Source organism: Vipera ursinii (assembly GCF_947247035.1).
Source record: "Vipera ursinii genome assembly, chromosome: 3".
In the NCBI taxonomy this organism is placed as follows: domain Eukaryota; kingdom Metazoa; phylum Chordata; class Lepidosauria; order Squamata; family Viperidae; genus Vipera; species Vipera ursinii.
Window position 1 is genome coordinate 42,087,250 of NC_139516.1, and position 233,018 is coordinate 42,320,267.

Sequence of the window (233,018 nt, forward strand, 5' to 3'; positions counted from 1 at the left end):
CTGCAGGAATTGGGTTTGGCTAGTCTAAAGAAAAGAAGAAATAGGGGTGACATGATAGCAGTATTCCAGTTTTTGAGTGGATGCCACAAATAAGGGGGGGGCCCTCAAATTATTCTCCAAAGCACCAGACGGCAGGACAAGAAACAATGGTTGGAAACTGATCAAAGAAAAATCAATCTGGAAACTTCCTAACAGTGAGGACAATTAACCAGTGGAACAGCTTGCCTTCAGAAATTGTGGGCGCTCTATCACTGAAGGTTTTTAAGAAGAGACTGGACAATCACTTGTCTGAGATGGTATAGGTTCTCCTGCTTGAGCAGCGGGTTGGACTAGAAGACCTCCAAGGTCCCTTCCAGCTCTATTCTACTCTATTCTATTACTAAATGAGAAAAGGGATTCTAATCAAATATTTTTAAAAATATAAAATCTTACTCTTTTTACATGACGGTGCTATGGGAACCCAAATGTTGTTCTTTTCACATCGAATCAAAGAATTTCCAATCATAAAATATCCAATTTTGCATTGAAATGTAACATTGCTTCCATATATATATGGCTTCCCAAGTTCAGTTATCTTTATTCCATGTTCCACCACTGGATCTTTGCAGAACACCTCTAATAAGATAGGAAAATAAATACAACTGTAAGACATAAAATATCACAGACTGTTTCTGTACATTTTTAATGTAATGTATTTTATCTGAACATAGTCCAAAAATGCAATACAACAGAAATCTCCAGTTTTCTCCTCCAAAAAGGAAGCCTTTTTCCTGAAACTCTGAATCAAATTTAAATTAAAAACTTTTAACTGTTATTCCTTTATATGCCACTTTGAATTGAATCAGTTGGTATTGATCAATTAAATATAAAAACAAAAACTACATTTATATGATTAAGAGAAGGCTACCATTAAGCAAACTGAGAGAACCAGATATAAATATGCTTAGGAATAAAGCAAAATAATTATTCGTTACTGAAAAAATAAAAAAGAAACATACAACACATAAGTTTTAAACATCAACCTTTGCATATGGGTGGCTTCTCCTTCCACAGCCCTGTAAGATTTCCATTAGCACTGCACACCACAAACGATGCCCCTATAAGGGAAAAGTTTTTACTGCAATGGTAATTTATTATTGTTCCAACAGGGTAAGTGGTTGCATTTCCATTGTGAAATCCATCAATAATATTTGGAGGCTGTCCACAATGTATTTCTGGTGGAAGGAGGGGAGAAACAATTTAGAAAAAAAAATACAAAATGATCATGAATAAAGACTACAACAGACTACAAATAGTATATAGGTATTTCTGGGGAATTATTAATTGTTACAATTTTCACTACTTCCCTATTAAGATCTATAAATAGAAAATGTATCTGCATATGTACATAAAATTCTAAGAACTTATCAACAAAAAATGTATATTTTGTAGGGCTCCAATGGAAGTGGTAACTTGCTTCCACCTACGGTAAGTACTGTGAACCAACCAAAACTGTCATTAGTGTCCTCAGGATAAGCCAAAGATTGTTATTAAATGCCAGAGAATGCACTGATAGAAAAAGAGGTTTGTATGAGTGCTGTGCTCTATTACTCATGTAATACTTCCAAGGTTTTTATATTCTAAACGCGCTACCAAATTTTATAATAATATACTTTCCTGCAAATCTATACACAAATTCCAAATACAGTAAATATTGAAGCAATTGAGTACTTTAATCCAATTATCAATGGATCTTTACAGAGCAAAAGCTATAATTTTATTTTGAAATGTATGTATAAATTACGTGATAAACTGACTAAACTCAGTGAGTCAGAACTGAAACTTCACAGTAAAAATGCATAGGATCAGATGATATTTTCCCCAAAACTGCTGTCAACTCAGCACAAAGAAACCAAGGCACTGTTTGGTCCTATGATATCTTTTAAATCACAAATAATCTATAGACACAATAACTGACATTTATATACTTAATGGGCATCTATTAGTCAAAACCAGATCATTATACAATTGTGAGAATACATTTTTCTGGAAATTTCTCCCATTACAGCATTGCTCATGTAGGCCAAGTGTCAGGGTGAAAAATGCAAATAACCACTAGAGGTCAGCATAGAGCCAGAGCTTCTTTTACCTCTAGGTTTTTCAGACAGAACTGGCAACTTTAGCAGATTTCAAAGAAAGCATTACAACCACTACCTAATAGGAGGTCCCTGGTGGTTTTTTAATATTTTAAGTCTTATAGTAATTCTTTAAACATAACAAAAACAAATACATTTTCCCAGTAAGAAAAAGACATACCGGTACTTTTGCAAAAGTCTTTACTTGGTTTCCAGGTACCATTACGACACACCATGAAGCTTATATTTTCATTGATTAGTTTAAATCCTGGTTTGCACTTGTACAAAATACGCTGAGAATGTGTAAGGTATGGAAAAGAAAAAAATGGTGCAGAACCTTCAAATTCTGGTAAGGTAGAAACAGAACAGAACTCTGGGGGAGGGGGAGAAAACAATTGTTAAAGATGTCATATAAACAACAGGAGTAAAATGATATGTATATGTATTAAAAAATAAAGAGAATTAATAAAACATGTTTTAATAATAATTAATAAAGCATGCAACAAAAACATTTTACAGTGTATCTTTAGATCTTTTTCATGGGTCTTTTCCTATAAAGTTAGCAAATATCCTCTTTTCACTGTTCTCATCTTATAAGATTCATGCTTAAAGCAACCCAATTATTTTAACAAACAGAGAAATCCTTTTAAAATCATGAAGTAAACAAAAGTATGTAACAAAATCATCTAAATATCAATTTGAAATCAATAAACAATATACTTATATATAGAAACATGGAAAAAGCATAGCTCTAGTTATTGGTGGACAGGTAACTATCCCTTCATGAAGCCAGTTACTTTTCCCACCAGGCTCTCCTAAGCTATTCCTCAGTTTCCAACACGTTAAGCAATATAATGGTCCGTAATTTCTTGGGTCATCTCTTTTCCCTTTTAAAGAGTTAGACACTTTAAGTTCATTCGTTTAGGTATACAATTTATCTATGAACACAAACAGAAAGCTAAAATAGAAGCTCACTAATCTAAATTATCCTTTATTATCTGAGATATTAAATCATTGCCTGAAGATTTATCTGTCTGAAGTTAGCTACTACTACTGTATGGTCTTAACTTTAGCAATCCGCAATCAGCAGCTAAAACAAGGTTTTCAATAGAATGTCAATGTCTTTTTGGATTCACAAATTCTTCTTTATAAAATTCTCTCCAATGGGGTTCTCAAGCCTTATGTGGAACGGTGCTGTTCTATGGAATGGGCTGTTTGGGGATGACAGGCAGCATTAAGTAAATTCTACGGGCAGCCCTTCTTTCCAATGAAGCTATTCAAAATACTTACAGTAGCTAAAGGATCTGGCCATCCAAGCTGAATAATATCCTAAGCAATTTAACCTCCCATCTCCCAGTTCGTTCCCACAGAGTCGGCCTCCTCAGAGTTCTGTCGGCCAGGCAATGCCGGCTGGCGACCCCCAGGGGGAGAGCCATCTCTGTGGGCGCACTGACCCTCTGGAATGAACTGCCTCCAGAGTTGCGGATGGCCCCTGACCTTCAATCCTTCCGCCATGACCTAAAGACATGGTTGTTCCAACAAGCGGGCCTGGACTGACCATGGTTTTTAATTTGGTTTTTTATTGTGTTAAATTGTCCCGTATTTCTTATATTCATTGTTTAATTCTTTTTTAATTTTTGTATTTTATGTCTCTTAATTTTTATTGTTGTGAGCCGCCCTGAGTCCTTAGGGAAAAGGGCGGCATATAAATTTAATAAATCCTAATCCTAATTTACTATCCTTCAAATACTAGATCAAGGAAAGAGGCTGTTTTAATGTTGGATCAGCAACCCTTGTATCTATCTTATACAAGGATGATATCTGGGCCTAATATAACATTGAAATCATTTATGACCACTATCTATGTATCTAGGAAAAAGGAATGTGAATATATGAATATGTATATACATACAGAAAAAGAGAGATCAGTGCAGAACTGTTTCCTAACCTATGCATATTGCCTCAATAGGCATAACATCTATTAATACTATGACTAAAATAGATTGTTTTATTTATACGAGGATTGTCTCACTACTTCTTTTACTACTCAAAGCAATGGAAATCTTCCTTTAGTCTATCCATTCCCAGATTAGCTATTGCTCCTAATAAAAATGAACAAAAATCCATCAGCAGTACATCATTAGTTGACCAGATTTCAACCATGATGACGCATGTACACATAACTTTAAAAAAATCCCTGAAGCTGAAATGAAGTATTGACTGACTGATTTTATAAAATGTATGAAGTTACCAAACGCTATAATGATTCTATATAGCATAAAATAAAAAGTACCATCTCTAACTGAAAGTTTCAGCTGCTGGACTTTAAATGGTATACCTCCACTGGGTGATCAAAGTTTGTTGTGATGGTTATTGGTGGTTTTCCATTTAATCTGTGTTTTATATTGCATATTATGAGCATTTTATTCACTTTTTTTCACTGTGACATACAGGAGTGGGTTAGAACACTTATATGAAAAGTAAGATGTGAGCAACAAAGGTATAAAAACTAATGAAATATAATGAAGAGAAAAATGAAGTAGCACAAGTGCAGCACTGAACCCCAATGAACCCCACGCACTCTAATCAGTTTAAGATAGATTTGTTGCAATATAATAACTCCTTTATATATTATCTCATTACCCTTATGTTCTAGATTGGAAGAATGAAGAATTTCTGACCGTTGATGAGCACAGAGAGCGGAGGGGAAGTGAAAAAATTCTGCTTGAGAAAAACATAGTACAAAACATTAAGAAAGAGCAATCAAAGCTAAATTAATGGAGTATCAGAATACCATAAATATTCCAGCAGGAGAACTGAAAATGCAACTATGTCAGAGGCTACAAAATCTGTAGTAAACAATGGAAAAAATCTCCCCTACCCTGTTACAATATTATCCTCCTGAACCAGTGCACAATTGACTGAAAGTAGCAAAGTTGATGCTTGATAATTTTTCTAATTTTATTTTATTTATTTTATTTTAATTCCATTTATATCCCGCCCTTCTCCGAAGACTCAGGGCGGCTTACAAGCTTAGCAGTAGCCTTCATTCTATGTATAAAAAGGTAAAGGTTCCCCCGCACATGCGTGCTAGTCGTTTCCGACTCTAGGGGCCGGTGCTCATCTCCGTTTCATAGCCGAAGAGCCAGCGCTTGTCCGAGGACGTCTCCGTGGTCATGTGGCCGGCATGACTAGACGCCAAAGGCGCACGGAACGCTGTTACCTTCCCACCGTAGTGGTCCCTATTTTTCTACTTGCATTTTTACGTGCTTTCGAACTGCTAGGTTGGCAGAAGCTGGGACGAGTAACAGGCGCTCACTCTGCTACGCGGCACTCGGGATTCGACCCGCCAAACTGCCGACCTTCCAATCGACAAGTTCAGCGTCCTAACCCACTGAGCCACCGCGTCCCGGCATTCTATGTATATGCCTGCTTATTTATGAACAAACTGAAAATAGGCTAGTCAACTTTTCTAGAGTTGAAAACCTGCTCTATTGGCTCTATGCCCAATAGATAGTTTATTGTTTCCATCATTCTAAAGCGTTTCTCTAATTTTTGAAAACAGACTATGGAAGGAACCTAAGTAGAATATTCTCTTCCTCATTGTATCTTATGTGTTTTCCGCTGACCAGAGCTTTCTCTACAGATCCCAGGCAGTTCAAAATCAATAGAGCCATTTATTATTGTAGAAAAACAGATTAGCATAATTATTTTTAAGCTATATAAATACAGCAACAAAGAACAAAGGAATTAGAAATAAAGACAACTTTCTTGATAGCTCTTTCTAAGCTCTTGCATTCTTCTTATTATAACATGAAGAGATAGATATTTCTGCCTGCATTCCATCTATCAAAATATGAATATCTTAGATAATTAGCATGTAATGCAAGTTTCCAGGTCTGCATGTATTATGTACTATATACATAAGAGATAATAAAATACTGTTTTTCAGGATGCAGGCATTTCTTCCTCCAGGACAGTTCCAACAGCCATTGTTAAGAAACTTTACTAATGTAAAGCATCTCTATATTTGCTGGTATTGTTTAATTACCCAAAGGAATGATTATCCACAACGCTACAAATCTGGGGGTTAAAATATTATTTAGTGCTATTCTCTGAATTTGCCTCTTTCATTGTAACTGCTGCTAGAGCAGCTCTAGATTGATTATTGACTTGCTAATGTCCCACCATACATCTAAGCACATAGCTTACTCCAGCCATCATAAAATGAAAGACTTTCTGCAAATGAAATACTTTCTGAAGCCGAATTACAGATCAATTTAGCTGTTTCAACAAACTTACTGAATTCCTTCTTTATGGTGTTTAAAATCTAACTCCAGCTCCAACAATTTACATGCTCCGAAATTCACGGCTCTACAGACTAGAGATGATTGCCTAGGTTCTAAGGGTCTAGGACAGCTTGCCATAGCCAATTTACCACGGCCAACTTGCCGTGGACAATTTGCTGTGGAACAACTTGCCATGGCCAACTCGTCACAGGTCAATCCACCATGGAATGAGTTACACTAATATCGAAGAAATGGTAGAATACAATCATTAAAGGATGCCAAAGGAGTGACAAAATGAAATGTGAATAAGAAAAGGTAAAATATATTTTTAATTAGTCTAAATAATTAAACTGAATTGTTGGAATTGTCCCATGGCGAGTTGACATTACTAGGTTGTCTCATTCTGGGTTCTAAAGCTGCTTTGAAAACCCATCTTAATATTCTATCTGCCTGGTAATCCATGAAGGATCTAAAATACTCTTGTTCTTAGAGATTAATCAATGAAAAGCTTTCCAAGTCTTCTATCATCTCCTTGGGGGAGAAGCTGAAATTTTCTAGCCAGAGAGGGAAGAGACTGGTCAGCCCTTCTTTCTTTATGACTTCATTAAATGCCATTGCAAGTTGAATGTTTAGATCAACACTGAAGACAGAAAGAAAAACCCTGCTTCTTTGTTTGCAGGTATGGAAGCAGTCAAAATCAGATGTACTGCTTTTGCCAATTTTCCATCAAAGTTGGCTATAAAGTAGTATAAATAGTCTTCAATCCCATGATTAATCAACAAGCCTTAGTAGCATATATTTCTGTTTTTCACTCTGTCTTTGGTTCATATTTAGTAGCATTCTGAAGATGATGATATAGAAGAATGAGAGGAAAACCAATGTCTGTGCTTTAAGCCTTTCAGTCTTTTTCATAATAGTAATAGCACATAGACATATACTGCTCCACAGTGCTTTACAGCATTCTCTGAGCAGTTTACAGAGTCAGCATATTGCTCCCAACAATCTGGGTCCTCATTTTACTGACCTCAGAAGGATGGAAGTCTGAATCAACCTTGAGCCAGTTAGAATCAAATGCCAGGCAGTGGCCAGGGTTAGCCTGCAATACTGCATTCTAACCTCTGCACCACCACTGCTCCTTGATCTTGTTCAAGACAGAGTAAAAATTGTTCCTGGGAGGATTCCGCAGGATTGAATCCTAAGACTGATTCTTTTTGAGCTACATACATTTCTGGCCCAAGGTCTGAGTCTCCACAATGCCTTTACAATATCAAATTAAATTACTCCAGGCTTTTATCACTCTAGCTGAGCAAGCTCCTTTTTTTGTCTAAGACCACATCTATGACAGGATGTGACAGGTCCAGGGAAGGAAAGAAGTTCTACTCAAGAACAAAATAATTTAAGCCTTGGCTTCCCTCAAAGGGAGAGTCTTACATGAAGGACATTACTGTTGGTCTCAACCTTCACATGCTTTCCTTTTCCAAGTTCTAATTAGATTAAATCCATGTTTCAAGATATTGGAAGCTAAAATGTGTGTTTGTATATTCCTATGAGCAATGTTAGCAATGATCAGTAAATCAGGTTTTATAATTTGAGTAGAAAAAAATATTTATTTCATTGTAGGACAAGCAAAGCCTCCCACTTGGCTAATTAGAGGGGAAGACTCATACAAGTATTCTTCGTATGTATGTCTGGCAGAAGGAAGCCACCTCAGCTTATTTATTTATATTTATCGTACTTTCTACTCAAGCGAGCCAAGGAGGTTGGGGAAAAAATCCATGCAATTAATTATTATTTTTTTAAACAAAAAACTTTTAAAATCTGGTTGTGGCTTCTAATTCACTCCCCTAAAACCCTAAGGAAAAGGGTGGTCTTCGGTGTTACAATTAGCAATCTTTTACAGGCAAAGAAGGCACACCAATATTTTAAAGCAGTGTTTTTCCAGCTTGGCAACTTTTAAGATGTGTGAACTTCAATTCCCAGAATTCCCTAGCCCAGACATGTTAGTGAATTCTGCGAAAGGAAGTCCTCGCGTTTTACAGTTGCCAAAGTTGAGAAACGCTGGTTTAAACTCTCTATCCACACAACCCCGTGTTCCCTGGCCGTTAAAAGGTCACCGAGCGCCGAAGAGTCCGCCCCGCTGGATTTGCACCTCCACCGTGAGATGTTCCCCGTCCATCTGAGAAAGGCTGGCCGACAGGGCCCTGGTATTGGGTTGGGTTTTTTATTGTTCTTAATATTTGTATTTATTGTTTTTACCTTGGGCATTATGTTTAATTCCTTTTTAACTTTTGTATTTTTGTATTTTATACATTTGCCCTGTTCACCGCCCTGAGTCCTTCGGGAGAAGGGCGGTATATAAATAAAATAATAATAATAATAACAATAATAATAACAATAATAATAACTATTATTATTATTATTATTATTATTATTATTATTATTATTATTATTATTATTATTATTATTATTATTATTATTATTATTATTATTATTATTATTATTATTCTACGCTACGAGCCCCGCCCGCCTCAGGCTCTTCCTCCAGAAGCGGAAGCCCAGAGGACGTCGAGGCAATCCCCGCGTGGGGTTCCGACCGGAGTCCGCTATCGCCACCTGGCTCTTCAGAAACTCCGGTGCCCTGGAAGGTCGCGCCAGGGAGGCAGGCGGAGACGAAACGCACCACCTCCTCCCAGAGGGAGGTAAGGCCGGGAAGAGAGGAAGCTGAGCCAGGGCCCGGAACCGCAGACCGCCGCGCTACCGTGGCAGGAGAAGCGCATCCTACTCACCTGGCCAGGTCCAACTCGTCGCTGCCAGCAGCCAAATCGCGGAGACGCACGAAGGGCCTAGTCGCCGCCGCCGCCACCGCGACATGGCTCAACGCGCAGGACCACCGAGAAGCGTTGGGCTGCGGCGCGCGCAGGGGAGGGGCGCGTTCCAGGGCTCGAGCGCGAGCTGCGGGCGGCGGGGGGGGGGGTCGTAGCCGCTGTTGCGCTCGCCGGGAAGTCGGCCTTGCCTCTCGTTTCCATTCCACGCCGGAACCGGCGTTAAGCCGTCAAAGGGAGGCGCCGCGAGCAGGCGACGTCCCCGCGAGGGCAGCTATCTCGGCTCGCGGTTCTCTCGGGAGTGGGCGCGGCGGAGGCAAATAGACTGCAAACGGCACTGGGACCGTCGTGGTCTAGAAAGTGTTGTGCGAGCTTAATTTAGTTGGCCTCTGGATGTAGTTAGTAGGTCAGGTCAGAGATGCTGGGCATTTGGAAAAAAAAATGCAGGCACTCGGATTCAGAAGTAGACAGGCGAAATTGCTCTGGTTGGCACGGCCAGGCACAGAAGCAAAACAGCAGGCGAGGTTGCTGCCGTTTGGAGATCATCAGGCTTGAATGCCACCGAGTACTCTTCTAATCCGCAAACTTTATGGGAGAGATTAGCAATTCAATGTAGTAGGGCAGGGGTCTTCAAACTTGGCCCTTTTATGACTTGTGGACTTTAACTCCCAGAATTCCTCAGCCAGCTTTGCTGGCTGAGGAATTCTGGGAGTTGAAGTCCACAAGTCATAAAAGGGCCACGTTTGAAGCCCCCTGTAGTAGGGGGTCTCAAAATTTCCTACCAGGTTCTGTTGCTGTCCAATGGACTGAATGGCATGAAGAAGCACTGGCGGAGTGATTTCTAGCAGCTCTTTTCCCCCCGAAGGTCCTGTCTTGACAAAAGTTGTGCCCATATTCATAATTTAATCTCTGCCTTCCTTTTTATCCAAAAGTCCCCTCCCAACCCCAAAGAAATACAACGAATACTAGTTTATTTTTTTGTTTGGAAATTTATTTTAGGACTGAACCTAGAATTGTTTTAATAATTTCTAAAAAGATAAATTGAGTTTTTATTATTTACTGTATAACCTAGTATCATAGCTTGCTCAACACACTTGAAGTAGTTGCTGCTTAATGATTATGGAATATGAATGGATAATAATTTATTAAAGTCATATGCTGCCAGACTCTGGGAAGCTTACAAACACTAAAAGATAGACATTACAAAAAAAAAATCAGTAAAACAAAGATAGCAATCACAATGAAGTGGGAGGGTCTGTTTCACCAAAGGCCTAGGAAGTCCGAAGTAATAAAGCACTGATTTATTTATTTATTTATTCATTTATTTATGCATGCTTTGTAACAATAAAACAAAAAATAGTGATCATGATAGATATCAAAGAAGAAAAAACAAAAAATGCTATAACAAAGTGAAAAAAATACAACAAAAAGCATAATATATGTCAATAAATGGTCACAATTCTATACACACTTCTCTAATGCAAATATTATTCAAAATGTGTATATTTCTTATACATTCATAAACTTTTAACCTATTTTATTCTGTATAAATGTGTTCCATATTTCATTATACTTGTCCATACACAATCTTCAATAAGCAATTCATTCATTTATACGGGGCAATTGCAGCCAGGTTTTAAGTCCATTGAGTGAAAGGGAACATACATTTATCTTCCCAATGCTGCAATACCAATCTTTTGGCCATAATAAGGGCATTGATAATCCATTTATCATTCAGTTGTCAAATTCCCTGTACTGGTATGTAGTTCAAGAGAATGTTATCTGAGAATTCTAACTTTTGTAGCAAAATCATACTGACCTAATCCATTACTTCCTAAGCATGTATGTCATTTAACTAACTCTGGTTCATATTTATTTTTCAGGAGTATATTATACATTCATTGCTTCTCATAGCATAACCATCAATTTTAGCATGATATTTGTTGCTAGTTCTTACTAGCTTGCTCAGAAGAAACTGCCAATTAAGAATAATATCTTGTCCTAGGAAAAAATAAAGGTGACATGTCATTGAACCAGAACAAGAATTTCAATAAATATAAAAAAGCAAGCAATTTATATGTAATATAAACATAAAAGGAAGGTAGTAAAATCACTTGTAAGCAATGAATGAATGAATGAACCTTTATTGTCAAAGTACAACCATGTATACATTGAGATTGGCTGAGCCTCCCTTCGTGCCCCCATCCCCAACTTACAGTGACACAAACCCTCCATCTTATTACACCATGTGAGCTAATTGTACAACACACTGGCCTCGCAAGTCAATCATGCATAAAGTTTATAAAATTATTTCCCGTTCAAAAGCCTAACAGCCCATGGATAAAAGGTGTTCTTCAGCCTGTTGGTACGGCTGGCTATATTCCTATATCTCCTACCCAATGGTAGGAGAGTAAAGAGATACCGTCCAGGGTGTGAGTCATCCCTGAGAATTTTCCTCACTCTTCCAAGGCAGCGAGCCCTGGCGATGTCATCCAGTGGTGTCAGGGGACAGCCCACAATGTCTTGTGCTGTGCTCACCACCCTCTGTAATGCTTTCCTATCCGCAGCTGTCAGACCAGCATACCAAACCACAATACAGTACGAGAGGATGCTCTCTATAGTAGACCGGTAAAAGAGGGTCATTAGCTATTGTTCTACCCTGTTCTTCCGCAAGACCCTGAGAAAGTGAAGTCTCTGTTGGGCTTTTCTGGCCACCTGGGTTGTATTAACTTTCCAGGTAAGATCTTTGCAGAGATAGACTCCCAGAAATTTAAAGGGGGAAACTCTCTCCACACAGTCCTCCCCGATGTAAAGTGGGGCAGGTTCCTCCTTTTTCCTCCGGAAGTCTAGCACCATCTCTTTCGTCTTGCCGATGTTCAGGTGCAAGTTGTTGCAACACCATATGAATAATTTTTGTACCTCCCCCCTGTATGCTGTCTCATCCCCACCTGTAATAAGACCCACTACGGTAGTATCATCTGCGAACTTAACTATTGCAGTAGATGGGTCGGATGATACACAGTCATATGTGTACAATGAGTACAGGTAGGGGCTAAGCACACAGCCCTGTGGTGAGCTGATGCAACGCTTCAGGGGGGTAGATAAAGCAGACCCGACCCTTACTGTTTGTAACTGGTCCCTGAGAAAGTTTTGAATCCAAATGCAGATGGAGGGGAAAAATTTCAAGTCAGTCAGCTTTTCGATGAGAGTGCTCGGCAAAATGGTGTTGAAAGCCGAGCTATAATCAACAAAAAGCATCCTGAGATAGCTTCGAGGTTTCTCAAGATGACTTGCTACAGTGTGTTAAGCAGTAGATATGGCATCGTCTGTCGACCTGTTCCCCCTGTAGACAAATTGATGTTTATCAAAATCCAGTGGGAGGCATGTCCTGAGATGTTGGAGAACCAGTCTTTCGAAGCATTTCATGACTACAGACGTTAATGCAACAGGTCTGTAGTCATTCAGGCACTCAACTGCAGTTTTCTTTGGGACTGGGACAATGGTAGCTGCTTTCAAGCACAATGGTACCATGCCGTTTGCAAGGAGATGTTAAAAATCCTTGTCAGGACCCCTGCTAATTGGTTGGCACAATTCCTAACCACTATACCCAGCACTCCATCTGGGCCTGCGGCTTTGCTGGGATTCACAGCCTTCAATACAGTTCTCACTTGGTTTTCAAATAGGGTGAGTTGTTGAAAATCAGAAGGTCGGCCAGCAGAGGCTACGGGGTCTGGTCTTTTCACCTCGTAGTGAGCGAAGAAGATATTCAGCTCCTCTGCCAATGAGGCATCAGTGTTAACCATGGTTGGTTAAGTGCTGCAGTCCCTGCCACACTTGCCTCGGATTGTTGTCTGCTAGGTGGTTCTCCACCTTGTGTTTATATTGCTGTTTCACCATCCTAATGCCTCTTCTGAGATTTGCCCTGGCTTCTCTGTATGTGTCCCTGTCCCCTACACAACTGACTTCACCTACTTTCTAACAGGTTGACAATGAAAAGCTAGAGAAGGTATAAACAAATTTTCCTAACAAGTTGCTGTACAATAGCCCATCCCCAAATTATATATGTGCTGTATCTTATTTTAAACCATCTGACTCACAGCCATATTCCTTTATACAAATAATGTATTTTCATCCTAAAGTAGTAATCTTATAGCGAGATTATTACCTGTAGCTATGAAGACAAAGTTTTCTTAGAGTGGGGAATCTTCATAATTAACAACACAATACTTCCTTTGGGCTTCATAGGTACAATTGCTGAAGTAATAGGGAGAACATAATTGAGAAGATAAACCAAATGAGTATAAGGCTTAAAAATACATTTAGATGCGTTGTTTGAAATAGGCAAATGAGAATTCCTGTGAATTAATGGATTAATGGCCTGTTCTTATTTTACCAATGCTAAACTCAAAATAGATATGCTGATGGGAAAGGCAAATACCTTTTCCTTACAAAATACCTGTATTTCATTGCATATATTCCATATTGATACTTGGTGGAATATTCATCTCAAATTCTTACTACCACTTCCTTCAGTATAAATAATGTAAACAGATAAATGCTCACCGAGAGGGACTTCTGGTTTTGCATCATAGCAACACAGCCAAGGGATTGCAGAACTCTGTACCCCACAGCTGATTTTGCCCTGCCAGGGGACCCTAAATGGGTGTAAAGTCGCCCCGGAGAGGCAACGGAAGCCCCCCCCCCATCAATCACAGAACGACAGCGGTCAAACCATTTGATTCAGGGGAAGCTCTCCAACCTGGCAGGAGAAAGGCTAGCTGCACTCTAGTGACTAGCCCAAGCTACCGGCATCCAAAGTCCAAAAGTACCAACTAAGAATAACTGTGAACAGCGTGTTTGGAACTGGGTGAGAACATAGATCTTTTCTATTTTGAAACCAGTGGAACAGTTTGCCCCCAGAAATCATGGGCACTCAATTACTGGAGATTTTTTTAAAAGGCTACGACAGTCACCTCCAAGGTCCCTTCCAGCTCTATTCTATTCTATTCTATTCTATTCTATTCTATTCTATTCTATTCTATTCTATTCTATTCTATTCTATTCTTCTATTTTATTCTATTCTAAACTGATTTCCTGTAAAAGATCCCCAAGAAGCAAAAAAATCCTCCAAAAGTGAGAAGGAAGGGGATTATAACCCCACTCTTCCATAGATGGAAGCAGCAAATTAATCTTTATGGGGGACAGAAATATATTGACATGGATTAATGTAAAGCTATAACCTGGATAAAACTGAAAACTATGGAAATTGTTAATATTTTTCATTTGAAAAAATATTGAGAAAAATACAAAAAAAGGTTTTTTTCTTTTAAAAGTTGGAAAATAAATAGCTACTGACATCTAGTGGTGGATCAGAGTATAGAACTACAGCTGCACTGCCTCAGAAATTGGCAAGACTCCCAGAAATAGAACACAACTTGTTCCTTTGACCCTCAGTGGATCTTAGCTAAATAGAGAACAGTGGAAATAGAGGAAAGAAAATACACTGGGCTATCATTTGCAGAATGAGAAATACAATTGTTATAAAATCTGCTGACCTTCTCGGACTATAAATACTTACTGAGCTGTGATATTTAAGTTCAAGAATTGTTTGCAGAAAAAGAAAAACCTTGACTTATTGACCACTTTTCTAGGGGGGAAATTACTGGATTGTTTTTAAGTGGTTGAACATTTTGGACTGTTCACAAAGATAAGAACTATATAAGACTACAGTGTTTGGAACTTAAGACTGGTTGGTTTGATGAAAATGGAGGTTGAATACATAACCAAAAGTGGTAGGAAACCACACTCAATATTCTATTTTAAAATCCCCAGTCTGGAATATCAGAGATCTGCAGGAGTAATTCTTCAAGACAAGACAAATATCTTCTAGGAGGAAATGCATGCTGTGTTGCAATTAATTCAAATGACAATTGTTTTAAATCATGATGAAATTAAAAATAATTTTGATGATATAAATTAGCACATCCTTAATCTAAACTCATAATTAAAAATCAGAAAATGATGACAAAGAATGGACAAATAAATCAGACAATGGAACAAAAACCAGAGGAAAGTGACTCAAAGATGGAGGCTACAAATGAAAAAAATCACAGTTTAACACAGACAAAGAAAAATCTGCAAGATTTTGCCATAATATTGGAAAAGACATTTTATTTTTCAGGACTTCAAAACAAACCTGAGAATAAGAAAGAAGATTTGATAAAATGGATTACAGAACTGTCAAGAGAACCACTAGAGTTTCGGAGACAAAAGATGAAAAGAGACATAGGGGGAGAAGGAAAGTGGAAGCTTCTTAATGGATATAAATGGGCAAAACTCCCCCTCAAAAGCCCCTTACTCAACTTGTCTTTCCCATTTTTAACAATACTTATAAAAATACAGGAAGAATCCCCTAGCAAACTGAACACATTGATTTGGAAAGCTGTCTGATAAAAGAAGAAGGCGAGATCTAGACGAGAGAGATGATTTAACCTACCAGATGGAGTACTGCATGACTAAACACTTGTTTGAATATGATTAAAAGAATAGTTAAATCTTGGATATGAATGAGTTTTATAGCAAGAGGAATGTGATTTATAAATAGTATAGTATTGCTTTATGATATGGGAAATGTAAAAATAATGGGATGAATTAAACAAATGAAATATTTTGGATACTTAAATGTAATCAAGTTGGAGAAAATTATAATTGATAAGAAATGTTCTGAATACTGAGGGGAAATTAAGCTTAAATAAGAATAGGAGAGAACCAGACTCAAGAGAGATGATGTGACCTAACAAATGGAGTACTATATGATCAAATACTTGTTTGAATATGATTAAAAGAATAGTTAAATTTCAGACATGAATGGGTTTTATAATAAGAGAGATGTGATTTATAAGTAGTATAGTATTTTTTATGATATTGGAAATGTAAAATACTGGAATGATTTAAATGTATGAAATGTTTTAGATATTTAAATATAATCAATGTTGAGAAAATTATAATTGACAAGAAATATTTTGATTACTGTGGGAAAATTAAGCTTAAATAAGAATTCTGAAAACAGGATTTATAGTGATTTACATAAGACGACTTTTTGCAAACGCAGTTGTAAAATAAGCTGATTAGAAAAGATTCTACATATTGACGTTATTGTTATTCATATAAATATTATAAAAAATTATATTCAACTTTATATGTAGTGAAAATACTAAGAACTATATTTACTCAATGTTGGTAAAAGGAGAATATTATTGAAAGAAGAGAGGATCAAGGAAAGGTATTTCTACTTAGTATGTTGATTATAAAATCATAGAAATTAACTATTATTGATTGTTGTTAAATATATGAACCCAAAGAACACATTGGTTACCAAGTATTAAAAACTGTTATTGTAAAAAAAATCAATAAAATATATTAAGTAAATAAATGCTCACCGCTTTTTCTTTTGCAAAAGGACAATCCATATCACACCAGCAAAAATGAGGAAAAGTAACAGGATACTTCCCACAGAACCTAGTAAAACCAAACAAATATATTTTTCTTTGTTCAGTTATGATTTTCTCTAAAAGGAAAGGTTAAAGAAAGCACTGATTTTATTACAAACTAAGCTGAATAATATATGGTAGAAAAGAAATAAAATTTTCTAACATTAAAAAGCAATGAAAATGGATCTATCCTAAGGTGCTTATGTAATGCACTGTAGAATCTATTCTATAAAATTCTGAATAATATTATTTAGGATCACAATGAAAAGTTATTTTTTTCTTTCTCTTATGTCAAGTTGCTTCAACAACTTTGCTATTATCATATGCAGAGCAATACCTTCTTTTCCTTTCTCATTTTCTTTTAGCTCCATTATCACGATTACTCAGTATATTTGCTCATCTGACAAAGACAATTAAAGAACAGGGCAAACATTTGACTAGCCGCCACTGGCCTATCTTATCCAGTGTTTATGGAATGCAAGGTCCACAGTGCTGTGCCTTTCTTCACTCAGTGGGAGGTTATAGAAATTACTTACCTAAACCTAGTGTAGCAAAATTGTAGGAGCCTAAAAGAAAGAAGCAAAACAAGAGTTACAATCTGCCAGTGAAATTACATTTACCAGCTCTTGAAAATATTTTTGACAGGCTCTCCAAACAATAAAAAATTAAATTCTCTCTCAAATCTTTAGAGCCTTATTTCCCACTTACTTTGTTTACTTGATGTACATGCTGGCACGGGGGCATCCCATCCTATCTGTTGCGCTTGCATAGGAGAGGTATCATTCCTGACATAGCCATTTTCACACTCCAGAGTCACCTTAGCACTAGTCTGAATCACGGTTTCGTTTTCTGCTTTCCTGCTAGCAGAAAGTGGCGGGAGGGTGCAGCCATCTACTGAAAATCAAAGTTGAAGAAAAGTTCTTAAAGACACTTTTTGCAGCAAGGAGCCACACTTGCCTTTACAACTCAATTTATAGGGGGGTTGCCAGAGATGCAGCAATATCATTCAAAGCAAAATACTTTTTATTGAAGTTTAAATAGGAATAATAGAAAATAGAAAAGTTAATTTATTTTCATCTTAATTTTTACCCACACTTTTACCCTCACTGACAATCTCCTGCCTCCACCTAAATGAGTTTGTTACCACCAATGACGCTAATGCTAATAACGTAACTGTAGCCTGGCCATCACAATTTTAGAGGAAGATAATTTGATTCTCATGCTATCAAAAATTATCTTGGGCAGGAAACAATTGTTTGTACAAGGTTGGGGGCTGCAGTTTTCAACTTAACGCCATATTTTTGAAGCAGGACTTGGATCCTAACTAATTATTGTATCACATTCATCATTCATTAACATGCTATGTTTGGGGCCTCATTCTGAGATATTTACAAATTACATTTAAAAATTCAATACATCTAAAAAATATTGATTACATTCAAAGAATAATGTTGTATTCAAGCAATAATAGCCTGTGGTCTATGAGATAAAATAGTTAATACTTATAAGGCTAAAAAAAGCAGAAATTGACAGATGCTTTTATTCCTTGTACTGATCCAAAAACTCCAGGGAATGAATTACAGTCTTCACACTGACTTGGTTATTAAGTATGTGTATAATTTGTTTAGATGTAATTGATACATAATTTCATATTTTATAGTGTACCTTATTTGGAAATATGCCGTCACATATAGAAAAAGGTGAATCTTCGCGATAGAAACCCTGTATCCTCCTGCTGTTGCTGTTATAATTGTACTGTATTTTTTTTTAATCCCATTTATATCCCGCCCTTCTCCGAAGACTCAGGGCGGCTTACAATCTAAGCACAAATCAATGTGCTTAGCAATAGCCTTCATTCTATGTATATGCCTGCTTATTAGGGCTTTTGGGGGGCCCCCAAGCGGCATTATTACAAAGTCAGCTTATTTCCCCCAACAATCTGGGTCCTCATTTTACCTACCTCGGAAGGATGGAAGGCTGAGTCAACCTTGAGCCTGGTGGGATGCGAACCTGCACTAATTGCAGGCAGCTGGTGTTATTTAAGGAGGGATTAGCCCACTGCTCCACCAAGGCCATCCAGCATCACTTTGGATAGTGAGATGGGCAACATGTAAATTTAATAAATAAATAATCATTAGCATTCCTTACCAGAGACCAGGCCATAAGAAATATTGAGAAATACAATATATATAGAAATATAATAAATCATTAAAGAATGCAGTTCTTTATCCTGGCCTCCAATTGGAAGCCAGGAAACGCACCTTCTCCACTGCAATTTCTGACCTCTGGAGAAGCATCTTTCTGGTGATCTCTTTGGTTCCCATCATTTAATGGTTCCAGAAATCTTTGAATAGTTGGCTCTACTCCAAGGCCTGGGGTTAAGGTGGTTGCTAAGTCCTTGGTAGTTTTGTTGATTTTTGAATGTATTGTGCTTTTTATGAATGATCCAGTTACTTTTTCTATTTGATTGTTCCCATCCTTGGTCACCTGGGAGTCACTTCGATTGATAGCCTCCATATCTTAAAAAAACAAAACAAAATGAAGAAATTAAACATTCAAAACCACTATGATTTTTTTTAATGGCTTGGTAACAAATTGTGTGATCGGTTTCCCTAAAACAAAAAGCAATCATTTGCATGGTTTCCGCACAGCAAAAGAAATACAAGTAGTCCTCAACTTATGGATCATAATTTCTGTTGCTAAGGAATGTAGTTATGTTATGTCACACCCAACTTTATGACTTTTTTGTCATGGTTGTTAAGCGAAACGCTGCAGTTGTTAAGTGACTCACACAGCCATAAAATGAATTTGGCTTCTCTCATTGACTTTGCTTGTTGGAAGCTGGCTGGCCAGGTCACAAATGGCAATCACATGACCCTGGGATGCTGCAACCATTGTAAATACATGTTGGTTGCCAAGTATTTGAATTTTGACCCTGGGGATGCTGTGATAGTCATAAATGCGAGAAACAGTTATAACTCTCTTTTTTCAGTGTTATTGTAAATTTAAATGGTTGCTAAACAAATTGTTGTAAGAGAAGGACCACCTTAGTGTCAAGGTGATTAACAAAAGAAAATAGCACTAGTAATAGCACTTAGACTTATATACCACTCCATAGTGCTTTACTGCCCTCTCTTAAGTGCTTTACAGAGTCAGCATATTGCCCCCAACAATCTGGGTCCTCATTTTACTGACCTCAGAAGGATGGAAGGCTGAGTCAACCTTGAGCCAGTCAGAATCAAACTGCTGAACTGCAGGCAGCCAGCAGGCAGCAGAAGTAGCCTGCAGTGCTGCATTCTAACCACTGCACCATCACAGCTCATTAATGAGCTCAAAAATGCTCATTAGTTTATAAAAGAATGTTTGTATAAAACACCACTTCTAACTTTGCTCTTCTGGAAAAAACAAAAGTTCAGTGGGACAACACAGGCCTTGCTTGCATATTGTCACAGTGCATTTTCAAGAGACAGAGTGACAAAGCTCTTGATTCCTTGGCAGTGCAGCTCTTACTGTAGGAGGCACCCCACATCCTTGGCACCAGATGTCACTTAACACTACTGAGGTACAACAAGTTTAACAATTAGCTCTCACATACATTCTCCACTTTTACACTGAGGGACAGGTTGATCCCATGTTCCAGAAGTCTGGCAGTGAATGGTTGGTGTTCCAATAAGAAAGAAGCCTGGATCACAATGATAAGTCACAGAGGAGCCATAGGGGAAATTTTCCAAAGTAACATTGTCTTGTTTGCCATGGGTGATACTTTGTGGTGCAAGGCAACCTACAAAAAGAAGTGACGCAACTGTATTACCACAATGTCAATTTACCTCTCAAATTCCACCCAAATTATTACATTCAGATTGGCTGTCATACACCTATCAGACCTTCAATAAATAATGCTATGAAAGTCATTAGCATGACAGTATGCACAGTCCAATTATAGTACTTTTTTCATCTGGCTTCAAGCAGCCATCCCTGGCAAGCCACCCCAGTCCCTGTGAAAGGCAGCAGAGAAGACTGAGCCACTGATTTGAAAATACAAGCAATAAAGGACCTTGGCATCTGGGGGCTTCACTCCACTTCACAGAGTTTTTGCTGTTCCAAATACATGTAACACTGTAGTTTCCAATGCTGGAATAGCCGGCATCACAAATATAGATTACTGATTTCCCATATGTGTAGTCTTCACCAACATGCTTCCCATGGATGATTTTCGGGGGTGGGGGACAATGCATAACTACAAAAGATCGAAGAATGGTAAGTATCTTCATTCTAGATCTGCCAAAAGCTGTAATTGATCAAACATCATCCCACCAAGAAAATAGCTGTTGTGACAGATGTTATGCATGTATTCTCCAGAAACAAACTTTGGTAATTCTGCCCACGGTAGTCACCCTTTGGAATAGACTGAGAATGACAATGCATTCTTACTTGAGAGCTATCTTTTTCTCAAATCAGACCCAGAGAGTTGCCTTCCAACAACCCCAGAATTGAATTCCATAATTCAAAATGGTTTCAAATGTGTGCTTGAAATACAATAAATTAAAGGAAAAGACTGGTATGTGCAATACAAAGTAATGAGATTCCATGTTAGCCCAAACAGTACACATTGCAGTTTTTATTACCTTCACAGGATGGCACAGGAAGGCTCCATGTTCCAGAAGGTCCACAGGAAATAGATGCCTTTCCAACAAGCAAATAGCCTGGATCACAAGAATAGGTTACAGCTATTTCAGAAGTAAACATTTGCAAAGCCAAACCATCATGTTTTCCATTGGCTATGCTTGGAGGGAATGGACACTGTGATTCTAAAAGAAAAAAAAAAGGAAGTCAGAGGACAGTGTTCAGAATTCCATTTTGGTGTGATACTTAGTAGAAAGTTGCAATTAAAGGCCATTTACTATAAGTTGACCTCTTTATTTTTCTAAGGGCACAAGACACCTTGTGTGATCTCCTCTGCTCTCAATTTTTTTTCATTATTGCAGAGCTCAATACAGTGGGTTAGATATGACTTAAGCCATGTTTGTTGACTAGAGTGGTTCACCTATAACATTAAGCCACAGAACCTCGTCACAGAACCTCAACTGTTTCTGAGTTCACTAATACACAAAGTCAGAACAAACCAACCGCATTTTGGACATAGTGCAATTAGGAAACCCTGGCAATATCTCATTTAGAGTAAGTTAGTGATGCTCATGACTGAGTAGATTCTTTAACCTGTATATTGCATATCCAAATTCAATCCCAAGGCCTCTGTTTATGCTATGAAGCTTTATGTTACCAGCAGCAATTAATTAAAAAAATTACTTTCACAATGAGGGGCAGGAAAGGTCCATGTGCCAGAGTCTGTGCAATGAATGATAGCATCTCCAATTAGAGTATAGCCAAAGTTGCATGTATATTTCACACACATTCCTCTTTTGAATACCATTACTTCCTGGTTGCTGTGAACCCCATTCTGGATATCTGGAGGTGACTTGCATTCAATCTCTGAAAAGGTATAAAAGGTATTGATTTTCAAAGAGTAAAAGCAGTCAAGGAAAGAAATAGGGAAACCTAAAGAAATTTTCCCAAATGCTAATCCTGTAGATAAATATATGGTTTCCTCTTCCACTCAGCACATTGCGTCCTGCTCGCTATTATCTTTATCTTTTCCTAGAAGTTTTCATAGTTTAGGATTGATAATTGTCCTGTCCCCTTTTACCTCCTCTGACTAGTGGTGAAATTGATCATCACAAGCATAAAAGTAAAAGGTGTTTATGGAGACCCCATTAATTGCTATATGTTCAGTAATGGGCCAAGTAGCTTAAGTAGCTTATATTTGTAAGGGCTGAAAATTCCAGCCACAATCCTTCCATTCTTAATCTGAGGAGATGGACACTGTGTCACTGAAAAATAAAACATATATCAGAAACACATAAGGAGAAAAAAATGGAATCACTCTGCAGAGGGGACAGCCTGATTGATTCAGTTTATGTACCTGAGGAATAGAAGTAACTAGTTTGTCCATAGATTTTCTGATAAACATTATTGCTCAATTAGCATTTGGGGCTATGCTGTAATATTTATTTTTATTTTATTTTATTTTAATTCCATTTATATCCCGCCCTTCTCCGAAGACTCAGGGCGGCTTACAAGCTTAGCAGTAGCCTTCATTCCATGTATATGCCTATATATTCTATGACTTGCTTGCAGCTTGATATAATGTTGCCTAAGGGTGGAGTACTCTTTTATGTAGGTTTCACTATCTTCAATATGATTTGCATCACTTTATCTGTCTCTAAAGTTTCTGATTTAGAATATCAACATTCATAAACCTTTTCTTACAAATATCCTAGACTAGATCTGCATTTTGAGTGCTGCTTACTCTGGCAATAAGGAAGGTCACCTGTCCATGCTACTGTTTTACTGAACAATGCACAGCTTCTGGAAGACTTTCCAATCAGCCTATACCTGTAGCAAGACAAAAGAAACAGCATATAATCATTGTATTTTCTCTATAAGAATGCAGGCTTTAGATGGTTGGAATCAAATGGACATTCTACAGCCCTTTGTCTAATTCAAAATGAGTTGCTTAGAATTGTCTCAGTTCCGAGGTGATCCTCAGGTCTGAATAAAATGCAGGGATAAATATGACTAAGCATCTTGTAAAGTCTTTTAGTATTCATTCATCCCATGCTTTTTTATTCATGTGGTGTCAGTAGATATTTATATGCATTCATGTGTAGACAGACAGCATATGTGTTATGTGTAGAGACAGATTGCTAGATAGCAAAATACCAGCGTGCATGAGACATTAGTTTTCATGACTGTTGAGTCTTATTTTGGCAAAAGTCTTATATATTTATAATCATACAATAGGAGAAATTTCCTACTGGTTTTTTTCTAGAGAAAATATATCAGAAGGAGGAATGTGTTCAACTCTGCTGTTCAATGATACAATCTGTGAACCTGACAGTGGTCCTTCCTTTTCATTCTGCTTAGTCTAATTTTTGCTTATGTTTTTTTTTTTTTTAGCAAACTTAGATTGAAAGAGAAAGATGCAAAAGATGCAATAGCAGGCTAAAGCCTCCCAACCTGGCCAGGACAGGCTTCCCTGGATGTTGGCTTAGACAACCAGAGCTAGCTCTAGTTGTTTTTAAAGAAAGGATACAGAGAAGCATGAGGAGGACGCAGGAGACCCCATGCTAGGAGTGGATGGGCAAGAGGAGGAGAGGTCAGGAACATTGGAAGGGCTGGTGGGGTAGTAACTGAATGAGGGCCTGGCTGAAGAGCAAAGAGAAGTGACACAGCTGCAAGATGTACGGGGTGAAGAAGAGGCATAATTGTACCTGGTTAGAGGAGACAAGGAGGAATTGCCTCCCTGGCAGATCCCAGGGCACATAGAGCCAAGCAGAGGAAGGCAGATGGAAATTAATTGAGGCTAACTCATGAGGAGGGCACCTCATCTCTCCTAATGAGTTGCTCCAGCTGGATACCTGGAACAAGGTGGTATTGGAGACAACCATTCACTTCCCTGCCGTGTATGTGCTCTAACTTCGTGTTTCCTGATTCTGGACCTGTGCCTTGTTTCCTGACCTCGTGTTTGGACTTTGGATTTCATGCCTGGCTTTTGGACTTGGGATACCATGCCTGGACTTGAGGCTTGAGCCTGGACTTTGGACTTCAGGTGTGGATTTGTGGACTTATGCCTTGACTTCAGACTTTGTATTTCATGGTTAAACACGGAGACTTGCATCACGGAGACTTGGTTGGGCCCAGAGGGTGGGGTCCCTTTGGTTGACCTCTGCCCACCAGGCTTCCGGGTGCTACACCGGCCACGAGCTCATGGTAGGGGTGGGGGAATGGCGGTTACTATTAGGGAGACCTTATGTCCGCGGGAGACCACCGTTTCTCAGATAGTCGGGTGTGAGTCTCTCTTTGTGAGATTTGGTTCTGGGGCGCAGTTGGGCTTGCTGCTGGTGTACATTTTGCCTAGTCGCACAGCGGCAGCCCTGCCCGAGCTGCTCGATATCCTCTCGGGTTTGGTGGTTGAGTTTCCCAAACTTATAGTTTTGGGAGACTTCAATCTACCATCCCTGGGAGGTTCATCTGAGCTAGCTCGGGAGTTCATGGCTTCCATGACGGCCATGGACCTGACGCAAGTAATTTCAGAACCAACTCATGAGGGAGGCCACACCCTTGACCTGATTTTTTTATCTAGACAGTGGTTGGATGATCTTGGTGGGGGCTCTCCATTTATTATGCCCCTGTCATGGACCGATCATCATCTCCTGCGGCTGGTCTTCCGTTTTGCCACCCCCCGCCGTGGGGGCACGGAGCCAATTAGATGGTACCGCCCCAGACGCTTAATGGATCCTGATAGATTCCAAGCGGCGCTGGGGTCCCCACCTGCCTCCATTGCTCACAGCTCGGCGGATGCCTTAGTGGAAGCCTGGGAAAGGGCAGCCACTGAGGCACTTGACCGGGTTGTACCCTTGCGGCCCCTGACCCGGCACAGATCCCAGCGAGCTCCATGGTTCTCCGTGGAGCTCCGGGATATGAAGCGTCAGAAACGGGGCCTAGAGAGCTGTTGGAGGTCTAGCCGATCCAAACCTGACCGGTTGCGGTTAAGAACCTATATTAGGTCTTATCTCGCAGCGATGAGGGTGGCGAGGTGTAATTACTTCTCCACCCTCATCGCATCCGCAGATAATCGCCCGGCCGCCCTGTTCAGGGTGACTCGCTCACTTCTTAATCAGGAGGTGAGGGAGGATCCCTTGCAGGGTCGTGCCGAGGAATTTAGTCAACATCTGTCGGATAAAATCGCTCGGATTCGGACCGGTTTGGACTCCAACTGGGCAGAGTCAGGCGATCAGGACACGGGCGGTCTTGTCAACGTTACCTGGGAAGAGTTTGATTCTGTGACCCCTGATGAAGTGGACAGGATTATGGGGAGGCTGAGCTCCTCCACATGTTTGTTGGACCCGTGCCCTTCCTGGCTGGTTTATGCAGCTAGGGAGAGGACACGAGGCTGGCTCCAGGCGGTTATATCTGCTTCCTTGAGTGAGGGCTATTTCCCCACCATCTTGAAGGAGGTGGTGGTGAGACCTCTCCTCAAGAAGCCTGCCTTGGACCCGGCTGTATTGAACAACTTTCGTCCAGTCTCCAACCTTCGCTTTCTTGCAAAGGTTGTCGAGAGTGTGGTGGCGCATCAGCTCCCTCTGGTCCTGGATGAAGCGGATTATCTGGACCCCTACTAATCGGGTTTCAGGCCCGGGTACAGCACGGAGACGGCATTGGTCGCTCTGGTGAATGATCTCTGGAGGGCTCGGGACAGGGGATATTCCTCTGTCCTAGTCCTATTAGACCTCTCGGCAGCTTTCGATACCATCGACCATGGTATCTTGCTGCGGCGTCTCAGGGGATTGGGAGTGGGAGGCACAGTTCTTCAGTGGTTCTCCTCCTATCTCCTGGGACGCTCGCAGTCGGTGTTGGCAGGGGGGCAGAGATCGGCCCCTAGGTCTCTCGTTTGTGGAGTTCCTCAGGGGTCGGTTCTCTCGCCTCTCCTGTTCAACATCTACATGAAACCGCTGGGTGAGATCATTCGTGGTTTTGGAGTTGGGTATCATCAATATGCCGATGATACCCAACTTTTCTTTTCGACCCCAAACCACCCCAGTGATGCCCTCGCTGTGATGTCCCGTTGCCTGGAGGCGGTTCGGGTCTGGATGGGGAGGAACAGACTTCAACTCAACCCTGACAAGACTGAGTGGCTGTACATTCCGGCATCCCAGGACATTCAAAATGTTCCATCTCTTTCTATGGGGGGTGAGCTCTTACCCCCCGTGGATAGGGCTCGCAACTTGGGAGTCCTCCTAGATTCACGGCTTACCCTGGAAGATCATATAGTGGCCGTGACTAGGGGGGCTTTCGCCCAGGTTCACCTGGTGCGCCAGTTGCGGCCCTATCTGGACTGGGATGCCCTGTGTACGGTCACTCATGTGCTCGTGACCTCTCGCCTTGACTACTGTAATGCTCTCTACATGGGGCTTCCCTTGAAGACCACTCGGAGGCTCCAATTGGTACAGAATGCGGCCGCGAGAGTTGTCTTGGGAGTTTCCCGGTACTCCCATGTTACACCTTTGCTCCGCGAGTTGCATTGGTTACCAGTTGTCTTCCGGGTGAGGTTCAAGGTCTTGGTTAGGATCTTTAAGTCCTTACATGGCATGGGTCCGGGTTACCTCGGGGACCACCTGCTGCCGGCGTCAACTCCCCTCCGCCCTGTGCGTTCCCACAGAGAGGGCCTCCTCAGGGAATGCCGACTGGTGGCCCCCAGGGGGAGAGCCTTCTCTGTGGGCGCTCCGGCATTATGGAACCAACTGCTGGTGGAGCTCCGGATGGCATCAGACCTCCGAACTTTCCGTCGTGGCCTGAAGACCCACTTATTTGAATTAGCTGGTCTGGCCTGACGGGGGATTATGGGTTTTAAATTGTTGTTTTAGAATTGTATTATTGTTTTTAACTGGGCATTGGTTTAATCTTTTTTAACTTTTGTATTGTTATTTATATATGCCCTGTGAACCGCCCTGAGTCCCCAGGGAGAAGGGCGGTATACAAATTAAATAAAACCTAAACCTAAACCTAAACTTTGTGGACTCTGATTTCTTAGGCCTTGGTGGAGGGCCATTTGCTGACAAGCCTCTGCTAGTGGCACCTGGAGAACAACAGTGGGGGCTTGTAGTGTTTCAATAAAATGTTAAAAACTCCTTGGCATGTGCGTGCATGCTTCTTCCTCATTGAGGTACAGGCCCTGCCCAATGACGGGTGAGGAAAATGAAATTTCCTACACCCCACCCAGAAGAGTTCTCATTAGACAATTTCAGGTTACACTATTCGAAGGAGGAAGAAAGAAACAGGAAAAATCTCACCGCTGGAAATTGTGCTGGATTCCTTGAAACTTACCCTTCCTCACATTGATAATTTACAGTGGAACCAAAGTGAAAATCTCCTGTTACAAGCAATCTGCCACCCTCTGGTTCTCCGGGATGTCCACATGATTTTCCTAGTAGAAAACGCAGAGATTCTACTTTTCCATGTTATGTTTTGGGTAACACAAAATCTATAAAACTGATTCAAGGTTTCTGTCTGTATTTAGCAACCAATAAATACACTCCCAAGGGTTAAAACTTTGATACACATCCTATCTTATAGTTGATCAGAGTAAAGGAAGACTCGTTTTGACAGAATTCATGATTTTTTGACCAAACCTGATTCCTAATGCATATCATTGTGGTTTTCAGTTCAGGATTCCTAACATAACCAGGATGACATACGTATTTCACAATTGAACCCAGAAGAAACAACCTAAATTTTTATTATTCATCTGCAATCTCTGCCCAATCTAACTGAATGGGAAGGTCACAGATGCCTCCAAAACAAAGAAACAAACAAATTTTAAATAGTTATTATTAATATTATTAATACTATTAGCATTATCACTGAACATACTATTGCCATGTTCAATTTGATAGATAGGGAAACTTCGATTATTCCTAATTCTACCTGATTACTTATGCTAATTTTCTATAACTTTCTCAATTTTAATTACAGAGCACTATTAATTAGAGAACAGTCAACCAAAGATAAAAAGAGTAGAATTTTTTATGTTCTTCCGTACCAAAAATAGTTAACAAGGTGCATATATTTTGAAAACCTAAACACTTTAGAAAGGGGAAAACAATATCTTTCTCTTACATCAATTACACTGCAGGGTTTAAAAATACCAATAATTGATGGCATTTCCTATTTAGTTTTATACTAGTTTTATAATTTAGTTTTATATTAATCTTTCATCAAGAATGTAGAACTCAAAATCATGATTCTCCTTGATTTATAAATCCAGAATTTCTTTATCATAATTTGTATTGGGCCTGAACGCAAAATTCTGATATAATCTTGTTTTTGGTGCATTGCGCATTTATCCCAAATATGTACAGGAGAATAAGTAAAACAGACCAGGAATGGTTATTTTTCACAGTCTTCAAGATTGATAGGCTTATTCATCAGACCCCATCTTGAAAAATTCAAGGCTTATTAATTGTTTCATTTTTTAAAAAAAACCCGTAAATGTGCGATTTTCAAAAGCTAAATTCACATTAATATCACATCAGCCCCAATAAAAGATTTCCACACTATTCATAGCTCTCTTCAACTATTCCCACATGAACACTAGAGATGGGGAGAGCAGCACCATGAGTCCCCCCAAAAGGAATAGCCCACAAAAGGGATTTTGTCAGCAGTTTTTACTTTTCCAGACCCCTTCAGTGAAGCTTGAAATCACCAGTTATAAAATGTTAGCCTCTACCCTAAATATTGCTAGTTCTGACACCACAGCAGCTTTTGTAGCAAGTTAAGGATTTCTTTTGAAACATTTCACTCAGTAAAGAAGTGGAAACCCATGTGAAGAGTGATCCTCTGTTTCAGGATCTCATTCCTTCAAGAGCTTACAGGAAAGAAAATGTTGTGGTCACCTCTTCGAAATCCTGCCTGTATTTCTGGTAGTTCTCGATCCTCATACTGCTGGAGTCTAGCTTGTAGAATTTTAAGCATAACTTTACTAGCATGTGAAATAAGTGCAATGGTGCGATAGTTTGAACATTCTTTGGCATTGCCTTTCTTTGGAATTGGAATGTAAACTTATCTTTTCCAATCCTGTGGCCACTGTTGAGTTTTCCAAATTTGCTAGCAAATTGAGTGTAGCACTTTTACTGCATCATCTTTTAAGATTTTGAATAGCTCAGCTGGAATACTGTCCTCTCCACTAGCTTTGTTGTTGCTCAGCTTTCCTAAGGCCCACTTCACTTCAAATTCTAGGATGTCTGGCTTGAAGTCAGTGACCACCAAATCATGGTTATCTGGGACGTTAAGCTCATTCTTGTGTAGTTCTTCTGTGTAGTTTTGCCACTTCTTCTTAATCTCTTCTGCCTCTGTTAGGTCCCTGCCATTTTGTTCCTTTATCATGCCCATCTTTGCATGAAATGTTCCCTTCATATCTCCGCTAATAGGCTATTTATTTTATTTTATTTATTTAATTTAATTTGTATACCGCCCTTCTCCCGAAGGACTCAGGGCGGTGAACAGGGCAATAACTACCAAAATACAAAAATTAAAAACAGATTAAACCATGGTGCCCAAATACAATAAATAAATTACTTAAAAACAATAATTAAAACCCAAACCCATCAGACTAGGTGACTTTAATTTCTAAAACTATTTATAGTGCTTCAGATTATATGTAATTTTCCCAGGCAGGAAGAAACAAACCAAATCTGTGATTTTTCCAAAGTTAAATTCACACATCAGTCCCAATAAAATATTCCAAAACTATTCACTGCTCACTGCAACTATTTTCAGGTGAACACTAGAGATCCCCCCAAAAGGAATGGCCACTAGGAAAGGGTTTTTTTTCCTCAGGAGTTAATACCTTTTCAATATTTCTTCAGTGAACCCTCAAATCAATAGTTAGAAAATTCTGGACTTTAACTAAATTTTGCTAGAACTGATGCTTCAGCAGGTTTTAAAGCAGCCTTCAGATAAGAATTTCTTTAGAAACATTTCATTCAGTAATGAAGTGGGAATCCACCTGAAGAGTGATCCTGTTTCTGGATTTCATTCCTTTAAGAGCTTACAGAAAAAAATGTTGTGGTCACAAAAGGTACCTTCACAGTTAGGGGCAGGAGAAGACCATCTGCCAGCGTTTGTGCAATGAAGAGTTGCCTCTCCAATCAGATCATAGCCAGGATTGCATGTGTATTTCACAAGCATTCCACTGGGAAATATTCCTGTTTCCTGGTTGCTGTGAATCCCATTTTGAATGTCTGGGGGTGGTGGGCATTGCCTCCCTAAACAAAGAAGAGAGAAGATTGGGAAGAAAATCAAATTAAGAATATACTCTGGGATGATACATCAGGGGGAAAAGTAAGATACTAGTTGTTATCTACGCCCAACTGCAAGCAACATAGTTTCCACTGACTGAGAATGAAGGAAAGTGGAATGTGCAATGTATTGGTTTTGTCTTGCTAAAGGAATGATGATCTTTGCTGAACTCACTCGCCTTGTCTCGTCATTGAAGCAACGAACCCAGTATCTAACAGAATGCACAGTCAAAAAAGAACAGACGTTTAATATTGTTCAAAAAATAGAAAATCCAGATCCATCCTTACCAGATTCACAGGCAGGAATGGGGGGATTCCATGTACCATCCATTTGGCAATGGATCACTCTGGAGCCAACCATATTGTGCCCTCCAATGCACTCAAAGCTAACTTTCTGTTTATATTTGTAGATGCTGGAAACTCCAGCCACAATCCTTCCATTCTTGATCTGAGGAGATGGACAATGTGTCACTGAAAAATGAAACATATATCAGAAGCACATTAGGAGAAGAACTGGAATCGCTCTGTAAAAGTGTCAGGCCTGATTAGTTCAGTTTGGGTAGCTACGGAATAAAGGTAATTAATTTGTCAGTGTGAGGTGCCCAAGGAAATGTTTGAAGAAATCATCTTAAATGTTTCCAGTTAGCAGCTGATGTTCCTTGCTTGAAAAGGAATACAAGAACCAAGGATTGGAGCAGGAAAACTCACCTCCACAATATGCACGGCCACTCCATTCTCCGTTTATCCCATCCTTAGATGTACAGTAAATAGAGGCATTTCCAATAAGGGGGTAGCCTTTATCACAGGTATACCTTACAGCTGTCCCATAGTAGAAATCTTTCACATACATTCCACTGTGCTTGCCATGGGGAATATTTGGTGGTGATGAACAGAAGATAGCTAGAAAAAGGTAAAGGTTGTGTAATAAAAATAAATGAACTTCATTTTCCTTATCAGAGAGTGGATATAAAGCCTGGAACATTTATAATATTCATGACTCTAATGTAATATTTTGTTAAAAGAATCACCAAAGGTAAAACACATGGTATTTGAAGCATCATTATCTGCAGATATAAATAAAGAACTACCATGGAGTCAGTAATTTGCCCTTTTTAAGGCTTTTAGAAGCAATTGCATAGTAGGAGTCTTAGTACTCTTCTTTTAAAAACAGTGTATACTATCTCTGACATGTAATTTTTCACATTGTTTCTCTGATGTTGTATCAAGGATATACAGATTTTTTTTTTAAAAAAAAAAAAGAAGTCAGACCATTTTCACCCAGCTGAAACTTTGGTAAGCTTGGACTAGAAAAAAATACACCTAAAGGACAAATATGATAAGAAAGTTTTATTTGGGGAAAATCATTATGGAGAAAAAATCATTGTTGAAATTAAATACTGATAGTTATCAAAACTGAAAACTAATAAAGGTTACAATAGAAGACAAAATTTGTAGGATGGCATTGAATTTTGGGATCTGAGGTTGATGGTTTTGTTGCAGATGTTTCATTAGTAAACTACATAACATCATCAGTTCTAAGTAAAAAAAAATTCATCATGACCTTGGCTTCAGGCATGTGTGATTGGCTGATGTCATTTAACAAGAGTGTTGTGGCATAAGCATTTTCTCTTTTTTTGGATATCTGAATTGAACTTTAATTGATGTTGGCAGGGCTTTTTTTCTCATAGAACGCTCAAAACGGAGTTCCGGCACCTTTTTTGGATGGAACCTTGTAGGGTAGGCAAGGTGGGTTGTATGACATGTGTGAGTTCCGGCACCTTTTTCTTTTACAAAAAAAGTACTGGATGTTGGGATGTTTACATGCAAATAGCAGAAATTACTGCCTGGAGGAAATGAATATTTGGGTTTTGTTGAATTCTGATTATTTTCCGTTTGACACTGAAGATCACATTTGCACTACAGTTGGATCACAGTCTGGTCAGTTCTCGGTCTCCTCCCTACTGCAGCCCTCAAATTCATTCCTCTGGCAGCAATGGGAAGATATTAAAAATGGATGGTCCCCATGTGACCAAGGCACCTACTGTTCACAGCCAGGGACATCTACTCCTATGGCACTTTAGATGAACCATTGTTACCAAAATAACCTATGTTATTTTCTTTGAGAGTATGACACTAAAAGAGCATAAAAAAGAGAGGTGGGAAGTGGTAGATTTGGAACATTCAAGATTTTGCTGGACTTCCAGATTCCCATCAGATCCAGATATGCTTGGGAATGGCATTAGATAATGGGAGCTGTTTTTGAACAATATACAATATAGAGATCCACAGGCTTCCCAACACTATGCTGGAGGCTCTGAAATGTTCCAATTTTTCTGTGGACAATGGATCTCTTAGTGCCCATTAGTGCAGTATGTAAAAGTATCAATTAATATAAGATTTGATTAATACACTCATCCATCAATCAAAAAGCCATATGTTTTAAGTCATATCTCTCTTTTCCCAGACTCCAGGGAATATCACAAAGATATGATAAACTGCTACAAAATAAAAAAAATGGATTCAGGCAAATAATGTGACTTTTAGATGTAATTGCATAAGTATGTTCAATTCTTTAGCATTTCAAGATTAATTATTGCAACACAATTGTGTTCATGCTGCACTGAAAATGATAAAATGAAGCTGCCACAAATTTTCTAGTTACCGGAAATAACAATATTATACTGCTCAAAAAAATAAAGGGAACACTTAAACAACACAATGTACTGTATTTAATAGTAGGATGCCTTATTTTCTCTTCCATTTATTTTTTTGAGCAGTATATATATGTATGTATGTATGTATGTGTGTATGTGTATGTGTGTGTGTGTGTGTGTGTGTGTGTGTGTGTACAAGAGCATATTGTACCTTGAATTGCACTTTGCTTGCACTGCTATGCTCTAATATCAGACTCCTCAATTTGAATGGAGTCTGCACATGAGACATTAATGATAGGTTGGACCCCATTTTTTATAGTGATATCACCAACTCTGATGAACACGCTTCATATCCACAACTAAAGCTTTTATTCTGAACTTTGGCATTCTCCAGATTAATAGCATTTTAGCTTTCCAAATTTCCAGACATGCTCGTTCATTGCAGTACGTGATATCAGACATGATTTTGAAAAGAGGTCACATTTGAATCATTATTTAGCTAAATAAATATGATCGTATGCTCTACTTACGCTGACATTCTGGAAGGCTGCCAGTCCATTTTACTTTTTTTTCATGCAAGACACATTGTATGGAAGACTGTCCAATCAAAACGTACCTGCATTAAAACAGAAAATACTATGGAATGGCCACTTATTTTTCCTGGGTTCAATTTCCTTTCAGCCATTGCCAGAAATGCCAGTGGAAAAGAATAGAAGAATTACAACTCAGCAACTCCTAGAAGACTATGTGCTAACAGCCCTGCATATATAAATACTGGGGTGAAAATCTATTACCGGTACTTACAAAGAACAAACAATGAATGTGCATAATGAAGAATTGTTACAGGAAAGCATATCTCTTGCAGTCTTCACTTATAATATTCTGCCTTTCAAACCCAATTATATATTTTCTCAATTACCCTATCTTGTTTGGAGAAGCAATCTAGGCATCTCAATCTAAAATATCGACACATAAATATAGGGAGTCCTTGACTTACAACCACAACTGAGCCCAAAATTTCTGTTGAAAAGCGAGACAGTTATTAAGTGACTTTTACTCCATTTTACTACAATAACAACAATAAAGTTGGAAGGGACCTTGGAGGTCATCTAGTCCAACTCCCGCTCAGGCAGAAAACCCTATACCATTTCAGACAAATGGTTGTTTTAAAAAAAATTAATTTTTTTTTTAAGTTTTAAAAAACTTCCAGTATTGGAGCATTCACCACTTCTGGAGGCAGGGTGTTCCACTGATTAATTGTTCTAAGTGTCAGGAAATTTTTCCTTAGCGCTAGATTGCTTCTCTCCTTGATCAGTTTCCATCCGTTGCTTCTTGTCCTGCCTTCAAATGCTTTGGAGAATAGCTTGACTCCCTCTTCTTTGTGGCAGCCCCTGAGATATTGGAACACTGCTATCATGTCACCCCTCACCCTTCTCTTCATTAAACTACACATACCCAATTCCAGCAACCGTTCCCTATATGTTCTAGTCTCCAGTCCCCTAATCATCTTTGTTGCTCTTCTCTGTACTCTTTCGAGAGTCTCAACATCTTTTTTACATCGTGGTGACCAAATGGATGCAGTATTCCAAGTGTGGCCTTACCAAGGCACTGTAAAGTGGTATTAACACTTCACGTGATCTTGATTCTATCCCTCTGTTAATGCAGCCTAGCACTGTGTTGGCTTTTTTGGCAGCTGCAGCACACTGCTTGCTCATATTTAAGTGATTGTGCACTTAAATTCTTGCCATAGTTGTTAAGTAAATCACTGCTGTTGTTAAGTTACTAACAGGGTTGTTAAGTGAAACCGGCTTCTTCATTGATTTGCTTGGCAGAAGATCACAAAAAATTATCACTTGACCTAGGACACTGCAGCCATCATAAATAGAAAACAGTTGCCAAGCATCCACATTTTGATCACATGGCTATGGGGATGCTGCAACACCTGTGTGAAAAACGGTCATAAGTCACTTTCTTCAGTGCTGTTGTAATGTCAAAAAAAGTTACAAATGAATGGTTGCAAGCCAAAGACCACCTGCAATAAAAAAAAACTACTTACATTAATCACATCTAATAGAGATGAGAAATAAATTGGAGGAATGAATCAGTAGATTTGTGATATGATTTCACACTAAGTGCAATCCTATCTGCCTGTATTAAGTTTTACAAAAGTCCGTAATGATCCTCAGGGTGAAAGTGTGCAACCTACAACACTTTCAGTGGGTTCATGCTTTGCACCAAGCCATATTCTATCAAACAAACCACTTGCTTCTGGGCTTGGGCAATACACTATGGCCAATGCAAACCATATTTTGGCTATTTCCTCCTATTAGTCTCACTACAAGCTTTTGTTTTGTTCAGTCAGCTTTTATACATAAGCAGAGAAGCGCCACCTTGTTCTTCATCACAGCAACACTTTTTGAACTAGGATAGTAGTATGCATGCGCGTGCAGAAGCATATAAAAAGGCACCACATTCTTTGTCTGATGCACAAATCTACTTTGGAAATATGTCTGCTCAGTTGACCATTATAATCATCGTAGCTCAAAATCCATTCTTCTGAAAAATCAGGATGTAAATTTCCATCCACCAGTCTTATTGCAAAATATATGAAAACAATACGAGTTTTGTGTATACCTACCCTTCCTCACAAATATAACTTAATGTAGAACCAAACAGAAAATCTCCTGATACAATAAGCCTACCATTTTCCGGTTCTCCTGGATGTCCACATGATTTTTCTAGAAAAAAAAAGAAAAAATGTATCTTTCTTATGCCAAGACATTCAAAACTTAACTTTATATCTATATATCATATGAATATTTCACAATACATTCAAAAAAATGAAGAATATTTGCACCTATTTTAAAAAATATAAAAAGAAACTCACTTTTACAAAATTCTTGAACTTCTGACCACACTTGATTCCTGATACATATAGAAGAGGCATTCATTCGAGGGTGCTTAACATAACCTGGGTTGCATTTGTATTGCACCAATGACCCAACAGGAAAAGAATTCATTTTCTTGTACTCATCACTGAGCTCTGCAAACTCTAACCTAATGGGGGTGGCACAGTTACCTCCTGATTTAAAAAAAGAAAAAAGAAAGAAAAAATGAACTCAGTGTTTATTGTTAGATTTTGTGGTTCAACTTCTGATTAAATTCCTTCACTTAAAAAAATACCTCAGCACTTCAAGAGCCAATGTACAAAATGCTGTGGTCACGAAATGTACCTTCACAATTAGGGGCAGGAGAAGACCACGTGCCATTATCCATACATTGTATAGTTGCCTCTCCAATCAGAGCATACCCTGGATTGCATGTATATTTCACAAACATTCCACTGGGGAATACTGCTGTTTCCTGGTTGCTGCGAGTCCCATTTTGAATGTCTGGGGGTGTCTGGCATTGCACCACTAGAAGAAAAAGGGAGAAGATTGGGAAGAAAAAGAGATTAAGAATGTACTTTGGGCTGATACATTTCTTTCAAGATTGAGAAATTCTTCCTCAAAAAGTGATTGTGAAATGTTCGAAAGCATCCTTTCAGTTTGGTGATTCCCCCTGCATTCATGACTCCTGCTTAATGAACAGGTGGCAGCTGCAGCTAAGACGGCCTTTGCACAACTTCATTTTCTGTGCAAATTGTGCCCATTTCCAGATTGAGGAACACTGCTCATGGTCACCTCCTGTTTGTATTAGTGCAACGTACTCTAGCTGGGGCTATCCTTGAAGACTATCCAGAAACTTAAGCTGGTACAAAATGGAGCAACATAAGCAGTTATGAATGTTCCCATAGAACACACATTATACCTCGGCTTTGCAAGCTGCATTGGTTACTCGTTTGCTTCTGGTTCTAATTTAAGTAGCTGGTGTTCATGTTGAAAGCCCTTCATGGAATAGGACTGGGGTGCTCGAGAAACCATTTCTCCTCAAATCCATCTGCCCATCCCATTAGATCCAGCAAAGACAGTATGTTATGGGTTCTGTTGGCCAGGGAGCTACATTTGGCAGCCCTGAGGCAGTGGGCCTTTTCGGCTGTGATGAATCTTCTCCCCACTAAGGTGAGACCTGAGCTTCTGAAGGTTCCTTAAGATCTGATTATGCCAGCAGACCTGGCACCCCTGGAGAATAGGAGAACTAATATGTTCCATTCTTATTAAAATCCCTTTGTATGCTTCTTCTTTGTTCTTGCTCTGTTTTTACAGTCTTTTTATGGTTTTATAGTGGTATTCAGGTTTTTATTGGGTGCTTAGTTTTGTTGCATGCTGCCCAGAGTTACTTGTTTGGTGAGATGGGTTGCTATATAAATTGAATGAATAAATAAACAGAGTGAATGGGCATCAACATTCTGTTCTCAAAATAGCATGCTGTTACTTAATAAGAAAATACTCAAGAAAGGCTTCTTTCAAATTTAGTGTTCATAGAAGAAACTGGCAGGCACAGGGATGGGAGGGAGATAGGATGGGAACTAATTAAATTTTCTACTTACGAGAGGCATTGATGAAATCCAGCTTCACTACATGTCACTGACAGATGGATGCTGGAAAATCCCACATGTTATGTTGGCACTGAATTGTATGATTGCCTTATAGAGTATAGCCAAAATCACATTCAAGGATCATTGTTAATATTTTATTTATTATTTATTTAATTAAATTTTTATACCGCCCTATTCCCGAAGGACTCAGGGCGGTTTACAGGGCAGCATAAAATACAATATAAAAATAGTATAGAATTAACATAGATTAAATTACTTAAGCCCAACAATTAAAACAATATTAAAAGATAAAACCCATTCAGTCCAGGCCTGATAGATTAAAAAACCAGGTTTTCAGGTCCCGGCGAAATGAACGCAGATCGGGGGTGGTCCGAAGTTCCACTGGTAAATCATTCCAAAGGGCAGGCGTGCCCACAGAGAATGCCCTCCCCCTGGGGATCACCCGCCGGCACTCCTTAGCCGCCAGCACCCTGAGAAGGCCCTCCCTGTGGGAGCGCACAGGATGATGGGAAGTTGATGCCGGCAGCAGGTGTTCCCTTAGATAATCCGGACCCAAGCCATTTAGAGCTTAATAGGTCATTACCAGCACCTTGAATCTCACCCGGAGGGCAACCGGAAGCCAATGCAGCTCACGGAGAAGAGGTGTTACACGGGAGTATCGGGAAACTCCCATAACAACTCGCGCGACTGCATTCTGCACCAGTTGAAGCCTCCACGTGGTCCTCAAGGGCAGCCCCATGTAGAGAGCATTGCAGTAGTATAGCCAGGAGGTCACGAGCGCATGGGTGACTGTGCGTAGGGCATCTCGGTCCAGATAGGGCCTCAACTGGCGCACCAGACGAAGCTGGGCAAAAGCCCCCTGGTCACGGCTCCTATATGGTCTTCGAAATTGAGCCGTGAATCCAAGAGGATGCCCAAGTTGTGAGCCCTATCAACGGGGGGTAACACCTCACCCCCATCATTAGTGATGGAACAACCTGGTTAACCCGAGATGCCGGTATGCACAGCCACTCAGTCTTGGCAGGGTTGAGACGAAGCCTGTTTCTCCCCATCCAGACCCGGACCGCCTCCAGGCAACGGGACATCACGTCGAGTGCATCACTGGGTTGGTTCAGGGTGGAAAGAAAAAGTTGGGTATCATCAGCGTACTGATGATACCCCACCCCAAAACCACGAATGAGCTCACCCAGCGGTTTCATGTAGATGTTGAACAGGAGGGGAGAGAGGACCGACCCCTGAGGGACTCCACAAATGAGAGATCTCAGGGCGGACCTCTGCCCTCCCATCAACACCGACTGCGAGCGGCCCAGGAGGTAGGAGGAGAACCACCGCAAAACAGTGCCTCCCACTCCCAACCCCCTGAGACGCCGCAGTAGGATAAACTTATGGGTTGATAAACTTCTTTGGATCTAATAATTCTCTGGATTCATACAACATAGAACTGAAAATGAAAGAGCAGTAGTAAAACTTAGTCTAGCTCTATGTAAATAATGGCCTCCTTGAGAACTGATGGCATTCTTCCTTTTTATGGAACACAATTTCCAAACATTCCTCTTCCAGCATGAAGAACCACACCTTTGATTTGGAAATATAATCTGCTGAACAGATGATAAACTTAGTAAAAAGAAACTTTCATCTGCTTGTTGATGGACAAGAACTCCCAAGCAACTAAGGAATAGCTGCAAACACAAAGACTGCTAAAGAAATGAATGCAGTAGAACATGAAACCTCTCACATGTTGTCACCCAAATATACTAATGGTCCTCTCTTCCTCTTCTAACTACCCAACATGTCCCTTGACAGCTAAGGTCAGACAGCATATTGCCTACAGCACTTTATTATCCTTATTTTATCTTAGTAGAGAAAACAATGTGTATGGAAGGAGAGTATTAAATTCTCCTGTCTCCCTTTACCTCTTCTGACTAGCAATGAAATTTATCTCAGGAGTATAAAAGTAAAAGCAATCTGCCTCACCAACAGTGGAGGTCCTATATTGTACATTAATTCCTGTGCAGTTTGCTAATAGGCTTGTTGTTAGTTGCAAAGTCATGTCCGACCCATCGTGAGCCTATGGACAACGTTCCTCCAGGCCTTCCTGTCCTCTACCATCTTCTGAAGTCCATTTAAGCTCACGCCTACTGCTTCAGTGACTCCATCCAGCCACCTCATTCTCTGTCCTCCCCTTCTTCTATTGCCCTCAATCTTTCCCAGCATTAGGCTCTTCTCCAGTGAGTCCTTCCTTCTCATTAGGTGGCCAAAGTATTTGAGTTTTAGCTTCAGGATCTGGCCTTTTAAAGAGCAGTCAGGATTGATCTCCCCTAGAACTGACCGGTTTGATCACCTTGCAGTCTGGGGTGCTTGCAGGAGTCTTCTCCAGCACCAAAGGCCTCAATTCTTTGGTGCTCAGCCTTTCTTATGGTCCAACTTTCACAGCCATACATTGCAACTGGGAAAACCATAGCCTTGACTATACACACTTTTGTTGGCAGGGCGATGTCTCTGTTTTTTTAACCAATCAGTGGTTCTGTGTCCAGTTCTCACTGTTGCTTCTTGACCTACATACAGGTTTCTCAAGAGACAAATAAGATGGTCTGGTACTTCCATCTCTTTAAGAATTTACCACAATTTGTTGTGATCCACACAATCAAAGGCTTTAGCATAGCTTTCTCCATTATCTAGCATTTGTTGGCAATTTGATCTCTAGTTCCTCTGCCTCTTCGAAATCCTGCCTGTACTTCTGGTAGTTCTCGATCCTAATACTGCTGGAGTCTAGCTTGTAGAATTTTAAGCATAACTTTACTAGCATGTGAAATAAGTGCAATGGTGCGATAGTTTGAACATTCTTTGGCATTGCCTTTCTTTGGAATTGTAATGTAAACTGCCCTTTTCCAATCCTGTGGCCACTGTTGAGTTTTCCAAATTTGCCTGCAAATTGAGTGTAGCACTTTTACTGCATCGTCTTTTAAGATTTTGAATAGCTCAGCTGGAATACTGTCCTCTCCACTAGCTTTGTTGTTGCTCAGCTTTCCTAAGGCCCACTTCACTTCAAATTCTAGGATGTCTGGCTTGAGGTCAGTGACCACCAAATCATGATTATCTGGGACGTTAAGCTCATTCTTGTATAGTTCCTCTGTGTAGTTTTGCCACTTCTTCTTAATCTCTTCTGCCTCTGTTAGGTCCCTGCCATTTTGTTCCTTTATCATGCCCATCTTTGCATGAAACGTTCCCTTCATATCTCCGCTAATAGGCTAGGTGACTATTTATAGTGCTTCAGATTATATGTAATTTTCCCAGGCAGGAAGAAACAAACCAAATCTGTGATTTTTCCAAAGTTAAATTCACACATCAGTCCTAATAAAATATTCCAAAACTATTCACAGCTCACTGCAACTATTTTCAGGTGAACACTAGAGATCCCCCCAAAAGGAATGGCCACTAGGAAAGGGTTTTTTTCCTCAGGAGTTAATACCTTTTCAATATTTCTTCAGTGAACCCTCAAATCAATAGTTAGAAAATTCTGGACTTTAACTAAATTTTGCTAGAACTGATGCTTCAGCAGGTTTTAAAGCAGCCTTCAGATAAGAATTTCTTTAGAAACATTTCATTCAGTAATGAAGTGGGAATCCACCTGAAGAGTGATCCTGTTTCTGGATTTCATTCCTTTAAGAGCTTACAGAAAAAAATGTTGTGGTCACAAAAGGTACCTTCACAGTTAGGAGCAGGAGAAGACCATCTGCCAGCGTTTGTGCAATGAAGAGTTGCCTCTCCAATCAGATCATAGCCAGGATTGCAAGTGTATTTCACAAGCATTCCACTGGGAAATACTCCTGTTTCCTGGTTGCTGCGAATCCCATTTTGAATGTCTGGGGGTGGTGGGCATTGCCTCCCTAAACGAAGAAGAGAGAAGATTGGGAAGAAAATCAAATTAAGAATATACTCTGAGATGATACATCAGGGGGAAAAGTAAGATACTAGTTGTTCTCTAGGCCCAACTGCAAGCAACATAGTTTCCACTGACTGAGAATGAAGGAAAGTGGAATGTGCAATGTATTGGTTTTGTCTTGCTAAAGGAATATCACGTGGGTTAATTGCTGGAAGGTTGCTTAAGCAGGGAAGCTGGCTAACAGCTCCCAACTCCTCAGACAACCCGTCTCCAGTGCCACCATTGGCTTCCTCTAGGGTGGCAATAGGTTGTTTTAAACCTATTGGCCGCCACCTAGAGGCCAGGGTATAAATTGCTGCATTCGCAGCCCTGTTTCTCAGTTCAGTTCCTGCAAGCAGATAAACAATGATCTTTGCTGAACTCACTTGCCTCGTCTCGTCATTGAAGCAACGAACCCAGTATCTAGCAGAATGCACAGTCAAAAAAGAACAGACGTTTAATATTGTTCAAAAAATAGAAAATCCAGATCCATCCTTACCAGATTCACAGGCAGGAATGGGGGGATTCCATGTACCATCCATTTGGCAATGGATCACTCTGGAGCCAACCATATTGTGCCCTCCAATGCACTCAAAGCTAACTTTCTGTTTATATTTGTAGATGCTGGAAACTCCAGCCACAATCCTTCCATTCTTGATCTGAGGAGATGGACAATGTGTCACTGAAAAATGAAACATATATCAGAAGCACATTAGAAGAAGAACTGGAATCACTCTGTAAAAGTGTCAGGCCTGATTAGTTCAGTTTGGGTAGCTAAGGAATAAAGGTAATTAATTTGTCAGTGTGAGGTGCCCAAGGAAATGTTTGAAGAAATCATCTTAAATGTTTCCAGTTAGCAGCTGATGTTCCTTGCTTGAAAAGGAATACAAGAACCAAGGATTGGAGCAGGAAAACCTACCTCCACAATATGCACGGCCACTCCATTCTCCATTTAACCCATCCTTAGATGTACAGTAAATAGAGGCATTTCCAATAAGGGGGTAGCCTTTATCACAGGTATACATTACAGCTGTCCCATAGTAGAACTCTTTCAAATTCATTCCATTGTGCTTGCCATGGGGAATATTTGGTGGTGGCAAACATGGAATATCTAGAAAGAATGTAAAAGTCAAGAACTAAGAAGAATATTTTATGTCTTTTTAGCTGAATATATATACCTTTCAATTTAATTACTTTTCAATTAATTCATTTGTTCATTTTCTTCTGGACATACATTGGCACGAAAGAATAAAAATATTTTTATATATTATCTATATACATAGTACTACTTACTCTCACAATAGGGAACTTGATCAGTCCATTCCATTTTATTATTTGATACTTTACACTGTCTGGTAGACTGGCCAATCAGCCTATACCTATGTCAAGACAGAAGAAATAGCACATCACCCTTTTGTTTTGTTTTTTAAGGATGCAGACTTTAGATGGTTGGGATCAAATGAATATTTTAGATCCATTTGTTGACTGTAGTTCAAAATGAGTTGTTTCAGTTCCAAGGTGGCCTTCCGGTCTGAGTAAAATGCAGGCATAAATAATCTATGACTAAAGGTCTCATAAAGTATTTTAGTATTCATTCATCCCATGCTTTTTTATTCATGTAGTGTCAGTCAATATTTATGTGCATTCATATGTGTAGACAGGATATTTGTGAATTATTAGAGACAGATTGCTAGATAGCAAAATAGCAATGTACAGGAGAAATTAGTTTCCATGATTGCTAAGTCTTATTTTGGCAAAAATTTTGTATGTTTAAAATCACATAATGGAAAGAAAAATTTCTTACTCCACTTTTCATGATGTAATCTGTGAATCGGACAATTGTCCTTCCTTTTCTTTCAGCTTAGTCCTAATTTTTGCTGATGCTTTTGCTTTAGCAAACTTAGATCAAAAGAAAAAGACGCAAAAATAAAGCAGCAGGTTGAAGACTCCCAACCTGGCCAGTACTGCTCCTTCCCAGAGATGGGAAGGCGTGGGGGGAAAAAACTGGAAAAATGGGAAAAAACAGGTTTTTTTTCCAGTTTTGTAAAGCTTTTTTTTTTTTCAGAAAAACTGGAAAAAAGGAGTGTGAAATATGTTCTTTTTCATTTCATTATATAACATGAAGAGCTTAATGAAATATTTCTGAGACTTTTTGTTAAGTCTAAAATTATTGCAAGTTCTCTTAGCTCAGGGGTCGGCAACCTAAAAAAGGAAAAGAGCCACTGGGAACCGGTTCCATCACACAAACAAAAAAGTGGGAGCTGTGTGCGTGCGTCCATGCACATGCATGCGCAAAAAACATTTTGCACATGCGCAAAACGTTTTTTCTTGCGCATGCGTGGATGTGCGCGGTTGCCATTTTTTAAATGTATGATGGAACCGGTTGTGCGATGGCGACGGCCCGTTTGCAGAGCTACCGCCTTCGGAGGAAGGCGGCAGCTTTGCAAACGGGCTGCGGCAGCTTTCCCAACAAGCGGCGCCACTGCCCGTTCCGAGAGGTGCGCGCGCACCTCTCGGAACGGGCAGCGGCGCCGCTTGTTGGAAAAGCTGCCGCGGCCCGTTTGCAGAGCTGCCGCCTTCGGCAGCCTGCAAACGTGCCGCAGAAGCTTTCCCAAAGAGCGGCGCCGCTGCCCGTTCGTGTGGAGGTGTGCGTGCACCTCTCCAAAGGTTTGGAGAGGTGCGCGCGGAAACTCCGCTCGTTCAGAGAGGTGCGCGTGCACCTCTCAGAACAGACAGTGGCGCCGCTTGTTGGGAAACGGGCCATGGCAGCTTTCCCAACGAGCGGCACCACTGCCTGTTCGGGCGGAGGTGTGCGCACACCTCTCCAAAGGTTTGGAGAAGTGCACGCGCACCTCCGCCCATTCAGAGAGGTGCGTGCACACCTCTCCAAACTGGCGGTACCACTCTCCATTTGGAGAGGTGCGTGCGCACCACTGCCCGTTCGAAGAGGTGTGCGTGCACCGGGCGGCTGGGAGCCGCGGGTTGCTGACCCGTGTCTTAGCTGAAGACAAGCAAATCTTGGAATACAATTCAAGTAACTGTATACTTCTTAATGTGGTTCCCAAACAAGAGAAATATGCATTTTTGCCACAAGAGGGCACTGCAGGGAAAAAGCTGCAGTTTAATTTGCATGATGATAGTTTCTTCCTTTTTTTGCAGCTTTCGAGAAAAAGGGAGGTGGCTACCTGTTTTATTGCAAGAATAATACTTTTATATACATTGCATTTCACTCAATTTGTAAACTTACTCCACAATTTTTCCAAAATTTATATTTTTTTTTTCCTGGAAAAAAATCAGGGGAAAAAATGGTTTTTTTCTCATGGGTTCAAAATTTCCAGAAATTTTATATCTCTGCTCCTTTTTCATTGAAGCACAGGCCTTGCCCATTGACTGGTGAGGAAAGTGAGATTTCCTCCATTCCAGCCAGAAGAGTTCTTACCAAACAATTTCAGTTTACACTGTTCAAAGGGGGAAGAAAGAAAGAAGAATCTCATCACTGGAAATTATGTTGGATTCCCTGAATCTTACCCTTCATTACACTGGTAATTTGCAGTGGATCCTAAGTCAAAATCGCCTGTTACAATCAATCTGCCACCTTCTGGTTCTCCTGGATGTCCACATGTTTTTCCTAATAGAAAAACAGGAGGAAGTGTACATTGTAGCACAAAATGTATAAAACTGTTTCAAGGTTTCTACCTGAATTTAGCAGAAAAATCTATTCCCTTACATACATTTACAGAATTTGTGTAATAAGAATATAAAAAGACTTACGTTTACAGGGCTCCCGAACGTTTGACCACTGCTGGTTTCTATTACATGTAATAGAATAATACAGCCTAGAGGTTTTCATGTAACCTGGCCGACACTTGTATTTCACTGTTGATCCAACAGGAAAGAAATCTTTTTCTTTATATTCATCCATTAACGCAGCAGAAACTAACCTAGGAGGGTAGTCACAGCTGTCTAATGGTAAAAAAAAAGAAGACAGCAATGAAATTTGCCAGATTCAATTTTCAATTTACTTTCCATTTCTTCCCCTATGATCTGGAGGTGGCTCTCCCTACCTTGGAATATAAGAGAATACGATCAGTGGTTGGATTCAAATATGTGAACAACCAGTTCTCTGTGTGGATGCCTTTTCCAGAAGTCCATTCTGGGCCTGGGCAACAAAAAAATAGCTACTGGCTCTGCTGAAGTGGTGTGAACCGGCTGAATCCTGCTGATTTATTCCAGAAAGTTTCTAGACCCTTCCCTGAATGTCAACTTTTAATTTAAAAAAGCCTCTTTCCCTTTAACAAATAAAAATTTAAGGATAAGTGTGAATTTTATTCAAGAGAATAATGTAGATAATGTTTCATGGAAAGCAGTTGTTAACAAAAAGGGCAGTACATAACAAAAGGGGTTGTGAGTATGTGTGTGTGGGGGGGATTTCTTAGGACTGATCAAAAGACAATATACTAACATCTTGTGAATTAGTTTGATTTTTAAAAAAAATATTCTTAAAGTACCCAATACAGAAAACATTTGTTTCTTTAAAAGACTGGTTCTTTTCAATAGAAGTGCAAGTTGCATTGCATTCAACTTTAGTCCCCATTCTCTTTATTTGGCTTCTACTTTAAATATAGTAAACTATTATTTGAATCAAGGGCATAAGATGTGAGCTGGCAAATTCTTGTGCTAAGGGAAGCATTATCTTCTGTTTTCATGTCTTGTTCTTCCAGAAATCTGGGTCAGACAAAGTGATCTATTGTTATGAAGTCTTTCTGTTCATCAATCCCAGACTGCTTAAGACCATCTTTGCTTACTAAGCTTTTTTATTTTCTCTTTTCCATTCAAAACACTTCCTGACAGCTCCTTAGTCCATTTCAAATTCCCTTCCCCAGTTGGTTACAGTACCTTGTTAGAAAGTGTGTGTGTGTGTGTATGTGTGTGTGTGTGTGTGTGTGTGCACGCGCCATTGTATACCCATGCATTTGAAAAACCTTGTCTAGTTCTTTTTAGTCATAAATATGAGGGATCCTCGCCAATGTCTGAGCTTGGTTGTTTTCTTGCAGACATTTCATTAACCAAACTAAGTAATATCACTGATGTTATCTAGTTTGTGTAATAAAACATCTGCAAGAAAACAACCACATTCAGAGAGCAACAAGTACCCTTCATTTCAACCCTGAGCTACAAATATTTTCCTTCATCAGAGTCATAAATATGCCTGCATGTTTGGGAGATTACATACCAGGATTGCAGATTGTGTCTACTTTCTCCATTCTATATAGGAGTGGATAAACTGATAAATAATATATCCAATAAGAAATATGAATCTTGAATTGTCATGACTTCCTCCTAGAAGTTCTCTCATATTGTTTTCCCTTTGCTATATGTGTATTTGGATGGTCAGGACTGGCCCAGGCAGAAGTAAACAGATCTAAAATGTACATGAAACAAAAATATGGATGTTTCAAAGCAAAAACACCTTGCCTCAGTTCTCCCAAACCATCCTGGGTGGTTTGCAGTTCAGCAGAACTTTTTAAAACCTGGATTTCAGTTGTTCTGGGGTTCAGTGGAAACAAGATCTGAAATGGGCATATGAGTCAAATATGGTAAATCTTGTGTACCCTTGCCTCCTTCTTCTTTTGCATGATCCATGTGCTTGCCCACCAGCCCATCTTCCCAGAACTTTTGCTTCCCTACTTCCTTTTCACTTCAAATATGGATTTAGGAGATTCTTTCAAGACAAACTATCAGCAGATGAGAGATGCCATGAGAGGTTCATCAAATATACAGTTATGGGAATATTTTGTGAAAAAAGCTTCAAAAGGTCCAAAGACATCATACTTAATGAAGTTTTAGCAGATTATATATTTATTTGCGGTCACAGACCAAAGTACAAGTGCAACAAAAGAAAAACATGGGGAAAGTAAAATCATAGACAATTGGACACCAGAAGCCTTGGTTGAAGGGAATTACAATGTTCTCCTCTAATAGTTACAGCTCTAAAAAGAAATTTAGAAACCTGAGAAGTGATTTATGAGAAGCCATCCCCTATACCAGGGGTGTCAAACTCAATTTCATTGAGGGCCGCATCAGCATTGCAGTTGCCCTCAGGGGGCCGGGTGGGTATGACCAGGGTGGGCGTGGCCTACTGAGTGGGCATGGCTAGAGTGCGTATGGCCTACTGGGTGGGTGTGGCCAGCTCTACATCATTGGCATCAAGGGTGCCTATGGGGGCCCAGGCAGGAGTGGGACAGATCTGAGGGTCTCTGGCAGAAGGAGGGTCTCTGGGCCAGGGCCAAGGCAGTGGGGGCCGTTCCCTCACTGTTTCCAGGATGGCTTCACGGGCCACATGAAACCACTTTGCGGGCCGCATCTGGCCCCCAGGCCTTGTGTTTGACATGTCTGCCGTAGACAATATAAGACGAAATTACTAGCATTGGGACCAGAAGGGTCTATTTCAAGGAGACACAGTAATTTAGTTCTGCCTGCATTATACATAGGGCAGTATAAAAAGACATGCTCCACAGTTTCAACCTCAGCGCTATCACAGGGGCATAGTCGCTTGCTAATCGGGAGCCTCTTAAATTGCCCGTCGAGTAGTGCTGAGGGCAAGACATTGAAACGGGCTAGGGAGAAGACTCTTCTATATTTGGGGATGGTTAGAGTGTAGAACTATGAAGCCATCCTCAGTCCATAATTATTAGATTGGCAATTAGTGCAGGTTCGCATCCCACCAGGCTCAAGGTTGACTCAGCCTTCCATCCTTCCGAGGTAGGTAAAATGAGGACCCATATTGTTGGGGGCAATAAGCTGACTTTGTAAAAATGCCACTTGGGGGGGGGCGAAAGCCCTAAAGCAGGTATATACATAGAATGAAGGCTATTGCTAAGCACATTGTGCTTTAGATTGTAAGCCACCCTGAGTCTTCAGAGAAGGGCGGGATATAAATGGGATTAAAAAAAAAGATCAGAGGGGAGCAGGTTTTGTTAGCTCTGGCTCTTAAATATTGCAAATCTATGTCCACAAGCTGTTGGACTACCCTAGACTGGGCGTCCTTGAGGCCATAATCTCCCAAGGCATCCCCCGTAAAACCTAGCAAGTGGAATTTCTTCGTCAGGTCCCTCTCCCAATGAGAGGTATGAGAGTCAGCAAACACCAGGGAGAGGTAGCTACCAGGGACTGCCGAAAAGAGCACCCGAAACCACCATTTAAAGGTGTTGATCCACGCCATGCATTCGATTGAACAAATGCCCAGTTCCAGGTACATCGGGACAAAGCCAACACAGGGAGGGAGACCCAGAAGTTTCCTAAGAAAAACAGCCTGGGTTCTTTCAATACAATCCTTGAAGCCCCGTATCCATATGGGAATTCCGTAAAGAGTTTGGGCCAAGGTTTTGGCTTTGTATATACGCAGAGCAGAAGGGATAAACTGGCCTTCTTGGGTAAAAAAAAATCTTAGGATCTGCTGATGGCTACAGGAAGCCGAATTCAGCACCTGGGTTCGATGTCTAGTCCAGTGTTCTGAAATTGAATACCTAAATACTTAAAAGTGGAAGACCTGCCTAACAGCATTACCATTGATAGCCCAGTTGTATAATTTCTGGGCTCTAGAGAACACCAATACTGGATTTGTCGTAATTAATGGACAAGTAGCTCTCGGCACAGTAGGACCCAAATGCAGAAAGTAATCTTTTCAGACCGAGCCTTGATAGTGATAGAAGGACCGCATTGTCAGCATAAAGGAGAAGCGGAATCTTCATATTTGACAGCTTTGGGGCATGGGACTCAATATGACCAATGTAAGAGGCCAGGTCAGATAAGAATAAATTAACAAAAGAGGGGCCACGACACAACCCTGCCTAACTCCGCTCTTAATCGGGATGGGATTTGAAAGTTCTCCCTGCAAGCCGCACCTGACCTGGCTGGAGGTCTGATTATACAAGGATCTAATTAGGAACAAGAGGCGTCTGTCAATGGAACTTTTGAGCAATTTTGACCACAGCAGTTCCCTAGGGACTGAGTCAAACGCTGCCTTTAAATCGACGAAAGCAGTAAAGAGTTTGCCACCTGGTGTGATAGTGTATTTGTCAACCAGGTGCGCTAGGACAATACTTAATGAAGTTAATAATAAAGGAGTATCATATCAGTTTTTAACATTCTGCATTCCAACCCATAATTCCGTGCATTCAAACTGATTAATAAAGTCTGTGATTGTATTCTGCAGTTAAGGGGCTTGATGGTGGATATCCAAGCAGTCTCTTCCACCCGCTCCCAGCACATTTTCACCACTACCTTTCCTTATGTCATTTTTGAAAATGAGGACATCATTGGCAAATAGAGAAACAAAAAGCTGTGAAAATAGCCAGGCATACTGGATATGCTGCACTTGAAACCAAAGACACTGGTGAAGGCTATTGCACTGACCCACTTATTCCTCTTTCTAGAATCATACTTTTCTTACCTCCTCTTAGATGCAACTGTGTTACTGCCACTATTGTTTTGGGCTTTTTTTTCATTTTCATTTAAAACAACCCCACTTGAAATTCAAGTTTTTGAGTTTGGATACGGATCAACCGGATTTATTTTTGCTCGTTTACTGGCAACTAGAAATTAGCCTTCCCATACATGGAGCATTTTCATCTCTCTTGGGAGCAGGAAGTAGCAAGACAAAATGTTGCAGGATGGACCTGTTCTGTGCCATCTAAATTAGTCTGTTGCTGTCTCCCATCTGCCCTACAAGGTGGACCCAATCAAGAAACAGATGTCATGTATGCCTTACACCACTTACATTGTCTACAGAAATCTTGAAAATCTGAATGTTTTCCCTCTTATCTATGTATGAATTAAGGGAGGGAGATACCTAAAGAATTTTTATAAATTTCTACTTTATGTTTATTTGTTCATTGCTTTGGAAATGGATCTTTCCTCTCTTCACCAAGTCTGTCCTCTCTACTGTCTATAGTTCCCCGTCTACCCAGCACATAGCCTACCACCCAAGATTCAGCATCTAGCCTGGACAACTTCTTTATATGGAAGAAGGCATTTATAAAAATGTTCAGACAGCTTTGCCTCAGGCAAGACAACCTCTTGCACTGAGTGGAACTTTCTATGAGAAATAGTTATCTTTTTTCTAGAAAGCCAGGCTACATTATATTTAAGTTCTGTCATTGTAGAATAAGCAATTTCATGTTACATCAATTTCTAGAGAGTTCCCTTTAGTTTGTAAGCCAAGATAATTTCAGCAAATCGGAATTTTAATGCTAAGCAATGAATATATATTGTAAAGCTGATATTTAAAAACATGCAGGGATTACATATTCTCCAGAATGTTTCATAATTTGAAGTTTCAAACTTTCGCAAAAGAAAGCAAAATGTATTGAAGGATCCTATAAAGATTGAAAAATAGTTAAGTCTAATTAAAGAAAAAATAATAGCTACCATATTTTCCGGTGTATAAGACGACTTTTTAACCCATGAAAATCATCTCAAAAGTTGGGGGGTCGTCTTATACGCTCAGTCGTCTTATACGCCGGAAAAGCACTTCCCTCTCACTGTGGAGGAAGCAGGGCAGGCTGGGGTCTGGCGGGAGCCGGTAGGGCAGTCTTGCGCACGCGCGTGCTCCCCAGCTGTTAAGGAGCACTCCTTAGCAGCTGGGGAGCGTGTGCGTGCGCAGGACTGTCCTGCCGGCTCCCGCCCGACGCTCTTCCCTCTTGAGGCAGCATCCCCGAGGACTCCTTAGGAGCCAGGGAGCAATGCTGCCTCAAGAGGGAAGAGCGTCGGGCGGGAGCCGGCAGGGCAGTCCTGCACACGCGCGCACTCCCCCGACTGCTAAGGAGTGCTCCTTAACAGCTGGGGAGCGCGCGCGTGCGCAGGACTGCCCTGCTGGCTCCCGCCAGACGCCAGCCTGCCCTGCTTCCTCCACAGTGAGAGGGGACGGCGTGCCTTCCCAGGCTCGCTGATTTTCCGGCGTATAAGATGAAAAATCTTGAAAATCATCTCAAAAGTTGGGGGGTCGTCTTATACGCCCCAGTCGTCTTATACGCCGGAAAATACGGTAGGTTTTATTGTCTGTGGCTATAGCTATCAAGCTGTAAAGGGTAGCTAGTTTCAAGGTCTTTGTTCTTACCTTTAAAGCCAGTGGTGGGATTCAAATATGCAAACAACTGGTTCTCTGTTTGTATGCCACTTCCAGAAGTCCATTCTGGGCCTGGGCAACAAAAAATTAGCTACTGATTCTGCCAAAGTGGTGTGAACTGGCTGTATCCCACCACTTCATAGCATGGCTCCAGATTGTCTGAGGAACTGTCTCACCTCAATGGCCCACCCCTCCCACCAGCAGAAGTGGTATACTGTAGACCATGTCAGTCAATGAATTCTGGCTGGCAGGGTCTAGAAGAGCTGTGGACTCTGCCATTTAGAACAGAGTTCCCCAACCTTTCCGGCTTTGGGGAGGGAAGGGATGGTTCCATGCGAGTGGCTGGCAAGCGTGCACATGCACAGCTCCACCTGCTGCTCGTGTAAATGGAGCGTGCCTGCATGCACACACCCACTCAGCCACTGCTTCTGCGGCCTGGTTCTGAATGGCTCACAGCTCAGTACTAGGCAGCATTCTGGGAGTTGTAGATCCCTAGTTTAGAACATCCTGCCACCCCCAAGGTGAGATCTGCACCCCCCCACACACACTTTTTGGCCTTGCAAAAGAGAAAAACCTGGCTCTGGCCTGGGTCCCTGAAGGACTGTGTCACTCTGGAGGTGACTAATTGGAGCCAGTGTTGCATTGTAGCTAGATTGCTAGATGACGATTCAAGCCATTATTTTACTTTTTTCTCTCACCAGACTGTTGTGAGGATAAAAAAAGAGATAAGAAACTGCATACAGTATATAGTTTATTTTGCTGGAAGAAAAAACTATGAGTATTGGTAATATTTTTAAGAGGTATGATTATTAAATAACCTGACAGAATTGTGCAAAAAGTGAATTGGAAGGAAAACAACTTCCATTTCTAGTTGTTTGGCAAGATTCAGTTCTCAATCATACTCTTCCATGTAGTTCAGAGGATAATCAGTATTTCTCAGTTTAATCTAATAGCCAGAGCTGAGAAGCTACATTTCAAATTTCTCATTTTTAATTTCTAATACAATCAGTATCAATATCAACCAAAGCTTTTGGGGGTCCTCAGTCATTTTAATCATGTAAATGGATCCTGAATTCACACTGTTCAAGAATCATTATTCTAGGGAAAAGACAGGCTTTAAATTCAACAAAACAAAATGAATCCCTCTTAATTTTAAACCAGTTGTTAAAGTCAAGCTAATATGTGAGGTAAAAAGGAAACAAAGCTTGTAGGAAAACTAATAGCATTTTAAATTCAGTCCGGTGCTGAGGTTATATGACGTGGATGTTTACAGAAACAAATGTGGAAGGAAATTCACCCTGCAGCTAACAATTGGGCAAAAAAAGGAAATAAAAACTATCATCAACCTCCATTCAAGTTTAGATTTCTCCCGTGCCATATTTCAAGGGGAAAATTTTTTAATTTTATTAAATCTATGAATGTACCTACAAAATTCAGAATTGTACTGTATGTTTAAAATCTGAATAATAATGCAGCAGAAACCTTCACTTGATTTAGAGACATTAGATCTGAGCTGGAAATATCAAGATAATTACTGGAAAGTAGTAACAGCGTTCCGTGCGCCTTTGGCGTCTAGTCATGCCAGCCACGTGACCACGGAGACATCCTCGGACGAGCGCTGGCTCTTCGGCTTTGGAACGGAGATGAGCACCGGCCCCTAGAGTCGAAAACGACTAGCACGCATGTGCGGGGGAACCTTTACCTTTTAGTAAGGAGAAAATCTGCCATGCAATGATTTTTCTGAAATTTGCAAGCCAGTTCCAATAGGCATAACTCCAGTGAATACAAATAGGCGAGGGGAGAAATGTCAGTCGTAACTTGAGAAAATACTGTATTTAAGTAATTGTCTTCAATTTATATATATCAGGAACTGAGCACAAAGTTAGATTTAATTCCTTTGCCTTCGACCTCTCCAGAGCTTCCAACAAGCTCTTTTCTCTGAGGTGAGGATCAAAGTTCAGAAGAAAAAGAGTTATCAGAACTGGAACAGAATACACAGCTATTTTTAAAACTATTTGCGGGGAGAGGGTTGACAGAGAGAGGTTAACTTCTCACCTTGGTTCACTAAAGCAGCAGCCAGGAAGGCAGCAGCAGACAAAAGGTTGAGTGTGCAGGCAGAAATCATTGCTCCTGTTTCAGTGATGGCCATGAAGCTAGCAGCAGAACTCAAACACCTATGTATATAAATGCAAAACAGGAAGCAGCAATACTGACAAACAAAACAGGGGCTTTTATACAAAAAGCCCCAGAGGAACCAGATTTGGACAATGGAACCTGTTGTTGGTATACTATGAAATTTTTATCTTGCACATCCTGCAGTTTTGTCAGTGTGAAATCAGTTTCAAAAATACTGGTTCTGAGCACCACGTACATACAACACACACAGAGATAAACGTGTGTGTGTAGGTCACCCCAATAGTCCTGTATCCATTTAGTCTGATGTGAGATAAAATGCTGGATTACATCAAGATTGTTTTTGCTATATTTGGCTAGAAGAAGTTGAAAAAGTATTTAAAAAACTAATGAATCTTATAATCTAGCACAAGGAGAAAGATTAGAAGGTTGGAATAGTAAGTTATTGTCAGTAATATTTAAAATAATAACAGACACCAAGCTGTATTTCCCAATTAGATTAGACAAATAGGAAGGACTTTCTGGTAAATGCTACATTTAATAACTACTAGAAAAGCTCTTTTGGAACCTTTGTTTTGCATTATAAATACTAAACATAGGATCTGTATAACACATTAAATAAGAATCCATCAGGCAAAAAAAATCCATATTCTACGCTCAGAATTATGGAAACAATTAAGTTACTAAACTGACCAGTAAGACTTTTAAGTGCTTATGCAGTTCCAAGAACTACAGTTTGGAACTATGACACATCTCTTAGGAAAAGTATTTCTTATCTTTATTTTTACCTGCATCCCAGCTTAGGCAGACTACTTTTAATAGTAATATTAATATTATTTAACACTGAGAACACTGTGTGATTATGTGTGTAGATCCATAAGTTTATTAGTTGCTGGATGTATTTGCATTCTTGAAGCTTGTTCCCTGCTATGTAATTTATTTTTTAAATAATATATTTCAGTAAGATATTTCTAGTGCTAACATAGTATACACACAGAATCGTGGAACTAAAAGAGGAATCTTCTATCCTCACTGATAAAGTTTATTAAGCCCGTTTGGTAAAATAAGTTCAAATGCTTTTCACCTGTGCTAAAGTGCTGCTTTTTGAGATACAAGGATGGGCTACTTTCCTAAGAAAAGAGTAACAAACAAAATTTCTTGTGGACACTTGTTTTCCATTATAAATTCTAAATTATGGGTTTTGCTTTATTTCCTTTGTAAATAAGATGCTAAGGGTGCACGTTGAATGGCATTTTGTAAACTCTTGTTATATTTTTATGTAATGTAAATTAAACTTAAAAGGGCAAACATTATCTAACTGGGGACTGGGGACAGGTTCAAAGACACCCAGCTGGCTTTCAAGACTAAGGGAGGCCTGGAACTCAAGTCTCCTGGTTTCTAGGCCAGCATCTTAACTGCTATACCAATTTGGTTCTCTCTGGTAATAGGATCATCTCCCAATTGCTTTTCAATAATGGTGCATACTTGAATGTATAGGCGGTAAATAGTTTCTACAGTGTTAATTATTACCATAGCATCAACTCCCCAAATGACTTTAAATAGAACAACAATAAATGCTCAGTGCAATTCAATCTTTAATGTTATCATTGCTAGACATTTCTCTATATACAGCCATTGCATTTAATTCATTCTTCCCATGTAGGAAGGAAATACAATAAAATTTATAAATACAACTTTTGCAAATACACAAAATACTTTCTTGAATACCACAGGCATCCATGGCTGACCAGAATAGTGTCAAAATGACAGAATGTATTTTGTGATGGCACACAGAGCATAATAACAGACATTTTGCCACTCTCCCCCCCAAAACAACTAGGTTGAATATTTCAGTATAGGCTCCATTCAGCCAAAACGCACCTTCTCTTTACAGTGACTGTAAAGATAAAAACTGAATCTTCCCCACTAGGACATGTATCTCAATTTATTGGTTGTAAAATTTATGTTGACTGTTAAAATATAAAACAGAACACAATTTATATTAGGCAAAGCTTATTGTTTCAGGATAAATTTAAAACCCAGAAAGCAAGTTAAGTTTTCTTTGGATGTCACATGAATTTAGAAGCTGATTTAAGAACCAGGCTGTTAAAAAAACTACACAGAACTTGCTGACTCTTTCATTCTAGAATAGTCATCTCTTGATAACAGCATAATGCATCATCCCTGAAGTAGAGATATGGAAGTCCTTCAGATTCTGTATCTGAGTGATAAGAAGCAGGCATGTTAGAGATATTCTGAAAGGATTTAAGTGCAATCTACTAGAATACAGAAGCAGAATACGAAAAAGGAGTAGTCTTGTAGATCAAATGCTGATTGCTTCATGTATTAACTGCCTCTTCCAATGGCCAAACTGTAAAACTATGAACTTAAATCTTCACCGAGTTCCTCTTTTTCAGTTCTCAAATGGGAAACTATTGAAAGGTTACTGAAGTTTTATTGCAGAAGTTCAGTAAACTCAAATCAATCTTTTGCTCGTTTTTCTTCCAAAGTCATATCTTTCACTGAAACTACATGATAAGAATCAGTAGAGGCATGAGGAGTGTTAGCTTTCCTGTAAAAGATAACATAAAAATAAATTCATATTTACATATGCTATTTAAAGAAGTTTTCAAAAAATATTTTCTTTAATCCTAGCAAAAAGCAACACACAGATATACAACATATTTCAATCTGTAAGATAAAAGAAAATGCATCTTAGAACAATCCAACTCTGAAAACCAAAGCATCTTAATTTAACAGTTGCAGAATATTTGACATTAAAAATAAATTTTCTGTAAATATCACATCAGATTTAGTATAGAAAATAATATATATAATATATTATAATATATTATATATACTAAATATATATATTTAGTATATATATATATATATATATATATATATATATATATATATATATATATATATATATATATATATATATATATATATATATATATATATATATATATATATATATTCAACTGCTCTTGAATCACACATCAGCATCTCTTTTGTACCTGTGGGGAAACTATGTGGTTTCAATGCTGAAATCTCACAGGTCAAGGTGTACAGATAAAACCAAGCTTTGTCTACAGCTAGCACTGAAGCTATCTCAAGATTTATGGCAATGATTAACTAGAAGGATAGGAGACAGAAGAAGCCTTGGCATGCTAACACTTCTATGCAGTACATCTGTTCAGATAGCTATGAAGAAATATATAACTGTACTCCACACTAAACACTTATATATAAATTTTCAAGTTCATGTAAAAGTTTAGCTTCTCAGGTCTTGATATTGACAAAAATATTTAAATCATCTCCGTTTTATTATCCATGGCAGACCCACTCATTTGAACTAGAAGCTAAACAGCAGAAAGGTGAAGAATATATAATTATGTGCCCTCATGACAAGTTTAGGAATATAGGGAACCACAGATGGTTATGTGCATTTTTCCTGTATCTATACTGTATATATTGGATGCAGGCTGCATCATCTGCAAACTAGGACTGAGCAACAAGAGAGAATCCCATCAGTGGTGGAGTTTGTGCCCAAGTTGATTTACATGCAAGTGTGCCACTAATGCCAAGCTTGACATGCAAGTACGGCTTTTGGAATTCTTTCCAATCCCTTAGTTCTTGTGACCAGGAGAAAAGGGGCTTAAGAATGGAGCAAACCACAGTCTGAGCCATCGGCCAACTGCCTTTTCCAATGGGATCCAGTACATTTTCAACCTCAATTTTTCATGACATTTGGACCGCTGGATTAGAAAGAAAATGGATATTACATAAAAATCCAGCCAGCAAGAAAATCCATATTCTATACTCAGTATCATGAAAACAGTAAAGTTGGTAAACTGCAAAATGTTTTAAGTGCTTGTGCAATTCCAAGAACTATAGTTTGGAACTATGACACATCTCTTAGAAAACGTATTTCTTATCTTTACTTTTACCTGCATCCCAAAACAGGCAAACACTACTCCTAATGGTAATGTGAGATGCTTATTTAACATTGAGAACACCGTACGATAATGCATATAATCCATAAGCTTATTAGTTACAGGATATATTTGCATTTTTGGAGTATGTACCCTGGCATGTGGTAGTAATTTATTTTCAAAAGATTTATCTTTTAAAAAAGAGATTTCAGTAAGATAACTTTAATGCTAGTGTAAGACAGATCCAGAATCTTGGAAAGTACAAGAGAAATCTCCGATCCTCATCGATAAAGAGTTTAAGGCTGTTCCTTAAATAATTTGAAAGGTTTCTTTCCACCTGTGCTAAGGTACTTGCTTTTTGAGATAAGAGATAGGCCATTCCCTCTCCTCCTCTAAGGAAGGGGTAAAGAACAAACAATGCCATTAACAGCCGAAGACAATTGTAGTAGTCTTCGGGTTTTTATTTATGCAGATATTGTAACTGAACACACATACTGAGTGAAAAACGCTGGTGCAACCACTCAAGAAGCCATTGTTAAACTGTACTGAAAATGGAGTAAAATGGAATAAAATGGAGTGGCTAGGGAGTCCCTCTGCATCCAAAAGTATATTTAGTAACATAAAAGCAATGCTATTTATTACAACAATGAATACGTTATATATGTTTCCAGCCTTCAGTGGATGATATTAGATTGAAGAATGGTTCTTCGATGTTATCCTGGAGCTAAAAACAACTGTAAAACTAAAAATAAATGTTTCAGCACTTTTAATGTTACAGTTAATTAGAACAAGATGGGTAATTCCTAAATGAAGTCTGAGGTGCTCAAGTGGGGGAAGGGAGGGAGAGAAAAAGTGGGGAGTTGTAGGTCTCTGGAATAAGAGCTGTTTTAAAATATACATTATCCCGAAGGATGTTTTTGGCTTCAAGTTATTCAAAGCATTTGATCAGGAATCAAACTGTACAATTTAAATTAGTTAATTTTATATAAAAGGGAAGAAGGCAGCAAATAAAGCAAAATCAAATCAGTGGAGGAAACAGGCATTCCCACAACTTCTCCTTGGTGCATGCTTAAATCAGTAATTGTTCACCCAATATAACTGATTTCTGCAAGCCAATTAGATGATGCTAATCGAAAACCTGAAAACAGAAAATTGTTTATTTAAAGAAGTCTTTTAGCAAAATAAAGACGTAATTAGCATGTTGTGGCCTAAAAGACATATAAGGGGAGACAGATAATATTCAATTAGGAATTAGAAAAATGAACAGATTCAAGGAGGAGAGATACAGGATTTACTAATCTTAAGTTTTAAAACTGGAGACAGTCTTTCATAAATGCTAGAAAAAAGGTAAAGTCCACAGTAATATTTTTGCAAAACATCACATTACAGCTCACCACCGATTGCCATAGTCTACTAAGACTCTCAAAAATATGTATTAATTATTCTATCAAAAGATTACACCTATATACTCTTTAAAAATAAAGATGAGTACATGTAATGATAGTGATTAAAGCATTACCACCCAAAGTACCTATGGTTAAGAAACTGATTTGAAAATCAATTTATGAACAAATCTAAATTAGTGCTTATAAACATCCTGTAACTGTATACAAATGATATAAAAACAAAGTTAATATAATGCTGTATCAAAAACAATACTCATAACACAGAGACAGAAAGCAAGCAACATAGAAGACAAGATTTCCATTATAATCTGTCTAGAAAGATACCAAAGTTGCAAGTAGACTAAAGCTACAATACAAATTTTGCATAGAACCATTCCAATGATTCCACTTCATTAGGGTACCAGTAAGTCAGAGACAGAAATCACAATTACAAGTGTCTCTTGATATCAGCAGATCAGGGCAATAAGAATAATCTTACTTTTTTCAACAACACATTGCCAAGCCTGCAGCTGAACAAATAGCAAATAGAAAGAGACAGATGATTTCTGTCACTCCAGAACACCAATGCTGGAAATGTGATTAAATTCAGATTAGCCATTCTAGACAAACTGTAATGTTTTGTTCGTCTTCCTCTTTTGCTGCAGATCTTTGCGGTTGCATTAGCACATAGCACAGAAGTTACTTCTGGACATAAAGCACATTTATATGAAAATTGTAGGCTTTAGAGATGGCACTGGAAAGTTAGAGATGGCTGCTCATGCAGCTATGAAGAAGCTAGAAAGAAATCAGAGACAGCATATCTTGGGCTGACTCACCCCTGGAGAGAGAACCTTTTCACAGCTGCAAAAATTAAAGCAGCCACAACTATAATGCCAATGACAGCTCCTTGAAGGGAAAAAGATAATGGGATAGTTTCGTATTAAAAAATATACCAATCATCATATACAAACTCCTGACAGTACTTCCAAGGTATGTTTCAGATCACTTTGCCCATATCACATCGTATATACAGGGGATACCAAGTCAGGATGTGTAGACAATTTTGTATAGAAATTACATTACGTGTTTTGAATTAGTTGCCTTTTTTCTCAACATTTCCTTATTTGCTGCATTACCTTAGTGCACTTAGTAACATTTTCTCTGAAAACAAATAAATAAAACATATTTTGATTGGCCTATTTATGTGGACTGACATTTGGTATACTCCTTTACATATGCAAAAGCATTTGACTGCAGAAAAAAATAGGAATCTGAATTGCTTTAAAAAGATGCTTCAGAATGCACAGAAACACATTTGCAGCATCCACGTGAGATTAATTAAAGTTCTACATTTTTTATTTGGGATCATTTGACTGCCAAAAGGAAGCTTCAGATACTGTTGAGCATTCCTGGAATCAGACATAGCTGTTTTAGTGAATTATACAAAGCTGCTGCTATATGCTTGTACGTGTTCTGAACAGAATCTGATGTTCAAGATTCAATAGAATCTTCATGGAAAAAAATGTCAAACACAACAAAGGTATTGATAAATGGCAAAAAAAACCCCAAAAATAATTACACCTATGAGTGGCAAATAGTCATCCTGCACAAGAATAAAACTAAACCAGAGACAGATAAATAAATGTAGCATTAATATTTACTCACTTTCCTGGTATCCAATTAAATTCAACAATAAGGTATATTCTACATTTATAATAAAACCAGGAAAGGTTTAAGCTAGCCCATCAGCATAAATAGTAAGTGATTGCTGTTAATATTGATGAGAGCTCTCACTTGACAACTGGGACAAAGTCCAGAATAAAGCTAAGCATTTGTTGGATTATTGAGAATCAGGCCCCCTCTCTGGAATGAGACAACAGAGAGGGAGGGGGCTAGCTCCCTCTGATCCCAAATGGCTGAGTAGACAGTGATCGGTGGGCTGGATAATTTACCAGAGGGGAGAGGGATTCTTTGGTAATACGAGCTTCAGTTTTAGACATGGGAACAGAAATTGCATTGGTTACTCTCATGGCTGACCTGTGCTGGGAGAGTGTACAATGCACCTTGCCCTCATAGATCTCTCAATGACTTGCTAAGACTCTCACAAGGGTTGTGTGTTGGGGACATTTTGTTACAGTAGTCCCATATCTACCTGATCTATTAAACATTTACATATCCCCTATTGGGCAAATTAATTTGCCAAGGTAGGATGATGTATCCTCAATATGTTGATGATATCCAATTGTACATCTGCATCCAGGCCCAATTAGAGATGTAGTAGAAGTCCTGTCCCAGGGCCTGGTGGCTATCAGGGATTGGATGGGGAGAAACGGGTTGCAATTTAAGCCAAACAGGATGGTGTTACTATTAATGTAAAAGCCTTATGATTCGAAGTGTCTGACTCTTGATGAAGTTATGGTAGTGCAGAGAGAACAGATTTGCAAATAAAACTTCTGAAGTCACAGCTCCTGCCTAAGGAGCAGATAGAAGTTATGGGTAGGAGGCATTATGCCCAGCTTTGGCTGGTTTCCAGTTGCAATCTTACCTAGAACAGGATGCCCTGAGGACAATTACAATTGTTGTCTCTCCTGACTACAAAAATTCTGTGCTGTTTACCAATGTGTTTTGGTTTCTTTAAGACTCTCTATGGTGAAGGGCTGGCTATCTAACTAATTACTTTCCTTATATTGCTCCTGCACATTGCACTTTCCCCAAATTGCTCCTGCCCATCCCTCTTGGATATGGAGATAGTATCTATGAAAGGTCCCTACCAAACTGGAATTGCAGTGGAAGGTGTGTCGATAAGAGGTATTTTCAGCAGCAGTTCTCCAAGGGACAGCCTATCCCCCCCCCCCCAAAATGCCTTGCAATCCAATAGACTTTCAAAAACAGTAAAAAATGATTTTTCCAGGAGGACGTTGGGTATTATATAGGGGTGTGTGTGTGTGTGTGTGTGTATGAATATATGTATAGGGCAATTTTCTTATATGCTAATATTGGCTATATTTTTGTGGAATTTTAAAAATGTGTATTTTTTTGTTATTTTAATATTTGCAAACTCCCTGGGGTCCATAAGAATGGAGGTGGTAGATTATTCAGTCTGAAAACAGATACCTTGAATAATAAGCTTAATATGGAGCTGGACCTGTTCCCTTTTTTGGGAAGGGTTGGGGGGATGACAAATACAGTTTTCCTCTTGGAATTGACTGATTTCTGGAACAACCAGATTTTTTCTGCCTTTAAGAGATTCCAGCTGTAAACTGACCTGACATAAAGAAAAAAAACACCACTGTGTAACCAAAATGATTTCTCATGTTTAAATACTCTCCCTTGAGTTTAACTAACAAGCAAACACCGGAAACAAAATCTTTAAAAATAGCCAAGAGTTTCTAAAGCATGGGAAAAATTGGGAGGGGAGAAAAAGATATTGCCTTATAAGAAGGGGTGGGAGTTACAGCCTTCTAAAGACAAAAAGGGAGGAATTGTGCATCAAATAGTCTTTGTTCATTTCTGTCAAACATTAAATGCAACCACAATAGTTCAGTCTGTAAGTACTTACCAAAAACAATTCCGACAGTCCTGCCAACACCTAAAACAGAAGAGAATCCGAAGAAAAGTGATTAAAAACCTGAACATATACAGTAAAAGTGAAAGAAAACATTTCTCTAGTTTCACACTATTTTAACAGACATGTACAGTATATCCATGTTATTCCCTTTTTGGGTAAACAAAATTATTCAAAGCACGTAAAAAGTAAAAAAATATATATATAAAGCAAAAAAAAAATTAAAAAGATGAAATATGAGACAGTAAAACAATTAAAGCTAATTATGCCAATACAATTCACTACTTGCCATATCCTTCTATTGTCTGTACTTTCATTCATCAATACTGTTCTAATAGATTCAATCACCTTCATTTAGAATTTCAACATCTTTCCCATTTTTTTAATTTTGCATAGATAGACACATAGACAGATATAGATATGCAAAACTAAAAAAAGGGAAACATGCTGAAGTTCTAAATGAAGGGGTCTAAATCTGAATGATTGAACTTGAATTATTCAAATTAATTTGAAGGGAACAATTATTTAATTTGTTAATTTATTATCTTTAACAGTGATTCCAAAAATATTTCAGGACTTTAAGTACAATATTGCACATGTATTTTGAAGTATAGGAGTGTAAATTATAAGAAAATTTGAAATACAGCACATTTCTGAAATTGATCAGAGATTTAAAAAAGGATTTCTGAATCATTAGTAATATTCCCTCCCTACCATATTTCAGAGAATTAAGAGAAAACTATTTCAGAACAAAAAAAACACAAAAGTGACTTCTTATAAAAATGCAAAGACTACTAAATAATTACTTTCCATTGTCAACACTTCGGGGGTTTACCTGATTCATGTGTGGGAGTTTGACTTGTGGTTGGAGGTGCTGCAGTTAATATAAGAAAAATAAAAGAGGTTTAAACACTACTCTGAACTTTTTAGGCAATACCATGCATAACATTTAACAAGCTGAAAGACTTGTCTGGAAATAAAGATGCCTCAATGTATATATTACACAAGAATACCTTGCAGATTAATAATAATAATAATAATAATAATAATAATAATAATAATAATAATAATAATAATAATAATAATAATAATAATAACAACAACAACAACAACAATAACAACAATAATTTTTAAGTACCATCAGCTGCTCATTGACAAAATGGTACTTAAAAATGCAAAACGATGAAAAACAAATTTAAATATGGCGTGGATTGATTACAGGAAAGCATTTGACCTATTACCCCACAGTTGGATTAATGTGTGTTTGGAAAACTTTGGAATCAGCAAAAACATCTGTACATTTTTGAAAGCAAATATGCAAAAATGGAAAACAGTTCTAACAGCAAATGGGGAGAACATTGGTGAAATCAACATCAGACAAGGAATCTTCCAAGAGGACTCACTTTCACCACTACTGTTCAACATCACATTAATTCCATTGACAATAATATTACGAAACATAAAACTGGGATACCACATCTCAAGCCAGCATGGCAAGATAAACCAACTACTATACATGGATGACTTAAAACTGTATGTGAAAAGCCAAACTGAACTTGAATCAATACTCAACACAGTTCAACTGTTTAGCAGCGACATCAGAATGGACTTTGCACTTGGAAAATGTGCTATATTATCCATGCAGCGAGGAAAAATGGGAAAAATAGAAGGAATAGAACTGGGAAACAGAAGTGTTATGAAAGCACTAGCAAAGGATGACGGTTACAAATACCTAGGCATATTGGAAGCAGATAACATCTTGAATGGAAAAGTCAGAGTCAACACAAAAGGAATATATCAGGAGCGTCCACAAAATACTAAAATCAAAGCTGAATGCTGGAAATATAATTAAAGCCGTTAATACATGGGCAGTCCCAGTGATACACTACCCAGCTGGAATTATCAACTGGACTTTGGCTGAATTGGAACACCTAGACCGGAAAACGTGTAAACTTTTGAATATGCACCACGCTCTATATCCACGAAGTGACATTGATAGATTGTACCTTCCAAGAAGAATAGGGGGCAGAGAGCTACTGCAAATCCACCAAACTGTAGAAGAAGAAAAATGAAGTTTGAATGACTATGTAAATCAAAGTACAGAAAAATTGCTGCAGGCTGTGAAAACAGAGAGCATTATAAAAATAACAGAAACAAAGGCAGAATATAAGGAAAAACAGCTGGATGATAGATTAAATAGATGGAAAACCAAAGCTTTGCATGGACAGCATTTGAAAAATATTGAAGGAAAATGTGATAACAACTTGACATGGGCATGGCTTAAGATGGGAACCATCAAGAAAGAAATGGAAGGCTTAATACTGGCTGCTCAAGAACAAGCACTACAAACTAATGCCATGAAAGCAAAGATACAAAAATCTACTGACAATCCAAATTGCTGACTTTGCAACGACAAAGTTGAAACTGTTTCACATTTAATATGTGAGTGCAGCAAAATCATGCAAACTGATTACAAAGCTAGACATGACCGAGTTGCTAAACTAATCCACTGGGCATTGTGTAAAAAATATGACTTGCCTGTGTCTGAAAAGTCGTGGGAACATAGGGTGGAAAAAGTTGTCGAGAATGAGAGGGTGAAGATCTTGTGGGACTTCCGAATACAGACAGATCACCATTTGGAACACAACATGCCAGATGTCGCAGTCACAGAGAACCGAAGCATACAGATGATTGATATCGCTGTACCAGGAGATGCCAGAGTCGAAGAAAAAGAACTGGGGGAAATTATGAAATACCGCGACCTGGCCATCGAAACTGCGCGATTATGGATAAAATGTGTAACAGTGATACCCACTGTCATCAGGGCACTGAGAACTATGTCCAAAAACTTTGCAAAATACATGAAGAAATTGCAGCTTCCTGCAATAACTCCAGCAAAGCTACAAAAAACTGCGCTACTCAGAACATCTTACATTTTAAGGAGATATCTGGTTGATACCTAGGATGCTGGCAGCAACCTGTGTCAACCACTAATGTCAATCTGAGTGTTCAGTTGACTGAGTTTCATGTTTTATGAATAAGTTTTATAATAGTAACAATTGCTGTTGTTGTTTGTCACAGTCAACCAGATGTTTAGACTGGGTTTGGCATTTTTGTCTACCTATTGAGTCCTTTCCAAGGCCTTGGGATAGGCAGATCTAGATGTTTGATGATGTTACAGATATCATCGCAGGTTCCGAGTAAAGCTGCCTTTTGCAATTGACAGATGGCAAATTTGTCAATGTTGATGGTGTTCAAGTGGTGCTCCAGTTGTTTTGGGATTACACCCAAGGCTCCTATTATTGGTACTACCTTTGCTTGCTTTTGCCACAGTTGTTCTACTTCTATTTGTAGGTTTTTGTATTTTGTTATCTTCTCCAGTTCTTTTTTATTCTGCTGTCTCCGGGTACTACCACATGCACTTTCCAAACATTATTGTCTTTCTTGTCGACAATTGTTAAGTCTGGGGTGCTATATGGTAGATGCCTCTCTGTTTGAATTCTATAGTCCCAGAACAATATAGCTTCTTCATTTTTTAAGGACTTCTCTATTTTACAAGCCCATCAGTTCTTGCTTGCAGGCAAATTATATTTCTTGTAGATTGTCCAGTGCACCATTGTTGCTACTTTGTCACACTGTCTGTGTGATTTTCTTGCAGCAGCTTATCAAGTGACCCACTGTTTCTTCAGCTTCTTTTCATAGGCAGCACTTACTCTCTGTTGCTGTCTTCTCAATTCTGGTTCGTATGCATTTGTTCTTAAGGCTCAATCTTGTGCAGCCAGAATTAATCCCTCAGTCTCTTTCTTCAACTTTCCTTCTCTTAGCCATTGCCAGGTGTTGTTATTATCCGCTTTCCCTATTTTTTTTAAATGTACTGGCCATGTAGTGCTTTTGTCTTCCCATGCCTCCATTCTGTTCATTCTTGTAGGTCAGTTTGGTCTCTCCAGTAGTCAGTAAGTTTTCCTGATATACTAATTTCAGTGCATCTTCTTCATTATCCTTCAGATACTTCCAAAGCCTTTTTCTTTTTCAGCCATCTCATGTACTTGCAACATTCCACGCCCATGCCCATTCCAACATCGCCTTGGTAGATAAGAGTCTGTGAATGTTGCTACAAAAATGAAAAATGAATTGTCATTATTTTTCTGGTCCTTCCATCCACTGCTTTTAGTTCAGCTTGAGTACAGTTCACTATTCCAGCTATGTGGAATTGCCCAGGTGTTGATTGTCTTGCTGATATTTCCTCCATTGAGTTGGGATTTTAAGATCTTCTTCACTATCTTGATAGTTTCACTCCTATTTTTTTTCTTGACTTCAGTGTGCTTGATGTTGTCAGTTTGAAGGATACCCAAGTATTTGTGGTAATCATCTTCATCCAGATACTTGATATTATTTTCATAGGGCATCTTGATTTGTTCAGTTTTCACTATTTTTCTCTTTTTTTGATGGTGAGTGACATATTTGTCCAGTCTAAATTCCATTGCGATACCTTGCCCGTATATACAGTGTTGAACAACAATTCTATTTCAGATGGTGTTTTTCCATACAGCTTCAGATCGTCCATGTAAAGGAGGTGGGATAGTCTGGCAGATGTTTTTGATGTTTGATAATCATGGCCTACATTATTCAGTATTGTTGATAGAGGAAACAGTGCAATGACATATAGTAGTAGTGATAGTGAATCTCCTTGAAATATTCCGCTCTTGATATTAACCTCTCCCAATCTTTCACCATTGACCTGCAACTATGTCTTCCATTGTGCCATTGAACTTTGCAGTTTCTGATGTTTCTACTGACTCCTCTAGGCACTTGATTATCCAGTCATGGGGCAGAGTTAAATGCCTTTTTATATCAATCCATGCTACATTTAGATTGATCTTCCATCTCTTGCAGTTTTCCAAAATCATTTTGTTTTTGCTATAATTATTATTTAAATACTGACACAATGCATTGTCTGTTTAAATAAAAAAAGATTAAAATGTATATGAAGCATAAACAATTAAAGCAGAAGTTAACAGGAAAACATAAGAATAATTGTACTGAGTCAGGCTTTGTGATGGCTGTTGACAGAAGGTGCCTGATAGAATTTCCTCTTTTAAAGCCTCAAAGGAACCAAAAAGGCAGAAGGAAGGTTAAAGGGAAGAAAGAGCTGAGAATGTTTAGAATATCAAAGAAAAGCAAACAACAGAAATACATTCTCTAAATTAGACCTTTTGGGAAACTCTAGACTTGAAGGAAGTCCAAAACTCCCTAGCAATGATAAAACATTTCCAGTAAAAATGAAACCAGGAATGCCAGCTACCTCCCCCTCTGAGTTAAGACCGCAAAGGTTGCTATTATCAAGGATGTTTAGCTCACATTTGGCATACACTTAATTTTAGAGTAAATTCCAGGAGTCAAAAATGTTTTACCATGGAGGACTCCAGAATGAGATATATCATAATTTCAGAGACGTGAAATTACAGAGAACCACAATGACTTTTTTTTTCTTAAGAGGTTTAAGACACATTTTCCTCCCAGAAAATTATTTTGTTTGCATAGACTCCAGATACACTTTGGGGATAACAAAACGGTTAGAGTTCAGTAAAGAGGTTCAGTCAATTGTGTTGTACGAAAGTAGAAAGCTGGATTCTTGTAGCTACTTGCAGAGTTTTGGTAGACAAATCTCATAAACCTGCAAATGTTACCATAGCTTCCTTAGAGAGACTGCGGATGCCAGGAGGCACTGCTACTTGTCAGCTGTTGATATACATTTAGATAATGACTATGCTGCTTAATGAAAATTAGGAAGAAAGATCCAAATAGCTTTATTAGACCAGAAATAAACAAGCCCAAGCAAACAGAAGGATAGTGCTTTTGAGCCACTGAGAAAATAGACCAACTCTACTTTAAATGTCAACTGATTGAAGAAAAGGCATATATAACCAAACGCCTAGCCGACAAAGACCACCTAAAAACTGAATTACACACTCTCACTAACATATTAATTTCCAACGGATTCCAAAGAAACACTATTACCAACCTAATCCAAAGGAAGACAACCCCCAAGAACCAAGACACAGAACAGGACAACGGCATCGCCCTCCTCCCCTCCATTAAAGGCACCACAGATAAAATCAGCAAAATTCTCCACAAATACAATATCAAGACAGCCTTCAGCACTGACCAAAAAATAGCCAACATCTTAAGAAACCCCAAAGACAAGTTCCAGCTTGAAAACCAAGGAGTCTATAAAATACCATGCAAAATCTGCCCAGCCACATACATTGGACAAACTAAGATTTGAACCAGACATGAGTTGCCTTGAAGGAGGATCCTGAACAGAAGGAACATCCATTTTAGGAGCTGCCACTTCAGGATCATTCCTGAAGACAATTCTAAATTGGAGACTCATGGCTTTTAAATGAAAGAAAACAGGAAGTGAATGGGATAGAAGGACAGCACAATAAGTATCATAGCATCTTGATGCTGCATTAGGAATTATACATCAGCTGACTAGATGTGACAATATTTACTCAGTCCTAGGAAAAAAGCAGAAGCTGACGTGAAGATATGAAACTGCAGCTAACTGGGAAATTATGAACGCCAGAGTCAAAATACTCTGCAAGTTGATTGGCTTTGGATACATTTTGATAAGGGGATCATCCTAATTATCCTAGTGTGGAGCATAAATTATTTGGAAAGCAATGACTTACACCAATGTCTATCAACTATCACTGTCGTACATAATCTCAACTCTGTGGAGTACCCAAAGATTTCAGAAGAGCAAGCCCAGCAATGGAGATCAGAGAAAACTAGCATGATCAAACCTATAAATACAGTTCTAAATTAGTAGACTGTGCGTGGGCAGGATTCTCAACTAATATTACTATACTTCTTCCGCTCGGATCAGGCCTGAGTGAAGCAAATCTTTCAGGAGCCTTTAGCCTTTTACTTTATGAGGTCTATAATGCCTACATATAGTAGGTGAATCCTGAGGGCTCCAGCAGACAACCAGTATTTCATACAAACTTGAGAAGAAATGCATGAAGGTTCCCAGGAAATTTCTGAGGCATGGCAGAAGCTTTGGAAATAGTTGAAGATGAAGGAATTGGAATTTGCAGCTGCAAGAGCTTACTCTTGTGTGGTTCACAAATGGATCAGTGATTGCAAAAAACTTGTTTAATAAATATTTTGCAACATTTTCAAGAATTTACAGTATGATGTCCCAGCAAACAGAAAGTCCCTTCCGTCTAAGGGGAAGATTTGCTTCTGCAACAATGGCACTTGCAACACAGTTCCTTCAAGGTTTTTAGGTCAAGACTAAAAGGCTCAGAGAAAAGTAGTTGTCCTAAGTTCATTCATGCATAACCAACAGAAATCAATAAAAAATAAAAAAATACAATAAAAATGGTGAAATATAAAAATGAATAAAATATAAAAGATTCCAGATCAATGACTACCTCAAAATAGACACAATATTAGTCTGGTTTTGACAGACCAGCGAGGGTTTTATCTAGTCTTCCATAAACTATATGAAGGAGAGGATTCTTGCCAAAGAATTTATAAACTCTAGAACAGGGGTGTCAAACTCAATTTCACTGAGGGCCGCATCAGCATTGCGGTTGCCTTCAGGGGGCCGGATGGGTATGGCCAGGGTGGGCGTGGCCTACTGGGTGGGCATGGCTAAAGTGCGTATGGCCTACTGGGTGGGCATGGCCAGTTCTACATCGTTTACATCAAGGGTGCCTATGGGGGCCTTGGCAGGAGTGGGACAGATCTGAGGGTCTCTGGCAGGAGGAGAGTCTCTGGGCCAGGGCCAAGGCAGTGGGGGCCGTTCCCTCACTGTTTCCAGGATGGTTTTGCGGGCCGCATGAAACTACTTCACAGGCCAGATCTGGCCCCCGGGCCTTGTGTTTGACATGTCTGCTCTAGAAGATTTCCTACATTATACAGGGATTTAAGATTTGCAGAACTACCTTTCTCCACGAGTTTCTGTTCTGGTCCATCAATAAAATAATGTCTGAAGAATCCAAGAAGTATATTGTGATGCCTGCCCTTTGAAACCACACCTTAAGGCAGACAGGTCAAACTATGTATCAGAGCTTTTTCCCCATTGCCGGCAATAGGGTGGGTGCGGTTTACTTGTGGCGCGTCTGGCCCGTGGGCTGGCAGCTTGACACCCCTTCCTTAACATGACTCTGCTACTCTTTAAGAGTGACTTAAAGATCTAAACCACTAACATCTCTTTTAGAAATTGTGCAATTCAGTTACAACCATGGTGATAGTAAAGTGGATTCAGTAACACAGCAAGATAGTTTGTTTACACTCAGTGCTCTACGGGGGTCCATATTTGTTTCATAGGCAAAAGGGAGATTTACATCTCAGTTTTTTAAGACTTCAGCTCATGTCATACTTCTTTCAAATGGCAAAAAAATACCACATGATACATTGTTAAATGAAATGAAACATATTCCTCAAGTACACACAGTGCTTTTTTTCTAAAAAAAAAAAGCTGCCAGAACTCTCATCTTGTTAATCTTTTATTTATATAATTTTATTTGTATAATTTATATAATTAAAAATTATATATTCAATTATTAATACATGTTTCAGACATTCACCAAACATACTAGAATTTGTTGTGAGCATCTCCTTAAATATAAACAGCTCATAAGCCGGACCTACCTATATTATCAACCACATTATTGATGGCTTGTACATACCATTTTAAAGATATGATCACATTGGTTCAAGTGAATGAGATGCTCCTATAACTCAAAATGCATGCTATTAATTCATCCCTGCCAAAATAGTTATTTTCATCAGACTTAGTTCATGATGAACTAGAACACTAAGTTCTGTTTTATCAAATTAATCATGAAGAAAGCGTAGTAGGCTGCCATAGAGGTGAAAAATTGTGGAATAGCTCCCCCATGTTTATATACTGCAGGTGGGTGTAGTAAAGATGGAATATTATTTTTTTTCCACTTTGAAAATGATGTGTTGCACTTTTAATAGAGGAGGAGACAACTTTTGCATATATAGTATGACATATATTGAGTTCCTTTTGGAAGGACTAGCAGTGGGAGATAATAGATGTCTAATACAAGAGCATATGCTGCCTTCAACATATATGTGTTTAATTGATGGAGTCATGTTACTGACAAGATAATGAATTGCAAAGAAATTGTTATTAATACATAAGTTAAACATTTTGTTTCTATTTCTTTACAACTGCTGATAAAAATGGCCTGGCTATGTTCAAATTATACACACAAGAGTACAGGCTTAGGTGAGGGGGAAAGTGTTACAATTCAATCTATTTATGAATATAAATATGTCCATAATTGCCCAATGTATTTTAACAATGATATACAACTGTGCTATGAGGAGCTTACAATTTACATTTCTTATTCTTGGGGAATTAATGACAGAAAGAAAATGGAGTGAAAAAAGTAGATGCAAAAGTAACATTAGATAAATATGAAAAAATATAGTTGCATATCCTTAAGTAATTTATGAAAAAAATGTTCAAGATTACTACTTCAGATAGACGTACAAAATCTGCAAGAATCCGGTTAACCACTAAAATAGTAGCCATGAGACACAGTTCCTGGCTGAGGGAGTAAAGGAGACTATCTTTTAGAAAGCTAACTTTCACTTTCAGGGGCCATTGAGGACCACCTCCTGAGCTTGGAGCTAAGTAGGGTCAAATCTAGTTAGTGCTTGGATAGCTGACTGTCAGGAAATCTCAGAGTTGTAGGTTAGATTGGGGAGTTGGGGGTGGGGGTGGAGGATGTAAGGACACCATAAAGGAGACAATGCATACCAGTTATATACTGTTGCAAAAATAAAGACTACCTAGATGTCTCCATGAAATGAACAAGAGAGGACTTTAACTGAAGAAAAGTTTACCTTGCTAATCCTGCATGGTTCTAAAATTAAGAAATGCCCTCCCTTGGGAAATGTATTTAGCCTCAACTTTTTTTAAGAAAATGAATTAAGACACAGCTTTTTAATGAACATTTATAAAAACATATTATTGGTCATGCGTTCCGAGATCTCATTTCTGAGAAAAAACAAAGGAAGAAAGTTTTATTTTGCCTCTAGGACAAATCGAAACATCACTGCGGCTTCACCAAACTGGCAAAGAAACAATTCGAGAAGAGCTCTGCTAAAAAACTGGCCTCCCCAGATCGGGCTGATGTAATCATGCCCTGGTGCAAACTAACAGCCAGCACCAGCCTGCAACCCGCCAAAACGCAGGGATCCGACAACAGACAGGCACAGCCAGTGTCGTAATTCACAGGAACTTTAACAGACCTCCCCTTCCCCTCAGGCCCTCCTCCTTCACACCTGCTGTTAAGCCGTGGCTCGGGTGGCCTCCCCTGCCTCCTCTGAACTTTGCTCTGGTGGCCTCCCCTGCCTCCTCTGAACTTTGCTCGCAGCCGACACTGCAGCAGCAGTTCCCTCTCCGGAAGGAGAACAAAGAAAGACCCTATTGGCTTTTGAAAGCCAATAGAGGGAGAAGCACAGCTTGTGCAAAAGTTGAAAAAATCCTTTAAAAAAAAGGTGCCAGAACGCCGTTCTCAGCGTTCTATGAGGAAAAAAAAAGCCCTGAGTACACACAACCCCATGCTGTAAGCCACTCTGTAGATCTGAATCCTGAAAAAGGGCTGTAATGAGCACTCCAATTATGTGATGACTCACCTTCAGTGCCATCTTCTTTTGGAGAAACAGTGCCATCAGGCCTAGGGGGAATTTGGGGAGTAGGAGGAACAGTAGGTGTAGGGGATTTGGTTGGTTTGGAAGTGGTAGAGACTACACAAAAAGAGAGGGGAAAATGTTTATGTAGTTTTCTCCAGACCCAGGATGCTCAACTTTAAAGTTTTCAACACTGATGTTCAACAAAGATTTAAGAAAAAATACTTATGCTTGACACATGTTGGAACAGATTTCCACTGACTATCAGCACCACATTCAATTATAGAAGACCCTACCAAAGTGTGGCCAGGATTGCGTACAATCGGTATTTTATTCTATGTTAGAAAACACAGATATGGCCACAGGATCTTTCCTCCAAAATCAAATAATCTGAATCCTGAAAAAGGGCTGTAATGAGCACTCCAATTATGTGATGACTCACCTTCAGCGCCATCTTCTTTTGGAAAAACAGTGCCACCAGCCCTAGGGGGAATTTGGGGAGTAGGAGGAAAAGTAGGTATAGGGGATTTGGTTGGTTTGGAAGTGGTAGAGACTACACAAAAAGAGAGGGGAAAATGTTTATGTAGTTTTCTCCATTCCCAAGATGCTCAACTTTAAAGTTTTCATACTGATGGTCAGCAAAGATTTAAGAAAAATTACTTACCCTTAGCACATGTTGGAAGAGATTTCCACTGACTATCAGCACCACATTCAATTGTAGAAGACCCTACCAAAGTGTAGCCAGGATTGCATTCAATTGGTATTTTATTCTGATACGTATATGTAGGTTGAAACACACTTGCCACTCTCCCATTTTCGACTCTTGGTGTTCGACACTCAACCTCTGGAAAAGAAATCAGTGTTTAGTTTGCACTGAATGACCAACTGGCTTTATGAGAGGCAAATGAGAAAAGTATGCATGTTATTGGTACTCAAATGCTGTGAGTTATATATTTCAGTCAAAGAGTGGGAAACAAGTATATAATGGTGGCATGTATGCATGTAGTGGCATCACCATGTGATGTAATTATGGTCTGCTGCTGGCACTAGGAATCTTAAGCCTGGAAACCATTATCTACTTACCTTCAGCCAAAAAAAAGAATAACCATCTAATATGACTGCATCTTGTTTGCAGGAGTTGCATGAAAACAAAATTAAATGGATACACAAATGATTACCTGCTGATTTAACAATTAACTGACCCATATATATATTATTATAAATATGCAACATTTACTGCTAATGAGATATAGTATTTTAGATTAGGATGAAGAAGTTCACCTAAGATTTCTATGATTAAGAAACATGGTTCTCTTGGAGTTGGGAATGATCTCATTAGATTTTAAGATACTAACCAATGTTTTACCTTGTTGTATTACTCCATGGATGGTGTGGGGCATGATAGAGATGCTTTCAGTTGAAGAAGATGCCATCCCCTTCTACTTGAGTCCTTGGTTTTTAGTCTATTCTTCAATTTTTGTAATTTTAAATGTTCTTATGTATTTATATTTATATTTTTATTGTATTGTAAGCCACTCAGAGTCACTTTGGATAGTGAGATGGGCAGCATATAAATTTAATAAAATAAATAAATCAGAAGGAAATGAAAAAGAAACTTTTTTATTACGCTTCTAACACAATGGAGCACAATAAATCCAATCCAGCTCAAGGGGATTATTACCAAATCTGAACACAAGTAATAGAATACATTATTTAAACTATGTTGGCATTTCTTTCAATACTAACTTGTACGAACCAGTTTCACTCAGGTAATTTCCACTTGGTAATCCACAGAACCCAATGCTTAGAAGACAAGATTACCAGATTTTAGCAAGAGCATAATGCATATAACTAATGGAACTAACAAAAAAGCAATTTGGCAGATTGAAGGTAAGGAAAATAACATAAATTCCATTACTTTTGCATTCAGGTGGAGACAGATCCCACTTTCCATCTACACCATTTTCTTCAACTGTACATGTAATAGTAGATTTTCCAATAAGGGAGTAATCAGGATCACACCGATAAAGTACTGTAGAGCCAACAACATATGTATCTAAAGGATCGGGATCATATCTTCCATTGGAAATTACAGGAGGACGAACACAAGGAATACCTAGAGAGAGAAAAAATCAACACTGATTTAACTAGGCTAGAATTGCAAAGCATTTGGATTAAATTACCTCATGGCCAAGGGCAACATTCCTGTCTAATAAATATCTGCTGTCCAGATCCTGGGTAGGATTTCTTCATAATGTTCTTATAATCAAAGTGGTCTTCCTCATTAGAATCTCTTCCATATGCAAGTTTAAACTAGAAAAAGTACATTCTTCCTATGGAAGAAACATGGAGGTCACCCACCCATCTCTTGACAGAATACAACAAAAGTATATACTTCATCAAGAAAAGCAATCTGACTACATTGCATGGCAGGTGTCATGCCTCTGCCCGAGCCTGAATCCAAGGAGGACAGGAAGCTGGAGCAAGACCCTGTTGAGGCTCAGGAGGAGGTGAGTGTGGCTTCAGAGGACCGTGGGGAAGAGCAGGCTGAGGCAGGCCAGGGCCCTTCAGGTTTGGAACAGGGGAGGCAGAGTTCAGGCGAGGAGCAAGCCCCCCCCTCCACCTGATCCTAAAGCAAGGAGAGCAGAGAGGATGAGAGAACAAGGTAGGCAGGGTCAATTGCTCGGGAAGAGAGCGTCCTGCCCCACTCCACAAGCCACACCTGGAGATTTAAGGAGACGCTGTGGGGTGGGGCATTTGCCGGGAACAAACATGGTATCTTGGGACTGTTGTGAATTGTGCTCTTGTCTTTATTTAACCTGGACACCTTCAATACTAGACTGCCTGGTTTCCTGCTTTAAGACCGCAGACTGCATTTCTGAGTCTCTCCTTGCAGATTGCAGGCAAGCTGAGATTTTAAAGGACTCATTAAGTTTCTGTTGTTGGTTTTTTTTAATCTGTCTGGCCTTCAGGACATTGTATACTTCTCCGCTGTATTGAAAATGCCTTCAGCCAGAGGCAGCTGAAAGGAACATGTGTGTGTGCTTTGGTTGAAGGCTTGCCAGCATATGTGGGAGCTTTTGGGGAACATTGGCAGTTATTATAGGACTGTTTCTCTTGCCAGCCGACTGCTTTGCCTGGGTCATCACAGTAGGTGAGGCTCACAATAGAAGAGCCATTGCCTGTTTACGTTATGCTAATGCAGGGGTGTCAAACTGCCAGCCCTTGGGCCGGACGCGTCATCCAGAAGCCGCGCCCACCCCATTGCCGGCAATGGCAAAACAGTCCCGATATGTCTCATGACATCACGTGACATCGCGAGTTTGACACGTCTGTGCTAATGTGACTTGACCTAAACGTCTGAGATTTAAAGAGGCAGATTCAATGCAAGGTTGTGATTTCAAAAAGGATTCATTCATAAATTATAATGGGAAAGCGTTTAAATGCTTGCAGATGCTTATTTTTGTGGCAGAATGCAATGCTAATAGCATGAACAATAGTTTCTTTAGTGGACATGAATCATACCAAGGTTAAACTGGTTATTTCCAAAGATTCCTGATTCCACTGCAATATTTTTTTCAATATTTTCTCCTACTACAAAGATAGTAAAAATTAAGAAAAGACAGCATATGGTGGCTTCCTGTATCCATTTTTCCCCCCTTTGTGTAGATCGAAATCACATTAGCTCATTTCCAGTCTTCTGGTAAGTTCCCCTCTGCTCCAGGAGCTATGAAAGATTATGTTCAGTGGTTCTAAGATTATGTATGCCCGCTCCTTCAGAATCCTGAATTTAATCTATTTGGTCAAATGTCTGCGTAAATTCTCAGTCATCCAGGTCATAATTTTTTCACAGGTGCCTTTTCAAAAGGCATCTGGACTATTTTTCCCCCTGAGGAAGAACAAAATATTACACTTCTCATCCAAGAAGTGATGAAACTGATGAACCTTCTTACATGAGAAGCGAAACATTTTGTTCTTCTTCCTCAGGGAAAAAAACAATCCAGTTGTCTTTTGGAAAAGCACTTTTGAGACAATCCATCTGATCCTTTGAATTTGAGCTCATTTAGAGTGGATATATATATAGACAGGTCATGATTATCCCAAAGGTCCTTTTTCAAAAAGCAACTGGACTGGCTTTGTTTCTGCTTGAAGATGTTTCGCTTCTCATTCAAAAAGCTTAGGTGAGGTGAAATTTCAAAACTGAAGAAGCTAAATGTAAAGGCGTAAAATAAAATATCATCTTACGTTCACAATGTGGAAGCTCTGTATCCCAGTCAACTTTGCCTGATTTCAAAGTACACCGTCGAGTGTTACCATTTATAATTCTGAACCTAAAAAGAAAAAAAGTCTCCACAATTGATTTTTTTAGTTGCAATTTCTAAAATAAGCCACAACAGGCTGAGTTCACAGAACATGCTGACTCAAACCAAACAAATTATATTATGATGTACTAAAATGTAGGACTCCAACCATTATAATACTCTGGTACTTATTTTCCCAGTAAGAATCTTTAGAAGTATATTCTGATAACTTGATAGGTGCTGTATACAAGTAGTGTTCATCTTCAAACCAGTATCAAAGCTTTATACCTCTCCTCTCCCCATTCCACATTCCCAAACAGATACAAGAAATTTAATGAGATTTAGGAAATCACATATGAAGAAATTCTTAGGATTCCAGCACAGTAGAAACTTGTTCTATCTATTTAAGTCCCAAACTACAAATCTCAGCCCTTTTCCTCTCACCTTATAGAGCCAGCGGTTTGTAGCTGTTCTTTTCTTGGTTTTAAACTAATTTATTACATCAATCTAGCCAGAAATGTAGGTTAAGATAAACAGGACTAATTAAGTTTGACAACTTCCTACAAGTTGGAGCTAAACTTAATATCCATTTGTAAGGCAAGACAGCAATTTGCAATGCTGACAAAACAGGCAGATAAAGACAGTTTCAGAGTTTCTTCCAGTTGATTCTGTCACTCCAAAACCTAGGGTGATTAATAAACATTTATCGACATATTGGCAGAATTTTACAGGTAGCTTTCGAGTTACAAATGTAATGGAGCCAGCCCATTGCATTTGTAACTTGAAAATTTGTGGGAGTGAATTTTGTAGCTTGAACGAAAAAAGTCCCTGCTTGTTAAGAGGCACGCAGCTTGTTAAGTGAACACGAGGTATCTCAGGGTGGGGAAGGCCATGGAGGACCTAGTGATAGAACAGGCCCACAAGGCCTCCCCGACCCACTAAGATACCTCATGTTTCCCCCGCCCGCCGCGCAGGACTCACTTACCTTGCAAAAATTCTCTCTCTTATAGTTTCTTTCCCTTTGAGGGAGAGGAAAGTCACCTTGGAAATGTTTTTCGCGCCAACAATGGAAGCTGTAATATTGTGTGAGTTCATGGCCTCCAGAAGCTTCCATTCTGGGTGTGTGTGTGTGTGTGTTTGCTTCATTTGCTTGCCTATGAGGCAAAGCGTGGCATCAGAGTCGGCTGGGAGTATGAACCAATGCCCGGGTATGTTTCTTGGTCACATGCGCTGGCCTTAGTTTGAGGGCAGGACCAAAGCCTTCAACTAAACAGGGAGGCATCGCGAGGTAAGACACCATGCACCGGCATCCAAGCTGCTGGCTGAGGTGGCCATCACCTGAGTGGCCACCATCTGCCCTCTCCAGCCAGCCACCCAGCCCACCCCAACTACTCCTTGCCGGTATCCTCACCACTCTTCTCCATGTTGTCCTCCCAACTCAACCTCCGCTCCTTAAGGTAGAAAATGGAGGTGTAGAGCAGGATTGCTCTCATGAAGATATGGGTGCGCTGCTGGCTTTATTGAGAGCAATCCTGCTCTGGGCCTCTGGTTTCTTCCATTCAGACGGAGCCGAGAAACTCAAGCCACTGCCACTCAAACAGTTTTTATCTGAACAAAGACCTTGGGGAGATGGGGAGCAACTTTTGTGTGTGAATGCAACACTTGAAAACGCAGCAAATTTGCTTCGTTTTGAACTGCCCCATTTGCTCACAGATGGAGAATCCAGTTTCCCTAAGGTCTCTTTCTGATAAAAAGTTTATGAGCAGCAGTGCCTTGGGTTTCTCGGCTCCATCTGAGAGGAGTAAAGCAGAGGCACAGCAGCGGGATTGCTCTTAATAAGACCAGCACACGTGAGCAAGCAGCACACCCAGGTCTTTTTTGAGACAATCCTGCTGCGGACGGAGCTGAGAAACCCAAGCTGCTGCTACCACTTGAGTGAGGAGGAAGAGGAAAAGGAGAAGAGCGGTGAGAATTTGTGCCAGCTGGCCGGCCAGGCAAGAAGTAAGTTGGGCAGGGTGGGTGGCTGGCTGGGGAGGAGGATCGTGACCGCTCAGGTGGTTGCCACTATTGCTGGCTTGGATGCAGGTGCCAGGGACCTAGCCCCGCAGTGCCTCCCTGCTCAGTTGAAGGCTTCATTCCTGCCCTCAAACTAAGGCTGGTGCATGCAAGCAAGCCGCTCAGCTGGACCACAGATGATTCCACGCTTTGCCCCATAGGCATGCAAACGAAGCAAACCCTTCCCTCCCCCCAGAGAATAGAAGCTTCCAGGAGCCATGATCACTTTTGCAGAGAATGGTTTTGAACTCGCGCAATATTATGGCACCCAGGAGCTTCCATTGTCAGCAGGAAAAGCATTTGCAAGCTGTTCTCTCCCTCAAAGAACCCACAGCAAAGAGGAGACAGATTTTGCAAGGTGATTCGGGCATGGCAGGCAGGGAGGAGGAATAGGGTGAATGTTGCAGAGCCTCTGCAGTCATTCGTAAGGGCGAACGACTGCTGTGGTACTGCGATATTCGTAATTTGGGGATTTGCTCATAAATACTAAGGGGTGCTGATCACATAACCTTGAACGACTGTTAAGTGAACACTCGTAACTTGGGGATTACCTGTACTGACTTATATATTAATGATACCTTTAAATAATTTCTGCAGATTTCTACAAATCTGTTTTAAGTCACTTTGAAAGATGTGTATCTTACAAAGTAACTATATACTATAATTATCTATAGGAATACAGATAATAATATAAAGTTCACAATAATATATAGTTAACAATTCAAATTTTTATTAACAATATTTTTGTCCATTGTCTCCAAATAAATTTTTACAAGTTGCTTCAACAAATAATCTCTAACTTACCCATAATCACAAGCAAGAGTTATTTCTTCACCAAACCGGAGGTCACCTGCATCTACTACTTTGCCATTTTCCAAATGTGGAACAGGACATTGCCTTCCTAAAAGATTGGAACTGATGTTATCATGTGCCCTTGCAAATCTTACAACAAAATAAACACAAGTCTAGAAATTGTATTATTCTAGCTTTACACTTCTCCAAATTACATTATAGTTGTATTCCTCAAGAGTTGTTTTGCAGTGGAGAGCTGCTTTGTAAACTATCCCCAACTTCTGTACATATCTGTTCACTTCATGCACTTACATATGAAAATAGCCAAAAGTAGTTTATGAAGCAGCTGCAAGAATCGGAAAAAAGCTGGATGCTTTATACTGTCAAAAACTTTTAAACATTCCCTGTGTATATTAAAATCTCTTGAAATTACAATTACATAGTAACAATAAAATGACTGTTATTAGCATGATTATAATTACATATGCATAATATAGAATGGTAGTAAAATAAATTACATGCTTAAAAAGAAAACAAACTACACAAACTAAAAACCTTAAAACAGACAATAAACGCTGGAACTATGCAAATTTCAAAATTCCAAACATTACTTTTCAATTGTTAAACCATAAACTGAACTGAGGCAGCCCAGAATGGAATTCTTCAAACTTAACTCTTGATTTGACACAAAGTAAATTCAAAGGTCAGGTGTCGAAAAATGTCATAAAGCCAATTGTTTTCTAATATATTAACATCCCTCCATGTGTACATAATTGCCTTTTTTTGCAGAAGACAAACCAGAGCATGCAAACTAATCTTTGTAGATGGAAAAATTCCTAATTTGGAGGATATATTTCAACAGACCATTAAATAGCTTTCATTCTTAACTTTCTTCCAAGACACTCTTCATCACAGTAATAATATTTAAACAATAATAAATTATTGGTGTATCTGCATCGTGTACAGCAGGAAGACTGTTTTTCAAAATTATTACATCTACATCATAAAATGAATGGTATCGATATTTTACATTTGTTCATCAGCACAATAACACACCTCTTCTCAAAGTTATTTTGTTTACTGAAGTTTTTAAATCATATGAAACATATTCAACGCTTTCTTTCAATCTGAAGATATAAGTGGACAATAAAGTCTAATTCTGTATTATAAACTTCTTGAATGTATATTTTTATATTTTTTTAAAAAAATCTTGATGCTAATAAATAGTGGGTTTACTCAATGCCTCTGAAGTTTCCAAAGTCTGTATGGCATCACAGCCAAACAATGAACGCATCAAAAGATTTAATTCTATGCATTATATTCCTTCTACAGAATGTCAGAAGAGGTCATGGTTTCTAAAATAAAAGCGCGACCAAGTATTTTAAGCAAAATACTCCAACACGTTAATTTCTAGTGATAATGAAAATAAAATTTTAATTTTTGCCCAGTAAGCCCCAAATACTTCTGATCAATATCAAAGGCTTAATTACTAGTAGATTTTGAATCAATCCCAGCCAGGTGCAGGGGGAGGCACCATGGAAAGTTCCAAAGATTGGCAGGGCTGTTTGTGTCTGCTGTGCTCCACTACTGACCAGGTCCTTCTTTTACACACCACTTAGAGCAGGGGTGTCAAACTCAATTTCACTGAGGGCTGCATCAGCATTAAGGTTGCCCTCTGGGGGGCTGGGGTGTGTGGCAAGGGTGGGCACAGCCTACTGGGTGGGCGTGGCTGGAGTGGGTGTGGCCTATTGGGTGGGCGTGGCCAGCTCTACATTGTTCGCGTCAAGGGTGCCTATGGGGGCCTGGGCAGGAGTGGGACTGATCTGAGGGTCTCTGGCAGAAGGGATTGTGACCGGGACAAGTGCCAAGGCATGGTCCACTGGAAGAGCCTCACTGTTCCTCTCAGGCCATGGGGGGGGGGGGAATGGATGGTGGCGCAGGCTGCCCAGAGCCCTGGGCAGCAAAGGTCAAATGCCCAGCCCGACCCTCGAGCACCCACGGCACAAAGCCCAACCCCACTTCCCCAAGGGGGCACGCAGCTGCACTCACCTCCTCAAGGCTGCTACTGCTGTGCTTGCTCTCCTTAGCCAGGTTGCTCATGATGGGTATGAGGGCAAAGTCAGAGGGAGGCCCACTCCTTCTCTATGGAAGGAGACCTGATTTTGTATCCAAAGCTTCCTTAGCAATAGGATGGGAGACCCCCCTGGATAGGCTAGGAGGAAGGGGCAAGGGGATGGTGAAAGGGCAGCAGGGCAGGACTTCCCTCAGACCTTCTCCTCCCTCCCTCCCTTCCTAGGAACAGAGTGGTGGGAAAATATTTGAGATGAGGAAGAAAAACAGGCAAGAAAGGCAGCTGGGGAGGTGTCACCCCTCCTGAGGAATGAAGAAATGCACCATTGCATGGAAGTAGCCAGCACATGGCCCTCACCTACTTCAGATATCTGGCTTGGTGGGCTCTGGGGAAGGGGACACCATGAGCAGCGTGAGAGCCAACATTACCTGTGCAATGCTGCCCATTCCCCAGCTTGCCCGGTTTCGGCAGGAAGCAGGGCACTCTCCTCATAGCACCAAGAAGCTGAGCCGGGTGGTGTGAATCCAAAGAGAAGAGAGACGCCGCCCAGCTCCCAGCCTGCCCAGTTTTGGCAGGCAGTGGGGCGCTCTCCTCACAATGCCAAGAGGCTGAGCTGGACGATGCAAATCCCCAAAAAAAGTGCGACGCCGCCCAGCTCCCAGCCTGCCCGGTTTTGGCAGGCAGCGGGGCGCTCTCCCCACAGCACCAAGAGGCTGAGCCGGGTGGTCTGAATCCGAAAAGAAGTGTGACACCGCCCAGCCCCCAGACTGCCCGGTTTCGGCAGGCAGCGGGGTGCTCTCCTCACAGCGCCGAGAAGCTGAGCTGGGCGGTCTGAATCCGAAAAGAAGCATGACACCGCCCAGCCCCCAGACTGCCCGGTTTCGGCAGGCAGCGGGGTGCTCTCCTCACAGCGCCGAGAAGCTGAGCTGGGCGGTCTGAATCCGAAAAGAAGCATGACACCGCCCAGCCCCCAGACTGCCCGGTTTCGGCAGGCAGCGGGGTGCTCTCCTCACAGCGCCGAGAAGCTGAGCCGGGCGGTCTGAATCCGAAAAGAAGCATGACACCGCCCAGCCCCCAGACTGCCCGGTTTCGGCAGGCAGCGGGGTGCTCTCCTCACAGCGCTGAGAAGCTGAGCCGGGGGGTGCAAAGCTCACCAGCTTTGCATCTTGCTGCCTGCTGAAACCGGGCAGGCTGGGGGCTAGGCAGCATTGCACTTCTCATCAGATTTTGGCCACTTGGCTCAGCTCTTGGCGCTATGAGGAGAGTGCCCGGCTGCCTGCCAAAACTGGGCAGGCGGGGGGCTGGGCGGCACTGTGCTTCTTTTTGGATTTGCGCCACCTGGCTCAGCCTCTAGGCACTGTGAGGAGAGCGCCCTGCTGCCTGCCAAAACCCCTCCCCCAAAGCCCATCAAGCTGGATATGTGAGGAAGGCGAGGGCCATTTGCTAGCCACTTCCAGGCGATAGTGCATTTCTTCATTCCTCACAAAGGGTGACACCAGTGTGTGCCCAGGGGGCGGAGCTGATGCAGCAGGGGCCGGTCCCTTGTGGTTTCCAGACGGTCTTGTGGAGCTAAGACTGAATGCATTTCAGCATAGATGGCCACCACAAAATTGTACATTGGTTCCCGGTCGGCCTGGGCCAGGGCCAAAGCAGCGGGGGCTGTTCCCTTATTGTTTCCAGAATGGCTTCGTGGGCCACATGAAACCACTTCATGGGCCAGATCCGGCCTGTGGGCCTTGAGTTTGACATGTCTGACCTACAGCTTTCTTTTCCACATTGCCCAGGACCCCTTATGCAAAACAAAAAACAAAAAAACAAAAAAGAGTTTGCTTCTTGAAAAGAAATCTTCAACTCTATGTTTGTGGAACTTTTTCTGTCTTTATCTTTTTGACTGCCATTTTAACTTTATCCTCTATTACAAATTTACTCAGATAATTTTTAATGTTTTTCTTCTGTACTGTAGGTTCATTTTGCTAAGCAATTTTTAATTTCTTTTAAAAATAATCACATTTTTATACGCATTATTAAATCATTACATTATTCTTTTTCCTTGGTATAAATATCCTTTGCTAAATTCTCATGATGGAATAGTCAGAAGAATTTTCAGTTACTGTTTTATTCAAAGTTATAGGTTGGAAGTCAAATGTATAACTTTAAATCTGACAATTCTGAAGAACTGTATATATTTCATTCAACATTTCATAGCAGCCATTGTTGTTGGTAAAAGATACTCACCTTGACAAAGTTCAGGAAGATTTGACCACTCACTAGTATTACGACATGTCATAATAGGAGTGGTTGTAGGTTCATAACCTGGGAAGCACTGTAACCGCAGTGCAGTGCCAACTGGATAGGTATCTGCTAGGTCTCCTCCTCCTCTTACTGAAGAATGGGGAGGTAGAACTGGAGCTGGACACTGAGCTGTAGATAAGTAAAAATGAGGAAGTTCTGAAGTAGAGAATAAAAATAAAAGTCTATTATACTACTGAAGCCCGACCATTCAGTTTTAAGCCACTGTGGGCTTATGCCAAAGAATCTTCAACCCAAAAGTGTAGGATTAAGGTCAGGAAGGCAAAAGCAGAAAATGAGGTAAGAGTACCAAGAGGGCCATAGTCTAGCAAGGTTTTCTTGAAATATGTCAAGAGCCAGAAGATAACAAAAATGGCAGGCCCATTGCTTACTTAGGATGCAGAAATTTTAACAGATGACCAAGAAAAAGCAGAGAAACTGGACTTCTAATTTACCTTGAGTGGTACAGATTGGAAACAAATGCAATAGGCACAGGTCAAATCCCGAGTGCCGCGTAACAGAGTGAGCGCCTGTTACTTGTCCCAGCTTCTGCCAACCTAGCAGTTCGAAAGCACGTAAAAATGCAAGTAGAAAAATAGGGACCAGGCTTCCGGGTGGCAAGGCTCCATTGATGGCAGCCGCTTCGGCTGTCAGCCCTGTTGTTTTCCGTAGAGCCACCAAAAACAGCGACGATCAGCTGTTTGGCGGCTCGGAAACCTGCTCCTCGGGAGAAGAGGAGGGGGTGAGCGCTTAGGCAGCGGTAGAGCTCCCCTAGATTGCCAGAGTTTAAACTCTGGTGGTTGAAGGGTGTGAGCCCCCCCGAAGCCTGAGTTTGCTCCGGACTCCAGGACGCCTCTGCTCCAAGGCTTTGGAGCAGAGCAGGACACTACAACCATCCCTGCCATCGATAGTGAATTGTGGATTACTTGGATGCAGGCAGAGCTGTGCAGGAGAATGCTGTAATAGCAAGTATTTGAACTTTAACTCAGAGTATTTTGTGGAAAAAGTTGAGTGGTGCGGAAAGTGAAAGTGCGCAATAGAAATAAGTGGTGCTAAAATGGCTTCCAAACCAACTAAAGTTCCTAGAAGTGCTGGTGCTTCGCCAGTTCAGCAGTCTTCATTACAGGCTTTGATGCCTCCTCCTGCGGCACCCGCACCCGCACCAGCTTTAACACTAAAAGATTTGCAGGATGCTTTAAAAATACAATCCCAAGAAATAGCTGAACATTGTGGAATGGAGAAGATGGATTGAATATATTCAGAATAAATATGGGACTAAAAAGTTTCATTTAGCATTTGAATAAGTAGTGGTTTTGAACGATGTATTATTAGTTATTTGTTAGTAATATAGAATTTAATGTTTTATTTTTGTTGTTAGCATATTTTAGTTTAAGTTTGTAAGTTTATACCCTGTATTCAGCTCTGGGAAGTCGGGGAGGGGGGAGGGGAGGGTAGGGAAGGGTTGATGGGAGGGGGGGTGGGATGGAGTATATTTAAAATGTATTGTAAAACTATTCAATAAAAAAAAGAAAAATAGGGACCACTACGGTGGGAAGGTAACAGCGTTCCGTGAGCCTTTGGCGTCTAGTCATGCCAGCCACATGACCACGGAGATGTCCTCGGACAAGCGCTGGCTCTTCGGCTTTGAAACGGAGATGAGCACCGGCCCTAGAGTTGGAAATGACTAGCACACGTGCGGGGGAACCTTTACTTTTAAAGGTGTTATAATAGGCAACAAAGAGAGCTGTTTGCAAGGATCTTAAAGACAATACTGTGACCCAAAGTCTAACATAGCTTTACCCCACCCCCCCAAAATGTGAGAGAAATCTTATCTCCTCCTCTGACAAGGTAACCATTTCACTGACCTAGAGGAATATGACTGATATAAGGAACCTGGAATTTCCAAGTTTTGAAAAGGTCTCAGTGTTCCAGAGTATATCTCAAATGACAAGCTATTAGTGTAATTTAGAAGGCATTCCAATAAAGCAGGGTTGGCTAACTACACGAGAGAATCAGCATTAATGGATATCTATCAAGATGGAGAGCAGTAACTAGGAAAGTTTCACAGAGATAGGTTTTAGACCCAGTATAACAACATTTTCATTAATGATCTAAATAGCTATCAAATGTGTGAGTGACACAAAACTGGAAGTTCTAACCAACACACAGTATTTGATTGCAATCTAGCCCCAAAGACAGGATTGAAAGGAAAAATACATCCTTTAACAGGAAAAAAATATGGTTAGTTGAGGAGACAAACTCATTGGTAGCTTCACATTGCAATGAACAAGAACATGTTTTCAACTTGACAGCTACAATTGTTGGCAGAGAGAAACAAAAATAGCCAGAGAAATGATGAAAGCTGGGAAACTGGCCCATCAGTCAACAGGAGTACCGATTTACCACTGGCCAATCAGCTATTTAGAAGCTGAGGGCGCAGCAGCAGAATACCCAGCCATCAACACCCCAATTAATAACTAAAAGCTACATACAACCAGGAACCATATAAATACAACATGTAGAACAAGCCTAGTGCACATATTCTGGAGAGAGAGAAGTTCCCTGCTGATGGATTCTAGTGTGAGCCTGAAAGCTTGGAAGAATAAACCTTTGGTCCACTGACTGACTCAGATTGGCTCCTGCAACCTTCTCAAGGGACACATATATATTCCTTCATTTGCAAGAATTATTTTATTTGCTTAACATAATTAGATATTAGTCTGTTATAACTGCAGAAGCAAAGCCCTTTGTGAACATATAGCCCTACCAGTGACTTAAATAACCCTTAAATAAACACATTCCTCTGAACCTTGGTTTCCGAGTCCAACTTTTACGTTCTGAAACAGAAGTTCACTTCTTGGCTTTCAGTCCCTGTCTTGATTGGTGTTTGGCTTCTGTAACTCAAGAAACCAACTCTTAAGAGAAAAGGTCAAGTGAACAGGTCAAGAACGGAAAAACCCTTAAGAGTTACATGTCTGAGAAAGAACAACAAACATCATCCACAAAATACCTGTGACGATGTCACCTGAAGGAACACTTGCCTTTGATTAAAGCCTTAGTTCCTATCAGGAGCAGCAACTACGATGTGTTAAAAAGAACCTCCGTTAAGGCACTTTACCACCTCTGCCTTCGTAGAAGACAGATCTGGCTAAAAGCCGGGCTGTTTCTGAATCCCGCAGTCAACCAAAGAAAGGGTCCAGGGCTGGGGAGGGGGAAGTGAAGGATGGAGAATCCACGGCCACCGAGGAGCCTCTAGGCTTGATACCATATAGGCCAGGGGTCTTCAAACTTGGCCCTTTGATGTCTTGTGGACTTCAACTCCCAGAATTCCTCAGCCAGCGTGCCTGGCTGAGGAATTCTGGGAGTTGAAGTCCACAAGTCGTCAAAGGGCCAAGTTTGAAGACCCCCGATATAGGCGAATGGGCGTGGCCGTGCCAGCCCCCAGCCTTTCCCAGACCGCAGAGGGCCCCGGCGACAGGCTCAGGCTGGCCTCGTTCTTTTTGCTTTCGACTCAACAAGCTGAAGCGCCTTGGCGGTCCGCAGCTGGAGCAGCAAGCAGCTCTGCCCGGCGAGGGGCTTTCTCGCTCTCGGTCGCAAAACAAGAAGAGATCGCGGCTCTTCGGAGCAGGGACAAAGCGCCTCCCCCGCCTCCCCGCCGGAATCTCGATAAGCTCCTCTCTCTAGGCCAGGGGGTCTTCAAACTTGGCCCTTTTATGACTTGTGGACTTCAACTCCCAGAATTCCTCAGCCAGCAAAGCTGGCTGAGGAATTCTGGGAGTTGAAGTCCACAAGTCATAAAAGGGCCAAGTTTGAAGACCCCTGCTCTAGGCAATAATTTAGGTGTTTCTCCCCACCCCTCTCCCGCCCATTTTAGAGCACGAATGGTAGCAGGCTCCTAGAAGCGCTTCTTACTCACACAAAGCCCTGGATGAGAGGAATAGCAGGAGCAAGGCCGCTGAAGGGACCTCAGCGGAACAAGAAGCCAAAAGACCCATCGCAACAGCTGGCGTGAGTCGGGAGAAACCCTCCGGGAGTCTAAAGGCAGACAAGGGCGGCACTCTCCAATACTACCGGAAGACGAAAAATACGACGCCGACGCCGCTTTTCTGGTAAATGGGCGTGAGCAGCTTTGTTTTTAATAACCCAACCTTTATTAACGTCATGACCAACAGGAAGGAAGTTTCTAAGACGACGGCGCGCTGCTCTGCGGCGGTCAGGGGTAAGGCCATAAAGCGCGGAGCACGTTGGTGCCGAACGGGAACTGGGTTTCCCCGGTTGACTGGAGGCAGGAAGCGGATGGGCGGTGGTTTGGCTTCGCGCTGCAAAAAGGAACGTTGAAGCAACTTGCGGTTGTTAACTCGGAAAGAAAAAGAAAAAGAAAAAAAAGCTCGCGAAGGTTGTTAAGGATGAATCCAGGCTAGAAAGCTGGTCTTTTGAATCTTCTCCAGCTTCTCGACAGCTATGTTAAGTCTTCAGTTCTCATAAATGGGGATAGCATAACTACCGTTCAGGTCTTTAAACTCTAAAGGTTCTGGAACTGAAGACCATCAATGGTGGAGAGTATCCAACTGGGAAATACTTGTTGGTGGTGCATGCTTGCGGTTGTAGTGGTATTCTCATTAAATGCTTTTTTAAAAAAAAATAATTCACGTGATCGACCAGCTTGGTTTAGTTCAGGGGTAGGCAACCTCGGCTCTTTTATGACTCATGGACTTCAACTCCCAGAATTCCTAAGTCAGCTCTGCTGACTCAGGAATTCTGGGAGTTGAAGTCCATGAGTCATAAAAGAGCCGAGGTTGCCTACCCCCTGTTTTAGTTAGTGTTTAAGGCACTAAGCCAGAAATCAGGACAACGAGTTCTAATCCTGGCTTAGACTCAAAGCCAGCCGAATGTCTTGGGCCAATCACTCTCTCTGTCTTAGGAAGGAGGAAATAGCAAATCACTTCTGAAATACTGCCAAGAAGATTGCAGGGACTAGTCCAAACAGTCTTTGACTCCTAGCAACTATCTGGAGAAGTCTCCTCTACTATTGGCAAGATTTTAGAAGTGGTTTGTTATTGCCAATCATTCATGCTAGAGCAGACATGTCAAACACAAGGCCCAGGGCGGGGCAGATCCAGCCCACGAAGTTTATTTATTTATTTATTTATTGATGGGATTTATATCCCGCCCTATCTCCTGAAGGACTCAGGGCGGCTAACAACAAAACATATAATAAGTACATAAATCATGATAAAATGAAATTGAGAACATCAGTGCAATAAAAAATTAGAGAATTTAAAAAATGAATTAAAAATACTAAATATAAATTAATTAAAATGCCTGTCAGTCTAGGTCAGCCTGGTGGAACAGGTGTGTTTTGAGGCCGCGGCGAAAGGTTTGGAGGTTTTGGGCCATCCGAAGCTCAGGGGGGAGCTGATTCCATAGGGTTGGCGCTCCCACAGAGAAGGCCCTCCCCCTGGGGGTCGCCAGCCGACATTGCCTAGCTGACGGTACCCTGAGTAGGCCTTCTCTGTGTGAGCGTACTGGACGATGGGAATTTGTTCCCAGCAGCAGATGGTCCTGCAAGTATCCCAGACCTAAGCCATGTAGGGCTTTAAAGGTAAGTACCAGCACCTTAAATCTCACCCGGAGGGCAACTGGTAGCCAATGCAGCTCACGCAGGAGGGGTGTAATATGGGAGTATCGGGGAGCTCCCATCACAACCCGTGCAGCTGCATTCTGCACCAGCTGAAGCCTCCGGGTGGTCTTCAAGGGCAGCCCCATGTAGAGAGCATTACAGTAATCAATACGGGAGGTAACGAGTGCGTGGGTGACTGTACGTAGGGCATCTCGGTCCAAAAAGGGGTGCAATTGGTATATAAGACGAATCTGTGCAAATGCCCCCCTAGCCACGGCTCCAATGTGATCTTCAAAACTGAGTCGTGAATCTAGGAGGACGCCCAGATTGCGTGCTCTATCAATGGGAGGTAACATCTCTCATCCTATAGTCAGAGATGGAACCTCTTGGACTAAACGAGATGACGGTATGTACAGCCACTCAGTCTTGGCCGGGTTGAGTCGAAGCCTGTTTTCTCCCATCCAAATCTGTACCGCTTCCAGACAACGGGACATCACATCAAGGGCATCACTGGGTTGGTTCGGGGTGGAGATGAATAGCTGGGTATCATCAGCATATTGATGATATTTCACCCCGAAGCTACGGATGATCTCTCCCAGCGGCTTCATATAGATGTTGAACAGGAGGGGCGAGAGCACCGAACCCTGAGGCACTCCACAATTAAGAGGCCTAGGGCTTGACCTCTGCCCTCCTGCCAACACCGTCTGCGAACGGTCCGAGAGGTAGGAGGAGAACCACCGCAGAACGGTGCCTCCCACTCCCAGCCCTTCAAGACGACGCAGTAAGATACCATGGTCGATGGTATCAAAAGCCGCTGATAGATCTAATAGGACCAGGACAGAGGAATAACCTCTATCTCGGGCCCGCCAGAGATCATTCACCAGCGCGACCAATGCCGTCTCCGTGCTGTGCCCTGGTCTGAAACCCGATTGGTACGGATCTAGATATTCAGCTTCCTCCAGGTTCAAAGGGAGCTGTCGTGCCACCACGCTCTCAACGACCTTCGCAAGGAAGCAAAGGTTGGAGACAGGACGGAAGTTGTTTAAAACAGCTGGGTCCAGTGCCGGTTTCTTGAGGAGGGGCCTTACCACCGCCTCTTTCAAGGCAGCAGGGAAGTACCCTTCACTCAGTGAGGCATTGATAACTGCTAGGAGCCAGCCTCGTGTAACCTCCCGAGATGCATAGACTAGCCAGGAGGGACACGGGTCTAACAAACATGTGGCGGCACTTAGTTTCCCCATGATCTTGTCCACTTCATCCGGAGTCACAGGATCGAACTCTTCCCAAATGTACTCGGCCAACTTCATCGTTTTCCTCTCGTTAGATACTGCCCAGTCAGAGTCCAGACCAGCCCGAATCTGAGCAATTTTGTCCACCAGATATTTACTAAATTCCTCAGCCCGTCTATGTAGGGGGTCCTCTCCCGTCTCTTGACTTAAAAGGGAGCGGACCACTCTAAATAGGGCGGCCGGGCGATTATCTGCGGACGCAATGAGGGTGGTGAAGTAGGCGCGCTTTGCCACCCTCATTGCCACAAGATAGGATCTAGAAAAGGATCTTAACTGTGTTCGGTCAGACTCAGACCGACTGGCTCTCCAAATGCTCTCTAGGCCCCTTCTCTGGCGCTTCATCTCCCGCAGGTCCTTGGAGAACCAAGGAGCAAGTTGGGACTTGCGTCGGGTCAGAGGCCGCAAAGGGACAACGCGGTCGAGCGCCTCCGAAGCAGCCTGTTGCCAGGCATTAACTAAGGACTCGACCGGGTTGTGGGAGAGGGAGGTGGGAATCGGTCCAAGTGCCATCTGGAATTTATCTGGGTCCATCAGGCGCCTGGGGCGGAACCACCTGGTCGGTTCCGCCTCCTGACATCGGGGGGGTGACGTGACGGAGGCCCAACCGCAGGAGGTAGTGGTCTGTCCATGAAAGGGGTTGTGATGTTGGAGTAACCCCACCCAGTCCATTTAGCCACTGCCCAGAGACAAAAATAAGCTCCGGCATGTTTCCTCCCTCGTGAGTTGGGTCCTGAGTAATTTGAGTCAGGTCCATGGCCGTCATGGAGGCCATGAACTCTCGGGTCACTTCTGATGCACTGCCCAGGGAAGGTAGATTAAAGTCCCCCAGTACCATAAGTTTTGGAAATTCGACCGCCAATCCTGAGATGGCGTCAGGTAGCTTGGGTAGAACCGTTGCTGTGCAGCTTGGAGAGAGGTATACCAGAAGTAGGCCCAACTGACCACCAGGACCCCATCTTAAGAGGAGGGATTCACATCCGTCTATCTGAGGGGCAGTGGCCTCCCGCGGATGGAGGGTCTCTCTGATAATGACCGCCACGCCACCTCCCCTACCCTGAGCTCGAGGTTGATGTAGCACACGGAAACCTGTGAGGGAATGGCCCCCGCTGCCTTGGCCCTGGCCCAGAGACCCTCCTTCTGCCAGAGACCCTCAGATCTGTCCCAGGCCTCCATAGGCACCCTTGATGCGAACGATGTAGAGCTGGCCACACCCACCCAGTAGGCCATACGCACTCTAGCCACACCCACCCAGACCATACCCACTCGGCCCCCTGAGGGCAACCGCAATGCTGATGCAGCCCTCAATGAAATTGAGTTTGACACCCCTGTGCTAGAGCATCAACAGAAATGAAAGTACAACATATACAGTCATGGCCGAAATTGTTGGCACCCCAGAAATTTTTTCAGAAAATCAAGTATTTCTCACAGAAAAGTATTGCAGGAACACATGTTTTGCTATACACAGGTTTATTCCCTTTGTGTGTATTGGAACACAACAAAAAAGGGAGGAAAAAAAAGCAAATTGGACATAATGTCAAACAAAACTCCAAAAATGGGCCGGACAAAATTATTGGCACCCTTAACTTAATATTTAGTTGCACACCCTTTGGAAAAAATAACTGAAATCAGTCGCTTCCTATAACCATCAATAAGCTTCTTACACCTCTCACCCAGAATTTTGGACCACTCTTCCTTTGCAAACTGCTCCAGGTCTCTCTTATTGGAAGGGCACCTTTTCCCAACAGCAATTTTAAGATCTCTCCACAGGTGTTCATTGGGATTCAGATCTGGACTCATTGCTGGCCACTTCAGAACTCTCCAGCGCTTTCTTGCCATCCATTTCTGGGTGCTTTTTGACGTATGTTTGGGGTCATTGGCCTGCTGGAAGACCCAAGATCTCGGATGCAAACCCAGCTTTCTGACACTGGGCTCTACAGTGCGACCCAAAATCCTTTGGTAATCCTCAGATTTCATGATGCCTTGCACACATTCAAGGCACCCAGTGCCAGAGGTAGCAAAACAACCCCAAAACATCATTGAACCTCCACCATATTTCACTGTAGGTACTGTGTTCTTTTCTTTGTAGGTCTCATTTCGTTTTCGGTAAACAGTAAAATGATGTGCTTTACCAAAAAGCTCTATCTTGGTCTCATCTGTCCACAAGACGTTTTCCCAGAAGGATTTTGGCTTACTCAAGTACATTTTGGCAAACTGTAATCTTGCTTTTTTATGTATCTGTGTCAGCAGTGGGGTCCTCCTGGGTCTCCTGCCATAGCGTTTCATGTCATTTAAATGTTGACGGATAGTTCGCACCGACACTGATGCTCCCTGAGCCTGCAGGACAGCTTGCATTTCTTTGGAACTTGTTTGGGGCTGCTTATCCACCATCCGGACTATCCTGCGTTGCAACCTTTCATCAATTTTTCTCTTCTGTCCACAACCAGGAAGATTCGCTACAGTGCCATGGGTTACAAACTTCTTGATAATGTTGTGCACTGTGGACAAAGGCAAAGCTAGATCTCTGGAGATGGACTTGTAACCTTTAGATTGTTGATATTTGTCCACAATTTTGGTTCTCAAGTCCTCAGACAGTTCTCTTCTCCTCTTTCTGTTGTCCATGCTTAGTGTGGCACACACAGACACACAATGGAAAGACTAAGTGAACTTCTCTCCTTTTTATCTGCTTTCAGGTGTGATTTTTATATTGCCCACACCTGTTACTTGCCCCAGGTGAGTTTAAAGGAGCATCACATGCTTGATACGATCTTGTTTACCCACAATTTTGAAAGGGTGCCAATAATTTTGTCCGGCCCATTTTTGGAGTTTTGTTTGACATTATGTCCAATTTGCTTTTTTTCCTCCCTTTTTTGTTGTGTTCCAATACACACAAAGGGAATAAACCTGTGTATAGCAAAACATGTGTTCCTGCAATACTTTTCTGTGAGAAATACTTGATTTTCTGGAAAAATTTCTGGGGTGCCAACAATTTCGGCCATGACTGTAAATCTAAAAGAAGCACAAGACTTTTGGCACTTAAGATAAAGCAATTGTATATTGTATGTTTAAGGTACTTCTAAATAATTTCATTTGCTTCCAAGCAACTTAGCTTTTCAACAAATAAAAAGGAAACCAGTTTTGAATAAGCACATACAGGATTGCATAAAAAAGTAAACATGGTAGAAAAAGTGCAATAAAACATTTTACCTGTGCTTTTTATCTTATAGCTTATTTTCTTCCATTGACAAAATGTTTCTGCAAACATTTACATTAATAATTAGAAGTATTTGAAGGCAATTATTTAAGAACCTCATTACATACGAGGCACCATGCTGGATCAGAGAGTCCATTCTATTTTTCAAAAAGACCAAGAAGCTATACCTTATGTTTTATGTAGTAGCAAATTCTATTGTTTAATTTTATTCTGGGTGATAGAAAATACTGAAATAAGAGCATTTTTGGCTCTTAAAATTGATAGAATGTTTGTATATTTTGAGAGCAATAAAGTTAAATCTGTATTCAGTGGTTGGTATTTTTCTAGAAACTGCTATGGCACTCAGAAAAGTTGTTAATAGTAGTTAATCTAATTTTTTTACAAAAATGAATGGCTGAGGTTGAGCATAAATGCAAAGCATTATGAAACAAGGTAAATAAGGTTGAGAAGTTGATCCCTGGCTTAGAAGTTATAATATAATTTATTTTGGAGAGGATTGCATTCTCCTAATAAAAATAGTACTTAGTCGAGTTTATTGTGAATTTACTATTGTTACCGGATGTTCTACAAAAGTCACTGGGTAGAACAGCCTATTAACAATACAATAGCTCCAGCCTTCCCTGACAGAAATAGTTTTAAGTTGATTTAAAGGTGAAGTTAGGGGATTTTTCTTGAGAGTAGTTCAAAATCTGCAAATAAATCAGAATTCTATATACCTCCATTTCTGAAGGATCTGCACTAATTCAAAGCCATTCAATCATTTTAATAAACCACTGTTGACTTCTCTGATCCTAAATAACTTTGAAGTAAGATTTGGATAACTTCTAACAGACCTTACATCCTGATAAGTGATTAATTGTAGAGCAGAAGTGGGCATTCTTAATTATGGTACTAAACATATGAAATAAATTCCCTATATCTGTTCAGTAGTCCCCCCACCCAATTCTGGAATGTTTCTACTATATATTAAAAGCTTATCTGTTTGTCCAGACATTTTGATTTTCTCTCTATCTTTCATTAACTGGTCTATAGTTACTTAATAGTGTTAATTTAATTTATATCTTGTATTTGTTATTTAATGTTTATCTTTTAAATGCTTAAAAAGTAAAATGATTTTTAAATGCACACAATTAGGTTAGCTATGAATTGAACAAATTTCAAAGCCTTCCTCCCTCTACAATAGGAAGAAAGATGACAAAATTGTTAAATATCTATTAGTTTTTCACTGAGTTCAATTTATAATTTTTTATACCTATGTGCTGGGCAAGAACTGGTAAAGGCTAACTAAAACTTGGAAATTCCAATTTATTCATAGTAAACATCTTGAAGACTGATGAATATATAAATCCTCTTGCATCCAGCATAATCTGAAGAAGGCTTAAAGGTGAAATTAACATTTTGTAATGGCAAGACAGATCAATTAATCCAAGGAAGGAAATGTGCAATCAATCTCTCCACTGAGTCATCTATGTTTGAATAAAGCAATGCGTTATACTTCAATAAACGTAGCTTGTGAACAATCATTCATGTTTGAACTTTCAGTAAAGCTGATACCAAGTGTGTGATTTTTTTCTACTGTGGTATAAAACAAGCACTAATTCTGTTCAATAGGTCACATATTTTTTTTAAAAAAAACATTTTGTTCTTTCTGAATAGGGTGGATATTGTAACAAAAAGCTTACTTCCACACCCTTCTGTATCCTTAGCCTTGTAAGATTACTTCTTGAGTAATGCAACAACCATTTGCTGCTAGAATGAGGTGATGTTCATGACAAATCAATAGATAAGCTGAATGCTTTGTTGGAATCAAATAAAAAAATTATGGAGGATAATGATATAAATAAATAATATCAAGAATGATAAATGTAGTCCCCACTAGATATCATTGGAGTAATACACAATCCAGATATTATTTAATATATGCCTGCAGCATATAAAATAAATTGTGACACAGGTTAATGGACACATACCTTAGTATATAACAGGGATGCCCACCTTGGGTACAACTAGGTCACATAAGTAGCCCTTAATAGGCTCCTTCAACCCACAAATAGAGGCATAACATTTCTGAAAATGTTGAAGCCACCAAAAAAACAAGCTTTGGGGGGGGGGAATGGAAATTTGGAGAAAATAGAATTATATGCAGTATCCATTTCTACACCGTCCTTTACTGATCTAAACTGACACTGCTATTTTAAGAACATACAATGCACTAGTATAATTTGGTTTGCTCATATGTTTAATTTTATATTAAATGTTTTGAGAACTTTTATCTAGTGCTCTAGAGCTTTTGAAATGTTAGCAACAAAGAACTTTACAAGCAAATCAGGTACCCTCTTTGATAAAAGTGGCAATGCCTGCTGAAAGCACTAGTATTCTGTATACAGGAATAGTAAGATACCGAGTATACTGAGAAAAGTTCCTGTGTTCTATTATAGAAAACATTGTGAGTCAATAAAAGACACTAATGCATGGCATCATGTCTAATTGCATTCATTTTTTTTTACAAAAAGTTCATGTTTTCTCTCTACTTTTTCCATTTTTCCAGAAGAAACGTTTCTAAAAATAAAATACTTTTAAAAATTTTTTTATTTTATTTTAATTCCATTTATATCCCGCCCTTCTCCGAAGACTCAGGGCAGCTTACACTTTTCCATTGGTGGAAAGAGAAAGGCCAAGGATAGGAACAGAATAAAGGTACAGAGTGAGAATTATAAAAAGCAGACATTAATACATGCCAGTTGGCAAGCATCCAGATTTTGATCGCATGACCATGGGGATTGCAACAGTTGTAAGTGTGAAAAATGGTCAGAAGTCACTATTTTCAATGCCGTGGTAACGTCAGTCATTGAATGGTTGTTAAGTCAAGGATGTATAGCTGTATAAAAGGAGGAGCAGGTAGAATATTAACCTCTATTCTGAAGTCTGTCCAGCAACTCACCAGATTGCTCCACCACCCCTTAGATGGCAATGTTTTTCAACACAGCTTAGCAAATGTTATCGGAATGCGACTTGTCACAGCCAACTTGCCATGGCCAATTCGCCACTGGACAACTCACTACAGCCAACTCCTGTGGGACAACTTACTGCATGACAATTAAACTATTTAATTATTTAAAATCATTTGTTTTTATTTTTGCCATTCACATTTCATTCTCTCTCTCCTTTTGCATTCTTTAATGATTCTATTCCACAATTTATTTGATATTAGTGTAATTTTTGTCCCGCAGTGAGTTGTCCGTAGCAAGTTGTCCATGGCAAATTGTCATAGATTCAATGTTATTGTTAGAAATGTACCACCTCTGAAACAGATGGGAGTTATGTAAGAAACACAGCAGGATCAAAAGCTGTGCCCCTGATTCCCCTAACATAACTTTGGAGACTACTGAAAGAAACATGCAACTTTCCTTGGAGACCCAAAGATTTAAAATTTGGATTTGGATTCATTTCCCTAGTTGATGACTTCAAATCCTTTGAAAACAGTTCCTTATAACAAGGAAGCTTTTAGTGCCAGATAGTATCCAATAAAGATAAATACTAGGATGATGAAAAAATATTTCTTATGCTAATATGGCAAGCCAAGTTTTAAAAATTATCCAGTGTCTAGAATAGCACCATATATTTATAAAAGTATTTAAAATATTTTAATTTTTTACTTACACAAAGTTAAGTACATATGCTTGTTACATATAGTTGTATTCAACAAAATATGTTTATTGTTGAGTCTAGAAATGTCATTTTGCATATGGAAGGGAGAAAGAATTTTTCTTATTTAGTATAAAATGCTTAATGGAGAAAAGGGAACAAAACTCTAAAGTATATTTCTCTTTGTGGAAGCTGCCCATATTATCTGTGGAACAGCATCACTACCATACTCAATATATTTTATTATGATTATTGCTATTATTGTTATGATTATGATTAATTCATTAAACATGAACCTCAGTCAACTGAACATTCAAATTTACTGGCTCTAATGGTTGACACGGGTTGCTGCCAGCATCCTAGGTATCAACCAGGTACCGCCTTAAAATGTAAGATGTTCTGAGTAGCGCAGTTTTTTGTAGCTTTGCTGAAGTTATTGCAGGAAGCTGCAATTTCTTGATGTATTTTGCAAAGATTTTGGACATAGTTCCCAGAGCCCCAATGACAATGGGCATCACTGTTACATGTTTCATTCATAATTGCCCAGTTTTGATGGCCAGGTTGTGGTATTTCATAATTTTTTCCAGTTCTTTTTCTTCAACTCTGGCATCTCCTGGTACAGCAGACATGTCAAACACAAGGCCCGGGGGCCGGATCCGGCCCACGAAGTGGTTTCATGTGGCCCACGAAGCCATCCTGGAAACAGTGAGGGAACAGCCCCCACTGCCTTGGCCCTGTCCCAGAGACCCTCCCTCTGCCAGAGACCCTCAGATCTGTCCCACTCCTGCCTAGGCCCCCATAGGCACCCTTGATGCAAATGATGTAGAGCTGGCCACGCCCACCCAGTAGGCCATACGCACTCTAGCCAGGCCCACCCAGTAGGCCATGCCCACCCTGGCCATACCCACCCAGCCCCCTGAGGGCAACTGCAGTGCTGATGCAGCCCTCAATGAAATTGAGTTTGACACCCCTGTGGTACAGCGATATCAATGAACTATATGCTTCGGTTCTCTACGACTATGATATATGATGTATTGCAGGGGTGTCAAACTCAATTTCATTGAGGGCCGCATCAGCATTGCGGTTGCCCTCAAGAGGCCGGGTGGGTATGGCCATGGTGGGCGTGGCCTACTGGGTGGGCGTGGCTAGAGTGCGTATGGCCTACTGGGTGGGCGTGGCCAGCTCTACATCGTTCGCATCAAGGGTGCCTATGGGAGCCTGGGCAGGAGTGGGACAGATCTGAGGGTCTCTGGCAGAAGGAGGGTCTCTGGGCCAGGACCAAGGCAGCGGGGGCCGTTCCCTCACTGTTTCCAGGATGGCTTCGGGGGCCACATGAAACCACTTCGCGGGCCGGATCTGGCCCCCGGGCCTTGTGTTTGACATGTCTGATGTATTGTGTTCCAAATGACGATCTGTCTATATTCGAAAGTCCCACAAGATCTTCACCTTCTCATTCTTGACAACTTTTTCCACCCTATGTTCCCACAACTTTTCGGACACAATAATAATAATAATAATAATAATAATAATAATAATAATAATAATAATAATAATAATAATAATAATAATAATAATAATAATAATAATAGCAAACTTGGGAAAGTATCTTACCATAAAACATTAAATATGCAAAACAAACATCACATTTAATATTTCATATTTTTACCTCTTTTTCTAAAAAGCTAATAAAATCACTGAATTAAAATGTAAAACATCATTCAACTTATGGGAAAAAGTTTTGAGCTTATATTTTACCTTTGCATTCAGGAACAGATCCTCTCCAGATCCCAGTTTTATTATCTTCAGTTATACAATGGAGAAGATCATCTCCAGAAAGTGAAAATCCAAGATCACAGATATAGGTCACTTTTGAGTTAAGGGGAAAAGTTCCATTCTTTCCTCCGGTATAAGCTCCATTCATTATTTCTGGAGGAGGAGGACAAGTGGGCCCTGAAACAGAGAGAAAATTTTGTGATTTGTAAAAAAATTGCCAAAACAAATGAGTTACTATTTTTTCTAGGAGAGGAAGCTGGATTGTCTGTCAGTCACTCTATCTATCTATCTATCTATCTATCTATCTATCTATCTATCTATCTATCTATCTATCTATCTATCTATCTATCTAGACACTATGAAGAACATGCTAGCACCAAGTCAGTTGAATATCGGTCTTACAGAGGCTACTGGAGATCAGGTCTGGCTTGATTATCTCGGGGAGAGTTTGATCTTGTCAGGCCTGAGGAATTAGATAGGATCCTTCAAACTGATAGCTTGGCCATCTCAGTATTAGATCCATCTCTCTCCTAGCTAGTCAAGCAACCTTTGGTTCTGATGATAGTTAATTCCTCTTTGAGAAAGGGGGTGTTCCTGCCATGTCTTGGTTTTCCTCTCACAAAGGGCCATTAGTAGACCTCACTGTTCTTAATAATTTCCATCCAGTTTCCAATCTTCCATTTTTAGGAAGGATTGTAGAGAGGGTTACTATGCTAAAGATTTAAAGGGTCCTGGAAAAGGCAAATCATCTGGAGCCTTTCCAGTGAAGATTCAAACCTGATAAGGGAGTGAGACAGCATTGATTACACTCTTGGATGACAATTCAATTCCAGAAGAGAGATTAAAACAGAACAAACACAAAAGGGGAAAAACCCATGTAGCCACAAGACATCTAGTTCCCTGTATCAGCTTTAATCCAATTTCTGAGCGCCTGAAACTAGTGTGAGGAGCTGCTAAACTTAGAGATGCTCCAGTGGAATCCCAGAGTGTTCTAAGCATTTTATACTCCTTCATTGCCCCACTGCAATCCACAGGCAAATCTTGGGCCCAGGCTGTTTGAAAGAATTAAAGAATCTTACTGAAACATATTGGAGGCTTCGGTTTCCATATGACTGTATTATTAGAAAGTGAACGTGGTAAGCACTGGCTTGTAGGTGATCCAATTAATTGGTACCTCAAGAAAAGAAAAAAGAACATAATACATTTAAATCTCTTTCTCTTTTAAAAGATTGGATAATACTATGGATAGCCAAGAAAACACCTATATTGAAGATTTACTGTATTACTTAAGACAAATTATCAGGGTCAAATTACAACATTTTGGGCATATTATGTGAAGAAGCAGGTCCCTTGAGAAGTCCATGTTTCTGGAAAAGGAAAGAAGAGGATGGCACAATTACAGCAGTGAGAGGTGCACTATTGGGAGATATGAAAATTATGTAAGCAAAGAAAATCTAGTCATTTCACAACTGGCAAAAAAGTCCAACTCCACTACAAAAATGCTCATCCATACAAAGTAAACATTGGAAAACAAATCATGAAAAAGTGGAACATTCATTTTTTTTATTCATCTTTATTGATTTACTATTTACTGTGCTATTGCCATGCTGACCACTTGCAATCTCTGTGTGCCCTCCCTGAGCCTTGCTACATTCATGTACCCTTTCTCTGAGTCTTGCTGCTTTATAAATGCATCACTTAGCAACAAAAATTCCAGTCCCAATTGCTGTCTAAAATAAAGCACAGCTTGTATCATAATTAGACTTTGCTAAGCCAACTAACTCAACACTCACCCTTCATTACAGGTGAAATTTACTTTCGCTTTTAGCAGGAAATCCATTAGAATAATGCGGTCACCATTTTCTGGTTTCCCTGGATCACCACATGATTGTCCTAATAGAAAAAAAAATATTGAGAATTATTATTCTATGCCTATATATGGCATAATTTCAATCAGTCATAAAGCTTATACATTTTCTTGGGAGAACAGCCATAGTGGAAAGACAAGCTAATTTATACATTGTAATTTAATGTAATCAACAAAATTTAATGCCCTGAAAAATGCTCAACATTAGATAGAAGATAAATTTTTTATAGTCCCTGACCAGCAACACAGAGATCAATAAATAAAATTATGAGTTGCAGTTTCAAAATATATTCTAGCTGTATTGATGAACCCTAATAATATATTAGTGAGCTTTATTACTTAGCAGACAGATAATGGGCATCTTGCAAATAAATAATGGGCTATTTATCTGATAAAAGTTCAGAAACAAAAAAAAACATCTGGATATCCAGCAAGGATAATAAAAGAAGTGAAATGAAATTGTTGTTTATATTTCCATAAAATGTAATAAATAATTAGAAAGGATTCAAAGTGCATATTGTGCAAAGAAGCAGAAGAAACAGTAGATCATATATTCAGTTCATGCAAGAACATTGCACAAACTGATTATAAACGATGACATAACACAAAATGATTCACTGGAACATTTGTAAAAATAATTATTTGCCAAAAATGAAAAATTGATGTGAACATACAGTAGAAAAAGTAGCTGAAAATATTGTGGGATTTATGAATAAAAAGTGATAAAGTCCCAATTCATAATATTCCAGATTTATCTGTGCTTGTAAAAAAGAAATCATGGATAACTGATGCAGCAATAATGGGGGATACTAGGATAGAAGACAAAAAATTAAAGAAGCAAAATATTAAGATCTGAAAATCAAAAGATTATGGGCAAAAACTGGCTATGTTGTTGCCAGTGGTTATTGCTTATCGGCCCACTGGTTGCCATACCAAAAATAACTGCACATTGATAAAATTTCCATTTGTCAATTAGGAAAGGCCACACTGCTTGGATCTCCACATATGCTATGCCAATATATTACAACATGGGTCAATATAAAAGAGAAAAAAATGTAACATTATCATATGTGTATATTACTGGCCACCCAACCAATCAGAAGAAATAGATGAACTCTTTGCCAACCAGTTAACAAATGTATGTAGGAAGCATACCACAGTAGTAATGTGAGACTTCAACTACCCAGATATCAACTGGGAGACAAACTCTGTACTGAGCGGGAGATCAAAGAGATTCCTAACCAACCTAGCTGACAACTTTGTCACCCAAAAGGGGAAGAGGGAACTAGACACAAAGCTATACTGAACTTAATCCTTACAAACAGAGAAGAAGTGATAAAAGGAATCAAAATTGCCGGAACCTTGAGTGAAAGTGACTGCGTCAAACTGGAATTTAATATAAGGGAAATACTAGCAACAGGAAACAATCCAACCAACGTCCTAAACTTCCAAAGAGCCAACTTTAACAGACTCAGAGAGAACTTAGGAAAGATCCCATGGATGAAAATCCTAAAGGGGAAAACAACTCAAGAAGCATGGGAAACCCTCAAAAACATGTTCATTAAAAGGGGAATAATTAAATGTACCATCTAACGCAGAAGATGACAGAAGTATTAAAATAGATTGGGTAGAGTTAAAATGGTATCAATCCTGGGAGTTGAATTCTGGGAGTTGAAGTCATGCATCTTAAGTAACTGAGGTTGAGAAACGCTACTCTAAAAGAATGCATTAATATGACTAAAGCATCATCCTTATCTGGGGCAAATTTGGATTTCTTGGGAAACAATGACCCGCTTTGGTTTAGTAGTTAAGGCATTTGGCTAGAAAGCAGAGGACCATGAATTCAAGCCCGACCTTGACTGGCCCAAAGCCACACAGCTAGCTTTCATGGCTGATGCTTCAGGCATATTAATGCATTTCTTTACAGCAGTGTTTGTCGACGTCACTGCTCTCTCAGCCCAACCAACCTCACAGGGTTGTTGTGGAGAAAATAGAAGAAAAGTGTATTGGATACATTTGTTGCCTTGAGTTATTTATAAAAATAATAAAGACAGGATACAAATAAATAAAAGACACACTGAATACACAGCAGCAAAACAGAGTCAGAGTCCAACAAGAGTCAGACTTGTTTTGATAATCACCTTGGAAATAGCTTACACATGGTTTTTCAGATATCAAGAATCTTCAGAATGTCACATTTTATCACAAGGAGTGAGTTTTATGCAAGTTTAAGGACTTATATTTTTTTATTTTGAAATAAAGCAGAAAGATTATTAGAATTTTGATTTGGGGTAATTATAAATAGATTAAATGGGCTAGATGGATTTGAAGATTTTGAAATTAATTACAGGAATCCTTTCTGAAGGTTGTTTAGAATTCTATAAAAACATTCAGTAAGATTTTGAAATTAAGTATAAGAAATCTTCCCATGGGAAAGTGTTATTGATTAGAAAATCTATATGGGACCAGAAAGGACTAAAGTTCATAATTAACTGAAATAATTAAAGAAAAAGAGATCCACGGATAAAGAATGGAGCAACATACTGTACTTTGGAATAATTCAAGAATATTTGAAAACATTATGGGAGCATCTTTGATGCTAAATATAATCATTTAAAGGTAAAAACTCTGGTGTCTGGAGATTGTCAGCATTTGGAGAGGGGTCAGCAGGCTTTGAACTCAAGCAAAGCTGAGTGTCTTTGGATGTTGGAATTCCCTGGTTATGAGGACTTTCCTTCTTGGTCTGGATGGGGTTGCACCACTGCAACTATGGGCAACTTTTGGGACTTTCTGGACTCACAACCCGTTTGAAGATCAGGTTGCAAGGAGTGCCTTCGCACTACCCATGTTGTGCACCAGTTATTCCTATTCCTGCACCAGCAGCCTTGCTGACTTTAGTCATCTCTCATATGGATTACTGCAATATGCTCTACCTGGGACTTCCCTTGAAGAGTATTCAGAAGCTTCAGCTGAAGTAAAATGCAGCTACATGTGCAATTAAGTGGATTCCACAATCAGCACAAGTTATAACCCTGCCCCACAACCCACAATGGCTACCAGTCTGCTTCTGTATCCAATTCAAGGTGCTGGTTAAGGGCTATAAAGGCCTACACAGCATGGGACCAGGTTACTTGAGAGACCAGCTCCTCTCAATCACCTCTTCCCATTCCATCAGATCGAGCAGGCTCTGGATCCTGTCAGCTAGGGAGCATCACCTAACAGGCCCAAGGAGGAAAGCCTTTTCTGCTGTGGAACCCACCCAGTGCTGCCAGAGATCTGATTGGTCCCAACCCTGCTAGCCTTTTGAAAGATTCTGAAGACATTATTTTGACAACAGGGAATGTGGCAGTATAGTGGCTGCACCAAGTGGTATTGCTACACTGTCTATGAATTTTTATGATGCTTTTTATTTGCCTTTGTATTATATTGCATTGTTTTTGTTGTGTTTCATATTGTTGTATTTGTTTTATTTGTTTAACCTTTCAAATCATATATATGAGCAGATATATTAATTGGAATAATAAAATAAAAAATAAATATCATTGATCTCCATTCTGGCATTGAAATTACATACTGTATTAAGAGAAGATGATAATTGGCAATAGGCTGAGTTTGGACTATAAATGCTAATGTATAATAATAATAATAAAAATTATAAATTAATATCAAACTTAAGTGTTTACATCATGCCACTATCACCCTATGAGCAGAAAAGGTCTGAATTATTTCTACTTGAAGATGAATATAATCAATCACCCTAGATCACACCTAGATTCTCCTTTCTCACTGTGGAAGCCATTATTCCAACCTGAATCATAGCCATCAACCCTCAAGTCACCTAGTGCCTAGGTTTCTGACAGAAATAAAATAATAAATCTGAATAAATATTTCATAAAAGAAGCCAATATCTAGCAGTATTCCATGAGATTAAAAACGTGCTATAACTACATGCCAGGCAGTTCACAGCCAATCCATAAGCAGTTCTTCAAAAAGGAAATAATTTAAATATAATACTAAAAATAAAGATGCCAATAAAGCTGCATATGATATCAACCAAACTAAAAATATAGTGTACCTATTAGTCTTTTAAGAGCCTCAGAAGTGTAATTCAGGAATTCAGCACCATTATAAAATTTATTTATTTTTTTATTTTATTTTTTTATTTTAATTCCATTTATATCCCGCCCTTCTCCGAAGACTCAGGGCGGCTTACAAGCTTAGCAGTAGCCTTCATTCTATGTATATGCCTGCTTATTAGGGCTTTCACACACACCCCAAGCGGCATTATTACAAAGTCAGCTTATTGCCCCCAACAATCTGGGTCCTCATTTTACCTACCTCGGAAGGATGGAAGGCTGAGTCAACCTTGAGCCTGGTGGGATGCAAACCTGCACTAATTGCAGGCAGCTGGTGTTACTTAAGGAGGCATATTAATTAATTCCACACATCAGTTGGCCCATGTAGGATCATATCTTTGTAAAATCATTACCAAATGAATCAGCAATTATTCAATGCAATTTTGAAGTTCATTGCCATGGAAGATCCTGACCTTTACAAAAAACTGGGGCTGGTGACCAGGTATAATTCGAAAGGCAAGTAATAGCAGGCCTTTTTGGACAACCAGGAATGTGCTCAGCGCTTCGATGGCAAATATGGTACACAACTGATCCCACAGGATAAAAATGAAGAAATTCATCATCCACTATGGAAAATCTGGTCTCTCGTGGACTCCCACAGCCACCTGCGGACAAAAGCAGACAGAAGCTTTATAAAAGAAAGGCTTTTTTTTACTTGTTAAAATATGTGTTATGTATATTTATTATGTGTTGATAACTGATAGAAGAAAGGGCATACAATTCACTAGCTGCTATATTTAACTGCTTCCTGGCAGTAATCTCACACCCAAGAAATGAGTCTACATTTCTTGCTTCATTCTGATTTTGATTGACCCACCCAAGTGACTCCATAGAATGACACTGGGCCAGGGGAATGTGGTTGAAAGAATGATGAAAACCAAATCACAATGCAAACATTGAAAGGAGGTAATAAAAAAATAAAACAGAAAGATGTCTGATCATTGTTAATTTCAGAAAAGGCAGGCACAGCCACACTTCTCTGTGCATTAATGATTCACCTGTGGAGATGGTTACCAGCATTAAATTCCTGGGTGTGCAGCTAACGAATAGGCTGGCTTGGTCGCTCAACAGTGAGAAACTGGTGAAGTGGGCACAGCAGCACCTGCACTTTCTGTGTCCCGTGAGAAAAGCTCATCTTCCTTCCCCTGTTCTGACCACTTTCTACAGGGGGACAATGAAGAGCATCCTGTCATACAGCATCACAGTCTGGTTTGGAAGCATCACTGCTTCAGACAGGAAGGTGGTGCAGAGAGTGGTGAGGATGGCCGAAAAGATCATTGGCAGTTTCCTCCCTCCTATCCAGGACATAGCACAGAAGTGTTGTTTGAACAGGGTCCATAAGATTATCTGGGACACTACTCATCCTCTTCATGACCTTGTTACCTTCTGGGAGGTGGCTTCGTGGTATCCGTAGCAGAACATCCAGATTCAACCATAGTTTCATTCCATATAGCATTAACCTTATGAACTCTCAGGCTTCCTCTTTCCGTTATATATTCAAGATGGTCAGTACCTAATATTTTATTGTATATGTATATGTAGGGCTGTGGGTCTATACACAGGGCTTTTTTCTCATAGGACGCTCAGAATGGCGTTCCGGCACCCTTTTTTTTGCAAAAAATGCTGCCTCTATTGGCTTTCGAAAGCCTATTGGAGGGGTAAATCTTGGCTCTTTTTTATGACTCGTGGACTTCAACTCCCAGAAATCCTGAGCCAGCCATGCTGAGGGGAAAGACAAGCTGAGCCATGCTGGCTCAGGAATTCTGGGAGTTGAAGTCCTTGAGTCATAAAAGAGCCAAGGTTGCCTACCCTGCACTAGAGGACATTAAAATTATTTACAAGGTTACTTCTTTAGGAACTAAACTTTTAGAATCTAAAACAGCTAATTCAAAAAAGCCAACAGGAAAGAACCTCACATTTTTCATCTGCTCTGCCTTTTGGAAGGTAAAATTAGATAACAAAATAATCTATTTCCTATGTTAAAATCTCTGCAATGAAATCAATAAAGGTAACAGGAAAGAAATAAACATTTTTCTCAATGTAATATGTCTTAATTTAGCTGATGCTAGAAAAAAAAGTATGTTTTGTAAATACTCTTGAAAACTATTTTGAATCTATAACCATCTATTACAACTAAACCACTTTAAATTAAACAATTCAAGAATGAAATATTCTTAATTTGGACTTTACTTTTACTGTTTGGACTGTGGTGTGTTTTGAAAAATAGATTATTTAGAATCTAGTTATGTTGGACTTCAGTCTTTAAATAACTAATCTAGTATATACATAACAATATATGATGTTTTCCATGGTGAGCTTAACATCAATAACAACATTTATTAAAAAGGCTAAAATAATTTCTGGTGGTATTATCTGTACATTAAAATTTTGTTTAGTCACAATCTTTCACTTTTCACATTCTGGACAAGCAGTGGTCATGTATCCTAGCAAAAGATGTTACTTATGTGCATAAGCCTAGTCAGTAGCATATGCCTTTTAAAAAATATCAAACATGCAAAGAAACAAAAATAAGTCCAAAATATCTGTATTACATCCAGAAATGCCAACTTTGCAACCAATATTTCTCATCCATAACTATGGCAGCCTATGGATACCTGCATACATGCAAATGCTTCTCTGGGATCAGTAATGCAGCAGGGATTGCTTTTTCCTTCCAGTAACAGATTGCTGGGAAATACCAAACATGGCCTTGAGAATTCCAATGTTTGTTACAAATTTTTCTGGATGTGGTTGGAAAGAGGCCTAGAAATGCCAGCATAAATACATCACACTTGCTGAACGTGCACACTTGTTCACTCACTCACTTACTGCCCCATTGCTTCCAAACGCTTCCAAACGCTTCCAAACGCCACTTGCTCACTCACTGCATTTGGAAGCGACGGGGCAGTAAGTGAATGAGTGCCGGTGCTGGAGGCCATCAGCTGTTTGGCACCGGAGACCACTGCCATGAGCAACACAGCTCTGGGTCAGGTTTCAGAGCAGCTCCAGGTGGGGGCTCAGCACAGGCTGCGGCATAGCAACTGCGGGGAGGGGAATCCCCATGGTGGCTGTGGGGAGGGGAATCCCTGCGACATGTGGCTCCGAGCCACAGGGGCGGGGGTGCAAAGGACGGGTGGCGACGCCATAGCAAGACATGGGCATCACTCCCAGTGACAGTACCTCTGAGTTCCGGCACCTTTTTTTTAAGAAAAAAAGCACTGTCTATATACATATGTTGTATATAATATGTTTTAGGTGTGTGTCATCTATGTGTTTCACTCTGAGAGTGGACAACTAAATTTCATTTTTGATGTATGCTGTTGTGCCCACAGTAAAAAGTGGCAATAAAGTTTATCATCTTATCTTATCTTATCTTATCTTATCTTATCTTATCTTATCTTATCTTATCTTATCTTATCTTATCTTATCTTATCTTATCTTATCTTATCTTACCTTACCTTACCTTACCTTACCTTACCTTACCTTACCTTAATCTAGAAACAGGAAGAAATGTTGTTCAAGATAAGGTTCTTTAATGTTTTATCAGGTCCATACCATCTGTGTTTGGTAACTATCAAACAGTATTTAGAACAGAGTTCATAAATTGGAAGGTGAAAAGTATACCGCCTTTTATGATCCTACTGAAGTTCTTTCAGAGAAAAAATCATTATTTTGTTCATATTTTGCTATTGTTTGTATTTAGTTGTTAAGCTTTTTTATATTTGGCTCTTATTGCACTTGTTAAATGACCACAATCCTTGCTTTCCATGTTACAGTCGTTAAGTGACAGTTTTTAAGAAAAGCTTGGGGCTGACTTTGTAATAATGCCGCTTGGGGTGTGTGTGAAAGCCCTAATAAGCAGGCATATACATAGAATGAAGGCTACTGCTAAGCTTGTAAGCCGCCCTGAGTCTTCGGAGAAGGGCGGGATATAAATGGAATTAAAATAAAATAAATAAATAAGGAAGGCTGTGGTCCCTTATGCTTGAGACACCCCATGGTTTTGCTTAATAACCTACAATGTCACTTAATGTCTGTAACATGGAAGCAAGGATTGTGGTCATTGAGCAAGGTGATCACGAGGATGCCTCATTTAACAACCTCACAACTTATGATCATAATGGGAAGGCTCCATTATGGTTGTAAGTTGAGGCTACCTATACTTAAATTGTTCATTAAACTGGAGAGGTGGAAGGAAGAAACTGCTATACCATATTTGATTACCTTTGGTATCACTGTATTTATTTCTTCTCACTTTTTTCTCCCACCGTTGTAGTTTAGTGTTTCCGCAGATATCACATGGGTATATGCCTTTTTGCTTGCTTTGATATTAACATTTCATGGAGTTTCCACTTAGCATACATGTGTTAATTTATTTATTTATTTATTTATTATTTGGATTTATATACCGCCCCTCTCCCGAAGGACTGGGGCGGTGTACAGGGCAATTAAAACACTATATACAACACATAATATACAAAAATTAGAATAAATTAAACCAAGTAGCCCTAAACAATAAAACACATTCTAAAATATAAAAATTTAAATTTAAAATCTAAAATCCCAGTCCCTCAGTCCAGGCCGGCAAGTTCAAATAGCCTTCAGGTAGCGGCGGGAAAAGCAAAGGTCGGGAGCCATCTGGAGCTCAACAGGGAGCTGATTCCAGAGGGCAAGCGTGCCCACAGGGAATGCTCTCCCCTTGGGGGCCGCCAGTCGACATTCCCTGATTGACGGCACCCTGACCTCTCTGTGGGAGCACACAGGACGATGGGAAGTTAACGCCGGCAAAAGGTACTCCCGTAAATAATCCGGACCCATGCCATTTAGGGCTTTATAGGTCATCACCAGCACCTTGAATCTCACCCGGAAGACAACTGGAAGCCAATGCAGCTCACAGAGCAGAGGTGTTACATGGGAGCATCAGGAGACCCCCATCACAACTCGCGCGGCCGCATTCTGCACCACCTGGAGCCTCCGAGTGGTATTCAAGGGCAGCCCCCTGTAGAGAGCATTGCAGTAGTCTATCTGAGAGGTCACGAGCGCATGAGTGACTGTGCGTAGGGCATCTCGGTCCAAATAGGGCCGCAACTGGCGCACCAGGCAAACCTGGGCAAAAGACCCCCTGGTCACAGCTCCTATATGATCTTCTAAACTGAGCTGTGAGTCAAGGAGGACACCCAAGTTAAATTTTAAAAATGAAATCAGAAATCAGAAATCGGTATATTTGTTCAATTTATTTACCATATTAATCCTCATAGATTTATAGATACTAAAATTGCAATAAAATGATATTTTTAAATTTCAGTAACAAAACTATAATGATTATCAAATTATAAAAAACATAGACATATAAGTGCATAAAACTGCAATCACTTCACAAATGTTTTCTGGAAAAATCAAGATGTATTACTTCTAGAAAATTATAAAGAAGATGGGCATAGACTATTTTGGAAAGGCAGTCTCTTAAATAGCCAGGCTTTATCCATATACAACTTATAAGCAGCAACCAGATTTTTCCCCCAACCATTTTATTTTACTTGAAAGATCAAAATACAAAAGAAAAAAAGTAAACTAAACAAAAATATTTTTTAAAATGTGAATTAAAAAGAAACAAAGGACAAAAATACATATATTCCCCCTGACAAATCTACTGCAACACGTTGAAATGTTGAAAAAAATTAACTGGATCGGAATTTTATTTCCTAAAATTTGTGGACTAAAAGACTCTATTTTCTACTCTTTATTTTCTATTTTCACTCAAGATCTGGATTTTTCTTTATAAAATAGAAGCAAAACTGAAAAGATTAAAATAACTTTAGGATTCAAAGGAAAGCTTCAAATGGTAGGAGTGACATCTTGTGGCTAAACTTGATATTTCAATTTGCTATTGTCTAAAAGAGACTTGGCTGACAGCCCAGAAAATAGATAAGACACCTGTAACCTTAAAACATCAGAAGCTCAGCTGTGCTCCTTAACCAGTGGGGGAAAAAAACTTTCTTTTTGAAATCCCTGATTGTAAAGTTTCTAGTCTAGCACACTATCATGGAAGAAGATCAGAAACAGACTTTTCCTATGGATGAGGATCAGAAACAAATCCTTTTCATGTTGAAAGCAATTCTTCAAACCCTCTTTATAGCTCGTGATGAAATAAGAGGTTATAGAAAAAAACAAGAAGGCAAGTTTGCAAACTCAAACTTTAATTACAACTAAAGAATCACCTACACAGAATTCAACAGAAAAAGTGGAACAATTAAATACCATGAAATAAGATTTAACTGCTCAACAAACACAGATAATGGGAAATCTAGAAAAGAAACTGACAATATGGAAAAAGGAAAAGACTCAAAACAAAGAAAAAGTTGTTTCTTTGAATTGCAAATAACCTTGAAGACATCTGGGAACAAAGGAAAAGCCAGCTATGAAATTAAAAAGTGTTTGAAAGAAAAAAAACACCTGGACTGTTGCTTAAATCTAAGAACTGTTTATGGAAAAGAAAAACCTTGGCTTTTTGGCTAATCTTTCAGAGGAAAATCTGTAGGAAGGATTTAAAGTGGCTTAATATACTGAACTGTAATTCTGACTGACTGATAAATTGACTTTTAAATTAAAACATCGATGAAAGATTATTTGAAGTGGGGAGACAACATGGATATCACATACATATCAAAAAATGACAAGATGCCACATTCAGTATTTTCTCCTGAAGGACATAGCCTGGAAGCAATTACTTCAAGGCAAGATAAAAAATTTCTAAGAGGAAATATATGTAATGTTAGGACAAATACAAATGACAATAGACTCAAACCACAAGGTAATCCAAAACAACTTTGATTATTAAAATAAGCATATTTCAAACTAAATTTACAATTAAAAAATACCCAGGAAATAACAAATAAATCAAAGGCACAAATAAATCAGACAGCAGACTATAAACTAGAAGAGTATGATCAAATTGATGAAACAACAAAGGAAAAGAATTACAGTTCGACACAAACAGGAAAAAGTCTTCAAGGTTCTGATACAACAAGAAAAATGGAATTATCAGAACCATCAAAGTTTGGGAGACAGAAAGTATTTACCTTACTTACTTCATCTTTTGTATCCCCAACAACATTTGTAAAAATACAGAAACTGCTGGGTAAGCAGATTACATCAACTTGGAAAATTACTCGGCAAAAGAAGACCAGAGATTTGACCCATCCTACCAGATGGACTGTTATGTGAATAAACATTTGTTTGAATATGGCTAAAAGAACAGAGAATTTTGAACACAAAGGGGCCTTATAAAAAGAAGGATAAGAGATTTAAGTAATATAGTATGTTTTATAATACATGAAATGTTAAAATAGTAGGTTGATGTAACTTTTATTAATATATAAGTGAAATATAAACTGATTAAAAAGGATGTTATATCTAGATATTATAAGATATATAAAAAGTATAGTATTTTTATAATGCATGGTATAAAATATTGGAAGGATATACCTAAATGGGAAAATATATGAAGAAATTAAGTCTGATAAGAATTGGATTGAATATAAGGGAATTTAAGCGAACAAAAATTATAAAAATAGGATGTATGCTGAACTAATAAGATGATGGCTATGAGAATAATATAAGCTGAAAAAAAATGTTATATAGAGATTATTATTTGTGTAAATATAAAAAAATGCCTATATCTAAGGTTGAAGGAGAATACAAACGGAGAAGGGAAGATCAAAGAAATGTACTATTAATATATTAATCATGGAATTATCAAATTTAATTATTATTGATTGTTAATTATTATTCTTTTTTTCTTGTTAAAATATAAACTAAGACAACATGCTGTACACCAGGCATTGGAGATTGTTATAGTTAAAAACTAATAAAATATCTATTAAAAAAAGAAGAAAGAAGTGTTTGTTTGAAAGGTATACATCTGCCAGAAAAGACTGAAAGCATGAATATAGGAAATTTTGAGATAATACTGTACTTTCATGGCAAGAGGAATGTTATGTTGTCAAGGAGAATAATTTAGCAATGGATGTTGCAGAGATATCTACAACAGAGACTTATGAACTTTGGAAATGAGATGCAATTGTTGGGAACGTTTCCAATTAAAAACCTAAGGAAAAGTTTCACTATTAAGAACCAAATGAGGGTATTTGCCCCTGGATTCAGAGATACTGATCGGGGTGATTTGTGGTAAATAGGAAAGCGCTGTAGACTTTCAGAGAGGAAATTACAATAACAGACTGATTAAGTACTTTGAACTTAAACTCTGCTGTTGTTTAACATGTTAACTATTTTACCTTTTATATATAATGTAAAGGTAAAGGTAAAGGTTCCCCCGCACGTGCGTGCTAGTCGTTTCCGACTCTAGGGGCCGGTGCTCATCTCCGTTTCAAAGCCAAAGAGCCAGCGCTTGTCCGAGGACGTCTCCGTGGTCATGTGGCCGGCATGACTAGCACGGAACGCTGTTACCTTCCCACCGTAGTGGTCCCTATTTTTCTACTTGCATTTTTACGTGCTTTCGAACTGCTAGGTGGGCAGAAGCTGGGACGAGTAACAGGCGCTCACTCTGCTACGCGGCACTCGGGATTTGATCCACCAAACTATAATGTATGACATATAATATATAATGTACGACAGGTCAATTGGGTTGCAAATACCTTACATTTTGGACCTGGTTTGCAAGGGGCGGAACTATTATTGGTTTTTTTTAAAGATTTTATTGGTTTTCTAATGTTACAATTACATATTTGAAAAGCAATAATTCAACTACATACAAATATCATTAGTACAAATCTCAAACTAATACAGAAAATATTTCCTCTCTTTTCCCCTTAATATGCACTGTCTCATATTTAAACTCAGTTTTTATTCTAACAAACAGAAGCAACTTTCATACATTTATCAATAGTTTTTAGTTTATACTGTACAGTATGTATCTTAATTGCTTTAACACTCAAATCTTTTAGACAATCAATAACCTAATGCCTTTTTCCCAAATTTAATTTTCCATTAATATTTAAATTTAACATTTAATATTTTTCATTTCCAAATTTTAAATGATCATGAAATCTGGTGTTCAGGGTACACGTCTTATCTATTTACATTCTCGCCATTTACATCAGCAAATTGATATCTTAATCACCTTTACATGACCATTATGAGCAAATCAATATTCAAATTTAACTATCAATATTTATACTTCTAAATTTTAAATGGCCAAGATTTTCTTTATCTCAATTTATAATAATATCTTATATTTTAAGTACACATCTTATCTATTTAAGTATATTCTATTTTAATTCTCATTGGTAGGCCGAAACCCCATTCTTCTTCAGTCTTATTCTAGCTTTCTTTCTTTGCCAAATCATATTCCATGTCTGTGCATTTGAGTCATCAAACAAATCTCCTTGCATTGTTATATATATTATTTGACATTGGGGAAAAACCATACAGTCGCCATTTTTTTGAGAGGGCTAGCAGTTCTAGCAGATTGTCTCTTTATTTTTCCATCTCAACATAATTGTCCTGAACTGTTTGTCTTCTCTTCCGTCTGTTCTTCTTCTTGATCCTCAGGTTCTTTCTGATTTAGTGCCTCCAACTTTCAATCTCACACCTCAATCTTCATGAACTTCTGAAGTTCAGCAAAAAGACAAGGTGTTAGCCTGAGATTACTCCATCTTGCTCTGTCAAGGATCTTCCCTCAGAAAGAACAATTTGAAAAACAATATGTGTGCACGCAGGGAAGGAACATCCTCAATTTATGTTTTCTGTAAGATAGCAGAGGAGCTTCATATAGGGAGGCATATCTTGTAGTAATTTTTGAAGCTTATTAATGATTTGTAACTTCTGCAATCTTGTAATTATTGTTGAAACTATATGCAAAATATTACATAAGTACTCCTTTCTCACTGAGTGCTTGTGCTTGCTTTGGCAAATTATCCTCTTACACCATTGTTCTACACAGAATAAACCTTTATAGTCTCTACTTGGTGTGTGAATTGACTATTCATACATTGGCCAACTAGCCTGTTTCAGGGACAACAAAGGTAACCAGCCTGATTTCCACAAGGAAATGCTATGACAGAAAAGTATCTCCCCAAAGCCTCCTGAAAATGTAGGTGTTCTAGCTGTTGCTTCCTGTTTATCTAATCAGTCAGACTGTTATTAATTGGAAAGGAAGTCTTGTGGGCATCCAGGTGCCAAGCTATAAGGTCTTTAGAGGTCAAACCCAGCACCTTAAATTGGACCTAGAACCCAACTGCTAGTCAATGCATGGTCCAAAAATGCAGTGTTATGTGCTCCCAACTTCCAGAGCTCCCAAGTATGTGAGCCACTGCAATTTGGATCAACTGCAGTTTCTTTAAAGGCAGTCCCAAGTAGAATGCATTACAGTAGACTAGTCAGGTGGAAATAAGTTCATGAGATTGGCTTGAATCATTGACTCCTATTAAACAGTTTCAAGATAATGACGACATTCAACTCTGAATATAAATTGCTTTTATACACTGATAAAGTTAGTCTCAATAATTATGCAATAACAGAGCTTATAACAAGCGTACTTATACCATCATTATAACTTTACCTGGAATAAGTTTAATTTATTACGGCAGGAATTCACTATATTTATAAATTATTCTAAAAAGGCGGGATTTGAATTTGTACAAAAATAAAATACTTCAGTTTTTACTTTTCTTGCTTGATAAAAAAACGTCCATGAAAGAGACCTAAAACAAGATGGACTGACAACATTAGCAAGTACTGAGGGCCCAATTGGCAAAAGAAAGCTCAGGACTGTGTAAGATGGAAACACGTGAAAGATACCTTCATCTGCAGTGGATAGACATGATGATGATGATGATGATGATGATGATGATGATGATGATGATGATACTTTTCTTGAAAAATACTGCAGTATGTTCTATTATATATGTATAAATTTAGAATAGAATAGAACAGAACAGAATAGAATAACAGAGTTGGAAGGGACTTGGAGGTCTTCTATCTAGTCCAATCCCCTGTTCAGGCAGGAAACCCTATACCATTTCAGACAAATAGTTGTCCAATCTCTTAAAAACTTCCAGTGTTGGAGCATTAACAACTTCTGGAGGCAAGTTGTTCCACTGGTTATTTGTTCTAACTGCCAGGAAATTTCTTCTTAGTTCTAGGTTGCTTCTCTCGAACCATTGCTTCTTGTTCTGCCTTCAGGTGCTTGACTTCCTCTTCTTTGTGGCAACTCCTGATATATTGGAACATTGCTATCATGTCACCGCTTGGCCTTCTCTTCATTAAACTAGACATACCCAATTCCAACAACCATTCCTTATGTTTTAGCCTCCAGACTGCTGAATATTTTTCTTGCTCTTCTCTGCACACTTTCTAGAGTCTCAACATCTTTTTTACATCATGGTGATCAAAACTGGATGGAGTATTCCAAGTGTGTTCTTACTAAGGCATTGTAAAGTGGTATTAATACTTCATGTGATCTTGATTCTATCCCTCTGTTAATGCAGCATTGAACTGTGTTGGCTTTTTTGGCAGCTGCAGCACACTGCTGGCTCATATTTCAGTGACTGTCCACTAGGACTCTAAGATCCTTCTCAGTTACTATTGTATAAATGTATAGCTATAATTTCAGTAGGTATAACTCAATGATTAGAGTTCCTATTTCTCTTTGGAGTAAGATTAATGTTATCAAAACAAATATTAAATATAAATTAATGTCTTAACAGAGTTTCCAATGCCTCTTGGATACTTTATAAAGATACATGAATTAATGAGAACATTTTTATGGTTAAATTAATAAGAACTTGTTTATGGTAGGATAAAGCCCTTCAACTATCATTGGCCAAATTTATTTTATAAGGATGGTAACAATCAGATTTTTAGCTATATTAATTATTAGGCTTTTATTTTAATATCTGTATTTTTTCATATTATTCCAACCAGCTTCTACATTATTTCTATGTCTATTTTCCATTTGTTCCTTTGTATGATTAAGCAATCTTCTAATACTACATACAAGAATTGAATTTTCCATTCCTACAGTTGTTGTATTTTATTTTGTTCCCTTTCTTCTATGGCCATTGTTGACCTTACTAAAACATGATCTGCCAACACTTAGAACCACTCTTCCTTCCTCCTTGTAGCCTTCACTAAATTAAATATAAAATCAATTGTGTTTTTCATTAAATGAAAGCTTGAGAGAATTATTCAGTGTTTTTATTGTGAGGTCTCCAGATGCCCCAATAATTCTATAGTCTCTTGTCTTATTTCCAATTATTCATTCTCGTCACTTTATTAACACAATGAAGGTTTCCCCTGGGACAATTTCCAGTGAGGTGAGGAGACGCTATACCTTCATTTTTCATGGGGGAGTTATCAGTGGCGTAGCGTGGGTTGTCAGCACCCGGGGCAAGGCAACCGGAAGCGGAAATAGAGGGGCGGGCGGGCGGTGACGTCACGGCACCGCTGAAAAGACGCGCCCCGCAGCAGCGTAGACTTTCCAAGAAGAGTCGCGCGCATGCGGGATGCTTCCGGGTCCCTCTCGAGGGCGGCTGGGCGGGGCTCCGACCTGCAAGAGCCGCTGCATTCAAGCTCGCATGTGAGCCCTGCTAAATAAAGCCACGCATGCGCACGAAGCTAGGCCGGCTGGCCGGCGGGTCCGTCTTCGCTCGGCCAAGCCTGCCGGGGTGCCTGCGGGGCGCTTGCGGTTGGCCTGAGCCTGGGCGGAGAGTTGGCCGCTTCTATTTATTTTATTCAGTTTATGTGGCCGCCCATCTCACCTGCCGGACTCATTTCGCTTTGCAAGAAAGAGCAGCTCAAGAGCGGAGCCAAGCCAACTCTGTGCAGCCCTTGGGGCTCCCTGAGCAGCTCAGTGTGAGCACGCCCCCCCCAGATGTTGCGCCTGGTGCGGCCAGCCCCCCCTGCACCCCCACGCTACGCCACTGGGAGTTATAGTCAAATTCTGTAGCTAGATGTGAGACCCATACTGCAGAAATACTCTCTAAAGGAAAGGGAGATCTCTAATTTAGAGATTATCTGAATAATATTATACAGCCTGCATTCCAACAATTAGAAAATAAATGCATAGCTGTACATTCTTTGCAGCATTTTATACATCTTCAATTACTATATTGGTATTGTAATATTTAGAAATAATAGCAAATTGAGTCATATATAATTCAATGCCAATGGAATAGTGTCACTAATACTTAATTTGTCATCTTGAACTCATAGAAATAGAGCATAAATCTGTCAGAATGCAGTTACCAAGAAAATCAAGAAAAAAAGAAAATAACACCAGATTCTGAAAAAAAGCAAAGTTTGCACTATTTTTAAAAAGAGTATAAAATATATAGGTATTTTAAAAAGCATTGGCCAACCTCAGTCATATTTGCCCTTTTGGTGCTGCCAGCTTTGCTAAAAGTCCAGTGGGTCCAGAACTATGGGAATCTCAATTATTATTTGTGCCATTTGTAAACTTCCACCCTCATGTTTGATGCCCTGCCCAACTACTAACTGTGGGGAGATGGAGGAAAAGGGGGTTCTTCCTGCTTTTTCACTTTTTTTCTTGGCCTCTGAAATTTAAAGCTAATCTGCCAAATCAATCTGCTTCCCATAATGCTTTTTTGGTGAGAGGGAGTAAGTCCTTTTTTTTCACACCAGGGGAACAAGTATGGGAAGACCAAAAGAGGAGAAGCAGCAGGTTGGAAGGAGCTGATGTTCAAAAAAATTGAAAAGGGGGAAGATGGGTGGGAGGAGAAGACAAAATAAGAGTAAAAATGGAGGCATGGGGAAAAAAGAGAAGAAAAAGCAGAAGAGGAAGCAAGAGAAAGAAGAACAGAGCAGGAGAGTGAGGATGTAGGGGAGTAAGGAAGAGAAACAGGATTCAGAAAATGTGCCTTTATATCCTTTTAAGTCTAATACATAAATAAAGAGCCTAAGGACTAGATAATTCTTAATTACTCCCTTCTTTTTAATAAGCCACTGGTGATACAACAAGAAAATATAAAGAAGAAAAAAACTTACTCTCACAAAACTCTTCCATTGGGTTCCATCCTGTTTCTGGAAAACAAGTTGCAATGTATTTTTTGTCAAGGTTTTCTTTATAGCCAGGAAGACATTTGTAGGTTACTGACTCATAAGGTTTGTAAATAGACTTAACAGGCTCATATGGCACAGCATTTTTCAATACTGGTGGAGGTCCACAGTCACCTAAATTAGAGAGAAAACATTAATTTTAGTCTATGTGCAGCTAGTTTGCTGTGCAATATTTTTTGATTTTTAATAGAACAGTGATTCTCAACCTTTTCTTCACTGCAGACTTCCTTTAAATATTTTTGTGGCCCTGGACCATAGCCATGAACCCCCAGGATTTAATATTTAAATCATTTCTTCAAGCTTTCCTGGACCCCCTGGAAGGACATGGTGACCCCCCCAGGGGTTTGGAGACCACAGGTTGAAACCACTGTAATAGAATATATAGTAATATGTTTGCACTAACTATGCAATGAAAAAGGACTTTATTTATTTATTGGGATTTATTTTTACTTTACTATTCTACCAGCTTCAATCTATGTTTTCAGCCATAAAATCAGCACAATAAAGCAGTAATTTTTGTTGCTGTTGTTCAGTCACTTAGTTGTGTCCAACTCTTCTTGACCCTTTGGACCATAGCACATCAGGTCCACCTGTTCTCACTGTCTATTGGAGTTTGCCCAAATTCAAATCCATTGCATCAATGACACTATCTAATCATCTCATCCTCTGCCGTCCCCTTCTCCTTTTGTGTTCAATCTTTCCCAACATCAGGGTCTTTTCCAATGAGTCCTCTCTACTCCTTAGGTGACCAAAGTAGTAGAGCTTCAGCTTCAATATCTGTCCTTCTAAAGAAGAGTCAGGGTTGGTTTCCCTTAAGGTAAAGGTTTCCCCGCACATGCGTGCTAGCCGTTTCCAACTCTAGGGGCCAGTGCTCAACTCCGTTTCAAAGCTGAAGAGCTAGCGCTTGTCTGAGGACGTCTCCATGGTCATGTGGCTGGCATGACTAGACACCAAAGGCGCACGGAACGCTGTTACCTTCCCACCGTAGTGGTCCCTATTTTTCTACTTGCATTTTTACGTGCTTTCGAACTGCTAGGTTGGCAGAAGCTGGGACGAGTAACAGGCGCTCACTCTGTTACGCGGCACTCGGGATTCGACCCACCAAACTGCCGACCTTCTGATCGACAAGCCCAGCGTCCTAACCCACTGAGCCACTGTGTCCCTGGTTTCCCTTAGAATTGACTTATTTGATCTTCTTGCAGTCCAAGGGACTCTCAGGAGTCTTCTCCAATACCACAATTCAAAAGCATCAGTTCTTTAGGGCTCAGCCTTCCTTATGGTCTAACTCTCAAACCCATACATTACTACTGGGAAAATCATATTATAAACTATACTAATACATAAGATAATAAAGAACATACAATATCAATGGTGCTGGATTGTAAAACTGCAATACACCAAATTCCTTGCAAAGAAAGCTTTGTTTGCAGATTATTTCTAAATGATGACTGCATGGGCCCAAACTGAACTTTGATGGGAAACTGTTCCCTAATGTGGTGTCATTACAGAAACACATTGTCTTTGGGTCTTCTCACATCTGGCACTGAATATTCAGCATTGAAGTACTCCAAGGTTTTCCACCTGGGTTAAATATATAGGGCAGGTGGTTTCACCTACAGATGATGGTCCTGAAGGTTTCTTAGCTCAAGCCATGTAAAGCTTTAAAACCAGTATTTTAAATTTCACTCAAAAATTTGTTGGCAGCCAACAATGTAACTGCAACACACATATGATGTGGCTGTACTGTTTTTTTTTTGGCTCGGAAAAGGCAGAAGTCTCCCAGTTGAGCAACTGAATTGAACACAGCAGCATTTAAAATAAAATGAAAGTTAGTGAAGATTCAGATTAATAAAAAAGAACCTTAACAAGCAAGGGAAGAGAAAGTTTGAGCTCTAGGTGATAGCCAATATATTACCCCAGGGCCTCACCTACTCAGCAGACTAGAAAGGAAAAAGAAAAAAGTAAGTGCTTTGTTGGGGCAGAGAAAAGATTAAAGGAGAAAAGAGACCCTGGGGTGTGGAGGAAGCTGATAAAGGTGCACCTTCTGAAATCTCAGCTGACCATGTGAAAGCCATGATGAGACAACAAGAAGGCCATATCAGAGTCCTGTACAGTAATGAAAAGGAAGGAAGAGGGTAAGGAGAAACATGGAGAGAAAATGAAAGCTCTGAATATCTAAAGACAGTAAAGTCAATGTGAGATGTGTGGCGAGAAGCATTCAAAGACTTGGAGGTGAGGGTGGGGGTATTGCTAAGGGGAGCTCAGACCTCTAGAGAAGTTAACTGAATCATCCCTTGAGCCGGAGATATTGGCAGATTTAGCCATACCAAACCCCCCAAGTTAAGTGAAAAAAGGACAGTGAAGCATTTTTTACAATATTCAAAAGTACAGGTGGCTATCATTTAGCAACCATAATTGGGACTGGCAACTAGGTCACTAAACAAAGCAGTCACTAACTGAAATCATGATTGTACTTACAATCTTACTTCAGCTTTCCTTTCCTTTATAAACCTACAATGATCATAAATGCAAGGATTGGTCGCAAAGTTATTTTTTTACTATTGTCATAATGGTAAAAGACTGATATAAAAAGTGACTTCAGTAGGACAGTTCTCTAACTTTCAGCCATAGATTCCACCTGGCTAACCAACTGGACACTGGGTTGTTAAATCATACACCTTTAAAGTTTTTTAGTCAAAAAACATTACAAAGGCACTCCAAACATTCCAGGATTGTGGCTTTTCAGACATCTCTGCATCTTTCCCATTCGGAAGACAGTCCAGTAAAGTTGGCTGTCAAGCCCACTGAGGTAGTCAAACTCAGGAAACAAGAACCATTTGGATTTCTGGAAATATTTATTGCCAGTACGCTATTTTAACAGAATCCTGAAAGCTTGTCAAAGCCACTCTCCATATCACCCTGCATTTATCACTTTTTCTCACACTTCTCCTCTCTGCTGGACTAAGAAATCTTTTCTGCAACAGCCAGGCCTTCCTTCCTTCTTTGTATTCTTAGGTCCTGCTAGACAATCCATCACAGAGGCTTATTGAGTCAACGGATATTTATGCCTCTTCAAGATAAGTACCATGAAGTTTTGTTTCATCTGAGCTAGCTTTATTTACCCCACATCATTCTAAACCAGGAAAGTAAATTTATAACACAGGCAAAATAACTACCACGCTAGGACCAATACTTCCACATCTATCTGAATGGAGAACAGTTCAGAGAGGGTGGGTTCTTGTTTTCTCTCTCCAGACCTATTAATATTCTGAAATATTCTGAATATGACAGGAGAGTGACTGAGTTTGTCAGGAGAAGGTAACCTCTGGCTAGTTTCATTTTTTAAAATTCTCCCTGTAAATTGATGAGGCACTTTTTTCTAACTTCATTTTTCTATAGTACATATCATACTGTTCCATAAGCAGTGCTTTTTTTGTAAAAGAAAAAGGTGCCGGAACTCACACGTCATACAACCCACCTTGCCTACCCTACAAGGTTCCATCCAAAAAAGGTGCTGGAACTCCGTTCTAAGCGTTCTATGAGAAAAAAAGCCCTGTCGATAAGAACATTACGACAGCCCTCCTGAATCAGGCTAAGGTGCATCTTAGTTTACATGCGTCTGAGGTGCTTGTAACCAGGATGTAGTGACATATGTTATTCCTGTTGATCCCCTGCAACTCATATTGCCAGGCATATTATCCCAGCCTGAAGATAATGTTGAATACACTATTAATATTCCAGATAGACCTGCGCTCCAGAAATTCATCTTGTTACTTTTTTAGGCTATTCAAATTTACAGCCCCATATTTTGTGGCAATGAATTTCATAGTTTAATTATATACTGTATGAAAAAGTACTTTTTGTCTGTTCTAAATGTCTTTCTAATCAGCTTCATTGGTGATCTCTATTCAAGGCAAGAGAAAACTTATCCCTGTCCACTCTCCAACAAGTATGATTTTTAGACACATTGATTATGGATCCCATCAGTCACTCTTTCACAGTTAATAATCTCAATGTTTATTTTGAATATCCTTTTCTGTAGCTTTTCAACTGTATTATATTTTACCCCAAACTTAGCAATGAATACACAGTATTCCAAAGATGGAAATGCATTACGATTACATGAAGGTGTTAAAGCATTGGAAATTTCACTATCAGTTTCCTAATATAGTAAGCCTAACCATAAACAGTTTGAAATCTTAATGACTCTTTTGTGCCTGTGTAAAATCCAGAACTGCAGCAGATGCAATTAACTTTTAACTGAATTATGTTCACAGTATTTAAACCCACATAACTCAGTTATACACCGTTTTGCCATTTTTTTTTCCTTGCAAATAGTTGCTTTCCAGGCTGAAGCATTTTACACGTAGAAGCAAATGTAAAAAGGGTGGAATGAGATCGAATCTAAAGTTTGACAGCACCACGGTTGGTAAATTTATGTTTGGTGTCCTGATAGTTCCCAGGATTGCCTGGTCAGAAACAATATTAATCAGTGGCTTCACAAAACATAAAATGCGTTTTATTTTTATTATTTTTTTCTTGTCTTTTCTATACTTATCGATGTTTATATGTAGTAGTAATTGTGATCACGGACTCCCTCCTGTTAATATATTTCGAAGATTAATTTGGAACGGAAGAGAAACAAGGATATCCTTTTTCGGAACAACCGTTATTTGGAGGATCGGAAGGCAAGGCGGCTAGAGGGACCAGCTGGCTCATTGTCGAGTAAGTGGCCCTCCAAAAGATGGGACGCAGTTCCCTCCTCCCTCCAATCCTTCCAGTTACTTACCCAGCATTCCGGAAAACAGGGAGAAGAGCACCAAGATTGTCGGAGCCAGGTGGGGAAAGAAGTCTCCAAACATTACAGTGCAACTTCCACTCATTTTATTCTTTCTTTCAAAGAATGAATCTTTAACGCGCCAGGAATGAGGGTGGAACTGCATAGGGTGCGGGCGATAAAGACTAATTTGGGAAATCGCTCCGCGGACAGTAGGCTTAAGTAAGGGCTTCCCCGCGACCAGTTGCTGGGGAAACAGGGCGGTGGATAAATGAAACTGTTGCGAAACTTCGAATTACGTTGCCTTGCATTTTTTATAATTCACTCCAATTCTTGCCCTAGTCCCCTTCAAAAGTCTGACAGGGCTATCTTTGTGGTTCATTGCTAGGCGTATGTTGTGTCAAACACATTCTGTCTTACCCGTTTTCAGAAATCCGGAAATGACTGTTTCACCACACCTAACAGGCAAATATGTCCATCTACGGTACGCATCCTTGCCGACTTCATTTTCTGTTCTTTTAAAAGACTCAGATCTGTATGTTCTACCACAAAATTCTGCCTTTTCCAAAATACATGGACTGCTTTACTTCCCTTCCACCAGAACACTAATTCCAGGTTATATCATTACATATGTCTCAATACTATAATCTGGATTTTTAAAATATTATTAATTTTATATGAAGTAATAATAGTGGTTATTGATTTTACAGTTGTCTGATTGCCTCACATCTCCATGCCACTGTGTCCTAAAAACGTTTGTGGTAAGGAAGTTAGAAACATGAAATATACTCCTTCTGAACTTGAAGTATGTTTACAAATGTTACAATTTAAAAATAAAATTATTTCATCAGAAAATATTACTTTACATTTATTGGCTACCCCCACCCAATTTGAATATTCTTCCACTATGATCTGGTCTAATCCAGCTAGTGCCTTGTTTTGGTTTCATATTACTACCTTTGTTAATAGATGTTTGGAAAGAAATATTATAGTTAGGGAACATAATGTAATATTGAACTATATTCCTAAACTACGGAATTTGTCATCTCATGAAGAACTTTGATATACAGCATAGAGTATATTTTTGTATAGGTGTAAAAATGTATCTTCTTGATTTTAAGGAGTCCATGGCATGTGATTATTTTTTCTTAATAGTATTTTTTAATGAAATGAGTACTTTATGATAGGGTTTAGATCTTTAGATTATAACCTTCAGGATTGAATTTATTGTTATCTGTAGTTATATGGCTCTCCTCCCCCCCACACTAATTAGGGTTTTCTAGGCATAGGAGAACATCTCAGTTCATTTTAAATCACTATTATGTATATAGTTATTCTTTTTTCCTTTTTAGTCAATATGTTATTGGTGGTGCTTTTTATTTCACTTAAAATGAAAATGCCATGTTAGTTTGAATGGTCTGAAAGCTATTTACTGTATATTTAAGTAGAGCCATAGCTGATAAAGTACTGTACTTCATGCCACAGACAGCATCTAGCATCTAACCTAGTAGACTGATACAGAAGCAGTGAAAGCTATAAATGTGATCCTTTTAGGGATCTGACACTTTTAGAACAAATTGAACACCACTAACTTAGATTAATAAATCATAAACTAACAGCATTTCTCTTGACTGGATTGAATTTCAGTTGTTAGTTGTTATCTGGTCTAGTACTGTGGCCAGATACTTGTTTAGTAGTTCCTCTATCTCATTAGATATGAATAAAAGGAGAAATAGAGCTGGGTTTCACCAATATTCTGAAGACACTTTTTTTCTAAATCACTAAATTATTCACTCAAGGGTTTCATATAGGTATTGAACAACATGGAGGATAAAATGTACTGGTCTCACAATGGCTTCATTTAATAAAAGTGGAACCAATCTTTCTACAGGGGAGAAATGTATAGCTTCAGTAACTAAATGTAATAAACCATGAGGAACAAAAGACAGCATAAAATGCAGTTGATCAAACTTTTCCAAACACTTTATTGACATCAATGGGCCTTAAAAACAAGGTGATCACAAGAAAAAGAGATGGCCCTGCATTCTTTTACAAATTCAAATATCAGAATTGCAGAGATTAAATATAATTAATTTGATCAAATACTTTGCTTTCAAAGTATTTACCCAACATGTCTCAGTAAGCTGCTGAAGTACTGATTTCTCACTGGGCTGGATTCCCCAAGTCCCCAAACTGCTCAGAGAATTCCAGTAGTGATACTGAAAGCATTTAGTAGTAAGGGAAAATAAGATTTTCACCTTCATTACTACCACAAAGTTGGCTCAATAATGAATTCTTACTAGAGTTGGATGAGAGCTGAGTTTTCCTTTACCAGCATTCCAGTCACTTCTAGATTGCTCCTTTGCCCTCAACTGAGATATGTAGCAAGCAGCTGAATGGGCTTGACATCGGAGATAACAAACTAAAAAATTACTGTTCAATTGGCCTGTTCTCATCTTTATCTGAATAGACACATTTTTACACTAAGCTTGCAACATAAAACTTGCCAGAACCTTCTACAACAGGGGTGTCAAACTGCTGGCTCACAGGTTGGATGTGTCATGGTGAAACCACACCCACCCCATTGCTGGCAATGGAAAAAAAGTCATGATACATCACAACACATCACATGACATCGCGAGTTTGACACCCCTGTTCTACAACATCTTTCCATGCTAGCCTGAACTAATAGGTTCTCCATGCCTGAGGAATGGTCATTGATCAATCTCAGTGGAAAGTTATCTGATCATGGCTGGTGTAAAATTCTCCATTTTCAGACCATCTGTTTCCCCAATAAAAAAAACCAGATCCCCAGTGGCACGCATATTGGGCCAATAACAAGAACAATTTTCTGAATAAAATAGTACCCCCAAAGCAAGCCAGTCCCAGCATGAATATTGACATTTCTCAGAACTTTCTGGGAGTCCTAAATACCAGGGCCAAGGTCTCCCGGTGCCAGCTCAATTAGGGAAATTCTTGGATAAGGGTGGGTGGTATATCAGCAGAGTCCTCACTTTGTTCTGAATGCTCAGTGAAAGATATACATATTCTCAGATGGCCTGTGAATGAATAGGAAGCCTACAGAGAGAAAGGGAATTCCTGTAGCTTTCAATTTCCCCTCCTATATCCCTTGACTGCTTCTGCTGTTACACTGAATACCTAGAGGTCACAGCTGGAAGAGGCTAACATTTTCCCATGTAGTAGGGCTGTATTACTATTATCCTTCTCATCTGCCCTATCACCTGCTCCTATTGGTATCTTATGACCATCACTTTGTTGGTTGTATCCTATGATTATGACTGTATCCTATGATTTGTGATTATCACTTTGTTGCTTATATGTATACTGATAGCCTATGCACCAGAGGCAAATTCCTTGTGTGACCAATCACACTTGGCCAATAAAGAATATTCTATTCTTTTCTCTTCTTATTCTCCTCTCTATTCTATTTATGGAAGGGATTTTATGGAAGGGATTAAGCTGCTGCTTTACAGATTCAGCATTGGCTGCATGTGTTGTCACAATATCTACTTTGGTGTTATATGTGCTGTCCTACTCACTTGCACACATATGTAACAATGGTTTAGTGGATTTATTAATATTTCCCAGCAATTCCCTTCACCAAAACCTGAGAACTGTCCCAATTTAGTCCAGCCAAAAAAAGACCAGTGCTAGTCCACAGAGCAATGGCCAATGAGTCCACAAGGTTCCCAAATAAGACAAATTCATCAGGCAAAATTAAATCCACAACACAAGAGGATTCAGGAGGCAAGAACAGTCCACAGTTCATAAAGCATGATCCAAAGTCAAGGCACAGAGTCAACCCAAAGCAAGATAGGAATCCCAACCAGGAAGCATACAGCTAGGAAATGAGCACATTGTTCCCAGCATCATCTCCATCTGCCTGATGTGCTAAATAGCCAGCTTCTGGTGCAGCCCATCAAGAGAGACGAGGCTCCTTCCTCACAAGTAATCAGGCTGACCAGGCTACTCTTGCTTTTTCTCTGCCCTACTTGTTTTGAAATCAGGTGCAGAAGGCAGTTCTTCCTCATTAGTAACCAGCTGCAGCTGCATGCTTTCCCCACTTGAAGCCTCAGGGCTGTCCTTCTACATAAATTCAAACTTCTCAACAAAGCAGGAAATTTACCAAACAGGCAGGCAAGGCAGTAGCCTTTGTGTCTCTCTTTCTAGTATTTGAATCCTCGGTTTCAAAACATATGCTGTACTTCACCTTTTCACCATCATTCCCACCTATAATGTATGATCAATGTACTTCTGAAAGAGCTATTCCACAGGCATGAGGCACCAGATGCTCCACCTAATTACCACATCAAGAACAAAGGGTGGGGGTCATTAAGCAAAGCCATCTCTTTAACAGCTGTCACCACTTGCAGCTGTAATGGGAAGACTCCCATTCATCTACAGGTTTGTCTTGGATCTACTTAAATGAGAGAACTTTTATTCTGTATCTACCTAACTTGTCTCTGTTGAGAAGACTGAAGTAAGTAATAAGGCAACAGCCATATAAAGTTCTGGAGAAGAAACGGATTGTCTAGAGCACAGGTGTCAAACTTGCCATGTCATGTGACATGTCACAATGCATGGTGACTTTTTTTGCATTCCATGATGCAACCGGCCTGTGGGCCAGCAGTTTGACAACCCTGGTCTAGAGTTATGGCAGTCAGGATTCAGATCTGGGTATGAAATTGAAACTGTACTGTGCTCTGATGGATCACTTGAGGCAAGCCTGAGATGATAGGATCATGGCCAACCTTTTGTTCCCAGACTTTTCAGCGGTTTATGATGCTGTTGACTATAGAATTCCTCTGGACCACTTATGAGGGTTGGGAGTTGATGGCATCATATTATGTTGATTTTGCTCCTGCTTGAGTAAGTTTTCCCATCAGTTGTCATTGGGTATAGTCAGTGGTGGGATTCAGCCAGTTCGCACCAGTGAACTGGTAGCTAATTTTTTGTGGCCCAGGCCCAGAATGGACTTCCGGAAGTGGCATCCACACAGAGAACCAGTTATTCATATATTTGAATTGCACCACTGGGTATAGTAGAGTTTGGTGCCTTAGTCCCATAAATCATTATGGAATGACTCAAAGCTTAGGCATTTCCCATTCTGCTTGGCATCTGTATGAAACCACAACTTAATCTCTTGGTCTGCCAAAGTCATAAACACTTTGCTATTTCAGATCTGAGTGCTGTTGAGCTTTTGGTGCCAGAGATATTATTGAAATAAGTTTAATGTAATTTTACATTCTAATTCTGTTGTTGTCTACCATTGTATACTTATGTTATTTTACATTGGCTGTTGGCTATTGCTTTTATACAGTGTGGACTGAAGCAGCTCATAAAATAAGTAAAAATCCAGCCAATTGTGAACAATTCTGTCCAGTAGCAGGAAAAACTTTTTTGTTATCTAATGGGACTTCAAATCTTGATGGGATATTGAAATATTCAAAAAAGTGAGAAACATGATAATTGTATTTCTCCTGAACTTGGAATGTTGGAAACAGCTATGTTGATCTCAAAATATATTTTACTTAGAATGTTCTGCACACCTCAAGGATTCCAGGCTTCCTAATATGAATAGTGCTGCTATAAGATATGTGAATTAGCTACAGATTAGCTTTTTGCTGCCAAAGGTACAATCTAGTTGGTTGGAGACAAGCCATAAAAATGAAGAAATATCAAAATAAATTAGAAATATGAAACATTTGCTATGTTTGTCAGATCAAAAGAGAAACTACTGTTCCATTGTTCTTAAAATTCTGCAAAAATATGTGAATTTGTGAAATACCCAGATATTTTAGTGTATTTGTTATGCAGAAAGTGGTTCAACTCGAATGCTATATGGTTGCCAAATATAATAATGGAAATGTATTAGCAAAAGGGACCAAAAACTCAAAAACAGCAGTAAATGCATTTTTTAAAGCAGGCTATTATAGGTTTATTCAATATTGTCCTGGCACACAGTTTTCAGCGTGTTGCTATGTGCTTAGTCAGTCTTAAAAGCCATTAACAGAACCACCTCAATAAGCTTATCCCTTAGCTGTGCCATGCAGTATAGCAGAATTGGCTTCTGTTACAGCTGATAGAGGATCTGCAGAAACTGATTACTGTGTGTTTGTGGATAGCCTTCGTTCCTATAGCATTTCCCTTCCTTTTGATTTTAAGTTTCCTTCCAGCAATCAGAAATCCATTTCAGATGTCAACTGCTCAGGCTTCACCACTACACATTTCTTGCAATACCTTTAATTTTGGAGTTAGAAGTTAAGAATACTAAACCCCAGTCAAAGAAGCCATCACCTGGACAATCCAACTACGGTATACATTTTAAACGAGAGAGATGAAATTTTGCCAATAGGATAATCAGATGTTTCCTTGTGGTAACAAATCAGAAGTCTAGAAACTAATTTCTATGAAGAGTGATTGAAGACTTTTAATTAGGGAAGCACCAGTTCCTTCAGTGTTGTCTTTCCTTTCACTTTCATTTGTACAACATCTTAAACTGTAAGTATATTATAAATACGACGTGTTGATGTTCTTTTGGCAAGAAGGGGACTGTGAAATGTGAATATTGTCTATTCTCTTTTAATAAATAAATAAAACATCAGTTTAGAAGTTGTGGTTCTAACAAGTAATTCCAACAATCATATTCCTGTGGGTCTAATCTAGTAAGGGACAGGATGTGCAAAGAGCAAAGGGCACTGTACTTTGTGGCTTTATTTTGCTAGTAAGAAAATAGAAGCAACTCTGAGTAAAGAGAGTGCAGATAGGCTGGGGGAGGAAGCAGCAATTAATCATACTCAGCTCACTACAAGCAAAAAACATTTCAAACAAGAGTTATTTGAATGTTTCTACTATCAAATGATCCACCCATGATTAGAGAGGGGCTGTGGAATAAGATAAGTGATATCTGATAGGACTGCTGGAAACTGTACAGCACTTGTATTCTTTGATCCAGGATTACATTTGCCTGTGAGAGAATGTATTCCTTCAGTTTTGCTTGAAGAGGTTTGGTATGAATGTGGTTTTTTAAAAAAACTTGTCTTTTTGTCAGCAGTAATCTGTTCAAATATCTGTGTTCAGGATCACAGCATTAAAAGAATAAGACTCAAACCCACAACAAAGTATTCTGTTGAACACAGGCACAGGCTGCAGGGGATAAGTCTGCACTGTCTGCATCTCAACAGTGAAGGGACAAAGGGCAGAACACATCCTGCAGAAAGCACAGCTCCACAACACAGTCCTTTCAGCAGTTCCAAGAAGGCTGCACACCCATTTACACAACACAGGTGAACCTGGGGACACAGACAAATCTCCAAGTGGCCTCAGCTACTCTCCAAAAGAGTACAAATGATCAGCTGTCTGCGAGGAATATAAATTCTTCCATTCCACACCATCCAGACAGAGCTGAAGAAGCTTCTTGGATGAGAAGTGAAATGTCTTCAAAGAAAAACAAGAAAGTCCAGTTGCCTCTTGAAAAAAAACACCTTTGGGACAACCTTGTCCTGGATGACTGAGAATCTCCATAGATTTTCACAGACAGGGTCTATGTACTGTCCACTTGCCAATAAATTCCTCTGGAGCCAACTATTCTTGTGTCCCCATCCCATGGTCTCAAAGCTGACCTTCTGGTTATATATGTAGCTACTCGAAATTTCAACCAAAATAACAGATTTGGAAGGGACCTTGGAGGTCTTCTAGTCCAACCCCCTTCTCAAGCAGGAAACCCTCTACCATTTCAGACAAATGGTTATCCTATCTGTTCTTAAAAACTCCAGTGTTGCAGCTACCACAATTTCTGAAGGCAAGCCATTCCACTGATTAATAATTATGTCAGAAAAATTCTCCTTGGTTCTAGGTTGGTTCTTTCCTTGATTAGTTCCCATTCATTCCTTCTTGTTCTGCATTCAGGTGCTTTGGAGATTAAATTGCCCCCCCCCACCCTTCTTTGTGGCTGCCCCTTAGATATTGGAACAGTGCTATCATGTCACCCCTAATTCTTCTTTTTATTAAATTAGACATACTGAATTCCTGCAACAATTTTAGCCTTCACTCCCCTAATCTTTATTGCTCTTTTCTGCATTCTTCCTAGAGTCACAGTCCTTCCAGTTTTAATCTGAAGAGATGGACACTGTGTCACTATTAGAAGTAGATAAGGAGAAAGGACTGGAACCACACTGCAGAAGTGTCAGGCCTAATTGGTTCAGTTTGGATAGCTGAGAAATAAGGATAGCTAAGTTTTTCTGCCTGGGGTCTCCAGGGAAATGTTTGAAGGAATAATTTTAAATATTCCAGGTTAACAATTGATACGAGATAGTCTTTGCTTAGGGTAGGGGTCTTCAAACTTGGCCCTTTTATGACTTGTGGACTTCAACTCCCAGAATTCCTCAGCCAGCTTTGCTGGCTGAGGAATTCTGGGAGTTGAAGTCCACAAGTCATAAAAGGGCCAAGTTTGAAGACCCCTGGCTTAGGGAACAACACAAGAAACAAGAATTGGAGCACGAAACCCCAGTTACACTATGTGCATGGCCGCTCCATTCTCCATTTATTCTGTCTTTGTAGTAAGCAAATAGAAGCATTTCCAATGAGGGGGTAGCCTTCATCATGCGCATATGTTACACCTGTCCCATAGGAGACATATTCCAAATAATTTCCAGTGTACTTGCCATGGAGAATATTTTATGGTGGCAACATGGAATAACTAGAAAGAAAGGAAAAGTGGCAAGGCTTTGTATACTCTTCTCTCCTTCCTCTTTTGCATGGTCCATCTTCCCAGAATTTCTGCTTTTCACTTCAAATGTTAATTTAAGAGATTCTTCCAAGACAAACCATCAGGAGATGGGAGATGCTATTACAGACTTATCAAATAAACAGTTATGGAAACATTTTAATATAACTTTATTAAATTTCAAGAAAAAATAAAGTATAAAATAACAAAGGGGAGCTGGTAACTCAAAAGGGGAAAAGATTTAAAAGTGTAAGGGGGAAAGGGAGAGAGGGATAAACATCTACAGTACATGCAAGTTTAACAATATTTATTTATTTATTTATTTGTTTGTTTTTATAAACCGCCCTTCTCCCGAGGGACTCGGGGCGGTGTACAGAATAAGGTAGGTATACAAATGAACAATAGTGAAAAAACAATAGTAAAAAACAAACTGGGACCCCAATTCGAGCTATCAGGCCAGGCCGGACTGCTGGAACAGGTAAGTTTTTAAGTCGCGCCGGAAGGTGCGGAGGTCGGGGGCCATCCGGATTTCGGTTGGTAAGCTGTTCCAGAGGGCTGGCGCACCCACTGAGAATGCCCTCCCCCTGGGGGCCACCAGCCGACATTCCTTGAGCGGTGGCACCCTGAGGAGGCCCTCTCTGTGGGAGCGCACAGGACGGTGGGGTGCTGACATTGGCAGAAGGTGCTCCCGTAGGTAGTCCGGACCCATGCCATGTAGGGCTTTGTATGTCATTGTTAGCACCTTGAACTTCACACGGAAGGCAACTGGAAGCCAGTGCAGCGCACGGAGGAGAGGTGTGATATGGGAGTATCGGGAGGCTCCCAAGAGTGTCCGTGCCGCTGCACTTTGTACCAGTTGTCTTACAATTTTGAATCCAATAAGACAATCATTAAATCAAAAATATTTATCTATCATTAATGAACAAGATTTAAAATAATTTCTAAAAAAATAGTTTAAAAATAAAAGTAAACAAAATATTAAAATGACTATAATTTCAATGCCTCCATATATTCATTTTTCCAACATTCTTTATGCTACTAATTTTTACATTTGTTTGATCTTTACCCATTATATTACTTCACTAATAAACTACTTTTTAAAAATTCACATTTTCTTCATTTTTTTCTTTTGAAACATAAGATGAATTTATAAAATATCTCTAAAAATAGTTTTCATTTTTTTCCCATCCCCCTAGTGGCCAAGAGAAGTTTATGTTTTTTAAGAGAAAGGGAAGAAAGTAGGGTTGCTCTGATTATGACAATATTCCCACAAAGTCTAAAATTAGAAAGAAAAAAATGCAGCATCAAATATCACAGATATGGATTTGCAGAAAAGTTTTACTCCTTTCATAAAAGAAACAGCTTCATTCCCCACCCCAAAGTTTTAATATCCAAAACTCCATCTTCTTGTTCTATAAACTAAATCCAAGTCCCAGATCAGAAAGCCAGACACATGCTTAGCAGAACTGGTATATTCAATTCTAGCCTCCCTGCCTTAAACATTTTGCCCATTTTCCTTTTTCCAACAGTTAGTCATTATTTTGCGACTTACGAGCCTGCTCAACACTTATTGGGCCAAGTCATTTTGGGGTGGTATGTGTAACATTGAACAAGTTTGATGTAGTGATTAAGGCATCAGGCTAGAAACCAGGACAGCATGAGTTCTGGTTCTGCCTTAGGCACAAAGCCAGCTGGATGAGCCAATCCCCCTCTCTCAGTCCTGTGAAGACAGCAATGACAAACCCACTTCTGAAAAACCTTCAGGGCTTCTTTAGAAGTGGTAAGCCAAAGGACAAATTTTATTTATGGTTACCAGAAAAATCTGTTAAAGTTCTGAAGGATTTTCTTGTTGAAACACAGATAAGCAGCAAAGTAATTCTAGGAGTCAAAGAATATCATTCTCTTTTTACAATGTTTTGATTGCAGTGCTGGAAGCAATTATAGTTTAAACTTTGACAGCTTAAAATCACAGATAATCTGAAAGTACCGTAAATATTTTAACTATGTGAAACATTAGCCCACATTAATAGCCATATGCTATGGGATATAATAGTTTCTTTTATCTAACCTTGATTGCCCATTCCAATGTAGTAAGTAGGAAAATGCCCACGATTTCCATTTACACATTATCTATCTTTTTTCATACCATTTTTCTAAACTGAGAACCAAAAGGATTGTAACATTTGCATATATAGGAATAAACAATGTTCTTACAGCCAAATTCATAAAAGTCTGCTATTCCTAAAAGTTAATTACCATAGTTTACTTGAAGTTCAGAATTAGTAAAACACTTAGGTTATCCGAATTTTGTTTTATTTTATTCCAATCTTATTTTAAATTGTATTTTATCTAATTCCACTTTAAATTGCTTTTATCAAATTTTAGTAATAATTTGTTTCTGGAACTTTGCACTTTGATATGGCCCAAGGGCTAATCAATAAATAAATTAATAAATTAAAAGTAAAACACTTAGGATAATTGGGAAACACAGGTGGAAAAGTGCGTCACACAGTTTATGTGCTTCATACACACTAAATAGAAATTTAAATAAATAAATACTTAAATGTATTAAATATAAATGTATATTTATTAAATAATTAAACACACACATAGGCTAGATGAGCCTTTTATCAGATTGTACATATTGGTTTCATTTCAAGTTACCAGCAGATAACAATTTAATAATTTGATCTAGTGAGGTCATTTAAAGTTTTGTTGATGAAACTAGATAAATGATAGCATTTTTTATCTGATAGCATTTTAATGACTTAAAAAATCTTTTCAACATTATTGAAGATTTTCTTTGGAATGCATTTGCCACCTTGAGCTCTCAGATGAGAGGAAAAATATAAATTTAATAAATGATAAATAAGCAAGAATTCTGATTCATCATAAATGATAATACAGAGAGTAAACTTTTGTTGACAGAACTTTTCTGACAGAACAATAAATCAGTGGAATGACTTGTCTCCAGAAGTTGTGGATGTTCCAACATTGGAAGTTTTTAAGACGATATTGGACAACCATTTGTCTGAAATGGTATAGGGTTTCCAGCCTGAACAGGGGTTTGGACTAGAAGACCTCCAAGGTCCCTTCCAACTCTGATACCTTGCCAAGAAAGCTGCAGGGACTAGTCCAGGCAATCACCAGGAGTCAATACTGGCTCAAAGACATAATAAATGTTTATTGGTATTCAAGGGACAGATTGGAGCAGAGGTGGGAGGTGGGGGAGCTCTTAAAGTTCATGAGATTGTAGTGGGTATGAGGGAATGATGCAGACATGTGTAATAACTGCTGTGACTTAAAGTTTATGGCAGGATGCAAAGTTGGCATTAGTCACAGCATGAGTATTGTCATTTTGGCATTATTTTTCTTGTGTATATTGGAATTGCCTAAAATCATAATTTGTGTAGTTTCCCCATTAACAAAACTCAGACTACCATACATACTGGTAGTCTACAGACGTTTGAATGGTAGCAAAGAAGTACTGAAAGTGTGGGCCAACTGACCCTAGCAGAAAGCTCAAAGACCGGCAAGACAGAGAAGTTGTTTTCAGTTGGATAGGTGAAAAAAAGGGTCTCAAAAGGCTCAAATTGGTGGCGTTTTATTCAAAAATGTGTCCAAATTATCAGTAATTTTGTTGGTAAATGTCATTAGACAATTTATATCTCTAATATTTGTGATATAAATGCTGTTAAATAAGTTTTAATTGTTTGCTGCGAAGAGTCCTCCACTTAAAACCACAATTAGGACCAGAATTTCCATTGTTAACCAAGGTGGTGGTGGTTCAGTGAGTCATGCCTGATTTTATAATTTTTTTTGCCACAATTAAACAAATTAGTGCAGTTGTTAAGTGAATCATGCAATTGTCAAGTGAATCCAGCTTCTCTCGTTGATTTTTTGTTGGAAGGCAGATTGCAAACAGTGATGAGATCCTGGTCCTGGGACACTCCAGCTGTCCTAAATATCTACTGGCTGACGAGCCCCCCGAAGGCTGCTTAGGGGACTGTGGGGATGCTGCAGCGGTTGTAAGCGAAAGGAACAGTTGCAGAGCACTTTTTTTCAATGCCACTATAACCTCGAACAATCACTAGATAGGTAGTCCTCGATTTACGACCACAATTGAGCCCAAAATTCATGTTGCTAAATGTGAAATGTGTTAAGTGAGTTTTGCCCCATTTTACAACCTTTCTTTCCACATTTGTTAACTGAAGCACCAGAGTCGTTAGGTTCAGTTCAAGTTGTTACTAACTTAACATTGAAAGGAACGCCCAGAGTTATTCTGTTTACTTTTTAACATAGCTATTATATCCACTTGCTATACAACAAAAAGTCTGTGTAAGTACAGCCCTACACAGTGACTTAAGTCAGGGGTCTCCAATTTTGGCAACTTTATGACTGGTGGACTTCAAGTCCCAGAATTCCTCAGACAGCCTAGCTGGAAAGAAGAGCTGGCTGAGGAATTCTGGGAGTTGAAGTCCACAAGTTCTAAAGTTGCCAAGGTTGGAGACCCCTGACTTAAATAATCCTTAAATAAATAGTGTGCAATCTGGTGACAACCTGGACTTGTTTAGGGCCTCTGCATAACTTTGTGTTATAGGTCAGTTATGTCCCTTTCTGGACCACTGAACTCTGCTGACAATCACTCATGCCCTTTTGACCTACAGATTGGTTTTATTATCTTTATTATTTCATTTTATTTTACTAGATGTGTATTTCATCAGAAGAAATGGGAACTGTATCTTGTTCAAAGATCTACTTAGTTTCTTTTTTTCTTGCAATTTTTACTTTATTCAAAAGATTGAAATCCAAAATAAGAAAATTTTAAAAATGCAAAATTAGACAAAAATATTTAAAAATGTGTGAATTAAAAGAACAAAACCCCATATTACCACCCTAGTTGAACACTGACAAATCTATTACAATAATAGCTTCCCCTCTTGGAAAACAGACGCCAAATTTGAGCTTCTATATGCATCTCTGTTGACCTGACAGACATTACAAACATTGAAGCAAAAAATAGTTAACAGATTAAACAACAGAGAAGCTAAAGTTCAAAGCACTCTGTTAACAGTCTGTTATTGTAATTTAGTTATAGAAAGTATGCACAGTTTATCACAAAGCACCCTGACCATTATGTTTGATCAGTCCAGGATCAAATACCCTTATTTGTTTCATAGTAATGAAATGTTTCTTTTTTGCCAGCAGTTCCATCTCATTTCCAAAGTTCATAAGTCTCTGCAGCATCCATTGTTGAATAATTTTCCTTGATAGCACAGCATTCCTCTTGGCAGGAAAATTCGGTCCATCCTTCATCTATTTCATTATCTCAGAATTTCTTATATTTGTATTCTTTCCCATCTTTTCTGGCAGATCTTCTTTATGTCAGGTTAATTTTGTAAGATTGGGGTCTAATATTAATTTTGATTATTGATAATTATGTAGGTTTAAGGAATAAATTTTGTGGTGAAATGTATTATTTATTTTTATGTATTTTTATATATAAAAATGTAAAGATGCATATGTCTTTGAGGTGGGATTTTTTTTGTTATAATGGATCAATAGAATGGAGGAAATATGGGACTTTTTTTTCTTGTTATGACTATATTAGTGAGGAAATATAATGTACAGAGAGGAAGTTAATGTAAAAATGAGTAACAAAAAGTGAATTTGGAAAAATGGATTGATGATGTTGAAATTGAATAATATTGTTATTTTATTATTTTGTTTAGGCTTCTTTTTAAACTAAGAGTTTATTTTTACAATCTTGTTCTTTAATGATGGCTAATTTGGGGCTTCCGGTTTGCACGCGTGGCGCTTTTGAATGCGCAGAGAGAGCTCTCTCCCTGCCGTCCGATCTTTCTTCATTGGAGGACCCTGAAAAGGGTCGAAAGTCACCCTGAAGGGGCAACCACCGCAAGGAGGCCCTCCTGTGATCATGGAAGGGTGGCAGCCCTCCACTTGAATCCAGAGCATCTCCTTTTGGCCTGAAGAAGAGACCGGCCATCAACATGGCCAATCATTAAGCCGTTCCCTGCCGAAAGCCAAAAGCACTTTCTAGCACAATAAAGCAATCTGGAGGACTTGGGTGAGATCTTTCCTTTCTTACCCCCCTAACTGCCTGCCTGTTGGACTTTTCTGAAAATTTTCTCACCCCCTTTTTGAAAAAACAGCTTTTGTATACTTGGGGGAATAACATTTTAAGCCTTAAAGTGAAGAAGAAGAAAAAAACACCATCTGATTAAGCAAAGAAACTAAGTAATCTCATTCCTACCTGTTAAAAAGCTCATATTTTTGTGGGGATCTACTACCCTATTTTCTGTTTAAGATGTGAAATGGACTAATTATATAAAAGCTTTATATTAATTTGGGGAAAAGAAGAATTTTACAACTTATTCTATATGCTACTGATGACATCCTGTGGCTAAACTTGGAATTGCAAGTAAACCTTTTGCTTATTCTGACAGCTGACTGAATAACAGAGTTGTCCTTGATATTATCTTCAAAGACTAGTGTGGGAACACCTGGCACTGAAAACAACTTTTAGGAGCATTGGAGGTGGAAAATTACTGACTTCTATTAAAATAGCCTCCATGGAAGACTTAGCTGTAAACACTAATGAAATGGATGACTATATCCCACCACTTAACTACAAATTGATATTAGACACAATCTTGGCTATAACTGAGCAAATTAAAGCCAAATTGCATGATAAACCTGACAAAACCACCAGACCAAACTTTGACCTTAAATGATGAACTGACAACCCAAAAAGAAATAGAAGAACTGGAAATTAACACTGAAATAGGAGACTTCAAAGAGCAACAAACACAGCCTACAGAGAACTTTGAAGTCCAAACTCCAACTTTAACTACAAAACTTACAGTTCAAAAAACAACAACACCCGAAGAAAGCAACATTAAGAGCGAAGATATCAAAGGCCTTCAAATACAGTATGTTGAGGATTCAGCTAATCAAACGATAATAACATTAGCTACTACGTTCTACCTAACCCAGATGGAAATGGAACAAGAATTACATCAAACATCAAAAACTGAGCTATTAAAGCGATATTTCAATGATTATAAAGGGGACACCAGCTTGGCAAAACTGTCATTTGGATGGTCTCCGTGGATGCAAATAAGAGGTGGAGGAAGAAAGGGAGACACATTTGAGAATTTAAAGACACTAAGATGGAAGCCTGATTAGCACAAAACGAAGGCGAGAGTTAGATTTAAAGATTTAGACTTGTCTTTTTTTGGGATTTGTAAGGACAGAACTTAAAAAATCTTTTTTGATGGACCAAGGGGAATCTTAAAATATAAACTGATTTCATATTTAGGTTTTAGAGTTTTAAAGGAAAACAAAATTAAGCTTTTAGAATTAAACTTTGAATTATACTATAGAATTTAGAGTCTTATAATATAAGATAGTATTTTAATAAGTGTTGAATGGTTAAGACAAAAAATCTTTTCTAACAATTGGTGATTTGTTAAGATGAAAACTAGAATTTACTGTTAAATCATAAGAATGATTTGTAATGAACAATGTAAGTTTTGTAGACAAGAGAATTATTCTTTACTGAAATAGGGAATTGTAGGTTACCCCAAAAGTAAGCTTTCTTCTGTATATTATAGGCCACTTTAGAGTATTTTATTGCAATTAGGTAAAACTTAAAAACAGGATTTTGATATGTTTTAGTCTAATTACATTGAAAACTTTCTTAATTGATTAGGTCATATCTAGAAATGTATTAACTTGATCACTTTGACTATGTGAAAACTAAGGGAATCAGAGAGGGAATCTTTATTGATGCAACCTGAACTATTTACAAACAACTTGTTATTTGTTACTTTTCACTACCCAACCACCATATTGCTTCACCAATACATGTATATGTAAATATTGAAAAACCAATAAAACTTGAATAAAAAAAGATGGATAATTTGGCATTAATGATTTGGTTAATGGATTTGTTTAAGACTGAAATATTGTAAAGGTAAAGGTAAGGTAAAGGTTCCCCCGCACATGCGTGCTAGTCGTTTCTGACTCTAGGGGCCAGTGCTCATCTCCGTTTCAAAGCTGAAGAGCCAGCATTTGTCCTAGGATGTCTCCGTGGTCATGTGGCCGGCATGACTACACACCAAAGTTGCACGGAACGCTGTTACCTTCCCACCGTAGTGGTCCCTATTTTTCTACTTGCATTTTTTACATGCTTTCAAACTGCTAGGTTGGCAGAAGCTGGGACGAGTAACAGGCGCTCACTCTGTTACGCGGCACTCGGGATTCGACCCGCCAAACTGCCGACCTTCTGATCGACAAGCTCAGTGTCCTAACCCACTGAGCCACCGCGTCCCTTTTGAAATATTGCCAAATTCAGTTAGATATTGGTTATGTTATGTTTGACTTAGAGTAAAGATTGTTTGATTAAATATTTGTATCTATATTAAGTAAGTTGGAAGCCTTTCCTCACTTTTCTCCTTCCTTTTTTCTTTTTTCACTTTTTCATCTTTTCACCTTTTGAATCCCCCTTTTTGTATTTAGTTTGTTTTTTATTTTTTCTTGAAATTTAATAATGTATTAAAAAATATGGAACTCATGAGGTAACCCTTGCTCAGTCATCTTCAGGACAATTTTTTAACAGGGCTGCCATTTGGGGAATAAAATAGAAGTGACCCATATATTCCTGCTTTCAGGAAAAAAAAATGGAATATAAATACAATAAACAAATTGAGAGATAAATCATTTTAGGAGTTTGTATTTTATGTTTAGCAATGAAATTAAAATAAATAAGCAAAGCAGATATTCAATGTAGTCATATAAAATCTTGATAGATTTTCTATATGTTCAGTCTCAGAACTTCACCAGCAATTATACAGAACAGCCAGGAGGATGATCAGTTTTCCTAGGAAAAAGTTGTAATAAATAATTCAAAACCTTTTACCTTAGGCAAGAATGAACAACTCAGGATTTTCATACAACATTCAAAATCATTGTTTACCTCATAGAACAAGTGGTTCCTTAAAGTATTGCCTAATTTTTGGGAATTAGAAAGATGATTTTTCACATTTGAGTTTCCCTTAAAAATAAAATCTCCCAAAATTGGGCTGGAGAGATTTATGGACAGCATTTGTTTTGTCCCTTTTCACATTTATCCTTCTACCACTAGTACTGCATAGGGTCAAAAACGTTGGCTTTCCCCTTTGGGTGATAACATTGCCAGAACAAAGAATAGAGGAGAAGGGAAGGGAGAGTGGAGGGAAGGTAGGGGAGGGGGAGAGGACAGGAGGGGACAGGAGAGAAGAGAAGGTGTATGAATATGTACGTATGCATGTTTATATAAACATAACAGAATAGATCTGAGTCTAGTAGGGATAGTCTGGGGAAAATGCCATGTACTGAATGTGCCTGCTGTTTCTCCTTCCATTAGATCTTTCAGCTTTTCCAATAAAAATAATAGAGTAAGACTACTAATAAGAAAGGACTGGAAGAAGAATTCTATGAGACTCTTTGATCCTTCTCCTGTCATTCATATTTACTTTTATTTATTTATTATTAAACTTCTATCCATCTCACCAAGGAGATGCTAGGCAGATTAAGCCTCTCATCTTCCTTTCCCAACAAGTATAAAAAGATAGGATTGCCAAAAGCAGTATCTCTGCTTGCTTTATAACCTTGTGGATTTATAAGGAAGATTTTAAGATTTTCACATTCAGGTGGTTTTTATGTGTGTTGATGAACATAAATAAAATAAGGGATTTATTTATTTATTTATTTATTTATTTATTTATTTATTTATTTATTTATTTATTTAATTTCTATACCGCCCTTCTCCCGAAGGACTCAGGGCGGTGTACAGGGCAATAAAAGCATTACATACAAAAGTTAAAAATAAGATTAAATTAATAGAGTATCTGATTTAAACATCCTGAGACAGAGAAAACATATTCAGTCTAACTGAGATGACACCTATGTACTATTCATACGGTTTCATTTCTAGATCCTTTGACCCTATTTCAAGTTTCCCTAAACTTTATAAATTGTGATGCTCAAGACTTATTGCAGTAATCTAAATGCAATCTGATCAGCATGTATGCATTGGAACTATTACTTCCTACGAATCAAGGCATAAAGGTTAATGCAGCCCAAGAATTTGTTGACCTTAGCAGTTGTTGCATCACATGGCTTGCTCATATTGAATGCCGTATTAGAATCCCTACATCTTTCTCACACTCAGTGCTCCCCTGGCAGGTCTCCCTTGTCCTATACCAGGGGTGTCAAACTCAATTTCATTGAGGGCCGCATCAGCATTGCGGTTGCCCTCAGGGGGCCGGGTGGGTGTGGCCTGGGTGGGCATGGCCTACTGGGTGGGCGTGGCTAGAGTGTGTATGGCCTACTGGGTAGGCGTGGCCAGCTCTACATCGTTCGCATCAAGGGTGCCTATGGGGGCCTGGGCAGGAGTGGGACAGATCTGAGGGTCTCTGGCAGAAGGAGGGTCTCAGGGCCAAGGCAGTGGGGGCCGTTCCCTCACTGTTTCCAGGATGGCTTCGCGGGCCGGATGAAACCACTTCGCGGGCCGGATCCGGCCCCCGGGCCTTGTGTTTGACATGTCTGTCCTATACAGTATGTGTGTCTATGATTTTTCCTGCCTAGATGCAGAACATTAATTTCTAACTACTGAACATCATCCTGTTGAATATGACTCAGTATTTTATTCAGTTTTTTTGAATTGTGATTTTGTCACAAGTCACATCTCCCAATACCCCCATCCAACTTGGTTTTATCTGCATGTTATCTCTCTTCTGTTCCGTTAGGCTATTTATAAAAGGTTAATTAGCACATAGCCAAAGACAGAGACTCTATTCAATCTTTCCCTTCAGTAAAATGCAGTGTGTTCTAATTTATTGTGTTGGGATTTTTTTTTAGCCTTACATGCCACCTTACCCTTCTATCAAAAATAGGTCAAGAACAAAGGCTCCTTCAGAAAAGCAGGATGTATGACAGAAATCATAGAAACTGCCCTTCCAAATGAGCAAAAATATTTACTTTTCACATTAATGTCCTTGTGGTAGCATAATTTTTGATATTGGATTTTATGATCAATATCTTTGTTTCTCAGGTATGGCCTGAATAAGTAAAGGGTTTTGTCTATTTCATTTCTATTACATGATCTGCAGTAAGATTGGATTTTGGGGAGTTTGGGCTTCAGTGTGAGCTAGGATTCTGATCGTGAGTTTTTGCACATCTAAATAAGTCAATCAGTTTTCACTACCAGGATTCCATTCACATGAAGACTTTTATATGTATATTTGGAGGTTCTCCATTACACAGAATTATATTGCCTTTGTTGGACATGTAAGCATTAGTTTACATGCTGATAAAGATTCAGGAAATAGTTAGTAAACAGAACTGTAAAACTTTCCATCAACTCAGTTTCTCACCACTCCATAGAACAGTCAATAAGAAAAAAAATGAATTTTTGTCCAAGATGTTTTAGGGGTAAAATATGACAAATATTTCAGTTGCTGAAGTTCATGTATTCTTAAAAAGGTGTAAATAAAGTTTCTGTGAGGTTGGAGAAAGATACTCTCAATTAAGACTGCTGCCAAAGTCTAAATTCAATGACAATTACAACATATCAACACTAGAGAGAGAAATAGTTTAGCACAATGAGCATGTTGAGTTTTACATAATACTGAACCCTAAGTGTTCCAGTCCCAGTGTAATATATTATTTAAGGTGTTAAATTGAAATTGGAAAAACAAAAGTTCAAGACCTCATTTGTCTATATAACTCACTGGATGAGTTTGGGCAGTCAAAATACATCATGCCAAGCTACTGTGTATGGATTATGAACAAATGGTAACAATAACTAAATAAATTTTCATCATTCATGAAAACAGAATAGCACTGGCTACACTTTGAAATATCTCACCATATAATTACTTACCAAGTGCTGTAGTTTTGTTACATTCTAAAAGAGAAAAAAAAGGGGAAGAGAAATGAGTTAAACTTTTGACCCTCATTGGAATCAATGTATGCTTTCTCTTTCTGGTTTATTTAAAATATCATTATCATTTGTTATTAAAAAATAGAGAGCCAGTGTAGTGTGGTGAGTAAAGTGCTAAATTGTGAATTTCAATATGTGAACTAAAATGTGTACAGTGTACAAAAAGGACTCCCTGAAACAAAAATGGAAAAATACTAGGAGTAACATCACATTACAACCAGTACTATTGAAAGCTTTGATCTGAAGGTTACTTTTGGTGGTGGGGGCCTAAATTGGGCTAAATTGCTCTCCATTTGATCTAATTTTGGACAAGCCACTTTGCACAACAGATAGAAATATGGTGATGAATATGAAAAATGGACTTTGTTGTGTCTATGTTGCCTGGAAGGATACGAAGATTGTACAATTGTTTCCATACAAGTGTTGAATTGAAGAAAATGCCATTTCTGTTTTTTTGTTTTTTTCATTCTTTCCCAAGTCTTTTATTACAATTTTATTTTATTTCTATTTGAAAAGAAACCATCTTGCTAGTACAAGTGCATTAGGTCACCTCATACTATTTTAGTCTTACCTGCATAATCTTTTGAAGTTGTAGCTGGCTTTTCTGTAATTTGAGAGAAAATGTTGATAAAATAAAATTCATTTTGAAAACATACAGTCCATAGGGGTGAAACGGAAATATTTTTTAGCAATATATAAAGAAATAGTTACTTTCTTGCACCTTTTTCCTTTCTTTTTCTTTTTTTAGTTCATATTATCTTTTAATGTTCTAGCTAAACTTTTAATAAAATCGTTATGAAAAATATTTTAACTCTGAGCAAGGGAGAGCCAAATAAATGATTTCTAAAGAAAAAAAAGCTCTACCTTTTAATGAAAATCTGTGATATAGCAAAAAATAAAATTAAAAAAAATACTGTGTAGAGTTATCAATAATAATATAATATAATATAAAGTTGGAAGGGACCTTGGAGGTCATCTAGTCCAACCCCCTGCTCAGGCAGGAAACCCTATACCATTTCAGGCAAATGGCTGTCCAGTCTCTTCTTAAAAACCTCCAGTGTTGGAGCATTCACCACCTATGGAGGCAGGTTGTTCCAGTGGTTAATTGTTCTAACTGTCAGGAAGTTTCTCCTTAGTTCTAGGTTGCTTCTCTCCTTGACTAGTTTCCATCCGTTGCTTCTTGTCCTGCCTTCAGGTACTTTGGAGAATAGTTTGACTCTCTCTTCTTTGTGGCAACCCCTGAGATATTGGAACATTGCTATCATGTCACCCCTCACCCTTCTTTTCATTAAACTACACATACCCAATTCCAGCAACCGTTCCCTATATGTTTTAGCCTCCAGCCCCCTAATCATCTTTGTTGCTCTTCTCTGTACCCTTTCTAGAGTCTCGACATCTTTTTTACATCGTGGTGACCAAAACTGGATGCAGTATTCCAGGTGTGGCCTTACCAAAGCATTGTAAAGTGGTATTAGTACTTCACTTGATCTTGATTCTATCCCTCTGTTAATGCAGCCTAGCACTGTGTTGGCTTTTTTGGCAGCTGCAGCACACTGCTGGCTCATATTTAAGTGATTGTATATTGAACTCAAAGAAGAAGAAAAAATGTTTCCACCTAGGGAACACCCATGTTAGGTTAAAAATATAAGCTGTAAAATTGCTTTTATATTTCTAAAAATAATAATAGATAAAATAACATCTAAAAACATATTACAGATAATACTTATATGACACATAAAAGGGCAATTTTCACTACAAAAGCTATGTACGAATGAAAACTATTATTAATAAAGGAGAATAAAAATATAATTAATAAAAATGGATATTCAATATAGGATCATAAATACAGCAGTCCCAAAAACTTCAAACTTATTTTGAACATTTTTAAACAGAAAACATTAGCTATTGTATTTTGAAAAACTGTTTGGGACCTACATGTGTAAGTTATTGTCTAGAATTATTTGGTGTTGCAGCCAAATAAAGCTTTCTTTCAGGATACCCTATTCATTCCCTCTGCAAGCTTCTCTATATAACAAAGACTACAAAGTAGGGATCCTTTTGTATGGAGATTTCTGTAGGTACACCCAAACCTCAATAATGGTTCTGCAACATTATAACTCACCTGCCGTCACAGTTCTGCCAACTTCAGATTGAGGAGTTGTGGAGAGTGCAACTGGGAAAAACAGAAAACGATGACTCAGATTAGTCAGGCAGAATGTTGTATAGTAAATGTCACCCCAAGTCTCCTGTAAGACTGTAAAATATACTGCTCAAAAAAATAAAGGGAATACTTAAACAACACAATGTACTGTATTTAATAGTAGGATGTTTTATTTTCTGTTCCCTTTAGTTTTTTGAGCAGTATACCGGTAGTTACCTTCGACACATTTGGGGATGGCAGGAACCCAAGAACTTTTAGCCCCACATTTAATATGGAGGCTTCCCTGAGCAGAAAAGCCAGAATTGCATTCAATGCTGACAGCCTCATTATAGGTATATGAAGGTTTAGATAAAGTAGTTATTTTCCCATTTTCCCCCTGGCCGATTACATTTGACCTCTGAAAAGAGAAAAGGAATTCAGGTCAAAATAACAGCCTAGGGGGCTAAAAATAAAAAAAAGAAGAAGCAAGTTCTGTTCTTGGCTAAAAAGGATATATAATTAGCATTTGCTTCCCCACCACACTTCTGACCCAGAGAATCATGGCTCCCACTGTTTTGAACCACCCAGCTCAACAACCTAGGGGCTAAAAATAAAAAAAGACTATCCCTTGCCTAAAAGGGGTATATAAGCAATTCTGTCAAGATGAGAACAATGGATATCTGAGGGACAGAATCATTTCTTTGAATTAGCCTTTTAATTTATAGCAGAATTAGAGTTACAGTTCTACTATATACTACATGCTACTGTAATATTTTTTATTTGTATTTATTTGTTTAGAAAATTTATATAGCTGCCTAGATCGCTCACGTGACTCTAGGCAGTTTACAAACAACATAGAAAACACACACACACACACACAAAACACACAGAATAGTATATAAGTATATATATATATATATATATATATATATATATATATATATATATGTGCGTGTGTATGTATTCTATTCTATTCTATTCTATTCTATTCTATTCTATTCTATTCTATTCTATTCTATTCTATTCTATTCTATTCTATTCTATTCTATTCTATTCTATTCTATTGTGTTTTTATTGTTTGTTAGCTGCCTAGAGTCCCATGAGCGAGTAGGCAGCTGTATAAATTTTCTCATCCAAGCAAGTAGGCAGCTATATAAACTTAAAACTTCCCACTCCCCTGACAACAACACATTTAATGGACTCCATCACGCTCTGGGTTCTCCAGGGCCTTATGAAAGACTGTCAAAGTGGGGGCAAGATTTGCTTCCAGCAAGAATTTTATTTACCAACAAAAGGAACTAATAAAGCAATTTAGCTAATTAGAATTCAAAGAGACTTCTATTTTTCCTTACGTTTACATTCAGGCGCAGGCAAATTCCTTTGAATTCATCTTTTAATTAGAATTACAGCCATACATTGGCACTGGAAGAATATTCTGGCTATTTCAAGGTGTTATTACAGGGAAGTAAATAATCATTCAAGGGATGTGGTGGCTCAGTGGGTTAGGACGCTGAGCTTGTCGATCAAAAGGTTGGCAGTTTGGCGGGTTGAATCCCAAGTGCCGCGTAACAGAGTGAGCGCCTGTTACTTGTCCCAGCTTCTGCCAACCTAGCAGTTTGAAAGCACGTAAAAATGCAAGTAGGAAAATAGGGACCACTACGGTGGGAAGGTAACAGCGTTCCACGCGCTTTTGGCATCTAGTCATGCCGGCCACATGACCACGGAGACATCCTCGGACAAGCACTGGCTCTTTGGCTTTGAAACGGAGATGAGCACCAGCCCCTAGAGTCGGAAACGACTAGCACGCATGTGCGGGGGAACCTTTACCTTTACCTAAAAAATCATTTAGAGAACAAAGTAGACCACAGTCCAACCCATCGTGACCCTATGGACAACGTTCCTCCAGGCCATCCTGTCCTCAACCATCTTCTGGAGTCCATTTAAGCTCATGCCTACTGCTTCAGTGACTCCATCCAGCCACCTCGTTCTCTGTCATCCCCTTCTTCTATTGCCCTCAATCTTTCCCAGCATTAGGCTCTTCTCCAGTGAGTCCTTCCTTCTCATTAGATGGCCAAAGTATTTGAGTTTTAGCTTCAGGATCTGGCCTTCTAAAGAGCAGTCAGGGTTGATCTCCTCTAGGACTGACCGGTTTGATCGCCTTGCAGTCCAAGGGACTCGCAGGAGTCTTCTCCAGCACCATAGTTCAAAGGCCTCAATTCTTTGGCGCTCAGCCTTTTTTATGGTCCAACTTTCACTGCCATACATTGCAACTGGGAAGACCATAGCCTTGACTATACGCACTTTTGTTGACAGGGTGATGTCTCTGCTTTTTAGTGTGCTGTCTAGATTTGCCATGGCTTTCCTCCCCAGGAGCAAGCGTCTTTTAATTTCTTGGCTACAGTCCCCGTCTGTGGTGATCTTGGAGCCCAGGAAAATAAAATCTGTGACTACCTCCATTTCTTCCCCATCTATTTGCCAGGAATTGAGAAGGGCGGTTTTCTGAGTTATTACTATTTAATTAAAAGGATTGTATATGTAAGAATTTTCTTATACAAGGGAAGACTAAGAGTAAATCAAGTTCCTTTTGGTATGGAGAACTGTAGAGACATAGGCATATTTCCGATAATTTAGTCAGTAAGACCTGTCATCTGAATGAACAGTGGTGGCCACTACTTGTAGGAAAAGAGTGAGTAGCAGAGGCAATAATTAGGGAAAAAACAGAAAATGATGGTTCAGATTAGCCAAGCAGAATGTTCTGTATTAAATGTCAACCCAAGTTTCTTGTAGGACCATAAGATAGTTACCTTTGACACATTTGGGGATGGCAGGAATCCACGAACTGTTAGCCCCACATTTAATATGGAGGCTTCCTACAGCGGAATAGCCAGAATTGCATTCAAAGCTGATGACCTCATTATAGGTATATGAAGGCTTAAATGAACTAGTTATTTTTCCATTTTCCACTTTTGGTCGATCACATTTAACATCTGAAAAGAGAAAGCAGCATTTAAACAAAAAAAAACAGCTGCGAACAACAGCCTATGAATAAAAACAAGCAGGAACTGCTCTTGGCTAAAAAAGGATATTTAATTAGCATTTGCTTTTATTTTTATTTTTTCTGTCAGTTTCGGAGATTAAGCAACTAGAATATAATATTTGGTTAATATTTTATTCATTTTGTCTTTTTGCAGTTGATTTTCATACCATCAGGTACATGGTTTTCTTTACTACAGGTAGTCCTTGATTTATTATCACAATTGAGCCCCAAATTTCTGTTGCTAAGTGAGACAGTCATTAAGAGAATTTTGCCCCATTTTACGACCTTTCTTGTCATAGTTGTTAAGTGAATTACTGCAGTTGTTAAAGTAGTAACCCGGTTGTTAAGTGATTCTGGCTTCAACATTGACTTTGCTTGTCATAAAAGGGGATCACATGACCTTGGGACACTGCAGCCATCATAAATATGTGTCAGTTGCCAAGGATCCAGATTTAGACTACGGGACCATAGGGATGCTGCAATGGTCGTCAGTCATAAGTCATTTTTTCAACACCATTGTAACTTCAAAGATCACTTAATGAACTATGGTAAGTCAAGGACTATCTGTATTTTCATTACTACCGCACATTTTGGGGTTTCAAAATGGTTGCTTATCTAACCTAGCAACTGTGTTGGATGATTGTTACTACTTATTGTTACAGAAATTGGAAATCTCAGTCATTTTACAAACAATCCCCCCAAAGAGATGAACAATATAACAATTTTTTCATAGTGAATTGAATCTGAATATTATTATCTTCCAATAAGACTTAGTGGTCACTAAGTGGTCACTTGGACTTAGCTGAGAAATCCAAATTTTGGAAAAAGCAGCATATTTATATGTCCATGTAGGGATTGTATAATATTAAATACTATGTGCTACAGTAATATTTCTCATAGTTGCATTATGAATTGCACTGTACATTTAGACCATCTCCTGGAACTATGCTTGTGTTCCTTGACTTTCCAAAAAGGGAAAATCAGTTTGATATATTACTACTCAGTTTGATAGATTACTACTCATCCATACTAATATTTGTAATTAGAATCAGGAGAAAGAGATCATTTCTTTGAATTAACCTTTTAATTAGACCAGAATTACAGTTACTCTATATATTATATACTACTACAGTGTTTCTCAAAGTAGTTTTATGATGTTGTTGTTGTTAGCTGCGAAGTCGTGTTCGACCCATCGCGACCCTATGGACAACATTCCTCCAGGCCTTCCTGTCCTCTACCATCTTCTGGAGTCCATTTAAGCTCACGCCTACTGCTTCAGTGACTCCATCCAGCCACCTCATTCTCTGTCGTCCCCTTCTTCTATTGCCCTCAATATTTCCCAGCATTAGGCTCTTCTCCAGTAAGTCCTTCCTTCTCATTAGGTGGCCAAAGTATTTGAGTTTTAGCTTCAGGATCTGGCCTTTTAAAGAGCAGTCAGGGTTGATCTCCTCTAGAACTGACCAGTTTGATCGCCTTGCAGTCTGGGGGGCTTGCAGGAGTCTTCTCCAGCACCACAGTTCAAAGGCCTCAATTCTTTGGCGCTCAACCTTTCTTATGGTCCAGCTTTCACTGCCATACATTGCAACTGGGAAGACCATAGCCTTGACTATACACACTTTTGTTGGCAGGGTGATGTTTCTGCTTTTTAGTGTGCTGTCTAGCTTTGCCAGAATTACAGTTACTCTATATATTATATACTACTACAGTATTTCTCAAAGTAGTTTTATGATACTGCCCCCTTTGTTATTTTTAAAATTCCCCTGTCATGTAGAGACCCGAGAGCTTCAGCAAGATTTGCTTCCAGCAAGAATTTTATTTACCAACAAAAGCAACTAATAAAGCAATTTAGCTAATTAGAGTTTAAAGAGACTTCTATTTTTCCTTACGTTTACATTCAGGGGCAGGCAAATTCCACTTTCCATTTAGGCCATCTTCTTCAGTTATGCATGTGATTGTTGAATTTCCAATCAGGGAGAAATCAGGTTCGCAGCGGTAGATTACAACTGATCCAACGTAATATTCGTCTTTAGGGTCTGGATCGTATAGTCCATTGAGAATTTTGTCAGGACGCTTACAAGGGATGTCTGAGGGAGAGAATGATTTCTTTGAATTCATCTTTTAATTAGAATTACAGCCATACATTGGCACTGGAAGAATATTCTGGCTATTTCAAGGTGTTATTACAGGGAAGTAAATAATCATTCAGAGAACAAAGTACACCACAGTCTACTGCTTAGTAAGCTAGAAAAAGATGGAATGGACAACATCATCACCAGATGGATTTGTAGCTGGCTGAGAAAAGTACTCAGTGAGTAGTCCTCAATGGTACTACATCCACATGGAGAGAAGTAAGCAATCAAAGATATAAGTACAGGTTAGGTGAGACCTGGCTCAAAAACAGTAACTGTGACAGCGACCTTGGAGTCCTAGTGGATGATCACTTGACTATGAGCCAGCAATGTGCAGCAGCTGCCAAAAAAGCTAATACAATCCTGGGTTGTATAAACAGAGGCATAGGATCAAGGTCATGTGAAGCATTAGTACTGTTTTATAAAACCCTAGTGAAACCACACCTGGAGTACTGCAACCAATTTTAGTCTCTATTCTACCAAAAAAAAAATGTTGAGACTTTGGCGGAAACAATCAGAAAAAAACCAACCAAGATGATCAAAGGCCTGGAGACTAAAACATATGAAGAACAGCTGCAGGACTTGGGTGTGGCTAGTCTGAAGAAGAAATAGGGGTGACATGATGGCAGTGTTCCGGTATTTGAGAGGCTGCCATAGAGAAGAGGGGGTCAAATTATTCCCCAAAGCACCGGAGGGCAGGACAAGAAACAATGGTTGGAAACTGATCAAAGAGAGAAGCAACCTGGAATTAAGGAGAAAGTTCCTAACAGTGAGGACAATTAACCAGTGGAACAGCTTGCCTTCAGAAATCGTGGGCACTCCATCACTGGAGGTTTTCAAGAAGAGACTGGACAGTCACTTGTCTGAGATGGTATAAGTTCTCTTGCTTGAGCAAGGGGCTGGACTAGAAGACCTCCAAGGTCCCTTCCAGCTCTATTCTATTCCTTCCACCAACTGAGAGCAAAAAACTTACTTTGCATTTAGCAGAGGAGAAATCATGTTACAACACTTTTTAACTCTTTATTATATTGTATGTTATCCAGAGTCACTGTAGTAATGAAATGGGGGGCATCGATATTAAATAATAAATACACAACAAAAAATAAATCATTTGGATTCTACCCTGTTCATGGTTGGTTTTTTGTCACCTAGCCATTGTTGCAGTCAAAGGCTAGCCTATAGCTGTAAAATGGATTTTGCTAATCCTTAGAACACATGTTTTCATTAGATTGGTAGAATTGAGACATGCTTATTTTGGAGATATTGGCGAATTAGTGCAACATGCATTAGGCAACAGTGGGACTGATAATTATTATGGGGGAAGTATAAAAATGCTTTGGCAGCTTAATAGATTATTTAGTTGATGAATATATCTTCCAATCTTAGTAATAAAGAAGTAGCATTACTGCAAGAAATTTGGGATAAGCTTCCAATTCTCAGGAAAAGCAATAGGTTGTTACGTATGTATGGAAAGCTGTGGAGATTTCAGGATGAAGAACAGTAATAAACCAAAATTTTGAAGGAACCCATTCTCTACAGTACAGGTAGCTCTTACTTAACAATCAGCATTGTTTGTCATTGCTGTTTTTAAGCAGGTCACTATGTGACCTGACTCAGTTTTACAATTATTATTACAGCAGTCAGAAAGTAAATTACCACAGTTGTTAAGCAAATCATGTGGTTGTTAAGTGAACAGTTTGGTTGATAAGTGAATCCAGCATATCCAATATGCCTTTTTGTCATTTTCTGCTGGAAATAGAAAGTCATGAATCAAAGTCACTATGACTTCAGGTTGCTGCAACTGGTCATAAAATATGACCCAATTTCAGAACTCCTGAAATGCATTGAGGGGATCTGTATGAACCACTTGTAAATTCAAGGGCAGGTAATAACTACATTTTTTGACTCTGTCATGACTTTCTGTCTGTCAAATTTTCATTAAGTGAATAATGATTAAGTAAGGATTGCCTGCACTCTTTACATTCCCCCCCCCTTGTATCTTAGCCTAGACATTACACTGCAACTTTTTGGAAGTTGGACCAAACACTACTGGCATAAACTTTAATGAGTTTAAAGCAAAATCTCCTCTTACGTTCACAATGTGGCAATGCGCTATTCCAGACAACCTTGCCGTCTTTCAGAATACACATACGTGTAGCTTCACCAATAATCCTAAACCTAAAGAAAAAGAAAATCCCGAATATACATTTCTAAATCTTATGTTGTTATTCATATATAAAAGCAGCAGGTAGATGTACTGTTCTTGATTTACCGTATTTTCCGGCGTATAAGACGACCCGGCGTATAAGACGACCCCCTACTTTTAAGAAGTTTTTCAAGGTTTTTTGTCTTATACGCCAGAAAATACTTACATGCCCTGCCCTCCCTGTCCGTCGCAGAGGAGGCAAAGGCCCGACTGTCCCCGCCAGCCCTCCCACTGCTCCCGCGCTTCTGCTGGCCCCCAAGACGCAGCGTTTCCCAGGCGGCAGGCAGCGCCGGAGGGCAGCCGCCACCCACCACGGCCGGTGCCCCTCCTGCTTCCCCCCCAGGCCTTGAACTTCTCCCATTCGGCTCAGGGCGGGGCAACTCCGCCCGCAGCCTCTTTTTCATGTGCCGCTTCCCTCTCACCGTCGGCCGAGGCGCGCTCGGCCCGGGCTCCCGGTCCCTCTTCCCGACTGGCTTCCCGCCTGCCCCTCATGGAGCTGGACTGGGCGTGCAGCCTCTCGGTGTGGCTGCTTTTCCTGGGCAGCCTGGCGGTGCAGCTCCTGTACTCGGACCTGTTGCTGAGCCGGCAGCTGCTGCTGCGCATGGGGCTGCTGCCTCTCAGCGCCGCGCTCACGGCGGCTGCCTGCTGGCTCATCTCGGCCAGCACCGCCCAGCAGAAGCGCAGCGTCGTACGGGAGCAGGACTTCCCTGCTGGCTCCCATCCGACGCTCTTAGGGAAGAGCGAGCCGGCTCTTCCCTCTTGAGGCAGCAGCTGCCGACTCCCGTCCGACGCTCTTCGCTCTTGAGGCAGCAGCTGCCTCAAGAGCGAAGAGCGTCGGACGGGAGTCGGCAGGGCAGTCCTGCACACGCGCGAACTCCCCAGCTGCTAAGGAGCAGCCGGGGAGTGCGCGCGTGCGCAGGACTGCCCTGCCGGCTCCTGCCAGACGCCACCCACTGATTTTCCGGCATATAAGGCGACTGGGCATATAAGACGACCCCCCCAACTTTTGAGAAGATTTTCAGGGGTTCAAAAGTCGTCTTATACACCGGAAAATATGGTATATACAAAATCAGAGGAGGTGGACTGTTTATATATTGTTACATTTGAGAAGAACAATTTAGAACAAACTTACTTTTATTTTTAACTGTTTTTTGTGGCTATTGTTTCTAAGCAACTATTTTAAGAGATAAACTACAACTCACCCATATACACAGGAAAAAGTGACACTATCACCAAGGCGGACATCATCCTCAGCATCTACCTTGCCATTCTCTATAATTGGAGCGGGACATTTTTCCCCTGGAAGAATAATTAGCATGTAGTTCATTCTCTCAGTTTAGTGTAGAAGTGATTTAGATCTGATATATGACAGGGCTGGAAACAGAGGTCCCCACAAAGGGTAAATCAATCGTGTGGGAATGCAGCACTTCTACCTCTGGGGTATAATGCTAATCTAAATCCAGACCAATTTGACAACCTTCTCTCATTACTGCACTAGAGAAATGCAGCACCGCCAGGTTAACCGAGGCATTTGCAGAACTGCAGGCTTACTTCAAAATCACAAAAGGAGCTTTGCATTCTTACAATGCAGTGTTTCCCCACCCCTCCCGTGTCATATTCTTCTGTGACATCATAATACGTCTGCCAAAGGGTTGGCACTGACATTGGAACTATGCAGAGCTGCAAGTTTATCTGAATCCGTATCATCTATATTGAGATTGATGTTTATTGATAAGTATCAATAAATAAACAGAATTACAAAATTTATATAACTAGTTCTTAGTGTAACAAATTATGTGTAATCTCAAGATTGTAAGAGATTGGGTTCCTCAAGGCAGAAGTCAGTAGTCTGATTGAATCCTGCTTGCAGAGGATACATCCTATGCAGATTAGACTCCTGCCATATAAGGTAGTTTTCAGAAAGAAAGAAATTTGCTCTCTCAATTTACATTCATTATTAACTCACCATATATAGTAGAATGCCACGGTTCTCAGCTAGGAGATATGAAGCAATGAAGTTGCTTGTTTTGTATTTTTATGGGACTTTATATTAATGTTTGGGAGGAGCAAGCGAAGGTTAAGATATAGGAAACCTAAACACAGATGATATGTTTTTCAGAATGGAACCATCATGAAGATACTCACCCTGACACAATTCTGAAATTTCAGTCCATTTTGAAGTGTTCAGACATGTAACTGAAGGGTTAATTCCAGGTATATATTCATAACCTGTAGTGCAATGGATTCTCAGGACAGTTCCAACTGGATAGCCTTCTTTTGGGATATCTTCCTTAAGTGTTGAATGAGGTGGCAGTACGGGAGAGGTGCAGTTATCTGGAAATTGATAAGGAGGTTCTTCAAGAAGGAGTAGTAAAGGGAGATTTATAATGGAAGTGTGGGATGATTTATAAAGCCACAATCCATTTGTGTGTGTATGTATGTGTGTGTGCGTGTGTGTGTGTGTATCAAGGAGACCATGTTCTAACAAAATATTGCGGCTAAATTTCCTCAAATATGGCCAGCATCGAGAACCTTTTTTGTTTTTCCATCTGTATTGTACCAGGGCAATTCCCAAGAAAGCCAACAGCAAAAGCCAATATATTGTACATCAAAAGGTACTGGAAATTCTCCTAGTAAAATTTGCCCAGTATTACATGAATTTCAGACCAAAAAGGGAGCATTCGATGGTGGCCAGAAAAGGGGGGCCTGTATAAAGGTCATTTTATCATGGACCCAACAATGCTCTTAAATCTACAAATTGACCTCGGAGGCTGAATGAAAATTTCAACAGCAATTGATGTACTACAGTGGTAGGGATGGTCTCTATATTAGCACTTTATAGTATTGATTATATACTAGAAAAATTGAGTTTACCCAAAAATTGTAACAAGAAACTTGCAAGATCCGGCAATCTTTTGTCTGTAATAATGGCATTGGTCTGAGGCATCCTTCTCATTTTTGTGACTTAAATTTTATCCCATTTTGCAACCAATACTATCATCCAGAGCAGCCCATAATTCAATATGAAAATTGCATGTATTCAGAAGCACTTTCAATATTGCGTTTTTTAAGTCATTTAATGGATACTTAAGAAATAAACCACCATATCACCTTTAAATAAACAAATAAATAAAATCACTGCAGAAAACTTGGTAGATTTAAAATTTTGCATTTGCTGGCATGCTACTTGTGTTCTATCCCATTCTGAAACAATGCATCAGAGGATTCAGAAATCATTTGGATTTTGGTGTAGCATAATTTGTGAACTCACCTTATAAACCATTCTTTATAGGTTAGTTATATCAACTTAATCTGGCATGTCAAATAAACAAAAGTTCAACAAAGCATTGCTTAGCACAATGTACATACAGTATTGTTTTCCTGGCCATCATTATGGTTCGACAAAAGCTCTATTTATATAATTCAGATTTGGAATGAAGGTGTAATAAGTGAGTGTGCAAAATCACGCCTGGTTATGGAGTAAGCTTCATAGGAGGCCTCCATCTTTCTGCTTCACAAGATTTGATCTCTTATTTCAGTCTCATCCATTAAAGAAATTTAAGTAAATGGGATCCTAATCTGTAACTATGAACAAGACAGTCAAATACCACATTCTACAAGGATGAATCTAGGCAAAGCAGGAGGAGGAATCAGGTGTGTAGGAAGATTTTTCATTCACTGGGCCAAAATGGTTTGTGTACATATTTCTCTTTTGAAGAAACTGAGTTGTTGTTGTTGTTAGCTGCGAAGTCGTGTCCAACCCATCGCGACCGTATGGACAACGTTCCTCCAGGCTTTCCTGTCTTCTACCATCTTCTGGAGTCCATTTAAGCTCACGCCTACTGCTTCAGTGACTCCATCCAGCCACCTCGTTCTCTGTCACCCCTTCTTCTATTGCCCTCAATCTTTCCCAGCATTAGGCTCTTCTCCAGTGAGTGCTTCCTTCTCATTAGATAGCCAAAGTATTTGAGTTTTAGCTTCAGGATCTGGCCTTCTAAAGAGCAGTCAGGGTTGATCTCCTCTAGGACTGACCGGTTTGATTGCCGTGAAGTCCAAGGGACTCGCAGGAGTCTTCTCCAGCACCATAGTTCAAAGGCCTCAATTCTTTGGCGCTCAGCCTTTTTTATGGTCCAACTTCCACTGCCATACATTGCAACTGGGAAGACCATAGCCTTGACTATACGCACTTTTGTTGACAGGGTGATGTCTCTGCTTTTTAGTGTGCTGTCTAGATTTGCCATGGCTTTGCTCCCCAGGAGCAAGCGTCTTTTAATTTCTTGGCTACAGTCCCATCTGCAGTGATCTTGGAGCCCAGGAAAATAAAATCTGTGACTACCTCCATTTCTTCCCCATCTATTTGCCAGGAATTGAGAGGGCCGGATGCCATGATCTTGGTTTTCTGAGTTATTACTATTTAACTAAAAGGATTGTATATGTAAGAATTTTCTTATACAAGGGAAGACTAAGAGTAAATCAAGTTCCTTTTGGTATGGAGAACTGTAGAGACATAGGCATATTTCCGATAATTTAGTCAGTAAGACCTGTCATCTGAATGAACAGTGGTGGCCACTACTTGTAGGAAAAGAGTGAGTAGCAGAGGCAATAATTAGGGAAAAAACAGAAAATGATGGTTCAGATTAGCCAAGCAGAATGTTCTGTATTAAATGTCAACCCAAGTTTCTTGTAGGACCATAAGATAGTTACCTTTGACACATTTGGGGATGGCAGGAATCCACGAACTGTTAGCCCCACATTTAATATGGAGACTTCCCACAGCAGAATAGCCAGAATTGCATTCAAAGCTGATGACCTCATTATAGGTATATGAAGGCTTAAATGAACTAGTTATTTTTCCATTTTCCACTTTTGGTCGATCACATTTAACATCTGAAAAGAGAAAGCAGCATTTAAACAAAAAAACCAGCTGTGAACAACAGCCTATGAATAAAAACAAGCAGGAGCTACTCTTGGCTAAAAAGGATATTTAATTAGCATTTGCTTTTATTTTTATTTTTTCTGTCAGTTTCGGAGATTAAGCAACTAGAATATAATATTTGGTTAATATTTTATTCATTTTGTCTTTTTGCAGTTGATTTTCATACCATCAAGTACATGGTTTTCTTTACTACAGGTAGTCCTTGATTTATTATCACAATTGAGCCCCAAATTTCTGTTGCTAAGTGAGACAGTCGTTAAGAGAATTTTGCCCCATTTTACAACCTTTCTTGTCATAGTTGTTAAGTGAATTACTGCAGGTGTTAAAGTAGTAACCCGGTTGTTAAGTGATTCTGGCTTCAACATTGACTTTGCTTGTCATAAAAGGGGATCACATGACCTTGGGACACTGCAGCCATCATAAATATGTGTCAGTTGCCAAGGATCCAGATTTAGACTACGGGACCATAGGGATGCTGCAATGGTCGTCAGTCATAAGTCATTTTTTCAACACCATTGTAACTTCAAAGATCACTTAATGAACTATGGTAAGTCAAGGACTATCTGTATTTTCATTACTACCGCACATTTTGGGGTTTCAAAATGGTTGCTTATCTAACCTAGCAACTGTGTTGGATGACTGTTACTACTTATTGTTGCAGAAATTGGAAATCTCAGTCATTTTACAAACACTCCCCCCAAAGAGATGAACAATATAACAATTTTTCCATAGTGAATCTGAATATTATTATCTTCCAATAAGACTTAGTGGTCATTAAGTGGTCACTTGGACTCAGCTGAGAAATCCAAATTTTGGAAAAAGCAGCGTATTTATATGTCCATGTAGGGATTGTATAATATTAAATACTATGTGCTACAGTAATATTTCTCATAGTTGCCTTATGAATTGCACTGTCCATTTAGACCATCTCCTGGATTTATGCTTGTGTTCCTTGACTTTCCAAAAAGGGAAAATCAGTTTGATATATTACTACTCAGTTTGATAGATTACTACTCATCCATACTAATATTTGTAATTAGAATCAGGAGAAAGGGATAATTTCTTTGAATTAACCTTTTAATTAGACCAGAATTACAGTTACTCTATATATTATATACTACTACAGTGTTTCTCAAAGTAGTTTTATGATACTGCCCCCTTTGTTATTTTTAAAATTCCCCTGTCATGTAGAGACCCGAGAGTTTCAGCAAGATTTGCTTCCAGCAAGAATTTTATTTACCAACAAAAGCAACTAATAAAGCAATTTAGCTAGAGTTTAAAGAGACTTCTATTTTTCCTTACGTTTACATTGAGGGGCAGGCAAATTCCACTTTCCATTTAGGCCATCTTCTTCAGTTATGCATGTGATTGTTGAATTTCCAATCAGGGAGAAATCACGTTCGCAGCGGTAGATTACAACTGATCCAACGTAATATTCGTCTTTAGGGTCAGGATCATATAGTCCATTGAGAATTTTGTCAGGACGCTTACAAGGGATGTCTGAGGGAGAGAATGATTTCTTTGAATTCATCTTTTAATTAGAATTACAGCCATACATTGGCACTGGAAGAATATTCTGGCTATTTCAAGGTGTTATTACAGGGAAGTAAATAATCATTCAGAGAACAAAGTACACCACAGTCTACTGCTTAGTAAGCTAGAAAAAGGTGGAATGGACAACATCATCACCAGATGGATTTGTAGCTGGCTGAGAAAAGTACTCAGTGAGTAGTCCTCAATGGTACTACATCCACATGGAGAGAAGTAAGCAGTGGGGTACTACAAGGCTCAGGCCCAGTACTCTTCAATATCTTCATCAGTGACTTAGATAAGGGAATAGAAGGGGAACTCATCAAATTTGTGGATGACATTAAACTGGCAGGAATAGCCAACATCCCAGAAGACAAACTCAGGATCCAAAAAGATCTTGAAAAACTGGAACAATGGGCCCTATCCAACAAAATGAGTTGCATTTGGGCATTTAAAATCAAAGATATGAGTACAGGTTAGGTGTGATCTGGCTCAAAAACAGTAACTGTGAGAGGGACCTTGGAGTCCTAGTGGATGATCACTTGACTATGAGCCAGCAATGTGCAGCAGCCGCCAAAAAAGCTAATACAATCCTGGGTTGTATAAACAGAGGCATAGGATCAAGGTCATGTGAAGTATTAGTACTGTTTTATAAAACCCTAGTGAAACCACACCTGGAGTACTGCAACCAATTTTAGTCACTATTCTACAAAAAAAAAATGTTGAGACTTTAGGGGAAACAATCAGAGAAAAGCAACCAAGATGATCAAAGGCCTGGAGACTAAAACATATGAAGAAAGGCTGCAGGACTTGGGTGTGGCTAGTCTGAAGAAAAGAAGAAATCGGGGTGACATGATGGCAGTGTTCCGGTATTTGAGAGGCTGCCACAAAGAAGAGGGGGTCAAATTATTCCGCAAAGCACCAGAGGGCAGGACAAGAAACAATGGTTGGAAACTGATCAAAGAGAGAAGCAACCTGGAATTAAGGAGAAAGTTCCTAACAGTGAGGACAATTAATTAAGCAAATCATGTGGTTGTTAAGTGAACAGTTTGGTTGATAAGTGAGTCCAGCATATCTAATATGCCTTTTTGTCATTTTCTGCTGGAATTAGAAAGTCATGAATCAAAGTCACTATGACTTCAGGTTGCTGCACCTGGTCATAAAATATGACCCAATTTCCAAACTCCTGAAATGCATTGAGGGGATCTGTATGAACCACTTGTAAATTCAAGGGCAGGTAATAGCTACATTTTTTGACTCTGTCATGACTTTCTGTCTGTCAAATTTTCATTAAGTGAATAATGATTAAGTAAGGATTGCCTGCACTCTTTACATTCAGGAATCCTTAGATTCCCCCCCCCCTTGTATCTTAGCCTAGACATTACACTGCAACTTTTTGGAAGTTGGACCAAACACTACTGGCATAAACTTTAATGAGTTTAAAGCAAAATCTCCTCTTACGTTCGCAATGTGGCAATGTGCTATTCCAGACAACCTTGCCGTCTTTCAGAATACACATACGTGTAGCTTCACCAATAAGCCTAAACCTAAAGAAAAAGAAAAAGAAAATCCCGAATATACATTTCTAAATCTTATGTTGTTATTCATATATAAAAGCGGCAGGTAGATGTACTTTTCTTGATTTATATACAAAACAGAGGAGGTGGACTGTTTATATATTGTTACATTTGAGAAGAACAATTTAGAACAAACTTACTTTTATTTTTAACTGTTTTTGTGGCTATTGTTTCTAAGCAACTATTTTAAGAGATAAACTGCAACTCACCCATATACACAGGAAAAAGTGACACTATCACCAAGGCGGACATCATCCTCAGCATCTACCTTGCCATTCTCTATAATTGGAGCGGGACATTTTTTCCCTGGAAGAATAATTAGCATGTAGTTCACTCTCTCAGTTTAGTGTAGAAGTGATTTAGATCTGATATATGACAGGGCTGGAAACAGAGGTCCCCACAAAGGGTAAATCAATCGTGTGGGAATGCAGCACTTCTACCTCTGGGGTATAATGCTAATCTAAATCCAGACCGATTTGACAACCTTCTCTCATTACTGCACTAGAGAAATGCAGCACCCGCCAGGTTAACCGAGGCATCTGCAGAACTGCAGGCTTACTTCAAAATGGCAAAAGGAGCTTTGCATTCTTACAATGCAGTGTTTCCCCACCCCTCCCGTGTCATATTCTTCTGTGACATCATAATACGTCTGCCAAAGGGGTGGCACTGACATTGGAACTATGCAGAGCTGCAAGTTTATCTGAATCCGTTTCATCTATATTGAGATTGATGTTTATTGATAAGTATCAATAAATAAACAGAATTACAAAATTTATATAACTAGTGCTTAGTGTAACAAATTATGTGTAATCTCAAGATTGTAAGAGATTGGGTTCCTCAAGGCAGAAGTCAGTAGTCTGATTGAATCCTGCTTGCAGAGGATACATCCCATGCAGATTAGACTCCTGCCATATAAGGTAGTTTTCAGAAAGAAAGTAATTTGCTCTCTCAATTTACATTCATTATTAACTCACCATATATAGTAGAATGCCATGGTTCTCAGCTAGGAGATATGAAGCAATGAAGTTACTTGTTTTGTATTTTTATGGGACTTTATATTAATGTTTGGGAGGAGCAAGCGAAGGTTAAGATATAGGAAACCTAAACACAGATGATATGTTTTTCAGAATGGAACCATCATGAAGATACTCACCCTGACACAATTCTGAAATTTCAGTCCATTTTGAAGTGTTCAGACATGTAACTGAAGGGTTAATTCCAGGTATATATTCATAACCTGTGGTGCAATGGATTCTCAGGACAGTTCCAACTGGATAGCCTTCTTTTGGGATGTCTTCCTTAAGTGTTGAATGAGGTGGCAGTACGGGAGAGGTGCAGTTATCTGGAAATTGATAAGGAGGTTCTTCAAGAAGGAGTAGTAAAGGGAGATTTATGATGGAAGTGTGGGATGATTTATAAAGCCACAATCCATTTGTGTGTGTATGTATGTGTGTGTGTGTGTGTGTGTGTATCAAGGAGACCATGTTCTAACAAAATATTGCAGCTAAATTTCCTCAAATATGGCCAGCATCGAGAACCTTTTTTGTTTTTCCATCTGTATTGTACCAGGGCAATTCCCAAGAAAGCCAACAGCAAAAGCCAATATATTGTACATCAAAAGGTACTGGAAATTCTCCTAGTAAAATTTGCCCAGTATTACATGAATTTCAGACCAAAAAGGGAGCATTCGATGGTGGCCAGAAAAGGGGGGCCTGTATAAAGGTCATTTTATCATGGACCCAACAATGCTCTTAAATCTACAAATTGACCTCGGAGGCTGAATGAAAATTTCAACAGCAGTTGATGTACTACAGTGGTAGGGATGGTCTCTATATTAGCACTTTATAGTATTGATTATATACTAGAAAAATTGAGTTTACCCAAAAATTGTAACAAGAAACTTGCAAGATCCGGCAATCTTTTGTCTGTAATAATGGCATTGGTCTGAGGCATCCTTCTCATTTTTGTGACTTAAATTTTATCCCATTTTGCAACCAATACTATAATCCAGAGCAGCCCAAAATTCAATATGAAAATTGCATGTATTCAGAAGCACTTTCAATATTGCATTTTTAAGTCATTTAATGGATACTTAAGAAATAAACCACCATATCACCTTTAAATAAACAAATAAATAAAATCACTGCAGAAAACTTGGTAGATTTAAACTTTTGCATTTGCTGGCATGCTACTTGTGTTCTATCCCATTCTGAAACTATGCATCAGAGGATTCAGAAATCATTTGGATTTTGGTGTAGCATAATTTGTGAACTCACCTTATAAACCATTCTTTATAGGTTAGTTATATCAACTTAATCTGGCATGTCAAATAAACAAAAGTTCAACAAAGCATTGCTTAGCACAATGTACATATTGTTTTCCTGGCCATCATTATGGTTCGACAAAAGCTCTATTTATATAATTCAGATTTGGAATGAAGGTGTAATAAGTGAGTGTGCAAAATCACGCCTGGTTATGGAGTAAGCTTCATAGGAGGCCTCCATCTTTCTGCTTCACAAGATTTGATCTCTTATTTCAGTCTCATCCATTAAATAAATTTAAGTAAATGGGATCCTAATCTGTAACTATGAACAACACAGTCAAATACCACATTCTACAAGGATGAATCTAGGCAAAGCAGGAGGAGGAATCAGGTGTGTAGGAAGATTTTTCATTCACTGGGCCAAAATGGTTTGTGTACATATTTCTCTTTTGAAGAAACTGAGTTGTTGGGACTTCCGGTGGCTCCGCGGCGACGGAGGGAGCCTTCCCTGGCTGCCCGCGGCTCAGCTGTTGTTTTTTCGCCCGAAACAGCGCCGATCAGCTGTTCGGGCGAATCTGAAGCCCCCTCCTCGGGAGAAGAGGAGGGGGCGAGCCCCCAGGTAGGGGTAGAGTTCTCCAGGGCCGCCTGAGCTTATGGCTTGGGCGGCTGAAGGATTGAACTCCCCCGTAGCCTGGGCTGCTCCCAGCTGGCCGTCGCCTCTGCTCCTGACTTTTTGGAGCAGAGCCAGCCGTCTGCGACCACCCCTGCCTGAAGGAATGACTATGGTTTAAAGGAGCAGGCAGAGCGATACAAGAGGAAATGGTAAAGAGGATTACTATGTTTTACTCTCCAGCTTGATGGACTTTTTTGGATTATAAATCTGAAGTGAAAGTGCGTCATATTTGGTAAAAGATGGCGGCTAAACCACCCCCTAAAACTCTTCGGAGTGCTGGAACTTCTCCCGTGCAACAATCATTATTGCAGGCGCTGCATCCTCCTGATGTACTGACATCAAAGGACTTACAAGATGCTCTTGAAAAGCATACCCAGGTAATTTTGGAATCAATTAATGTTAGATTTGCACAGATGGAGGAGAAATTGGAGAAATTGGAGGAGAGAATGGAGGAGAGGATGGAACAGAAGCTCAAAGCGATGAGGGTAGACATCTTGACTTCAGTGTTTAAAGTGGCTCGGTGTGTGGAAGAATTGGAGGAAAAGCTAGAAGACTTGACTCAAAAGAATGCTATATTAGAAGCAAAAGTACTGGAGAATGAAAATAAAATGGAAGAGGAACTGAGTCTTGCTCAATATTTCCAGATGCAGTTTGCTATTAGAATTAGAGGCTTAAAGGAGAATACTAAGGAAGATCTAAAGCAGCTGGTTTCTGAGGCTTTTGAAATAGTGTTGAAACAGCCAGCATCTGAAATAAAAGGAGGCATGGACAAAGTGTTTCGTGTGAATTCATGGATTGCCAGACAGAGAAAGTTGCCTAGAGATGTGGTGGTATATTTTGCAAAAAGAGAAACTAGAGATGAAGTTATACAAGCTGCTTATGATACTAAAGTTGTGATTGCTAATCAAGAAGTTTTGGTCTTAAAAGAAATTCCTCCAAAGATCTTAAGGAGAAGGAAGGATTTTACATTTCTTGTGCAAGAGCTCAAGCAGCGAGATATAAGGTTCAGATGGGAGATCCCAGTGGGGTTGATGGTGACACACGAAGGTAAAAAGTACCGTTTGGTTACTGTGATGCAAGCGCGTGATTTTTACAATAATGTTTTAAATGCAACGCCATTAACACTTTTGGAAGCTGGAAAGGGATCTGGAGAAGGAGTGCATCAAGAGGCCGAAGATGGTCAGATAGAAGACAACGGTGTTGGAGGAGATCAAGAGACAACCTCATCGGATGAATCTATAAAACAGAGGGTGACGCGTGCTGCTGCAAAACGATCTAAGAAGAGAAAATAGCAGGATTTGCAGAAGACTATGGAACTTTTACGATATAGTCAAGTAGTCAAGTAGGGGGGTGGGAAAAGATTTGGGTGTAGACGCAATATATTTTTATATTTGGTGGTTCTGTGGAAAGGGTGAGCTTTTTTGGATTAAAGTTTGGGGGAATATACAAAAGATTTTTTAAATGGAGGTTTAAGTTTTGTTTGCAATCTTTTTTTTTCTTATTTTTGTGTTTGGAATAACTATAGATGTGGTACTGGAAGAGGAACGGCCGAATACAGAAGAGTTGACTTTAAAGTTTTTTGATTTGGGATTCTTGGTTAATTTCAAAAATTATTGGTAAGAATGTTATATCATGGAATGGATAAAATGGATGGAGTTTATTTAGGATAAGTATAGGGTTGAGAAGGGGTTTTTTTTTTTCTTTCTCTTTCCTTTTTTTTTTGTCTTTAATATATATTTAATACTATTAAGGTTTGTTCCATTCTATATAAGTTTATATTCTATATAAGCTAGAGAGTGTCCTTTTCTTATTCTAGATTTTTTTTTTTATATATACTTAATATTGTTAAGGTTTGCTTTATCCTATATAAGCTAGAGAGTGATGGATTTTAGAATTTATAGTTGTTAGTATATGGTTGTTTAGGTCTGTTTTTTTTTATATATATATATATACCTTGTATTCAGCTCTGGGAAGTAGGGGGGGGAGGGGGGGAGGTAGGGGGGGAGGAGGGAGGGGGGAGGAGGGAGGGGGAAGGGGGGTTCTTTAAAGGAAAATTGTATTTTAAAACTTTTCAATAAAAAAAAAAAGAAACTGAGTTGTTGTTGTTGTTAGCTGCGAAGTCGTGTCCGACCCATCGCGACCCTATGGACAACGTTCCTCCAGGCTTTCCTGTCTTCTACCATCTTCTGGAGTCCATTTAAGCTCACGCCTACTGCTTCAGTGACTCCATCCAGCCACCTCATTCTCTGTCACCCCTTCTTCTATTGCCCTCAACCTTTCCCAGCATTAGGCTCTTCTCCAGTGAGTGCTTCCTTCTCATTAGATAGCCAAAGTATTTGAGTTTTAGCTTCAGGATCTGGCCTTCTAAAGAGCAGTCAGGGTTGATGTCCTCTAGGACTGACCGGTTTGATTGCCTTGCAGTCCAAGGGACTCGCAGGAGTCTTCTCCAGCACCATAGTTCAAAGGCCTCAATTCTTTGGCGCTCAGCCTTTTTTATGGTCCAACTTCCACTGCCATACATTGCAACTGGGAAGACCATAGCCTTGACTATACGCACTTTTGTTGACAGGGTGATGTCTCTGCTTTTTAGTGTGCTGTCTAGATTTGCCATGGCTTTCCTCCCCAGGAGCAAGCGTCTTTTAATTTCCTGGCTACAGTCCCCATCTGCAGTGATCTTGGAGCCCAGGAAAATAAAATCTGTCACTATCTCCATTTCTTCCCCATCTATTTGCCAGGAATTGAGAGGGCCGGATGCCATGATCTTGGTTTTCTGAGTTATTACTATTTAACTAAAAGGATTGTATATGTAAGAATTTTCTTATACAAGGGAAGACTAAGAGTAAATCAAGTTCCTTTTGGTATGGAGAACTGTAGAGACATAGGCATATTTCCGATAATTTAGTCACTAAGTCCTGTCATCTGAATGAACAGTGGTGGCCACTACTTGTAGGAAAAGAGTGAGTAGCAGAGGCAATAATTAGGGAAAAAACAGAAAATGATGGTTCAGATTAGCCAAGCAGAATGTTCTGTATTAAATGTCAACCCAATTTTCCTGTAGGACCATAAGATAGTTAGTTACCTTTGACACATTTGGGGATGGCAGGAATCCACGAACTGTTAGCCCCACATTTAATATGGAGGCTTCCTACAGCAGAATAGCCAGAATTGCATTCAAAGCTGATGACCTCATTATAGGTATATGAAGGCTTAAATGAACTAGTTATTTTTCCATTTTCCACTTTTGGTCGATCACATTTAACTTCTGAAAAGAGAAAGCAGCATTTAAACAAAAAAACCAGCTGTGAACAACAGCCTATGAATAAAAACAAGCAGGAGCTGCTCTTGGCTAAAAAGGATATTTAATTAGCATTTGCTTTTATTTTTCTTTTTTCTGTCAGTTTCGGAGATTAAGCAACTAGAATATAATATTTGGTTAATATTTTATTCATTTTGTGTTTTTGCAGTTGATTTTCATACCATCAAGTACATGGTTTTCTTTACTACAGGTAGTCCTTGATTTATGATCACAATTGAGCCCCAAATTTCTGTTGCTAAGTGAGACAGTCGTTAAGAGAATTTTGCCCCATTTTACGACCTTTCTTGTCATAGTTGTTAAGTGAATTACTGCAGGTGTTAAAGTAGTAACCCGGTTGTTAAGTGATTCTGGCTTCAACATTGACTTTGCTTGTCACAAAAGGGGATCACATGACCCTGGGACACTGCAGCCGTCATAAATATGTGTCAGTTGCCAAGGATCCAGATTTAGACTACGGGACCATAGGGATGCTGCAATGGTCGTCAGTCATAAGTCATTTTTTCAACACCATTGTAACTTCAAAGATCACTTAATGAACTATGGTAAGTCAAGGACTATCTGTATTTTTATTACTACTGCACATTTTGGGGTGTTAAAATGGTTGCTTATCTAACCTAGCAACTGTGTTGGATGATTGTTACTACTTATTGTTGCAGAAATTGGAAATCTCAGTCATTTTACAAACAATCCCCCCAAAGAGATGAACAATATAACAATTTTTTTTCATAGTGAATCTGAATATTATTATCTTCCAATAAGACTTAGTGGTCATTAAGTGGTCACTTGGACTCAGCTGAGAAATCCAAATTTTGGAAAAAGCAGCGTATTTATATGTCCATGTAGGGATTGTATAATATTAAATACTATGTGCTACAGTAATATTTCTCATAGTTGCCTTATGAATTGCACTGTCCATTTAGACCATCTCCTGGAACTATGCTTGTGTTCCTTGACTTTCCAAAAAGGGAAAATCAGTTTGATATATTACTACTCAGTTTGATAGATTACTACTCATCCACACTAATATTTGTAATTAGAATCAGGAGAAAGAGATCATTTCTTTGAATTAACCTTTTAATTAGACCAGAATTACAGTTACTCTATATATTATATACTACTACAGTATTTCTCAAAGTAGTTTTATGATACTGCCCCCTTTGTTATTTTTAAAATTCCCCTGTCATGTAGAGACCCGAGAGCTTCAGCAAGATTTGTTTCCAGCAAGAATTTTATTTACCAACAAAAGCAACTAATAAAGCAATTTAGCTAGAGTTTAAAGAGACTTCTATTTTTCCTTACGTTTACATTCAGGGGCAAGCAAATTCCACTTTCCATTTAGGCCATCTTCTTCAGTTATGCATGTGATTGTTGAATTTCCAATCAGGGAGAAATCAGGTTCGCAGCGGTAGATTACAGCTGATCCAACGTAATATTCGTCTTTAGGGTCAGGATCATATAGTCCATTGAGAATTTTGTCAGGACGCTTACAAGGGATGTCTGAGGGAGAGAATGATTTCTTTGAATTCATCTTTTAATTAGAATTACAGCCATACATTGGCACTGGAAGAATATTCTGGCTATTTCAAGGTGTTATTACAGGGAAGTAAATAATCATTCAGAGAACAAAGTACACCACAGTCTACTGCTTAGTAAGCTAGAAAAAGGTGGAATGGACAACATCATCACCAGATGGATTTGTAGCTGGCTGAGAAAAGTACTCAGTGAGTAGTCCTCAATGGTACTACATCCACATGGAGAGAAGTAAGCAATGGGGTACTACAAGGCTCAGGCCCAGTACTCTTCAATATCTTCATCAGTGACTTAGATAAGGGAATAGAAGGGGAACTCATCAAATTTGTGGATGACATTAAACTGGCAGGAATAGCCAACATCCCAGAAGACAAACTCAGGATCCAAAAAGATCTTGAGAAACTGGATCAATGGGCCCTATCCAACAAAATGAGTTGCATTTGGGCATTTAAAATCAAAGATATGAGTACAGGTTAGGTGAGATCTGGCTCAAAAACAGTAACTGTGAGAGGGACCTTGGAGTCCTAGTGGATGATCACTTGACTATGAGCCAGCAATGTGAAGCAGCTGCCAAAAAAGCTAATACAATCCTGGGTTGTATAAACAGAGGCATAGGATCAAGGTCATGTGAAGTATTAGTACTGTTTTATAAAACCCTAGTGAAACCACACCTGGAGTACTGCAACCAATTTTAGTCACTATTCTACAAAAAAACAAATGTTGAGACTTTAGGGGAAAAAATCAGAGAAAAGCAACCAAGATGATCAAAGGCCTGGAGACTAAAACATATGAAGAACAGCTGCAGGACTTGGGTGTGGCTAGTCTGAAGAAAAGAAGAAATCGGGGTGACATGATGGCAGTGTTCCGGTATTTGAGAGGCTGCCACAAAGAAGAGGGGGTCAAATTATTCCGCAAAGCACCAGAGGGCAGGACAAGAAACAATGGTTGGAAACTGATCAAAGAGAGAAGCAACCTGGAATTAAGGAGAAAGTTCCTAACAGTGAGGACAATTAATTAAGCAAATCATGTGGTTGTTAAGTGAACAGTTTGGTTGATAAGTGAATCCAGCATATCCAATATGCCTTTTTGTCATTTTCTGCTGGAAATAGAAAGTCATGAATCAAAGTCACTATGACTTCAGGTTGCTGCACCTGGTCATAAAATATGACCCAATTTCCGAACTCCTGAAATGCATTGAGGAGATCTGTATGAACCACTTGTACATTCAAGGACAGGTAATAGCTACATTTTTTGACTCTGTCATGACTTTCTGTCTGTCAAATTTTCATTAAGTGAATAATGATTAAGTAAGGATTGCCTGCACTCTTTACATTCAGGAATCCTTAGATTCCCCCCCCCCCCCTTGTATCTTAGCCTAGACATTACACTGCAACTTTTTGGAAGTTGGACCAAACAATACTGGCATAAACTTTAATGAGTTTAAAGCAAAATCTCCTCTTACGTTCGCAATGTGGCAATGCGCTATTCCAGACAACCTTGCCGTCTTTCAGAATACACATACGTGTAGCTTCACCAATAAGCCTAAACCTAAAGAAAAAGAAAAAGAAAATCCCGAATATACATTTCTAAATCTTATGTTGTTATTCATATATAAAAGCGGCAGGTAGATGTACTTTTCTTGATTTATATACAAAAACAGAGGAGGAGGACTGTTTATATAGTGTTACATTTGAGAAGAACAATTTAGAACAAACTTAATTTTATTTTTAACTGTTTTTTGTGGCTATTGTTTCTAAGCAACTATTTTAAGAGATAATCTACAACTCACCCATATACACAGGAAAAAGTGACACTATCACCAAGGCGGACATCATCCTCAGCATCTACCTTGCCATTCTCTATAATTGGAGCGGGACATGTTTTCCCTGGAAGAATAATTAGCATGTAGTTCACTCTCTCAGTTTAGTGTAGAAGTGATTTATATCTGATATATGACAGGGCTGGAAACAGAGGTCCTGTCAGAATCCATTTATATCACATTTCATAATTGTATAGGTAGAACAACGTGGTATTACTGGGGATTCTGCCATCTCTCCAAGGGGGGGGAGAGGATGGTTACTAAAGCGATTTTCAAACAACAGGGGATGTTTTAACGGGGGAAGGGAGGGGGACAGATAGGTCTGGTTTGTATCTTCATTTACAACTGAAAAGGAAAGCAATAACCATGAAACCAAGGAGAGTTCCCTTTCCCATGGAAGGACCTGACACCTAGCAACTGACGACAGCCTGACCAAATGGATGAGGGGAGGGGCTGGAATGGGAATGGTTTATATAGGATTGAAATGTAACCTTTGTCAGATTCCGTCTTGTATTCCCACAATCGATTCCTTCCTAGTAAACATTTTCCTTTTGGACTAACTTGCATCCAAGAGTTCTTATTTCCTAAGATGTGGATTGAGGTGGGTCCTGACAGTAGACAGAATCTGCTTTAAGAGTCAACCTGGAAGGGAAAACCTTACCGGGGGACTTTGCAACAGATACAATGTCTGGCGACAAAGCAAGAGAGGAGGGAAGCCCCATGGAGGGGGAGTCTTCCCCCCAAATGGAATCCCAGAGACAATGGGAAGCTGAAGCAGCATATTCCCCCGGGGAAGAAGCGGTGGAGCAGTACGACCGAAAACCCCGGTGGTCGATGGGCATTGGAAGGAAAAGTGAGTGGGAAAAGGCTTCGGGAGAAAAGACCCTGAGGCGTGGTAACCACCAACTGGAATGGAGGCAAGAGATGGAGAGTTCCCTGCATGCCAGCGAGGAGGAGCGGATCCTGGAAAAGGCCATTGATCTGATGAAAGCAACCCTGAGTTCATTGAGGGAGGAGAGAGCTGAAAATCGCAACCGAGGCAGCGCCTGGGGACGCAACTGGAAAGGTAACGGAGGGGATCCAACACCTGAAACCCCGGGGCCATCCAATGGAACAGGAATTGCTGCCTCAGCAGTACCCACCCCCCCAGAACCACAGATGGGGACCAGGATGAGGAGCGATACACTCTGCGGCGCAGACAACGCTCCAGCCAAAGACTCCCGCCCCTGGAAGTCAAATTCAAGGGGGAGCCATCACGACTGGGATTTTTCCTAACCCAAGTCCTCAGCTACATGGAAGAGTACGGACGGGACATCCCCAGTGACAAAACATGCATCCGAATTGTGCAATCTGCCCTGGACAGGACGGCTGCAGACTGGGTGGTGAACTTGCATGACTCCAACGTCCCAGAACTCAACGACTTCAACCGATTCATGTCATCTTTGAGGCGACGGTTCGAGGATCCTTTGGCTGACCGTAAGGCCCGGGAGAGAATCAAAACGGTGAGGCAGGGCAGGCGAGCAGTGGCTGATTATACCCAAGAATTCCGAGCCATTGCCAGCAAGCTGAACTGGCCAGAAGACATCCTCCTTAGCCACTTCAAAGACGGTCTGAACTACGACCTGTATGATGCTTGCCTGCCTCGAGGATACCCACCCCACCTCGACGACTGGTACATCCTGGCGGAGGAAGTGGAAATAGACCTACTGAAGAGACACCGCAGAGGAAAACCATGGGGCCGCCTGCCACCCGAGCAAACACGCGAGGGGGAAAAACCACCAGCCACAGCCAAAAAATCAACGTTGCTTCAACTGCGGGAGAGAGGGCCACCGTGCTGCAGAATGTCGTTCAAAAGCCCCCCCACGAAAACCAGAGGCATCATCCTCCAAGAAGCCGGGGAAGCCCCAAGGCAACACAAAAGAATCTTCCATGAAGGGGACAGAGGCTGTAGAGTCCACAATTCCTGCCAGGAACTGGGACTGGACTCCAGCCTGCACCGCAGGGACGGTGGACAACTCGGAAGACAGCTCAGAGGGAGAACCATTGGTAAGTGGACCCCTTCCACCCATACTTAAGACAGTGACTATATTAGCTTCCCCTATGCCTGAAGCAGCCAAAATAAAAGCTCTGATAAACTCTGGGTGCATCCGCTGCCTTATCAGCCCAACGCTGGTGGAGAGATTGAGCATCCCAGTGAGGAGGCTAAAACAACCAATCTCTTTTAGTCAATTAGATGGGACTATAGCAGGGGGGGGGGACCAGCCACCCTAGCCACTTTACCAATCCACCTATCACTGGGGCCCCATGAGGAGGACATAACTTTTATAGTGGCCCCAGGCATGGAATGCCCAATGATCCTAGGACTGGAATGGCTGAAGAAATGGAACCCCGGGATAAACTGGAGGACAGCAGAACTCAATTTCCCAAAGGGGGGGGCAGAAGAACTTAGACTCCAAAAGCACCCCCCCCCAACCCAGAGGGAGGAGACAGCAGCAGTGGGGAAAGAGAAGGGATTATCAGAGATACTGGAGGAATACAGGGACCTGGCTGAGGTTTTCAGTGAGGAAAGAGCAGATGAGCTTCCCCCCCACCGCCCCACAGACTGCACCATAGAATTCAAACCTGGGGCTAAACTCCCAAAACCCAGGATGTATGCCATGAGCCCAAGGGAAATGGCAGAAATGGAGAGATTCATAAAGAAAAACTTAGAAAGAGGATTTATTGAGCCTGCCAAACCCAAAGTGGCCGCCCCGGTTCTGTTCAGGGAGAAGAAGGATGGGTCCTTTCGTTTGGTTGTGGACTATAGAAATTTGAATACAATTAGTGAATGTAATCTGTACCCCTTTCCCCTAATGAAGGATATGTTATCCCACCTATCGAAAGGAAAGATTTTTACCAAACTAGACCTGAGGGAAGCATACTACCGTATTAGGATTAAGGAAGGAGATGAATGGAAGACTACATTCAACTGCCCAATGGGGTGCTATCAATTCAAAGCATTGCCATTCGGACTGCAAGGGGCCCCCGCAGTCTTTATGCAATTAATTAATGACGTGCTGAGAGAGCACCTATATAAGGGGGTCCTGGTTTACCTCGATGACATCCTTATCTTCACAGAAACCCAAGAGGAACATATCAAACTAGTCAGAGCAGTCCTGAAGAAGTTGCGAGCTGCCCACTTATATGCTAAATTATCGAAGTGTGAATTCCATCAGGAAAAAATCGACTACCTGGGATATCGCATATCTCCAGAGGGCATTGAAATGGACCCTGAGAAGGTCAGGGCAGTACTAGAGTGGGCACCCCCCGCACACGGAAGCAATTGCAAAGTTTCCTGGGGTTTGCAAACTTCTACCGCCAATTCATCCCCGCATTTGGCCAAATAGCCATGCCCCTCACAAATTTGTTGAAAACGAAGGGTGGGTCACCCGTGAAACCCAGCCAGCCTCTGAAATGGTCAATGGAATGTCAAGCAGCATTTGAGAGGCTAAAGAGACTTTTTTCTGCTAAACCTGTCCTAAAACACCCAGATCCCGACAAACCTTTTGTAATACAGGCAGATGCGAGTGATGTAGCGGTAGGAGCCGTACTATTATAAGAAAATGATGGGGGGACATTGCAACCATGCGCATACACATCCAGAAAACTCACAGAAACAGAACAACGCTGGCCAATATGGGAAAAAGAGGCATTCTCGTTGAGGTGGGCATTACTAACATGGCGCCAATTTTTAGAAGGAAATAAAATACCTTTCCAGGTCTGGACAGACCACAAAAATTTGGAAGCACTAAAAACGCCCAGGAAGCTCACTCCTAAGCAAGCCCGCTGGTCCCAACATTTTCACCGATTCAATTTCACTCTCAAACACTTACCGGGGGGAAAGAACTTCCTGGCAGATGCATTATCCCGCATGCCCCAATATAACAGCACAAGAGTTACTGACTTTAAACCACTTGTACCGGAACAACAACTGGCAGCACCAGTCACCACCAGGGCACAAGAAAAAATGAAGCCGAAGGTAGATAGCCAAACTGGAATAGAATTCAGGAAATCTTTGGAAAGTGATGAATGGTTCCAGAAAAATAAACATGTGTGCACAATTAAAGATGGACTGCCGTGGGTGGGGGAGAAGCTATATATACCTGCCACACAGAGAATCAATTTCATGCAACTGTGCCATGATACAAAATCAGCAGGACACTTTGGCTTTGTAAAAACCTTACACTTAACTAAAAGGCAATTTTGGTGGCCATCTATGAAAAAGGACATAGAAAGCTATGTGGGTAGCTGTCAAATTTGCGCGATGGCCAAAAGACTGCAAGGGAAACTGCCAGGTCTGTTACAACCGGTGGCAAACCCCTCAGCCCCATGGAAAGAAATAGCCATGGATTTTATCGTAGAACTGCCAGAAAGTAATGGAAACCCCGTAGTCTGGACTGTCACAGATCTGTTCTCTAAGCAAGTACACTTCATACCTTGCCAAAAAATCCCGACTGCAAAAGCATTAGCAAAACTTTTTGTACAGCATATTTACAGATTGCACGGGGTACCACAACGCATCATATCTGACAGAGGGGTGCAATTTACGTCGGCATTTTGGAAAGAATTTTTATCCCTCTTAGGAACCACCCAAGGACTGTCATCTAGTCACCATCCTCAGACAGACGGAGCTTCTGAAAGACTTAATAATATACTTGAACAATATCTGAGATGCTATATTAATTTTCAGCAGTCCGACTGAACGGACCTACTGCCTTTTGCAGAAGTAGCATATAATAATGCAGTCCACTCAAGCACAGGTTACACTCCTTTTCAAGTAGCTACAGGCCAGAGTTTCAACCCAATACCAGAACTAACCCCAAAAGAACCGGTTATCCCTGATCTGAAGGAATGGATTGCTCAATTACAAAATACATGGCCTATCGTTAGGAAAGTGTTGGAAGACGCCAGAAAAGCATACAAGACACAGGCAGACAAAAAAAGAACTGATCCCACACTATTTAGGGTAGGAGAGATGGTATATTTATCCACAAAATACCTGAAATCACTCCAACCCTGTAAAAAACTAGGACCAAAATATATTGGACCCTTTCCAATTAAAAGAATCATAAACCCAGTAACAGTTGAATTAGAACTACCCAAAAATCTTAGACAAATACACCCAACCTTCCACTGCAGTCTATTAAAGAGAGAACAACAATCACCACTACGAGAAAAAATCCCACCACCACCCCCCCATCATGGTGGAAGGAGAACAACATTTTGAAGTGAAAGAAATCTTAGATTCCAGAAAACACCATGGAACGATACAATATTTAGTGGCATGGAAACACCTCCCCTCCTCAGAAAATGAGTGGGTTAACAAACTCCATGTTAAAGCACCTAAGTTGCTTAAGAGGTTTCATACAGAATATCCAAACAAACCAGGCTAACATTTATATGTTTTCTTTCCCCACAGATGGACTCATCTTTTTTCTGAAAGGAGAGCCGAATGTCAGAATCCATTTATATCACATTTCATAATTGTATAGGTAGAACAACGTGGTATTACTGGGGATTCTGCCATCTCTCCGAGGGGGGGGGGGAGAGGATGGTTACTAAAGCGATTTTCAAACAACAGGGGATGTTTTAACGGGGGAAGGGAGGGGGACAGATAGGTCTGGTTTGTATCTTCATTTACAACTGAAAAGGAAAGCAATAACCATAAAACCAAGGAGAGTTCCCTTTCCCATGGAAGGACCTGACACCTAGCAACTGACGACAGCCTGACCAAATGGATGAGGGGAGGGGCTGGAATGGGAATGGTTTATATAGGATTGAAATGTAACCTTTGTCAGATTCCGTCTTGTATTCCCACAATCGATTCCTTCCTAGTAAACATTTTCCTTTTGGACTAACTTGCATCCAAGAGTTCTTATTTCCTAAGATGTGGATTGAGGTGGGTCCTGACAGGTCCCCACAAAGGGTAAATCAATAGTGTGGGAATGCAGCACTTCTACCTCTGGGGTATAATGCTAATCTAAATCCAGACCGATTTGACAACCTTCTCTCATTACTGCACTAGAGAAATGCAGCACCTGCCAGGTTAACCGAGGCATCTGCAGAACTGCAGGCTTACTTCAAAATGACAAAAGGAGCTTTGCATTCTTACAATGCAGTGTTTCCCCACGCCTCCCGTGTCATATTCTTCTGTGACATCATAATACGTCTGCCAAAGCGGTGGCACTGACATTGGAACTATGCAGAGCTGCAAGTTTATCTGAATCCATATCATCTATATTGAGACTGATGTTTATTGATAAGTATCAATAAACAGAATTACAAAATTTATATAACTAGTGCTTAGTGTAACAATTTATGTGTAATCTCAAGATTGTAAGAGATTGGGTTCCTCAAGGCAGAAGAGTCAGTAGTCTGATTGAATCCTGCTTGCAGAGGATACATCCCATGCAGATTAGACTCCTGCCATATAAGGTAGTTTTCAGAAAGAAAGAAATTTGCTCTCTCAATTTACATTCATTATTAACTCACCATATATAGTAGAATGCCATGGTTCTCAGCTAGGAGATATGAAGCAATGAAGTTGCTTGTTTTGTATTTTTATGGGATTTTATATTAATGTTTGGGAGGAGCAAGCGAAGGTTAAGATATAGGAAACCTAAACACAGATGATATGTTTTTCAGAATGGAACCATCATGAAGATACTCACCCTGACACAATTCTGAAATTTCAGTCCATTTTGAAGTGTTCAGACATGTAACTGAAGGGTTAATTCCAGGTATATATTCATAACCTGTAGTGCAATGGATTCTCAGGACAGTTCCAACTGGATAGCCTTCTTTTGGGATGTCTTCCTTAAGTGTTGAATGAGGTGGCAGTACGGGAGAGGTGCAGTTATCTGGAAATTGATAAGGAGGTTCTTCAAGAAGGAGTAGTAAAGGGAGATTTATAATGGAAGTGTGGGATGATTTATACTGTAAAGCCACAATCCATTTGTGTGTGTATGTATGTGTGTGTGCGTGTGTGTGTGTATCAAGGAGACCATGTTCTAACAAAATATTGCAGCTAAATTCCCTCAAATATGGCCAGCATCGAGAACCTTTTTTGTTTTTCCATCTGTATTGTACCAGGGCAATTCCCAAGAAAGCCAACAGCAAAAGCCAATATATTGTACATCAAAAGGTATTGGAAACTCTCCTAGTAAAATTTGCACAGTATTACATGAATTTCAGACCAAAAATGGAACATTTGATGTATGGCCAGAAAAATGTGGGCCTACATAAAGGTCATTTATGTTTATCGTGTACTTGTTCCTGACAAAATCCCCTCCCTCCAGCGTCTGCCTAAATCCTATTCCCCAGGTGAGTCTTGTGAGGAGAGGCGGGGCGCCCTCCTCCGGAGTAGTTTGGTCACTGTATTTTTAAAGTCATTTAGTGGATGCACAGCCAGTAAAATACTACCATATCACCTTGAAATAAAGAAATAAGTCAAATTATTACAGATAACGTACATTTGCATTTCCTGGCATGATGGGTTGTGTTTTATCCCATTCTGAAACTATGCATCAGAAGATTCAGAAATCATTTGGATTTTGATGTAGCATAATTTGTGAACTCATCTTATAAATCATGCTTTATAGCTTAGTTATATCAACTTAATCTGGCATATCAAGTAAACAATATTTGAAACAAAACATGGCTTAGCATAATGCACTTATTGTTTTGCTGGCCATGCTTTGTTCGTATTGTGGTTAGACAAAAGCTCTACTTATATAATCCAGATTAGGAATCTAGGTGTAATAAGTGAGTGTGCAAACTCACACCTGGATAGTGAACACTGGTTATAGAGTAAGCTTCATAGGAAGGCAATGTGAGTCTTCATAGCACAGAGAGTTGGTTGGGAATGCGGCACAATCTTGAGCAGAGCTGTGTTGCTATGAACCCACAAACTGCAATGCAAAGCAAGGCATGGCAAAGCAACACAGCAGATTATTGGTAACAGCAAGGCTTCTCGAAGCATGGCAAGTGTTGCTGGCATTTACAACACTTGTTCCTGACAAAGGCCCCTCCCTACAGCATCTGCCTAAATCCTATTCCCCAGGTGACCCTTGTGAGAGGCGGGGTGCCCTCCTTCTGAGTAGTTGGGTCACCCTGCACTGACTCCACCTCCTCTCCATTTTCTGTACTCGGGTATTGGGTGAGGGAGGCATTTGCTTGTCTCTGGAGCTTCATCACTCCTCTGCTCCGCTGCCTGCCTTTTCCGTCTCCTCCTCCTTTGCTCAGTTATCCTACTCCCTCTCTTCCTCCCTGTTGACACTTCTGAGGTCCGAGGGACCTAGGACTGCCTCATCCTCCTATCTAGGTCATTCCTCCTGGGCCAGAGGGACTACGCCATCCCCCTCAGTTGGCCCCAGCTCCATCTCCTCCGACAGGGCCATGACAAATATAGCCATATTTCCAATAACTTAGTCAATAATATCTGAAGCTTATGAATTGTTCTGTGACATTACAATTCACCTATAGTTATTGTTTCTTATTATCTGAGTGAACAGTAGTGGCCACTACTTGTAGGAAAAGAGTCAGTAGTAGAGGCAATAAGTAGGGAAAAACAGAAAATGATGGTTCAGATTAGCCAGGCAGAATTTTTGTACTAAATGTCTACCCAACTTTCCTGTAGGACCATAAAATAGTTACCTTTGACACATTTGGGGATGGCAGGAATCCACGAACTGTTAGCCCCACATTTAATATGGAGGCTTCCCACAGCAGAATAGCCAGAATTGCATTCAAAGCTGATGCTCTCATTATAGGTATACGAAGGCTTAGATAAATTAGTTGGTTTCCCATTTTCCACTTCAGGCCGATCACATTTGACCTCTGAAAAGAGAAAGAAGCATTTAAACAAAAGTAGTTGAGAAAAACAGCCTAGAACTTAAAAAAAGCAAGAGCTGCTCTTGGCTATAAAGGATATTTAATTAACATTTGCTTTTATTTTTCTTTCTTCTGAGAGTGTCAGATATGAAGCAACTACAAGATAATATTTGATTAATCTTTTATTCAGTTTGTGTTTTTGCAGTTGATTTTCATACCATCAAGTACATGGTTTTCTTTACTGCAGATAGTTGTCAATTTAGGACTGCAATTGAGCCCCAAATTTCTGTTGCTAAGCGAGACAGCTGATAAGAGAATTTTGCCCCATTTTACGACCTTTCTTGCCACAGTTGTTAAGTGAATTACTGCAGCTGTTAAATTGGTAACAACTAATTTATACTGATGTTTGGGAGGAGCAAGCAAAGACTAAGATATACGAAATGTAAACACAGATGATATGTTTTTCAGAATGGAACTATCATGAAGATACTCACCCCGACACAATTCTGAAATTTCAGACCATTTTGAATTGTTCAGGCATGTAACTGAAGGGTTAATTCCAGGTATATATTCATAACCTGTGATGCAATGGTATGTCAGATTAGTCCCAACTGGATAACTTTTGTTCGGGGGATCTTCCTTTTGTGTTGAGTGGGGTGGTGGTACTGGAGAGGTGCAGTTACCTAGAAATCGAAAAGGAAGTTTTCAAGTAGGAATAATAAAGAGAGATCTGCAATGAAAGTGTGGGATGATTTATCAAGCCACAAACCATATGTACAAAGTATTGTAGCGAAATGTGCTGAAATACGGTCCTATTCAACAACCATCTTTCTTTTTCTTTCTGTTTTGTACCAGGGCAATTCCCAAAAGAGCCTTTTTAATTACATTAGTTTCTTAACCATAGATTTATCTACATTATTATTTGATGTAGTTCTTCCTCTATGGTGTAATCTACAGCTAAAGTTGTGAGATGAATTAAAAGACTGGTTGGCCTGGAATCATTGCAGGGGAGGAAACAGCAGAAGACAGATCCTCCTTGAACTTTGGAGTGCTTATCTAGTTGTTCTGTAATTAGTGTAAGTTGGCTAGATTCTTATAAATAGAATAAGCATATTGCTCTGCTCAATTTCTAGTATTATTCTGGTCCCTTGTACCTGACATTCTCCTTATTTATTTAACTCCCTCCTTTTTCTCTTTGCTCCAAACCTGAAGACTCAAAAAAAAAAAAGAAAAAGAAAAAATCCAGTCAATATAATTTCTGGTACTCCATAGCTCAATGGAGTATTCTTAACTAATCTTCTGCTAGTAGTTGATTCTGTTTTGCACAGTTCCAAAGGCAAATGATAGATTCTTTCCTTCACCCATCTGCATCTCAGTCAGAGTTCAAATAACTTTTTGTCTTTTTGACATAAAAACAATTAACTTGAAATGAAAGCCCTATCTGTATCTAATTTCATTCTGCATATGTTTTTCTATCAGTAGCTTGAATGTCTTTTTTTTTGCTGCAGTTCAGTTACACTGATAACTTGGAAGAACAATATTCTCTCACAGCCCCATTTAATCACCTTCAGTTCACATGTTGTTTTTATAATGTTATCTTTCATATTTGAGCTCACAATGTCTATAAGTTTTGTGTGCTCCTAGGAGAGCAAACCCAGTGAGCATGTTCAATATCTTTATCCATCAATTTCACATTAGAGCTCAGGTCATTTATTTTAAAAATGAGATAAGTAGTCAAATTATTTATTCGGCTTTTCTCTGCCACTCCTTTAATCCATAAATTATTTCTCTTGCCACAGTCCAGTAAATCTGCTGGTTCAATCTTTATTTCAGAAACACACTTTTCAGTCTTGTCTATGTCAAGAGTGTTATTTGTAGCCATATTACAGTATAAGCATTGCAGGCTCTCTGAACACTATCTGCTATTTGCCATGATATTTCCTTAACTTGTTTATTCATTTGCTCTGACATATATGCCAAGTGTTTAGATATCCCACAGCATGTTTGTCCCATTCTGTCTTGTTTTTAGCCTGTTTTATTAATTGTCCAATTACCATTTCCCACTCTGTTCTTCCTCATGGACAGTCCTTCCCTCCATTCCTCCTTCTTTTGCAGAAAGCCTCCTCAACCTTCTTCAAGTTTGCCAAGTAGGCATTAATCCCTTCTCCTTTGCACAGAGTTTCTTTCTTGAACATACTGCTTTACTAATTTCCTTATATGATAAAATATGTAGCAAGGGTAACTGACTATATTAAACTGAATATATATTAACTGGCAAGTTGGATCAAGGGAAGGGCAGAAAACTTAACATGCTGTCCTCACCAGTGGCAATAGACATATTAATGCAGTTAAAATTAGCAATAATCAGATGTGGCCCTAATCAATTTAAACTTTTTTTCAACATTTATATTCTTCAAATAATCCATCATCAATAAAAATTAACCAATTGTTAAAAACATTCCCTGAACTGACTTTTAGTGTATGAGTGTATAAATATATACTAGTTAATCAACTAAAACTGTTTATTAGTAAAATTAATATGAATCAATCAATTAAGATGACTCAATCTGGCTTTATTCCAAATCAAAATATATCTACTCCTATCAAGAAATTATTAAATATTATACAGCTTAGTCAAATTAATAAGGATTTGCTAGCCATTCGATCTTTAGATATATTTAAAGCTTTTGATCCTTTTTTTGACAATTGTTATAACAAAAATTAAATTCAAATTTTGGACTGATTTTCAAAAGATGTATGAAAATATTTAAGCACAAACGAAAGCTCAGATATGACTATTATGATTCAGATCCCATCACATCTTCAAGAGGTACCAAGGATTCTTGCCCCTTATCCCATATACTATTCAACTTAGCTATAAAAGCATTGGAAATAGCATATTGATATAATAAGCAGACTTGTAGGATGAAAATGGGAAATAAGATGTATAGTGATGTGAAAAAGAAAGTAAGCCTTCTTTGAGTTCTATGGTTTTACATATCAGGAAATAGTAAAAAGCATCTGATCCTTGGCAGTTTTTTACAAAAAGAAAACCACAAAATGAAAATGAGAAAAATCAAGTACTGTGTTTCCCCAAAAATAAGACCTACCCTGAAAATAAGCCCTAGCCTGATGTTTACATGTGCACCCAATTTAAGCCCTAGCCCAAAAGTAAGCCCTACATAAGACCCCATCCACTCCATTGCACCTGGTTGTATGAGGTGGGGTGAGGTGCACACATAAAAATTTAGCTAGGGCAGGAATGGGTGGGCTGGAGCTGCCCACGCACCCCACAGCAGCTTACTTTAGTACAGTTGCAGCCAAGCCTACCACGCCCTGACACCTGCCTCGCCATCCCACTTTTTCTGTGGCCGCTCATTGCTGCTTGCATGCATCCCCCTGGCCTCCATTTTGCTGTCAGAGGCCTTTTCTGAAGGCCTCTGATGGTAAAATGGAGGCCGGGGGAGTGTTGCACAAGTCAATTTGGAGCTCATTTCTTAACTGCAGAGGCCTTTCCGGAAGGCCTTTGATGGCAAAATGGAGGCCAGAGGGTGATGTGCGTGAGTGGTGGTGAGCAGCCGCAGAAAAAGTAGGCCACCAGCAGCTACATGGGCTCCTGTAAGGTGGGGTTGTCAGTGCCACTGCTATGAAGGGAGACAGTTGAAAAGACATCCCCCCAAAATAAGACCTAATGCCTCTTTTGTAGGCAAAAGAAAATTAAGACCAGGTGTTATTTTTGGGAAAACACAGTATACCCTTAGTGCTTCCATAGGTATGAAGAGGCTAAGTAGCAGCCAGGTGCTGATAATCAAGTGCCCTTGATCAATTGTTCATCAGCAAGTATGACTACCTCTATATATGCTGAAGTTTTAGGAGTTTGCTGGTCTCCACCATTATGTGTATGTGTTAATACAATGCCAAAGAGGAAAGATATCAGCAATGATCTTAAAGAATCAATTGTGGTGCCCATCAAGCTGCAAAAGGTCATAAAGCCATTTGAGTCCCACCATTTTATGGTGAGGAAGATTATTCACAAGTGGAGAATATTCAAGACAGTTGCCAATCTTTCTAGGAGTGGATGTCCCAGCAAATTCATCCCAAGGTCAGATATGCAGTGCTCAGAGAAATTGCAAAAAAAATATCTAAGAGATACATCCCAGACTCTATAGGTCTCAGTTAGCATGTTAAATGTTGGAGTTCATGACAGTACAATTAGAAAAAGACTGAACAAGAGTGGTTTGCTTGGAAGGGTTGCCAGGGCAATGCCTCTTCTCTCTAAAAATAACATGGCAGCATGGCTTAGCTTTGCAAAGTTGCATCTGAACAAATCACAAGACTTCTGGAACATGACAAACAAACAAGACCAAAGTGGAGAGGTTTGGCCATAATGCACAGTGCAGCATTTGGCAAAAAGCAAACACAGCATATTTGCACAGACATCTCATACCAACAATTAGCACAGTGGTGGAGGAGTGATAATTTGGGCTTGTTTTGCAGCCACAGGATGTGGGCACCTTGCAGTCATTCAATCAACCATGAATTCCTCTGTATACTAAAGTACCGGTCTACCATAGAGAGCGTCCTCTCGTATGGTATTGTGGTTTGGTATGCCGGTCTGACAGCCGCGGATAGGAAAGTATTACAGAGGGTAGTGAGCACAGCACAAGACATTGTGGGCTGTTCCCTGACACCACTGGATGACATCGCCAGGGCTCGTTGCCTTGGAAGAGTGAGGAAGATTCTCAGGGATGACTCACACCCTGGACGGTATCTTTTTACTCTCCTACCATCCGGTAGGAGATATAGGAATATAGCCAGCCGTACCAACAGGCTGAAGAACAGCTTTTATCCGTGGGCTGTTAGGCTTTTGAATGGGATGTAATCTTATGCAGAGTTGACTTGGGAGGCCGGTGTGTGGTGTAGTTGGTTCACATAGTGTGGTGGGATGGAGGGTTTGTTGTCACTGTGTGTTGGGGGGAGAGAGCACAGGGGGAGGCTCAGCTAATCTCAATGTACACATGTTGTACTTTGACAATAAAGGTTTATTATTATTATTCTAGAGTCAAATGTGAGGCTATCCATCCAACAGCTAAAGCTTGGTCGGCATTGAGTCATGCAACAAGAAAATGATCCCAAGCAAATCAGCAAATCTACAACAGAATGGCTGAAAAGGAAAAGAACCAAGGTGTTTCAATGGCCCAGTCAAAATCCAGACTTCAACCAGATTGAAATGCAGTGGCAGAACCTCAAGAGAGCTGTGCATGAACAAATGCCCACAAACCTCAATGAACTGAAGCAAAGTTGTAAAGGAGAATGGGCCAAAATTCCTTCACAATGATGTGAGAGACTGAAAAAGTCATACAGGAAATAATTAGTTATTGCTGTTAAAGGTAGTTCTACAGTCTACTGCATCATAAAGTGTACTTAGTTTTTCACACATGTTTTCTTCAATTTGGTTTTCTTTCTGTAAAATAAATGATGACATGGTGTAATATGTCATGTATTGCTGTTCATCTGAGATTGTATTTACCTGTTTTTAAGAACTGCTATGTCCTGAAATGTAAAACTAGAGAACTCAAAGATGGTATACTTTTCATATGACTTTTAACCTATTTGCAGGTTATATGATTTTGTCTCTCCAATGCTTCTTATTCAACTAATTATATTAAGAAGGAGTTAGAAGAATTTACAGAGGTGTAAGGACTGTCAGTTAATTTCAGTAATTCACATCTGTTTTTTCATACTTCCCAAAACTCAAAAAGAAATCTCCATAGTTTTAGGGATTTCAGTATTATGTAAATCTTTAAAATATTTAGGTGTTACTATTATTAATAAAATATTTAGAAACAACTATGTAGAAACATGGAGGAAATTAAGGAAATGAAAAATTGGACTTCAAACCATTTTAATACTTTAGGGTAAATTGTACCAGTATAAATGAAAATTCTTGCATGATCAAAATTTTTATTTCAATACCTCCCATTGGCAGTTTCAGAACAGGCTTTACGACTTTGGCAAGTAAATAAATAAATAGAAAGTTTCTGTTTCCAAACAGAAAAAGTTGAGAAAAAACTGAAGGTTTTTATATAGCCCTCAGAAACTGGGAGATTAGGTCATACCCATTTTGTCAATATGTCAAGGAAAACTTTATGGGATATAATTCCATTTTTTATGAAAACCCCTTCTAAACAATGGATTCAAATTTAAATTTATGTCAGAGCCAGGTAAGTTTATAGATTAGTGGACTTTTTTATCCGAAACATTTTTCTAGAATAAAAGAGATTGAAAATGTTTTTACTAAAGTAATGCTTCAAATGTGGAAAAATAAATACACAATTTTGATAAGGGACATTTCTCTTTTAACTCCTGTGATATTATATTATGATCAATATAATAGTTATTATGATTTGACTAAAATTAAATCTTTGAGAGTTTATAATCTTTATAGATTCAAAAGATAAACACCTCCATAAAGACCATGTAGATCAGGGGTGTCAAACTGTTGGCCTGTGGGCCATTTGCATCATGTGGAGGCCGTGCCCACCCCATCTCTGGGAATGTGAAAAAAGTCACGATACATCTTGACACGTCATGTGATGTGGCAAGTTTGTCACCCATGATGTAGAGCAACAAATAGGTGATAAGTGCTGTGGCTTTTTCGTATCATCCTAAATCTTTTCTGAGTAATAAAAATATTAGAGCTTAAATAATATGGTCTTATATTAATTTTGAGGAATTAATATCCCATTACTTAGAACAACAGCAACTAACATTTTCAAAAATTCCTGATCTTGATAATCCCATACAGGAGACAAATTAGCAGCAGTTAAAGAAACTGGGTGGATAGCAATAGCACTTAGACTCCTCGATTTACAACCTCAAATGAGACCAAAATTTCTGTTGCTAAGCAAGACACTTGTTAGATGAATTGTGCTGCATTTTATGACCTTTGTAGCCACAGTTATTAAGTGAAGCCCTGCAGCTGTTAAGTTAGTAAAAAGATTATTAAGTGAATCTGACTTTCTAGCAAAAAGAGGCTTTTTTTCCTCTTACAAACTGCAGTCTTGCCCCCTGGATTTGAATGGGGGCACTTTGGAATGACCCAAGACAACTTTTGGATGGCTATAGACCCACCTTGGAGGAGGAATCTTGAAAATTGCAGCTCCTTGTAGAAGCTGCTAAAAGTCAATGGGCATTTATACCTCTTCCTACTGGCAGAATATTTTTGTAATTATGTCTGGGACTTTTAAGTTCATTTTTTGAACTTTTGTTTTTGTTCTTATCTTTAAAGGTTGATTGGCTGGCTGAATGATGATTTATTTCAACCCCTGCAGGATTCTTTCTGGTTTCTTTTTTGCTTTCTATCATTGATTTATTTGACTGCCCTTATCAATTTCTGCTTTCTGTATGGAAATATGGCATGTGACTCTGGATTTGTATTTTATTAACCTGCAAAAACATTTTAGATCAAAATAGTCAGAAAATATTATCTCTATTTTCTTTGCTTGCTTCCTGCTTGGAGCAACAACATATTGGATTACAGAGAGAAAGAGGAGGCTGACACTGAAGAAGGAAAGCAGAGTCTGGCTAGCCCAAATATGCTTCTTTCATTAAGGAAATTTCTTGTTTTTTCTTTGAAGATGTTTTACTTCTCATCCAAGAAGCTTCTTCATCTCTGACTGGATGGTGCGAAGTGTGTGTGTGTGTGTGGGGGGGGGGCTAGCAATTGCTGAATTTTTTTTAAAGGTTTGATGAAAATATAAAGATTGTGCAAAGCTTTTTAAAAATGGACATTAAATATGTTAAACCTACAAGAATAATTTGTTTTCAAAGTAGCAGATTTGTTGGGAAGAAATATAGACACAGAAATATGGTGGAAAACATTAAGAAGAAATGTGATTTCCCATTTGTAAACTGGCCAGGAAGAAATACAGACTCAGAAATAATAGAGCCAACTCCATACACCTTCCAGAAGCTTAACACATGCTTTAATATAATAGTAGAAAACTCTCTGGGTGGACAAGTGGCAAATTGATTTTTTTAAGGAGTTTACAGGAGATGGGAAATGGATTTAACAGATCTAATTGAGAAATGATCTTATCTGGTTTTGTTGGGGAAGATAGACTGGCTTTGGAGATTGGACTTTTTGTATTCAATCAATCAACGATTGAAAAAGAGATGGTATAAAGAAACAACATGTATATTTGATCCAGGACCAATTAGTTTAATATTTGGGATGATCTGGGGTTGAAGTTGTGGTAATTTTTTTATGAGTTGATTACAATAACAGTTTGTTAATAAAGAATTTTGGAATTTCAATCTTGTCTTTCTCTTATTATTATTCACAATTTTCATTACCTTTATATAATATATTCATTATTATTGTTTCTTCTGTTAACTATTTTGTTATTAATATAGTGTATAGATGGCAGGCTAACAATTTGTAAATAGATTAGTAGTTTAATTGTTTTTTTTTTAAAAAATTGGCCTGTTTTGGAATTGCTGTATTATATTAATCAGCATTCAACAAGGCAAGATGTTATGATTATGTGTGTTAGTCTTCTTTACTATTTTTAAGACACTTTTTTGTTTTGATGTCTTTTTTGTTGTGTTTTATTCTTTTGTCCTTTTAAAAAATATTTTGATGTTTTGTATTTTAGCCTTCTTTCAGTAAACTAAAAATTTTCCAAGGAAGTGAATCTGGCTTCCCCAATGGCTTTGCTTCTTGGAAGGTCACAAGAGGTGATCACATGATTCTGGGTCACTGCAACTGTCATAAATATGAGTCAGTTGCCAGGCATCTGAGTTTTGATCATATGACCATGGGGATGCTGCAATGGTCAAAAGTGTAAAAAATGGTCACACATCACTGTTGTAACTTCGAATGGTCACTGAACGAACTATTATAAGTCAAGGGCTACCTGTATATACTCCATAGTGTTTTATAGCACTCTCTGACCAGTTTATAGGGTCAGCATATTGTCTCTAACAATCTGGGTCCTCATTTTACTGACCTCAGAAGGATTCACCTCAGCTTCAACGTGAGAAATGCAGTGAAAGATTATGACATTGTTACTACAGATAGTCTTTAACTTGCAACAGTTTATTTAGTGACTGTTCAAAATTACAACAGACTGAAAAAGGTGACTTATGACCATTTTTCAAACTTACAACCATTGCAGCATTCCCTTGGTCATGTGATCAACATACAGATCCTTGGCAACTGGTTGATATTGATGATGATTGCAGTGTCCTGGGGTCATGTGATTTCACACAGCAAGCAAATTCAATGGGGAAGCCAGATTCATTTAACGACCGTGTTACTAACTGAATCAACTGCAATGATTTATTTAACAATTGTGACAGGAAAGGTCATAAAATGGGGCAAAACTCACTTTACAGATATCTCACTTAGAAACATAAATTCTGGGTTCATTTACGTTTACGTTTACGTTTACGTTTACGTTTTATTTAATTTATATACCGCCCTTCTCCCTGGGGACTCAGGGCGGTTCACAGGGCATATAAATAAAAATGCAATACTATACAAAAGTTAAAACAAAGATTAAATCAATGCCCAATTAAAAAAACAATAATACAATCTAAAATGACAATTTAAAACCCAGCTCCCCCATCAGGCCAGACCGGCCAATTCAAACAAATGGGTCTTCAGACCACGACGGAAAGTTCGGAGGTCCGATGCCGTCCGGAGCTCCACCGGCAGTTGGTTCCACAAAGCCGGGGCACCCACAGAGAAGGCTCTCCCCCTGGGGGCCGCCAGTCGGCATTCCCTGACCGGAGGCACCCTGAGGAGGCCCTCTCTGTGGGAACGCACAGGGCGGAGGGGAGTTGAAGCCGGCAGCAGGTGGTCCCCGAGGTACCCCGGACCCATGCCATGTAGGGACTTAAAGATCATAACCAAGACCTTGAATTTATTTGTGGTCATAAGTCAAGGACTACCTGTATTTGACTCATCTTAGGTTGGCAGGTACACATCAGTATTATTCTGGAGAGGTTGTCCAAAAACAGGGGTTAGTCTTTCTGTTGTGGTAGTCATGTGATAAAATTATGAGCTTTCAATATTTTTTTTGAGAGGTAAGTATCTTCACTAAACAAGAATTGAATGCTCCCAGTAATTAGGCTTATTACACTTACTTACAGACCAGACTATAAACTTCAGAATAAAGAATTGATTATCTGTTTAATTATAGCAGCCCCCCCAAAAAATGAGAAACACTGGAAAACTTTAGATAATATAACAACTGAGTGATGGATGAGAAAAGCCTTTTCAATTGCTCTGGCTTGCCTCACAAATCACAGTTAAAGTTAAGTAAGGGGATTTGAGAAATAGTAACCATAATTTGATCAAAGTTGGTGAGATTTTATGATTTACCTTAATAGTAACAGATTGTAATCTGGTATACTCCTCATACTGTATATGATGAATTTTCACATGTATAGTACTTGACATTTTATTTAGATGGTACTGAGTGAGTATTATTTGTATTTCCTTGATGTCTTATTTAATTTATTTTGCAATTATGTTAATGTACCTATCTGATATTATAAAAGCAAAAATAAATAAACTACATAATTGTAAAAAGAAAAAAAATACAGAATCCTTCTTACGCTATTTTTAAAATAAAGTCTCAAAATCTATTTCTCTGTAGAAATACTAGACAAGAATAAACTGAAAAGCACAGTCAAGGGTCCTGGTGATGAAGAGCAACAGATGGACAGACAGACAGAAAGAAACAGAGAGACAAATAGAGTGAACTTGTCCAAAATCACATTTTTACAAACCAGGAACTGATGTAAATGTCAGAAATTCAGCACCAAAGGAACAGTATCAAAGCAGTCAGTTCGCCTGTCTACAGGCAGAGGGACTATTTCCATATTGACCAGGAAGTCTCAATGTAATCCACATGTAAAGAATAATTAGAATGTCAGATAATGTGTCTTTATAGGGGTAAGTAATCCCCCGCCTCCACATGCAACACGAATCCTGCTTTTAAAAAATAGCCTCTGACAGGCATTCAAGGACTCTGCCACTTACCTTGAATCTCAGGCAGCCAAAAGAGCGCTAACAGGAACAGCCAAGCCCACATTGGAAGGCTGCTCTGGCAAGCTTGAAAAAGCATAATTTGAAAAGCAGAAAGGAACACTTGAACTCTCCACAAGAGCAGCTGGGGGAATGAATATTAGGGTAGGGCAGTGCAGTGCAATATGCTCAAGGTAGCACCTGACGAACAAGGGCAGGGCACCCTTGGCGGAAGAAAAATCACCTTTCTTATCTATTGGCTAAACCTTCTTTTCAGAGATAAAAATTATAAGAAGTGAACTCCAAGTCATTTCTCCTGGAATTTGTCTTCTGCTTGCTCATTAGTCATGGAAAATTGAAACACTATTTCAAATAGTTTCCTTCCAAGTCTCTGTTGTGTATTCTTAGACCTGATTTGTGGTGTTTTTTAGGTGAGTGGACCAGTAGGAAGCATTTTCTATATTCCGACAAGTCTACTTTTAATAACCATAGAACTACGGAGAAACTTCATTTACATGTTTGCAGTTACATTCTTTGGGTTTGCTTCTTGTGAGCCACTGCTAGGTGATCAGTATGAAAAAATACTCCTTAAATTCCCTACCCTTAAATTGCTTGTATTTGTTATTTATGATAGTGCTATAAATTTTCTATTTGCTTCCATGACAAAGAGAAACTAACCAAATAGAAGGCAGCATTACCCGGAAGAGGTGAGCTGCTTTAAAGAGCTCAATTTTTGACCTGCTGCACACTTTTCCAATATATTAGGTCTAAATGACAATTCTATGCTTTGGATTGTGAAGGCAATCCTGCAGTATTCTTTTTGAATCAGGAATTACACCAGCAGTATTATGAGGGGAGAACTGAAATAGAACATAAAATAAAACTTAATTTTTACAAAAATGCTAGAATTGCGTGCATTCAGGAGCACCTCCAGCATTGAATTTTTTAGGTGGACCATTAAGTGGATATTCAATACCACTGATTACTACCATATCACCTTTAAATAAAAAATAAATCATATTACTTTAGAAAACTTGATTGATTTGAACTTTGGATTTCCTGCATTTTATCCCATTCTGAAACTATGCATCAGATGGATTCATAAATCATTTGGATTTTAATTTTTGTATCGATGTTTTAAGTACCCTGTAAACCGCCCTGAGTCCTTCTGGAAAGGGCAGTATATAAATTCAAAAAAATAAAAAAAAAATAATGCTAAGAAAGGGTGGCCAGCAAAATAATAAATACATTGTAGGGAGAAGAGGGAGAGGCGAGCTTTTTTGGGTAGAGGTAGAGCTCCTCTGTGATTCCCCCAACGAGTTTGGGGGCTAACAGAGTGAGTTCCCTCGGAGCCCAGGCTTTCTCCGCTCCCAGGACGCTTTCACTCCATAAAGGAGTGGAACTAGACGTGACAACTACATCTGCTGCTTAGATGGGACTGTGAGTTGTTGTTTTTTTTCTTTGAGAAGCAGGCAGAGCGAAGCAGGAGGATTTGAATTTTCAAGTTGGATTTTAACTTTAACTCAGATTTATTATCTTCTTCAAGTTTTAAGCTGATGGAAATGGAGTAAAAATGGTGCTGGAATGTTGCTTTCTTGTGTGAATTGACTGTTTTGGAAAATTGTTATATTTTGCAACATAGCAAGAGATACAATCTGCAACTGATTCTACCCAGTACCGGATTTTGTGTATTTGAAAGCTTGTCCTTTTTTTATTGAAGGATAAGGAACTTTGGGAGAAAAACTTTTATTTTTTCTCCCTTCTCCTTTCTTTTTTTTCTTTTTGAACTTTGATTCTGCTGGGAGAAAGAGGAAATCGAAACCTAAGAGATGGCTGCAAGGCGTGGGGGAGGCCCTACAATCTCTAAAAGTGTTATTTCTTCACCTTTACCACAAGCTGCAGGGCAGACTACAACGAAACCTACAGTACAACCACCTTCCCCCCACCACCTGCATTTACATTGGCAGACATACAGGAAGTTGTGATGCAGTCAACACAAGTATTGACACAAGTATTACAGCAAGAAATAAAGCAAACAAAGGAAGAATTTGTTAATCAAAACAAACAGATGAGGGAGGATATAGTGCTAGCACTTCAGGGTTTGGCTCCACATATTGAATGCCTGGATGTTCGTGTGGATTCAGTTATGGAGTATGTGGAGAATCTGGAAAATAAAATCATCAGTACTGAACAGAAAATAGACAGAGTAGAGGTTAAAATTGATAGAACAGAAGATGAAGTCACCATATCACAATATAAAGACATGGAGTTTGCATTGCACATCAGAGGCCTTAAAGAGAATCCTAAAGAAGATTTGGAATGGGAAGTGGTACAAGCAGTGGCTCCTGTCTTGAAATGTGAACCTGAAGAATTACTTAAAGAAATGGATAAGATATTTAGGGTTAATTCCTGGATTGCTAGACAGAAAAAATTACCTAGAGATGTAGTGATATACTTTTCCAGGAGATCAACCAGAAATTCTATTATCCAGGCTTTTTATCAGGAAAGATTTCAAATTGCAGGCCAAGATATTATAATTTTAAAGGAGATACCTCCAAAAATTCTTAGAAAAAGGAAAGATTTCACTTTTCTGTCCGATGAGCTTAAGAAGCGACAAATTCAGTTTAGATGGGAAATATCCAATGGAATTGTGGTGAATTATGCAGGGACGAGGTACAGGTTGAATACAATTTTAAAAGCAAAAGATTTTTATACTAAGGTCCTTAAAGCAGGCTTACCACCATCTCCTCGAGTTAAAAGAACAGAAGTAAGACAAGAAGACAAACAATTGAGTGAAGGGGCAATGCAATTGCCTCTTGAGGAGATGCGGCAGGCTGAGATTATGGAGCAGAGTTTGGCGTTAAAGGAGGACCCGAAAGAACAGAGGATGACTACGGCTGCATACAAGCGTATGGAAAAAGAGCAAAAACAGAAGCTTGTATCTGGTCTAACTATGCAAGATGTGGCTGTTTCAGAGCCTGTGGGAGAAGCACGTCCGAAGAGAGCAACAGGTGATCTTCAGGCTATGTTCCAAAGGCTCATGGTCACCAGAGATGGTGAAGTTCCTGACATGGAATGTTAATGGCTTAAATTCACCACAGAAAAGAAAGAAAGTATTTTATTATTTGAAACAACATAAAAATGACATTGTTTGTTTACAAGAGACACATATTGCATTAAAAAACCAAAAGTATCTGGCTAATTCCCGATTGGGAACACATTTTGCATCTTTTGCTCTGGACAAGAAGGCTGGAGTGGTCATTTACTTAAGAAAAGATTTTTCGGCTAGATTAATTGAATCGGACAAACAAGGGAGATATGTTAGTATTGAATTAATGCTACAAGGAAAGAAAGTTCTTCTTATTGGATTATATGCTCCAAATTAAAAAAAAATCATTTGGATTTTGGTGCAGTATAATGTCTAAATTAAGTTTATAAATCATGTTTTATAGCTTAGTCATATCCACTTATTTGTGTCAAGCAAACTATAGTTAAAACAAAACATAGCTTAGCACAATGTATTGGCAGTATTTATTATTTTGCTGGCCATCCTTTCTTAGCATTATTATTTCTTTTTTGAATTTTATTGAATTTATATACCGCCCTTTCCTGAAGGACTCAGGGCGGTTTACAGGGTACTTAAAACATCAATACAAAAATTAAAATCCAAACGATTTATGAATCCATCTGATGCATAGTTTCAGAATGGGATAAAACGCAGGAAATCCAAAGTTCAAATCAATCAAGTTGCGAGCCCTATCAACGGGGGGTAACACCTCACCCCCCCATCATTAAAGATGGAATAAACTGGTTGACCCGAGATGCCGGTATGCACAGCCACACAGGATTGAGACGAAGCCTGTTTCTCCCCATCCAGACCTGGACCGCTTCCAGGCAATGGGACATCACGGCGAGGGCATCATTGGGTTGGTTCGGGGTGGAGAAAAAAAGTTGGGTATCATCAGCATACTGATGATACCCCACCCCGAAACCATGAATGATCTTGCCCAGCGGCTTCATATAGATGTTGAACAGGAGGGGAGATCTCCAACAGCTCTCTAGACCCCGTCTCCGACGCTTCATCTCCCGGAGCTCCACAGAAAACCATGGAGCCCACCGGGATCTGCGCCGGGTCAGGGGTCACAAGGGTACAACACGGTTGAGTGCCTCGGTGGCAGCCCTTTCCCAGGCATCCACCAAGGCGTCAACCGGGCTGTGAGTGAGGGGGATAGGTATAGACCCAAGCACCATCTGGAACCGTTCCAGATCCATTCGGCGCCTGGGGCGGAACCACCTGGTTGGTTCCGCAGCCCAGCAGTGGGGGGTGGCATAATGGAAGGCCAACCGCAGGAGGTGATGATCTGACCATGACAGGGGGACAATAGATGGTGAGCCCCCTCCCAGGTCATCAAGCCACTGCCCAGATAAGAAAAGTAGGTCGAGAGTGTGTCCCCACCCATGAGATGGACCCTGAATTACTTGGGTCAGGTCCATGGCCGTAATGGAGGCCAAGAACTCCCGGGCTAACTCAGATGACCCTCCCAGAGAAGGCAGGTTAAAGTCGCCCAGAACTATAAGTCTGGGAAACTCAACCGTCAACCCTGAGAGGGCGTCAAGAAGCTTGGGCAGGGATGTTGCCACACAGCTGGGCACCAGGTATGTTAGCAACAAGCCCAACTGAGCCCCAGGGCCACACCTCAGGAGGAGGGACTCACTTCCGCCTATCTGTACAACAGTGGACTCCCGTGGACATAAGGTCTCCTGTATAACTACCGCCACCCCACCGCCCCTGCCCTGAGCCCTCGGCTGATGCAACACACAGAAACCTGGAGGGCAAAGCTCAGTCAGAGGGACAGCTCCCTCTGAGCCCAACCAGGTTTCTGTAATACATGCCAGGTCCGTGCGTTCCTCCTCGATCAAATTGTGGATGAGGGGAGCCTTGTTCACCACGGATCTGGCGGTGAAGTACACCAGCCTGAGCTCAGGGACCTGATCCCCCTCACCCCAGATAAACGGGTACCAACCAGAGGGTCAGAGCACGCCACCGCTTGAAGACAGCGGGGGCGTGATCCCAGATGTCGATATGGTTAGACAAAAGCTCTGCTTATATAATCCAGATTTGGAATGAAGGTATAATAAGTGACTGGGCAAAATTAGCCCTGGATAAAAATCACTGGTCATGGAATAAGCTTCATAGGAGGCCTCCATCTATCTGCGTCCCAAGATCTATTCTCATATTTCAGACTCTTAAAAGAAATTTAAGTAAATGGGATCCTAATCTGTAACTATGAACAAGACAGTCAAATACCACATTCTGCAAGGACCAGCCTAGCCAAAGGAAGAGGAGGAATCAGGTGTGTAGGAAGGCTTTTCATTCACTGGACCAAAATGGTTTGTGTACATATTTCTCTTTTGAAGAAACTGAATTATTACCATTTAACTAATGGATTGTATGTGCAAGGACTTTCTTATACAAGGGAAGACTAGGAGCAATTCAAGTCCCATTTGGCACGAAGAACTGTACAGATACAGGAATATTTCCAACAACTCAGTCAATACTTCCTAAGACCTGAAGAAAGGATGGAGTGACTGCAGCTTTGTGCTGTACTGTGGCTCAGAGGCTTCGTGCAACACCAGAGGTATAGCATGCCAAGAGGCCTCTAAGCTGTAGCATGGCAAGCAGTTGCAGAGCCACACAGTTCTGGGGTGCTTGTTACCCCACAAACTAGATTGCAGGGTGGCCAAAATGGCACAAATAGGGGGAATAGGTAGGTGGGGGAATTCTCTGTGTTGCATGAATTCTTTGTAGTAAATCAGTGTTCCACTTCAGATGTACTTTAAGCTTGGAGTAAGATATATTGTGAAGCATGCTTAAGTGATAAAACAATCCCACATCTTTCAGCATTGTGGTCAGATTAATAATAATAATAATAATAATAATAATAATAATAATAATAATAATAATAATAATAATAATAATAATAATAATAATAATAATAATAATATATTGTTTTTATTTTATTTTAATTCCATTTATATCCCGCCCTTCTCCGAAGACTCAGGGCGGCTTACAAGCTTAGCAGTAGCCTTTATTCTATGTATATGCCTGCTTATTAGGGCTTTCACACACACCCCAAGTGGCATTATTACAAAGTCAGCTTAATTGCCCCCAACAATCTGGGTCCTCCTTTTACCTACCTCGGAAGCATGGAAGGCTGAGTCAACCTTGAGCCTGGTGGGATGCGAACCTGCACTAATTGCAGGCAGCTGGTGTTACTTAAGGAGGCATTAGCCCACTGCTCCACCAATAATAATAATAATAATAATAATAATAATAATAATAATAATAATAATAATAATAATAATAATAATAATAATAATTGGAAGGGACCTTGGAGGTCATCTAGTCCAACCCCCTGCTCAGGCAGGAAACCCTATACCATTTCAGGCAAATGGCTGTCCAGTCTCTTCTTAAAAACTTCCAGTGTTGGAGCATTCACCACTTTTGGAGGCAGGTTGTTCCACTGGTTAATTGTTCTAACTGTCAGGAAGTTTCTCCTTAGTTCTAGGTTGCTTCTCTCCTTGACTAGTTTCCATCCGTTGCTTCTTGTCCTGCTTTCAGGTGCTTTGGAGAATAGCTTGACTCCCTCTTCTTTGTGGCAGCCCCTGAGATATTGGAACACTGCTATTATGTCACCCCTCACCCTTCTCTTCGCTAAACTACACATACCGAATTCCAGCAACCGTTCCCTATATGTTTTAGCCTCCAGTCCCCCAATCATCTTTGTTGCTCTTCTCCGTACCTTTTCTAGAGTCTCGACATCTAATCTAATAATCTAAGTATAATCCTGACTATTATTTGTTCAATAAGACTTTGCTATACTGTAAAGGTAAAGGTAAAGGTTCCCTTGCACATGCGTGCTGGTCGTTTCCGACTCTAGGGGCCGGTGCTCATCTCCGTTTCAAAGCCGAAGAGCCAGCGCTTGTCCGAGGACGTCTCCGTGGTCATGTGGCCGGCATGACTAGACGCCAAAGGCGCATGGAATGCTGTTACCTTCCCACCGTAGTGGTCCCTGTTTTTCTACTTGCATTTTTACGTGCTTTCAAACTGCTAGGTTGACAGAAGCTGGGACGAGTAACAGGCACTCACTCTGTTACGCGGCACTCGGGATTCGACCCACCAAACTGCCGACCTTCTATTCGACAAGCTCAGCATCTTAACCCACTGAGCCACTGCATCCCTTTGCTATACTGTATACTCTATCAAATCCTTGGAACAATGATCATGCATTGTGTGGGCTGAGACCCTTCAAAACATTTGCAATTCTATCAAAAGACAGATTAGAAACATAGGGATCTGATATCTAAACCAAATGCCTAGCTGTTCAGGTTATAGTACACTTCCTGTTTTTCTGAAAGGAAGAGGACTTCAGCACTATCAAATCTTTTTTAAATTCTAATTGCTTGGTGTTGTAGTCTTCTGCTTCACAATGCTATTGTTTACCAGAGAAAAAAAAACTGCTCACTTTATGAGAAGCATTTTCCAGCTTATTTTTGTGGCTACAAATGAAAAAGATATTTAAGAGCCATTTTTCTGGATCTGTACTCAAATTAAATGTATAACATTACTCAGGATAATTCCTGGGATGTTTTCATATCAGATTTCACATCACAGATTTAAAATCCATTCTTCTGCTGTTATGCTTTTATCTTCCTGGTTTCTGTAAGAAATGACATCTGAAACTTCTTCACTTAAGCTTATGATCAAATATGACAGGCAGGTTAAACTGCTGGCCCGCGGGCCGGATGCATCATACTGAAACCACGCCCACCCCATTGCCAGCAATGGGGAAAAAGTCTCAACATGTCACACGATGTCACATGATGTCACGAATTTGCATGCCTGAAATATGATTTTAATACATGCATATGTTCAGGATTTTGCAAGAAAGACTGGATTCTTAGCTGACAGCAGTTGAAATTGTGTACCTATGTTGCTTCTCTAATTATCTGAAAGATACTGATATCTGAAGGATTTTTTCCAAGTTCTTCCATTTTTTTTAAAAAAATATCAAATAAAATAAAGAATAGGTTGAAGCTACTATTGAAAAGGGACGCGGTGGCTCAGTGGGTTAGGACGCTGAGCTTGTCGATCAGAAGGTCGGCAGTTTGGCGGGTCGAATCCCGAGTGCCGCGTAACAGAGTGAGCGCCTGTTACTCGTCCCAGCTTCTGCCAACCTAGCAGTTTGAAAGCACGTAAAAATGCAAGTAGAAAAATAGGGACCGCTCCGGTGGGAAGCTAACAGCGTTCCGTGCGCCTTTGGTGTCTAGTCATGCCGGCCACATGACCACGGAGACGTCCTCGGACAAGCGCTGGCTCTTCGGCTTTGAAACGGAGATGAGCACCGGCCCCTAGAGTTGGAAACGACTAGCACGCATGTGCGGGGGAACCTTTACCTTTACCTTTACCTTTACTATTGAAAAAGAAACTGGGTCATAGCTACACATGCACACAAAATTTCTGGATACCATATTTCAACAATGTTAGAGAGGTATTATGGACAGGGATCCTTAGCTCAAAAAATGTTCAGGATTGGGAATTTCTAAAACTTAAATACTGAAGTACAATAAAAAATGTGTTTGTCAAAATAAAAACATTATTATCTTTCCAGTCAATTGGACTATCCTTTTTAGTGCTCTATAAATACACTTTATATTCAAACCAGTCATTAACTATTGACTTTCCTCCCTCACTTACTTATGGTTTGTGGGGAATAGATTTAATAGTTTTAAATAGTTTTATTCCATTGCAGGCTTTTATATATTCTCAGATCTTATTTGGGGCATTTTCAGTTGCATTAGAGCAATAGAATGTATGTCTTTGGTCCTGCATGTCTGTTTTTAATAAGCATAGAACTATAGAGAATGTCTTTGATTAAAATTTGCCATTTCAATCCTTTTCATTGCTTCTTGTGAATCACCACATATATACACATATTGCTATTTCCTTGTGTTGTACAGAGTGCAGAAAAGGACACAGTTCCAAGTATAGTCCTTGACATTTTCAATGCAATGCAAGATTATATTTATTTTTTGAGATTTTACATAGTTGTTGCAAATCAAATTAGACAATATTGGAATTATTGAATGAATCATTTTTTTCTTCAAATTTCTTGGTAGATGTAATATATTGGTTTGTGCATGTAATTCATTGTCCTGCAACATGGTTTTTATGATTCAAAAGTTGGCCAAGGGATTTTGAAATGCTATCCAGCTTTAAAATTTAAACTTACACTAAATTTAAATTAGTGTAGGTTCATCAACCAGGAAATAACTTTTATTAATTATAGTTGTGTTTCAGAAGTCAAAAATAACACCAGTCTTCTGAATAAGGAGATGAGCGAGGTCTCTGTATGTAGCAGAGTCATATCTTCTGGAAGCAGTTAGCTGCCCAAAGTTGCCTTTTAGACTAGATAGATGGCATATAAATTTAATAAATAAATAAATAAAAGGTCAGGTGACACCTTGCAAAAGCACACATCTAAGATTTCAATAATAATAATAATAATAATAATAATAATAATAATAATAATAATAATAATAATAATAATAATAATAATATTTGGAAGAGACCTTGGAGGTCATCTAGTCAAACCCCCCACTCAGGCAGGAAACCCCGATATCATTTCAGACAAATGGCTGTCCATTCTCTTCTTAAAAACTTCCAGTGTTGGAGCATTCACAACTTCTGTTCTAACTGTCAGGAAATTTCTCCTTAGTTCTAGGTTGCTTCTCTCTTTGGTTAGTTTCCATCCATTGCTTCTTGTCCTGTCCACAGGTGCTTTGAAGAATAGCTTGACTCCCTCTTTTTTGTGGCAGCCCCTGAGATACTGGAACACTATTATCATGTTACCCCTCATCCTTCTCTTCATTAAACTAGACATACCCAATTCCAGCAATTGTTCCTTATATGTTTTAGCCTCCAGTCCCCTAATCATCTTTGTTGCTCTTCTCTGTACCCTTTCTAGAGTCTCGACATCTTTTTTACATCGTGGTGTTCAAAACTGGATGCAGTATTCCAAGTGTGGCCTTACCAAGGCATTGTAAAATGGTATTAACAGATCATGTGATCTTGATTCTATCTCTCTGTTAATGCGGCCTAGCACTGTGTTGGCTTTTTTTGCAGCTGCAGCACACTGCTGATTCATATTTAAGTAATTGTCCAATAGGACTCCAAGATCCCTCTCACAGTTGCTACTATTAAGCAAGGTACCACCTATACTATACCTGTGCATTTGGTTTTTCTTGCTTAAATGTAGACATTTTTTCACCATTGAATTTCATTTTGTTAGATAGCGCCCAATGTTCAAGTCTGTCAAGATCGTTCTGTATCTTAAGCCTGTCTTCTGGAATGTTGGCTATTTCTGCCAGCTTGGTGTTATCTGCAGTTCTGATAGTATGTTTGGGAGACTACCTGAGGCATGTGAAGATTCTCAGCAGAAGCTGCTTCAGATGCTTTTTTTCCCAGCAGCTGATTTCATCTCTCTTTGCATGTGCTCCTATTCCCTCAATAATTTACTCATTGAATAACTGACTCAAATGTATATACCTTATCATTAGAAAAAGAGTAAAGCCTGACAACATGTGAACAGAATAGTTCATGTTTTGACTTGACTTGAAGGTTTCATCTCTACTTCATTAGAATAAAGGAATCATTTTAGTTAAATTATTTATATAATAATGGCATGTATTTAATTATACCAGTAACTGAACTGAGAATATTTATAGCTCAGGGTTGACCCTTGGGTAATGGTAGTGATGATGGCAGTAAGATTGCACTCACCCATTTAGTATGAATAATGAATATGGTGCTTTTCCTCAAATCTGATGTTTTCCAAATGTATGGAAAGTTATTTTTGGATATGGAATGCATCGGAACATCAGTCAGGTATGGAATGGCTACAGCTGATAGACTCTATATAGAAATGGACTTAAGATGTAATTTGCCTTCTTAAAGTATTTTTTAAAAAACAAGCAGAGGAAATATTATTCCTTGCCCAGAACACTATACAACCTACTCTATTCTTTTAGTCATCTTCCAGTGTTTCTTAAAAAAAGATAAACTATTGTCTACCTTAACTTGACTTCTTTTGGAAAAGATGTTACCAGTTGTTATTAGTATTAGGAGAAGAGAATCCCAGTGAGTAAAATAATGTATAAAACAAGTCACATGTATGGTTCTTGGTGTTTCCTGACTTTAGTTTTCCTGTAGACATTACCAAACTAAGTAACTTCATCAGTGCTAGAAGTGAATGGGATTTGCTCTTATTTTTATATTCTAGTCCAGGGGTGTCAAACTCAATTTCATTGAGGGCCACATCAGCATTGAGGTTGCCCTCAGGGGGAGCCGAGCAGGTGTGGCTGGGATAGGTGTGGCCTATTGGGTGGGTGTGGCTGGGGTGGGCATGGCCTACTGGGTAGGTGTGGCCAGCTTGACATCATTCGTTTCAGGGATGCCTGGGCAGGACTGGGGCAGATCTGAGGGTCTCTGGCGGAGGAGGATGGGACTGGGGCGCACGCTGGGACATGGTCCCTCCCACCCTCTGTCCCTTCCTTCCTTCCTTCCTTCCTTCCTTCCTTCCTTCCTTCCTTCCTTCCTTCCTTCCTTCCTTCCTTCTTCCCTCCCATACTCCATTCCTTCCTCCCTGTTCCTTCTTTCCTCCCTCCCTTTTTTTCTCTCTCTTCCCACTCTCCATTCCTTCCTTCCTCCCACCCTCTGTTCCTTTTTCCCTGTTCTTTCCTCTGTTCCTCCCTCCCTCCCTCTCTTCCTCCTTCTCACCCTCCCTTCCTTCCTCCCTCCGTTCCTTCCTTTGCCTTCTCATCTCTTTCCTTCCCCCGCACTCAGGAAGGGGTGATGGGAGGGGGAGAGATTGCCAGCACTAATATACTGCTGCCAGCCATTCCTATACCATATGGGTGGGTGGGGGTGGTCCCGTTGAAAGGGATGCCTCATGGCTGTGTGACTGGAGGTGCTGGGTGGTGGTGGTGCTGATCTACAACCTGGTTGCGTCCATCAAAGCCAGAACGCGCTCAGCCTAAGATCCACTGGAACCAGCAAGGAGCTGCCCCACCGCCTCTGTCCTGCACCCCAGGTATGCACACAGGAGAAGGTCAGTGCCGACATCCTGGCTGAAGCCAGCCTGCAGGGCAAGACAGCCAGCAGGGATGCCAGACTCTACTTGCGTGTGCACCCAGTGGGCAGGGTGGGGCTGCCCCATGGATATAAGGCTGAATGCATTCTGGCTTTGATGGACACAACCAGGTTGTAGATCAGCACCAACCCCCAACCCCCACCAATGCCTCACAGCCACGAGGCATCCTTTTCATTGGCACAGACACCCCCCCATGCGGGACAGCAAGACCAGCACCAGTATGGCAGCACTGGCAATCTCTCCCCCTCCCATCACCCCTTTCTGAGCATGGAGGAAGGAAAGAGATGAGAAGGAGAGAAGGAAGGAAGGAAGTTAGCAGAGAGGGGAATTGGGTGGGGGATCGGTGCTGGCTGGGAGGCTTTGCAGATTTAACACTGAGCACATTCTGGCTTTGATGGACACAACCAGGTTGTAGATCAGCTCCTGGTTGGCCTAGGTTGGGCCGGGCCAGGCCGAGGTGCGGCGGGCCGGTTCTTTACCCTTTCCAGAGCAGGTCCCCAGTCTGGACAGAGCCACATATCAGGCTGCATCTGGCCCATGGACCTTGTGTTTGACATGTCTGTTCTATTTGCTTGCCCTGTCAGTGTTGGTGGGAATGGTCTTGGTGATTCCTTGATTAGGCTATTATTTACTCTTAGCTTGTTTATCTGTGTCAGTGTTCTTACACAGCTTCTCTTAAGGTAAACTGGAAATATGCCGTCAGGAAAAAGTTGATAAGGTCCATAATCCTGGGTATTTCCATTTTGTTATATTTGGCTAGGTCGGGTGTACTGTGTGCACACTCAACACAATACACACCACACCCGACCTAGCCAAATATACTAAGAATCATGGATCTTATCAAACCTTTGATAAAATTGCTAAACTTTCAGTTTAATAGACAAATGTATCAACAAATCAAAGGAAAACCCTTTGAATAATTGATTTCAGGACATATAGCTGAGACTGTAATGCAACGCCTAGAATCTATAGCACACCCACGCATATAACGCAAAGTTCAGATTCAGTATGTAGATGACACTGACAGGGCAAACCACTGCCTTTTGTTTCCTATTAGCATTTTGCCTTGTAACTAAGTACTTCATGCAGGAATTCCCTTTCTTTTCTTTCTTTTCCCTAACTTATCTGAGAGAGCATTTGGTTATTGTTATTCCTAGATCATTTTCTAACTTTCTCCTTTTTGAATTTTCACTTTCTGACACCGGCTGCATTCATTTCTGCAGAATCGCTATTGCCTGAAATACATTATAATATTTTTAAGAAGGAAGTTTGGGGTATTACAGAAGCTTTTAATTCGGTATCATCACAATCTTCTCAAAGACCATCTTAGCCATGAAAACTGGGTAACTTTGGGACAGTCACTCTCTATCTCAGCACAACTGACCTCACAGAGTTGTAGTTTTGGGGAAAACAGGAGGCAGAAGGTGTGTTGGACATGCTCACTGCCTTGAGCTATTTGTAAAAATAATGAAGGCAGGATACAATTAAATTGAATTAAATTAAATCCTCTAAAGGCTACCCTTTGGAAGTTCAGACAGGCTAGAACAGGGGTGTCGAACTGCCAGCCCATGGCAAAACTGTCATGGCGAAACTGCGCCCACCCCATTGCCAGCAAAGGCAAAAAAAGTCATGATACATCGTGAAACGTCACATGATGTTGCGAGTTTGACACCCCTGGGCTAGAAGAATTTGAAACACACAATTGTCACAATCTTACACAGCACCAGGTCAGGTGAGGCCAATTTCCAATATTTTAACCATGCACAACAAACAGACTGAAGCTCTATTGACCAGCAGGGAAATACTTTGCTACTTTCTTTCCCATTTCAGTAATTATAATCTCCTTCTTCCTTGAGGGGTAAATTGTTGCAACTCTGCCATGACAATTAGGCAGCTGGGCATTTTGATATATTTCAAGCTACTTATCTCCATATCCATGACTTTTCGCAGCCTTGGGTTTCAACAGATATAACAACTGATTCTCAAGCCAGAGATGGCAGTTTGGTAAAGATGTAATAACTGTCTCAAAGTTATCAAACACTGAATAAAGAGTTTATTTATGGAAGGGCAAAAGGAAAAAAATGCTTATAGTGGGTATTGAAGGTAATGTGTGCAGTCTCATCAGCAGTGGGCAATCAATTATTTTGCAAAGTTTCCTTGTAGCCTGCATTGGAGACCCTGAGCAGTGCTTCTGAGTCTCCTGTACAGGCAGGAGCCAATTTAAACCAAGTAACAATAAAGATTTCTGATTTACAGGCAAGACCTCATCAAGATTTAACATGTTGGCTAGTTTGTTAATCTGGCATCAATATTAGATTCAGTGGTTTGGTATATGCACTAATTTTATTTTGTTTTCTATTTTAGCAATTTTTTAAAAATCGTGATCATTTCCCCAACCTCATTGCCCCTAATTACATATCTAAGCATATATTTTGAGAATGAGAAAGCATACATTTTGTTGGAATAGCAAAGAAATAATGTTTTGTGGCAACCATCATTAGCCAATTGTTTTTCTATGTCCGGTTAGTTGCAGGAAATGCAGAATTAGATCCAATTTTTTTTCAATCTTATCCAATCATCGTCAAGGGATTCTTCTATTTAAAAAAGGGAAAAATATTTGATCACTTGAAAGGACAACACAGTGCACACTTATAAGTAAACAGTGGGCATTTTGGAATTGGGGTAGCCATATAAATTGATATTATAAAGAAACAAACAAGTGAACTGTCTTCTTTTTTCACGTAAAATCAGGAATGTCACTTGCCCAAATTAGCTAAGTCAGTATCTCAGGTGTATCTCAAATTTATTTTTGTTCCATTCCCAAAATGAAATATTTATATATGCTCTTCTCCCATTTCCACTCTTGTACCTGAGAAATACTCTTAGAGTTTGGACTTTGAGAAGTAGAGTGCTGTATACTAACAGACATATTGCTTTCTAGAGGTTATTAACCCATTTGTACCTCTTGTAACATTCAGGGCTTTGTAAATATCTATACAGTATATAAAAACTGTTGATTATAAACTCCTATGTAGTTATCTGAGAGATCACTTACTGCAAATAATGCCAGCTCACCCTAGGCATGCCCATTGACTCTAAAAGTATCATTCAATATATTTGTGTTGCACATTGTGAAAAATATATTCATTTTAACATAAGCAGGATATTTCTAAATATTATACAGATACAGTAAAAAAAGGTGTCACTAAAGGGTTCTTCACTAGAAATTCCTTCAGAGATTCTCTTTGACTCCTAACATTTTAGCAGATACTCCCTAAAAACTTTCAACATTGTTCACAAAACCTTAAAATGAAAAAAAATGCTTTCTTAAATAAGAACTACAGTATTTCACATATACTTAGATTTTCTAGCCATTTTAGTGCCTTTCTACATTAGTACAAATCAGCAGTCCAATCATGTGATGACTCACCTTCAGTCCAACAACATTAAATTTTGAACCCTAAGTTGGGCATTCTTGGTCTGTAGAAAATTACATAAACATTTTCCCCTCTTTTTTTAGCTTGGCATAGTCATAACCGCCCCTCTTAAACCTGCCACATACCCCACATCAGCTCTTTCCCCTAACCCTGCAGAAGAAGACTGAAGGTGAGTCATCACATGATTGGACTGCTGATTTGTACTAATGTAGAAAGGCACTAAAATGGCTAGAAAATCTAAGTATATGTGAAATACTGTAGTTCTTATTTAAGAAAGCATTTTTTTCATTTTAAGGTTTTGTGAACAATGTTGAAAGTTTTTAGGGAGTATCTGCTAAAATGTTAGAAGTCAAAGAGAATCTCTGAAGGAATTTCTAGTGAAGAACCCTTTAGTGACACCTTTTTTACTGTATCTGTATAATATTTAGAAATATCCTGCTTATGTTAAAATGAATATATTTTTCACAATGTGCAACACAAATATATTGAATGATACTTTTAGAGTCAATGGGCATGCCTAGGGTGAGCTGGCATTATTTGGAGTAAGTGATCTCTCAGATAACTACATAGGAGTTTATAATCAACAGTTTTTATATACTGTATAGATATTTACAAAGCCCTGAATGTTACAAGAGGTACAAATGGGTTAATTTAAATTTAAATTTATTAATATTTCTATACCGCCCTTCTCCCGGAGGACTCAGGGCGGTGTACAGGGCAAGAATAAAACACAGAAATTTACAAAAACTAAAAGATAATTAAATACATGCCCGATTAAAATACAATTGATACATGGTAAAAAAAAACCCAATAAAAAATAGTAAAAAACCCCACCAATCCCCCCTCAGGCCAGGCCGGCTTGCTCGAACAAGTATGTTTTCAGATCACGGCGAAAGGAGCGCAGATCGGGCGCCGTCCGGAGCTCAACCGGTAACTGGTTCCATAGCTCCAGGGCGCCCACAGAGAAGGATCTCCCCCTGGGGGCCACCAGTCGGCATTCTCTGACCGGTGGCACCCTGAGGAGGCCCTCTCTGTGGGAACGCACAGGGCGGAGGGAAGTAGACGCCGGCAGCAGGTGTTCCCTAAGGTATTCCGGACCCCTGCCATGTAGGGCTTTAAACACCATTACTAGCACCTTGAATCTCACCCGGAAGACAACTGGCAAACAATGCAGCTCACGGAGCAGAGGTGTGACATGGGAGTATCGGGAGACTCCCAACACAACTCTCGCAGCTGCATTCTGTACCAGTTGGAGCCTCCGGGTGGTCCTCAAGGGAAGCCCCATGTAGAGAGCGTTGCAGTAGTCTAGACGAGAGGTCACGAGCGCGTGAGTGACCGTGCATAAATTATCCCGGCTTAGATAGGGCCGCAACTGGCGCACCAGGCGAACCTGGGTGAAAGCCCCCCTAGTCACAGCCACCATGTGATCTTCCAAGGTGAGCTGTGAATCTAGGAGGACTCCCAAGTTGCGAGCCCTATCTACGGGGGGTAATAATTCACCCCCCATAGAAAGAGATGGAATATCCGAATAGACCCGGGATGAAGGTATGCAAAGCCACTTGGTCTTGTCGGGGTTGAGCTGAAGTCTGTTCCTCCCCATCCAGACCCGAACCGCCTCCAGGCAATAACCTCCAGAAAGCAATATGTCTGTTAGTATACAGCACTCTACTTCTCAAAGTCCAAACTCTAGGAGTATTTCTCAGGTACAAGAGTGGAAATGGGAGAAGAGCATATATAAATATTTCATTTTGGGAATGGAACAAAAATAAATTTAAAATAAAATAAAAGACTCACCTTCAGTCTTCTTCTGCAGGGTTAGGGGAAAGAGCTGATGTGGGGTATGTGGCAGGTTTAAGAGGGGCGGTTATGACTATGCCAAGCTAAAAAAAGAGGGGAAAATGTTTATGTAATTTTCTACAGACCAAGAATGCCCAACTTAGGGTTCAAAATTTAATGTTCAGCACTGATGTTCAATAAAGCTTTTGTTGTTGTTGTTAGCTGTGAAGTCGTCTCCGACCCATCGTGACCCCATGGACAATGTTCCTCCAGGCCTTCCTGTCCTCTACCATCTTCTGGAGTCCATTTAAGTTCACGCCTACTGCTTCAGTGACTCCATCCAGCCACCTCATTCTCTGTCGTCCCCTTCTTCTACTGCCCTCAATCTTTCCCAGCATTAGGCTCTTCTCCAGTGAGTCCTTCCTTCTCATTAGATGGCCAAAGTATTTGAGTTTTAGCTTCAGGATCTGACCTTCTAAAGAGCAGTCAGGGTTGATCTCCTCTAGGACTGACCGGTTTGATTGCCTTGCAGTCCAAGGGACTCACAGGAGTCTTCTCCAGCACCATAGTTCAATTCTTTGGCGCTCAGCATTTCTTATGGTCCAGCTTTCATTGCCATACATTGCAACTGGGAAGACCATAGCCTTGACTATACGCACTTTTGTTGACAGGGTGATGTCTCTGCTTTTTAGTGTGCTGTCTAGATTTGCCATGGCTTTCCTCCCCAGGAGCAAGAGTCTTTTAATTTCTTCGCTACAGTCCCCATCTGCAGTGATCTTGGAGCCCAGGAAAATAAAATCTGTCACTACTTCCATTTCTTCCCCATCTATTTGCCAGGAATTGAGAGGGCCGAATGCCATGTTCTTGGTTTTATTAATGTTTAGTTTCAATAAAAACTTTTATATACTGTAAGCACATAAACAAATAATCTCCCCTGGTTCTTGTTTCCAGAATTCAGGTTTATGTTCTCAAACCGGACTTTAGCCTCTTAACTTTCAGTTGGTGTTTGCAATCTATTTTTATAGAAATTGATCACTGGAGAAAAAGTCAAGTGAACAAATCACTTAGGTAGAAACCAAAGAATATCGTTCATGATCTTGGCTATTATACTGCATCGTGAAATATGTTTGGACACAACCTGACTCCCTGATTCCAACATGAGTAGTAACTATGATTTTTGTAAAGAAAAAAGTCTCATTTAAAGCATGATTGATATATAATAAATTGATTAAGTGACATAAAAAGGGTACCAACTCTGAGCATGCAGATGGTTATATACTCTTCAGAATGATCTGTTTTCAATAAGCCCATGAATAGAGCATTGATAACTTTGCAGTCAAATCTATCCATCTGGCCACTGGCTGTCCTTTTCCTATTTTCCCATCAATTTTCCAAGCATGGTAGATTTCTCAAATAAACTGGGCTTTTGTATGATGGATCCAAAATGCGATAGAGCCTGATCCTTGCTACGCTGAGTAAGAATTCTGGCTAATTTGTTTTATGATCCATTTCTGTATTTGACTGCATTTATTAAGAATAGAGCTCTAGGTCAGGGGTCTCCAACTGTGGCCCACTACCAGGTCATGACCTGTTTGAAACCAGGCCACAGGAAGATGGGCATGCATGTGTGTGTGAAGCTCTACTTGTGTGAGTGGACAGCACTTGCACTTGCTCACAAAGCTCCATTCATTCCACCATGACCTAATTGGGTCTGATCTGAGGCTTATGAAGAATTAGTAGAGAACTAGTAGAATTAGTAGAGCAAACAGAAGCAGAAGCAGAAAGACACAATGAGATACAGTGCCACATAGAATAGACAGGCCCATGAGAAGGAAATTACATTGCCACCTGCTCTACTTAATTATTTAAGCCAATGCCTGGCTCCATTTTTCCACCCTCAAAAGACTTCCTACTGTACTCAGAAGTCAAGTCTGACCTATGTTCTGCCCTGTACTGGTCAACATGGGCCTATCTTCCAAATGCTGAGAACTGAGTTCTCAATTATATTGGTAGGACCATCATAGAAATATAACAGCCCATTAGCACAAGAGAACACAACTTTAAAACCACCCAGTAGTGAAAGAATGGATGAAGCTCCAAGCAATGTTAGCTTAGCCCTCCAAAATAGTCCTGGTAAGAACAAAATGAAGTGAAGTATAAAAAGCTTTACAAGTAATGAGGACTGTTGTTTGAGGAAGCCTCAGTTCTCTCTCAGAAAGCAATTATTTATTTATTTATTTTATTTAATAATATCTCTATACCGCCCTTCTCCTGAAGGACTCAGGGCAGTGAACAGGGCAAGAATAAAAATATCGAGTTACAAAAATTAAAAAAGAATTAAATACATGCCCACTAAAAACAATCAATACAATATTAAAACCCCAGTAAAAACGACAGTAAAAACCCCACCAATCCCCCCTCAGGCCAGGCCGGCTTCTTCGAATAAAAATGTTTTTAGATCGCGGCGAAAGGAGCGAAGATCGGGCGCCATCCGGAGCTCAACCGGTAACTGATTCCATAACTCTGGGGCGCCCACAGAGAAGGATCTCCCCCTGGGGGCCACCAATCGACATTCTCTGATCGGTGGCACCCTGAGGAGGCCCTCTCTGTGGGAACGCACAGGGCGAAGGGAGGTCGATGCCGGCAGCAGGTGTTCCCTAAGGTACTCTGGACCCCTGCCATGTAGGGCTTTAAACACCATTACTAGTACCTTGAATCTCACCCGGAAGACAACTGGTAACCAATGCAGCTCACGGAGCAGAGGTGTAACATGGAAGTATCGGGAGACTCCCAACACAACTCTCGCGGCTGCATTCTGTACCAGTTGGAGCCTCCGGGTGGTCCTCAAGGGCAGCCCCATGTAGAGAGCGTTGCAGTAGTCCAGACGAGAGGTCACGATCGTGTGAGTGACCGTGCATAAATCATCCCGGCCTAGATAGGGCCGCAACTGGCGCACCAGGCGAACCTAGGCGAAAGCCCCCCTAGTCACAGCTACTATGTGATCTTCCAAGGTGAGCCGTGAATCTAGGAGGACTCCCAAGTTGCGAGCCCTATCTAACGGGGGGTAATAGTTCACCCCCCGTAGAGAGAGGTGGAATATCCGAATTGACCCGGGATGAAGGTATGTAAAGCCACTCAGTCTTGTCGGGGTTGAGTTGAAGTCTGTTCCTCCCCATCCAGACCCGAACCGCCTCCAGGCAATGGGACATCACATTGAGGGCATCATGTTAACCTCCCGGAAGCCAGATCAACCCCTTTTCTTTCAGAAACCAAAGGCAAGGTCCCAAGAGCCCACTTACTTTGAACTTCAGATGAGGACAGGAGCAGCAACAACATCCAGGCTAGCTGCCCAGCTTGGTTGCAAGGAAATGCCACTATTGCAGCAGCAGTAGGGAAAACTCTGGGCTTCAGAAGAAGCCCCAGAAGAATATTGGCAGGTTAGGACAGAGCAAGCATTTCCACAGCCTAGACCCAGATAGGGCAGATTGTGATAAACCGATGAGAAATGGAGTGTCTTTATTTTCACGTTCAGTAGGCAGTTAAATTTATTATTCCTTTTCTTAGTGAACCAAGGAACTTCCTGGTTCAGAACAAAGAGGAAATATGTATTATTTATACAAAGCGTTCCAAGGATTAGAAGACAATCCGGACACTGAGTGTGCCAAATTTGTGGTGACTTAAATTTGCAAAATTAGAATTCTCAGCAGTGTTCAGAAATAAATGCATTTTTTATATTTATTCATACAATTTAGCCATTGCCTAACTCTAATCAAGTCCAGGAAGCTTATACTTCAAACCACAAATCAATAAGACAATAGCAGATCACATGTGTTCAGTAAATGAGCCACACTTAACAACAAAGCAACCTGCTGGGCCTCAACAACCTTAATGTCTGGGAGAATTGCCAGGTTTTCAATGACTTTCAATGACTGTCAGGGTGGGAGCCATGCATAGCTCTGAAGGGTGCTGTTCCAGAGAGCAGAGCCTGGGACTGAGAACACACACTTCCTCATCGCATTATTTGATTGAAGCAATCTGGAATGCACCCACTTTGCCATCTTACTGGATGGGCAGAATGCTATCACAGATAGGCAATCCTTCAAATAATCAGACCCTATGCCACGAAGCAATAAGTGGACATAAAAAAACATTTCTTGAACAATAAAAGATTTTGGTGTGAAACTGATTAAATCAGTTTCAGGAAGTAGCTACCAGCCAATTCTAATCAAGTTTACTGAACTGAGTTTGTTAACTTGCTATTTGCACTGTTTAGAGACATGCTGCACTGCAGAGAAAAGCATCCCAGAAAAGATAGCTTCCTGGAGCAACCTCTCCACCCGACAAGGGGGCAAAAAAGAGGGAAAAGTGGATCAATGGTACAAAACATATATAAAAGAGAATTTTATTTGAATGAGAGTGCAACAAGTGTTCCAATATCTCAGGGGCTGCCACATGGAAGAGAGAGTCAAGCTATTCTCCAAAGCACCTGAAGGCAAGACAAGAAGCAACGGATGGAAACTGACCAAGAGAGAAGCAAACTAGAACTAAGGAGAAATTTCCTGACAGTCAGAACAATTAATCAGTGGAACAACCTGCCTCCAGAAGCTGTGAATGATTCAACACTGGAAGTTTTTAAGAAGAAACTGGACAGCCATTTGTCTGAAATGGTATGGGGCAGGGGTGTCAAACATCATGTAACATGTCCTGATGTATCATGACTTTTTTTCCCATTGCCGGCAATGGGATGGGCATGGTTTTGGCAGTTTGACACCCCTGGTATAGGGTTTCCTGCCTGAGCAGGGGGTTGGACTAGATGACCTCCAAGGTACCTTCCAACTTTATCAATTATTATTATTATAAGCAGCAATCTTCACAATTTCTCGTTGATCGTGTGCTTTGCTTGCCAGCCATTTTGCTGGAACCAGTTGCAATCACTACAAGTGGACTACCTGAATTACATGCATCAAATAATTTGCATTCCCATAAGCTATCGAAGAACTTAATTAATTAAAAAATGAGATAAGATTAAATCAGGAATTTTTTTTTGATAAAGCAGTGATGAGGTGTTACCCCCCGTTGATAGGGCTCGCAACTTGGGCGTCCTCCTGGATTCATGGCTCAATTTTGAAGACCACATAGGAGCCGTGACCAGGGGGGCTTTTGCCCAGGTTCGCCTGGTGCACCAGTTGCATAGATGCCCTATGCACAGTCACTCATGCGCTCGTGACCTCCCGTTTAGACTACGGCAATGCTTTCTACATGGGGCTGCCCTTGAGGACCACTCGGAGGCTTCAACTGGTGCAGAATGCAGCCGCGCGAGTTGTGATGGGGGTTTCCCAATACTCCCATGTAACACCTCTACTCCGCGAGCTGCATTGGCTTCCGGTTGCCCTTCGGGTGAGATTCAAGGTGCTGGTGATGACCTATAAAGCCCTAAATGGCTTGGGTCCGGGATATTTGAGGGAAAACCTGCTGCCGGCATCAAGCTCCCTTCGTCCTGTGCGCTCCCACAGGGAGGGCCATCTCAGGATACCGCCGGTTAAGGAATGCCGGCGGGTTATTCCCAGGGGAAGAGCATTCTCTGTGGGCACGCTGGCCCTATGGAACCAACTTCCCATGGAACTTAGGACTGCCCCCGACCTTCGCTCATTTCACCGGCACCTGAAAACCTGGCTCTTCGAGCTGTCTGGCCCAGGCTGAGGGGTTTTACTTTTAAATTTCGGGGACTTGAATTAATTAATTATTTTAACTGATTTTAATTTTTGTATGTTATGCTTTTAATTTTCCCTGTAAACCGCCATGAGTCCTACGGGAATAGGGCGGTATATAAATTTAATAAAATAAAAAATAAATGACATCTGACAATTATTTTCAGCTTGGTCACAGACTGGTTTGTTTATGAACTGCTCCAGAAACTTAAATAAGATAGACTAGACTATAATTTTCTGGAACTTCCTTCTTTTTTGGACCTAGAAATATTGCTCTGCTCTGCTTCAGATTTCTTCACTAATTTTGCAAGATTTTTCAAATATAATAGATGAGAATTCAGCCAGACTATGAGCTAGCTTCTTCAGTATCCTTGGATATAATTTATCTAGCTATGGAAATTTAAATTCATTCAAAATAAAGAGGAATTCCCTGATAATGTTTTTTTTTATTCTAAAACTTTAATACTGCCACTTCTCTCTACCCTTCATAATTTCCTGTTGGAACCAGGGCTTTTTTTCTCATAGAACGCTCAGAACGGAGTTCTGGCACCTTTTTTGGATGGAACCTTGTAGGGTAGGCAAGGCGGGTTGTAGGACATATGTGAGTTACGGCACCTTTTTCTTTTACAAAAAAAGCACTGGTTGGAACACATACTTTGTTGAAAAAGACTGGACTAATATGGAGGTTGAGTAACTCTGCCTTTTGTTAGCTATTAGTATTTTACCTTGTAACTAAGCAGTTCATAAAGGAATCACCATTTTTCCTGCTTTTTCTCCCAACTTGCCTAAAGGAGTTCTTTGTTCTTCCCAGCATCCTCTGCTAACCTTTTTTGAGCTTTTATGTTTTTCTGACACAGATTGCATTTGTTTTCTGCAGAGTTGCTATTGCCTGAAACACATTATGATGTTTTTAAGAAGGAACATTTGGCCATTATAGAAGCTTTTAATTCAGTATCAGCACAATCTTCTCAAAGGCTATCTTAGCCATGAAAGCCAGCGGATGTCTTTCGGCCAATCATTCTCCTTCAGCCAATTCACCTCTCAGGATTGCTGCTGTGGGGAAAATAGGAGGAGGAAGGTTTGTTGGATATGTTTGGTGCCTTGAGTTATTTGTAAAAATATTAAAAGCTGGGTAGAGTTAAATCTGGCATCAATATTTGATTCAGTGATTTGGTGTATGCATTAAGTTTACGGTATTTTGTTTTCTATGTTAGTGATTTATTTAAAAGTGTGATCTCCAAACTCATTTCCTCCAATTACATATCTAAGCATATATTTCGAGAACAAGAAAGCATACATTTTGTTGAAATATCAAAGAAATAATATTTTGTAACAACCATCATCAGCCAATTGTTTTTCTGTGTCCGGTTAGTTGCAGGAAATGCAGAATTAGATACAGGGATGTGTTTTTTTTTCAACCTTATCCAACCATCTTCAGGGGACTTTTCTATCTAAAAAAGGGGGAAAAATGATCACAATGACAACACAGTGCACACCTCTAAGTAAACAGTGACATAATTGAATTGGGGCAGCCATATAAATTGAAATTATAAAGAAAGAAACAAATGAAATGTCTTTTATTTCACATAAGATCAGGAATGTCCTATGCCCTGGGTTCTAATATATACACCATGAGCAGAACTGTTAAGTCCGTGGTGGCGAACCTATTGCACACATGCCAGAGGTGGCACGCAGAGCCCTTTCTGTGGGCACACGCACCATCGACCACGTCTTAGGCCTTCAGCTGGGTTTTATAAAACCTTTTCGCTTTAGGCCTCCGCCGCCGTGTGCAAAAAAAAAAAAGATGCAATCAATCAATCAATTTCAACTTCTCACAGGAAAAAAAAAGATCTGGCGAAGTTGGAATTGATTGATTGAACTTTTTAGTCCCAACCAGTCTGCGGTTACCACTGCAGCCATGCCCACCCAATGGGCCACACCCATCCAATGGGCCACGGCCACCCGGCACCTGACGATACATAAGGGGGTTTTGGGTTGTAGTTTGAGCACTCGGTCTCTAAAAGGTTCGCCATCACTGTGTTAAGTTTATAGTTAAGGCAGTTCAGCTAAGAACCCATTACAACAAACAGATTGGGGCATCCTGTAAAGGTGATATTTTTATCTAAATGTTAATCCTTTGTATTCACCACATATGTATTTTATTACTGTATTTTTATCCATTTTACCCTCAAATTAGATCTTACATTTTATTTTTATTTTATATTCTGCTATGGTTGTAAGACTAATCAATTTATAAACTTCTTATCTATTATTTTACAGGTTTTTGTTATGGACGACTTCCTGTAAGTGCCACAATGAGCTGATGCCTTGCTGGTTTTTGTTACCTAGAACTGCTGCTGAATGCTGGATCTGAATCCGCATAATTTGCCTGGATCAAAGGACAGCCAGTTGAGATTACCCACATGATTCCATCTAGCTGCTCTTTGTGAGTAGACTGCAGAAACTTGTTTTTTATAGGCATTTTTTCACTGGAGTGGCTGAAAGTCAGAATTTACACCAAAGTCAAACTCTTAAAGCAGACTTTATGGGCACCACATTCGACCAAGCTTTATTGGTCACTTTTTTGGATTATTATTTTTATTCTTCACATATTAGAGAAATTAAGGGTTTTCAGACTGGCAAGGCTTTATTGTATTCATTGGGTGAGTTTCCCTCTTCATATAAGATGATGGTACAAATTTGACTTTGAAAAATTTAAAAATACATTATTTTTTGGACTATGTAGGAAAAGGGTGCTTATTGTATGGATTATGGAAAGATTATGGAAAGATTAAAAAGCCAGAAGGATTTAAAATTATAGTTTTAAATTATTTTAAAGATACTTTCATGTGGGAAGTGAAGGAAATATTTTTTTGTTTTTGTTGTAATCAGAAGACTGGACACTAGAGCCAGAGCACAAAGAAAATGGAGCTGGCAATTTTTTTTTGGATATAATATAGAATTAGAGAAGTTGCAAAACCTTTGATAAAGAAATGATAAACTGAAAATGGCTACTTATATTTATATAAAATTTTCTAAAGATGGCATCTTCCACTTGTTAGATTAGCAAAAAATGTTTAAAAATATGTCTAGTAAATGTTGGAAATGTAATCAAAATCCTGGTACATATTATCACTTGTGGTGTACATGTCTTAAAGCAAAAAAAATGGACAAAAATACATACTTGGTTGGAAAAGATGTTAGGGAACCACCTAGACTTTAAACCTGAAATTTTTTTATTAGGTATAATTCCAGTAAAATTTGATAAGCAAAATGTGTATTTAACATGTATTAACAGCAGCGAGGATTATATTTGCACAGCACTGGAAAAATGAGATAACACCATTGGATGAAGTGATAATTAAGAAAATACTGGACTGTGCTGAAATGGATAGACTCACATTGAGAATCAAAGAAAAAGAAGATACAGATTACTTCCAAATATGGAACTTATTTTACCAATGGCTAGAAAAATGAGATAGAGAATGGTTTGATTTGTGTATTTTCTGAGAGTAACTATTTTTCACTGAAAAGAAGTACAACATTTTGAACAACTGGTTGGAATTATGAGGTTAATACTACAATGAAAACTGCTTCTATATTTTAAATTATTTCATTTTAAAGAAATTAAGATAGGAGATAGATTGATGGATAAATAGAAATACAGACAGCTAAAATTTCAATGAAGTTCTCATTTATCATTGATAGGTGATAGCCTCTTATTTTTCAGTATATAATCATTTAAATCTTTCAATCTTTATTGCACTTACATCCTAAGAGAAGATAGCATGAGGAACTTCCACAGAATATGGACAATAAATAAGATAGCTAACCCTTAATTCTGATCATGGCTTGGCTTGGTTCATAGTTACAATCAGGCAGGCTTTACATACTTTATTGCAGAGAAGCATAAATCCTGAAACACAAGACTTAACCTACCATTCCAGCACAAGGAAAAAATTGGAGCTCATATGCCAATCATGTGCTAGTTCCTGTCTCCTTACAATTGTGGGAAATTTTCTGATCAGAAAATCAGAAAATTTTGATCAGTCATTAGTGGTGGTATAACCTGTGCTTTTTTTGTCATAGAACACAACGGAACAGAGTTCTGGCACCTTTTTTCGACAGATTTTCCAAGTTTTAAAAGTAACTTTTGAAAATTTGATGTTTGGTCCACGTGGACTTGAATCGCCCTGTTGAGGGTAGCAGGTGAGCGGCAAAATCATTAAAATGGTGTATGCAGGCTGTTTGTGTGTTGAGTCCGATACATGCCTACTTCATCTGCACTGGTTCTGATGGTGCTGCTCAGCTTGTGACACTGATCAGCTTGTGATTGGTCGTGTGGTCACACGCTGAGTGCTTACTGCGGGTGGCGACTGTTATGTTTTGTTACACAACTGATGTGTGTGGGTGCGTGTATAGCGAATGACTACATGCGAAAGATAAATTTATGTTAAGGACTGAATATATAATTTTTTAAATAAAAGATAAACAAGATGTGAGTCCCGGCACCTTTTTTCCTACAAAAAAAGCACTGGGTATAACTATAGGTGAACTTGTTTTCAGCAAACCAGCCAGCTTCTATAAATGCAGTTAAGGACATTTTTTATTTGTTGCTGTATTGGTTAACATGACTTCAGCACATTCATGTGTTGTGTGGGATAGACATATGCACACTCCCCCACCCAGCTCAAAAAAATTAAGTGAGTTTCAACAAGTTCTGTTTTATCTTCGGTAGTTGATTCACCACTTTTCTTTGGATGCCTAGACAAGAAAGGCACCAGTGCCTTGCTCAAGAAAGGATATGATGCTATTCTTTTTTTATTCCTGATCATGGGTAGAAACAGCACTGATGATTTCTGTTGCAACCTAGGTGGCAGGAATGTACCTCTTCTGATTCTTCAGCAATGTTTCATGCCATCAATCATGCTACCATTCTGGACTGCCTGTAAGGACTGGGTATTGGGACCATATGTATATATTGGTTCCACACCTTCCCACGTTGAAAGTTCCAGGTGGTTTTGTGAACAGTAAAGAGGCTTTTGTAAGCAGTAAATTGTGTGAAAGGATGATGAGGCACAACAATAGATATTATACACTGCTTGATTATTTATCATCATAACAATTTATTATATAGGCACTAAGCATGAGTACCATTGTAAAGAACTACAATCACCATTGCACAATCAGTATTGCACTTCAGACATTAATTACAAATGGGTATGCTTCACTTATATGTCTATCCCATTCTCAGGTTAAGGCAACAATATGTTACTTACACCAGTTTAAGTTATACACACTTTAAAAAGAGATCATTTTGGCTACCACAGTCTCTTGGTGACTCAAAGTTTTGATAGGTTTGATCACTATAGATTCAGAACTTTTCTTTCATGTGTAGATGCTAGTATCAGAGAAAGAAATATTATCAATTAAGGAGACAAAATTGCTAAAATTACATTAATATGTCCTGGCATAAAAATATATATTATTTATCTTTTGACATCAGGAGTTCACTCTGAGAAACATTTTCATTGCTTGTGCAAAATATTGTGTTTATTGTGCATATTTTTATTAGTGAGGTACAGAATGTATAGATGTTTTAAATTAATCCATACTATGAATTTAGATAAAATAATACTGCAGTGTGGCACTGGCGCACTAAATGAGATGCCATGGTAATTTCTTTAGTTTGTGGGCTACTCTAATTTTACCGTTTGCAGTAAAATTGTAACACTAAGGTTAAAATCCTATGTTTAGGGTATTTACCTCTGAATAAAGGTTAGAATTGGCTGCACAAGCCCATGCCAATCAAATCAAAATTCTGGCATTCATAGGAGACATTAGCCCCTACAAAAAGAGTCAATTTTTTCCCCTGTCTTTTTCACATGGAATGCACCATTTCCTGGATAAATTGAGGGGGAATATGATCTTTCTCCCCTTTTTTATTTTTTAAATGATATATAGAAAACAATGAGGTTAGGATAAGGGTCTTTCTTCCATCTGCTACAGTCTAACAATGATCATCGGATTGCACATGGCCCACAACCTATTTATGATCATGTGTTTTCCATCAGAAAATAAAGATGAAAGAAAGCTCCACACATGTATTTGGAAAATAATCATTCTAGAAATTTTAAAAAATCTGGAAAAATATGTCCACTGACAGGTAAGAGTTTTTAAATTTAAAAGTGAAGAAAAGGGAAAACTCACCCTTGGCAAGGTAACATTACCATCCCAGCAATAGAATTTATCTTCTTTATTTATGTTTTACTCATCTATCTCACTTATACAAGTAATTCAAAACACTGCCACTAACTTATGTTTTAAACTGTACTTAATGAACAACAACAAGAAGAAGATATCCAGTTATATAAATCTTTCAGACATACTTCTTTAACTTACCTGATATGCTATCTCTATTCAGGATACAGAGAGACAAAAAAATAATGAGTTCTGTGCTCCGTTTGCATGCCCAACATATATGAATTACATCACGGGTGTCAAACTCGCCATGTCACGTGACGTGTTGCGACGTATTGTAACTTTTTTTGCATTGCCAGCAATGGGGTGGGCATGGCTTCAGTATGATGAAACTGGCCCGGGTGTTATTAGAAATAAGGCAAACTTTAAATGTTAGAGACCAAAACAGGAGGATAGAAGTTATACTTTAAAGATCTTTCCGAGATCAATTGTTAATCATTGTGCATCAAGCACAGAATTCAACTTTGATATCAAATGTATCTTAGCATTTCATATAAGTTTTTTAAATGCAAATTGTAGACTTAGAGTTGAATGTATTTGTAAAAGCAAAAGCAAACAGACATTTAATGTCATGCCAGTTTGGCCACTGCCATATAGGTCCCTGGGCAAGTCAACATCATCAAAATGATAGGCACAGGTTCACTATTTACTGCCATAGGTAGAAAAAGAATGTAGCAATAGCAATAGCACTTAGACTTATATACTGCTCTACAGTGCTTTATAGCCCTCTCTAAGTGGTTTACAGAATCAGCATATTGCCCCCAACAATCTGGGTCCTCTTTTTATCGACCTCAGAAAGATGGAAGGCTGAGTCAACCTTGAGCCCTCGAACTGCCAAACTGCTGGCACTCAGCAGTCAGCAGAATTAGCCTGCAGTAATCCAATCTAACCAGTGCACCACCATTAAAGTGTGTAGCTTTGATGATGATACCACAGCATCCATTTTGCCGATTTTGACCCTCTCCACTGCAGACATGTTGGCCATAATATTTCTTTCAACCAAAAAAAAATAAGAATCTTGAAGAATAGAGCAGCAATTACCTTATGAGAAAAATATCTTTAAAATATGACAAGCAGGTTGGCAGGCACTGCTCACACAACCCAGTTGCGAATAGGCTAGGGCCCAGTAGTGGGCTGTAGCCCAGGGGTTGGGGACCCCAGCATTAAAAGGAATAATAGTAAATAATAGTAAAATTGGAAGATAGTTGTTTCAAACTGGCTAGCAAGCAATGATTCTACTTTTAATATTTATTAACATTTGACTTTTCTCCTGAAATGAGAAAGGAAATAGCAAAGTCAAATTTATTTTGTCTTTGCTATTGGAGATGTTATTGCTATCATTTTGGCTAAGATGTTTATACCCTGGAATCAGCTTTTCAAAACTTGATGTTCATCATATCCCACAATGAGGATGAGTACCTGAGAACTAGCCACTCAAGAACTGTTAAAGTTAAGAATTCAAGATTAAATTCCCTTGAAAGACAGAAACTGCCTCATATTTCCTGCAGAACAAAGTAAGACAGATTAAACCAGGGGTGTCAAACTCGCATCACGTGACATGTCGTGATGTATGGCGACTTTTTTGCCATTGCCGGCAATGGGGTGGGCTTGGTTTAGCTATGATGCAGCTTGCCAGCGGGCCAGCAGTTTGACACCCCTGGACTAAACTCTCCTAAGTCTGTAGGCCACATTTAAGGAGATTCAAAAGGACATTCCTGCTATTACCTATTCAGCAAAATCTTCTGTATGGATCTTTTACTGTAAATTAATGTCTACTATCACTATTACTGCACTTATAACATTATAAATTCAAGTTAAAAGACTTGAATTTATTCAAGTCTTCTTTGAATTAGCTACAACATGTTTAAGAAGTAGATTCTTATGCAGTTATCTTTCTTTAAGGAAGAGCTTTGTTAAGTCATATAGTGCAATCCCCATATAATATTTAATTGAAAAAAAACAAAATCAGATGTGTATATGTGTATTGAACATGTTTGAGAAGTAGATTCTTATGCAGTTATTTTTCTATAAGGAAGAGCTTTGTTAAGTCATATAGTGCAATCCCCATACAATATTTAATTAAAAAGTAACAAAATCAGATTTGTATATGTGTATTGAAGAGGCAAAAAAATCTAATTTTTTTATGAGTCACATCTATACAACAAATCTCAACCTGTTTAAATGTAGCTTAGATGTTACGGCTTTTCTATAAACTTTTTAGAAGAATGGTATTTCTTAGGATTTTTATTTGGTAGCCATAACATTTAAACAGGTATGAAATTGGTTTATAATTTTAATGTTGATGTCTTTTAATTTCCAGAAAGATGTGACTTATAGATAACCAATAATGCATTATTAGGCCTTAAGAGCTTTAAAGCAAGCTTGTTCTAAGTTCAAATGATAATCATTTAATATATATATCATGAAGAAAATGTTCACAACTCCATTTCCAAAGACAAGTTCAAAAAATGAGACAATCTACCATGCCTTAAAGCCCCTGAGACAGCAGAAGCAGCTTCATTAAGTAACCTTTCAAGTAGTTCCAGTCGAAGGTGAATTTTTTCAGACATCCATGAAGTTTTTCTATGACACAAATGGAATAGTTCTACATTGCTAAGCCAGCTTTTTTCTAGAAAAGAGAAACCAAACATAAAAATTAAAAGAATAAACAGTATTATTAGGAACCATGTTTCTCATTTTCTTTTAAATATAAGTTTAAAATGATTCATGTGACCTTATATTGCAGACATGTCAAACACAAGGCCCGGGGGCCGGATCTGGCCCACGAAGTGGTTTCATGTGGCCCGCGAAGCCATCCTGGAAACAGTGAGGGAATGGCCCCCACTGCCTTGGCCCTGGCCCAGAGACCCTCCTTCTGCCAGAGACCCTTAGATCTGTCCCACTCCTGCCCAGGCCCCCATAGGCACCCTTGATGTGAACGATGTAGAGTTGGCCATGCCCACCCAGTAAGCCATGCCCACCCTGGCCATACCCACCCAGCCCCTTGAGGGCAACCGCAATGCTGATGCGGCCCTCAATGAAATTGAGTTTGACACCCCTGTTATATTGCATTGCATTGTTAAATTTAAAACAATTTTCTCAAAACATTTAAAACTGTTTTTGTCTTTTTAAAGAGGTTGGACCTGTACATTTGCATCCTTATATATTTAACTATCTATGTACTTCTCTTATCCCTTGCATATCTACTGTACCTCTTATAAACATTTTTTCCATCATGCCATTTTATTCTAATGTAGCCTGGTCTGTAATTATCTGGGACTTGAAACATCTCTCTTTTCCTTAAAATGTTCCTTATAACTAACCTGGAGTAACACAGAACATGATTTTTTAATATACCAGTTTTAAAGATCCTATTACTGCAGTGGCATGTAAAAGCAACTTGCAGTCATCAAGGTGATCCCTTTAATTAGCTGGAGTGTGATTGCTATTTCCTGCACCAAGTTGATGTGGAAGAGAAAACAGTAACTAGCTTCTAGCTTGCCTGTAGCCTCCGAAAAGTCCTGCAGTCTTCATGTTTAGTGAAGGGTATTTTGTAATCAGTTGGTTTTGCACATTCAATAAGGAAAGGACACTATTTGGTCTTTGTTTCAGGCAACAAAATATTTGATGGATTCTGACAACCATTTTTCTAGCTTGAGAAAGAATAGAATTGTTCCAACTGAATTTGATTGATTCATTCTTCTAAAATCCTTGCCTTCATTAAAATATAATTATCTTTCCACAAAATAATTCTATTTAAACTTCACACAGATTTATTTTATTTTATTTTTTTTTATTAAATTTATATACCGCCCTTTCCCAAAGGACTCAGGGCGGTTTACAGGGCATTTAAAACAACCAATACAAAAGTTAAAAACAAATTTAAAAAGATTAAATCATCCCTAGAATTAAAAACCCCAGTTAAAAATTCTCAGCCTGGGCCGGAGAGCGCAAAGAGCCAGGTTTTCAGGTCCCGGCGAAATGTGCAGAGGTCGGGGGCAGTCCTAAGCTCCACGGGCAAATGACTATCACAATATTGGATTTTTTATTTTTTAAATATTTAATGGTGTATCACAGTTATTTATCATGTGCCTTAAAGTATATCAAGACCCAATAAAGCCAGATTCCTAGACAGACATAGGTTCGTTATACTTAGGGATGTTATATTGTTAAGATATGTTTCTTAATGTTTGACTGACATCTTTGATTTTCTCATTAATTCTTTCTGTGCATTTATAATAGAAAATACCTGCTCACTAAATTAACTCTTACGTCTTATAGGCCTGAAATGAAGAAATGTGTAGATGGCACACAATTTTGAAAACAAAATTTTAAAAAATCTTTCCAAAAATGTAAATACAGGAATTAATTCCAGTGATAGTAGTTCTTGTTTTGTAGTTCTGGATATAAATAAGATTTTACATTTTAATTGTTCCTTTGAGAATATTTTTACATCAACTTTCTTAACAAAATTGCCTCAAATATAGTTATTTAATTTTCACGATTTTTTAAATGAGGAGAAATACGAACTGGCTAGGTCTAGAAGTAAATTCAGTAAAACAACAACAAAAAAAACACCCTAAAACTTTGGTCTAGTGCTTAAAGCACCAGGCTAGAAACTAGGAGTGGGAATTCTAGTTCTACCTTAGGCATAAAAGTCAGTTGGGTAACTTTGGACCAGTTACTCTCTCCCAGCCCAACTTACCTCAAAGGGTTTTTGTTCTAGGGGAAAATAGGAGGAGAAAACAGTATTAGGCATGTTTGCCACCTTGAGTTATTTATAAATAAAGGTGGTAAATGAATGAATGAATGAATGAAATGAACGAACGAACAAACAAACAAACAAATGAATATTATGCCTAGCCTCTCATCCAGATAATGATACTGTCAAACAATACTTATGCACATATATTTATACAGATATAAATATATAGCATGGGATAATAAGTGCAGTTTTCTTTTAAACATTGCTTGAGAAGACATTGAGGTACGGGGTTCTGGAATGCCTTTAGTTATGCTTGGGCATATACCTGTGAGGATCTGCAAATGTGCATGTCCATGGACACCTATATTTTGCAAAGCAGTCTGTTGTCCTTTCAAGCTGTACACAAATCAGAAAGTGCTATTTCATTTCTTCTATTGCAAGAATTGGTTTTTTAAAGCATTGGATTTAATTGTAGTCTCCTTTGACTCAAGTTCAACTCTGAATGATATCTTGGAGACGGTGCTTTATTTGAGGGAGTAGAAAAAGGTTTTCTAGGATTGGGTTTTTTTGTTTTTGTTTTTTCATGATTTCATGAAAAAAATCCAACCACACATGTAGGCTTCCCTGGTAGTTTCCAACCAAGTATTATCCTGTTTAACTTTTTGGGAGGTCACTCAAGGTCGTCTGTGTATTGTCACCATTGGGTATTAAATGATGCTAAAGAAAAGCAATACATACAATAGTTCAACTATTTTATTTACCTAGCCCACAAGAAAATCTATACACATATTTAAGATATGTTATTACTATATTAATATTTTGATTCTCTTTATGAAAATATCAGCTATAAAAAAACTCTGTTATCTACCAGAGAGTTATGCAGCAATGTAAAGTTCCTTTCCAATACATAAGTACTTGAATTGTGCCTAAAATTCTCTAAACTGAAACACTTTGACCATAAGCCATATTCTACTTTGCTTTTAACTTCAAATCCTGCATAAATCCTTTTAGATTATGAAAAAATGGGGCTTTAGATATGAAATAGAAGCATGTACAAAGGGGTTATTAAAAGTAGACTACTTTTTTTTAAAAAAAAACCCTGGATATTCATTCTAGACATCCATGAATTTGCATCTTTTACATTCTTCTTTCTTTATATTTGAAAGCAATGTCTGCAATTCCCCTGCTTAGTTTTAATAGATTTGTAATATCCATTAAAATAAAAATTCTCAGTAGAAATAGTTATTTTACTACACAAGAATACAACTTTCACAGATTAATTGAACAATACATTCTTGTTTTGAGCAAACTAATATTTAGACAACTGAAACACAGCTATTGTAATATAAATAACAGCTTCTGCACTTCAGTCTGAATATGGCTATTGTTAAAAAGGCACACAACACAAATTGGTTCAAAGGACTTCGTAATTATCTTGCATTTCATTTTAGCTAGTTACAATAGTTAGCATCCGCATTCCCAAATAATAAATCAAGCTGTATAAAATGTCTATGGAGATTCTACTCAGGTCACGGTTGTTCCGAAGGTGCTTTTTCAAAAGGCAACTGGACTTTGTTTTTCCTTGAATACATTTTGCTTCTTAGCCAAGAAGTTTCTTCAGTTGAATGGTGTAGGTTAGGATATATATTCCTTGCAGTCTTCTGGCCATTAGCACTCTTTCTGAGAGTCATTGAGGCTACTTGGGGGTTTATCTGTGCTCTCAGGTTTATCTGTGTCATCTGAATAGTACAAATGGGTGTGGAATCTTCTTGGAACTGTTGAAAAGACTCATTCCCCTCCCTCCAAGTAACCTCAAAAACTCTCAAAAAGAGTGCTAATGAGAGTTAGCACTCTTTCTGAAAGTGCTCCATTATTCAGCAGGAACTGAAGATGCTTCTTGGATGAGAAGTGAAATGTCTTCAAGGAAAAACAAAGTTCAGTTAACTTTTAAAAAAGCACCTTTGGGATAAGCTGTATAAAACTATCCAGAGGGGTGGGTGATACTCAGATCATTGTATATTCTCAAAAGCTTAGTAAGGCTATTTTAAGGCTCTTCTTATGTTGTCTGAACAGGCATCAAATGTACCGATAGTTCATTTTACAATGAATGCCATTTTACCTGTAAGGTGATATTTCACAGGTAAAAATTTCAGCAGTGTAACCACCCACATCTTTAACATGATACAGAATATCAATGCTTCAAGCACTGAGTTTGGAGAAACCTTATGATCCAGTGACAGTCTCAGCAGAAATGTTGCCTCTGCATGGACACACATAGCAGCGATGCCAAACCTTTCAAAGGATGCTTTGAGGAGGGCTGCTCTGTTCACAGCCTCACACTTGCAAAGTGCCCCTTGCAAATATTTTGCATGGCTCTAGTGAACATGGAATTTTTGTGACCTACAAGTTAACTCATGTAGGTGGAAAACCTCCAGAAAAAGTTCTCAGAATTTCCTTATGTTTCTTCGGCAATATGAAAAATATTCAAATTTATACAGTAAGTTTGATAGAAAATAACTATCTAATTTTAATAGTTGAAAAATAACAAACTATATGGAAATACTGCTTTGAAGTGAACAAATAAATAATTAGAAATACATACATTTCAAGGTGTCTGTTATAGGTTTTTCTCCCAGACTATCATTAGAGAGCTAAAAAAAGCAAGACACTTTACCCTCTAATCTGAATCACAATCATTTGTCCTAAGAAATCAATTGAAATGTTTTTATAAAATGACAGCTAAGGAAACATAATTTAAAATGTTTAAGTGATTCTCCATGGATTCCAACCTTCAAGTTCATATTTAACTAAACTATTTGAAGTGGAATCATAAATTCCTAGGAGACTAATAAAGAAGAATATTTGTACCTCATGGTTGACATGAGGGGTCCTTGATGTTCTTTGACAGAGGTCTTCAAACTCGGCCCTTTTATGACTCATGGACTTCAACTCCCAGAATTCCTCAGCCATGCACACTGGCTGAGGAATTCTGGGAGTTGAAGTCCATGAGTCATAAAAGGGCCGAGTTTGAAGACCCCTGTTCTTTGAGTTTGCTTGTTTTCTTGCAGATGTTTAATTACCAAAAATAGGTAACGTCATCAGTGCTAGTAAGGAGTGCAGCTTGCTGTCAGTTTATATTTTGGTGGTTTGCCTGTCAGTGTCGGTGGTGGTGGTCTTAGAATGACACTGACAGGCAAGCCACCAGAATACAAACTGAGAGCAAACTGCACTCCTTACTAGCACTGATGACGTTACCTAGTTTGGGTAATGAAATGTCTGCAAGAATACAAGCAAGCTCAGAGAACATCAAGGACCCCTCATTCCTAGGAGAGTCAAAATCTCTCCTAGGAATTTATGATTCCACTTTGAATAGTTCAAATGATAAAAAATAGAACAAAGATCTTACAAAAGCTAGGAACCCGTTTCCTGAAATGATCTTTTTGAACCCCAATGTATTTTAGTTAAACATACTAAAGAGCAATTCAGTGACTCAACGTGGTGATAAAACTGCTATTTTTTCCTGTCTTTTAAACTGTCGGAGTTCAAGTAAGAGATTGAAAGTCACCATAGAATTTTTTTAATTTCTTGTTTAGGATGTTTTCTATGTAGAAGTGAATTGGGACAGAAAAGAAGAAAGGGAGACAGAAAGCTAAGACAGACAATCTGATTAAAAAAAACCAAATCTGGTTGGTGGCATTTGGGACCTTCTGTGATAGGCTAAAGTTTAAGGCTGTTGTTCTAGACCAGGAGTAGGCAACCTCGGCTCTTTTATGACTCATGGACTTCAACTCCCAGAATTCCTGAGTCAGCTATGCTGGCTCAGGAATTCTGGGAGTTGAAGTCCATGAGTCATAAAAGAGCCGAGGTTGCCTACCCCTGTTCTAGACTGATCTCCCCTTAACTAGCATTTATAAAGGCCCTCTCCTTTCAAATGTAAAAATCAAATCAAACAGCCAAGTAATATCACAATGTATCTTCAGACTGTTTCTATAATTGTGTCACAGTAAAACATCTAATATTTCATTCACAATGTTCTCGCATCCATTCTTAATGTGTATAAAGTGTAGAAATTATTTTCCTTTCCACATGAAATTTCTATATGAAAACTAGTGTAACAGAAGAATGAACAGTACTGCAGCAGCAGTTTAATTGGTGGTGGTATTAAAAAAAACCCTATCTTGAGGTCTTAGTTCATTTTTTTTTTAAAAAAGCTATTCCATCTGACTCATTTTTTATTAGGGTTTAAAATGATTTAACTAATTGATACTTTATTTTAATAGCAAAACTGGGTATGTTGAAATGGACACGTTTATCTTAGGCTAAAACAGGCTAAAGAGCACAATAATAATACATTTAACATCTTAGCAAGGCAAGTGTTTCTACATGTGTCTGAGCAAATCCATTTTTAAATTAAGCATTCTATGACATATGATCTCCCTCCTGAACCTTCAGGATAGAGACTAAAATTTTACTGGATAAGTCCTAAAGCATTGGTAGTCAGTGAGTAGTGCACATGACAATATAACCAAATCCTTCAACCACTTTCATCTTATTTGATTATAGTTTAGAATGCCATCAAAATTCCTAAGACTTTGGGGTGCCATACAACATTACAAATTAGATCTTAGGCTATTGAAGCCTAAGAGTTGGGCTGCATCAAATTATATTTATTATTTTGACACTTGCCTTATGGACATTCTCTTCCTTGGACATCCCTTTTTGTGTTCCAGAAGTTCCTCAAGACCTATTTATGCTACCAGGCCTGGGTGTCCCAAGGAACCAGAGACCTATTTAGATGGCTCCACTGTTGAGGTGGATTACTCATTCTCTCTCTGCTTGGGATTTATATATACTTTAGTTTTAATCATCTCCATTTCTAATGCTGATTTTTCTATTTTTAAATGTCTGCTTTATATATGTATCACTTTTTATTGACTGTTATAGCTACATAGGATAACTTCTTGTGAGATAAGTGCTATATGCATGGTATTTATGTTATTAATATTATTAACATATAAATAAAATTTCACTACTTATTCTATAATCATAGCAGAAGGCACTCTGAGGACCAGTTTGAGAATCTGTTCAGAGTCCTGAAAATAGACTAATATTCTTGACACAGTATATAATCAGTAAATGCTGTCTTCTTTATCAGTTTTCTAAGCAAATCATTGACCACAGGGCTAGCACTATAACTCTACAAAAGCAGAATCAGCTGACAAAACTATACTGTAGCTGTTCAAAATATCAGTGATCTGTGGGAGGGCATACAACACCTCTGTTCAAAACACAAAGCAACCATATCATCCGGAAATTTTGAATAATTGTTCCTAGCTTCCTTCTGCAGGGCAGAAAGTGCAGCTAAGGAATAAAAATATCATGTGAAGATGGCTGGGACCAACCTTGAAAGCAACCATATCAGTATTGCAAATAACACAGCTTCTTTAACAATTATATGAATTTAACAATTTATATATACTCCAATGAAACATCATTTTGGAAGATTTTTCACAATTTGTCTCTATGATTTAGAAATACACATCAGAGCAAGGCAATTAGTAAATTTGATAGATCTTTCCAACAGAATAAAATTAAAATGATTCCATCTCTTTCTGATTTCTGAAGAAGTTA

The 233,018-nt window shown here is 39.4% G+C and overlaps 5 protein-coding genes across 12 annotated transcripts; 1 reads left to right on the forward strand and 4 right to left on the reverse strand.

The window, feature by feature from the left end:
* Window positions 1-10,214: 10,214 nt before the first annotated feature.
* Window positions 10,215-34,934, reverse strand: LOC310637848 (complement component receptor 1-like protein). Of its 4 annotated transcripts, none has more exons than XM_083358441.1 (17): window positions 34,887-34,934; window positions 33,816-33,901; window positions 31,340-31,531; window positions 30,920-31,102; window positions 30,416-30,598; window positions 27,660-27,759; window positions 23,083-23,168; window positions 22,023-22,205; window positions 21,341-21,523; window positions 20,770-20,952; window positions 20,311-20,496; window positions 18,977-19,234; window positions 17,424-17,606; window positions 17,252-17,281; window positions 16,665-16,743; window positions 13,391-13,479; window positions 10,215-11,226 (listed from the first exon to the last, which is right to left on the reverse strand). In XM_083358441.1, the coding sequence occupies exons 3-16, from the start codon at window positions 31,479-31,481 to the stop codon at window positions 13,416-13,418; spliced, it is 2,043 nt and encodes a 680-aa protein (XP_083214567.1). In that variant the 5' UTR covers window positions 31,482-31,531; window positions 33,816-33,901; window positions 34,887-34,934; the 3' UTR covers window positions 10,215-11,226; window positions 13,391-13,415. The 4 variants fall into 4 exon arrangements, with proteins under 4 accessions (XP_083214567.1, XP_083214565.1, XP_083214566.1 ...); XM_083358439.1 differs by having other exon boundaries at window positions 17,424-17,609; XM_083358440.1 differs by lacking the exon at window positions 34,887-34,934 and having other exon boundaries at window positions 17,424-17,609; window positions 33,816-34,619.
* A 954-nt stretch (window positions 34,935-35,888) lies between these two features.
* On the reverse strand, window positions 35,889-53,980 carry LOC310638840 (membrane cofactor protein-like; the record flags this gene model as incomplete). The annotated part of the gene is made up of 9 exons (XM_083360200.1): window positions 35,889-36,023; window positions 36,173-36,367; window positions 36,519-36,701; window positions 42,205-42,387; window positions 42,625-42,816; window positions 42,999-43,084; window positions 45,234-45,333; window positions 45,477-45,668; window positions 53,887-53,980. The coding sequence occupies 9 exons, from the start codon at window positions 53,978-53,980 to the stop codon at window positions 35,920-35,922; spliced, it is 1,329 nt and encodes a 442-aa protein (XP_083216326.1). The 3' UTR covers window positions 35,889-35,919.
* Window positions 53,981-55,541: 1,561 nt separating this feature from the next.
* LOC310638299 (complement receptor type 1-like) lies at window positions 55,542-125,574 on the reverse strand. 4 transcript variants are annotated; one of them, XM_083359255.1, is made up of 17 exons: window positions 125,477-125,574; window positions 120,616-120,801; window positions 107,004-107,195; window positions 102,381-102,480; window positions 101,667-101,761; window positions 100,570-100,764; window positions 84,996-85,181; window positions 80,702-80,798; window positions 77,787-77,872; window positions 75,460-75,657; window positions 74,206-74,385; window positions 73,984-74,094; window positions 73,548-73,658; window positions 63,691-63,729; window positions 62,850-62,879; window positions 60,127-60,196; window positions 55,542-56,536 (listed from the first exon to the last, which is right to left on the reverse strand). In XM_083359255.1, the coding sequence occupies exons 1-17, from the start codon at window positions 125,568-125,570 to the stop codon at window positions 56,446-56,448; spliced, it is 2,061 nt and encodes a 686-aa protein (XP_083215381.1). In that variant the 5' UTR covers window positions 125,571-125,574; the 3' UTR covers window positions 55,542-56,445. The 4 variants fall into 4 exon arrangements, with proteins under 4 accessions (XP_083215381.1, XP_083215382.1, XP_083215383.1 ...); XM_083359256.1 differs by lacking the exon at window positions 73,984-74,094; XM_083359257.1 differs by lacking the exons at window positions 73,548-73,658; window positions 73,984-74,094.
* A 16,740-nt stretch (window positions 125,575-142,314) lies between these two features.
* On the reverse strand, window positions 142,315-193,446 carry LOC310638298 (C4b-binding protein alpha chain-like). Of its 2 annotated transcripts, XM_083359253.1 has the most exons (17): window positions 193,304-193,446; window positions 182,742-182,930; window positions 182,071-182,253; window positions 180,087-180,275; window positions 173,347-173,443; window positions 173,020-173,105; window positions 171,327-171,524; window positions 169,791-169,973; window positions 164,929-165,117; window positions 163,985-164,081; window positions 163,660-163,745; window positions 153,284-153,481; window positions 151,165-151,347; window positions 148,343-148,393; window positions 146,792-146,824; window positions 146,161-146,184; window positions 142,315-143,115 (listed from the first exon to the last, which is right to left on the reverse strand). In XM_083359253.1, exons 1-17 carry the CDS (start codon window positions 193,386-193,388, stop codon window positions 143,072-143,074), a joined length of 2,115 nt encoding a protein of 704 aa, XP_083215379.1. In that variant the 5' UTR covers window positions 193,389-193,446; the 3' UTR covers window positions 142,315-143,071. The 2 variants fall into 2 exon arrangements, with proteins under 2 accessions (XP_083215379.1, XP_083215380.1); XM_083359254.1 differs by lacking the exons at window positions 142,315-143,115; window positions 146,161-146,184; window positions 146,792-146,824; window positions 148,343-148,393 and adding an exon at window positions 148,440-148,778.
* LOC310638307 (uncharacterized protein) lies at window positions 166,512-168,656 on the forward strand. Its single transcript, XM_083359280.1, has 2 exons — window positions 166,512-168,142; window positions 168,179-168,656. The coding sequence occupies exon 1, from the start codon at window positions 166,951-166,953 to the stop codon at window positions 168,001-168,003; it is 1,053 nt and encodes a 350-aa protein (XP_083215406.1). The 5' UTR covers window positions 166,512-166,950; the 3' UTR covers window positions 168,004-168,142; window positions 168,179-168,656.
* Window positions 193,447-233,018: the final 39,572 nt, after the last annotated feature.

What these genes read in the sequence shown, in the direction of transcription:
- LOC310638299 (XM_083359255.1), bottom strand. Translation starts at nt 125,570, where the DNA reads ATGAGTGGAAGTTGCACTGTAATGTTTGGAGACTTCTTTCCCCACCTG. An exon ending in ATCTGTTCCTGAATGCAAAG is followed by an intron (nt 85,182 to 100,569) that starts GTAAAATATAAG and finishes ACTTATCTACAG; the next exon opens with CTCAGTGTCCAGCTCCAGTT. An exon ending in TCTTCCAACATGTGCTAAGG is followed by an intron (nt 74,095 to 74,205) that starts GTAAGTAATTTT and finishes CTTTTTGTGTAG; the next exon opens with TCTCTACCACTTCCAAACCA.
- LOC310638307 (XM_083359280.1), top strand. Translation starts at nt 166,951, where the DNA reads ATGGCGGCTAAACCACCCCCTAAAACTCTTCGGAGTGCTGGAACTTCT.
- LOC310637848 (XM_083358439.1), bottom strand. Translation starts at nt 31,481, where the DNA reads ATGTATGTGAAAGATTTCTACTATGGGACAGCTGTAAGGTATACCTGT. An exon ending in TGACCTTCCTTATTGCCAGA is followed by an intron (nt 22,206 to 23,082) that starts GTAAGCAGCACT and finishes ATACCTTTTCAG; the next exon opens with AGATTGAATGCAAGTCACCT. An exon ending in TTTTGCTACACTAGGTTTAG is followed by an intron (nt 16,744 to 17,251) that starts GTAAGTAATTTC and finishes TGGTTTTACTAG; the next exon opens with GTTCTGTGGGAAGTATCCTG.
- LOC310638298 (XM_083359253.1), bottom strand. Translation starts at nt 193,388, where the DNA reads ATGCTTTTTCAAGCTTGCCAGAGCAGCCTTCCAATGTGGGCTTGGCTG. An exon ending in TTGGCTGCCTGAGATTCAAG is followed by an intron (nt 182,931 to 193,303) that starts GTAAGTGGCAGA and finishes TTCGATTTCTAG; the next exon opens with GTAACTGCACCTCTCCAGTA. An exon ending in AATTTCAGAATTGTGTCAGG is followed by an intron (nt 173,444 to 180,086) that starts GTGAGTATCTTC and finishes TTATTCTTCCAG; the next exon opens with GGAAAACATGTCCCGCTCCA.